General features: G+C 41.0%; 2 protein-coding genes and 2 non-coding genes across 7 annotated transcripts; all 4 read right to left on the bottom strand.

Annotated features, from left to right (window-relative positions):
• Positions 1-30759: 30759 nt before the first annotated feature.
• On the bottom strand, positions 30760-63604 carry MKRN1 (makorin ring finger protein 1). Of its 3 annotated transcripts, none has more exons than XM_043966255.1 (8): positions 63246-63604; positions 41661-41789; positions 35997-36226; positions 35389-35615; positions 34602-34816; positions 33686-33796; positions 32862-33000; positions 30760-32409 (listed from the first exon to the last, which is right to left on the bottom strand). In XM_043966255.1, exons 1-8 carry the CDS (start codon positions 63416-63418, stop codon positions 32392-32394), a joined length of 1242 nt encoding a protein of 413 aa, XP_043822190.1. In that variant the 5' UTR covers positions 63419-63604; the 3' UTR covers positions 30760-32391. The 3 variants fall into 3 exon arrangements, with proteins under 3 accessions (XP_043822190.1, XP_043822189.1, XP_043822188.1); XM_043966254.1 differs by having other exon boundaries at positions 30760-32536; positions 35389-35612; XM_043966253.1 differs by having other exon boundaries at positions 30760-32536; positions 63246-63601.
• LOC122730239 lies at positions 48896-48999 on the bottom strand. The gene has a single exon (XR_006353434.1). It is a non-coding gene; the product is annotated as a U6 spliceosomal RNA (small nuclear RNA).
• An 872-nt stretch (positions 63605-64476) lies between the features above and the next one.
• On the bottom strand, positions 64477-251655 carry DENND2A (DENN domain containing 2A). 2 transcript variants are annotated; one of them, XM_043966250.1, is made up of 21 exons: positions 251238-251655; positions 208078-208182; positions 201469-202671; positions 174547-174674; positions 172398-172519; positions 168310-168507; positions 165056-165149; positions 164270-164320; positions 162905-163092; positions 158020-158129; positions 155629-155698; positions 153241-153318; positions 146243-146383; positions 144366-144514; positions 126105-126282; positions 123462-123503; positions 122474-122591; positions 120781-121026; positions 115195-115281; positions 112623-113501; positions 64477-64544 (listed from the first exon to the last, which is right to left on the bottom strand). In XM_043966250.1, the coding sequence occupies exons 2-20, from the start codon at positions 208149-208151 to the stop codon at positions 113470-113472; spliced, it is 3309 nt and encodes a 1102-aa protein (XP_043822185.1). In that variant the 5' UTR covers positions 208152-208182; positions 251238-251655; the 3' UTR covers positions 64477-64544; positions 112623-113469. The 2 variants fall into 2 exon arrangements, with proteins under 2 accessions (XP_043822185.1, XP_043822186.1); XM_043966251.1 differs by lacking the exon at positions 64477-64544 and adding an exon at positions 115609-115657 and having other exon boundaries at positions 113454-113501.
• On the bottom strand, positions 221012-221136 carry LOC122730271. Its single transcript, XR_006353461.1, has one exon. It is a non-coding gene; the product is annotated as a U6atac minor spliceosomal RNA (small nuclear RNA).
• Positions 251656-260535: the final 8880 nt, after the last annotated feature.

Here is a 260535-nt window from a genome sequence, read left to right as displayed (position 1 = left end):
GAGAAACATAATAGAAAACAAAAGAATGTTGTTTTCTCTAAATTTTCAATGGTTTATCTCCAGCCTATCAAATTCCAGGTATTCTGAGCTGATGCAGCATTGGCTGGGGTAGGGTTGTTCCCAAACCCATGACTAATGTTCTTGACCCTTTAGAAACCAGTACTGGTTGAAGGCCTAATATTTACACATACATAAAAGGAGAGGGCAGAGTTTCAGATAATTTCCTTTTACAGATATATAATCTGAACAAGACTGAAATTAGCACACACTGGCCCTTTCAGTAAATTCACTTCCTAGTTTAGAGGCGAACGTTCCCAAGCACAGTTATAGTACAAGAAACCGCTAAGGGGCAGGGAAGTATAACATAAATACATCACAAATCTTACAGCTACCTGTCCATCTGTCCTCTATTTCCCATTGGCTTCCTACTGCATCAGCATACCTATGGAGAGTATAGAACACCTAAGAAAGAGAAGACCATTACAGTGGAAAGAATATATGATGAAGGACTTGGTTCTGAATCACATTTTTGCTATTCACTGTTTAGGTGACCTTGGGCAAGTCAACCTTCTGAAGCCACAGATTACTTATCTGCAAAATGCGGGAGTTGGACTACCTACCATCATCAAGGTCCCTTTTAGCTCTAAATCTTATCAGAGGCTAAATTAGTGTCATGGATAGAACTCTAGACCAGGAATCAGGAAGACCAGAGTTCAAATATGAATGAATGAATGAATGGATGGATCATCATGGATGAATGAATGAATGAAAAAAGTATTTATTAAGAATTATGGGGGGGGGCAGCTAGGTGGCGAAGTGGATAGAGCACCGACCCTGGAGTCAGCAGTACTTGAGTTCAAATCTGGCCTCAGACACTTAACACTTACTAGCTGTGTGACCCTGGGCAAGTCACTTAACCTCAATTGCCTCACTTAAAAAAAAATTATGGGGGGTCAGCTAGGTGGCACAGTGGATAAATCATAGGCCTTGGATTCAGGAGTACCTGAGTTCAAATCCAGCCTCAGACACTTGACACTTACTAGCTGTGTGACCCTGGGCAAGTCACTTAATCCCCATTGCCCCACCAAAAAAAAGAAAAAAAAATTATGTTCCAGGCACTATGGTAGGCACTAATGATACATGTACAAAAGTAAGATAGTCTTTGCCCTCAAGGAGCTTACATTCTTTTTTTTTTTTTTTTTAGTGAGGCAATTGGGGTTAAGTGACTTGCCCAGGGTCATACAGCTAGTAAGTGTTAAGTGTCTGAGGCCGGATTTGAAATCAGGTACTCCTGACTCCAGGGCCGGTGCTCTATCCACTGCGCCACCTAGCTGCCCCTAGGAGCTTACATTCTAATAGAAAAAACAAAACAAAACAACCCCATACATAGAGAACAGTGGGGTTTAAGTCACTGGGATAATAAGTAGAGTTTCATGGTAATTGATCAATGAGACCTTTCCAGGAATGGTGATATTCATTTGATTATTTGTTCACAGAGCGAGAGATAGAAACCTAGATATGAACTCACTAATCAGGAGTATAGGATCCAGGGGTGAGAGATAGAGGCAGAGGGTGGAATACAACATTATGGGAAGAAGTTGGCCTAAGTATAAATCTTAGCTCTGAAATTTCATAGCTGTATGATCACAAGAAAATCACTTAATTTCTCTGAATCTCAGTTTCCTTAAAGTGGTGATAATAACTGTAGCCACCTGCCTTCCAGAATTGTGAGGCTGAAATGAAAAAAAATCTGTATGAACTCTGAATTGCTATATAAATGCCAGTCCTTATAATTATAAGTGCAAGTGTCAGGATTTGGTCTGTGCTTTAAGAAGGCAGAGGATGAAGATGTGCTGAATTGTTTAAATTTCCCAGAGACATTAAAAAACAAAAAACAGAACAGGCTCTAATCTGGAATAGCTAAGGAGGAATCCTTTGCTAGAGTAGGATAATAATAAGCAAGATGAAGTAGGAAGCCTCTCTAACTAGGGTTAGAAATAAACCTACAAGAATTCTACTGGCCAAGAGACATTCCATGGTGATGCACATTTATTTCAAGTATTTTCTGCTCCCAGGAAAGGAGGGGGCAGGGAGAATCATAACTCCTTAAACATGACTAATGGAAACTTTTTTTTAAGAAGTGCCAACCCAGGTAGTCTACAAGGGAACCAAACAACGAAGTTAGCTTAACCTGTGAATTTTTCCAGGGGTGGAGGAAACTTCCTTTTAAGCCGAAGTTGTTGTGGTGGTTATTGGTTGTTTTTTTTTTTAATTCAATCATAGAATTTTAGAATTGGAATGGACCTCAGTGGTCACATAGTCTAAACCATACAGGAAAAAGAATCTACTTTATAACTCTATACGTGATACAGTGGAAAGAATAGTGGTTCTTAAGTTAAAGTACCTAGGTTTGAATGTCACCTCTGGTTCTTACTTCCTGTGTGACCTCGGGTAAGTCACTAAGCATCTCCGAGCCACAGTTTCATCATCTAAAAAATGAATTGGATTGTTGATCTTCCATCTAAGCTGTATATAACTGGAATTGGGGGAAAGAGTGTTGAGTAAATCATTCAAATCACCCTGCCCCATTTAAAGTAAGTGTCAAGGTACTAACACCCAGCGGGGCAGCTAGGTGGCGCAGTGGATAGAGCACCGGCCCTGGAGTCAGGAGGACCTGAGTTCAAATCCAGCCTCAGACACTTAACACTTACTAGCTGTGTGACCTTAGGCAAGTCACTTAACCCCAATTGCCTCACCAAAAAAAAAAAATCAACCAATCACAGACTTTATATCAAGTGTAAAACAGTCTTTTATCAACTGTAATGATTGTCCAAGAAATGTGTTGGGATCGTCTGAGAAAAGCTGGTCATACCTCATGAGTTGTTTATAAAATATTGATGCATTCCTGGCCTGAGAGATTCAAGGAGGGGTGTGCTGGGGCCAGCACCAGTCTCATTGAGAAAGCCACTTTGTACACAGTCTTCCCCATTTGAGTGTAAACTGCTCAAGGGTACAGTGTTTTTACTTTCTTTGTTTCCCCAGTGCTTAGCACAATGTCTGACATACATAGTATTAACATAAGCTGCTTCACTGACCAACTAATTAGATGGCATCTGAATTCCCTTTAGCTCTAGAACTATAACCTTATACTCAACAAGTGGTCACCTTGCCTTCCAAATAATCAAATGAATATTGCCATTCTTGGAGAGGGCATGTTGATCAATTATTCCAAGACTCTACTCACTGTCCCAGTGACTTAAACCCCACTGCCCTGTATGTATTGTTTTTTTGTTTGTTTTTTTTGGGTTTTTTTAGTGAGGCAACTGGGGTGAAGTGACTTGCCCAGGGTCACACAGCTAGTAAGTGTTAAGTGTCTGAGGCCGGATTTGAACTCAGGTACTCCTGACTCCAGGGCCGGTGCTCTATCCACTGTGCAACCTAGCTGCCCCTGTTTTTTATCTATTAGAATGTAAACTTCTTGAGGATAAGGTCTGTCTTGCTTTTGTGTTTGTATCATTAGTGCCTATCATAGTGTCTAGAACATAGTCCCTAATAAATACTTTTCCACTTCGTTAATCAATCAATCAATTCATTCATTCATTCATTCATTCATATTTGAACTCTGGTCTTCCTGATTCTAGGTCTAGAACTCCATCCATGACACTAAGTTGACTCTAATAAGATTTAGAGCTGAAAGGAACCTTGATGATGCTAGATAGTCCAACTCCCTCATTTTACAGATGAGTATAAACTGGGGGTCCAGAAGGTTGACTTGCCCAAGGTCATCTAGACAATGACTAGCAAAAATGTGATTCAAAACCAAGTCCTTCTATTCTAAATCTTATGTTCTTTCCACTACAATTCTACCACTTTTATGAACTCCAGAGTTTACAGAAAACTACAGAGCTTCCCTGATCTATGCCCTGGATCCTAGTGATACTAGTGCAGGCTCCCAGGATCTGACATCTCCAGACATCATGTCTGGGCCAGCTGTTCTGCTGAAAGGCATAGAAAACATATGGGAGAGTAAGTAGCCAAAGGACACAAAGAGAAAAGATGAGGTAGGAAATTTGGCTGTAATGGGATTACCTCAATAAAGCAGAGATGGAAAATTTCCTTAAAGCCAAACCACTAAGGCAAAAAGAATTGTTAGGTATGGTAAATGAGCAGACAAGTTGATGGAAGGAAGAAAATGGGTTAGAGAAAGTGAATGAGGGGCAGCTAGGTGGTGCAGTGGATAGAGCACCGGCCCTGGAGTCAGGAGTACCTGAGTTCAAAGCCTGCCTCAGACACTTGATACTTACTAGCTGTGTGACCCTGGGCAAGTCACTTAACCCCAATTGCCTCACTAAAAAAAAAAAAAAAGATAAAAGAAAGTGAATGGGGAGGAGGTGGTGGTAAGAGAGAGTGGGTGAATAATAGAGATGATGAAAGGCTATTGGAATAACCACAAGGTGGGCAAATAATTATTCCTTTTGACTGGCCTTGAGTTATGACACATTAGCCTGCCCCAGGCCCATTTGTTTCATCACTTATGGATATTAGCCACATACCTCAAAGCCTAACCTGCAGTTGAGAGAAACATTCCTTTAAACAAGTAATGCCTGTGAGAAGCAAGGTGGGCTCTGTTCAAAGGCAATTAGTAGTTAGGAGCTTAATAGAGCCTAAGATCCTGTTGGAATGATAGGTCCATAACAGGATCTGGTAAACAAATATTTTGGTCGACTGCATGATTAAAAAAAAAAAAGTCTTCTCCACAAATGGTCGTTCACATGGGTAAATGGAGCTCTTGGCTTTTGTACAACAAACAGAACTATTTTCTAAATGGTTTGGCTGCATGCTGGAGTGTCAAACCAGCAAAGACAAGCCTCATTTTTACAAAATAGATTGGGTCAGGAGATTGGGATGCTGCTGGGCAAAGAGGGAGAAAGGGACTCTTGTACAGTGTTTGCTTCCCCACATCTTGCTGCATAGCCACAAAAGGGGAGCAATTGATCACAATCCTAAGAGACTGCTTTAGGGGCTCCAGGGAGTAAATAGAAGGCTTGCTATGTGTGGTGTCCCAGAATCACAGACTCGGGTCTTACCAAATACTAGGTTCAATGTTGAACGTTTCTCACAAATCACTCTTGTGTGTCTTGTCCCTCCCTCCTTTCCACCCCACCCCACTCCAATATTTCTCTCTGGGGATTTTGGACCAGATCCATATCTGGGTCTTTACGCGTGTAAATAACACTCAGCGAGCAGTCATCCTAATGATCTAGAACAGCCACAGGGCAGCCTTTATTTTAATTCCACAGACAATAAAACAGGATTCACAGGCGCCCCTAAACAATCAAGATACATTCTCCATCTCTCTCTTTTTTTGGGGGGGCGGGGTTCTCCATCTCTCTTAACCCTTTTACATCATGGATCTGTTTGGCAAATGTGAATGGACCCCTTCTCAAAATAATGTGCTTAAATACATAAAATATATAGGATAACAAAGAAAACCAAAGATTAGTAAAAATAAAGATACCACTTTTATTCTATCCAAGTTCATAGACCCCCACCCTGAAATCTATCCAGGAACTTTTAAGAATCCCTGATTGGGGCAGCTAGGTGGCGTAGTGGATAGAGCACCAGCCCTGGATTCAGGAGTACCTGAGTTCAAATCTGGCCTCAGACGCTTGACACTTACTAGCTGTGTGACCCTGGGCAAGTCACTTAACCCCAATTGCCTCACCAAAAAAAAAGAATCCCTGATCTACTTTTTGGGGCAGCTAGGTGGTACAGTGGATAGAGCACTGAGCCTGGAGTCAGAAAGAACAAAGTTTAAATCAGGACTCAGACACTTAATAGCTGTGTGATCTTAGACAAGTCATTTTCTTTCTTTAAATTTTTTTTTTTTTGCGTGGGGCAATTGGGGTTAAGTGACTTGCCCAGGGCCACACAGCTAGTAAGTGTCAAGTGTCTGAGGCCAGATTTGAACTCAGGTCCTCCTGAATCCAGGGCCAGTGCTTTATCCACTGAGCCACCTAGCTACCCCCTGAACAAGTCATTTTCAACCCCTTCCTGCATAAACCTGGAGAAGGAAATGGCGAACCTCTCCTGTATATTTGCCAAGAAAAACCCCATGGACAGTTTGTCTATGGGATCATGATGAGTTGGACATGACTGAACAATGATCTACTTGTGTTAGCAAAGAAATGAAAATAAAATTAAAGCCCATCAGTTGGGGAAAGGCAAAACAATTGTGATATGTGAGCATAGACTATTGTTTTGTTTTGTTTTTTTTACTTTAATGTATGAGGTATTTTATTTTTTCCATTACATGTAAAGATAGTTCTCAACTTTTGTTTATACATGCTTTACAATTTCAGATTTTTCTCCCTCCCTCCCCTCCCTCCTCCCTCCCCTAGACAGCAGGTAATCTGATATAGGTTACATCTATATATCTCTATACATATATATATATATATATACACACACACACATATATATATATATACACATAATAACATTAATCCTATTTCTGCATTAATCCTGTTACAAGAGAAAGAATCAGAGCAGTGATGCAAAACCTCAAAATAGAGAAGAAAAAAACAACAGCACCCAAAACAAAAGAAATAATATGGTTCAATCAGCATGCATAGACTATTGTTAAATTTGTTTTTTGTGGGGCAATGAGGGTTAAGTGACTTGCCCAGAGTCACACAGCTTGTAAGTGTCAAGCATCTAAGGCTGGATTTGAACTCAGGTCCTCCTGAGTCCAGGGCTGGTGCTTTATCCACTGTGCCACCTGGCTGCCCCCAGAATATTATATTGGAAGAAACAATAATTACAACAAATGTAGAGAAGCATGGCAAGACTTACAGGAACTTATGAAGAATGAAATAAGCAAAGCAAAGAAAACAAGAAACACAATGGAAAGAATGAGAACCACTAAACAAACAATCAAAAGCGAATCTGGCAAAATTACAAAGAATAAACATGTTCCTGAAGAAGAGATATGAGAAGACACCTCCTCTTTCCCTTTACTTCTACAAGTGTGGAATATCACATATATTGTCAGATTAAAAAAAAATACTGATTATTTTTTATTGTCTTTGTTTTTTTCTTTCTTTAAAACATATTCTTTGTCACATGGGATGGCTTTCTGGAAGACAGTCCAGGGAATGCTATAGGAAAAAACTTAGGTGATATAAAAACAAAAGATATCAATAAAAATTATTATTTTTTGTGTGAAAAATCATCATCATCATTATTTTGGTGAGGCAATTGGGGTTAAGTGACTTGCCCAGGGTCACACAGTGTCAAGTGTCTGAGACTGGATTTGAACTCAGGTCCTCCTGAATCCAGGACCGGTGCTCTATCCACTGTGCCACCTAGCTGCCCCCTGAAAAATTATTTTTTTAAAAAGAACCCCTGCTCTAGCAATTTCCATCTTCCCACCAGGGCCCTGTTGTTGTCTGTCTTGTGTTTTGGAAAAGGACCAATGACATCAGGAAGGTGATGTCTTGATTTGCAAGTTAATTGGATTGAAGTGAGGCAGGGCTGTGCAAAGTCACTGGCCTCACTCTTTCCTCCAGAACCATCTGGGTCTGCTGGTAAGCTATAGATCAAGATGACTGGAGCTGGCCCTGGATGCAGTAGACCTTAGCTTTCTTAAATCAAGTTCTTTCCCAGATCTCAGTTTGTCTGAGGCAGGCATTACTAGGGCCCTATACAATCTTCTAGATCCATAATGCATTTAGTGCTATACTTTAGGTTCCAAGAGAGGGAACATTTCTGTGAATCCATCTATCCCTCTAAAGCCCTATACAGTCTGCCAGAGTTTTAGTTCCCTAAGAATTTGGGGTTCTCCTAAAAGGGAACTTTGTATATACTGCTGGGTCCGTATCATCCTCATAGTAGTCAAAGGCAAAGTTCAGATTTGCTCCTCTGCATCATTACAAATGAGAGGCCATTTAATTAATCAGTCTATCGATCCAGCACTTATTAAGCATCTATGCTGTAACAGACATTGTGGTGGGCAATGGATTTAGTAATCCAAAGAATGGAACAATTCTTACTCAAAAAGAGTTTATATTCTAATAGGGGAGACAATGAAGATGGATGGATAGTAGACAAATATACACATATGATATACATGCATAAATATATAGATATATGAAATATAACTATACATGCATGTAGATACATATGCAGAGCTGTAATATACACATTTATATAAAGATATAGATATCCACGTGTGTATACATACATACATGGGGTCACAATGTAGTTGTGCATATCTGTACACATGTATATGTATAAAACACACATAGTACTTTTGTATGGTTGCATCTTTATGTGTATCTATATATGTGCATACATACATATGGATATATACATGAATACATGAATATCATATAATTATTCTTGCTACTGAATTCCTTACAAACTAACTTTAGGATCTCATAGACACTTACATTTAATGAAATTCAAAACCAAATTTGTTTTTTTCCAGAGAACTTTGCATCCTAAAGTACATTAAAAAGCAATATTACAACAAGCAGCCATACTGTCTTAAACAGATATTCTTCCTGACTGGGTATAATTCCTTTCATATATCCTGTATGCTCCACTGTCTTATCAGTCCCTGAAAAGTGTAGTAGACTGCATAAGATGTCATATTCAGTCCATCTGTGAGGCTTAGCTGCTGGCAGAAGGGCTGAGCCATCAGACCATATACAAACACAGACACAGACACACATGTGATGATATAATAACATAATAAACAATACAATAAATAGCAATTTGTGTACATGTTTTATCTCCCTACTAGATCTGAGAGCAGAGATACCACTTGACTCTTCCTCTCTTCTAAAGTACCTAGCATATCCACAGGAGACACTTAATAAAGGTTTATTAGATGAATAAATAAAGGGTTGGTAAAACCCAAATATGGTGCTATTTGAAGCATTATTCCCAAATTGAATTAAGCCAAATTTAGAAAGGCAACTGTTAGGTTTTATCTCCCCTGGTTGGCTAGTATAATTACATGGACATAGCTTTGCAAAAACATCCTTGTACTAGGCTTTGGGGCCTAGAAGCCAAAGGAACCCAGAAATCACTTTATCCAAACTAGAACAACAGCAGCCAGAAGCCTTCTTTACCTCAAGATTATTCTAAAACCTTTAGGTTTTTCACATTGCAGGAGAGACTACTGAGGATGCATATAATAGTGCGGTTCTCTATAGTACCTACTTTAACCAGACCATCTAAACTTGGAAGGAATACTTACTTGCTGCTTAGGGCAGCTAGGTGGCACAGTGCATGGAGCAACAGTTTGGAATCAGAAAGACTCATCTCCCTGAATTCAAATCATTATCCACTTGTAGCTGTGTGACACTGGGCAAATTACTTAACCCTGTTTGTCTCAGTTTCTTGTCTGTAAAATGAGCTGGAGAAGGAAACGGCAAACCACTCCAATATCTACTAAGAAAACCCCGAATGGGGTCACAAAGGGTCAGACTCGATTTAAAAAACTCATCAACAACAAAATATCTGCTATTCAACGTGCTGAGGATTAATCACACATGCTACTTTTGCTGGTCTGGGGAAAATAGGTAAAAAATGGAGAGAGGAAGTTGAGTCAATTTTGAAAAGCATTGGTACCAAGGAAGGAAAGAGCCCTGTCTCTGTCATCAGAACACCTAAGTAATCTGGGATGATATTTATAAATGAGGAAAATATCTGTAAAGTTCTTCACACAGAGCTTGGCATATAGTAGGTGCTTATTAAATGCTTGTTCCCTTCCCTATGGCAAGTTACAACCTCTCTGGGCCTCTGCTCACCTATGAAACGAGTGGGAGTTGGATTAGATCCAAAGTACTTTGCAGCTCCAAAAATCTATGATCCTATAAAAAAAGATTCTTTTTAGCAGCTTGTCTTTTCTCTTCATAGGCACAGACTGGTCAGGTTGCTCTGACTTGCAGAGGGTTAAAGATTCATTCATTCAGCATAGGGCAGAATAAAAGGCCACTTTCAGAAATGGTGAGGGGGAAGGCAAGGCAAAAAAAAAATTCTTATGCCTTTGCTGATGATCATTTAATTCCAACAACTTCAGTCACAGTTTAGGTCATTTCCCAAAATAACTTGGTATCTTTCTCTAAGGGCCCTTTTTCCTCTGGGGAAATGGTCAAGATGGCTAGTGCGATTGCGCACACAGTTCTGAAGGTTGGGGAAGGAGACAAGACTGAAATAGGCAACAGCAAATTCATGAACTGTGCTGTTTTCGTATCTCTTGTCAAAATGTAGTTTGCTGAACCTGACTCCCTGGTGTGAAACATGTGCCTTGTAAAATTTAAACCTGTTTATTCTCCGCACACACCCTTAACTGATAGGCCAATGATAATGCTGATGTTTTAACCTTAAGCCACAAAAGCCCATAATAAAGTAAGCTCAAGGCTGCTGAGCACAGAGCTGATGATTCCAAAGGTCAAATTTCATCCACCCAAAGTAAACACCTAGAAAAGTACCTAGTCAAATCCAAAGAAAAACTGTCATTCTTGTCTCCTATAATCAGGGTTATAACCTGAAACACAGGGCTTAAGTTTTCTGGGTTTTTTTCCTCTTTTATACACACTGGCTGATCCATTTAGCTCTTGAAGTTGGAAAGACATAATAAATTTGACCGTGGGAGGCTGATACAGATTTTTATTAATAAATTAATAAATAAAATACAAATATAATAAAACAAATAGATTTATAAGCTATAAATAAAATATAAATAAATCCATTAACAAAACACAAATAAATAAAGTGGGTTTTTATTCATTTATAATGCTCTCTCTACATTCAAACGGGCTACAGATTGTATTTACAACTGATGTATATCTGTGTGTGTTGTGGCAGGGAGGAGCTTAGATTAAAAGAGACATGTCCTTAGGTATCTCCCTTGCTGAGAGTCAGAGTTTGGGGTTCTCAAGCTCCCAAATCCCTTAATCACATTCATGCAATAGATGCAAAATAAGATTTGGGGATGCCAGAAGCTTAATAAAATATTGAAAGTGAAAATTTTCTGATTTCTGGATGGTGATGAGAACTAAGAAATAATTGAAAAAAGAATAAGGTCTGTTTCACAGTCCTCAAATCAACCCCGCCCCCTCCATCCCCCATTAATTACACTGGATCCGGGAGAACAGAAGCCCTTACTCTATTAATGACATGTTTCTACAGCACTATAAGGCTGGCAAAATGCTTACTTTGCAGCAGCCTTTTAGGGCAGGAAGGTTGTGGGATAAGGCTAGGGGGAAGAGCTATAATTTTTTTGGGGGGGGTAAGGCAGTTGGGGTTAAGTGACTTGCCCAGGGTCACACAGGGCAGGGCTATAATTTAATCAATATAGGGAATTCCTTGAGTGGGAAACTCCCTCTATCCATGCCCCTTCTCTGCAATTTATGATCTTAGTTGCCTAGAGAGCAGTTCTGAACTGTTTGGTTTCAAAACCCCTTTACCTCCTTAAAAATTATTGAGGACCCCCCCCAAGGAGTTTTTCTTTATGTGAGATATATATATATATATATATATGTATATCATATTAGAAATTAAAATGTCATTAGTGCCCAGTTCCTCCTGATGCTGATACCTTACAGCACCCTTTCCTCCTCTTCCCATGGGCTCAGCCATTCCCCCTTACCTGAGTCATGGATTCCACACATATTATGATTCTGTGATTCTGAAGATCAGGCATGGGCCTTTCACCTGCAATACCTGAACTGCTTTGCCTGAGAATGATGCTAGAAAAAAAAGAAAAAGAAGAAAAAAAACCAGATCAAGAAGGATCTATAACGAGCTTCCTCAGTGGGCCATTTAAGAAAGAGAGAGAGCTTGTTAGAAGCAAGGCTTCTAATGACTTTAGAGGAAATGGGAAGAGATTCTTCCAACAAGCCTCAAACTCCAGGGCAGTAATCCAGATCAAGCTGATAACTGATGACATTGGCCAGTCTGACCTCATTCAAAAGTCTATATCTGTCCTACTATTTCCTCTTTCTTTTAAAAATTGTATTGCTCTAAAAAAAAAAAGGGGGCAGCTAGGTGGCGCAGTGGATAGAGCACCGGCCTTGGAGTCAGGAGTACCTGAGTTCAAATCCAGCCTCAGACACTTAACACTTACTAGCTGTGTGACCCTGGGCAAGTCACTTAACCCCAATTGCCTCACTAAAAAAAAAAAAAAAATTTGTATTGCTGGGGCAGCTAGGTGGCGCAGTGGATAGAGCACCGGCCCTGGAGTCAGGAGGACTTGAGTTCAAAGCTGGCCTCAGACACTTAATACTTACTAGCTGTGTGACCCTGGGCAAGTCACTTAACCCCAATTGCCTCACTAAAAAAAAAAAAAAAATTTTAAATTGTATTACTAGGAGCAGCTAGGTGATGCAGTAGATAAAGCACCAGCCCTGGATTCAGGAGGACCTGAGTTCAAATCTGACTCAGACACTTGACACTTACTAGCTGTGTGACCCTGGGCAAGTGGCTTAACCCTCATTGCCCCACCAAATTGTATTGCTATCCTTTAGTTTTTAGATTACTTTAATTTCCAATAGAATGTAAACTGCTTAAGAGTAGAAGTGGTTTCATTTCTTTTGTATTTTTGTCTTTGGCACCCAGCTCAATAAATAAATGCTTGGTTATTGATTAATTCCAAATATGCCTCTTTCTCTCCCTTTCCCAGAGAGTCATTCTTTGTTAAAAAAAGAAAAAAGGAAAAGCAACTTAGCACAACCAATATATGAACTGACAGTATATACAGTGTTTTACACTCATAGTCCCCCACTTCTGCAAAGAGGGGGGAAGGTACATTTTGTTTTGTTTTTATCTTTTCCTTTTTTTTGCACATATGCTAGAAAACTTTGTTGTATATGGAGTAAGTTAGTTGGATAGATCTGTAGCAAATATAGTCTCCCTCCCCCTTGTCTCCTCTCCCCTTCTCTTCCTTCCCCTCTCCTCCTCTCTCCTCCCCCCTTAACCATTGACCTTGAAGGCCAATTGATTGTCATACAGTTTGAGTTTCTTTTCAGCTATTTGATGTTTATTGGTCTTAACATTCACAATGAAAACAGGGTGTTGACACATCTTCAATCTTCATCAGAGTAGACCTGATGGCCAAGGGAAACTTGAAGAGAGTATACTGATCAGGCTTGATCCTCCCAGGGGCATTTTTCCAAGGTCACTTAGAATGTCTTTGAAGATGAAGTATCTGGGTCAGATAGGGTTGAGAGAGGGTCTGGTTGTCTTCTGGCTGTGGCTGGTATACAAGAATGGTACATACTTCAACACCTTCTTCTTGACCTTCAAGACTTTTGACTTGGCTTCTGTCTTGGTGAGGGAACAACCACTTCCTTCTTTGCCTCTGGTACCATCTTGCGGGAGAGAAAGGGAGGCTGATTTTTTTAGCTCTTTAGAGCCAGTTTAGTCATTATAAATCTACAGCATTCAGTTTCAATTTGGGTTGTTTTCCTTGCCCCACAGTTTTGTTTTTGCAGGGCAGTGGGGGATTAAGTGACTTGCCCAGGGTCACACAGCTAGTGTCAAGTGTCTGAGGTCTGATTTGAATTCAGGTCCTCCACAATCCAGGGCTAGTGCTTTATCCACTGTGCCACCTAGCTGCCCCCGCCCCACAGTTTTAATCCATGCAGACTTGAGTTCTGAAAATTCTGCTGACTCTAGTCTCCCAAGAGAGGATTCTTCCTAGTCCATTCAATCAACCTGACTAGCATGGTGCCCTTTAAATTCTCTCTACTATCAGTCAGTCAACAAGTACTCATGAAGTGTGTACCCAATGCCAAGCACTATGATAAACACTGGGGATATAAATAAAGGCAAAAACAACTCCTGTCCTCAAGGAGCTCACGTTTTAATGGAGGAAAGATGCAAACAACCATGCACAAATAAGATCTATATAGGGCAAATTGAGGAGAAGCAACAGAAAGAAGGCACTGAGGAGATGGGAAAGGTTTGCTGCCAAAGATGGGGCTTCAACTTGAAAAAAATAAAGAAGCCAGGAGGCAGAGGTAAGGAGGGAGAGAATTCCAGGTATGGGGGTGTTGTTTGTCCTTTTTTTTTTTTGCGGGGCAATGAGGGTTAAGTGACTTGCCCAGGGTCACACAGCTAATAAGTGTCAAGAGTCTGAGGCTGGATTTGAACTCAGGTCCTCCTGAATATAGGGCCAGTACTTTATCCTGTGCTACCTAGCTGCCCCTTGTCCTTTGTTTTAGTTTGTTTTTGGTGAGGCATTTGGGGTTAAGAGACTTGCCCAGGGTCACATAGCCAGTAAGTGTTAAGTGTCTGAGGCCGGATTTGAACTCAGGTCCTCCTGACTCCAGAGCCAGTACTCTATCCACTGTGCCACCTAGCTGCCCCTGTCCTTGGTTTCCAAAGAAGACCAATCACTGGGGCAATGTTTTGACTTGCCCATGAGTTGAATGTAAGTGAGGCAGAGTTGTACAAAGTCATTAGCCTGACTCTCTCTTCCAGAATCATCGAAGTCCGGTGGTAAGATAAAAATCAGGCCAGCTGGCAATGGCCCAGGATGCAGTGGATGACCTTCGGTTTTTGATGGTATGGGGTATAGCCAGTGAAAATACATGAAGTGGGGAAATGAGACATCTTGGTGTGAGGAACAGCTAGAAAGTCAATGTTACTGAAAGGGAAAGGGGAAGGGAAGGAAATACCACTGTGTGACAAGTGCTATGCTAACAGCTTTTTACAAATATTATCTTACTTGATTATTTTTCAAGGGGTGGGATAGACAGTAGGGAAGCAGACAGAGGTTGAAGATTAGTGAGTGAGTGGGCTAACAGACTGGGGAATCTACTAGAAAAGACTGGATGGAGTGGGATCAAGGGAGCACATACTGGGGTTTGCCTTGGCAAAGACAATAGTCACTTCTATGTGACACAGTGAAGGAGAAGATGATGTGGGAAGATATCAAATAGCTTCATTTTTTTTTTATAGTGAAATATGAGGAAAAGTTCCTAGCTGGGGGTGTGTGGCGTAGCTAGGAAGCTTGAGGGGAGATGAAAAGGTCTGGAATAAACAATGCAGTGAGTGAATTGACCAAGGAAGTTGTATAGGATTGCTGGAGTGAGGGCTCAATTGCTATTTCGTGACATAAATATGTAGTGGACCCAATCAGCAAGTTTTATGATTTTTTTCCAATTCCATTCAGCAGCAGTACATGAATAGGAGAGAAGGCACTGAATTGTGAGAATAAACCAAGGTTGGGGATTGGCAAAGCATGTTTGAAGGTAGGAAAAAGGGACAAAGAAATGAAGAGTTGAATTGGTTCACCTAAGGGGTTGAGATAGGGAAGGGAGGAAAGTCTATCTAGTGAAGGAACTAAGAGGTAGAGGTATTGGAGAAGTGAGGGAGGAAGGAAGGAAATGGGCATTTAAGTGCCTACTATGTGCCAGGCATTATGCTAAGTGCTTTACAAATATCATATGATTTGATCCTTACAACAACCCTGCGATACCCAGTAAGTTATTATCATTATTTTACAGTTGTAGAAACTGAGGCAGATTTGCTCAGGATCACACAGCTAGTGTCTGAGGCTGAATTTGAGCTCAGCTCTTTCTGACTCCAGGCCCAGTGTTTGCTCCACCTAGCTGCCTCTATTGTAGGTCACAGTGTGGGCAAAGAACAGGGTTAATGGTAGTAAGTCAGAAGACAGAATAATAAAGATATATTATAAAGATAACAATAAAAAAGATTCTGATCAGATAAAGATATTTACTGTGCCCTCAGGACAGAACAAACGTGTAGGTTTTGTTTTTGGTTTTTTATCTGTTCCAATTCACATGCTGTTCAGGTGACTCTGGGCTTTCTGGAATTTCCATGATGAATTCTAGACCTATCTCAAACACCACAGCTTTTGCCAACGCTAACTAAGCAGTACCAGAAAAGGAATTGACTGGACAGGAAGGGATGGATGGGACCTGTTAAATGAAGATGCAAAAGATTAAATTCCAAAAGAGTAGGCAAAACTGGTGGGACAGAGAAAGATCTAACAGGCAAAAAAATCTAAAAGTCATCTATGGCAGGAAGAGTTGGATTGATACCATAGCTCTTGGAGATCAGAGAATGAGAGATCAGTGCAAGAGACACTGAGGTGATCTCTGATCCTAGGTAGAAGATATGTTCCCTCTTTCATACTCCCTGTTGCAAATGCATAACCCCATTAAATCCTGCCATGAGAATTAGACAAGCTTTTGGTTTGCGAATTGGCAGTCTTCTGAAAATCAGATAAAGACTGTATACTATATACTACACTACTATAGTAGAGGGATGAGAGAGGGGTCCCAAATCAATCAGCTTGGGAGGCTAACAAAACAGGCAGAGAGTGGGACAGGAGATTTAGTCTGGCTGGTCATGGTTTTTTGGACAGTCTTGCTTTTTGTATTTATCCAGCCTATATGGGTATGGCTTGCCACCCTTTCTCTCTAGGCTCTCTCTCTGGGATGGATTGCTCACCTGAAGCTATGCCCATTTTAGCAGATATCAAGGAAGCTATAGCATACTCCTCACAGCTGTAGCTCTTGAGCTTCCAAGTGTGTACTTTCCGATTTCAATAATAGATGAATTATAGATAAATTGAAAAAAGATCCTAGAGGAGATAGGAGACTCTGGGATTAAGGGCAATTCCAGTTTAAGGGATTTGTGCTTCGTAGGCAAAGTCTGAAAGCTTTACTTTTCATCCACCCTCAATAAAAGCATGAACATAATTTAACCTCTTAAAAGAATAATAGCTTTCTTAGAGATTTTGCAGTAGCAGAACAAAAAGAGACACAGTTGGAGGTACTATATGATTGTCACTTTAATAGTGATAACAATAGAATTTTTTTTTTTTTTAGTGAGGCAATTGGGGTTAAGTGACTTGCCCTGGGTCACACAGCTAGTAAGTGTTAAGTGTCTCAGGCCAGACTTGAACTCAGGTACTCCTGACTCCAGGGCCGGTGCTCTATCCACTGCGCCACCTAGCTGCCCCAACAATAGAATTTTAAAAAACTTAAATGGCTACAAAGACATTTATTATGTTATCAGAATTAATGGGTCCTTTGTATCACATTGAATGGAAAGAATACTTTAAGGGGCAGTGAAGTATCATAGATGGAGTATAGCACTGATGTCAAACTCAAATAGAAACAAGGGCCACTAAACGGTGCATAAGGATCCCTGCTGCCTCAAACACATAACTTAACCGTCACTTAACTGTGTTTGCCTCAGTTTCCTCTTTAACATTATATATATTTCATTGCATTTTACTTTGTTTTGTTAAATATTTTCTAATTACATTTTAATCTGGCTCAGGCAGCCCTGTTTGACACCTTTAGAGTACAGGATCTAAAGTCAGAAAGACAGTTCAAATCCTATCTCAGGCACTTAATTAGATGCACAAATCACTTAAATTCTCTTAGCCTGTTTTCTCATCTTTAAGACAGGGATTAAAACAATAGTTGTAGCATCACCCTCAAAGGGCTGTTCATGTGGCCAAATGTGATATTCACAAAGTGCTTGGCAAAGGAAATAATGCTATCTAAATGTGTATCATCATCATTATTATATTTAAAGTATCCTTTATTGCGCTCTACCTAAATCTATTAAAGACCTACTATGTGCCAGACATTGTGCTAAGTGCTAGAACTTTATGAAAGTTATTATAAGGATGAATGAATGCATGAATGAAAATCAGCTAGGATGACACCTTTAACTCTCAAACATGAAACATTTATCAAACAGAATAGAAAGCAAGGATAATCACAACCTGATTGCCTACCCATATGCCTGGGTTATATTTTCCCAGAAAAGTACAGAAGATCTATGGGAAAGCAAGGACACATACTTCCCGCTCAAATCACTCTGACTTGGTGGTAAGGCAAGATTATGCTCTTTTTGCAATAGCAGTTTCCCTAAACCTGTTTGGGGGTCGGGGGAAGGGGCATAGCTAGGTGATGCAGTGGATAAAGCACTGGGCTTGTGAATCAGGCAGAATCAATCAGCTTGGTATGCCAACAAAACAGGCTGAGTGGAATAGGGAATACCCCAGATGAGATTTGGTCTGGCTGGTTATCTTCCTGCATTGAAATTCAGGCTCAGACACTTCTTACCTGTGTGACCCAGGGCAAGTCACTTAAATGTATTTGCCTCAGTTTCCTCATCTGTAAAATGAGCTGGAGAAGGAAATGGCAAAGCACTCCAGTATCTCTGCCAAGAAAACCCCAAATTGGGGAATGAAGAGTCAGACGTGACTGAAAAACGACTCAACAACAACAAAAAAACAACCCTGGTTTGCACAGGTATTCAGGTCTGATCTCTTGGCTGGACTCATAAGGGTTTTCCCTTCTCAAGGCACAGTTAGCAGCAAAGAGCAAGGCATCCAAGTCTCTCCTTTCCTCAAGCAGCTTTGTTAAAACCACTAAGGTTTCTCTTCTTCCCCACCCCGCAATCAGCTTCCCGTAACAAAATTTTTTTTTGTTTAGTTGTTGCAATAACTCTGGAAGCAGTACTTAAATTGATATTATCATAACAGGAAAGAGTCATCTATCCTATAACACTCCTCACCATCCCTGTAACTTTTCTTCTTCTTCTTCTTCTTTTTTGTGGGGCAATGAGGGTTAAATGACTTGCCCAGGGTCACACAGCTAGTGTCAAGTGTCTGAGGTCGAATTTGAATTCAGGTGCTCCTGAATCCAGGGCCAGTGCTTTATCCACTGTGCCACCTAGCTGCCCCATCCCTGTAACTTTTCAAACCAAAACAACCTTCACTGGTGGCCATTTCCTAATTTTGGTCCAAGCTCATTCAGTTCAATAATCATTTTTCAAGTGTTGATTGGGTACCTCTGCTGGGGAATATGATACATACACAAATAAATGTGAAACAAAAACCAAACCAAAATATACAAGAAAATCACAAACAAGTACTTCATTTCCAGAGTCCAGACACTGACATTTATTTTTACAGTAAATTTTTTTTTACCTCTCAGAAAAAGTTAAGTACCCAAGAGCCTTCTTTTTTAAAAAATGTTTTATTGATACCTCTTGCCTTTACATCACAGTCATTTTTCTATCACCCACCCCCCAAAGCCCTTCCTTGTGATAAAGAAAAAACAATTAAGCAAATACAATTCATACAATAGTCTTTCCTTGAAATCCCCAACCTATCTTGAAGAATGAAGTATATTTCATTATTTCTTGATCAGCACCTTCATTAATTTTTCCATTACTTAGAGTTCATTTTTCTTAATCTTTTCATTTACATTATGATAATCATTGAGCCTATTGCTTCTTATGGTTTTGCTTATTTTACTTCATCAAGTGGTTCATGTGATTCTTTTCATGTTTCTCTGAATTCCTCATATTCACTATTTCTTATTGTGGAATAATATTCCATTGAATTAATATGCTATAGTTGTTCCAGCCATTTCCCAATTGATGGGCATCATATTTTGTTTCCAGTTCTTTGCTACTTACCACAAAGAAGGCTGATCTAAATATTTTGGATCTTTGTTACTGTCTTTCACTTCCTTGGAGTATATGACCAGCAATGTGATTGCTGGGTTGAAGGGTATGAATAGTTTAATCACTTTTCTTGGGTAAGGTTAGGACTTATTGAATCAATTACTCCCAACCCACTTAAAGTAAGTAATAAGAAACACTGATACTTTAGCCAGGTGAGAATACCTCTTAATCAAATACTTTAGACTAAGTGTGAAAAATTTTTGAAAGCCATTGGATGAACTGGGAAGAGATACTATGCAGCAAGTGGGTTTAAATTTGCTGAAGAAAATTAATCACACCCTGTGGGTCAACTAGAAAAATATCAAAAAAATTCCAGAATCAAGAGAGAGTCAAAGGAACAGCCATGAATGACTAGTTTCAGCCAAAGCCCCAAGAAGGAGTCAATTGAGTGGGAGGAGAGCTCCGTGGCCTCAGCCTTTGGCCAGAATGATGTGAAGAAAGGACCCTCTATGCCATGCTATTGTAAACTTACAGAAGCAGTCTGACATTTCCAACACTCAGCCCTCATTGGCCAGTGTCAACGCCACCTAGCTGCTTCCCTAGATTTCAATTTGGATTTGAACTCAGGAGTTCAACTCCAAATTGAAATCTAGAATGTAAAGACCACTTCACAAGTCCACTAACAGGGTATATCAAGGTGCCTATATTCCCGTAGCCTTTTTCAATGTCCTTTCTGCTAAAAAATAAACTATAAACTATACCTTAAATTTAAAACAACAACAACAAACTGGCTGCTCTTTCTCTCTGCATCTAGATCTTCCCACCTCCAATTTCCTTCTCTCAGGGTCCTGGTCCCTGCACCATTAAGTGCTGAAAGTTGCTCTACTGAGGTTACAGACAGTGGAATAATCCAAGATAGAGATTTTAGATTTTACTGGTCCACATATAGTTCATGTTGGGAAACATTGATAAAAATAAAAGTGTTATATGAGGGTTATGGAGGGAAGATCATTTCAGATTAGGGCATGACAGAAATCAGGGACGGCTTCATGAGAAAGGTAAAATTTGGTCTGTATCTTCTAGAATGAGTAGGACCTTGAATCTCCCCGACTTCCTGGTAAATGTCCCATCTCATAATTTCTTACGGAACATTAATATTCCATTACATTTCTACGCCATAAGCTATTTAACCATTCACCAATACGAAAACACCCTCTTAGTTTCTAGTGTGCCTGTTTTATGATGAGTAAAATTTCAGGATACATCTTAGGTGCAAGAAAACCTTTAAGTAAAGGCAGAGAAGTGGGAGAGTTCAAGAGATGTTCAGAAAATCAGGAGTATTTAAATTTAAAGTATGAAGTATGTAGATGGCATTAGTATAAAATGAGATTGGAAAAGTAACATGATGTCAGATTATGGATGGCTTTGGATACCAAACTAAGGATTTTAGACAGTATCATATAAAGGAAATAGAGTCTTGAGCCAAAGAAGGTCAAAATCAGATCTCTGAACAATACATTAATTTGGCAGTAGCACAGAGATGGTTGAGAGAGGAAGGAGACTGGAGAATTTCAGACAAGGCCAATGTGTGAAGTAGTTCTATTTTGGAGAATCATGTGTGGAGGGGCATCATTTCCCCCACAAAGGTAGTGCTGGATCCAGACAAAGGTGAAAACTTACAAATTATTCGAATAGAGAGAGGAGTGAAAAGTAAATTTTAGTGAGTCTTCCATAACAAAGGAGGCAGCACAGAAAGGACATAGGACCTAGGTTTGAATTTTGGCTCTGCCACTTACAAATTATGTGAATTCACACTCACTTAACCTCCCTGGGCCTCAGTTTCTTCATTTGTATAAGGAGTATAAGTACTTATCTAAAATTTTTAAAGAGGTAGGATGCAAAAATACACATACACACACACACACACACATATATATAAAATGAGGGCAGCTAGGTGGTACAGTGGATAAAGCACTGACCCTGGATTCTGGAGGACCTGAGTTCAAATCTGGCCTCAGACACCTGACACTTACTAGCTGTGTGACCCTGGGCAAGACACTTAACCCTCACTGCCCCATCCCCTCAAAAATAAAGAGATAGTGTGGCCAGGTGTGGTGGCACATGCCTGTAGTCCCAGCTACTGGAGAAACTGAGGCTGGTAGATCTCTTGCACTCCAGATTTATGAGTAGTATTGGGTTGGCCTATTGGGTGTCCGTACCAAGAGCAGCATCAACATGGTGAATCTTTGGGATGGGAGGGAGGTGGGGACTGGTTTGTCTAAGGAGGGGAGAACTAGCCCAGGTGGGAAGCAACTCACTGATGTGTCAGAGCTCATTGATGATAAGTATAATCAGGCTATTAAGTAGCACCTGTACTGGTCTGAGTGAGATGGGGAGAACCAGTCTTAATAAATAATTTGATAGATGAACAAATAAATAAATAGATGGATGAATGGAGGAATAAACAAGTGAATAAACGAATAAATAAAAATAAAGACATGGTATGGTCAGGTGAGTAGAGAACTGCATTTGGATTGAAAACTGGATTCTAATCCTGCTTCTGATTCTAGCTTTATGACTCTGGGTAAATCACTGAACCTAAGCCCCCGTTTCCTCATCTGGAAAATGGAGATATTTTCCTTACCTACCTTACTGAATTGTCTTGAGGCTCAAAGGAGACAATGTGTGTAGAGCACATTGCAAATCTTAAAAATCTATCTAAATGCTGGTTGTTAGCGCTATTGCTGAACAAAGACTTCAGGCCAATCTTTGTGAGTCTAAGGAACAGAGTTGTAAATCGGGATGAACTCTCTCATAGCAGTTACAGTCATCACATCAACTTTACAAAACCAGAGTATGGCAAAGTGGAGAGGCCTGGTGTTAACAAGACCTGAGTTTGAAGCCTGGTCTCAAACACAAAATAGCTATGTGAACCTGAGAGTTCTCAGACTCAGTTTCCTTATTTGTAAAATATGAGTAATAATAGCATCTACCTTATAGGATTGTTGGGGGAATCAAAAGACATAACATACATAGAGCTGTTGGTAAACTTTAAGGACTATCTAAATGTTACTTATTATTGTTATAGTGTTTTAATAAAATGAACTCTGGGGTATCTGACCTTCATAGGAATTTCAAGAATTTCAGGGGGTTCTGGGTTATATGTGTAAGTTAGAAGGAGCAAGGATACACAATATGGGTGTGTTTTGTAACTAAGAGTTACACTGCAGTCCAAAATGGCCTTTTGATGTTCCTCATACAAAGAACTCATATACTACCCCTTCAAAATGACCAAGTAGAAGACTTCCAGGGTAGAGCCAAAATGGTGGAGGAAAGGCAGTGAACTCTCAAACCCATGACACAATCACTTCAAAAACCATCTAAATAACGCCATAGGATAATTCCTGGAGCAGCAAAACTCACAGAAGAATGTGCTGAAATCATCTTCTAACCAAGAACGGCTTGGAAGGTCAGAAGGAGGGAGCTGCTGTGCTGAGACAGGAGTGGAGCCCAACCCCACAGTCACCCTGGCACAGATCCAGTCCCAGGAAGGCCTCACCAGAGAAGGAGACCCCCAGAGCCTCTGAATCAGCTGAAGCACTAGTGTCATTTGGAACTAAGCTCATAGTCTGGTGAGAGGGCTGAGCCCTTGGCAGAGAGGAGATTACAGGGGTCTATGCTGGTGCTGAGGCAAAACTTGGGTTTTTCACCCCTGCTGGGAACCAGAAGGTAGGCTTGAGTAGCAGTGGCCCAGGTCGGGGAGGGGCACAGCCTTGTTGGAGCTGATAACCACAACACACAAAGCTGGTTGATTAGCAAGTTGGTCTGGGGTCATCTACGGACCAGGGAACAGGCAAGTGAAGAACCTCCTTAAATCATACCACCTGGGACTTCTGAAGCTTAGGATACTGCAGCCTGGAAACAGTGCCCCACTTTACGGAGCTAAAAGTCAAGTAAAAGAAAGGCAAGATGACCAGACAGAGAAAGGTGAGGACCATAGAAAGTTTCTTCAATGACAAGGAAGATTGAGGTGCACCCTCAGAGAAAGATGTCAACATCAGGGCCCTTATATCTAAAGCTTCCAAGAAAAATATGAATTGGTCTCAGGCCATAGAGGTGCTCAAAAAGGACTTTGAAGATAAAGTTAGAGAAGTAGAGGAAAAAATGGAAAGAGAAATGAGGGTGATGCAGGAAAGACATGAGAAAAATGTCAACAGTTTGAAAAGTCAAATTGGCCAAATGGAAAAGGCGGTACATAAGCTCTCTGATGAAAATAATTGCCTAAGAACGAGGATTGAACAAATGGAAGCCAGTGACTTTATGAGAAACCAAGATACAATAAAGCAAATCCAAATGAATAAAAAAAGAGGGCAATGTGAACTATCTTCTTGGAAAAACTGCTGACCTGGAAAATAGGTCCAGAAAAGATAATTTGAAAATTATTGGTCTACCAAAATGACCAAGTAGAGCCCACATTAGATGTTATAACCTTCTCACTCATCCCCAGCTGGACTTGGTAAAAACAAGAGACTGGATAACTAGGTCCTGAAGTCATAATTGTGAGGTAAGGGAGTTTGTTGCCTAAAAAAACTGAGGTCATTCAATACAACCAATTCAACAAGCATTTATTAAGTGGCTATTAAGGGCCAGGTACTGCTCTGAACATGTGGGTTCAATGGAGATAGACTACCATTAAAGTAGACTTAGGTAATAGATGTGGCAGCCACAAGACTGACCTTGTCACATTGGCATCTGGTTGATATCAGGAATACGTCAGCCGCCTGAATTCATCACAGTTGACAATGGGGAAAGGTCCTGGGGCAGCAGAGCACAGGCACCTGGCAGGAAGTAAAGCCATGCCCAATATATAATTAGAGTCAATGGAACCCGCTATTACAGTGGAGAAGAGCCCAAGAGAGTTCAGTATAGCTGGAATAATTGTGTCATTGATCACCACCATCACTGACCTAGAGACAGACGTATTTACCCATATTAAGGACTCACTGACATTTGGGATCAATTTGGATTTTGCAGAAAACCAACAGTCATTCCTGAGCTGAGGCACCTCTGCAGGACTTTATCCTTGAGAGAATTCCACTACTAGTGCCTGGGAATCCCTTTATCAACTTGGCCCTTTCAAAGCCCTTGGGTGTTAATGCCTGTCATAAGAAGGTTGTAAGTTCACAAGTGTCTTTGTTAATCACTGAATTAAAGCCCTCAGGTATTGATATTTGCCATAAGAAACTTGGAAACCTGCAAACAAACCCAATTCCAACTGGGCCAGAATCATAGGATCCCAGATTTAGAGCTTAAAGGGGACTATGAAGTTATCTGGTCCAGCTCCCTCATTTTCTAGAATATAAAACTGAAGCCCAAGAGAAGTTTAGAGACTTGCCTAAAATCACAAGGGAGGGGCAACTAGGTGGCGCAGTGGATAAAGCACCAGCCCTGGATCCTGGAGGACCTGAGTTCAAATCTGACCTCAGACACCTGACACTTACTAGCTGTGTGACCCTGGGCAAGTCACTTAACCCTCATTGCCCACCCCACCCCCCAAATCACATGGGAAATAACTAGGGGAAGCAGGATTTGAATACGGGTCTTGAGTCTAAATCCAACTCTCCATTTCACCACACTGCCAGGATCCTGGAACTTCCTATTTTCTCCACAATAAATGGAAGGTACCACTATAGAGAGATATTGAGACAGTGAATAGAGAGAGTCTCAAGAGTCAGGAAGGCTTGGTTCCAGGGTTGCCTCTGACATCCTGACTGTAACCCCAACAAGACACTTAAACTCTCAGTGCTTTAGTAAACTAAGACCATAGATCACAGGGAAGGTATTGATGTGCACTGGTAGAGGGAATTTCCTCCTTTGGAAGTTACCTCAGACAATAATATATTGGTTCAGTCCCCATCACTACACAAAGAGGATAATATCTTCTTACCCTTGATAATAGAGACAAGATGTACTCAGGCTATGCTTGGAGCCTGCCGGCAAATTGTTAACTTTTCAGTGTAAGCATTTAGACCTCGGAAATGGGCAAATCAAGGCTTGATTTCTGGTTTATTGATTGTCTAGAGCAGTGGTGTGAAACTCAAATAGAAATAGGCCTGCTAATCCATGCATAAGGATCCCTTTGGGCAGCATATTGACTTAGTTTTAAAATGTCATTTTATCTATATTTTATTACATTCTTACTTATTTCATTTAATATTTCCCAATTACGTTTTAATCTGGTTCAGGCTACACTTGAGTGTTAATAGCAGTATGAGGTCTTCAGGCCATGGGTTTGACACCTCTGGTCTAGACTAAAGTGATGGAGAAAATAAATAATTCAGATTAAATTTAAAAGTATGTCTGAGTACATTTCCCCCTCAAAAAAAAAAATAAACACCAAAAACCCCTCAGTTATTAAATATTTACCAGTATATCATTAGAGATACCTTTGGGTTACATTCTTAGATAAAGGACTATTTAGCTTCAACTGAGGCAAGTTCTCATTAGTGTCCATCACCTGACCAACTCAGGCAAAATTCATTCTTTTCCAACTAAGCAGAGACAAAGGTTGGTCTTTTTTGAATATGAGTTGAAGAGAAATAAGGTGTGTGTTGGGCAGGGGCTGGGGAAGAGATGGTTAGAATGGGTACAAGGAATGGTTAGAAAAAAGGTACAACTGGGTAGCTATGACCACCACCCAGTCAGAACATTGAATTTCCCCTAAAACCAATTGAGCTAAATTAGGTGTAGCTCTATAAGCTCTTACTAGAGGGCAGATCTACCTAGCATTTTGCATCCCACAAAAGCCTCTTCTCTTTGGTGAAGACCTTGCCTAATCCATTCCATTAGCCCATTGTAGATGGACTGCTTGAATTGGATAATGGCTCCAGTGTAGATAATCAGATTCTTATGAGGGAGGGAAAGGTCTATGAGGTTCAGGTGGTCAAGAGACCTAAGGGAATCTAAAGGAGGGTTAGACTGAATCCAGGAGTTGAGCCTTTCTTGCCTACTAATGCCTTACATTTGGAGGCCACTGGGAGAATCTGACAGCTGGAGGCTGGGATAGCCAGACTGAACTATCCAAAAGCTCAGGATAAGGGACAAAGACCAATGAGGATGGCAATGCCAAGGGTTACAGAAGGTAACATTAGAAATGCCAGGACCATGCTGACAATAACCAGGCTGACTTATAAGGTTCTAGAAATAATTAAAAGAAAGGATTGCAGATAGAAAAGATAGACATTGATGGAAATGCCATCATCAATGGCCATTTGCTATTTATCCTCAACTGTTTACATTGTATACTACATGTAAACTAGCTATTGGTCCTACTATATGCACCTCTAATATGGATGTCATTCACAGAGATTCTTAATATGCTCTACTATACAAATGCTGCTGAGACTATATGCATTATGTTGCACATTGCATGAGTTATAACCATTTTATTGGTCTACACAGTATGAAATTTACAGCTAGGTAGCACTCTGGAGAGTCAGAAGACCTAAGTTCACAGCCAGTGTCAGATAGTTGAATGACCCTGGGTAAGTCAACTTAACCTGTCTGCCCTGGTGTCCTTATCGTAAAATGGGGATGTGATAGCACTTACTCCCCAGGGTTGTGAGGATCAAATATTTATAAAACCATATAGTAGGTGCTTAATGTTTATTCTCTTCCCTCCCATGTGTGCTGTTTCTACTTATGTTCTCTGTTGGCAGCACATAATCCTACTGTAGTACCTTCAAGTATACTGTTTATTTAGGTTAACTGCCTATTACTTTGTGACATCCTGGTAAATGCTGGTTATGATGCATTTTTCAGTTGTACTTGTGTTATCCTGTATAATTGGGGGGGGGGGGCTGGTTTTGGGAGAGATGAAGGAGGCTTGAGGAAGGTGGGAACCACAAACGTGTAACAGGTATTGCTGTCCTGGCATAGATTCTGATTGGATGGAGGTATATGCAGCATTCCTGATGGGAGGATAGAATGTGGGAAGATGCAGAGGACACCAAGGGAGGCCAAAATGGAGTCAGAGCCAGGATATTGACATTGTAATCTAACTACTGCTACCTGTGAGAGGATCAGGGTTTATCCATCTCTAGGGCCCCCACATGATCTAAAGAACACAAATATCACTGTATCCTTGCTGTGTCAGGGCTAAGTAAACCTTTAATTGTCCACTGACTTAAGAATATCTCATTTCATCCCCATATCGAATCTCAATAGGGTGATAGTGTTAGGCCAGGCCCTAAAACCACCATGAACAGGAGGCTTTTTGTCTTAGGCACTAAATGTATTGGGTGCAAAGCCTGCCAGCCTCAGCTCCAATTCTGCAAGACTTCATTCAGTGCTTTGCAGACCCAGCCTTTCAGACTCTGAGGCTCCTGGGTTGAATCAGTGGCCAAATCCCTACCAACCTTTGCTCTCACCTAAGTTGTGGCAGTGTGCTGATAGAGCCATTTGTTGAGTGTAGAATGTCTTCCTAGTCTAGCTTAACATGTCACAATTTCAGACACTCTCGGTGGAAGTGGAGCCTGGCAGAGACCAAGTAGAACCTACTTCTACCTACATTCTCTCAGTATAGATTGTAGTTCAGAAAATGGATGACCTGAATAAAGCTTTATTTCTATTTTTTGTCATCTGCCTTGCACTTACATCACATTGGTTAGTGGTTGTGCAGGAGAAAATGGGACTTTATCAGCAGTGCCTGTAGGAATCTGATTTGGGCAATGGGGGCACTAGAGATGGACATAATATGGCGCTTTAAAAGTTGAAACTCGAGGGGCAGCTAGGTGGCACAGTGGGTAAAGCACCGGCCCTGCATTCAGGAGTACCTGAGTTCAAATATGGCCTCAGACACTTGACACTTACTAGCTGTGTGACCCTGGGCAAGTCACTTAACCCCCATTGCCCTGCAAAAAAAAAAAAGTCAAAACTCCCCAAGCCCTCTTATTCTGTAGTAGTCTTGTCTAAAAACCCTCCATGAGATCATCCTCTCCTTTTACTATCTTGGTGGGGTACCAACATATCATTCAGTTGTCCATTTTTTTTTTGTTTTTCTCCTCGTTATTTGCTGAGATGAGGTTTTTTGTATTTATGTGTTATCAGGGGGAACATGCTGCAATCAACCTGTACCTACCATATGACATGCCCATAAATAACCTTGGGAAGAATGTGATATTTTCAAGTCATAAAGACATACTATAGGAGTTCAGGAGGGAGAATACAATCTGGCAAAGAAGGCAAAATTTGAACTGGGCATCTTAAGTAGGCAGAAATAGAGGACAGGTAGAGAAGGAGACCTCCCAGAACTTCTCGTCCTTAGCCACTACAGTTTGGAAATGAATCTGATCCATGTTATTAAGGCAAAAGTCCTATGTGGTTGTCCTTAAAAGGGATTGCTGTGACACCTGTGTCAAGACCTATCCAACCTTATAGGGAATGTGGAGTCATTATGAATAATTTCTCACCTAGTCAATAAGATAAGGGTTGGGTTGACACTTTCCTTTGTAGAGAACTGGTTTATACCTTAGTTTAGATATCTTAAGGAGAGAGGAAGACAAGGAAAGATTATATCTTTTCCTTCTGGCCTCCTTTACTAGAAAGCAGCAAGGTGGTACAGTGGAGAGTGCTGGGCCTGAAATCTGGAAGACCTGAGGTTCAAATCTAGCCATAGATCCTTAGTAGTTACCTGTGTGACCTTGGACAAGTCAGTTAACCACCATCTGCCTGTTTTCCAATCTGTAAAACGGGGACAATGATAGCACCTACCTCCCAGAGCTGTTTTGAGGACACAAAGAGATAATATTCGTACTGGCCTTTGCAAACATTAAAGCGCCACATGCTATTTTAATTTTTATTATTATTAGTCATAACAACAGTAGCTGCCAAGCTGGTAGATGGCTTTGGAGAAGGAAAAACTGTTTCATTGCAGTCAGCAGAAATCAGAATGACCATGGAAAAGTAGTTTTCAGAATCAGAACTTAAGCATCCATTTAATCTTAAAAAGTCCTAAATATAATTTAATTACTCACTTCAACTTCACTAACAATAGCATTTTCCCCATAAGCCCAGAAATGCCTAACTGACCGCTAGAGGACGTTTTTTCTAGGCCTAACTAACCAGCTCCTTCTGTCCTACAGCACCTTTCTTTGGTTGCAAAAAGGCAATGCGGTGTAGTGGGATGCATACAGGACTTGAGAGTCACAAGACCTACATTCAAATCCTACCTGACATTTAATGGCCAAGTGACCAAGAGCAAGTCACTCAGCTTTTCTGAGTCTATTTCCTCATCTGTAAGAATGGTTACCTGATTTCCTATCAAATGAAGAAAGTGCCCTGTAAACTTTAAAAGCACAATGTAAACATGAAGACCTTACAGAAAGTAGTAGTAAGAGTTTGAACCACAACATCCTGTCAATGGGATCGCCTTAGCTCCTCACCTCGATTCAGAAGTGGGATGGGAATCCCAGAATGACTTGATGCCAAATTCTAGCAGCTGAAAGGCAGATCTATTTCTGCCTGAAAGGGGAATAAATTCCTTCTGGCTACATAAAATTCAGCAACATGCTGCATGGCTGGGCAAGAATGAGCTATTAATATGGCCGCCACAACAAACCTATTTGCTAGATATGGGGGCACTCTTAACAGCATAAATTTTTCTACACATGTTAAAGCTGAGTTACATTCTCACAAACATGCAATTTAAAAAGTTACCTGAATTCCTTCAATATGAGTGAAGGAACACGGGAATGGAGTTTATTTATTAAAATAGAATATATGCATATACAGAGAAGCACAAAGCAAAAGGGTTGATCTACCAGAAAATACATTACGAAAGTATAGCATGTGGTTGGTGACCCTCCTGAAAGTTAGTTAAGGACGTGAAACCATGCTCATGCCACAAGCACACTCTAGCATAAGATGGGTAATGCCCTCTGGCAAGGAGACGCTGTGGCCTAGGCCTTGTTTTCCAAAAGGACATGGCCTCTACTTACACAGTGATCATCTTGCAACTCTTTTCAACCTGGAATAGTTTGGTGGTCTCAGCTGGCAGGGTTCTTAAAAGTGTTTTCGTTCTCTCTATTTATATTTCATATACTTTCCTCAGAAGGCCAAATAAATTGTGAAAGGTGGCATTTTCCTCAATGAAACCACATCAACAGGAATATGATTAATTGATGAGGGATCAAAGACTCAATGGCAATAAGGGAACAAATGGGTATACACTGAAATCTGTACACTTCAAACTGATTCATTAAAGAAAAAACAGACTACTTGTTTATTTTTTTTTCTGTTGTTTATTTGGGAAAAGTGCTTCTTACAAAAAGGCAGCTGCAAAATACAGAGACCTCTGCAACAATTACTTGTTTTATCTTAAAGTGAAAGGATGGGTAGGTCCAAGGAACCAGAGCAGTAGGTGGACAGATCATGGGACCTCCATGAATTACTTCAGGAAAAAGAGCAACAAATGACAAAGCTAAAATTCCTCCTTAAGGAATCTGGTAACAACATACTTGAGCTCTTCTCATGGATTAGTCCCCTTAAGGAAGGCTTAGTACTGCAAACTGATGTTGTTATACTATGCTACCGGCACAGCTCAGGGGTGGAACAAGGCAAACACCCACCAAAAAAACAAAAACAAAAAAAACCACCCAAAAAACCCCCAAAACCTCTCAAATGAGAACAAAGATTTTTTCCCCAAAGTGCCTTATTTGGAGAGGCTCAAGATTGTATACAATACTAAATAAAGTGAGCCATGTGACTGAGTCCCAAACTGTGCTGTTATTCTGGATAACCAGATGGTGCCACTCTATGGCTAACCCCATTTCTCTATTTATATAGACAGAGAGAGCGAGCACTGCTATATTTGTGACTACCAAATATCAAGTTACCTCTGTGTCCTTTAGGATCAGTATCTGCCACAGACTGGGCTGAGACCACTAAACCAATGTTCCCATCTGACTGGAGGCTAGATTTCATGCACCTATACCAGGATGAAATACACCAATATAGGGATGAAAGCTTTCTTTCACACACATACACACACATACATACACAACCACACCCAGAGCCACCCAAGTCTCCCAGCCCTTGAGAGCCAATTCTGCAATTTATTTGATAAACTTCTCTCCTTTCACATACAAACAGTTTTCCTTTCACGCTAAACACACTAAAACCTGAACACATTCGCACCTGGTTCTGGTTACCCAGTAGTAAGTTATGTGCAAGTAAACAAGAGACCAAAACCACAATTGAACAAGTGCGTGTGGTGGAATTACAGGGTGGGGAACAGCTGAAAAACAGCCAAATATAGAGATTTGACCAGAAATCTGAAGTAACCAGTCTTAAGTCAGGTAGTGACAAAAGACTACTTGGCCAATTTAGATTCCTTCCTCTATCCCACCGCCCCTATTCCTGTCCCTATCCCCAGCTCCCCTCCCCCAGAATGGCCATTGCTCATGTTTGTATCTAGGCTCTTCAATGAGTGTGGAAGTTCTGTAAACACTAACCTGGAACTGTGTGAATCCCGTTGAAAACAGAGATGATGCAACAAACCCTAAGCTAACTGTCTGACAGTTAAATTCATTTTACAAAAACTAACTTTAAGATTTATTTCTTGTTATTTTTTTTAACAGAGAAAACAACACACTCCTGGGGGAGAAGAAGGCAGGGAATTGGGAAGGAAAGGGAGACAGACCCTGGGGGGGTAAAAATTATTACAACAGCACCTGGAATTGATAGGCCTGCCTAGGAGAGAAACACAGGCACTGCCACAACACCACAGGAAATAGCTACTGTCTGAGGCTGAGCAGACAAGTCCAAACTCCAATGAAAGGTGCTATAGATCCAAGTCGTAATAATCTTCCAGCTCATCATGAAACAAGTCCCACTCGTCTTCAGAGTCCGTCAGGTCGTCGTCCCCACCTGCTGCCAAAAGCATAAGCAACATCTCGCCCAGCTCAAAGGTTACAACCTCATCTTCATCATTATCAAAGGGGTTGCTGCTCTCCCTCTCCTCAATAAGCTCCCAGAAGCGGTTCCTTCTTTGGGCCTGTAAGAGATATGGTGGACATGGTAGGGACGGCACTGCTGATAAATGTCCTCTAATCTATTTGTGAGGCAAAGTTCCCAACATGCCAATGGGCATGTGGAAGCAGACTTCTGATATGGGGCTTCCATAATAAATGCTCCCTTCTAGCTGCTTGTTGCCTAGAATGCTAGGGAATAATTACTATACTCTTTTTCATATCCCTTCCTTTCTCTAATAGAGCAGATATGGTCTACCTAGGCTCCTACACAGTAGTAATCTTTCTCTTTCCTTCTCTGGTTCCAATATAAAACCTTTTGAAGATGAATACTGACAGAAAAAGATTTACCCGGTATCGGTTTGATGTTCCCACTTTTTGTCTCTGAGGCTCCTCTCTACGGCCATCAGGGTACGCGTGCTTGTAAAAACAGTTCCCTCCAAATGGGCAGCTTCCACGTCCTTCATCGAAATACCTGCATGGCTTGTTGCTGGAAAACAACAAAATTGTACAACTTTTCTCACAGAAATCTAACTCAGTCCTTTAATCTATCATTTAATTTATTAAACCTGTAATAAGACAGAATGTGATGAGTATGGACATTATATGGGAGAAATGCTACAAATAAGCATTCTCTTTTTAAATTTTTTCCTTCATGGGTCAGCTGCTTTCTTTTTTTTCTTTTTTTTTTCCAGAATTTTATTTTCCAAATTACATGTAAAAGCAAATTTTGACACCAATTTGTTTAAGTATTCTTTTCACAATGATATTATTTAGTGATTTTAGCTCCTTAGAACCAGGGCAGAAAAAAATCTAATTACATCACAGGATGTCAGAAATGAAAGGGATTAACAGTCTAAATTCTCTTACCATCACTTCTAACACATACCTATTAAAAACAAATGCAGTCTCACAAAAACAAAACACACCCCTACCCCTCAACTCGATCGTACAGTTGGGCAAACCAGTACTATTAGGAGGATTGTCCTATGGCAAGGAGCCTAAGCACTATGTTACAACATAGCCTGAGAGACAGGAATTAGGCCAAGGGTGGAAAAGTATACTAGAGAGAGGAAAGCTAAGGAGGGAGACTAAAGCTGTGTGAGGCCATGAAAAGGCACCACTCTTTCCAAGAGTGCCCAGGGGCACTTGAGAAGAGGTTCTAGGGTTCCTACCTCATTGCTTCCTTGTACTTCTGAATGAGTTTCTGCTTCTCTTCTTTTTCTTCCACCCAGTACTCACTTGGAATGACAAAGTTTGATGTGATGCGGCATTCTGGGCAGGACCTAGGAAAACAAGGCACAGGTTACAATGTAAATGTAAAATTCTGGGGCAGCTAGGTGGTGCAGTGGATAAAGCACTAGCCCTGGCCTCAGGAGGACCTGAGTCTGGCCTCAGGCACTAGACACTTACTAGCTGTGTGACCCTGGGCAAGTCACTTAACCCTCATTGTCTCACACCGGACCCCCAAGAAAAATTCTTATGAACCTTTTTTCTTAGGAGACATCCAGGTGGGCCACATGCAGATTTAAAGCATCACTGGAAGAGACACATGGGAAACTCTTCTAGGAGATAAGATATTGAGTTTAAGGAATTCTATTCTGTGTCTGGCCAGTGCATTTCAAAATAACTTAGGAAAAAAAGGGCATTTCAAATAGATTTCTTTCTCTTTCATTTAATTGAATTTATTTCTTGTATCTTTATGGACTTTGCAGTGTTTTTTTTCCCAATAATGAGAATATCTAAAAGATGGTAGATTGTTATGTAGTGATAGACCCATTAGAGGAGAAATGTTAGGGAACACAAGGATTGGAACTATTGGATTCACTTTGCCTTACCAGGCTATCAATTAAATATAATAAAATCTACTCAGTATATAAATACCCCATTGAATGCTACAAAAAGCTCCCACATCCAAATAAGAATGCATCTTGCCAACAAAGATGTCAGTTGAAATATGAAGAAAAAATTTCCATTAAAATATTAAGTTTTACAATGCTTTATTTAAGTGAAGTCTTGATCACTCTGTTTTAAGTTAGCACAAGTTGAGTTTACTACACCTGACTGGTTGAGATCAGAAAAGAACCTTACTTTATAATCTTGCTCTCAAACTGCTTAGCACTTCTCCATTTGCGGATGCATTTTAGACAGTAGGTGTGGCTGCAGTTGGAGAGAATTCCAAAGCGGCGCTCACTAGGGTTGGCTTTTTCATAGACTACCTCCATGCAGATCCCGCACACCATGTCCTTACTGCGCTGGACAGCAAATGAAAGTTCCATGTCCTTTTCATGAGCCTCAATGCAAGACTAGAAGAAAGGATAAGGGAGAAAAACCTAGCAATTCATTCAACTAATACTTATTAACCATTTGCAATGCATTGAACTAGAGGTAACAGAAAAGTGAGACATAAGAGTTTATGATCTAACTGGGGTTAGATCTTTCATATACAGATAATCAACTCTAGTTTATTCTTGAGTATATACACCAATGGGAAATAATAGTGAGAATAATGCCCAAACCACATATGCTTGTATTTTAAAATGTGTTTTTATTTTTCACATTTGAACAAAGGTAAAACTGATATTCTGAGAATGGACACAGACACAAAAATCTCTATTATATTATGAAGATTTGGTTCCAGAAGTTGGAACCTACCCAATTTCCCCATTCTTCCTCTGTACCCCTTGTTCTCCACAGAAAGACAACATCTCTCAAAATGAGAGTCTAACAAAAAAACTGTAGGTAGGATGAAATATTTAATTTTATTTAAAAGGTTAAAACATTATGGATTCACAAAATGAAGAAAGAAACGATCATGTTGTCAAGCAGATTAAAAGTGAGGGTTCCATTAATGTATTAAGTCTCCTTGCCGACTTACTTTTATATGTTGTGATCTCTGGGCAGCATCCACTGGGTGCAAGACCTGCAAACCACACATGTCACAGGCATCCCCATGAAGATAAACACAATTCTCCCCATAACGGCATTCTCCTACTGCTGCGTAGGGGCAAAGCTGCTTCTTCATTTCCACATTGGTTTGCTGTTTCTCTAATTCTTCCTCGATCACCATGCCCTGCAGGGGTGCTTCAGTGCAGGAAGGGGCTGCTGGGAAACATTTTAAAAATAGTTAAGTTCATGTTTGAATCTTATACATTTTGGGCCTTGAAGGTTAAAATAATATGTTAAAAAAAAAAAAGTAATGTACATCTTCCTGGCTAAAGGGCAGGAATACAAAATAACTTTTACTTTTAAAATCCGTAGCATTTTTTCCAATTCATTTTATTTTTTAACCCCAGAAATAAATGAAAAATATACTTCTAATACTGTTTTCTCAGCAGGGTAAGACAATATAAGTTTCTAATTCATCACTGATTTATCCAGTCTATAATCCAGCACAGATACCCAATTGCAAGAGGGATGTCACAACTCCTATAGCTAACAAACTATGTACCTAACAGTTTTAATTTTATCCTTTGAAATACTTACCACGTCCACAGTAGGGTTGCCCAGGAACAAACTCAATGGCATTTACCCAGTCTTCCCCACCTGCTCCTGCAGCTGCAAAATTTGAATTTTCTGATCCAGCTTCACCAGTACTGGCTTCAGCAAGTGGTTCGACCAGTGTTGGGAGGCTTGAAGAGGCTGGCAGGTCGGTTTTTGCAGCTAGATTGGCAGCAGTCACTTCTTCTCGTTTCAATGGCTTGGTATGTTCATATCTAACAAATTTTTTAAAAAAGTTGCTGATCATTGTGTGGTTGGAGTCAACATGTAGATAAACAGGACACTGGCTTTAAATTCATTATTGGAAAAATTCAGCTCTAATCAGGGAGAGCCAATTTCCATTTGTTTGAATTATGAAAGCATCCCACTGAATTTGATTGTGAAATATATTCAACAATGCTGATGTGAATGAAGTATCTTGCCTGCTCCCACAAGCTAAAACTCTCCAGACTAGAGAGCTGGCATATGTTTTCAATCTGTGCAAAAAGATGCCAGCATGTACTTACCTTCTTTTATATCTGGCTACCTCAATCCCTATTTCTAACCTAATCTCCCCTTTTCCCTTGCTTGTGCTTAGGAGAAAGGATCTCACACTGCCCTATCCTTTTTGGGGAGAAATATGTAATCATTATCCATAAGTCTCCCCCACCCCCAGGGGCAATGGGGGTTAAATGACTTGCCCAGGATCACACAGCTGGTAAATGTCAAGTGTCTGAGGCTAGATTTGAACTCAGGTACTCCTGAATCCAGGGCCGGTGCTTTATCTATCCATGAGTCTTTTTGAAGAGGAAGGATTTAAATAGTGGTTCAACAGAGGTACTGCAGAAACCCAATATAATTTCTCTTTAGAAATGATGAGTGCCATGAAGTATGAGAAAAATAATGGAGTTTGGGGGGACCAAGAGCCCCCCCCCCCACTTGAGGGAACCTTGCCTGATCTCTTAAGACCAGCCCAAAGTCAGTAAAGTTGGAGCTCAGACTCTGAATAGAGACAATGAGATTAGAATCACACCTACCTAAAAGCCCAGAGAGTCTGTCTTTCATAGACCCTGAATAGTAGGGTACGGCTCATTTTGATATGGACCACCCTCAAGTCATGCCAATCAATGGACTTGAATGTTACTGGCCAATTAGCTTGGGTCAAGGTGCAGTGACCCACCTCTACTGGAGGGAAGATAAAATCCTTGGGGAAAGGGGGGTGGGGGCGCCGAGTTCACGCTCTCTCTCTTGGTCTTGGATGCTGAAGGGGACAGCCACACTACTCTCTGGGATGGGACGCTGAAGGGAGCAGCTACCCGTCACACCTGGGTCTCCTCTCTGTCCTGGGTAATGTAGGGCTTCTGAACTTTTGGAGCCATGCGCTATTTTTACTAATATTTAATATGATTTAATAAATGCCTAATGCCAAAGACTAGTGCTATAGCCTTTAATTTATAAATAGCAATATATTAGAAACACCCGCTAAGTTCCCTATAACTTAGGACAGAGATAGGCACCCCCAAAATACTTCAAACGACATAAAAGCAAACATAAAACAAGTTTGAAATAACTGACTTAGAACAAATCACAAAATCACTTTAGGATCCTAGGCAAGTAAATAATATAAAATGGCTTGTTCTGAAGATAAATGAATGCAATGGATTACTGAAGAGTAAGACAATTCAGAGAAGCATGGGAAGCAGAACCCCACCCCCATGACTAAACGGACCTCAATGACCTCCAAATGGACTACTATATACTTAAAATGTCAGTAAAATCTGAGAAACATCAAGCTATGAGTTGTTAGAAAGCTGCTTGGGAAGTACAATATTAGACAGATAATAACAGCAAGAAAAAATGACCTTCTAGAAGTCACAAAGTTTTGTGTTTCCTAGTCAGGAATATTTTGCAACTGACTTGTAGCAATAATAAAGGGGTGAAAGGACAATGAGACAGATATAGAAGGGCTCTTTCTTGCTCCACAAGTGCTTTTTAAAAAATACTATTAAAGAAAAAGCAACTGGGAAGATAAGATGATGATCTCATCTTATAAAATGAAAAGCTTTGGATAAAATACCATCTTCTCTCAACCTTAGCTTTAACATTCTTTGCTTCTAAATAGTGCCAAGAAACTTCTGGCCAAGTCAAGTCTATGATAGTAAGAACACTCATTAAAGAAAGCCAACAGCTGTGAGACACATGGGCTCTAGCAAATCACCGAAGTCTCAGAATTGGGCCCCTTTCTCATCTTTACATTTCCTCCTGTTGTCTAACCAACTAGTTTGCAAACAAGGTATTATTTAATGAGTTGCTGCTAACCTCCAAGAAAACAATTTAGCAGAAGGTTAGACTCATTCATATTAAGTTTTGGCATAAGATCTGGGTGTTAGACCAAACTGCTAAGGGTTAGAGAGCAAGTTATTTCTATCTTAGACTACTTTTTTTGAAAATAAGAACTAGCTGTGTATTTTTAACCCTGCTTGGACGTTTGAATTTAACTGTTTTAATAAAAAATTCAACTCTTGCAAAACAGGAGAAAAAGACTTACCTCTACCTCAAGTAAGCAATTCTAAAGGCAAAGAGCTTTAATGACTACCTGGCCACTGCTGAAACACCATTGCCATCTGGTGGCAGAAACCTCTAATTAATCGTAAAAGGTAACATTTTATGCGAAAGAGAAATAAACAGAACCAAGAAAACAATGAACACAACAATGTACAGAGTGGGCCAAAAGTCACGGTGGGGGTCTGATGTTTTAATAACTTTTTGAAAAATATTTTTCTTTATTTTTCTCCATTTATGAGATTTTATTTTTCACTTGAAATGTAAATTCATTTCCTATATATGTACACATGATGCTATGGTACTCTAAATTAAAACCAAAAAACAAAGGAGTTATTAAATAAATATTCGTGACCTTTGGCCTACACTGTATATGGAAAGAACAGAACAGCTGAAAATGAATGCTGTAAGATTTTAATGACCAAACTTGATCCATAAGTAAAGCTATGAGAATGAAGCAGCTTTCCTTTTTTGCCTACCTAAATAAAGTGTGGGGGACTGAATGCAATTTCAAACTTTTTTGACATGTTGGTTCGTTTGGCTGAACTTTATATGATAAAGTAGGATTCTTGATACTGGGATTCAAATCCTGGCACAATTATCTGGCCCCCTACCTACCTTTCCAGCCTTATCTCATATAATACTATGAAGTCTTCTATTCCATGATCTTGTTTCCATTATGTTCTTGCCACCACCTTTGACTGGAAGTGGCCTCTCCTTACCCTTTTAGCCCTTTCCTCCATCCCTGACCTTATCCCATGCCATGTTCCCCACTCCCCACCCAACCAATGATCTCTCACATCTCAAATTTTTCCTATACTTTGTGTAGACTTCTCCGGAGAATTTTTTATCAGTCATTTATATGTATGTCTTCCTCCCAATTTTATTTTAAGTTCCTGAGGGCAAGGTCTATATTCAAATCTGTTTTTCAAGGAAAATGTTTTGCATATAGGAGGTACTCAAAATTTAAAAATAAGTCATGTCCAACTCTGCATGATCCCCTTTAGGATTTTCTTGGCAAAGAGAATGGGAGTAGTTTGTCATTCCCTTCTCCAGCTCATTTTACAGATGAAGGAATAGACAAACTAGGTTAACTTGCCCAGGGTCTTCCTGATTTCTGGCCCAGCACTCTATCCACTGTGCCACCTAGCTGCCTCTGTTAGAAAGGCACTATTATTTCCAGCCTAAGAGAGGCTGCATTAACTTGTAACTGGCTGAAGCAATATTCAAAGTCCAGTATTTCCCAGTGAGGAAACTCCTTCTACCAATTCAGATACAAAGTGGCTTATAATATCAGGATTGACTGGGACAGAGATTAAGTGATTTGCCCAGGATTTACACAGTAGATCGAGTCAAAGACTCTATATAACCTGACTCCAAGTCTTCCTGAATGAGGCCAGTTCTTTATTAACTAGGCCACAGAGCTTCTTACAAAGAAAAATGTTATTAAAAAAGGGTTTTAGCAAATAATACAATAGAAGAAACAGATTACACACACTATATATGAGAGAATAGACAAAAGAATAGAAAGGGGCAAAGGGGACTTCAGTTGTTTTAGTAACTGTGAAAGTTCATTTTTAAGTGTTAATGATGCCAAATTATGTATAACTTTTTTAAAGTATGCAACAAAATTGCTTAAAATAAGTTTAAAGCCTTAGGAAGGATACAGAGGGAACCCCATGTCTAACTAGGAAAGAAACTATTTTTAACTAGGGGTAAAGCAAGTCAAAGATATAGTTGATCATTTTCCTGTGCTGACACACCCTAAACAAAGTTATTGTCTTCCCAGAAATTCAAGGTAACAAACCTTGTAAACTTACTTAAGAAAAAAATTTAAATGTTAAGTCACTAAAAAGAATGGAAAAGATAAAATCACTTTCAAGACCAAGGTATCTTTTTTAAAATGGGATTTTCTGTAATAAACAAAGAACAGGACACAAAATATGTACCTAGAAAATGGTTTAAATTGTAGTATAGAATGCCACTATACAGCAAGAGTAATGAAAGGTGGGAGGAAGTCTGAGAACCATGGAAGACTTTTAAGAAAATGGAGTGTAGGGGCAGCTAGGTGGTGCAGTGGATAGAGCAGGAGGACCTGAGTTCAAATCCAGCCTCAGACACTTGACACTTACTAGCTGTGTGACCCTGGGCAAGTCAGTTAACCCTCATTGCCCCCCCCCCAAAGGAGTGTAAAGAGAGCAGAAGCCACAGAATAAAACTAACAACACAAAGCTAACATTGAAAGGTAACAAAATTCTGGCCCAACATGAAAGCAAATGTAAGATCGTACTACAAAAGTTAATGGACACAGTTCTCCTTTCTGTTAAAAACTAATAAGGATGGGGGCAGCTAGGTGGTACAGTGGATAAAGCACTGGTCTTGGAATCAGGAAGACCTGAGTTCAAATGTGGCCTCAGACACTTGACACTTACTAGCTGTGTGGCCCTGGGCAAGTCACTTAACCCTCATTGCCCCAGAAAAACCAAATAAAAAACCAAAACCAAAACCAAAAACCCCCAAACTAATAAGGTGATTCTGAAAAATGTATTTGTGGGGGGGAGTCTGGATGTTCATTGTAAAGTATCTGTTGGGTCAAAACAAAATGTATCAATAAATTTCAAAAAGAAAATAAAATACTGCCTGGTTTAAAGTTATACTCCTTTCTTCTCATGTAGACTTCAAGACAAAAGTTAAATTACTGATTATTTTCTTTCTATTTTGGATCAAGATAGGTAAGTATCTGTAGGCTCAGGGAGACTTGGATCAGTCATTATAATCATATTTATAAGTAATATGTTCAAAAATCTATGTCTTTATTAAAAATTGGGATTATACCTGTGATTTCCTTGGTATACGAAGCTCCTGCTGAGGAATTTCATCTATCAAAGCATGTCAGCACCTTACAGTCGTGGAATCACCCAGAGCACTCAAAGGTTACCTGGCTAATCTGTCGGAGGTAGGACCTGAACCCAGACCTTCCTGGCTTTGAGGTCAGTTCTCTATCCACAACACCACATTACCTCTAATTGATTAAATGCATAACCACAAAAATCAATGTTTTTTCTTCCCCTTTCTCCCAAAACCAAAAAATGAATAGCAGGCCCTTACCTGCAGCGGTCTCCATAAGCACAGCACCCTCGCTGATAATATCTGCACACCATGGCAGACTGACTAGTGGACAGGTCATGGGAGTAGCGGCAGTTGTTTCCTTCCTTGCAAACCCCATGCATGAAATACCTGTAAGATGGACAAAAATGACCTCATAATGTAAAAATACCAAAATGAAACATTATTTTACTTAAGTGACTCATCAATTTCCCATCATACTGATATTAAACACACAACACCATGTTGGAGTGAAGTGTGGCTACACTGAACAAAGCCCCTCTATGTTCATTTTATTACTACTTTTCCAACTACAGAAACATTCTCTCTCAAGGCATCATCAGCATCAAGGAACAAATAGGTTTTGCAATGCAGATTAATCTCACCATTTGTTGGATGAATTGACATATGTTCACCAATACACTGAGGATAGTACTAAGAGATAAAAGTTCTAACTCCAACAGCACAGAAGAGGGTTGACTTTTTATTCTCTACAGTAGCCAATTTTGGCTGCATTGTCTTTGTTTTTTTTTTTTTAGTGAGGCAATTGGGGTTAAGTGACTTGCCCAGGGTCACACAGCTAGTGTTAAGTGTCTGAGGCCGGATTTGAACGCAGGTCCTCCTGACTCCAGGTCAGGTGCTCTATCCACTGCGCCACCTAGCTGCCCCTCTGGCTGCACTGTCTTTATAAAGTGAGGGAAAAAACTCAAGACACAACACAGACATCCTTCACTTTAAGGAATTTAAGAATTAAAAACACATGTAGCAAAACAAACAAAAAACACATGTAGTAAAATATCCAGTCAAAATAAGAAGGAAAAGCTGATGTTAATTAATAATGACTAATTAAAACCAAACAAAATTAATGCAGCTAAGAGAAAATGTGAAGGGGGTGGGGGGGTGGCACTTGATCTGTGCCAAATCTTAGATCAGAGTGTAATACTGAAGGTATGTAGGGAATTGACACAAACATACAAAAGACCAAGAGTCATTGTCAATAAATAAATGGATATGGACAAAGAATTTTCAGAAGAAATCAAATGGCCCAAATCACTAAAAGACAAATTAAAACAACTGAGGTTTCACCTCATTGTCACGGGACCCAGAGCACCCCAGAAGTTCTCTGGGGGCACATCAAAGAATCTTCTCCTTGAGAAACTAAACCAGAGGACAGATAGGCCTAGAGAGATAAGCGGAAGCAGATCGGACTGAACTAGCTTAGCGACATCCACCCTTCATTCTGGTCTCCCTTACCCCTAGGGAGATTAGTTTGGGTGTGGTTGCTGCCTTTGGGTCCGGAAGAGAGATCCGTAGCCACCCCTCACCCAATTCCTCCAGTCACCACCAGTGGGGGATGGCCCTCCCTCACTAAAGGAACTTTCCACAGTCAAATGGTCACCCCCCTCCCCAGTCATCTATAAAAGTACCTGCCAGTCTCCTGCTTGAGGAGATTGGTACCTTAGAGGCACGTGCTTTGTGCCATACCTCTCTCTCCATGAGAAGTCCAAGGATTTCTTTCATGGTTTCCCTTCCCCTCCCTCCTAAATAAATTACCATCTTATTCTAACTGCTTTTGTGTGCAAAAGGGTGTAATTCTTTTTTTTTCAGTTTCCTATGTTTTTTTAATTTATTTTTATTTTACATATAAGGTATTTTATTTTTTCCGTTACATGTAAAGATAGTTCTCAACTTTTGTTTATACAAGCTTTACAATTTCAGATTTTTCTCCCTTCCTCTCCTCTCCCCTAGACAGCAGGTAATCTGATATAGGTTATATCTATATAGATATAGATATATCTATACACACATATATCTATACACATAATAACATTAATCCTATTTCTGCATTAGTCTTATTACAAGAGAAAAAAATCAGAGCAATGATGAAAAACCTCAAAGTAGAAAAAAAAAACAGGAGTGTAATTCTTTAAAGAATTCCTAAGAACCCCAACCCCTAACCCAAACCCCATACCCAATTTCCCCCCATGACATCGTGTACATAAAACTGGCACAAAAAAACCCCAAAACCCAGAAACAATCTTTATTGGAGCTGTGGGAAGACAAGAACAGCAATACATGTAGTTTGTGTTGCTTTGAATCAGTCTACCCTTTCTAGAAAAAAATTTGGAACTAAGTGAGAAAGTTGCCAAAATGTTGAGGCAAACAGGGTAATTGATTTGTCTAGGGGGTCCCCCAGCTACTAAATGTCTGAGGCAAGATTTGAATTCAAGCTTTCCTGACTCCAGGTCCAGCATTGTTTCCAATTCTGTCCCTCTATGAATTGTGATGTTTAAAATTAAATGTATGGTGGTCTATTTTCTGTCCCAAGTGTAGGGAAAACCAGCTAGGGTTTACTTATAAATTAGAAGCTTTAGCACCAGTTTTGGGGCATTAGGCATTTATTAAAGTATATCAGATGTTAGTAAAGAGAGAACATGTGCCTCTGAAAGATAGGAAGGCCTACAGATGAGAGAAAAATGGGAACTCTAGAGAGCTGCCTCTATACTCACCTCGTTCCTGAGCCAGAGAGATTGAGTCTCTGTGTAAACTCCCAGAGGGCAGTAGCAGAGCCCGCCCATAAACAATTGTTCAAAGCTCATTGGCTAGAATCACTCAAATTTATTGGTTCATGCTGATGTCAGAGCCCAGAACAGGTCTTCTGGCGGGAACAAAGCTTTCAGGTAAGCATGGTTTAAACCCCTATTATTGGGGGTTGCTAGGTGGTGCAGTGGATAAAGCACTGGCCCTGGATTCAGGAGGACCTGAGTTTAAATCCGAGCTCAGACACTTGACACTTGATACTTAACTAGCTGTGTGACCCTGGGCAAGTCACTTAACCCTTACTGCCCCAACCCCAAAAAAACCATTATTAGTAATTTTCTCACAGAATGAAGTGGACTATTACTCCCCCATAAAATATGAGGAATTCAGAATGGGAAGAATGCTCTGAAACGCTACATAGGGAAGAAAGCAGAGCCAAAGGATCGATAAACACAATGGTTAACTACACCACTAAGTGAGGACAACTTGGAGTAACTGCACTGAACAATCTTGGTTCCAGAGAAGAGGATATAACACACACCATTCCTCATGGGAGAGAGGGAACTACTTAGCATGAAACGCTACTATGTTGTTAAGACTCGGTTGCTTGCTCAGTTTGCTTTACTCACACTACTTTTTCTGGTTAAAAGGGAAGGTTCAGTTGGGAGGCAAAGGAGAGTGTGTATATATGTTGGGAATGACTATGTTAAAGAAACAAAAGACAAAAATAAAAGGAATTGGGGAGGGGAGGAATCACCAGAGCTGTCAGAAGGTGAGTACCCATAAAACTCCAGGATTTTAGGACTGGTATCTTCAAGGGAAGGAGAGGAAGGGCAATGGTGGCAGAGAGCAGGGAATGCCTGCTTAGAGCTAATTGCACTGGCTCTCTCAATATCTGAACACTGGACAAACACTAAAAAATGCTACTATTCTTATTTTGTTCAAGAAAAAACAAATCAAGAAAGCTTGCTGTGACAATTACAGTCTCTCTCTGCTCTTCCTTTCTGGCAAAATCTTGCCCAAATTCTTCTGTATCGGGTCATTTCCTTTTAATGTGCACGCATACTACTGAGTCAAATAAAAATGCAGTTATATAATTTCTGCACCAAAATCCTATGCTAATCTGCAGATACAGATTTAAAGAACAGACAAACCTAAATCAAGTTAGAAAATATATAGTTTTCAAAATACCGATTCAATTGCATTTCACTCTATCATATCAATAGTTTTACTCTTGGTTGACAGCTAACGGCCTCAGTATTGGAAAGAATTTTTAAAAAGTCATCTAGTCTAATATGTTTCACAATCCATATCATTATTTATTAATTATAATAGGTTACTAAAGGTAGAAAGTGTGTTTTGCATCTCTCTCACTACATAGCACAATAAACACATTCCCCATACAATAGAATAACCCATTGTAGCACTGATTTTTATCCTGGGGGCAGTGAGAAATTAGACAACTTTTGAGCCACATAGTAAAAAGCTGATTATATTCCTGGATTCATTCGATGCTAAAAGTGAATGGAAGAAGATGAAGGTAAAAAAATCTACGACATGAATAAGATCTTAATCAACTCACAGGAATGTTTGGAAAGGCAGTGAATGGGAAGGATACAAGTTTGCAAGGTAGGAAACAGGATCAGATCTTACACTGAACACTAATGACTTTTAGTACCACAATTCTGTGATTCCATAACTGACTGAATATGAAGGGCAAACAAAGGTTAGAGGATAGACAAAGTTGACTCTAAGGTTTTGACTATGGTGTCACTGGCATAAAAAAATGTTGGGAGAAGCAAGATAGCAAATTTAGTTTTCAACTTACCAAGTAGGAAGTAACAGTGGTATAGAAGAATGAAGGGGGTGGGGGTTGGGGGGGCGGCAGACAGCAGGAGGATGAATGAAGGCCAAGTGGAAGTGTCTAGCATACAACTGGAACTTAAATGTCAAAAGTAAAAACTGGGGCATCTAGGTGGCCCAGTGGATAGAGCACTGGCCCCGGAGTCAGGAGGACCTGAGTTCAAATCCAGCCTCAAACACTTGATACTTACCAGCTGTGTGACCCTGGGCAAGTCACTTAACCCCAATTGCCTCACCAAAAAATAGTAAAAACCTAAGATAAAGATTTTCAGTCAACTGAAGCCATGATGCTAAAAGATGAAGGTTATAGCAAAGTACAAAAATAGAACAAAGAGCCAAGAGCTGAACTGTGGCCTCTGTAGTTAAAGGCAATATAAAAGCCAAAAAAGAGAAAAATAGGAAAATCAAGGCAGTTGGAGAGGTATCCAGCTGGCTCCTGCATATGGAATCAAAAAACCTAGTTTCAAATGGTGACTACAAGGACAGCTAGGTGGTGCAGTGGATAAAGCAGGGGCTCTGAATTCAGGAGGACCTGAGTTAAAATCTGATCTCAGACACTTGACACTTACTAGCTGTGTGATGCTAGGCAGGTCACTTAACCTTCATTGCCCCGTTCCCCCCACCCCAAAAAAGGTGACTCTGATACCTGTACAACTTAGGGCAAATCACTTAGCCTCTCTTGGTATGGTTTAATCTAAGCTCTGACAGTTCCTTAATTGCAAAGCAATTAAGCTTTATAATCTTAGAGCCTCAAGGTTACCAGCTCACCTTCCCTGTCCTACTCTCCAAGATGCCACCAAAGAGGTAAAGATGGTGGTGAAAGAAGTTGCCTAATCAAGGGATGGTACATTATCAGGGAATTATTGCTAACAACTTAGCATGTAAAAAGTCTTCCTTACTCTGCCTTTGCCATCGATTTCCAGCCTTATTTCACATTATTCCCCTTCAAGGACTCTACATTCTAGAAAAATTAATTGACTAGTTCTTCCCCAAACTCAAAATCCTGTCTCCCGCAAAACATACTGGCTGTCCTCCATCCCTTTTCGCATCACTCTCAGAATGCCAAACTTTCATCAAGGCTCAATTCAGCAACCATCTCCTCCTTCCAGATCTCCACCTGTTAGTGTTCTCGCTCTTCTCAAATTATCTTGTATAAATGTATCTGGATACAAAGTGTAACAGCGCTTCCCCACACCCAGCAAAAGCTGCTTGAAGGTAAAGAATGTTTTGTATGTTTGGTTTCTGTATTGCTATGGTCTTAACGTTTATTGAAGGCCATAAGACTTAGGAGAATGGATTTTCCTGACTGCAATTTAGATGAAGTGGGAGGGATAAAAATTTGGAATTTGCAGGGAACTTTGGTGAGGAAATAGTAGCAATAGTTATTATCTCATTCTATGAATCTGACATTAAAAAAAAAAACAAACACCAAACAAATTAAAAAACCAAAGCATGGTGAACTCCAGAAAGTGCTATGGATAAGATAACTACAGAAACAGGTTAGCACCAGCAAGCTAAAAATCACTAGTTAAACCCCAAGTCCTCATTTTAAACATGAAGAAGCTGAGACCTAGAAGCTACTTGTCTAAATGGCAAAACCCCAGCTTCTACTACACTTCACTCCTCTCATCTTTCTTCTCCACAATGCCACCTCTTTGGCGAGTGCTTTTTTACGTCACTTATTAAAAAGTATTAAGGGTTTCAGAAAGGACAGATTTAGAAGGAAGACACAGTGATTCAAAAAGGGTAGAGGGAAATCAATGTCCAAGTAGGAAGGCTGACTGGCACTACACAACAAATAAAGTTTTTCCTCTGGAGCAATTCTAAACATGTCGAAGGATCATTCCATTCTCTATAGCAGTGGTTGGTTCTCAAGGATCCCTGAAAGTCAAAACTGTTTTCATGATACTAAGATGTTTTAATTCCGACACAGTAAACATCAATAGGTATAAACCACACAAACAAAAACTCTTTGGGGAATACAATAATTCTGCAGACTATGAAGGGGTCCCAAGGCCAAAAAGTTCGAAAACCACTGCCTTGAACTGTGAGGACAGATGTCTAGGTGTTAGCAGGTAAGTGGAATCCTCTTACTGACTTACAGATAGCTGACTTTCTTCTAAGGAATCTATAGAGTGGTCAAAGGTAGACCTTTGGGAGTCATATTGTCTACCTTGAATATATATCTAAAATAACGTATTCATTCAAAAAAGATCTACTTAACCCCCACTGTGGTCAAAAGTATTGAGATAACAAGAGACAAATGAAATTATAAAACATCCATAGCCCTCAAGAAACTTAAAATCTCTAAATAAATAACTATAAGCTACAAATTGTCATAAATGCACAAACATTTCGGTGCTGTGACAGCTGCAAAAAGTGAAAGATTATTTCAGATTGGGGTGGCAGAAACACAGTGTTGGTGGGGCTTCATGAAGAAGGCTTGGGAGAAGATGTGGAAGAGGAAGTTGAAGAGCAGACAAAACTGGAGATTTGAAGAAGAGGCCAGAAGAACCGCCAACATGGTTTAAAGGAAAGTGTAGAAAATACGCTGGTTCAGAAAGTTGGTGAGACCTGGGATTCTCTCTCTCTCTCTCTCTCTCTGGTAGGGCCTTTCTAGCCATAACAGAAGCAATTGCTATTTACCCTCATACTCAGAGTCATTAAGAGGCCAAACAATGGCCAAAGAAGCTTGGACTGATTACCTATGGTTGGCCAATCTATGAGAGTCAAAGAAATTTGGGGTTAAGGTAAGTCCTTAAAAAAATCTAGGCCCTAAACCTCCAGACATCTTGTGAGGTTTAAGCAGTCGAAACTTTTACATATTACATATCACTTTTGTCAGAGCACCCAGGAATTTGCATGTCATCCTTGCTCAGGGGCCATGCTAATCTTTATATAGTTCCAATTTTAGTACTTGTGCTGCTGAAGTGAGCGTGGTATTATTCTCTGTGTGGACAGGAGTGACCAACCAGAGATACAGATGACCAACTGTCATGACTGTTTTAGAAAGGTCTCCATTTGGTAAAAAGTTAGACTAGATCTTTTGGGTTATTTACAACTTGAGTTAGTCACAGTTAATAGGTGACTATAGAGACACTCTTCCTTATTTATAGAAAGGAAGCAACTCACTCTGCATGACTCTAGGAGTCACTGGGAGGCAGTGAGGGAAGTGAACAAGTTATATAACCATATGGTGTTGTCAATCATTAGGTCAGAAAATGAGGGAATCAAATCTCAGAATAAGAAGTCTATTGTATACCATCAAGGACCTTGCTAAGGCAGAACAGAAACATATCAGAATATATTCCCTACATTGGTGGCATTTCATTCCTTCAAAAATAGTTATTAAATGACTATGAGGGAAAGGCCCATGTATAATTATCTTTATCTCTCAACAGAAGTAACTACAAGGGAATAAATAAAGTGTCCTGAAAGGAGCACAACCAAAATGCTAAATTAAATACACCAGAAAAGATGTCTGGTCAGAAGTATTCTTTCTGCCATGAAAGAAGTGACATTTGAGCTGAATGTTTTAAAGTGGGCAAGATTTCTGATAAGCAGTGGCTGGGTGGAAGAGAATAGAATATTTCAGGCCAGGGAAACAGACAAAACATGCCAAGGCATAATCTGGGGAAGGTGAACTGAATTTGGCTAAAATGCAGGGTTTCCACACCTCAGAGATAAGTTACACTCTTTATTTAACTGAGGTCTTGCATAAAACTGTTCCATCTCAAATATTCTAATAGGAGTTACTGGCCTCATCTCTCACCTGGCTGTACTACTCTGGGACTTCTCACCATGTTTCTCCCCTTTCAGGTGCCTTCCCCACTTCCTCCTGGCTTTTCAGCCTTTCTTGTTATCTTCACTCTTTGAGGTTTTGTGCTTGTATCCCCAGTCCTTACCACAATGACTTAAACAATGTCAATAAACATTTATGAAGCACAGACAATGTGCCAAGGCACTGTGCACAGGGCTTAAAATGTGACTTTCCTGTCATGTAGAGAATATAGCAAAGTGTCAATTAAAAAGGAAGGGAAGTTGCTTCTATTCTAATATGAGGAATGTTATTTATACTTTCCTATGATCACGTAGCTAATGTGTCAGAGATGGATCTTCAATCAGGTTTCCCCAAATTCCCAAAGCAGAGCCTCAATCATACACCAAGATGCCTCAATTATTTGTCGAGATCACCCAGGTCACCACCATGCTTCCAGTTACCTAAAACAGGGCTTGTTAAACTTTTCCCACTTTAACCACTTTTCACCCAAGAAATTTATGTACACACACACACACACACACACACACACACACACACACACACACACACACACACACGGCATCCTCAACTTTTTCCAATTTTGTTCGCTTTCCTTATAGTATCAGTTTCTAACAGCTAGGTGGTGCAGTGGACAGAGCAATGACAGAGCAAGTCAGGAAGACCTGAGTTCAAATCCAGTCTCAGATACTTGACACTTACTAGCTGTGTGACCCTGGGCAAATCACTTAACCCTGACTGCCTCAAATCTGGGGTCATCTCCAGTTGTCCTGATGTATATCTTGCTACTGGACACAGATGGCTCCCTCCAATGGGGAGAGTGAGGCTGGTGACTGTGAGAAAATAATTATTAATGATGAATTTCCTGGAGACCTAGTTTTAGCCCATTCTCCCCCCACCCCTCCCCACTAGAAAGTCCAGTTCTTGGACTTTAGCTAATCTATTTGGGACCAGCCCAGGTGAACAAAAGAAATGGAGATAAAACTCTTTTGACAAATTAAACTGAACAGATGGGATTAAACCACACCTACAAGACTTTGCCTTGAGCAACTTGGGGGAAGAGTCTTTTTTCACACTTCTCCCAGATGTCATGATAGAGCTCATTTTAATTTGGACCCCACTCAAGTCAACCAATGGAATTTAAAGATGCTAACCAATTAGCTTTAATCAATGTATAATGACCAGCCTCTATCAAAAAGGATAAAACGCCTCAACCACACAAGGGTAGCTATCTTGGCGATCTTGGTGTGCTAAGACCAGCTCCCTTCGCTCGGAATGCTGTCAATTGGCGTGCACTCTCCTCTTAGGTCAGTGTAGATTTTGTAGGGCTTCTGAACTATTTGGGACCTCATGCTATCTCTCTGAGAGACCGCATGGGTCTTCTGGGGTTCTTCTTGGGAAAGGCTGGGTGCTAACTGCCACACAGTCAATTCTTTACTGGTATATATGTTAATTAATAATAAATGATTGCCAAAACGGATTCAGTAGCCGTTAATTTATAAGTAGCAATCATTTTTGAAATGCAGTAGCAACAAATAATTTGCATAGTTCTCCCTCACATAAATCCAATTAACTTCAAGTCATGACATTACCTCCCCATACTATACCATGGTCCTTTTCAAGAATGAAGGACAAGGGGGCAGCTAGGTGGTGCAGGATAAAGCACCAGCTCTGGATTCAGGAGTACCTGAGTTCAAATCCGGCCTCAGATACTTGACACTTACTAGCTGTGTGACTCTGGGCAAGTCACTTAACCCCCATTGCCCTGAAAAAAAAAAGAAAAGAAAAAAAAAGAATGAAGGACAAACAACAGTTTCTGGGTACCTCATTTGAATGGCCCTGGGTACCCCAGAGGTTTTAGGGGTAAATCAAAAGAACCTTCTCCTTGAGAAACTAAACCAAACACAGACTTACCTAAAGAGTTAAGTGGCACCGGATCGGGACTGAGCTAGCTCCAGTACTACCACCCTTCATTCCAGTCTCCCCCACCCCTGGGGAGACAAGATTAGGTGTGGCTGCCCCTCATCCAACTTCCCCCAGCCACCACCAGTCAGGGAGGGTCTTCCCCCAATAAAGGAACATTCCAGTCAGATGATCATCCCATCAGACCACCACCATCTTGTCCTCTATAAAAGAATTTCCCTGTCTCCTGTTGAGGAGATAGGTATCTCGGAGCCACACCTCTGTGCCATGCCTTCTCCCCATGAGAAGTCCAAGGATTTCTCTTGGTTTCCTTTCCCTAGCACCTAATTAAACTATTATTTTATTCTAATTGGGTTTGTGTGCAAATCTTTAAAGAGGAATTCCTAAGAACCCCTACTCCAAACCCCAAAACACTAACACCTGTCAATTCTACACGCATATCATCTATCCCAACTATCCTCTTTGTTTTGAGATGGGCATCACCCTAATTCAGGCCCTTCACATCCATACTACTGCAATTGTCTCCTAGTTCTATGCCTTTGAGTGGGTGCTATTATTACCATTTTACAGAAGAAGAAACTGAAGCAGTCACAGGGTCACACAATTATTAAGTGTCTGAGGCTGGATTTGAACTTGGGTCTTCCTGACTTCAGGCCCAGCTCTCCATTCTTTGTGCCACCTAAGCATCTTTGTGCTTAGTTTCCTTGCACCTATGATTTCTCCCTTCTATAAAATATCTTCCACCTAGCTGTTGATATTCTTTGTGCCACCTAAGCATCTTTGTGCTTAGTTTCCTTGCACCTATGATTTCTCCCTTCTATAAAATATCTTCCACCTAGCTGTTGATATTCTAAAAACACAAATCTGTCCCCATCACTCTTCTATTCAAGAAGCTTCAGTAGGCACCCATTGCCTTTAGGCTCAAATACAAAGTTCTGGTTGGCATTGCAAGTCTTCAATCTGGCCACAGAACTTGTCCTTCTAGGCTGATTACACTTCCCAACCAAACTGGCCAAACTACTGGTTCTGGGAACTCCACATAATGACAGGATCACTTGACTCTCAGAGCCTCCTGGGCTCCCCTGAGGCCTTTCCAAGTACTTTCCCCCTCTAATCACTGTGCATTTTTTATATGCTGTATTTACTTAGTTGTAAAAAATATTGGATTCACCTAATATAAGCTTTTGGCTGTCAGGAGCAATGCAGGTTGGATTTGTATCTTAGGCACCTAGCACGTTGCCTGACACACTGGAGGCATTTAATAAATATTTGCTGATTGAGTTATGAGATTATAATTATGTAAAAGGGCATATAAAAAGATGGGGGCATGCACATATACAATATACACACGAATGTACAAAATATAAATATAAAACCTGCAAGAAAAACTAAAGGCCTAGAATAAACTGAGACTTACATAGAAATAATCTTATAGTTGCATTCAGAACAAAGAAATGAAGAAGGTGATTAGGGTAGAAGATTGTTAATCAGAAGATGGTGAAATTATAGAACTTCTCAGTTCCTATTTTCATTTTAGCAAGGAGACTAGACTTCACACTGGAAACAGACAATGTAAACAGGGCTATATCTGAAGACAGGTGAGGAAAGAGGAAAATACTAGCTACTTTAAATGTGTTCTAGTCTTCAGACCCTTGATTTTTCTTTGATTTCTGGTAGCTATTCCTACTAAAATAACTTACAAAAATAATCTCAGAAATACTGACTTTTGCATAATTGGGACTTCATGCTAAAAATGGAGGGAAAAAAGGAGGATCCCAGAAAGTACAGGGTCAGTATGACTATGATCTCTAAAATATTTTAAAAACAAATCATTTAGGGAACAGTTTGTAAGCATTCAGAAACTAATATAGTGATTACTTGCCAACATATGTTTTTCAGGCCAAGATAATCACACGTTTACTGAATTGCCTTCTCTTCCTTTTCTAATAAGGTCACTAGCTTGATAGACAAATGGGATATTGTATACACAATTTATCTGTTGCAGCCAAGATTTTAAGAGTCTTTCATAACAGCCTGATTGATAAAAAAACATTAAACCTTGCAGGATAACTCCGGGTAAGCATTTCATTAATGGCTGTGTTGGTCTAGTCAACAAAGTGAGATGGATGTAGATATACATTTATCAATTATCTAAATTATACAAAATTGAGCTAACATACAAGATGACAGATTGAAACTTAATGACCTTAACAAGCTAGCAAAATACTGCTCATGAAACAGGTATGATCGGGGGTGACGGAATGAAATAAAACTGTAGCAACCCAATGGTAAATAATCAAATTGAGAAAAGAGGGGACATCTAAAAAAACCACTGTGATAACATCAAGATGACATTAAACAAGGATAAATGGAAAGCTCTCTCTATTATATCTGGTTGTGTGATTTTAATGACCAAACTTGGATAGAAGAAGACCTGAGGGGCAGCTAGGTGGCACAGTGGATAGAGCACCTGAGTTCAAATCCAGCTTCAGACACTTGACACTTACTAGCTGTGTGACCCTGGGCAAGTCACAGAAGACAATGATGACGACCTGAAAAAATGTGACTTCCTCCCTTCACTACAGAGCGGGGAAAGCTGATTGCATATATCAGATTGTTTATGTGTTACTTAGTTTTACTAAATTACTTTTCATCTCCTCTTTGTTATAGGAGATGGTTTGCTGGGCAGGGAAGGGTAAATATAATTTTGGAAGTATAATTTGGTATCAAAATAAGATAATTTTCTAATTAAGTCATTTAAAAACCCCATCTCGGGGCAGCTAGGTGGGGCAGTGGATAGAGCACCAACCCTGGAGTCAGGAGTACCTGAGTTCAAATCCGGCCTCACACACTTAACACTTACTAGCTGTGTGACCCTGGGCAAGTCACTTAACCCCAATTGCCTCACTAAAAACAAAACAAAACCAAACCCATCTCTATGTTTAAGTATATTTTTAAAAAGCCATACTGGGGAGTTTGCTTTTCAAAAACAGATTATATGCATTGATTACTTTACTCTGCTTGCTTCCTCCCCCAGGCTGTGTCAAGAAAGACAAAATGATTGCACCACAAAAGAGAAAAAGGTAGAGGGAAGCATCAGAAGAAAGGAGGTACACTAGTTACTGATGGCTAGAGCAAAGGAACCTAGCTTGATAGGCCAGCTCCCTCTCTCCCCCGCTCCAAAGGAGCATCTACCCTATTTGGATGTACTTCTCTCTGCTTGTCAAGTGTCCCTTCTTTCAGCCCATATGTCCTGCTTGGCTAAAGAGCAGGCTATAAGAGTATCCCTGTTATAGACATTAATTCCAATATAAAGATTCTGTCTGTGATTCCAAAGCAGGTGAGCAACCATTGTAATTTAATTACTTTTAAAAAGTGTACAGAAATGGCAATTACATTTCTCTGATTTCATGTATGTGCTGTGTATTTAAGAAAAAAGATTTGGGGGAGTTTTAGTTGGCTGCACGTTAAATGAGTCAACAGTATAACTGGGCTGCTAAAGTTAACATAACCTTAGGCGGCATTTAAAAAATACAGTATCCAGATCATGGAAAGTAATAGTCCCACTGTACTCTGTGCTACTCAGACTACACAGTGGACTTCTGTGTTCATTTCTGAGTGCCACGTCGTAACACATCCACTTAAAAACTGTAGAGCATGGCCAGAGAATAATTTAGGTGTGAAGTTTGAAGGCACCATAGATGGTGAGTCTAGAAAAAGCCTACAGAAAGATATAATAGATCAAAAATCTGAAGGGAAGTTACAAAAAAAGGAAGTCTCCCAGTTCTGTCTTGCTCCAGAATGCAAAATGAGGAAAAAATCAGTATAAAGTTACAAAAAGGCAGATACTGGCTTAACAAGATAAGTTTTTCCACAATGAAATGAGTTCAAGTTATAGTGGACACTTGAAGAAACTGGCTAATCATATAACCTGGATTAAGGTTAAAAAAAAAAAAGTTAAGTATTGTACAAGACACTGTTAGGGACTAGAAGAGCTAAAAAGCTAAGATGATCCCTAGCTCCAGGAATACAGCAGCCAAATAATAACAAAGAGAACATGGGAGCCTGAAGACGACAATTCAGATTGTAGCTCTTCCACTTAGTAGCTGTAGATCCTGGGAAAGGTCACAACCTCTTGGATTCTTAGTTTCCTCCATTGTGAAATACTTAATGCTACCCATCTCACAGAGTTGTTTCAAAGATCACTGGAGGATATATAGTAATTAATAGCTTTTTAAGACATGAAGTGCTATAAAATATAGCAACAAAATATACAAGTAACTACGACCTAAGTGTCTAATAAGTACAAAGTAACAGTTAAGGGGGAGAAATTATGTACCTAGGGATGATCAGGAAAGACTTCATGGAATAACGTTTAAGTTGAGAAATTTTTGTTGTTCAGTTGTGTCTGACTCTTCACTACCCCTTTGTTTTGGCAAAGATACTAGAGTGGTTTGCCATTTCCTTCTCCAGCCCATTTGACAGATAAGGAAACTGAGGCAAACAGGGTTAAGTGACTTGCTCAGAGTCACACAGCTAGTCTGAGGCCACATTTGAACTCAGGAGTCTTCCTGACTCTAAGCCTGACACTCTATTCACTGCACCACCACAGGTTTGGGAGGCAGCAAGTACATAAAAGAGAAAATTCGGAGTGCAAGAGCAAAAAGGGTCACAGAATCATACATTTAGATCTAAATCCACTTAGTCCAACTCCCTCATTTTACAGATGAAGAAACATGTGCAAAGACATTAAGAGACTTGCAAAGGGTCGAACAAGCAGTGAAGATTTTAAGTCAGGCTCCTGATTCTAAATTCAGTCCTCTATTCAATATTCTACATTGCCTCTTTAAACATGAGTTGAGGGGCAGCTAGGTGGCGCAGTGGATAAAGCACCGGCCCTGGATTCAGGAGTACCTGAGTTCAAATCCAGCCTCAGACACTTGACACTTACTAGCTGTGTGACCCTGGGCGAGTCACTTAACCCCCATTGCCCCACCAAAACAAAACAAAAAAAAACATGAGTTGGACCCAAACCATGGAAGGCCTTGAATATCAGTCCTGCACTCTTTCATGGGCAAACAGATGCAATGAATATTTGGGGGCACAGTTCAGGTTTAGAGCACTTTTACCAGGCAGTACTGTGTAGAAGTGACTAAAACTCAAGAGATCTATGCAAGATCACTGGTTAGGCAAGAGATAATTCAGACCTGTATTAAAGATATTTTGGAAGAGTATCTGGAAGAAGAGATAAGCTGGTTGCCAAATGCTTCCACATCTTTGCTCAAATGGGACCCCATGTCTACAATACACTCCTCCATCTTCATTTTGTTGTTCAAAGCACAGCTTAGGTGCCACCTCTTACAAGAGGCCTTTCTGATTCGTCCAGATATTTCTCTCTTGGAATTATTTTGTAGATATTTTTTACTCATATACATTTGTACATTTTGTATTTCCCAAACAAAATGTCAACTCCTTAGGGGCAGGGGACATTTTTGTCTTCATATGCTCTGCACCTGGCAGAATATCTTACAAGTAAGACCTCAATAAATCCCCTTGTTAAATTTAACTGGGGGAGATGGGGAAAAGGATTAGAGGATTAAGAAAGGAAGAAATACAGAAGTAATTCTTGTACTTCATGGTTAAAGGTTGGATTAGATAACCTGTAAGATCCTTACAAACTTGATGAATCTCTGGATTTTTGGACATCATAATTTTATGCTGTATCCTTGATTTTATTTACTTTTTCTTGATTATTTCACTATTATTAATAATGAATTCTTGGGGAGGGGGGAGCAGCTAAGTAGCAGTGGATAAAGCACCGGCCCTGGATTCAGGACAACCTGAGTTCAAATCCAGCCTCAGACACTTGGCACTTACTAGTTGTGTGACCCTGGCCAAGTCACTTAACCCTCATTGCCCCACAAAAAAAAAAAAAAAAGACTTCTATGAATACGACTGTGATCTTTATCTCCAGGACTAACTGCTCCCCTAAGCATGAGTCTCACATTTCCAATTGCCTGCTGTACATCTCTTGGATCAAATCTAAACGTGCCCAAAGCTGAATTTATTGCCCCTTCCCCCAAACCTGTCCATCTCCCTAACATCATTATTTCCACACCAGCATTTTCCATGGTCATCCACGCATAAAAACATCAGAATATTTGCTTCTTTCCCCTCTCCTTATATCCATTCAGTTGCCAAACTCAGTTCTGTCCATTCCAACATTTCTTAAATGTCTTCTCCCTTTCGTTCCTATTTTTCTGGTTTAGTCTCTCAGTATCTTTAGAGACTACTGCAATAGTCTTAATTCAGTTTCCCAATCTTCAGGTTCAGAATTCTGATTACAATACTTCCTAGGTCAAGAAAGTATCCATCTGGCCTAATACGAATGCCTCCCTTTCATGTACTCATTTAACAATAATCCATCACTAAATCCTTGAGGATTGAACCTATTCCTTGTTCTACCTGTACATCCCCAGCACTTTGCACAGAGTAGGTACTTAATAAATATTTGAAGTGAATCTCTTGGAAACTTGAACATTGTGGCCAGATGGAACCCATCAGAAGCTTGTGAAAGTTTCATGGATTCAGGCAGCATGCTTTATAGGCATTAATTACAATTCCCTAGAGATACAGGAATACGTCTATTTGTTGATTAATTTAATGTTTAACTATGAAATCTTTTATACTGTAACTTAATTCTTGCTGGCACAAACGTCTTTGCCACTAGATACTGGTTCCCTCATGGCACAGTGCTTGTTCTACTTCCTTGTATTCTCCATTGTGCCTAGCATACACTCAGATATTTGCTTTTGTTTTAGTTAATACTTAGTTCTAACAGATTTTTTAATTAGGGAGGTTTTAAAAAAACACACACAAAACCAATTCCAAATAGTTTTCAGGTTAAAAAACTGAGTAACAGATCAAAGCACATGGACACTATATCTACAAAGTCTTTTCCATCTTAGTAGCTTTATTTTAGTGGAGATAGAGCAGAGGTAAACTGAAACTGCTCAATAATATAAGGGTATCCAGATGAAATCGAAACATTATAAATATACAGCAATTATTTATGGGCCAGTTCTAAATGAAATGACCTTTAAAGAAAGAGAATTTAAGATGACAGCTATTTCTAAAAAGTTTCTGATGAAACAGTAAAATTATGGTGTACTGATTAGATTGATGAAGAAATAAGATTTATTTTATTTGCTACAAATATCATTCGGCAGAAGACTTACTTGAATATTGCAAAAATCACACTAGTAAATTTGCAGAGTATAAACTCTGCCTTGAGCAAGTCATTTGAATTTCTCAGACTCCCATCTCAATCAGTTACCGTCTTGTCATTTTGACCTTCATAACACCTCTCCTAAATGCTCCTTCCTCCCATCTAAGATATAAGATCCTGATCCAGGCCCTCAAAACTTCACACTATTGCAATAGTCTTCTGTTTGGTGTCCCTAACTCAAGTCTCTCCCATCTTTTGACCTTCTTAAAGTATAAGTCTGACCATGTCACCTTAATTCAACAAATTTCAGTGGCTCCCCATCACTTAAAAAGTTCAAAGCCCTTCATTACCTGGAACCCTTCTAGTTTTCCAGTCTTCTTATATATACTTTTTCTTCCCCTCACATACTCTCTAGTGACACTGGTCTTTCTTTCTTTTTTTTTTTTTTAACTGTTCCTGACTCAAAACACTCTCTCTCAACTCTAGGTATTTTCTGTCTTCTCCCCTCCCCGCCCCCTAATGTCTAAAACTCTTGTCCTTTTCATCTCCACTTCCTGGCATTCCTAATTTTTTAGTCCCAGCTAAAATCCTTCTACCAGAAACCTTTAATCCCCTTTAAAGTTACTGCCTTTTCCCTGTTGATTATCTCTAATTTATCTGGTATATGTCTTGTTTGTACAAAGTTGTTAGAATGCTGTCTTCCCCCATTAGACTGTTTCTTGAGAGCACCTTTCTTTGTATTACCAGTGATGAACACAGTGCTTGGCACATAGTAAGTGCTTAATAAATTCTTGCTGAATGACTTCCGTTTGCTTGTGGGCCTCTGAGGAATGCATCTGAAATACTATATAAATATGAGTTATGATTAAGCCTTTAATTGTTTAAACCCCACCCATCTTTTCCTCAGGGATGCTAAAGAATAGTAAAACCCTAAGGTCTCCACCTGATTCTCAAACAAAAGGGATGGAAATATTAACAGCTTTGGGTGGATGCCCTCGATGCACGATGCAGAACCATGAAATGTTCAACATTATGTTGCAGAAGAGAAACATCATGAGAAATAACAATAGAATATCAGACATAGTGAAAATAAGTACCCTCCAATAAAAAGGTTGAACAAGTTTTGTGTTTTTGGACAGAAAGTAGTAGCTTTAGCCAGCTTCTAGAACGCATTATACCTTTTGTGAGGAAGGCAGCATTGGACAAATGCCTAGATCTGTGGATGATATGTGGTAAAGAAACATGTACACTGTAGCCTCATTGTAACACCAACTGTATAACACATAGGACCACCCTGTACCCTTTCCAAAAGGGTTTAGTTACAAGGAGTACTGGAAGAAGCTATTTATAACTTAGACTTACCTATAATGTCATTCTACATCATGGACTGCATTACAGAGTCTGGTTTAATTCCAACAGACATGATTTTTATTAAGATGCCTAGTCATCCCTGTTCCCTTCCCTGCCCTCCAACTTGCTAGTTTGTTTTGTTTTTTAAAAATGACAGTCAAGTAATTTTTAACAAATCCGACAATGAGTCCTTACTTTTAGGTACCTCATTTCTCTATTCGAGGAAAGGCTGATCCATATATAAGAAATGACAGTTGCCTTTGGAAATGGAGACTATTGAAAATGACTGGAAATGATTATATTTGGAAGACAATTCCCATTTTCATGGTAAATTCATCATAATTCTTATTAGGCACTTTGTTACATAAGATCAAAGTTGTTCCTGTGGGGATAAAAAAAACCTGCATGTCAGACTCACGTTTTCATTGGTGTAGCAAAGTTCTGGTGAGCAAACTCCAGCCAAAAATGTATGTCAACCACAAACTATTATGGAGCTGGAGCTTAAGAGTTGTCTTCCAGCCTTGAAGATAAGTATATTCTAAGGCTAATTCTCTATTTACCCACTTGATCTGTCTCCTTCGGCTTAATTTAAGAGCCAAATGCTAGGATTAGAGCAGTATAATCTTTTACAAAACACAGTGCAGGTCAGGTCTACTAAGGTTCTGAACTATAAAAATTCCTCACTGTTCTGAACACAAAAGGATTCCCCACACCGGATTAGTAACAACCCTTAAGCTAGGCTCAAAGACTAATTCTGATCCCTTATGCGGCTGAAGGAAAATCAAGAATTCATAGAATGACTGATCAGAGAAAATCAGTAAAGCTTAAGAGAATAATTTTGTTTTGCATGGATGATGCTGAACACAAATTAAAAGACAGAAAGCAACTAGGTCCTCTACATGGGTAACTGCACATATCTTTAAAGGATATTAGATGTGGAAGGGGTCACAAGACTGGAAATTTATTTTGAAGATTAAGACTTCTGGGATAAAGATAACTTGACTTTCCCCAAGTTCACAAGAATACAATTCTTTTTCTGCAGCAATTCTGGTATAAGTAATGGAAAGGTTGGCCAATAGAGGGGTCCAAGGAGGATAATAAAAATAGATGTTTCTAAAAATCAAGTTGATGGTAAATTCTGACTGTTAGGCTAAATTAGGATTAGCTCCCATAATTATGTATTATTGCTAACAGTAGCTAACGTTAATATAATAGAAGTTTACAAAGTATTTTTACATATTCTCTCATTTGACTCTTACCCTGATGAGAAAACTGAAGCTGAGAGAGCTTAAACACCTTTTCCCAGAATCACACAGGTAATAAGTATCTGAAGCACATCTTTGTAACTTTAAGTCCAGGAGTCAGTCTATGTACTGGTAGTATTGTTGGGCAAAAATCTAAAATTATACAACTATTCAAGGATTTTTATTTCAAGCAATTGTAGAGGGAAGAGCATGAGTTAGAATAGATGACTCGTGTACCCAGGAGACTAATGAAAAACTTTAAGAATAAGGTATTTAACAACAACTTTTTATTCCACCATCTTGGTAAAAAAGAGACTCAAACACCACCCAAAATTCTAGACTGTCCACAGTGATAGCTGAGTATAGCAAAAACAGATCAAACCCAAACCCACGGTTTCACGAAAAGGATTTTTGAAATCCCTATTTTGTGTGGATTTTCCACTTCAATCTAGCCTTCTTCCTATGTCTGAAATGGAAAATATACCCAAGTTGTGTTTTATATTTCAGTCCCTTTACTGAAGGAAAGGTCTTTTGAATGAAATTGTGCATGTCTTTGATTACTTAAAATACCAGCATTAAAAACAGAAGACCTGAAATCAATACTGAAAATAATAACTTCATGCCTACGACACAAAAAAATGAGTAGCACTTAAAAAACAACAGATAAACATCCTAAAATTATCTCAGATAGCAAATAAAGTCTCCTTATTCACTCAGTCGGACCATTTTTTTAAAATTCAGCAATAAAAGTTTAAATGCTAACTAAGTATTTTAAAGTGACTAAGACTCATGCCGAGATTAAAATGTTTTTCTCTGAAAACGATCCTTAATAGTTCACTGCGTACAATACCAAGTGGGCTAAGTAAGACACAGCAGAAATCCCTGTTTATCCTAGAGCAAAGCTGATTTATGGGGAGCGCAGTAATCATCTGAACACCAAGGTTTTGTTGCTTCCAGAAGTGGAGAGGTAGATTCCGGACCGGAAAGGCGAGTTGCGTCCTCAAGATAAGTTAGGGGAGGACAGCTTTCTGGGCCTCGAATTTGGTTCTAGACAAAGCCCAGAATCGTCAAGTCGGATAAATGGGGAGAGGAAAAATACAAAAACGACTTCTCACAGCGGGGGAGATAAATAACAGCCTTTGTAACTGGTTGTAGCCGGTCAGTCCCGAGGAGAGAAGGCCGGAGAGTCCAGGGCAACCTCGCCGGGGCCCTCTTCGGGGACTCCACGGGCTCAAGAAAAGACCTTGAGAGCCAAAGGAAGAACGACACCCCCCCAACCCCCACTTTCTCCCTGGGAAACCCGGGAGATAAGATTTGGGGGACAAATTCACGCATGACACGAGCAGGGATAAAGGGGGGCTCACTCCACTCCTTACTGCTCGAATGGCGATTTCCCCCCAATTTCATGGCCTGCTATGCCTTAAAGGAAAAAAAAAAGGGGGGGGGAGAGAGGCTGGGCGGGGGCACCCAGCTAGGACACCCAGAAATAAAGCGGTGAAGCCGCCAGGAAGGAGCCCCCAAGTCTGGGGGCGCCCCGGTTGGGGAGGAGCAGGCCGCGGGGTGCGGGGGCTGCGGCGCCCCCGGGCGGGGGTCATGGAAACGCCGGCTTTCTCTCTCTTCCCCGCCCCCCCCCCATCTTCCCTCAGCTTGAGCCGCTTTACCTGCAGGTGACCTGTTTGGTCCAGCCACCGCTGCTGCCTCCCCCTCCTCCTCCCGCCGCCGGGGACTGGGAAGCGACTGTGGGGGTGAGGGTGGGGGAGGCCGCTGCCACCGCCGCCGCCGCTGCCGCTCCTGATGTTGTGGCTGTTGTTCCGGGAGCTGCAGCCTCCGCCATTACTGTTTATCCCACACAGCAATGGCACCGGAACTTCCGGGATCACATACTTCCGGTCAGGCGGCAGGGGGAGGAGGGAGGAGAAGAGGGAGGAGAGCCCGGGCTTGCCTCTCCCTCCTCCTCCTCCCCACCACCTCCCCAAATTGCGTTGCGTCGCGTTGCGCCACCCCTCTTCCCCCCGACCATGTCCACCCCTCTATCCCGCGTCCTGCGCTGAACAAAAGGGGGGACTCGGTCCCGGAGCTCCCTCTGCCCGCCCACCCGGTTCCTCTGGCTCCTCTCTGATTGGTGGAGCGCACTTTCTACCGGCAACAAGGAGGAGCTAGTAACCGGGACTGTGTACAGGTGTGCTCCGTCTCCAATCACCGTCATCACCGTATCCTCATGGAGAGCATCGTCAGCATCAGCCTGGCAACCGAACATTTGAACGCCGCCTCCTCCGCCGGGTCTCTCCAGTCTACTTTGTTTTACAAAGTTGGCCCCTAGTCTTCTCCCCCCCCACCCCCCACCCCCGTAAGCTTCTCAAGGAAAGGCGCTGCTATTTGCCTGGCTTTGTACCCTGGCCCTGGTACATAGTAGGAGCTTAATAAATGTTTATTGATGGGCTGACTGGTCGCTCGCTATCCATGAATACGTACTCATCTATATAAAGAGAAATGCGTATCTAGATACACATATCTAGATCTAGATGAATGTCTATTCATGCTCACATACATGATGTTTGCATTAGCTAAGGGATCTGTGGTCGATAAAAGCTTTGGCCCAAATTATGTAGCATGTCTGCCCAATATTCTTAAGCCTCTCTTAAGATGGCTTTATTCTAATCATTCAATTAGCAAGCATTTATTAAGTGGCTTACTATGTGCCAGGCACTAGGGTTACCAAGAAAGGCAAAAGACAGTCCCTGTTTTCAAGGAGTTTACAATCCAATTTGGGAGATGACAGGCAGACACCTATGTACAAACAAGACATATGGGATAAATTGGGGATACCTGTTATCTACTCCCAGGAAGGTATACCTGTAATCTGCTCCAATCTTCCAATCACCTGTCATCTGTCCATGGAAGCTCAGGCTGTTCTGGTCATTGAGGTCAAAACTCGACAGTATTATAACATAACTGAAGGCCTGAATGAAAAATTCAAGTCAGTCTCATGAGCTAGGATGATTTTCCTTTCAGGCTGCACGCTGAACTTCCTCTACCATGACTCAGCTCTTCATCCTGAAGCCTCACTCCAACCCTGGAAGTGACACATTGGAAAAACTCTACACCCCTGTGGCCTCTCCCTCACCTTGGATGACTTCTTCCAGAACTTCCATATAAAGAGAGCACTCAGGCTAGCTATATTCCAGACTTTCTCTATCATACCTCCACAAAGGGTAGGGTTTGCCTTCCTTTTACCTTTTCCAGGTGCCTTTTTTGTTTAGTCTTCTCTAATTCAAATGTAAGCTCCTTGAGTGAAGGAATACATCTTCAGCTTCCTTATTTCTAAGCTATGGGAAGTTGAACTAGATGGTCCCTATGACTCTTTCCAGCTGTAAGAATCTATGAAGCTATGGTAGAAAATAAGTAGAAAACGTCATTGCAATCCTACTTTCACTTATAGTTTAGCTAAGGAGAGAAGATCAATGTAACCTGAAACACCTAGGAAGAAATTGTAAAGGAAAATTTAATTGTCAGTTAATAAAAGTGTGTTACAAGTTATGGTGGTCCCTGTCCAGAGTTTCCAGCCTGGGTATAAGCAATTCCCTAAAGACAGTAACATTAACACCAAGATTGTCTTGGCTATATGGTTATAATCATAACCTGGTATTTTGTTTTCTTGTTCAGAAGGAATTAGCCTAATTTAAGGAAAGATACCTTAGACCAATTCTTAACATGGGATCCCTAGAGCCCTAAGAAATCTATAGGTTGATTTTAGGGATTCATTAAATTGCATGAAAAAAATTATACTTTTATTTTTACTAGCCTTTAACTTAAATTTAACATTTCTTTCAGTTATGAATTCAACAACAACAACAACCCATGATTCTGAGAAGAGGTCCATAGGCTTCACTAGTCAGCCAAAGAGATCCAGGATACAGAAAAGGTTAAGAACTCCTCCCCTAGATTGTATCACCATCCAGGTCAATCAATCAACTGTTAACCTGGAAATTAATGAAACAATCAGTATAGGAGAAACAAGGTCTGTAATCGGGGTAGAGGAGCTATAACTTGAAGTATGGCAAAGAATGCTAGGAATACTCAAAGATGGGAACTGAGGACAGGATTTATCTGGGGTAACAGAAAAAAAGGGAACTATGAGACTGCCCTTGAGTGAAGTACAGAAGCTACTTAACTCTAAATAGAAACTACTTAATGTAAGTGGACCCTTTTAGATAATAATCCTGGGAGTAAGGTGGGGAATCTTTGGGAGGGGATAGTTTGTTTGGGGGAGATTCATAAAACAAGCTAGAGTCTGTAATTGACAAAGATCGGTTAGCCCCAGACAATTCATTGGCCTTGAATGGGGAGTAAGTAGGGATCAGTCAGTTCTCAGGAAATTGTCTTTATCACAAACAACCAGAATTTATTGTCTATTTGTGCCTGGTACTGAGCTAGACCGGGAAGGTACAAAGACAACAGCAGAACAGTCCTTTACATTGAGGAGCTTGCAATATTCCTATGGGAGAAATGTACATAAGTAAGTATATACAACATTATATGTTGTAAATATAATATTGTAGAAAAGGCACTAGCAGCTGGGTGGGGAATCAGAAGTCTTCTTGTAGTACTTGAGTTGAGTCTTGAAGGAAGCTAAATACTCTACTAAATCAGTGCTTCTTAAACTTTTTCAACTCGTGACCCCTTTTTGCCCAAGAAAATATTATGTGACCCCGGGTATAGTGGTATATAAAATAGGTAGACATTACCTTTTACTGTTACCAAATTTTTCGCAATCCCCACATTCAGTTATGCACAGTTTAAGAAGCTTTGTACTAGATGAAGGTGAGGAGAGAATATATGCCAGGCATGGGGAAACAGCTAATTATCTAATGTGGGGAACAGTAACTTTGACTATTGTGGAAATACTTCCACATGGTATGGAAGAAGGGAAATAGTGCACAGTAAGTCTGGAAAAGGTAGGGTGGGGCTTAGGTCGCAAAGGAACAGATGATTTTATATTTGATCCTAAGGACAGTAGGGGACTTGAATAGGAGAATTACATGGTCAGATCTACACTTTGGGGAGAATCATTTTTGCAGCCTCTTGAGGAGGTGGCTAAGGGAGGTGTGATAGCACCAGCATCTATCAGGGTTCCCTTTTGGGAAGGGACGCCTAATGGCTCGGGCTAGATTTTTCCTAAAAGGCAACAAAGCTGGACTTGATTGGCCAGGGGAGATAGGTCAAGGCTCAAACCATGCCTTCTTTGACCCAGCTTCCTAGGAGCCTCTTGGCTTCCTGGTCACCTAAAGGCCTAAAAAGGCCCACCCAAGTGGGATCTGCACTCTCCGGATTTGGTGGATGCCCTAAGACCTCACACTCCATCTAGATGACCAGATCAGTTTCCCAGTGGAGACAAAAGGGAGACTTTTTCTATACAAGTGCTATGCATTCTTTCTAAGTTAAGGCTAAGTGAACTTCTTTTTGTTAAATGTTTAATGATTTGCAAATGCATCACTGTGTTCCAAAACCTTACCCTTTAACAATGCTGGCCTAAGTCAGGCCCACATCTAGCAGGGAGAGACTAGAGGCAAGGAGAACAATTGAGAAGCTATTGCAATAGTCCCAGCAGGAAAGACCTAAGCTAGAGTAGCTATGTGAAAAAAAGGGAAGGGGAAGCATACAAGAGATGTTGTGAAGTTATAAACAACAAGATTTAGAAACTAGATATGTGAGATGAGGGAAAGTAAAGAGTACAGGATGACACAGAAATTTCAAACCTGCATAACTAAAAGTATCTACAGAAATAAGGAAGCTCAGAAGAAAGGTGGGTTTTATTTGTTTTGTTTTGTTTTGTTTTGTGGGGCAATGACTTCCCCAGGTTCACACAGCTAGTAAGTGTCAAGTATCTGAGGGCTGATTTGAACTCAGGTCCTCCTGAATCCAGGGCCCCTGCACCACCTAACTGCCCCAGGCTTTTTTTGTTTGGTTTGTTTTGTGGTTTGTTTGGTTTTTTTGTGGAGAAAGGTGGGTTTTTAGAGGAAAGATAATGAGTTTATTTTATAAATGTTGAGCTTGAGATGCCTATGCGACAACCAGTTACAAACAATATGGAATTCATGATGGAAGCTCAAGAGGCTATTATAATATGAATAATATACTATAAATTGGAATATAATAATCTAAGGCTAGATATAGAGATCTGAAAGTCAGCAACATAGACATGATAACTAAACCCATGGGAGTCGATGAGGTACTAAAGAGTATAAGGGGTAGCTAGGTGATATGGTGGTCCTGAAGTTGGGAGGACCTGAGTACAAATCTCACCTCAAACACTATCTGTGTGACCCTGGACAAGTCACTTAACCTCAATTGCCTGAAACATCGGAGGCTGTCTCCAGTCATCCTGATATGTATCTTGCCACTGGACCCAGATGACTCTGGAGAACACAGTGAGGCTGGTAACTTTGCACATCCCTGCCTCACTTAAATCCAATTCAGTGCAAGTCATGACATCAACCCAATGTCATGGTCCTCTTCGAGAATGAAGGACAAACAAACAAGAGTATAAGGAGAGAAGAGAAGAGGGCCCAAGAGAGTATGGTCATCCAGCAAAGTAAACTGAGGAGTGGTAAGGACAAGTAGGAGAAGAACCAAGAGAAAGCAGTGTCTTAAAAACCCAGATTGGAGAGAGCGTCCAGGAGGAATTGATAGTCCACAGTGTCAAATGCTGCAGAGGGGTCAAGAAGGATAATGAATGAGAAGAGCATCAGACTTGGTATTTAAGAGATCATTGAAGAGTAGAAGAAATTCAAACAAGAAGGACTGTGTTGGCATTTGAGTAGATACTTGAAAGATAGGTCATAAAATCATAGATCCAGAGCTGGAAGACTTCAGAGGCCACCTTTCCAACCATCTCTTTTTAGAGACCAGGAAACTGGGAGGTTAAGGCACCTTGAGCAAATCACTCACTCAAGGCCACACAGACATTTAAGTACCAGTGCCAGGGCTCCATTCACTGTATGTATGTATATATGTACATATGTATAGTGTAATGATTGGAATGATGCTACCTACTGGAGACTTGCTGTGGGAAAGCTCCGCCATGAGGAAAATGCCTCAGAGGGCAAGGCCATGTGGCTTTTCCTTGGCGTCAGGAAATGATGTTTGCTCATGGGTGCTGTCTATCAAGGCTACCAGCCAATCAACTTGAGGAGCCTCCTATTTTCTGGGAGGAGACAGAAAGGAGGAAAGAGAGCCTGCATGGAGAGCTCTCGCTCTTTTGGGTTCCTGATTTGATGGTGGTGGTGGCTGCGGCAGAGGACTTCACAGGAAATTTGAGAAAAGATAGGAATGCCAGGCTGTTGGAATTCTGTTCTCAATCTTTTTCTTTCTATTTTTCAATAAACCCTTAAAAACCTAAACTCGTTTTATCAGTGATTTTAGTCAGTTTCCCCCAAAACTGGGGGAACAGATTAGAATCCACATTTAGAATCTTAAATTACACAATAGTCATACAAAACAAATTCTTATGGTGATTTTTAAAAATTTACTATAATTTTTGCCTAAATTTTATATAAAATCTCTGCATTGAGATTTGTCATCTTAGCCCAATTTAGGTATTAAAATTATGTTTGTCTCATAGAAAGGGCTTGGTAGAGTGCTTCCTTTCTAAGTTTTTGAGAATGATTAGTATAAGAAATAACAAAAGGGATCATATGAACTGATGCTGACCAAAGTGAGCAGAAACAGGAGAACCATTTATACAATAACAACATCATAGTAAAGATGAACAACTTTGAAAGACAAGATGTGATCCACACAATAACCCACCGTGATTTCAGGATACTGAGAATGAAGAATGTTACCCACAACCTTGCAGAGAGGGAATGGATTCAATAAGCAGAAAGAGAAATTATTTTTGGATATAGCCAGTGTAGGAATTTGTTTTGCTTGACTGTGCATATTTATTACAAGGGATTCGTTCTTTTCTTTTTTTCCCCCCAGTATGGGAGAAAGTTGGGAAGGAGAGAAGAATAAGCTAGCATTTATATTGTACCTACTATGTGCTAGGCACTGTGCTAAGTGGTATACAAATATCTCATTTGATCAAATAATTGCTTGATAATTTAGAAATAATTAAGAAAATAATTGCTTCTTAATTGAAAAAATTAAAATTTAATTAAAAAAAGAGAGCACCTTGCCTTATTCCATCAGTGACTGGTGAATACACTATCATTAACTCTGACCTGAAAAGCAATCCCTTCATGGATTTGAATTAATTTCTTTGGGTCGTATCTGAAGGAGGTTGGCAATCAGTTCTTCAGCTCTGTTGGAGAAAAAGAGACCCAGGAGAAATGCCATGTTCAGGAATAGAGTGGATGGAACAGACTGAAGCTAAGCCTTGTATTTTATCTCTCAGGAACTAGGGCAAGGACAGAGGGTCTAGTGGCAGGAAAACCACAGCTATCTTTGTCTATTCTTCTCCCTCCATGAAGAAATTGTACTCTCAGGCCTCTTTGGCTGGTCTTCCAACGACAGCTTCATCAGCAGGCCCTTCCTAAATCTGGTTACATGGGACACACATTATTCTTATTAGCATCAGAAGGCTTTCTAAACCTAGATTTCATTGATTCAGAGATCTTTTTCAAACTGATACCTGGAATTCTGGGGAGAAGCTAGCTTTGGTCAGGTGTGGGGAGCAAAGTGGGAAGTAATTGGCTATGGGTGAGCAAACCAATGCTGACAAAACAGAAAAATAGAATTAAAATATCTTCTCAAAGATTGCCATGGAGCTTCAAAGTAACTCTGAGAGGAAAGGGAACAGGGGTTAAAAGGATACATGCCTCCAATATCAAACCTATTGAGAGGAAAAACAACCACCACCTCAACAAACCTAACCCCCAAAAAGGACAATGCTGGAAACATAGAGGAAAATATAAGCCTAGTTTCCTAAATGAGTTAATCTAATAAAATGAAACTGAGTGACAGATAAGATAAGAAAAACCCTCACAACCTATAGTTTACAAGGAACACATTTTAAAGGCAAAGATATACATAAAATAAAAATCAAATGTTTAAACAAAATTTATTATGTATCAAGTATATCCAAAAAAAGCAGAAGTTGCAATCATGCTATTAGAAAAAGCAAAAACAAAAACTCACAATATACAAAGATCAACAATGAAATTACCTATACCTAAAGAGATCATAGCAACAAACCAATATGATATTAAATATATATGCTCCAAATGGCATAACATCTAAATTCATAAAGGAAAAATTAACTGAATTACAAAAAGACAAGGATAGTAACATAATAATAGTAGGAGACTTTGGTATTCCTTTCTCAAAGTTGAACAAATCTAACAGAAAGAAAAACAAAAGGGAAAATTGATAGAATAAATTGCTAGTGTAAAATTGAAGGTTGATTTTAATTCTATTTTTAAGACTTGCTGACATAGGTTTAATACTTTCCCATGCAGTGTGAGTCTAAAATCCTTAGCCTTATAACCTCACCCTTGCTATATAAACTAGAGCAATTTGCCTAAAGGTCAAGCTTTTGTTTTATAATTACCTGTACCTTTTACTCAGGTAGCCTCTAGTCATTTGAATTGCAATTCTGTTACTTTCATTTGTATCTCCACAGTGGTATAGTCTGTCTTTGTCAGGGAGAGCTAGGTGGCACAGTAAATAGAGCACTGGCCTTGGAGTCAGGAAGACAAAGACAAAAGTTAAAATCTATTCTCGGACACTTGACACTTACTAGCTTTGTGACCCTGGGCAAGTCACTTAACCATGATTGCTTCAAACATCCAGGGCCATCTCTGGTCATCCTGGTATATATGTTGCCACTGGACCAAGATGGCTCTGGAGGAGAGATTGAAGCTGGTGACTTTGCACAGTCCTCCCTCACCACTTAAATCCAATTCACTGCAAGTCACGACATTCCTCCCCATATCATGGTCCTCTTCGAGAAGGACAAACAACAGTCTGCCTTTGTAATTTCACCTATTACCCATTTTACTCAAATGCAAGTTGGTTCATCAAAGCATAGCAGGCCACTGCCAAGTCTGCAGACTAATCCTATCACTTGAGGATTACTCCCATCTTCCCACCTAGGAAGTAATGGGGAGGAGCTGAGGTGACTTTAAACCACCTTCTCATTAAAATGTCTACCAATTGAGATTTTCTTACTTTTGCCAGGGAAGGTCCAAATGACTCTGTCAGGTCAAATCAGAAGGAAGACATATCTAGATTTAAAAGACCCTGTCACCCCTCACTCTGGGTTTTTGGTCAATGAGAGAGATCACTGACTCAATTTATTGGTTACTGGTGGCCTAACTAATAAATTGATCATCCCATTGTCTCTCAGTTTACCTTAATTTTAAAACATGACACTAGAGAGATATGAGCTAAAAGGTGTATAGTAAATGGAACAACTAAAGAATAGACATATTTCAAAGAACTCCATGGCACTTACCAAAAATTAAGCATGTATTGGGACACAAAGAAAATGCAAATAAATATAAAAAGGCAGAAGTACTAAATATATCGTATATGAGCTGGTGTATTATGAAGTGGGCAGAACCAGGAGAACTTTGTGCACAGTGACCGCAATATTGTTTGATGAAGACCTGTGAATGACAGCTATTCTCAGCAATACAATGATCCAAGACAATCCCAAAGGACTAATGATGAAGCATACCATCTACTTACAAAGATAGAACTGATATTGATTGAACAGAGACTGAAGCGTGCTATTTTTTTTATGTTTTCTTTTTTCCTTTTTTTGTAATTATGTAAAACATTACCATATTAGTAATTTTGTACAAGAAAACTTGAGTAAGAAAAAAATGAAAGAAAAAGTGAAAATAGCATGCTTCAGTCTGTGTTCGGTCGATATCAGTTCTTTCTTTGGAGGTTGATAGTAGGCTTCATCATTAGTCCTTTGGGATTGTTGTATTGTTGAGAATAGTCAAGTCATTCACAGTTCTTCATCAAACAATACTGCTGTCACTCTGCACAAAGTTTTCCTGGTTCTACTCATTTCACTATACATCAGTTTATATAAGTCTTTCCAGGTTTTTCTGAAATCATCCTGCTTGTCATTTCTTATAGCACAATAATATTCCATTACCACCATATACCATAGCTTGTTCAGCCATTCGCCAAATGATGGGCATTCCTTTGATTTCCAATTCTTAGCCACCACAAAAAGAATTGCTATAAGTATTTTTGTACAAATAGGTCCTTTTCTCTTTTTTGGGATGACATTTTTTTGGGATATACATTTTAAAAAATTAGAAATGTAAAAAATCATGCCAAAATTAGCACATTAGAGGAGAAATAATTAATCTTAAATAAGACCCACTGAGAGCATATCCATAAAGACAGATCATTAGGCACTGCAGTTGGAGTCAAGATACCTGATTTCCTGACATTTCTCTCCCTTGGATATCCTCCTATCTCTCTGACTGTCCCATTCCCAGTCTCTTTTACTGTTTTCATCATTCATACCATACTCCCTGTTTGAAGATGTATCACAATGTTCTTAGACTCTTTGGAGTCTTTATTCTTTTTTCCTTTGACAACTTTATTTTTATTTTTTATGGGGCAATGACGGTTAAGTGACTTGCCTAGGGCCACACAGCTAGTAAGTGTCAAGTGTCTGAGGCCCGATTTGAACTCAGGTCCTCCTGAATCCAGGGCCAGTGCTTTATCCACTGCACCACCTAGCTGCCCCTGGCAACTTCATTTCTATGCAGATGACTCCCAGATTTACATCTTCAGCCATAGTCTCCTCCCAAAATTCAGTCTCATATTAGCAACTACTGATTGGATATTTCAAACTGATTGTCCCATAAATGTCTCAGACTCCCCATGTCCAAAACATAGAATTCATTAATTTTCCCCCTAAACCCTTCCCTCTTCCTAACTTCTCAGTTTCTGTTGAGGCCACTATCATTCGTACAAAAACACAGGTCTGATCATGTCACTCCCCAACAACAAATTCCAGCTTTATTCTATCTTTCCAGCTTTATTCTATTTTCCTTCACTCGTATTCAGATCCAGTCAAACTGGTCTTCTTGCTATTCTTTACACTCCATCTCTTGTCCCCATGCCATGGGAATGGCTTTCTCTTATTCCTGAAATATGTTCTCTTCTCTTGCTCTCTACTTAACCTCCCTCTGCCCATTTCCTCATCTGTAAGGTGGGGATAATAATAGCACCTACCACTGAGGGTTGTTGGGAGGCTAAAATGAGTTAATATTTATAAAGCTCTTTTCAGACCTTAAATGCTAGCTATTACTTAACAAATGCTTGTTGATTTATTAAAGTGCTGGCTCTGATTCTCATTTTCCTTATCTTTAAAACGGGGTTAAATAATATTTGCACTACCTACTTCACAGGGTCATTTTAAAGAGAACATAGAAAGTGCCACATCCATTTGTCGTTAAGTTGTTAAAGTGCTTTGTGGGTGAGAGCGGGATATAGATTAGAAAGGGAGCTGGGAGAGGGGAAGTGAGTAGAAGAGAAAGGGTCATTTCTATTCATGCCATTGCCAGCCTTCCAGTTAATTAGATTTATATCCATGCAGTCATTTTTCACTCTTTCTTCTAACTCATCTCCCATATCCTATCAGCACCTTCACAACATTTCTTATTTCTGTCCCTTTCTCTATAAACTTTATTTAAGTCAGATTCTCATAACCTCTGACCTGTACAATAGCAATGGCTACACAGTTGGTCTCTCTCCACTCCTTTTTCTCTCCAAACCATTCTAGACAGCAGCTGAATTGCTATTATTAAAAAAAACACAGGTCTATGTTACCTCTCTCCATTCAAAATTGGTCAGTAGCTCTTTATCATCTTTAGGATAAAATGCAAAATCATTTGTCCAACATTAAAAGTCCTTTACGATCTGGTTCCTACCTACCTTTCTAGTCTTTTTTTCCTGTTATTCCATTTACACACTATCTGACCCAGTCCCATTGGCCTGATAGTTCCTTGTGCAGGACATCCCTTGTCCTACCTCCTTGTCTTTGCACACGTGGTTCATTGTGTGTCTTGAATGTTCTTCTCATGTCCACTCTGAATCATAAAATCTGCCTGCCTTCATTCAAAGCACAACTCAGTGTTACCTCCTACAGGAGGACTTTACCCATCTCCATTAGTGCTTTCTCTCTCTCAATTACTTTGCACATGCTTTGTATTTAAAGTCTCAAGTCTCTCCCTACTCCAATCAGCTGCCAAAGTGATTTTTCTTTTTTTCTTTTCTTTCTTTCTTTTTTTTTTGTGGGGCAATGAGGGTTAAGTGACTTGCCCAGGATCACATAGCTAGTACCCGTCAAGTGTTTGGGGCTGGATTTGAACTCAGGTCTTCCTGAATCCAGGACTGGTGCTTTATGCACCGCACCACCTAGCTGCCCCTAAAGTGATTTTTAAAAAAAAATTTTTAGTGAGGCAAATTGGGGTTAAGTGACTTGCCCAGGGTCACACCGCTAGTAAGCGTTAAGTGTCTGAGGTCAGATTTGAACTCAGATACTCCTGATTCCAGGGCCGGTACTCTATCCACTGCGCCACCTAGCTGCCCCTAAAGTGATTTTTCTAAAGAGCAAATCTGACCATGTCACTTCCCTACTCAGTAAATTCCAGTGCCTCCCTAATGCCTTCAGGATCAAATACAAAAATGCACCAGCCTTTAGTAACCTATTGCCTTCCTCCCTTTTCAGTCTTGATACACCTTATTCCCAGGCACATACTCCTCAGTTCAATGACACTAGTCTCCTGACTGTTCCATAAATAAGACTGAGAAAAATGACTATTAATAACCAATTATGGGGGAGATTCAGGCTTTTTCCCTGTCCTATTTGCTTGTTCCTCTCTGCCAAAAATTTACCTGATCTACACAATCTTATCTAGGTGAATTACTGCCCATTGTGTTCTACTCAGGTTTGGAAAGGATAAATTCTTTGATTTGATTGCCCAAGGCTTGATGGAGGAGGCTAAAAGGGTTAACAGATAACCTTTCAATAGTAGCTATCAATCGTAAAACCTAAGACCCAAGCTCTGATTTAGATCTGAACTCTAATAAGAGGGATCCAGACCCCAGTTCTGAAAGGGATTAATGGGTAACTTAAGACTTGGGCCCTCATCAAAGTCAGAGCCTAGGTTCTTGTTAACTGGTACCTTGAGGTCTGGCTCCTATTAATTAGCCCCCATTAATCACCGTTCACAACAAAAACATAAAGAGACAGGTCATAAAGACCCTAACTGCAACAAAACCAGAAAGAGACAGATCACAGAGACCCTAACTAATAAATGTTAATACCCAGAAACTAGGCCTGGGAATGAAAAACATAGGGACACTCTGACCTTGGCAAGTTGAGGTAACATGAGCAGAAAAGGCCAAATTTGTTCCCAGTTCATGTAATGACGGGTAAACCCCAAAAACACACCTCCAGGGGAAAAGGTACCCACCTCAGGGGTTGGCTTAAGTCCCCAGGAACTCTAAATTGGGATAAACCCTCCCCTGTACCTCCTTAAAGTGGAGATTATTAGAATGAGGCTGATAATCAATTTATCCATACTATAAATATAACTGTCTTTTCTTTCTCTATTTGAGAGATACCTTTCCATTTTTCTGGTTCTCTCCCTATGGTCAACAGTCTTTCAATAAAACTTAATCACTGAGTCTTGTAATTCTTTTGGGATGATTCACGATCAATTTGATCACCTTAATTCCATCCCACATCAGGCTGAGAAATTTAGAAGTAAATGACATAAAGTTACATTCCCCAGCCTTTCATTAATCCGCACTTCCAAGAGCATATAAACTGTGAACCCATCACCATGATTCATCTTTAATCCAAGAGAAAGAGACAGCCAAATGACCATTCCTTTTATTAATAAAATACTGGCACTATTAATAAAATGATTAATTACCCTGAAGCTATGTCTTTCAAACTTTTTAAATGTCACAAAACACTCCATCTCTCAGCTCCTGGCATTTTCTCTGGCCGCCCCCCCCATGCCTGCCTCTCTACTCATCTAAGCTTACTGTCTTCCCTGTCTTCCTTTAAGTCCCAACTAAAATCTGATCTCCTACAAGCAGCCTTTCCCAACTTCTCTTCTTTCTAATGCCATCTCTCTCTTTACCATTTCTTGTTTGTCTATAGCTTGTTTGTACACATTTGTTTGCTTTTGTGTCCTCCATTAGATTGTGAGCTCTTTGAGGGCAAGGAATGCATATGTCTCTTTTCATATGCCTAGCACTGTGCCTGACACACAGTGGATGTTTACTAAATGCTTATTGACTGACTGAATCGCACTTCTATACATGTATCTGTATCTATGTATCCATATAGATAGATATAGACATTCGGCATATGCCATAGAGAAATAGAAGCTTGTTGAATTCAGGAACTCTTCTTAGGTGAGGGAGTCTTCAGTATTATAGATACTTAATATAGTTTGACTGAATTGCGTGAACTAATGAGATGCTAATCCCCTATTCTGTCTCATAGTTTTCTATCTACAGTTCAAAACATATAGGGAATGAAACTATGTAAGTGACTTTTCAGAATAAAAGACTTCTTTATTCAAGCAACTGAAAATGAAATAGTTCTCCACTGATCCTTTCCTTTACCAGCCCCAACTTCTAGGTGGGAATAGTGGGATTATAATGCTAGAAAAGCAGGGGGCATGGAAGTGGAGGATTAACAGTCACCACCATTTGTGGACCTTACACATCTGTTTGGCTCCAGTTCTCTTCTACTTCAGGCAAACTATACTTTTTTTTTCAGGGCAATGAGGGTTAAGTGACTTGCCCAGGGTCACACAGCTAGTAAGTGTCAAGTGTCTGAGGCCACATTTGAACTCAGGTCCTCCTGAATCCAGGGCCGGTGCACCATCTAGCTGCCCCCAAACTATACTTTTAAAAGGCAATAGCACTGGGGTTGGTTTAGGAGTTCCTGGGGAACTCCTTTCCTTATTTGAGAGATACCTTTCTACTTTTCTGGTTATCTCCCTATGGTCCCTCATGGTATTGCAATAAAACTTGGGAAACTCGAGTCACTGAGTCATGATCAATTTGACCCTTAATTCCATCCCACTTCATCAGGAAGCTAGCCATACAAAAATAAAAGTGGAAAACTTCCTGTCCTTGAGGAGCTTACAATCTAGTTAGAGGAAATAACATATACATATATAGATATTTCCCAAATAGATACCAGATAATAATTTTTTTTTTTTGGAGGGGGTGGGAAGGTACTTGTTGTGGAGAATCTGGAAAAGGGCTTCATGTGAAAATAGAAAGGGGCTTGACTTAAAAGAAACCAGGCATTCTTTTTTTTTTTTTTTTTTTGGTGAGGCAGTTGGGGTTAAGTGACTTGCCCAGGCTCACACAGCTAGGAAGTGTTAAGTGTCTGAGGCTGGATTTGAACTCAGGTCCTCCTGACTTCAGGGCCGGTGCTCTATCCACTGCAGCACCTAGCTGCCCCGAAACCAGGCATTCTAAGAATTTCTAAGGTTAAAAATCAAGATGTCTAAACAGTGTGTTGGCTTTCTTCTTTGCTTAAATCCTACTATTGGGGAAGATTTGATTCAATTTAACAAGCATTTATTAAGCTCTTATTATGTGAAAGGCCTTTATGTATTAGGATCTGGGGATTCACATTGAAAACCTTAACAGGCCCTGCCCTAAAGGAGCTAATGCTCTATTGGAGGAAAACAGCACACATTTAACTAAATAATTTCAGACTCTTGATTGACTTATGGATCCCCCCCAAACAAACTATCCCCTCCCAAAGATTCCCCACCTTATACCCTGGGCTTTAGGTTATGATGTAAAAGGATCTCTTTACATTAAGTGATTTCTATTTAGAGTTAAGTAGCTTCTATAATTAACTCTAGTTAAGTCTTATAGTTCCTTTTATTAAAGGTTTATTTACATTAAGCAGTTAAGTAGTTTCTATACTGTGCTCAAGCACAGTCTCATAGTTCCCTTTGTTCTGTCACCCCATATAAACCCTGTCCTCAGTTCCCATCTTTGGGTATTCCTAGCATCTTGCTTTTTGATACCCTGAATTATAGCTCTTCTGCACCATTCAAGACCCTATTTCTCTTATATTGGTTGTTTCATTAATTTTCAGGTTAACAAAATGCAAAGTATGTACCAAGTAATTTCTAGAGGGAGACACTTCCTGACAGAAAGGAGATAGACTGCAGATGAAGAATTAAGATACATATTATTAAATGTGGCCAAAGTGGACATTTGTTTTGTTTGATTTGACATACAGTACTCTTTACAAGGATTTTAGTTTTCTTTTTCCTCTTTTTGATGGGGGGAGAAGGAAAGGGAGAAGAGGAAGAGAGAAAAGAAATGCTTGTGATTTTGTTTTTTTTTTTAGTGAGGTAATTGGGGTTAAGTGACTTGCCTAGGGTCACACAGCTAGTAAGTGTTAAGTGAGGCCGGATCTGAACTCAGGTCCTCCTGACTCCAGGGCAGGTGCTCTATCCAGTGTGCCACCTAGCTGCCCTGAAATGCTTGTGAATTAAAAAGAATAATAAGCTTTAAAGAAGTTTCAACAGAGTGAGAAAGTTAATTCAGGAAATCAGTAAAAGCTTCTGAGAAGAAATTTTTCTTAACTGTGCTTTGAAGGAAGCTAGGAATTCTAGGAGTCGGAGGTCTGGAAGTGGGGAAAAAAGTTAGGCATTGTCCAGACCCACAAGAGACAGGAGTTAGAATGTTATCTAGGTAGTAGTTTGACTGGAAAAAAAGACTTCAGTGTAGTGGGACCCCAAGAAACCTAAAGATCCCAACCCCTAAGGAATCTTTAAAACTTTCCCAAGGGAAAAGCACCTCAGGAATAAAGTGGTATGCTGATAAGCAATATCAAGGTGTGGGGAACCCAGAGGGCTCTCTGTCACCCCTCTGACTGAGTTTCCCCTCCCCATACTTGGGCCATGGTCACTGAAGCAGCAAGAGTTTCCAGAGACAATGCCTGGCCCGTCTCCCAGGGTCCGAGGAAACCTTGCCCTGGAACAAGTTATGACATGTCAAGGCTGAAAGGTTGAAAAATTACTTATTCTCTTAGAATTATTCTTGAAGAGACTATTTGATTTCTTTGTGGTTTTTTGCTTTAAATACTGAGCTATCCCAAATAATAAATCACACACAGTTATTCACTTTAGGTGGTGCTAATGTGTCAATGATTAATCGTCTCCGACCCTAACCCCCCACCCCCCCACCTCCTGTCAAGGGCTTGAACCCTTGACCCTCGACATCAAGGTCCTTAAGATGATATGTAGGCTATGGATGCTGCATATCCTACTCATACTCCATTATTCAAACATTCCCTCACAGTTATCTTGCCCTTCCTTCCCCTTTATTTTGTAAAGATACAAAAGATTAAGTCTTTTCTTACTCCAGTGGGGCAGTCACCATGGTGATCTGTTCCCAACCAATTGTCATGGGGCGCAGAGCACCCCAGAAGTTCTCTGGGGCACATCAAGGAATCTTCTCCTTGGGAAACTAAACCAGAGGACAGATAACGCCTAGAGAGATAAGCTGAACCAAATCGGACTGAGCTAGTTTGGGATTCCTACCCTTCATTCTGGTCTCCCTTACCCTGGGTAGATAAATTTGGGTGTGGCTGCGGCCTTTGTGTTCTGAAGTGGGATCCATAGCCAGCCCTCACCCAATTCCTCTAGTCACTGCCAGTGAGGGATGGTCCTCCACTCCTCACCCAATTCCCCCAGCTACCACCAGTGGGGGATGGTCCTCTCTCGCTAAAGGAACTTTTCACGGGCAGATGGTCCACCCACATCAGTCCTCTATAAAAGTACCTTCCAGTTTCCTGTTCGAGGAGATTTGGTACCTCTGAGCCATGTGCTTTATGCCAATCTCCCCACGAAAAGTCCAAGGATTTCTTTCTGGTTTCTCTCCCCCCACCCTTCTCTTCCCTTGCTTCTAAATAAACTACCACCTTATTCTAACTACCTTTTGTGTGCAAGAGGGTGTAATTCTTTAAAGAGGAATTCCTAAGAACCCCAACCCCTAACCCAACCTGATCTAAGCTGTACCCCATTCCCCCCCATATCACAATGCTCTCTCCTAACAAATCTCTTTATTTTACAAGATTTGTGATGAGCCTCTAATTCTTTGGGTGAGCTAGCCCCCTGAACCAGATTGGAAGTCCCCCCAAACATCAGGAAAGGCAGTGATAGGAGAGAGGTGTGAACAGGTATGTGGGAGGCAAAATGAGGAGTGTTTTAAATTCTAGGCTGAAGATTTTGAAACTTAGAGGCAATAGGGAGCCACTGAAGATATTTGGTCTTGTTTTTTCCATTGAAGATTTTTTAATTGAGAGGTTAGATCAATTTGTGATTTGGAAATGATGATTGGCAGCTGAATAGAAGAAAATTCCAAAGAACCTTTATCAGAGGAAAATCAAAGTAAAATTATCGACCTTCCAAACAAACAAAACAAAAATCCAATCTGCCTCTTCAACTCATTATCAACCTGTAGTATATATTATATATGTATACACACATATACAGCTACAGACACAGACATATACATATACAAATACATATACACACAAGGTGTCTCATTTAGTTATTGTTAACCTATAAATTAAGGAAACAATATAGGAGAAAATAAGGTCTTTAATGGGGCAAAGGACCTATAGCTCCTGGTATCACAAAGCGAGATGCTAGGAATACCCAAAGATGGGAACTGAGGACAGGGTTTTTATGGGGTAACAGAACAAAGAGAACTATAGGATAGTTTGTTGGGGGGAGATTCATAAGACAATCAAGAGCCTGGAATTGACAAAGATTGGTTAACCCCAGGTAATTCATTGGCATGGGAAGGGGATCCAGCAGTTCTCAGTAAATTTGTGGTTATCACTATCCTAAATGGCATTATCTTGTATCTATTTTATTTATACCCATCTTTATGTATAGATTGTTTCCATAGAATGCATATTTTCTTATATTTGACTTCCATAGAAGAGAATCTCCTTGAGAGGAGAGGCTATTTCATATCTGTCTTAGTATCCATAGCTTCCAGCATAGTGCCTGGCATGTCATGGGTGCTATATTTGTGGAATACATGTTTGTTGACTTGAGTTATTATTTTTTTTAAAAGGATCACTTCTGGGAGAAGATAGGGACTTCCTTTGCTAAGAGGGCTATCCCAGGGAGGGGAATTTTGTTGGTTAGCTCCTTTGATTAAGAAAGTGTTGACCCTTGAGCTAAAGAAAAATAGGCCCAGTACACTCAAAGCCACTCCCACAGCTCTCACCTCTACCCCAGAGAGAGGAACAGGTGCTTAAGCTGTTAATAATAAACATGGACGGGTCTAGTGTGAATTTGTAGTGGGAATGCTGGGTAAAACTAGCCAGGAGAATTTCACTGGAATAGAATCATGCTGTGAGTCTAAGAAACTAGAGAGGATCCTTTCTTTAAAACAAGACTGGTTGGCTGGGCTTAGAAGGGCTGGGGAGGTAGGGATGAGCTACTTTAACTTAAAAGGCAGCAGAAGCTTCCTTGCAGCTGTTCCAGGAATTACTACCCTTATAGTAACCTTTCCTGGCTGCCTGAACTGACTGAAGGCCTCAGAGAGCTAAGCTTATCAACTCTTCTAATCCTGTCCTTGCCTAGTAGAACTTTTTGACCTTTTGACTGAGGGAGGCAGCTTGGTACAGTGGAGTAGCACTAACTTTGGAGTCATGAAATGAAAGCTGGACCATTGATGGAGAATGGTGACAGAGAGGTGATGAATGGCTTCAGAGGGCAGAATGGAACATGTTTTTTTTAACATGGTCATGGAAGGAAATAATTTTGTGTATTTTCTATAAGGTTTCTTTTTCTTTTCAATGGGATTTAGGGAAGGTTTGAGGGAAGGGAAAGAAAATTGATTTTTGTTGATTGAAAAAATTTCAAGTTAAAAAAAATTTTTTTTTGAGACAGGGCCTCTCTATCTTGTCCAGACTGGAAATGTAGTAACCACTCAGGTGCCTGATCCAAGGTATTGTCACAGAAGCTTTAATATGCTCAATTTTTTTTCCTAACTGGGCCAGTTCACTTTTCCTTGGCATCCTTATAGCCCCTCCAATCTCAGAAGCTCCACTGTACTGGTGTCAGACTCAGTTTAGATAGTGCTACTGTACCTCAGAACTCTCAAACTTAAGCAATCCACCAGTCTAAGATTCCCCAGCAGCAGATATTACAGTTGTTTGCCACCACTCCTGACCAAAAAAAAAAAAAAGTTAAAGGATATAAAACCTCAGTTCAAATCCTGCCTCTGGCACTTACTGCTCTGTGACCTTGGGCAAGTCAACTCCCTGGGCTTCAGTTTCCTCACTGATAAAATGTGGAGGATTGGAGAATTGGTCAGGAAAATGACATGTCAGAGAGACTTTGGGGAAACAGGCACTCTTTGAGTCAGTAATGGAATGGTAAATAGGTATGGCCATTTTGGAAAGAAATTTAGAACTATTTTCCAAAAGTCACTATACTGTGTTATATATAGTAATACCACTATACCCCAAAGTGATAGAAGAAAGAAGAAAAGGACTCAGATGTACAAAAATATAGCAGATCTTTTTGCAACATCAGAGAATCAGAAACTAAGGAGGTACCTATCAATTGGGGAATAGCTGAACAAATGATGGTTTATGAATGTAATAGAATATTATTGAACCATAAGAAAAGGATGGTGTTTGAGAAACCTGAGAAGACTTTTAGGAACTAATGAAGAGTAAAGTGAACAGAACCAAGAGAACAATTTATGCCATCACAACAAGATTGTAAAGACGAACAAATTCGCATGACTTCAGAATTTTTGATCAATACAATACCTATCCATGGTCTCAGAGATCTAATAATGAATCATGTTCCCCACCTCTTGACAGAACTAACTGATGGACTTGGATCACAGAATAAAAACTATATTTTGGGGCATGATCAATATGGGAATTTGCTTTTAACTAAGTATATTTGTTCAAAAATTTTTGTTTTTCTTTTTTTTTTTTTCAAGTGGGGAAGAGCAAAGGTAGTAGAGAAAATAGTGCTCGTTAATTAAAAAAAATAAAAAGAGGGTGTTAGACTAGATGATCTCTGAGAACCCTTCTAGTTCTAGATTTACAATGTTCAGATCTTCACAGCTTTGGGTTTTCTCTGCTATTGAATTCAGGGTGACTGATCCAGCATAATAGTCTCTAGGCAGTGGATAGAGCACGGGGCCCTGAAGTCAGGAGAACTCAAGGTCAAATCCAGCCCCAGGAACTTATTAGCTGTGTGACCTTGGGCAAGTCCTTTAACTCCAGTTAACTCCCCCCACCCACTCCAAAGGATAATAGTATCTTGCCTGTAGTACTTGAACTTTCACAACCCCAGACCGTGTATAAATACAAAGACCAGCCACAAAAAGTATTTTGGGAGAATGGAAATGAAAGAAACCTAAAGAATGTGGTCCAGCAAGGCAATATGACTTTCTCTGTTCAAGGGAGGAAGAATTAAAAGCAAAGAGAAGTAGGGGAAGAGGTGAAAGAGAAAGAAATATCAGAGGCTCAGTAAAATGGTTCAATGAGTGACATTTGGGGAACCCTTTATTAGGAAGTCTATTAATTCAATCTGATCCTGTATAATGAAGCAAATCTGGTTCATCTCAGTGAAGATTAGCAGCTATGACTTTCCTTTGCTACCACCATGCTAAAGCTAGTTGAGCTGAACTGAATTTAATCTTGTGTTGAGTAACAGTTGGCACTAGCTAGTGTCATGGGAGCGTTATGGGCCACGGTTCCCCCAACTGTTCTCTGGGGAGTTCAAGGAACTTTTTCCTCCCACGATACTAGAAAGAAGAAGAAAAAAATCATTTATCAAGAAGATCTTAGGAAGTATCCATGTTATTGTAGTAGGATGTTAGGCTGAGGTCCCTCTCCTTTGCCCTTAATAAATGCATGGCTCTATACTAATGGATTCATGATATGATCAATGTGGTAGTTGAAAACTACCCACACCTCATCCTATACAGTTTTTTGGGGTCTATTCTTATCCCAGTAAGTGCTTATCGAGTGCCTACTATGTGCCAAATATTGTACTAAGTGCTAGAGAAACAAAGACAAAACTGAGGAAGTTCCTTCCCTCAAAGGAGTTCACATTCTGTGAAAGCTATACAAAATGATGGGGGCTTTCAGGTATTTTTACATTCCTTTCATATCAGTGTGACATTCAGGCTGTCCAACTGTTGTCTCTGCAGAATTGGTGGTGTAAGAATATTTGAAAAGCAGGAAGGAGGTGGGTTATGAAAGGGAGGTCTTAAAAGCCAAAGAGAGGGGGCAGCTAGGTGGCACAGTGGATAGGGCACCAGCCCTGGAGTCAGGAGGACCTGAGTTCAGATCCAGCCTCAGACACTTAACACTAGCTGTGTGACCCTGGGCAAGTCACTTAACCCCAATTACCTCACACACACAAAAAAATGCTTACCAAAAGCCAAAGAGAGGATTTTTTTGTTGGATATCAGAGGTGATAGGGATTAGGTAACATCAATTTATAGAAGGCATAGTCAACAGTTTTGTCATTTCATTCAGTACCTTTTTGTAGCTTGTGAGTAGAAGCTAAGAAGAAATTCTAACCATTGTTAGAATTTGGCAAGGTATGAAGGGTAATAAGAAAAGGGATCAAGAGTTTTAAGGAGAGAGGATAGATGTATGGTCACTTATCTGGTATGTAGGGATAAAAGTGGGGTCAGATACTGTGATGGACTATATTCTTCTCACCAATGCAATGGTACAGAAGAGTTCCAGGGAACTCATGATAGAAGAGGATCTCCAAATCCAAGAAAAAAAAAAAGAACTGTGGAGTATAGATGCTGATTGAACCATACTATTTCTTTTGTTTTGGGTGCTGTTGTTTTTTTTTTCTATTTTGAGTTTTTGCATTACTGCCCTGATTTTTTCTCTTATAACAGGATTAATGCAGAAATAGGATTAATGTTATTATGGATATATATATATGTGTGTGTATATATATATATGTATATGTATATAGATATATAGATATAACCTATATCAGATTACCTGCTGTCTAGGGGAGGGGGGAGGGAGGGGAGGGAGGGAGAAAAATCTGAAATTGTAAAGCTTGTATAAATAAAAGTTGAGAACTATCTTTACATGTAACAGAAAAAATAAAATACCTTATATATAAAAAAAAAGTGGGGTCAGAGGAGGGATGATGGACTAGGAGAACATGAAGACATGAAGAAGTCAGAGACTGAATCGAGGATGAAAAATATTAAGGTTCTTCAACAGATAAACAATCAAAGTATATAAATAAACATCTTTCAAAAGAATTACAAGCTAAAAATGACCTTAAGAAAAACCATCTGCCCTAAGGACTTATGTGGCTGGGTCCCAGTAATACCACTACAAGGTCTATATCCCAAAGAGATCATAAAAAAGGGAAAAGGACCCACATGTACAAAAATATTTATAGCAGCTCTCTTTGTGGTGGGAAAGCATTGGAAATTGAGGGAATGCCCATCAATTGGAGAATGGCTGAACAAATTGTGGTATATGAATGTAATGGAATATTATTGTGCTATAAGAAATGATGAGCAGGCAGATTTCAGAAAAACCTGGAAAGATTTAACTGGACTGATGCTGAGTGAAGTGAGCAGAACCAGGAGAACATTGTACACAATAACAGCAACACTGTATGATGATCAACTGTGATAGACTTAGCTCTTCTCAGCAATACAATGATCAAGACAATTCTAAAGGACTCGTGATGGAAAATGCTCTCCACATCCAGAAAAAAAGAAATATGGAATCTGAATGCAGATTGAACCATACTGTTTCTACACATTTTTTAAGGTTTTTCCCTTTTGTTCTTGTTATGAGAATGCAGTGGGACCCCAAGAAACCTAAAGATCCCAACCTCCCAAGATCAAGGGAAAAGCAGCTCTCTCTCTCACCTCAGGTATGGGGTGTGGCAGGACATGACCCCAGTACACTGATAAGCAATACTAAGGTCTGCTAAAGGATATGCAGGATATGGTGAATATCCTACTGATACCCTGTTATCAAAGATCCCCTCTTAGTTATCAGGCCCCAGTCTTCGAATTTCCCCTTAAGTTGTAATTCCCTTCCCTTTCTTTGTTTTGTAAAGATACAAAAGACCAGTCTTCTCTTACAGGGTGATCTGTTCCTTGGCCATATTTCTCTCTCCTAATAAATCAATTTTTATTTTACAAGATTTGTGATGAGCCTCCAATTCTTTGGGTGAGATAGCTCCCCCGATTCAGGTCACAAGTCTCCCCGAAACATTCTGATTCTTCTTTCACAACATGACTAATGCAGAAATATGTTTAATGTGATAGTACAAACATGTCTAAGCTTGCCAAGCATGTCTGGGCAAACAGTAAAGTGACAAGATGAACCAAATTTGCCTTCTATAGAGCATACGTCCTGAGTACCTTACTGTATGGCAGAGAAACATGGACTACATACACAAGACAAGAGAAGAAGCTTAACAGCTTCCACATGCGCTGCCTTCGGTGCATCCTTGGCATATTGTGGTCCGATAGGATCACCAACACAGAAGTGCTCCAACGCATGCAACTTCTGAAACAAAGACGGCTGCGCCAGCTTGGTCATGTGCACCTCATGAAAGATCGGTGCATTCCTAAAGACCTCCTCTATGGCAAGTTAGCCTCAGGCCAAAGACCTGCTGGACACCTCCAGCTTCCCTACAGAGATGTCTGCAAGTGAGACTTGAGGGCTCTGGGAATAGACACCAGCAGCTGGGAGGAGATGGCCAAGGACCGCGCCCAATGGAGTTCAGTACTCAGGAGCAGCTTGCACGCAGCTGAGATGGGCCTGCAAGCTTGGGAGGAAGAAAAACGAATGAGACACAGGAACCACCGGGCAACAGAGAGCACAGTTTTCCGATATCCTTGTTGCGGCAGAAGCTGCGGCTCCTGTATCATCGGACTGCACAGTCACACTGTGGCCTGTGGCTCTTCAAGGCGCTGATCCACGGTCGTTCGTGACTGGCAGAAGCCTACTACTACATATACAACCTATATCAGATTCTTTTCTGTCCTGGGGAGGGAAGGGAGGAAGGAAGAAAAATTTGGAACTCAAAATCTCATAAAAAGAAATGTTGAAATCTATCTTTATGTATAACTTGAAAATGATAAAATACTTTTATAATTAAAGAAAAAGAAAAAAAGGAAAATCATCCAAACTACTAGCAATAAGATAAACGAAAAGTACAACTCTGAGTTTTCACCTCATATTCAGCAAATTGTAGAGATAACACAAAGTGAACTCAAGTCAACAAGTATTTATTAAGTCCCTACTATGTGCCAGGCATTGTGCTAAGCACTAGGGATACAGAGAAAGGCAAAACAGTCCTTGCTCTTGATAAAGACAATTTGCTGAGCACTGACTGATCCCCATCTACTCCCCCTTCCCAGGCCAATGACTTGCCTGGGGCTGACCAATCTTTGTCAATTCCAGACTCTTGATTGACCTATGGATCTCCCTCAAACAAACTATCCCCTCCTAAAAATTCCCTACCTTACTCCCAGGCTTTAGGTTATCACCATTTACATTAAGTAGTTTCTATTTAGAGTTAAGTAGCTTCTGTACTGCAGTCTCAGAGTTCCCTTTGTTCTGTTACCCCTGTCCTCAGTTCCCATCTTTGGGTGTTCCTAGCATCTTGCTTTTCAATACCCCTAGTTATAGCTCCTCTGCTCCCATTAAAGACTTTATTTCTCCTATATCGATTGTTTCATTAATTTTCAGGTTAACCCTCTCAAGGTGTTCACATTCTAACAGGAGTGACACCTGTAAACAGCTACATACAAGATACATTTGTTGTTGTTCAGTTGTTTTAATGTCTGACTCTTTGTGACCCCATTTGGGGTTTTCTTGGCAGAGACACTGGAGTTGGTTTGCCATTTCCTTCTCCAGGTCATCTTACAGATGAGGAACTGAGGCAAATAGGGTGAAGTGACTTGCCCAGGCTCACATAGCTAGTAAGTGTCTGAGGTCAGATTGGAACTCAGAAAGATGAGTCGTCTTGATTCCAAGTCCAGTGCTCTATCCATTTCTTCACTTAGGTGCCCCATACAAAGAAGAGATGATAGATAGTGAGAGGAAAAGGACCCCTGCTCAATAATTCTCTGGAACTCAGCAGAAGTGATGTGACAAAGGCATGTTTATTCTCATTCTCTCCAGAAAGGGCACCCCAGTGTGCAGCTGGTAAGTGCAAAGAAAAATAGGCCCTGTTTTAACCCCTAGTCCCTAATGCAAATGGACCCTTCCCTTTTTTATCACTGGTCATTACTCAATTTATTACAATTTATGCCCCCAAACTAGCTAACCAGAATGAAGTATTCTTAACCCTAATTTGCATAATTATTCTTTGGCTTCTTAGCCAATGGGAGAGGTGACACAGGAACATTTCCTCAATCTTCCTTTATATGGACTCAGCCTAGAAGAGGACCTCATGGAGACCAGCTACTTGAACCATGTGAATCTGTTGGAGGAGGGGGTCTGAGATCTTTGTCCTCAAACAGATCTGGAGGAATGTAATTTGAATGGTGACTGTTATATCCTTATTGAGAGGAGATCATTACCCATTTCCTCACAGATAGATAGATAGATAGATGATAAATTAGATATAATTGACTAAGGAAAGGCACAAACATTATGGGGGATTAGGAAAGACTTACAGTAGAAAGTGAGATTTTAGCTATGACTTGAAGAAATGAGGAGGGAGAGAATTCCAGACATGGGAGAAAGTCAATGAAAATGCTAGGAATCAGGAGATAAAATGTCTTGTGCAGGAACAGCAAGGAGGCCAGTGTCTTTGTATTGAAGAATACACGGGAGAGAGTAAGTTGTAAGAAGCCTCCAAAGATAGGAGGTGGCCAGGTTATGAAAGGCTTTGAAAGTCCAAACAGATTTTATATTTGATCTGTTAACCTGGAAATTAAGGAAACAATCAATATAGGAGAAATAAGGTCTTTAATTGGGGCAGAGGAACTATAGTTCATGGTATCACAAAGTAAGATTCTAGGAATACCCAAAGATGGGAACTGAGGACAGGGTTTATATGGGGTGACAGAACAAAGGGAACTCTGAGACTGCCCTTGAGTTAAGTATAGAAGCTACTTAACTCTAAATAGAAACTACTTAATGTAAATGGACTCTTTCACTTGATAACCTAAAGTCCAGGGATTAAGGTGGTCTTTAGGAAGGGATAGTTTGTTTAGGGGAGATCCATAAGTCAATCAAGACTCAGGAATTGGGGCAGCTAGGTAACAGTGGATAAAACACTGGCCCTGGATTCAGGAGGACCTGACTTCAAATTTGGGGCCTCAGACACTTGACACTAGCTGTGTGACCCTGGGCTAGTCACTTAACCCTCATTGCCCCGTGGGTCCCCCACCCAAAAAAAAGTCTGGAATTGACAAAGATTGGTTAGCCCCAGACAATTCATTGGCCTAGGAAGACAGTGAGTTCTCAGTAAATTTGTGGTTATCAGATCATAAAGGTGATAGGGAGCTTCTAGGGCTTACTGAATGGGGTGGGGGTGATGGTGGTGGAGGTGACACCTACAAGTCAGACCCATTCTTTAGGAGATTGCCTTGATAGCTGAGTGGAGAATGTACTGGAATGGGGAGCCACAGTGGGAGGCCAACGAGCAGGCTATTTCAATAGTCCAGGCACAAGGTGATGAGGAGAGAAGAAGGCATATACGGGAGATGGTACAAAGGTAGAAATGATAGGACTTGGCAACAAATAAAAACTTGAATTCAGTAGATATAGTAGAAACCTACTATCTCAGCATTTCATAACAGACAGAAGAAAATACATTTCATTAATCAATTGAATAGGCACCGTGCCAAGTGCTGGAGATACAAAGACAAAAGTAAAACTATTCTTCTATTCTACCTGGAAAGACAATATATACATGGTACTTTGGGAGATAAGTCCAGATAAGAGCAAGAAAGACTTCCTGTGGAAGGTGGTTCTTCTGTAGAGGTTTTTCCTTTTTCCCCCCCTAGAGGCAGTTGAGGTTAAATGACTTGCCTAGGGTCACAGGGCTAGTGTTTGAAGCTGGATTTGAACTCAGGTCCTCCTGACTCCAGGACTGGTGTTCTACTCACTCCACCACCTAGCTGCTCCTTGAGTAGAATTTTGAAGGAAGACACAGGCTCCAAGAACTAGAGGTGAGGAGGGAGGATGTTCTAGGGACGAAGAACAGACATTGCAAAGATATATGGGAGATGAAGCTTTGAGGATGAAGAAAGGCAAGTAGGCAGGCATGTATGTCTGGACTCTAGAATACTTAGAGAGGAATAGTCTGTAAGAAGACTGAACAGGTAGGAAGGGGCCAGGTTGTTAAGAGTTTTAAATGCCAAAAAAAAGTTGAGTTTATCTTTGATTTGAGAAGCAATAGGGAGTCATTGCAGTTTTCTAAGTAGAGGAAGAACATGGTCAGGCTTGAGCTTTAGGAAATATACTTTGGAGATTGTTTGGAGGACAAATTGTAATGAAACAGAAAGACAATTAGGAGGCTATTGCAATAGTCCATTCGAGAGCTAATGAGGGCCTGAACTAGGGTGGTGACTATGAGTAGAGAGAAAGGGACCTATGGGAGAGATTTTGTGGAGTTAAAAATGACCAGATTATAGGGGCAGCTAGGTGGTGCAGTGGATAGAGCACTGGTCATGGAGTCAGGAGGACCCAAGTTCAAATCTGGCCTCAGACACTTAACACTTATTTTATTTTATTTTTTTGTGGGGCAATGGGGGTTAAGTGACTTGCCCAGGGTCACACAGCTAGTAAGTGTCTGAGGCCAGATTTGAACTCAGGTACTCCTGAATCCAGGGCCGGTGCTTTATCCACTGTACCACCTAGCTGCCCCAACACTTAACACTTATTAGCTGTGTGACCCTGGGCAAGTCACTTAACCCCCATTGCCTCACCAAAAAAAAAAAAATGACCAGATTTGGCAACTGGCTGAATTATGTGAGGTGAATGATGAGTCAAGGAAGTATAAGTTTGCAAGCAGTGGGTAACTAAATGGGAGGATGGAAGTTCTGGAGAAGGATAGGTTTGGGAAGGAAGACAATGGGTGTGTGTGTGTGTGTGTGTGTGTGTGTGTGTGTGTGTGTGTGTGTGTGTTTCCATCAAGGAATTCTGGATTAAATAAAACAAATTGATTGGTACTCTAGGGGTGATGTGGGATGGAATTAGGGTCAAATTGATCATGAGTCATCCCAAAAGAATTACAAGACTCAGTGACTCAGTTTCCCAAGTTTTATTGCAATACTGTGAGTGAACACAGGGAGAGAACCAGAAAAGTGGCAAGGTATCTCTCGAATTAGGAAAAAAAACAGTTATATTTATAGTATGGATAAATTGATTATCAGTCTCATTATAATAATCTCCATTTTAGGGAGGTACAGGGGAGGACCTGTCCTAATTTGGAGTTCCTGGGGTCCTAAACCAACCACTCAGGCAGGTACCTTTTTCCATAAAGGTGTGTTTTGGCGTTTACACATCATAAGGTGAATCTGGGACAAATTTGGCCTTTTCTGTGCATGTCTCTTTCTGATTCCCATGGCTAATTTCAAAATATCTTCATTTTTCATTTATTGCTAGTTTGATTTTCTATAGTCTGTCATTGTTATTGTTTTGGTCTTTTTGACTTGGCCCTTTATGTTCTTGTGCTGATTTATGTGGCTACACGAAAACCTAAGCCTTGACTAATATCAATGAAGACTCAAGTCTTAAGTTATCCATTAACTGGGGTCTGAATCCCTTGTAGGGTTCATATCTGAATTAGAGCTTGGATCTTAGGTTTTTTCTGTTAACCCCTTTTTTGCCTCCTACATCAGGGGTATCATAGCAGAAAAGTCAAGATGAAGAAGGAAGTAGATAATCCATACCATTTCTAGTTCCCTTCTCTGAAATTCTGAGGGTCTTCCTTGCCCGGACTGATTGTTTTGTGAAGACAAACTAAGCCATCTATTGCCTCAATTCTCACCTGGCCTTTAATTACTGAATGGGTGTTGGCTCAGACAAACTCAGACTTGGGAAAGACCTTAGCATAAAAAGGTCAGGGTCCCCCACTGCATCTGGGGGCCATCTCCAGTTGTCCTCACCTGTCTTGCCATTGAAATCAGATGACTCTGGGGGCAGTTAGGTGGCACAGTGGATAGAGCACCAGCCTTGGATTCAGGAGTACCTGAGTTCAAATCTGGCCTCAGACCCTTGACATTTACTAGCTGTGTGACCCTGGGCAAGTCACTTAACCCCAATTGCCACACACACACAAAAAAGAAAGAAAAACAAAAAGAAATCAGATGACTCTGGAGGAGAGAGTGAAGCTGGTGACTTTGCACAGCCCTGCCTCACTTAAATTCAATTCACTTGCAAGTCAAGACATCACCCTCCTGAAGTCATTGGTCCTCTTTGAGAATGAAGGATGAACAACAGTCCCCTTCTCTCATCTCACCCATTGTATATTTGCAGTCTTCTAGTCACTTAGGTTTTTTTCACCTTAAGGGCAGGAGCTGTTTTGTCTTCATGTCCACAGCACCTACCAGAATGCCAGGTACAGCGTATATGTTTAATAAATGTTTATTGATTGAATTTTCACCTAGTGAGGGGCTTGAAATTGGACTTGTTTTAGAATGAGGGGCAGCAAATATTTTCATTGATGTAGAAAAGCAGACTGCCCTTAAAACTGAATGCTGTGAAACTATAATGACCATGTTTGGCTGCAAAGAAGAATTATGAGAGAAAATATCCCCTTCTCCATTAGTCTTTTTTTTTTTTTTTTTTTTTGCGGGGCAATGGGGGTTAAGTGACTTGCCCAGGGTCACACAGCTAGTAAGTGTTAAGTGTCTGAGGCCGGATTTGAACTCAGGTACTCCTGAATCCAGGGCCGGTGCTTTATCCACTGCGCCACCTAGCCACCCCCTCTCCATTAGTCTTTATTGAAGTGTGAAATACTGCACATAATGTCAGACTTCTTCAATACCTTGGTTAGTTTTACTGAACTATAGGATTTTTTTTCTCCTTGTTTTTTGTTATGAGATACTTCTCTGGAAGGGATACATTGGGAAATGTAAGTGATTGAGGTATAGGACCTGAGGTTTGGTGACTACCTTCGTGACCCCTTGGGATATTAAGATTCTAAACACTAGCTTATATGATCCTGAGGAGAATGAATGGATATCATTTCCATACCTGGAAGTTTCAGAACTCCTTCACTTTTCCCTTCTAAAAACTTCAGGCCTGGGAGATGGAGTCAACGGGCTAAAAATCGAAGCTGCTTTGGTGGAGAAAGGCAATTAGTGGGGGGAGGAAAGGGGGGAGAAAAGGAATAATATACAGTTCCCAAAACAAACTCCCTGGCGAAATTTCCTGGCTTCCCTCAAGTGTCAGTTAAAATCCCAAATTCTGAGGGCAGCTAGGTGGCTCAGTGGATAAAGCACAGGCTCTGGATTCAGGAGGACCTGAGTTCAAATCCAGCTTCAGACACTTGACACTTACTAGCTGTGTGACCCTGGGAAAGTCACTTAACCCTCATTGCCCCACCAAAAAAAAAATCCCAAATTCTGCAAGAATCTTTTCCCAGACCCTCTCAATACTTAGTGTCTTCCCTCTGAGATTTTCTCTAATTTATTCTGTATAGATCTCATTTGTACATAGTTATTTGCATATTGTCAATCAATCAATTTTTTCTCTTCCTAATAATCTTTTATTTTTCCCAATTACATGTAAAGACATTTTTTAGCATTCTTTTAAAAAAAATTTAAGTTCCAAATTCTCTCTCCTTGTCCCCCTACCTCCTCCCTGAGACAGTAAGCAGTTCGATATAGGTTATGTATGTGCAATCATATTGATGATGTTCAATCAACATGTGTAAAGAGCCTCCTAGGTGCCAGTATAAACTAAGTGCTGGAGATACAAATGAAGCAAAAGACAGTCCCTACCCTCAAGGGGCTTACAGTCTCATGGGGGAGATAACATGCAAACAATTCTATACAAAGCAAACTACATACAGGATTAGATCCATTATTGTAGATGGTGAGCTCTTTGAAGGCAGAGGCTGTGTTTGCCTGTCTTTGATTCACCAGTGAGTAGCACAGTGCCATGCTCATAGTAGACCCTTAAGAAATGACCATTGACTGGCAGCTAGGTGGCGCAGTGGATAGAGTACCGGCCCTGGAGTCAGGAGTACCTGAGTTCAAATCTGGCCTCAGACACTTAATACTTACTAGCTGTGTGACCCTGGGCAAGTCACTTAACTCCAATTGCCTCACAAAAAAAAAAAAAAAGAAATGCCCGTTGACTTGACAAACCTGAGCCACAGAGATCCCTAGTTCCACCTTTGCTGCTGTGTTTGCTTTTAGGATTCCATGAAAGCACAGCTCAGCCTTGCTCAGGCTATTGGGCCCAAATGAGTACATGGGGACTTGGCTTTATACTGGTTTTAGAGGAGTCTTGCTACTGAGTAGCCAGCTACCCAGGAGGTTGTAAGTCATGAAACTTTGGTTCATCTCCAAGTGATGTGCCAAAAGTGTTGGCAAGGGTCTTTAGGGAACACTTCCCAAGCCCTGGGAGAACGCCCAGGACCCAGACAGCCACCTTCTCTGCCCACAGATGATTGCCAGTTCAGAATATACATAAGGTTTGCTGTGTGTCTAACCCTGATCTTAGGGGCAGCTAGCTGGTACAACAGATAAAGCACTGGGCCTGGAGTCAGGAAGACCCAAGTTTAAATCCCACATTACTTACTAGCTGTGTGCCCTTGGACAAGTCACTTAGCTTCTGTTTGTCTTAGTTTGCTCAACTGTAAAATGAGGCTAAAGATAGCATCTATGTTGAAGGCTTGTTATGAGAGTCAAATGAGATCCCATTTGTACAACGTGCTTAGCACAACGGCTGGCACAGTGTAAGCACTGTAGAAATGCTCCTTATCTTCCTTACACACTTACTGTTGAGCAGTAGGATGTTGTGGAAAAAATACTGGAGTGCGAAGTAGGAGAACTGGGTTTGCACTCCATTCTGACATTTACTGAGCAAGTCCCTTTACCTTCCTGAGTCTCAGTTTCATCATCTGTACAGTGGGGGCAATAATATTGGTATTCCCTGCCTCATTGGTTTGTTGTGAGGGAACTGTTTTGTAAGTCTTAAAAACTGAGCTATTATTAATAGCTACTGATAACTACAAATTTACTGAGAACTGGCTAATCCCCACCCACTCCCCCTTCCCAGGCAAATGAATTGCCTGGGGCTAACCAATCTTTGTCAATTCCAGACTCTTGATTGACTTATGGATCTCCCCCAAGAAAACTATCCCCTCTCAATGATTCCCCACCTTACTCCTTGGACATTAAGTAGTTTCTATTTAGAGTTAAGTAGCATCTATACTTAACTCAGGAGCAGTTCTGTGGTTTCTTTTGTTAAAGGTTCATTTACATTAAGTTCCCTTTTGTTCTGTTACTCCATAAAAACCTCACTTCCCATCTTTGGGTATTCCTAGCTTCTTGCTTTGTGATACCTCTAGCTATAGTTCCTCTGCCCTCATTAAAGACCGTATTTCTCCTATATTGATTGTTTCCTTAATTTCCAGGTTAACACTATACATATGAACAATTATCAATATTCACTACATTCTCTAAGTCTTCCAAAGAGGCAGATATATTATCATGATTCATACTAGACACATTTCTATTTTCTTTTTAAAAATTAATTTAATCAATATCTTTTGTTTTACAAACCTAAATTTTCCCCTGTATTCTTCCCCGGGGAGGTGAGTAGTCACAGCAGAGGAGGAAGAGTGTTCCAGCTATGGAAGGTAGCCAGAGAAGATACCCAGAGCTGAGAGGTGGGGAGTTTCTTGTTTGTGGACTGGCCAGAAGGCCAGTGTAACTGGACTGAAGAGTACATATCTGAAGTAAGGTATCTGAAGACTGGCAAGGTAAGAGGGGGTAAGAGGGGTGATGAAGGAAGCTTCTAGAGTTTATTGAATAGCAGGGTGATGGGATCAGACGTGTGCTTTAGGAAAATCACTTTAGTAGTGGCTGAATGGAGAATGGGTTGGAGTAGGGAGAGATTTGAGGCAGGCAGTCCCATCCAAGGCTGCTACAATGGTCCAGGTGGTGTAAAGAATCAACCAGCATTTCTTTTTTGTTTGTTTGTTTTTGTTTTTGTTTTTTGTTTGTTTGTTTTTGTTTTTTGTTTTGTTTTGTTTTTTTGTGGGGCAATGGGGGTCAAGTGACTTGCCCAGGGTCACACAGCTAGTAAGTGTCAAGTGTCTGAGGCCAGATTTGAACTCAGGTACTCCTGAATCCAGGGCCTGTGCTTTATTCACTGTGCCACCTAGCTGCCCCCTCAACTAGCATTTCTTGAGGGCACCAGGGGGTGCAGTGGATAGAACACTGGGCCTGGAGTAGGGAAGACCTGAATTCAAATGCAACCTTAGGCTATCTGAGCTGTTAAGACTGGCATGATCTGGACAAAGATGCAGCCAAGGAGGCTCTTTCCAAAGGTGGTTGAGGGGAGTGAACTCTGAATGTAGAGTCAGAGGACTTGGTGTCAGATGCTGCTATCAGCATATTCTATATGCAAGTCACTTAACTCATCCATATTTCATGTAAAATATGGAGTCTAGGGGCAGCTAGGTGGTACAGTGGATAGAGCACCGGCCCTGGAGTCAGGAGTACCTGAGTTCAAATCCAGCCTCAGACATTTGACACTTACTAGCTGTGTGACCCTGGGCAAGTCACTTAACCCCAACTGTCTCACTTAAAAAAAAATATGGAGACTGGACTGGATGCTCTCAAAGGTCTCTTCTAGTTCTGTGACCTATGAGGCCTGTGACATGTTCTCCCAGTTAACTCAAAGGAAGAGGAAACGACTCCCATAAGTGGCTAACTCTGAACCCCGTAAATAGGTATCATGGATGGGCAAAGATTGTTGTTGGCATAGAGCACAGAGGCTCTGTGCCCCGAGTTAACAGCCTCCTTTTCAAGACTCATATGCATGTGAAATGATATTATTTACTGTGAATTTAATGCAACAAGCATTTATTGAAATATGGCAATCTCTGAAGCTTTGAAGTTACAAGTCACACAAAGGCCAACGCAGAGACTTATGGACTATAGAGTATTACCCATGAGGAATGTTGCCCCAGGGCTATAGAAAAGATATGTTTTGTGTGACTAGAAAAGGAGTTGAGGTGGTCATGTAATAAGAGCAAGGGATGAGAATGATTGAAAACGTACTTATTAAGCACTTACTATATCTGCCAGGTACTGTGCAGAGTACAAATTAAAAAAAGCAATATAGTCCCTTTCCTCAAGGAACGTATTTTTCTACTAGGAGAAGAAAACATTTGAGGAGAAGTGACCAGGGAATGACATTTTGGTCTGAGAAATCTCTGGGAGGGTAACTGGAATCATAGAGCAATTGATCTTTATATCTTTTCTAGAAATGGTGGTGTTGATTTGGTTATTGTTCTGGGAACTGAGATAAAAAGTGAAGAAGGGGTGTGTGTGTGTGTGTGTGTGTGTGTGTGTGTGTGTTGGAGGTGGATCAAGAGTAGGCTTACACACTTGCAATAGCATGTCACGAAGATGGTTTGAGTTCAAGACTCATGTGGCTGAGAGCTCACCAAACAGAAATGCAGGGTCTCCTCAGGGTAAGAATTGGAATGCCACATATGGGGCTGGGGGAAAGGATGGAGAGGGGTTGAGGCTACATTGAAGGATCATTGTAGCATGAAGATGGATTCCAATTGTATGCTCAACAATGGTGTATCTACAGTGAAAGACCCTTATCACTCTGGATGGATCCCTATGAAGGACATATAAGAGGATATAGGCAAGAGTCACACCAGATTAAAAGGTGTGGATGAGTTGCGATCTGCACCATTATAGGGGGTCTCCATTTGATGAGATGAGTGAATAAATAACCAATATTTATTAAGTGCTTCCTCTCTGCAAAGGCCAAGGATGTATGAAAGCATTAATGAACCAAAGGCTTGTTGCCTTTATGAACTATCTAAAACCCCACCTGATATAATGAAGAGAACACTGAACCTAGGAGGAGAGAGGCCTCAGCTCCATTCCTGAACCTCACTGGCCTTTGGGCTGTATTTTTCTGCATTGTAGTGTCCCCACCTGTAAAACTGCATTATTAATACCTACCCTGGGTACCTCCTGGGGTTGTTCTGAAGCTGAAAGGAGATGGATAGGGGTGAAAGTGCTCTAAACTGTAAAGCATCATGCAACTGTAAGATATTATTATCCAGCTAGTCATTCGTCTGGGACACACGAGCTTCATGGAGGTTTTGGCAGGCTCCATCTTTGGCACACAGGAGTTTCTGGATGACTTTGTGCCAGTGTTTGCTCACTGGTAAGGACGAAGTTCCCAGAGGACTTGAAGCATGGACTAATTATGAACTCCAAGCTTTCTTCTATGTCTAGGAACAGAGTAAGAGTAAAACAGATCAGCATCCTATTCTGTATGCAGAATGTGTGGGTACAGTTGTGTATGTGTGTGTGTGTGTAGACCTCCTAATATCTGGATCTCCTGTCAGGGTGCGATGCTTTCCATAAGACAAGCCAGACAAATCTGCCCTGTCTGGTCATTGAGTTTTCCAGGAACCTTGGTGACTATTGCTCCTTCCCAGCCCTGTGGAAAAGCACAGAAAATAAAAACACACTATGGGCCACCCACTAGATGTCTAATTGATTCCAGGTAGCTGCAATCCTAACTTAACATCTTTTATTCCAATGTTCCTCCAGCCCTCATGACTACATTCACCATCTGCACAGCCTGCTGTGGATGTGACTGGGTACCTGAGAGTGAGTGTGAGAGGCTGTTTGCATACTCAGTCACTTCTCATGCTGAAGAAAGGCAATAGTCAGATGGCCAATCATGATTGGGGGTGAGAGAGTAGGCGCACAGAATTAGAGTTACATCACAAAATGAAGTAAGCAGAACTAGGAAAACAATTTACACAGTGATCACAACCATGTAAACAGAAAGAACAGCAGCAAAGTGCACTCGAAACTGAACCTTAAAATTAAAATGATTAATTTGATCCCAAAGGAAAAGAGAGAAGAAATGTACTTCCCTTCCCTTTGAGGCTGTTGTCATCGAAGTGGGGGACTACGAGCATGGAAGTTACTTACCCTGGCAGACTCATTATCTGGGTTCATTTTCCTAAACTGCTTTTTCCTCCCCTCTTTTTAAAATTCTTTGTTACAAGGGATGGCTGTGTGGGGAGAAGAGAAGGGATGTATTTGGAAATGGAAACGATATAGAAGAAAAGGATCATAATAAAACTTTAAAAAGAATACAGCATTAGTGTCCTGAGTTTGGGGTTCTTGTGCAAATATCATTTCAATACCTCAAAGATCTCATTTTGGCTGTGTGGTACTCCCTCTATGATCCACCAACAGAGATCATAACCCTTCTACTATTTAGATAATCGAACTTTGAGAATTTCTGTAGCTGAAAAAGTTATCATTCTACAATTAGCAGGGTGAGACCTCTTTCCCAACATAGTTACACCGGTCCTTGGATACATACAGTCTGTCTCTGGGCCCACACGCGAAAGCCCTTCGAGCTCAATAGGGCCTGCCAGGGCCTGTGCCCTATTGGCATGGCCTCGGAGGATCCAGGATTATCTCCAGCTACAAAGAGCCATGGAAAGAAGATGCTCAATGAAGGTTGCAGGTGTCAGGTACATTAAATCCTCAAAGGTCCAAAAGACCAGAGATAATCCCCAGGGACTAGTATCTCTTCAGTTTAGGAACCAGAGGGAAGGAAAGGGGGTGCCAGGGATTCTAATTCGAGAGAGGAACATGAAGAGACAGTCAAAGTCATGACCTTGGGACTGTACTTCACCCAAGAGCCAACTGCAATAGCATAGCCTGAACTTAATTTGGAAGAGCTACATAGTTTAAATGGAATAAGTTACTCAGCCAAGAGCTGATACGTTGTAATCTGAACATCCCTTCCCCTTTTAGGATGTAAAGAGATCTGAACACCAGACCAGCTCAGCATGTTTGTGAAGTCAGGAAACAGGTGGGAAGGAAAAGAGAGACTGATCTTCATGTGCCCAGAAATACCTTCTACAAGGGGAAAGGCCCATCCCTTCTGGAATTTCTGGGTGGTGACAGCAAGATGAAGCACGGGGTCTAGGGAGACAGGAGTGGCAAAGACTGGGCATGATGAGAACCAAGCCAGTCTAACCCTGTCACAGATAGTCCCTGTCCCATTAAAAACACACACACACACACACAAACCCCCCCAAAAAACCAAACCAAAAACCCTGTCTCTTCCCCAGTGAAACTACTCTGAAGTTGTTAGGATTTGCACATAAGAGCCTTGAACAAAGAGTGGTTTAGTTGTCTAGTCCCCCTCTTTTAGGGAGTTTTGTTTTTAATTATGCCATCTGGCTAGTCTTTCTCTTGGCTCATTACACAGACACACAGACAGACAGACACACACACACCCCTACTTCTCTCTATTGTTCTGGGAACAATCTGTAAATCAGTTAAATTTCGTTTCAGTCATTGTTGCTACACCTACATCAATCCTGTGTTAGATTCACCTCAACAGATGTGTTTTAAGCACCTACTAAGTCCAAATCACTGTAATAGGTACTGGAGATAGATGGCTAGAGGACAGACAGTTCCTGCCCTATGAAACTCATGTATGTAAATAAATATGATAAAAAAAGGAGAATGTGATAAAGGACAAAGGAGAAGCAAAGTCGTAAGAAAAATTTGTATTTTATCTGATAGACTTGACATGAAACCCATGGCTCAATGTGATCCACCTGATCTGCACTGTGGCCTACCTTAGGTCTTTAAGCAAAAACAAACAAACAAATAAATAAATGAAATAAAAAATTTCAAAGTAAACAAAATGTAACTAGCACATGTGAAAATGAGAAGAAGCATGGAACAATAAAAAGAAGACTGGATTTAGAGTCAGAGGTACTGGGTTCAAATCCTTTCTCTTCCATTTACTACATGTGTGATCACAAGCAAGTTAATTCTTCTCTCCTATAAAATGAAGGAGTTTGACTATCTGACCTATAAAGGATCTTCCAACTTTAAATTTATGATAAATTTATGATAGTCCAATGAACTAGGAGGACAATTGAATCAAGCCACCTGAAATTTCTGGCAATGTAGCCAAGCTCTAGAACTCTACCTAGTTCTGTGAATGTATCTTCTCCTTCATGAAACTGATGAAGTTAAAATTCATGCGGCCTATACCCATGGATTTCTGATCATGTGTAAAGCAGGGAATAACTCGGAAAACTCCTGCTTCAGGCAAAAGAGAGGCACTGAAAGGTTTTGAGGGTTGGACATGGTCATTAATGTGAATTAGGATGAATATTTTGGCACCTGTGTGAAGGATGGGTTATAATAATCCAAGTGAGATAAATTGGGTAATAGTGGTAAGACTAGAGAGAAGAGGGCAAATGGGCATTATACAGTCAAGGTAAGAGCTGGGAAGAGGAAGGGAAGAGAATAAACATTTTTATGGCACCTACTATTGCTAAGTACTGTGCTAAGTGCTTTACAAATATTATCTCATTTGATCCTCATAATATCCTAGCAAGATAGGTGTAATTATTATTCCAGTTTTACAGTTGAGGAAACTGAGGCAAGCAAAGGTTAAATGACTGGCCCAGGGTCACATAGCTAATAAGTACCCAAGGCCAGATTTGAATTTAGGTCATCCTGACTCCAGGCCTAGCACCTGATCGATGGTGCTACCTCTCAGACTTGACTCCGAAGAAGAGGGAAGAGTGAAATATGATTGAGATTTTTAACTTGAGTGACCACAAAGATGATGGGCCCATCCATAGGTATCAGGTAGTTGAGAGAGAAAAGGAGCAGATGGGGGGCGGGGCGGGCAGGAGTGAAGTTTTGGACATGTTGATTCTGAAGTGTTGTGGAACAGTAGGTGGAAGTGCTAACAGGAAGTTGGAAATGTAGCGCTGAAGTTCAAGCCAGAAATCTACATAGAGTATAAAAAGCAGGGCAGAGGGGGCAGCTAGGTGGCGCAGTGGATAAAGCACCCACCCTGGATTCAGGAGGACCTGAGTTCAAAGCCGGCCTCAGACACTTGACACTAGCTGTGTGACCATGGGCAAGTCACTTAACCCTCACTGCCCTGCAAAAAAAAAAAAACCAACCCAAAAAACAAACAAACAAACAAAAAAGCAGGGCAGAATATGTCATTTCTTCAAGGTCAGTTGTTTAAATAAGATATTTTTTGATTAGTGCCATTAGCACATGAAAGTGTATTTGCATTGTATAAGTATTTATACCAGTGACCTAGGGTCAATGAACTTTCATGTGGTATGGGCAAAGTCAGGCAAAATATAATTTTTTTTCTTTTTTTTTTTTCGGGGCAATGGGGGTTAAGTGACTTGCCCAGGGTCACACAACTAGTAAGTGTCAAGTGTCTGAGGCTGGATTTGAACTCAGGTCCTCTTGACTCCAGGGCCGGTGCTTTATCCACTGCGCCACCTAGCTGCCCCAAAATAGAATTTTTTTAAAAAGCACCATTATAAAATACCTTGGGAAGCAAAATGTAAACAAAAAGATTATAAGGTATTTAGAGCTGGAAGCAACCTCAGAGATAACCGGGTTCAGCACTCCCATTTTCATTTATTCATTCATTCAACAAACATCTATTATTTATCATGTGCCAGCACCTGGGGAAAATCCAAAAACAAGTATTGTTCCCTTTTCACATTGAACTTACAAAGCAGTATTGGTGATAGAAGACACACAGAGAGAAACATAAAAATTAGGATGTTATATGGCCATAAGAGGAATGGATATTTTACATATGAGAAAACTGAAACATACAGGGAGGTACTACTTAAGTCAAGGTTACATATCAAGATACTGGGAAAGCTGGAAGTAGAACATTCATTGAATAGAATGTTACAGATAAAAAGGACCCTCAAGAACATTCCATCCAATTCTCTTATTTTTTAGATGAGTAACTTGTCTAAAATCTTATTTTTTTTTTTAGATGAAATGGCTTATCCAAGCTCAAATAAAGTCAGTGACTTGCTCAAGGTCATAGCCAGTTATTTAGCAGAGCTAAGACTAGAACCCAGGCAGCTCAGTGGCACAGTGGATATAGGGCCTGGAGTCAGGAAGGTGCCTTTTCACGAGTTCAAATCCAGCCTCCAGACACTAGCTGTGTGACCCTGAGTAAGTCACTTAACCCTGTTTGCCTCAGTTCCTCATCTGTAAAATAAGCTGGAGAAGGAAATGGCAAACCACTTCAGTATCTTTGCCAAGAAAACCCCAAATGAAGTCACAAAGTCCGAAATGACTGGAAAACTACTCAACAACAAAAGACTAGAACCCAGACCACCAGGTGTTTGGTCCAGTGCCTAGATCTGTATGCATTTGTAGTCTTACTTTCATAACTAAAGATAGAATTGTAATTCTATCTTTAGCTATGACATCTGTCATCTACATTCCTTGTACATCTTCCTTATCAGGAAAGCTAGTAGAGTGTATACAAAAATAACTTACTGGGGGAAAGGCAATGTGGTTTCTGTTAGGGGAAGAGTTCACTCAATCCTTTGACTTCCTGGCTATGAGAGCCCATGTCTGTGCATATAGTAGGCACCAAATAAATACTGATTGAGCAAATTCATAGACATGTAAATAAAGGGGACTTAACTGATATAGTTTCAATCAATAAACATTTCTTAAGCACCTATTATATGCCGGGAGGAGTACCACATATTGCAAAAAAAGAGGCAAAAGACAGTCCTTCCCTCAAGGAATTCACTTTAACGGAGGAGGAGACAATACACAAACAAATATGTACAAGCAAGCTGTATATGGGACAAATAGGAAATAATTAACAGAAGGAAGACGCTAGAATTAAGAAGGGTTGAAAAAGACTTGCTGTAAAAGATGAGATTTTAGTTGGGATTTAAAGGGAGCCAGGAAAGCCAGTAGGTGGTGATGGGAAAGATGAGCTTTCCAGGTATAGGGAGGGCACTGCCAGAGAAAATGCCTGGAGCCTAGAGATAAATGTGTCTTGTCTGTGGAATGGCTGAAAGTGCATGGTAGGGAGTAAAGTGTAAGAAGATTGGAAAGGTAAGAGGAGGCTAGGTTATGAATGCCAAACAAGATTTTGAATTTATCCTGGAGTTAACAGGCAATTATTGGAGTTTATTGAGTAGTGGAATGACATGGTCAGCCCTGCTTTTTAGGAAAATCACCTCAGTGGCTGAACGGAGGAGGGATGGGAATGGGGAGAGACTTGAGGTAGGCAGACCCACCAGCATGGCATTGAAATAACCTAAGTATGAGGTGATAAGGCCCTGCACCAAAGTGGTGCCAGCATCAGAGAAGAGAAAGGGGAAAATTTGAGAGATGCTACAAAGGTGAAATCAACAGGACTTGGCAACAGATTGGATATGGGGCATGAGCTATAGTGAGGAATGTGACTTTTAGGTTGCGATCCTGAGGGACTGGGAAGATGGTGTTACCCTCTTCAGTAATAGGGAATGTTAGGGAGGGGGGAAGGGTTTAGGGAAAAAGAAAATGAGTTTTGTTTTGGACATATTTAGTTTAAGATGTCTACTGTAAATCTAGTTCTAGATGTTTGAAAGGCAGTTGGTGATGTGGGACAGGTCAGCAGAGAGGTTGGGACAGGAAAAGTAGATTTGAGAATAATCAAGATGAAGAGGAGATAATTTAATATTTTATGGCCTATCTATGTTTCCTCATCCAATATGAACGTGCTTTACAAAGCATCACTTCCAGTTTATCGGTTGTCCTATTGGAGACATCTAAATTGATCAAGGCCTTTTCACGCTGAATTGGAATGCCCTTTATTTGGAATAAGAAACATGCCCACCTGGTTAAGGTACAGCATTTTATCACTTATTTTAGGTGGGGTGGGGCAACTTGATTGATTTCCTGATCAATGCCCTACCTTTATAACTCTATATATTTTATATCCTTTCATTAGCAGAGATGCTTGTTGTTGAGATTTCCCCCAAATAATTGCTTCCCTTTCTATTCTAGCTCTATTGATTTTATCTGTGCTAAAGTTTTTTAATTTTATGTGATTGAAATGATCTATTTTAGGTTTTTTTGTGGTCACTTCTATCTCCTATTTAGTTAGGCATTTTTATCTCCTTCTGTTCTCTAATTTTTTTTGGGGGGGGGCATGAGGGTTAAGTGACTTGCCTAGGGTCACACAGCTAGTAAGTGTCAAGTGTCTGAGGTGGGATTTGAACTCAGGTCCTCCTGACTCCAGGGCCAGTGCTTTATCCACTGTGCTACCTAGCTGACCCTGTGAACTTATTTTGATAACAGTATTTTTTTTTTTTTGGTGAGGCAATTGGGGTTAAGTGACTTGCCCAGGGTCACACAGCTAGTGTTAAGTGTCTGAGGCCGGATTTGAACGCAGGTCCTCCTGACTCCAGGGCCAGTGCTCTGTGAACTTAATTTGAAAAAAAGTTTTGATAACCTCATTTCAGTATAATTGGTTTCTTTTATAATTCTATGGTGGATTTTTTTTTTTGGTGCACTTAAAAACATTCCTCTGAGAAGGGGCTCATAATTTCTTCCAGTCTGCCAAAAAAGATTCTTTGACGATAAAAGGTTCAGGACCCTGGACTACATAATTGACAAGGTTTCTTTGACCTCTAAATCCTATGAACCTGTGAAAAAGAGAAGGGAAGACTAAGGGCTGATAGGAAACATTAGGAAGACATGAAATTTCTGTTTGTTTGTCTTAGCACTCATCTGGCCTAGTGCAAGCAGTTTTTGAGTATGAGTCAGGAGACTTATGTCCTAGCTTTACTTCTATAACTTATTTATCTCTGTGATCCTGGTTGAGCTACGTACATTCTCTGAGCTCCAAGTTCTTCTCTGTAAAACAGGCATAATTATACTTGTCTTGATTACCTTGAAGCAGGAATTAGAGAGGAGTCTCTGACCTACGATTGAAGTCGTCCTCTTCCTTGTTCTCACATTTGCTGATTGTTTCTGATCTCTAAGCCCCTGGATCTTGCCTGTGTGCCTGGATGTATCATACCAGCCTTATCTGATCTCCCCATGCTCAACACTGCTTAGATGTCATCAGGCCTGTTTGGTTGAACTGCCAGTTTCTAGCCCCTCCTGCTCATCTTTATCTTCATAATACCTTCATTCCCATGTAGCACCAGACTTTGTTCTCCAGCTTCAGCTCTTCTCACCTATTCATAACTCTGCCTTTTTCTTCCTGTTCCTTCATATATGGTCAAGAACCAGGATGTGATCATTTCTACCCAATCTAGCACATTGGACTCTTAAGTCAGAAGGGGCCTTACATATCATGAAGTCCATCATCCCATCCAATGCGAGAATTCCTTCTACAGTGTTGGTGACCGACTGTGTTCAAACAATTCCAGTGTGGTAGAAAATGGGCAGCAGTAGGGCATGGCTATCCAGTAATGATGAGGATGATGATGGTAATAGCTCACCTTTATATAACACTTTAAGGTTTGCAAGGTGCTTTTTGTCTTTTAACTCATTTGATTCTTACATTAACCCTGGGAGGTAGGTGCTATTATCATTTTCTTTTACAGATGAGGAAAATGAGGCAAAAAGAAGTTAAGTGACTTGCCCAGGGACACACTGCTAGTAAGTATCTGAAGCAGGATTCCAACCCAGGTCTCCCTGACTCCAAGCCCTGCCCTCTACCAACATTGTGCCACCTAGATGGCACAGAGCTTAGGACAATGAGTCCAGCTAAATCATGGGGCTCTTAGTAGTTAAAAGAGGTCTAGGCCAAAGCTTCTTGAACTGTGCATCGGGACCCCACACAGGGTTGTGTAACTGAATGTGTGGGGGGGGTCACAAAAAATTTGGCAACAGTAAAAGGTTGTGTATACCTACTTTTTATACCTAAATAGCCAGGGTCACATAAAAATTTCTCTGGCAAAAAGGAGTTGAGAATGGAAAAAGTTTAAGAAGCCCTGGTCTAGGCATCCGAGTGACCAAGTCCAAGGTCAACTAAGGCAGATAAAATCTATAAAGGCCAGCAGGGTCCAAAGTCATGGAAATCAGAGAGTCAGAAAAGCACTCAAGATCAAGGTTTAACTTAAATCCTAGGACATAGGTCATGGGCAATTTGTCCTGTTTTATGCTGCCTAAGTGTGGGTAGCTCTGGTTGCAAGTGAGCTCTTCAGGGTAGAGGCAAGGGTCAGAAGTCCTGAGCATGACTGGGTGGAGTTCAGGATACAGAAGAGAGTTAATTGGCATGAATAGGATTGAACAAGTCTGAGCTGATCTGTTCAGTGTAACCTACCCACCCCAGGGCTTTTCCATGGCTTCTCATACCTGGAATTACCTCCCCTTACCCTTTGTTTTAGCTAAATCCCAGGGATCTTTCAAGGCCCTGCTTAAACCTCTCCTCCCCTGAAATCAAACCCTACTTAATCAAGAAGGATTCTTAGGAAGACTCCCCTGACCAGCTTAGCCCGAAGGAGCCTCTCCCGTAGCACTCTCCACATTTTCTTAGTACTTATTTGTTGCTGGTCACATGCCAACTTGTATATATGTGTATGAGATTATACATGGCTCCAGCCTTTGGGACTTGGGTGTACTGCTAACTGGCATAAGCCAACAACACTGTTACATGGCAGAGGGAAAAAGCCCAACGAATGAAACCTCAGGCCCCATTAAGTGAAATATCATGTTTACAGTGAGGGAGGTAATGTCCCAGTCTATTCTGCCCTGCTGAGATCACATATGAATTATAGTACTTTGTCCCCTCAGATTTTCTTCACAAATATCAGCAAACACGAACACATCCACATACAAAGAACAGATGGAGGGGGCAGCTAGGTGGCACAGTGGATAGAACACCAGCCCTGGATTCAGGAGAACCTGAGTTCAAATCTGGCCTCAGACACTTGACACTTACTAGCTGTGTGACCCTGGGCAAGTCACTTAACCCCAATTGCCTCACTTTAAAAAAAAAAGGGGCAGCTAGGTGGCACAGTGGATAGAACACCAGCCCTGGATTCAGGAGAACCTGAGTTCAAATCTGGCCTCAGACACTTGACACTTACTAGCTGTGTGACCCTGGGCAAATCACTTAACCCCAATTGCCCTGCCCCCCAAAAAAAGCATAAAAAAAAGATGGAACTATTATTGATCTCATTATGTATAATTTTTTAAAGAGTACATGTTAAACTAAACACTGTTTAAACTTTAAACACTGACAATCTAAAACTGCCTTGCCTGTCTATGTCCCTTTTTGAATTTCCTTTTGTTCTTTTCTTTTTTTTTGCATCTCCATCACTACCTCTCCACTTCCTCCCATACCTTCTCCAGGTTTTTGGTTTTTTTTTGGTTGGTTGTTTGTTTTTCTGGTGCAATGAAAGTTAAGTGACTTGCCCAGGGTCACACAGCTAGTAAGTGTCAAGTATCTGAGGCCGAATTTGAACTCAGGTCCTCCTGAATCCAGGGCCAGTGCTTTATGCACTGCTCCACCTAGCTGCCCCCTACAATTTCTCTTAAAAACACCCCTGTGTACTAGTTGTCCCAGAAGTTGAGAGCTGCTTTTAGGTATGGATTCAGGACCAATGTCCCCTTGGTCTCTCTAGCTCTGTCCCCTATTTTTCTTTAGTTTCTATCCCCAACCTCAGTAGCAGATCTGAGATTCTCCATAATAGTTCTTCCAATATCTTCAGGACATAGCTCTGCTTTAAGTTGCAGATCATGAGACATATTGCATCTATTTTAATTAATGATTATTGATGATAGTGAAATCTATTCTCCCCTCCACCCTTTCCAAGGGATCAAAGTAGTATTGTTTAGATGGCTTTGGGATAATTGCTGGGCACTAAAGTGCTTTCAGAATCAATTGCTGGGGCAGCTAGGTGGCGCAGTGAATAGAGCACCGGTCCTGGAGTCAGGAGTACCTGAGGTCAAATCCAGCCTCAGACACTTAACACTTAACTAGTTGTGTGACCCTGGGCAAGTCACTTAACCCCAATTCCCTCACTTTAAAAAAAAAAATCAACTGCTGATCAGCTGGCTGCCCCATAAAAGGCCTGTATGTACATGCTACACAGGGAACGGGTATTTCGCTCCCATTGGCTATGCCAGTGGTGCCAAACTCCAAAACAACAAATTCCTGTGGGCTACACATTGACTTAGAAAACCTCAAATTAACATTATTTATGTTGTATTGTATTTTTATTTACTTTATTAAACATTTCCCAATTGCATTTTAATTTAATTCTGGCTATACTTGGGAGTTTTGTGGGCATGCAGCTACAGGCCTTTAACACCTCTGGTCTGCATTGGATATGCTGCTTGGCTCAGCCCTCAAAATGCATCATTCTCCTCTGATGCATCCCTTCTGGTTTATATCCAGGGTATTTGGTAAGCTGCCTTTTGGGATGGGCAATTTTTTTTCTTCTCCTGGAAACTCACTTTGCAAGTGTTGAATCTCTCAACTAAACTGTTTTGATTCCAAAACAGTTCTGGTATTGGTTTTTGTTTTGTTTTGTTTTGTTTTTTGGTGAGGCAGTTGGGGTTAAGTGACTTGCCCAGGGTCACACAGCTAGTAAGTGTTAAGTGTCTGAGGCCGGATTTGAACTCAGGTCCTCCTGACTCCAGGGCTGGCGCTCTATCCACTGTGCCACCTAGCTGCCCCTCTGGTACTGTTTTGAAACAGCTTAAAGGTATTCAGACAATCATAGCTTTAGACTGTGGGATCCATTTCACTTGGTAGAACCCCTAGCTTTCTCCAAGGCTTAGCTCAAGGGACAGCTCTTAGAGGAAGGTTATACTGACACCCAGTCCCCCAGGGGCTAGTGCCCTCCTTCCCCAAACTACTTGGTGGATTTTGGATTTGCTTATTTGTATACATGTGATTTTCTCCAAATTGAATGTAAGAGATAATAATCTGCACCATCCCCCTTCATCCTCCCTGTTTCCCAATGAGGATGTTGAGACCAATACTTCGACTATAAATGGGGTTGTATGGTATTATGGAAGTCCTAAACTTCTCTAATGTCTCTATAAGTAGAGCAGAGAATTGATCTTGGAGCTGGGTAGTAAAGGGTTCTTTGCACCAGCTCCACTGTTGTTATCTGTGTCCTTGAAATAATCTGCATGGTGCTGCTGCTAGCTGCCAGGGACATAATGGGAGTTCAAAGGAATTGACTGACGCCAATAACTATCAGAGGAACCTAGGGGGGTTCCTATTGAAGAGGATGGTGGACGTGGGTGCTAGCTGGGTGTGGCTATGGGCCTGACCTTAAAAAAAAAAAAGAGGTGAAAATGTGACTAATCCTAGGTATGTTGGTGAATAATCACTGTATCAACTTGTTGTAGAAGAAACCTAGCAGCAAGGAACATCTTCAGCTTGATGGAGCAGCAGCCAACAGAGTTTTGGGAGAGAGGAATAGCAGCTGTGAAGGCTGAATAGAACAACAGTAAGATATAGCAGGTTGCTGGGAGATGAAGCTCTGAGCTGTGTTCTATCTGATTTGCGATGCAGCCCCAAGGTTGTGAGCTGTGCAGGGAGCACCCCATCTCCCACCAGTGGCATGGGAATCTAAACAAGATTGAGCCACTTTTGTAAATGGAGGTTTTCCTTTTAAAATTACTTTGCCATTCTGTCTTAATGAAAAGTTTTGTTATTTGACTTATGGTTCTGAGAGAATGTACTGGATTCTCTCAAGCCATGTATGCATAATCACAATTAGTTAGACAGATCACATACTAAATGAGGGGAAGCAAAAGTTGCAGAGGATCCATGCTTGTAACTAATCTTGGTGCAGAGGTGACTGGTTCTCAAATGCTGTGTCAGCAGATTGCCAGGGTCTGGCAGGTTCTACCAAACTGGAGAGACTTCACATATGGGCCCAGGAACCTGTTCTAAGGGCTCATCACCACTTTGGTTGCACTGTGATAAATATTTTAGTCACAACAGCTCACGGATGCTATCTACGAAGCAGAGGGTTCTGATCTATACCAAGGGTGAGAGCACTCACACTAATGAAATCCTGGATCCTTTTAAGTACCAAAGTATAAATACTGTGGCATGACCAGGGTGTAGCCAGGGCAGAAGTCCCAGTGTTCCCAAGCAGATTTTTGGCAGCATCAGAAGTTTCACTTTGGGGCCTCAAGCTAGTTTTCCTTAAAGCTCACTCCTCTTTGCCCTCCTTTGATTGTGGAAATAAAGAGATTGGCAGTGGAGTTCTTCTTTTGACACATTCTGCCCTGCTGAGAATCAGAAATGTGTTTGGGTTGTCTTATAAAACTTAGACCAATGAAAAGGCCACCCTTGGCATATCTATTATAAGAATCAGGAATAAAATATCCTGTCATAATTCACTAAGACCACTAGGTGACAGCATTGATAGGCCTGGAATAAGTTGAGGGGCGCAGCCCCATTGCAACAAATAAAACTCTTATTATTACTTGTTTGTGCTTCTCCCACCTGAGCTTTAATATGGGAAAAGCTTCTGGTCCTATTCTGACCGAGTTGATAGGATCATAGATTTAGAGCTGGAAGGAAGTTTAGGCAAACCTCTCATTTTACAGATGAAGAAACTGAGGCACAAAGGTAAGTGACTTGCCCAAGTTCAGTTAATATATCTATCTAGTGCAGGATTTGAACCCAAGTCTTCCTGCCTCTAAGTCCAGTGCCCAATCCACTATAATATGCTGCCTCTAAAGACTCATACCGTATCAATAAGGACTTCCCATATCCTAGTTTTTACCCCCCTTGACTATCTTTTCCATTGATTTTCTTTTCCTCCCTCCCCAAGCATCCCACTGTTCTATTGAGTGAAACATATTTTGAACCCCTGTTCCAATCACTTTAATTTCCTTTTAGAGGCATGATGGTATAATGGAATGCGCCTTCATCTCAGAGTCCAGAATATTGGGTCTGGCTTCTAGCTCTGAACACTTACCCCTGTGTGGCATTCGGTGGTCTGGTGCCATGGAAGGCATGCTGGATTTACAGACAGAGAACCAACCTGGGTTTGAATCCTGGGTCTGTCATTTACTATCATGTGGCCTTGGGCAAGTCATTTCATCTCAGTGGACCCAAATCCTTGTTTTGTAAATGACAGGGTTGGATGAGATGATCTCTAAGGTCCTTTCCAGTTATAAAATCCTGTTGACAATGATATTCTGGGTAGCAGAGAGTCTGTAAAATGGGGGCAGTTTATACACTAACCCGTTTCACTGGGATGTGGAGAGGAAAGCATTTGGCACTCAGAAAAGTGCTGTAAACACGGGTGCTGAATAATCCAAGCACCAGGGTTGCTATCCCCGCTCCCATCAGCCTACATCTTTTCAACACTTCACTCTGGAAGCTGAGCTTCTGAGCAAGCACCAAATAACTGGATGTGTCACCAGTTAAAGATGTGTTCCCAGCCTGAACAGAAAGGAGAAAGAAAACCCATATTTTTCCTTTTTTTTTTTAATATCTAAGATATATATGTATTAAAAAAAATCCACTTGAATGTCAGTGATGTGCTGGATTCCAAGGTCCTTTTCCAGTGCAGGGACTGAAGAAGCCAGGGCTGGCTGGGTTATCTCTCTCTCTCTCTTGCTCTCTGTCCTGGGAGAAATTTCAAGGCTGAGTTGGTGCCTGGGACGCTTTCCATTTCTTCCCTGTACCTCAAGCTCCCAAGATTCTACCCCCTTCAGAAGAGCCCACAGGGATGGTTTTCAAAACATGTAGTGGCACAGGTGAGATCTTCTCTCTTTTTTGGCTGAGTCATAAAGTCATTTGAGTAACTGTGTCAGGGCTTATTTCTTGTGGAGAAATTTCATTTTGTTTCCTGTAAAGAGAAAATAAGGGAAACACTAAATCATCCAGAGAATTGAGGGGAGTGACAAATCATTTCCTGTTTCTCACTCCCTCTAACCTCCATCAACTGGGTCATTTGTGTAGCAGACTTGGAGTTTGGGCCTACTCAATAAATATGAACTTATTTATTAATTATCAAGCACCATAAAAACTTTACAAAGATCATCTCATTTGATCCTTACAACAATCCTGGGAGGCAGGTACTACTATTTTCCTCATTTTACAGTTGAGTAAACTGAGGCAGAGAGAGATTAGGTGACTTGCTCAGGGTCACACAGCTAGGACATCCTGGAGGTTGGATTTGAACTCAGGTTTTCATGAATGCAGACCTGGCACTCTGTCCACTGTGCTGCCTAACTACCTCTGGATTAAATTGACATCTTTGTGCTCTCGTGGAATCCAAATGGGATTTCTAAGGTATCCACTTGACCATAGCACTAGAGTTTATCATCTGTGAGGCTTTGGGGCTCCCCACAAGGGAGTTTCTCTCCCCTTCCTTTCATAAGCCCTCTCAGTCCAGGCTCTATGGTATATGACCCAGACCTGAAGGAGTGTCAGCAGAGAGCCCTAAGAAATGGACTTCTCCTAAGATACTGACAAAAGGGGCATTCAGTGGATGCCACCCCTGAGTAATGGAGAGGCCGTGGAAATTCTAGTTAAGTTGTAGACCCTGGGAATTTCCACTGCATTTGCTCCTGCATTAGGTAGGACAGTGTGATATTTCAACTAACTGTCCTCAACATGTTGGTCCCTTGTTTTCGACATATTTTCCCTCAATGGGGCAGGTCTACACTCTGACTCTTTATTGTTACTTTTTTCTCTTTGTTTTCCAGCAAGTTTATTTATGTATTAACTCTTTTAGTATACTTTGTATACATTAAAGAAACTACAGCCCTGGTGTGTGTGTGTGTGTGTGTGTACATATATATATATATATACACACACACACATGCATAAATACATATACATATTTCCACTTTCCAGTACATTTTAAAGACCAGAGTCATCTTCATTTTCTGATTAACTTTCTCTCTGGTCATGTCCATCTTTCCACTGGCTCCTTCCATTTTTCTTACGCTGTGTCTTCAATTCCGACACTCCTCGTGGATCTCCAGGGGGAGAATTAGCCCTGGGCACAAGATTTACCAGGTGTGATAGAGTAGGAAAAATACTAGATTTGGAATTATGAGTGCCAGGTTTGAAACTTGGTTTTCTATACTTACTAGCATGATCATGGACAAATCACTTAACCACAATTTACACATCAGTAAAATGGACATAATAGTCCTTTCACTCCCTTCAACAGAGGCTTATTTATTGTAAGGAAATCTCTGTGAACTTCATGAAAATGCTATAGAAATGTGAATTACTATTATTATTTTTTCCCCAAATGGCTTCACACAAGGATTGTAGTTTAACAAATAAGTATGGGATAAGAAGAAAAGGAAGGCTAGAAGAAGGAAAGGAGTATGCCAAGATGAGAAGATTGTATCACAGAGGGACGTTTCAGGGGGATACATTGTCAGGAGGAAGAGAAATCCAAATCTAGGTCTAATCTGTTGGGGATTGATAGAAGCTAGCCAAGTACGATTCTTCAGGGAAAGAAAAAAAACATTTTCAACAAAAAATAAAAGGTGACCCCCTCCCCTCCCCTGTTACCTCACCTAGACCTTTCAAGAACTTATTGACACCACTTTGTTCACCACTAGGGAGTGTCTCCAGGTACTCCTGTGCTCGGACCTCAAACAGACCTGTTGGAAACAGAAATAAGCCTTTTTAGTTGCCTCCCAGATACTTCTCAATACTCATTTTAGTTAAAAAAAATTTTTTTTTTATTAATGTGCTTTGGTTTTATATCACCAGTTTCCTCCAATATGCCTCCCCCCACCCAACAGAACTATCCCATAAAACAAATGATATTTTTTTAAAAGACAGAAAAACAAAGAGGGGGGAAATCAGCTTAACTGATTGATAAATCAAAAAAATCTGAAAATATGTGCAACATAAAACGGTTGTAGACTGTGGGATAGTTCTATTCTCAATCAATTTTTAATTGATATCTTTTGGTTTTACATTACCTTCATTTTCCAATACATTCCTCCTCCCTTCCTCACCCAGCAAGCCATCCTTTTATAACAAAGAATAAAAAAGAAAAGGAAAAAGAAAAACAAAACTAACCAATACATCAATCAAGTTAGTATATACAGCATTCTACATCTTATAGATACACCACCCCCCCTTCTCAAAGAAAGGAGAGTTCATTCTCATATCTCTTCTTTGGGGCTAATTTCACAGCTAAATAATTTAATTTTAAATTTGTTTTGTAAATTTAATCTAATTTTCTTATTTGGACACATTTATCCTTTCAGAGATATTCTATTTCCATTTTTGATGGATTATTAATATGTAGTAGCCTTGGGGCAGCTAGGTGGCACAGTGGATAGAGCACTGGCCCTGGATTCAGGAGGACCTCAGTTCAAATCTGGCCTCAGACACTTAACACTTATTAGCTGTGTGACCCTGGGCAAGTCACTTAACCCAATTGCCTCACCAAAAAAAAAAAAAGTAGTAGCCGTATCATGTTAGCATTAAGTTCTGTGCCTTAAAATTAGCAATCAAAGATGGAAACAATCCATTTTGGAGAAGCTGTAGAAAGGCAGGCACACTAATGCATCATTGGTGAAACTGCAAATTGGTCCATTTAGAAAAACATTTTGGAACTATATAAGAGAAGTAACTACACCCTTTGATCAAATAGGGTATATACCCAAAGGAGGTCAAAGATAAAGGAAAATATCCTCTCACATATACCAAAATATTCATAAGTAGCACTTTTTATGGTAGCAAAAAAAAAAACAAATGGAAACAAAGTGGTTACCCATCGGTTGGAGAAAGGCATAACAAATTGTGCTTCATTCATGGGATATAACATTACTGAGAAAAGAGAAAAAACAACTAGGAAGAATTTTTAAAAACTGGGAAAGATTTGTTTGAACTGGTGTAGAAGAATATAAGAGAGCAATGCATATGATAGTCACAATAATGTAAAGAAAACGCTAAAAACATCAGAACTCAGGTCAATGCAAGGACAAAACTTGATGTCATAGGACTGATGATGAAATAAACCTCACTGCTCTTCAGAGAGGTGGGGGATTATGGCCACTGAATGAGACATCCCTTGTTGGAGGTGGTTAATGTGTCAGTTTGTCATATTGAATTGCCTCTTTACCATAAGGGAGGTTTCTTTTGGGGATGGGAAGGGTCACTGAGCAGTGACAGCAATGTTTTTAAAAGCATCAATAAAGCATTTAGAACATTTCTATGTCTTCAGCCTCAGTGAATTATTGGGTAATATGTACACAAATACTTCCGTGTACTAGTGGAGTTTACTTCAAAAGAACCATTTTAAAGAATGAAGACTCCCTTAATAATCTAACTAACCAATCACTAATTGATCTGCTTTCTTCTTCCTTAAATATCTCCTTGTACTTTGTACTTCCTTAAGCAAATAGGACATTCTGACTATTTTATAGCTATTTGTGTACCTTGAATAGTTTTCTGTACTAGGCTGTAATCACCATGAAGTTAGGGCCTGTATCTTAATTTTATCTCTGTACCTTTTAGAACACCTAGTACAGTTCCTTTCACATAGTGGATACTTATCATTTGTTCAATTTAAATATTTTGAAAAAAATCAGTTTTGTGTGCCAAATTTCCCTAAAGTTTGGATTGATCTGTAGAGAGGTCTGGAAATATTAGATGGGCTGCTGTTTCACCTGAACCTAGTGTGAGGAGCATCAGTTTGCTGATCCTCAGACTAGGAGTCTGGTTGAGTTTCCCTGTGGTAAGCATGAAGTCCTTGGGGTCCGGCACTGAGGCTGAACTGGCAGAGACCTGATGCTGAAGAGGCACTGAATATCATCTCCTGAATGATAAATCGGCATGCATCTACAATGGCCTGTGCTAACACTTCTGGCCTAACAGTCTAAACAGGATTTTAGGTGGGAGAGGAAAAAAGCACTGGCATAGTTCTCTTTAGAGGTGTGCTGGAGGGCAGCTAGGTGGTGCAGTGGATAGAACATCGGCCCCTGGATTCAGGAGGACCTGAGTTCAAATCTAGCCTCAGACACTTAACACTTACTAGCTGTGTGACCCTGGGCAAGTCACTTAACCCCAATTGCCTCACCACCAACAAAAAAAATTTGGATAGAGGTGTTCTGGAGCCAGCACAAACCAGCTCTCGAGAGCTGGTTATTAAATTTTCAGTGTGAGCATTTACACCTCAGAAATCAGCAAAATGAAGGCCTGCTTTATTGTTTTATGGATTGTCCCAACTTTTGTTTTTGGTGAAGAATGAGGCTTTAAAAGGTAAAAGAATAAGAGCTCTACCTGCAGAAGGGATTGAGAATCCAGCTAGGGTGCGGTATCCTGTTCCATTACAAAGGGGCAAACACATGCAACACAAATATGGGTGGTGAGGTTGGGGGAGTGGATAAGAGCTCTAGCCCTGGAGTCAGGGAGAGATGAATACAAATTTGGCCTTAAATACTCACTGACCTTCTCAACTGTAAAATGAGGATGATAATGGCGGCACCTACCTCACAGGGTGGTTTTAAGGGTCAAAGCAGGTAATATTTGTAAGAAGTGTTTAGCATAGTACCTGGCATACAGTAGGTGCTATATAAATACTTACTCCCTGCCTTTCCCCTTCCCTTTTGGTCTCTTTTATTACACATGACTGACTAGTTGCGCTCTTAAAGACAAGGTGGTAGAGGTGGAAGATAGACCTGCTATTTCTCTATTGCTCATAAAAGCTAGAATAAACAAACCTCAACAAATGCCTGTGGACAGGTGGGGAAAAAAAGAAATTTAAGCTCTCTCCAAAGGGCAGGGGAGGGGGCAGCTAGGTGGCACAGTGGATAAAGCACTGGCCTTGGATTCAGGAGGACCTGAGTTCAAATCCGGCCTCAGACACTTGACACTTAACTAGCTGTGTGACCCTGGGCAAGTCACTTAACCCTCATTGCCCTGCAAAAACAAAACAAAACAAAACAAAAAACAAAGGGCAAGGGAGGCTTCTAAAGACAAGAGAGTTGGGGACAGCTAGGTGGCACAGTGGAGAAAACACCAGCCCTGGATTCAGGAGGACCTGAGTTCAAATCCTGCCTCAGACACTTGACACATACTAGCTGTACTTACTGACCCTGGGCAAGTTACTGAACCTTCATTGCTCCAGAAAAAGAAAAAAAAAGACAGAATTTCCTGTCACAAGAGATCTGCAAGCAGATATTGGATGACCACTCACCAAGCATGTTGAAGAGGAAATTCATGCTTTGGGCAAAGCTTGGACTAGCTATCTGAGGTCCTTCTAACTTCTAATCTATTATTCTCCAATTTCTCCTTTCTACCAACTCTCAATGATCCTTCTCTTTTTAAAGGAGAAAAGACAAGAGACAAAGGAGGAGAAAATGGCAGATAGTGGGGAAGAAATGAAATGGACTATAGAGAACTTTCTAAATAGTTTTAAGAGACCTGAATGATTTTTTACTTAATCTAGAAGAAGAACGAAATTAAAGTTTTCTGTTAAGGAACTAGAATGCCATTCTGGAAAAGAAAATAACAAGAGAGGGTGGTGGCCTTCACCACTAGTATGATGAAGGTACCATTAGGGACTGAGTTCGTATCTCAGATACTTCCTAGGTATTTGATCCTGGTCAAGTCACTTAACTACTTTCTGTCTTAGTTTCTTTAACTGCAAAATGGGAATCATAATAGTGCTTACCTCACCTTGTTGTGTGGATCAAATGAGATAATCATAAGCACACAGCACAGTACGTAGCACATAATAGGAACTAAATATATGCTAGCTATGATAATGATGATGAGGAGAAAGAGGAGGAGGAGGAGGAGGAAAGATGTGAACTTAGAGTAAAAGCTACTGTGGAATAAAGACCACTCCCTAGTTGTCAGGTCAGATTGCTCAAAGGTTTTTGTTTTTTTTTTTGCAGGGCAATGGGGGCTAAGTGACTTGCCCAGGATCACACAGCTAGTAAGTGTCAAGTGTCTGAGGCCGGATTTGAACTCAGGTACTCCTGAATCCAAGGCCGGTGCTTTATCCACAGCGCCACCTAGCCGCCCCCAAAGTTTTATTAGATAATCAGCCAGTGAAAGTCAGTCTTCTGGGGGCAGCTAGATGGCGCAGTGGATAGAGCACCGGCCCTGGAGTCAGGAGGACCTGAGTTCAGATCCGGCCTCAGACATTTAACACTTACTAGCTGTGTGACCCTGGGCAAGTCACTTAACCCTCATTGCCCCACAAAAATAGATAAATAAAATGCTAAAAAAAAAAAAATCAGACTCCATGTATTTTAAAAAAAAAAAAAGAAAGACAGTCTTCTTTGCAAGACCATCTCACTATGGGATCAGGGAATTGAATTTTCATGCAGCAAATGAAAGAAGAAAATGGGAACACAACAAACAGGATCTTCATAGGGAACGTCTTCCTGGAGCACAGTAAGTGGGACAACTTGCCTTGATTGAGGCTAGGAAAAGCAGGTGTATAGGCTTCAAGTGTAATGAGGGATAATTCTCTAAAATGGAAAGCACTTTGGCTAAACCTGGTTCTCTACATGGGACTGGAGCTGAAATTCAAGTTGTGCTACAATGCTTACTATCTCAGTTAACTTTGAGCAATCATGTCACCTCTCTGGGCCTCAGTCTCCTTATCTGAAAAATAAAAAGTTATGACTAGATGACCCCCCCCAAGTCACTTCAGCTCTAGATCTATGATTCTTTGATCATCCTAAATTAATATAAGAAGAGAAGGAAAGGTGATTAAATCGTGTGTTGGAAAGGACATAGGACATGTGGCCAAAAGACACCATTGGCTGTGTGACCATGGCCAACTCATCGAATATCTTTGAATGTCAATTTCTTTGTCCATAAAATAGGGATAAGAATACGTGCCCTCCCTACCTCGAAGGTTTGTTGCAGGGACCAAATGAGATATGATCAGAGGATCTGTAAAAGGCTATCTTCATCAGTTTTCACCCACCAAGTAGTGGGGTGAACTTAAGAATTTTGAAGCTATTCTTCCTTATGCTCCCCTCCCTACTCCACACCCCCAATCAAACTCCAACTGGTGCTTGACTCTAGCTTGGGCTCATTTCGTTGACTCAGCACTCTCCACCTTACTGGCCTCTTCCCCCCCACACCGAGTTGGGGGAGAAGACACTGAAGATGAGCCTAACCTTTCGCCTCCTGCTTCCGTAGTTCCCGTTCCTGGATGAAGCCCCGGAATGTCTGTGTTTCCATGAAGACCTCCAGGAAGCGTCGGAGGCTCTTGGAAGAGACAGCTTTTCGGAAAGCCTCTCGCTGCAAGGTCCTCTCCTCCCGCTCATTGGCAGTCAGGAACAGGGAGTAATGGCCCACAACTTCCACAAAGAAGCGGACAAAGGCTTCAGAAACCACCTCATTCAGGGGACTGAACTCTGGGCCTGTAGAGAGCAGAGGGAAAGGTGGAGAGCATGAGACTAAAGGAAAGAAAAGAGGCTGCACTATAGGCTTTGGGACAAATTGATGAAATCGAATCTGGCCTAGCCATGATAGGAGAGATGTACCTGATTTGCTAACTGATTGCCTACTCTTTTTTTTTTTGTGTGGGGCAATGAGGGTTAAGTGACTTGCCCAGGGCCACACAGCTAGTTAAGTGTCAAGTGTCTGAGGCCAGATTTGAACTCAGGTACTCCTGAATCCAGGGCCAGTGCTTTATCCACTGTGCCTCCTAGCTGCCCCCACCTACTCTTTTTGATAGCTGTTATACGACAGTGAACTGGTCATAGAAGTCACTTAATAAAATGTTTGCAGAACTGAATTAAAAGGAAGGGATGGGGGTGAGGGCAGCTAGGTGGCATAGTGGATAGAGCACCAGCCCTGGATTCAGGAGGACCTGAGTTCAAATCCGGCCTCAGACACTTGACACTTACTAGCTGTGTGACCCTGGGCAAGTAACTTAACCCCAATTGCCTCACCAAAAAAAAAAAAAAAGGAAAGGATGGGGAAGGAAGATCATGAACAAGTCACTGTTAGCAGACAGTGTCACATAGTAGATAGAGAACCAGCTTCAAAGCCAGGAAGACCTGGGTTCAAGTCCTGTCTCTGAAATATATTGGCTTTGTGACCCTGAGAAAGTCACCTGATGTCTCAGTGCTCTAACTCTTAAAGCCTCTAAATAGCAAAGAACATGCTGGCACGTATTGCTAGAGGGAATTTCTCCACCTATAGCAATGAGATCACAGGTCCAGGCCTGGTCCCAAATTGTCAGCATGGTGGCAGAGGATGGGAAGAATCCCAGAATACCTGGCTTTGCATCCTGATTCTATTTAATACTTGTGTGAACTTGCCCAAGACGCTTCAGCCTTTTGGGTCTCGGTTTTCTCATGTATAAAATGAGGGGGTAAGACTAGAGCAGGGGTTCTTAATGGTTGTGTGTGTGATGGTCTGCTTTGGCAATAGAGTGAAACTTATTCAGAACAAGAGTTTTAATGCACAAAATAAAATACATAAGACTACAAAGGAAACTGATTAGATTGAAGTAAAAATGTAATTCTTTTCCTCTCCAAGTACTCAGACCCCCTGAAATCTATCCACAGATCACTTGGGTCTGGGGGTACCCCAGGTTAAGAGCCCCTGGATCAGATGATCTCTAAGATCCCCTTCAGCTGTAAATCCTATGGTCTTATGAGGAGCTAATTTCTGAGCATTTCTTCTGCCATCTCTGTTTTGTCTGCTCTTCCAGAATACCCCCCTTTCCAAGTTGCTTGGGAGAATGACAGCCTTCCCTGGGGCATCATCCCCTTTGCTTCCTTAAGGTGGACCTGAGGAGCGCAGTGAAGGAAGGGAAACGATTGGCAGCAGGCACTTAGGTGCGACTTGAACATTTACCATATTTACAGTCTAAAGGACCCTCATCTTGGTCACTAGCCAGGTCATTCCTCTGCTCCAGGATGTGTTCCAGAGCTACTTGTAGCTTTCGGGGCAGAATGGAATCCTCATCTTCCATCTACAAAGCAGACATAAGCAGTGATGAGCAATGATGCAGCAATGTCCTGGCCAATGTCACAGGGATGTACATTGGCTAAATCCCAGGGCAATTCTGGCTCAGTCCTGCCTCAGCACAGCCAATATGAATCAGGGGATATGCATCAAGATGACTAGCTTCATCCTGGGGAGGGCTCGAAGGAGCCCTTATTAGTTGAGCAATGGGTGCCATGAAGTTAACTTGATCTCTGGGGGAAGGAAAGGGAAGGGAGTATGAATGTTAAGTTTTGGAAGATAAAACAAATTCGCAACACTGGCTGTCAGGAAAAGGGAATACATCTGTTGTCAATGGGAATTTCAGATTCATGGCTGACATCTTGGTATGCCCATTTAATTAAAAAAAATTCTCTGTTCTTTGCAAGTTTTGATATGAGCCAAGTTTCTCTGTTGTTAAGATTATTAGCCAGATAATGTCAAAATTGGCCAGAGTTTAGACTTTAGCCATAATGCGTATATATGCATACACACACATAGAAAATAATTATCTACCACAAAGGATTGTGGTGAGGAAAGTGCTTTGTAATCCTTAAAAAGCTATAAATATGGGAGTTATTATTATTACTATTTAGATACATATACTCACACTACTAAATTAAAAATGATTTTGTTACAAAATATGTAGAAATTAATCTCTTTCTCCCTAGGATTTTGACTTTTTTCCTGCCCTCTTTGGCCATTCTCCAGACTGACCAAGCATGAGGGAGATGGCCTGCCAATCCCCTGTTCCCCCCTGCTTCTTAACCCAGAAACACTTCCACAGCTAGAAAGTTGAGCCCCAAACAGAAGAGACTCAGAAACAAAGAAAAAAATCACCATGGTTAGGTCATCTTACCTGTCTAAGGAAACGATTGTTTACCAGGTCTACCACAAGGACCTAAGGGATAGGAGAGAGAAAGGGGCTGTTATTTACTATCTGTCAGAGCTCCTGAAATGCAGGGATGACCTCTTGCCTTCTCTCCTCTTTTTGCCACATAGAACTAGAGCAGAAGTTTGAAGGAAATAGGGCACTTGCTGTGGTTTCCTGGCCATGTCGCTGCCACCACTAATGATAGGGGGAAATGTCTACTGGGTTGTCCTCAATTGCTTTAATTTGACACTCAGACAACAAGTTGGGCAGAGGCGACAGACCGGACTCATTCACAGCCTTGTTTCTGGGCTTGGCTCACTTTTCTTAAGTGTTTCTCAAATTGTTTCAGTTCCTGGACTACTGTGACAGGGCAAAAGGCTGCCCGTATTCTATACCTGCTCTCACTTAGTCTAACACCTTCCTCCATCTCCAAATTAAAACCAGCCTTGACCTTTGATCTACATCTCACTCTCAGTTAAGTGACCTGCGCCACTTGTCATTTCAGGGTGAGGAGGAAAGGGATGGTGTCAAGGCTTCTTAGAGGGGGAGAGCATGGGAGTATAAAGAGGACGAGGGTAGAGACCAGAGACGCCCATGCTCTCAAGCAGCAGTTGGTAGATTTCCAACAGTAACATGGTCCTCTATCTTTTTCTCCCTATGGGTCCAGAGAACCTCTGTTAGGAACCAGCACATCCTGCCTTGGCATTTTGGACCAGCCTGGAAACTCCTTGGAGAGCCTTCCTGTCAGGTTCGACTCTGATGACCCCTGGTCTCAAGAAGGCCCTGAGCTGTTCTCTACTTTGGAGAGTCAGGCACTCAGATGCTGAATATGGATAAGTAGGTGCTAACCTTGGCCATAGAGGCACAGGCTTCAAAGCTAAGTTTAATGCCCTTCCCTGATTCTCAAACAGCAAAGGTTGGTCTCCTCTGGCCATCTTGAAAAACTAGAAAGGACAGCCGGACAGTGTTCTTTTAGCTCCAGACCCAAAGCAGATAACCTGTGACTGACGAGTCACATTTGCTATGAGTTCCAAAAGGCATTTTGGCTAGGGATTTCCAAATGGTGCTATGTGGGTTGGCCTGTTTCTCATGAATAGTGCTGGAGAAGGATGAAGAGAATTGTTGAGATATTTAAGTACTGTGTCAATGCCTAAGGCTTTGTTTAGAATGTGCAGGGAAAATTTTTGTCTATAATTTCTAGGGGCATTATGGGACCAAACTGTATGATGGAACTCCAAATGTTCCCCAATCCTCTCCCCATCCCCAGACTTGTTTGATTACTAGGCTAGCATAATAATAATAATAATAATAATAATAATAATAATAATAATAATAATAATAACAATAAAGAGAAAAAGTTATCTGGAGAGCAAGACCACAGAAACTAATTTTAGAAATTTCCCCACTTTGATGACTAGGCTGTGAAACAACAGGAACTCTTTTTTTTTTTTTTTAAAGTGAGGCAAATTGGGGTTAAGTGACTTGCCCAGGGTCACACAGCTAGTAAGTGTTAAGTGTCTGAGGCCTGATTTGAACTCAGGTACTCCCGACTCCAGGGCTGGTGCTCTATCTACTGCGCCACCTAGCTGCCCCCCAACAACAGGAACTCTTAATGATGGATTACATTTTTTTAATTTCTAAAAACACTTATGTGAAAGAAGACCCACTGAAGAGAGTAGCAACAAATGACCCTATCATCATTTGTAATTGAGCCACATTCAACCTAGAAGAGTTCTTGTGGTTCTTCAATTGTCTTAGATCTGGGAGCTGGGGAGAGGGGCACTGGCCTCACTTTGAACTGATAAGAAACAACATTCCAGCTCAGTCCTCAAAACAGACAGCCCTGGTCAGTGGTCAGGAGGATATGCCTCCTAGCATGGCCTTAATACTCGTCAGCAATCTGAGTTCATCATAGACAGATAGTCGCCAATGGCAAGAAGAACAAACACTGTGCTTATCCTTGAGCTGACTGGACTGTTAATGAGGGATTCATTACTGTGTAACAAGGGTCTGACAAGCGAGCAGAACACCTCTAATACTACTCCCCACATAGAAGAGATTAAAGAGCCCGTATCTGGGAGCGTCGCTTGGAGAGACTGGGGAACACATGAAGACATTCTGGACCTGGATCCAGTCAGCCAGCAACAAGGTCAGGAGAAGCCTTTTTGATTGGCCATACGGGGGGAAACTGGGGTTCCTTCCAAAGGCTTTAACTGGCTTTAGAGGGGAAAAGGCCCCAGGCCTCCCACCTCGCAGCACTGCTTCTCACTTAATACTGTCAGTGAAGGAGCCAAGAAATAACAGTGAAAACCAACCAAGGCTTTTTGAAGGTGCCCCCAGCTCTGGTTCTTCAACAGCATCCATGCATGCCACTCACTGTGTGGTCAGCACACTGTGAACAATCACACAGTGTCCAAGCGTGTGTCATTCCCCAAAGGCACATCTATCACATGTCATCACGACTCCCCCAGAAGCAGGCTCCCCAGCTTCTATGACATCAAGGCATTTTGAGCATTACACATAGATCCAAGGAAATGGGGCCGAGTTAGTACCTTCTATCGACTCTGAATTTTAACAGAGCAGCTGTTCCTGTTTGAGGGAAACTGAATCACGTTTGAGGGAACTCACCTCTTCCAAAGGCAGCTCCTTGAGTAAAGGCAGCGAGCTGGAGAGCAGCCCAATCAGGAAGGGAGTCGGTGAGCACACGATATCAATCATGGATGGCGGCAGCACGGGGATGTAGGTGTGTTGCCAGGTGAAGGGATAGATGAGAGCCACCATGGCATGGCAGCACTTGGAGAGGGTACTGGTGAGCAAGCCACAGGACAGAGAGACAATATTATTTCAAGAAGGTGAGCAAAGGATGAGAACCTCAAGGCTTTCAGCTTGCCTGCTGGGACAGCCTTCCTGGACTCAGAGTGGGTGGTGAGACCTCTCGGAGGAAAGCATCACAGAAATATTTAGAATTAGCCCATGGGGGTGGGGGGAATGGTGGTGCAGTGGATAGAGCACTGGCCCTGGATTCAAGAGGACCTGAGTTAAAATCCAGCCTCAGATACTTGACACTTACTAGCTGTGTGACCCTGGGCAAGTCACTTAACCCCAATTGCCTCACCAAAAAACCCACCCCAAAACCAAAATCCAAACAACAACCAAAACCAAAAAAAAATTAGCCCATGCCCATGGTGGAGACTGGCTGGAAACCTGGACTCTTGCTCAGATGTTGCTTTATCTTGCTGAGTCTGAATATTCATACATTAGACTGGAAAAACCTCAACCAAAGGTTTTCATGCTTTCTTTGATTATGAAACACTCAATTCCCTATAATAGTATTTCCCAAATTAAGTTCCATGGGACTCTGACATTACCCAGAATATTATCAGGGATTTTTCCTGTTTGTGTCTTTGTCTTAGCTGTTTGCTGTGCCTGTGCGCTCTAAATCTGACCCTTCACCTCTCAGAATCCCCTGGCTTCCTTTAGGACTAAGCTTGAAGACCACCCCATGTGGGAAGCTATTCCTGGGCCCCCAGCTGCGAGTGCTTTCCCTGCCAAGACTATGCATCCTCTACTCAGAATTTCTGTTGTATGTATTGCCTTATGCATATATTATAAGAATGCAAGCTCTTTAGGGGCAGGAACTAGTTTTGTTTTTTCTTTGTATCCCCTGTGCTTTCTTTGCATGGTGCCTGACACATAGTAGGTGCTCAGTAAATGCTTCTTGGCTGAGAGGAAAGATGTGTTACCTGTTATACTTATCCACTTTTTTTTTTTTGGCAGGGCAATGGGGGTTAAGTGACTTGCCCAGGGTGTCAAGTGTCTGAGGTCGGATTTGAACTCAGGTACTCCTGAATTCAGGGCCGGTGCTTTATCTACTGCACCACCTAGCTGCCCCCACCTGTTATACTTAGAAGACACTTTTGTCTCTCCCCGCCCCCAGCAAAACAAACAAACAAACAAACAAAACATGAAATTGTTTATGTACCAAAAATACTTATATGTAGGTTTGGGGTGGTTTTTTTGGGGGGGAGGCAGAGGTAAGAAAATAAGATTAATTTCCTCTACTTTGTTCCAAAATTAAAGCCCAACCTACCATGGGGGTATTCCAAACTCCTACCTATGCTATTTATAGTTTCAAGCCCTAAAATGTTCTGTGGCTAAATTACATTGGAAATGCTGCTCTATATAGAGTTGGTTGTTCAGTCATTTTTCAGTCATGTCTGACTCTTCATAATTCCATTGGGGGTTTTCTTGGCAAAGATACTGGAGTGGTTCGCCATTTCCTGCTCCAGTTCATTTTACAGATGAGGAAACTGAGGCAAACAGGGTGAAATGACTTGCCCAGCCAGAGTCACATAGTTGGTAACTGTCTGAGGCAGGATTTTAATTCAGGAAGAGGAGTCTTCCAGATTCCAGACCCAGCACTCTTTCCACTGGGCCACCTTGCTGTCCTGACTCTGAGTCTAGAGTCTGAATTGTTAGTTAATATACCTTTTACAATAGCTATCTTGGGGCAGCTAGGTGGTCCAGTGGATAGAGCACTGGCCCTGGATTCAGGAGGACCTGAGTTCAAATTTGACCTCAGACACTTAATACTTACTAGCTGTGTGACCCTGAGCAAGTCACTTAACCCCCATTGCCTCACCAAAATAAAACAAAACAAAAAAATACAATAGCTATCTTCCTGAAAAGATGCTTGCAATTCAGATTTTCCATATAAATATATTTTATTATTTTCCAGTTACATTTAGAGATAGGTTTTTTGTTTTTTTTTTGGCGGGGCAATGGGGGTTAAGTGACTTGCTCAGCGTCACACAGCTAGTAAGTGTCAAGTGTCTGAGGCTGGATTTGAACTCAGGAACTCCTGAATCCAGGGCCGGTGCTCTATCCACTGCACCACCTAGCTGCCCTAGAGATAGTTTTCAACATTTGTTTTTATAAGATTTCTAGTTTCAAGTTTTTCTCCCTCCCTCCCCCCTCCCCAAGATAGCAAGTAATCTGATATAGGTTATATATGTACAATCACATTAAACCTATTTCTGCACAATTCAGATTTTCATCAAAGACTTTTTCCCCAGTGACTAACGCTGTTTCAGAGATGCTCTGTCTTCATTTTCCATTGATCCTCAATGGGCAATAAATCCTAACAGCTTAACTTCGGGTCTCTGTGACACCTACCTTTCCCCTTTCTTCTGCCAAGCCATCACCTAAATCTACTAAGGTAGTTAGTTCCTTAGGTAAAAATCAATTTAAGGACAATCTGTTCATAAACCATAGTTATCCTGGAATGTGAATAATCACTTGCTAATTTTTCTACTTTATGAGATCATTTCCAAACTTCATAGTCCTGGGGTAGGGGGACAGGAGTTATTCAAGAGAGCTGAATTTTCTAGATAGCCATGGTGTATTCCTTTGAATATCCAAGCTGTTTTTCCCCTTCATCATTTTGGATAATTTTTTTTTCTAAAATATGATATATTCATCTGCTCCTACAGTCAGATTATGCTAAATAGAATTTAATTCTTTTCTTAATGAGTCATTAGGAACATCAATTACTGCCCAGTTTTGTAATATGCCTCGAGGGTTTAGTGAAGTATACAGTGCAGTTTACTGTCTCAGACCAGCCTAAGAAAAATGCCCCCAGACTGCTGTGCTTTTGTCTTCATTTTATAATTTTGCTCCTCTCCCTGTGTCTCTTAGGTTACTAGTGATCCCTTTTCTTTACTATCAATGTACTCCTACACAGCCTTTCCTCTTTCCCCTTTCATTTGCTACTGATGGTATGTTGTTGGTTGAAAAACCCAATAAAAAAAGCTGTTAAACTCATATGTAAAATAAAAGCAGATAGATTTTTGAGCGAAGGCCGGGGGAGTTGTCTTATGAATAATGTTCATGAACTCTAGAGTGTGGGATTTTGTGAAACTGATTTTTTAAAACTTATTTTTATTGATGTCTTTGTTTTCATATTGCCTCCCTGCTCCCCATGGCAGTGAGTGATCCCTTATAACAAAAAACTAAAGAGGAAAAAAATATCACTCAACAAAACCAAACAACTTAGAAACTGCACGTGACCATATATGCAATGTTCCATACCCATAGTCTCCCCAGCTTCACAAGGGAGACAGGGAAGTACATTTTCTCAACTACTGGGAGAACCAAGGTTGGTTGATGTGGGTTGATTCATTTTCCCACCCAATTGCTCTTCTGGACTTTGTGATCTTTAGCAACTCATTGTCCTGCAAGATGACACCAACTCTGAAACCCTCTCAGTATCCTGGGGCCCTTGGACCCCTCCCTCTCTCTGACTGAAAGGGGTGGACATGGGAGAACTCCTCCTAGATCCTTCATTTAAGAAGTGGCCCAGGGCCCATTTCCCACCTGGCTGCAGGACTTATCATGCCCTCTCTCCCTGTACTCTTCTTCTCCTCCCCCATTTTCCTCTCCCTTTTATGTGTGGTCTTCCCCCATTAGATTGTGAGGTCCTTGAGAAAATTGCCTTACTTATATTTTTCTTATATCTGTGCACATAGATTGGCACATAGTAGGTACTTAATAACATCACTCAAGGTAGGGGAGAATCTCCTCCTTTACATTAAAAGAAAACATACTACTTAGATATTCGCTCCACTTACAAATGGAATAGACCACTGGGGCAGGATGGTCTAAATGAAGACCTTTTTAAAGGCGATAGAACATCTGAACTATAAAAAATAAGATCTTTTACTGAAGAAGAACTGAGCCTGAGAGAAAACTGAGAGAAATTAGACTACAAAGGATTTATTACTTCCAAAGATTTATGACTTTATGAAGTCATAAATATGGACTTATTTGGTCCAACCTCTGTCATTGTACAAATGAGAAAACTGACATCCATGGAGGGTTGTGACTTGGCCAAGACCACCCAGATAGTAAGAAACAGAGCCAGGGGTATATTGGCGCTGACTCAATTGAGTCGATTATTAAATTTTTAGCGTTAAGCATTTACACCTCAGAAATCGGCAAACACAATAAATCAAGGTTTGATTTATTATTTTATTTTACAGATTTAAGGAATCCATGAATAAAATGTTATTCATGCAGATTAGATTTAAAAGTGTGTCGTGCACACATATTTTTTTTTTTTTTGAGAGGTGGGGAGCTGGTTGGTAAACAGTTACCAGCATACTCCTGTCCAAACTGAGTTTCAAGCCCTCTTTCTATCTCTCCAAGATAATCTCTATTGTCCCTTTCAGTTTAGAAATTCTATGAGGTTGTTGTTTTTTTCTTCTGGCAGTGGGGATTGGATTTGTATTGAAGCACACACACACACATGCCCTTTCAACCCAGTCCTCACAGACAAAGGCAAGCATTTGGAAGGGTGGGGTTAGGTTTGCCTTCTGTGGGTCTTGCTGTTGAAAAGACAGGACAACAAATATTAGCTATAGACTTCTCAAAAGCAGGAGCTACATTTCTCTTATAAAATTTTTTTTTGGTAATGCTTTCAGCATTTTTAGCATCAACATAGGTCTTTATATATATGTATATATTTTATATATGTGTCTACACGTGTGTATATATGCATGTAGATGTACAGACTTTGACATTCATTCATTTTTATAATAATGAGTTCCAAATTCGCTCCCTCCCTCCAGCCCCTCCCACACCCATTAAGAAGGCAAGCAATATGATATCAGTTACAAGTGTGAAATCATGCAAAACATATTTCCATATAAACCATTCAACATAGGCTTTTCTTTTCTGGAGGCAATCAGGGTTAAGTGACTTGCTCAGGGTCACATGGCTAGCAAGTGTCTGAGACTGAATTTGAACTCAGGTCCTCCTCTTTTATTTTTTGTTTTTGTCAGGCAATAGGGGTTAAGTGACTTGCCCAGGGTCACACAGCTAGTAAGTGTCAAGTGTCTGAGGCCGGATTTGAACTCAGGTACTCCTGAATCCAGGGCTGGTGCTTTAACCACTGCGCCATCTAGCTGCCCCAGATCCTCCTCTTTCCAGGGCTGATGCTCTATCTACTGCATGACCTAGCTGCCCCCAGCATAGGTATTTAATGAATATTTGTTGAATCAAACATTGGCAAACGTAGTACAGGGCTACCTGTGTACAAAGGCAATATGGTATGGAGAATAGAGAGCTGAGAAGTCAGAAGGATCTGGGTTCAAATTTCACCTCTGCTACACATTGGCTGTATGACCCTAGACAAGTCACTTAACCACTTATTACCAGAGGCAATTCTCTAAAACTCTAAGTTGTAGAGAAAGAGTCAATGAATCTGAACTGAACTGCTAAGGGAAGTTCCATACCAGGAGACCCCTACCCTGATGAATTCCAGTTAAAAGAAAAAGAGGCAAGACAAGCTTAGGAACCTCTGGGAGTTCCACTCAGCTTGTCAGTCTTATTTCTGTGCCATCAATCTATGGCATCCTTCATGTCATTTTATTCCTCCTTGATTGTCTTGGATCTCCTGTCGAAGATGAAAGAAAAAAAAAAAAGCCTGACATGCTAGATTCTTTCTCCCTCCTCCAGCTCCTCCACCTCCCAGAGATATTAGATTACAGTTTTCCAAATTAAATCTTGAGTTATTTCCTGCCTGGATCATCTAACCTCCCCAGTTCCCAGTTTTCACAAGTATCTGTGTTCCTCAATACTCACTGGAGTTCTGAAATGCCTCTTAGAGCTGGACTATCTGTACATTTAATTAACACCATGGTGTGCCTTTCCTATTGAATGATGGCTTCAGAGATGAGAGAGGACACCAGGCCTAATAATTCCAATCCATATCTTTTTCCTCTCAAAGACCATCCTCAACAAGATATATTGAAGTTATTACCTTCTCTTTACAGGGATGGGAGGAGATAGCATAGTTATGTTTGACCTTCCATGAAGGGCAGTTCAACCCACAAATATTGCATTCAACAAATAGCTATTAAGTGCCTACTCTGTGTGAGGCACTGGTAGTTCTGGAAATATAGGTATGAAAAACTTACTAATGAGTGCTCAAAGAACTTAGTGTCTGATGTGAGGAGAAGAGCACTCAAATAAATAAGAAACCACAGAGTTACATAAAAGCAGAGGAAAGGTTTGGACAAAGCATGAGTGAGTTGGGGAAGGAAAGATCACTTTCATTTGGGAGGAGTGAAGGAAGTCATGGAAGGTTTAAGGCAAAGGAGATGTCATCTGAATTGAGCCTGGACAGAAGGCAGGAAGGATCATCATCAATATATAGACATTTGGGGAATGGAGGAATCCACTGTAGGTCTGGAGGATGGCTCAAGGAAAGGTATAGATATAAAAAACAGAATGAAAATGAGAAGGATGAGTAGTCCATTTTGACAGGAAATGTTAAGTGGAATAGTATAAGAGGTTGTAAAGACAAGTAGACTTGAACCAGGTCATGGGATGTGTTGAACATTAGGATAATGAATTTATACTTTGTTCAATAGGCAAGTGGGAGCCACTGAGGGTAGCAGAGAAATGACATAATTTTTAAAATCTCAAGGCATTAGGAAGATTACTCAGGTGTGGAGACTGTATCAGAGAGAGAATAGGCTTGGGACAGAAAGAACAGTTAGGAGGCTATTCCCATAGTCTAGATGAGAACAAATGAGGGAGTGACATCAAGAATTGGGTCAAATGGCTTAGAAATAAGATGACTTCCACACAAAATTTTTCCCTCAGAAGACAGTACTCTCTTTTATATACACTTAGGGTAGGAGATAATTAAGAGGCTGAGGAAAGATATTCTTTTTCCAAACCTCTGTATCCTTGTTCAGATAAGTCGCTTCCCCATTGTTTCCTCAACTTATAGACCCATCTTCACTAGTGAGAAAGTCATAGAATATAGAATTATAGAATTTCTGGGATGTCTGCCTTAGAAATCATCCTTTCAACCTCCTCATTTAAAAAAAGTTACATGTTGAATTTATTATATATATGTATTCTTTAAAAAACAAAAAAACCAAAAACCTTAGGGGCAGGCAGGTGGTACAGTGGATTAAGTACCGGCCATGGATTCAGGAGGACCTGAGTTCAAATCTGACCTCAGACACTTGACACTTACTAGCTGTGTGACCCTGGGCAAGTCACTTAACCCCAATTGCCTCACCAAAGAGAGAGAGAGAGAGAGAGAGAGAGAGACAGAGAGAGACAGAGAGAGAGCGAGCGCATGTTAGGAAAAAAAAATACAAAAAAAAAAACCCCTTAGCGACCCTTATCCTAACTTCCACTGGAACTGAGGAGTCAGGTCCCCAGGTGACTTGTCCCCTTCAGGGTTCAAGAGGTACTCCTGAGGGTCAGTGGAATTTTTCTAATGCTATCAGCTCACAACCCCAGACTAATGTGTCTGCCCCAATATTAGTCACCAGTGATTATTGTCCCAGTTCCAGCAGGGACGAGAGCCCAAGTTCAAGCAAGAGCAAAGGGGACAGTGAAATGGTCAGTCTTCCACTGTGGGTCACGCCAACTGGTGCTGTCCTGTGCAACTGTCTTTTTTTCCTTTCAAGTGATATCCAAGTCCAAATGTGCATGAATGGGAAGATAAAAGTCTGCTTTGATGGATTCTAGAAAGGTTTTCCTAAAAATACTAGGTGACGGAAGAGAAAAGAAGGCAGCTGGGGTAGAAGTCTACGTGCATTTCTTAGGCTACCACTGGCTGTAATGAGAATTCCTTGCCTGACTTCTAAGGGCCAGGGGAGCCTTTTCCTTCAGGAGACTGGCTTGAGGGGGAGGAGCTTTGCGTCTAGGAATGATGCTAAGTCTTAGGATATACAAAGTTGAAAAACTGCATTTAGAGGTGGATAAGGATGACACCTCTCCCCACTTCCCCACGTTAGATTCTACGTAGTCTCATATAGCTTTTACTAGATTGGAAAGGAGGTCAGGGGGATGGGGAGGCAGGCTCTCTTGAAGGGCTAGAAGTGTACTCACAGCTGGCTTTAATTAAGGTGGGGGTGCTGGGACAACCACCAGTTCTGGCAGCTGTGCGTGGCTTGTAGAAAAGGGGGGAAGGGAATGGGAGTTTGTGCAGGGGAAGGATACAGAATGGAGTCTGGCCATTGGTTGACGGAAAAGCAAAGGAAGAGATTGCAAAAATAATTTAGACGTTTGGTGGGTGGGGATGAGTTCTGCAGGGTGTAACACTGATCCAGCAGCATCAGACTCCGGCTCATAGGCTCCTAATAGCCATTTGGAATAGGCCTCCTCTGTTAGGATTCTGGAATGTCCTCGCTAATCCCTTCCCTGCCCCCCAAACTAGGGACTATTATGCCCAACCTGCTCCTAATTGTCTGTAAATAAGACAAGCCATACCACATCTGGAATATTGTGTTCAGTTCTGGGCACCACATTTTTAGGGAGGATATTAACAAAATGAAGCCTGTCCAGGTGATAGATTTAGAGCTGAAAGTCACCTCAGAGCTCATCTACTCCAAACTCTCCATTGTGTAGATAGGGAAACTGAGATGCAGAGAAGTTAAGTGATTTGCCCAAGTTTACATAAGGAATGAATAAATGGCAGAGATGAGATTTGAACTCGGGACCTCTGGGATTTGAACCCCGATCTTCTCACTCCACAACTATTGTTCTAATTTCCACTGTACCACGTGACCTCTCATGATGAAGGTGACTAGTATGGTAAGAGCAAGAATTAGTTGAAGGAATTGAAGATATTTAGTCTGGAGAAGAAAAAAAAAATATTATCTTTGAATATTGGAAGAACTGTTACATAGAAGATTGATTCTTCTTGGACCAAGAAAGCAGAAGAACTAGGTGGCGGTTGCAGAGAGATCGATTGTAATTTGATAAGAAGGAGATTTTCCTAATGATCAGAGGCATCTAAAGTTGAATGGGATGTCTTGGTAGGCAGTGATTCCAGTGATCACTGAAAGTCCACACGTGGAGGCTGAATACTACTTTTGGCCGTATGGAGTATTCCCCAACAGGTACAGAGCTTGGTCTAGATGACCTCTGAAGGCCCTTCCAACGGGGAGATTTCATGAATCTCTGATAAAAATCTGGGCTATAGAGAAACTTCAGAGGTCTAATGGCATAGGAAAAGTGGATGATTTAAAAAAATTTTTTTTTTTTTGCAGGGCAATGGGAGTTAAGTGACTTGCCCAGGGTCACACAGCTAGTAAGTGTCAAGTGTCTGAGGCCAGATTTGAACTCAAGAATTCCTGAATCCAGGGCCAGTGCTTTATCCACTGCGCCACCTAGCTGCCCTCTAAAAGTGGATGATTTTAAGACTATAAACTCCTGTATCCTTTGTGCTTCACCCAGTCTGTTGTATGTAGTAGGTGTTCTATATATGTTTGCCCGATTGAATAGATCAGGATGTTTCTGTCCATTGTAAGAGCCCCGATAGTTGTTAAGGTGACTTAATTGGCTCTCTTCAGAATTCAGTAAAATGGTGCTCTCACACTAGTGATAAGCTCCAGAAAAGGGGAACTGAAGGCTATGATTGTCATACTGACAATTGGCCTGGTGTGTGTGTGTGTGTGTGTGTGTGTGTGTGTGTGTGTGTGTGTGTGTGTGTGTGTGTGTGGTGGGGGGAGGGGCAGGAGAGTGGTATATATGTGGCCACCATGTTTTCTTTATTGCAGTTCAAAATTATAAAGAAAGACAAGGTAATGTAGTAAAAAAAGTATTAGGTTTAGTGTTCAAAGATCTGTGCTCTAATCCTGGCTCTGCCCTTAATCAACGGCATAACCATGGATAAATCATTTTACCTTTTGGGGTTTCCATTTCCTCATTTATAAAATGACTGGATTGGAGTAGGCATCTTGAAGGTCTGTTCTAGTTCTAACAAAGCATATAAAAGAGAAGCCAGTGTGGGCAATAGGATTTTTCTATTGTATGAAGAGATGCTATAAGAAGTTGCTTTTATGACTCACTGGCATGTGCTCATTTTGATGACAAACATTGATAATTTTATATTTATATTTTGCTTCCTAGTTTGCAAAGCTCATACCTTATAACAATTTTGGGAGTAAGAAAGTCAAAGCATTATTATTCCCATTTTACAGATAAAGATGCTGAAGCTCAAAAAGTATATAATTTGCCTGGTGTAATAAGTTAATAAGTGGGGGGCGGCTAGGTGGCGTAGTGGATAAAGCACCGGCCTTGGATTCAGGAGTACCTGAGTTCAAATCCGGCCTCAGACACTTGACACTTACTAGCTGTGTGACCCTGGGCAAGTCACTTAACCCCCATTGCCCAGAAAAAAAAAATAAGTTAATAAGTGGTAGAACCAACTAAAACTCAGGTCTTCTGATTTTTGTCGGGTGATCTTTCCACTACATCATTAAATAAGGGTGTCTAAAGGAGGCTCTGGAGCACTTTAAGTAGATTAGCAAGATTGGGGAGAGCAAGTCTAAGGAGCAAGTTTTCACAATACAGATGATCCATAATCTTCCGAAGGGGAAAACTGATCAATCACAACTGAGGAAGGAATCTAACCCTAAGAAAAAATTTGAAGCTAAATAACAATGGATAAAAAAAAAAATGGTTAGAGTGAAAAGGCATCAGATTGTACGTACATGCTGTATTTCTTTAAATCTTGCTTCAAATGATATGTTATCTTAAAATAACAATTCAGTAGTTCAGTTGAACTAGCTGATCTACAAAGTCTCTTTTAGCTCTAAATCCTATGAACCCAAGAAAGGGCATGAAGCCCGAGCCCAGAGTAAGGCCACCGCTCCTGGTTCTCAAGATTATAGCTTATATTTACATATTGTTTTACTTATTTAAATGAATGTAATAAAGTCATTTGAAAGTTGAAAATGCACACTTGTCTAGATAAAGTATGTTAATTTCTGAGTTGTTGAATCATCCATATTTGGGAATATGCAAACTATACGAGTTGTAATCTAAAATCCAAAGTAATATCAACCACTTCATAGCAGCTACTAAAATTAAAGGCATGGGGGCAGCTAGATGGCGCAGTGGATAGAGCACCGGCCCTGGATTCAGGAGTACCTGAGTTCAAATCCGGCCTCCGACACTCAACACTTACTAGCTGTGTGACCCTGGGCAAGTCATTTAACTCCCATTGCCTCACTAAAAAAACAAAAAACAAAACAAAACACAAAATTATAGGCATGGTGCCTCCAATAAACCAATCTGTGTTGAGAGGGTGTACCATGCTGACATCATGGGGAATTATAAATACTAAGGAGGATATATTCTAGCTATATTTGAAGAATTTATAAGCTAAAAAGAGAAATTCCTTAATAGAACACAAAAACATTTTTGTGCCCAGAGACAAGTTTACTTGATAACGAACAGAGTTATACAAATATACCATGTAAACATACATTATGGATAAGATAAAATTCCAGTAAGTATCAAAATTGGCTGCCTAATCTCTACACTTGCCAGTGGTCTGAATTTAGATTTATAAAGGACCTAGAAGGGACTTAAGAGATCACCTAAAAAGATGAAAGGAAAATAATTTCTTTATCCTGAACCACATTCTCCTTTTATATTAAATGTAAACAGGTGTATTTGCTTACTTCTCTGAATGTACATTTGGCTTTTGTTGCAGATTTGACCAGACTTTTCAGGGAGTAGGGTGTGGGGGGAGAGAATAAACTTCATAAGCTTTTTAGTTTTTGATTTATCAGCGGGGAGAATGGGGGTGGAGGTATTATGGGAATGTTTACTTGGGTTGCTATGACAACAGTTGGCTCCATCACCCCCCCCCCCCCATTCTTTCCTTTCTATCCGCCAAATTTTGGCTTGACAGGACTTTAAGAAACACTCAATGTCCCTACTAAAGATGAAACAGAATCAAACAGTCACTCTACACTTGTTAGCTCTGGTTTTTTGGCTCAACCCAAAAAACCTTTCCTAGCTCACTCAGTATGTGGTGTGATTCCCTGGTATTTCCTCTTGCAATGGGTTAATAATTCAGTAGCAGTGACCGTGAAAAGAAGACTATAGATGTTTATGTTATGGCTAGCAAACCTATGTGGGCTAATGTCTGCGATGAGGCATGAACAATTAGCCAATTCATGGACTGAGGTTCTGTTTAGCCTTCTATCCCCAAAGTTATTTCTGTTGTTGTTCTTATTGAACTTGGGGGCTTTGTTAGATCACAGCTCCATTAGTGAGTAAAAAAGCATGTTGGCTCTTCACAAGCCTCTATTTCACAACTGTCCTGAGCTCAGCAACTCAGGTGGGGCAGAAGCTTTCTCCCTTCAGCAATTAGCCCTTCACAAGAAACATCAAGCTATATTTAGGTCTTGGTTATAGAAATATGTGGATGTGCCTTAACTTTTGTCCTTAAACAGGGATTAAATTTTTTTTTTTTTTTTAAAACAGGGATTGGGGCAGCTAGGTGGTACAGTGGATAAAGCTCTGGCCTTGGATTCAGGAGGACCTGAGTTCAAATCTAGCCTCGGACACTTGACACTGGCTGTGTGACTCTGGGCAAGTCACTTAACCCTCATTGCCCCACAAAACAAAACAAAAAACCACACACACAAAAAAACCAAACAAACAAACAAACAAAAAAACCAGGGATTCTTGGGCAGCTAGGTGGCGCAGTGGATAGAGCACCAGCCCTGGAGTCAGGAGTACCTGAGTTCAAATCCGACCTCAGATACTTAACACTTAACTAGCTGTGTGACCCTGGGCAAGTCACTTAACCCCAATTGCCTCACTAAAAAACCCAACAAAACAAAACAAAACAAAACAAAAACCCCAGGGATTCTTAACTTGGGGTCCATGAACTGTGGAAAAATACTTGAATGGGAAAAAATTACATCCCTTGTAATCCTATGTATTTTATCTCATGCATTTTAAAAACATTATTTTGAGAAGTATTCCATGAGCTTCACCAGACTGCCCAAGGGGTCAATACCTCAGAAAAGGTTAAGAATGTCAGTGTTGTTCAGGAAGAAGCATCCTGGACTGGGAATAAAGAAAACCTGAGCTTTGGTCCTTATTATTCCTTACTGCATTACTGACTTTCATATGACCTTGAACAAGTTATATTGTTGTTTGCCAAAAATCAAGACCTGGAAGAACATATTGCTCTACCTGGTGCTTTGTATTAAATTTCTGAGCAACCCATAACAATTAAGAAAGTTAATCATTATTCTTAATGGTCTGCCAACAAACTTCTATGTAATTCATTTTTCACTACCCACCAGGAATCTCTCCCTTTTTGTGCAGGAACAAGTGGTACTGGTTATATAATGTAGCAATATGAGAACCAGGGATGTAGGGGCCTGATTCTCTTCTCAGATCTCACAAAGGTTCACGGGATTCAGAATTAGAAGAGATTTCATAGATCAGCTATGAAGTAGGGAAATATGGAAGTCCAATCTATTCATTTTATAGATGAGGAAACAGACACAGAGAAGTAATGAGATTTGCTAAGACTACACAGGTGGTGGCAGAGCTGGATTAGAACCCTGATCTGATGCCAAATTTAGTGTTCTATTCTATCATACTGTGTCTTTATGGGCAATATTCTGTGTTGCTCTAATCTCCTTTCCTCCTCCCCACCCTCAGGAAATGGTGGTTGGTCTCTTCTTTCTCTCCTTATTCATCATCTGTCTCCATACCCATTACCCTTCTGACCCCGTTCATCTTTCCTAGGTTGTACTTTCCCCAGTCCAATTCTAGTAAAGGATCATCGAGTCTTAGAGCAAGAAAAGGAACTTAGAGATCATCTAATTCAGGGGTTCTTAACCAGGAATCCACATAGATTTTGGGGGATCTGTGAACTCGGATGAAAGAAAGAACATTATGTTCACTAACCTCTAACTGAAATTTAGATTTCTTTCTGTTATGAATTTTAAAATAATTAAAAAAAAATAAACATTTTTATTCATAGTCCAGGTTCTAATTTTTAATCTCTCTTTCTCTTCCCTCCCCATCCCCCTCCCTGAGGCGGTAAACAATCAAATATGGGTTATACATGTACAATTATGTAAAACATGAGAAGAGGTTCATCAATTTCAACCGAATGCCAGTGGGATCCATGACACAAAATGGTTAAGAACCACTAATTCAGTACAACCCAAAGAAACTGAGGCCCAAAGACACTTGTCCACAGTCATATATATAGGAAGAGACAAGATTAGGACCCCAGACTTTTGACTCCACTTTTGTTGTTGTTGTTGTTGTTCAGTCATTTCAGTCGTGTCTGACTTTTTGTGACCACATTTGGGGTTTTCTTGGCCAAAATACTGGAGTGTTTACCATTTCCTTCTCCGGCTCATTTTGGAGAAGAGGAAACTGAGGCAAACTAGGTTAAGTGATTTGTCCAGAGTCATACAGCTAGTAAGGGCCTGAGGTCAGATTTGAACTCAGGTTTCCCTGACTGTAGTCCTGGCACTCTATCCACTGTGCCGCCTAGCTTTCCCTTTGATTCCATATCCAGAGCTTTTTCAACTAAAGTGCTTTTTCTATTCCAGTACAATGTGTGTCTCTCATCCCACAACTGACACCTCTATATCCTACCTGCCAGGAGATCAATAACTCGATTTATCAGAGTTATCTTCTCTCTCCACTTTGGTCTCTAAAGTCTTATGACTCATCCCCTCCAAAACCAAGGCTGTAGAACTGATTGACTAAATGTCACTAAAACAGGGAAATTGGGAGGGAGCAGGAATTAGAAAAAAACCCAAACAAACCCGAAGCTGTTACTAGAGTTCTGAGGAATTGGATCCTGGTTACTTAAGTGTCATTTCTCATCTCTCACTTTGAGAACTAACTCTCTGGTCTGAATTCCCCAGTGCCCTGGGAACTGGAGGGCTGCCCAGCTGCCAGGCTTCCCATTTAAAAAGACAGAGTTTCTTTCCTTAATTTGCCAAAGGCAACATTCAAAAATAGTCAATGAGAGGATAGGACAAAACAGAGCAAATTATTTAAGTTAAAAGACAGGGGGCAGGGCACAACACTAGGGTAACCAGGCCTGCAATTGGAAGAAGGATAATGACAGATTTTGATGATCTCTCTCCACAATATGTCCCCAACGAATGTTCCTTCTTGTCATGTTTTGTATCTCGTGTTCTGTACTGCCCCATGTGGTTGATGGAGTACTGGGAGGGGGTCCACAGACCTCACCAGATAGCCAAGAGTTCCATGACTCCCCAAAAGGTTATGAACTCCTGTCACAAAGGAACAAGATTAGTGTAGTTCAGGAGGAAACTGAATGGACATCAAGAAGGCTAGGGCTCAAACCTGGGTAAGTCAACGTGCACCTCAGTGTACCTCAAGAAACTCCCTAGAACTTATATACTATCAGAGAGTCTTGCTAGAATTCTCTAATCTGAGGAAATCATAAATCATCGTAACATACATTCATTGTGGGAAGGGACTTTAAAGTCCATTAAGTTCAAATCCCTTATATTACAGATGAGAATGCTGAGATGCAGACAAGTTAAATGATTTGGCCAGGATCACACAACTAGTAGTGCATGAAGCAGGATTTGAAGTCAGGTCTTCCTGACCAAAAGTCCAGCATTCTATCTGCTATGCCATCTAACTACTTCCTTTCACCTCCTCCCTCATTTAGTCTAAGTCATGTGTACTTGCTAAAGCAAGGTCCTTAGATTCCTTTTCTTTCAGCTGTAATAGGAGTTTCTCCTCTCTGTTGATTTTACCTCCTATCTCTGGCTATGCCCAATTACTCTGCTTCTTCCAACTCTTCTTCCAGTCCAATTCACTCTCCAGACTTCTTTTTCTATTTTCTTTCTTTCTTTTTTTTTTTGATGGGGCAGTAAGCTGCCCAGGATCACACAGCTAGTATGTGTTAAGTGTCTGAGGCTGGATTTGAACTCAGGTAATACTGAATCCAAGGCCAGTGCTTTATCCACTGCACCACCTAGCTGCCCCCTCTTTTTCTACTTTCTCACCAGCTTCCTTGCCCTTCTTCTCTCCCCTCCCCCCCTTTCCAACTTTCCAGTTCTCTTTTATGTGTTGATTTTTTTCTATTAGAGTATAATCTCCTTGAGGGTAGGACTTTCCTGGCTTCCTTCAAAGTTCATCTAAAGTCCCACTTTCTATAGGAAGACTTCCAGCCTCTCTTAATTTTAGTACATTACCCCTGTTGATTATTTTCCACTTATTCCTTATCTAACCTGTTTGTATGCTGTCTCCCTCATTAGACTGTGAGTTCCTCAAGGGCAGGGATTGTCTCTTGTCTTTCTTTGTAAGAGTAGCAGTGCTTGGCACACAGCAGATGATTGATAAATGCTTGCTTGCTCACTTGCTTGCTGTGTCTGTCTGTCCGTCCATCTATATCTATTTATCCCTGCATCCAACCATATTTTCCAAACTGTTGACTTTTTTCTCATGACTCTCCTTTATTGCTCTCATTTCCCTTTCCATTCTTTCCTCCTTTTCTCTACATCTTTCTATTTCTCCTACTTTCTCTTCAAAGTCCCTTTTGAGAGCTTCCATGGCCTGAGACCAGTTCATATTTTTCTTGGAAGCTTTGGATGTTGGAGCTTTGACCCTGTTATTATCTTCTTCTTCTGAGGTTGTATTGTGGTCTCCCTTACCCCCAAAGAAGTTTTCGATGGTCTTCTGCTTTCTCTGCCTGCTCATCCTGGCTTACTATTTCTTGGCTTTTAACTCCTTCTTTAAGTGTGGTGCTGCTTCCAGGACACACTGTTCAAGCTACAGTGTGGCCTGGGGGATGGTTGGGCTTCTCAGCCTACCTGGCCTCGCTTTCATTTGATTTTAAACTCTCCGCTGGGGGGGGGGGGGAGGTGTGTGTGTGGGGGGCTGCTTCTCGGCTCCACTCCTGTTCTCAGCTTCAGAGGGTCCCAGGTGTTTTGGGTTGAGGGGGGGGCGGGCAGGCTTTAATTTCACCTGGCCTGTTCTCAGGTCCGGAGATAACCTCAGGCCTATTTACTAAGAAACCAACCAGCAAAGCTTTCTGTGGGGTGGTTCTCAGCTTCTGATGAGACTGCTCCCCTGCTCCCCTCCTGCACCTGGGTCTCCCGCCGCTCAGGATTTCTTCCTGGTTGCCCGCTGGGGTGGGACAGTCGAATCCTTCCCCTCCATCCACTGGTACCCCTGCCCCAGGCCAGCCGTTCAGTCCGGCCGAGCTCCATTCCAGAAGACTCCAGTGCTGCAGCCGATTCAGAGGCACTGGGGCAAATTCCCAACCATGTTTTCCAGGCTACACATTGCCCCTACCTTCTCACCTGCATAAAATCCTAATAGTTTGATCCTGCTGGTTACATCTCTCCCTTCCCACATGGTTCTAAGTCACCAGCATTACTCGCTATAAACTGTACTAATGTTATTTATGATTTTGGTCGTTTTAGTCAATACCTACATTAGGTTCTCTGTCTAGATTTGGATCCAAGGTAAAAGGATATTTTTGAAAATTCTAATATTTGAAAAGTACAAATACTACTGTTTTCTTCCAGGAATTTTGGACTGACTCAGTTTCATATCAATGCTTTTTTTCAGTTCTTCTTTGACCTGTGGCATCTTAGTGGCATGACCAAGACTGATAGCCAGGACCCTGGATGTCCAGACGAATGTGCTTTATCCTCTCTAATGCTGCCTTCCCTGCATTCTCTTCTCTATGCTTTCCATAACATGTATGCCTCTTTTTTTTTTTAACCTCCTTTCTTTCAGTTTCCTATCTCTTCTAGTCTTTCTCTTTTTCCTTCCTTTTCTAATTCATTCTCTGCTCATACTTCAGTCCTGGATATGAAAATTAGGTGGGATCTTAGGGTCACCATTTTGTTTTTAGGTTCTTATTTTTTTCTTAGAGGGATAAAGGAGTTATATGGGGCACTTGGTTGGACTGCAGTCAGATACTATTCACTGGTCAAGGCTGTGATAGGGAAAGAGTTCATAAACCTTATGGTTATTATCAGCACCACAAAGTGGAATATAACAATAAAACAGTGAGGCGTGTACCTGAGCTTATCCGCAATAAAGATGACCCTCCTCTCCAGCAGGAGGGAAGCAAAGACACAGACCAAGTGCCTGATGCTGAGAGATGAGAAGAGAGACTCAAAATCGACGTGCTCAAGCCTGGAGTCCAAGGGCCGACACAATTCAATCACCTGCCAGAGAAAGGAGTTCAATGGTGAGGGCTCTAATTAGCAAAGCATTTGGTAAATGAGGAAACCAAGGCCCACAGGGGAACTATGACTTACCCAAGGTCATACAGCTAGTTAACAGCAGAGCTGAGACTGGAATCCAGGTCTTTCAGGCCCATGAGATATAAGGGAAAGGGGTAAAGAGAAGAGCATCAAGTAGATAGAATGATATAGCAGGAAAGAGTGTGTGCTGGAAATAGGAACACCTGGGTTCTGGTCTGGCTAATTAGCCACAAGACTTTGGAAAAAAATCTATAAAAATGGGTTTACTGGATGACCTCTAAGGTCTTACCTATCTAATTCAATCAGTCTCTGAATTCTATGGAATTACTCATATCTTTACTGCCCAGGGCCACAGATTGTGTCAGAAACTTAGTCTAAATAAAGAACCAATGTCTGCTGAGGGTTAGGGTTAGGAAGGTGGCCAAAAAAAAAAAGTACCTTGGCCAGAAAATTGCCATGTATGTCTATAACCCCTCTCTCCCAGGGTTTTATATCAGGGGGTATAATTCTAGACAGGATGAATTAGACTCTCCCTCTATTTCTGCTTTTTTTCTTTTCTTCATATGCTCAGAGTCTGGCACATAGTTTCCCAGTCCCTAAGACTAGAAACCTAGGAGTCATCTTGGACTCCTCACTGTTTCTCACCTCCACAGCCTATGTGTTCCCAAGGCCTGTCAATTTCACCTTTTCAACATCTCTCGAATAAGCCCCCTTCTCTTCTCTGACACTGTCCCCATTTTGGTGCAGCTCCTCTTCACCTCAGGCTTTATTGCAGTGGCCTGCTGCGGGGTCTGTCTACCTCCAGTCTCCACCCATTCCCATCCATTCTCCATTCAGCCACTAAAGCGATTTTCCTAAAATGCAGATCTGATCCCCCTCAGTAAACTCCAGTGACTCCCTATCCCCTCCAGGATCAAATGCAAAATGCTCTGTTTGGCATTCAAAGCCCCTCATGACCCAGCCCCCTCTTCTTACCCCTTATTTATTTATTTATTCATTTATTTATTTTTCAGTGAGGTAATTGGGGTTAAGTGACTTGCCCAAGGTCACACAGCTAGGAAGTGTCAAGTGTCTGAGGCTTCTTACCCCTCCTTATTCCCTGACAGGAAGAGTACTTTGATCCTGTGACTGGCCTTCTGGCCATTCCATAAACAAGACCCTTTTACCACTAGGCTCTGGGCATTCTCTATGGCTGTCCCCCATGCCTGGAACACACTCCTTTCTCTGCTCCAACTACTGACTTCCCTGGTTCCTTTAAGTTCCAACTACAATCCCTTCTTCTACAGGAAGCCTTCCCCAACCTGTCTTGATTCCAGAGCTTTCCCTCTTTTAATCATTTCCTATTTATCCTGTACATGACCTTTTTGCACATATTTGTTTACATATTGTTCCCCCCCCCCCATTAGATTGAGAGCTCTTTGAGGGCAGGGACTGTCTTTTGCCTCTTTTTATATCCCCAGCACTTAGTACAGTGCCTGGCCCAAAGTAGGTGCTTAATAAATGTTTATTGATAGATGATTGATTGAATGAGTGATCCTGATGAGTGAGAGCACCTTGCACCAGTCTTGGGAATCCAATAAGAGAAAGACTCGAATTCTGCTGCCTACTGATCGTTAGTCCTCATCTGACTGTTTTTTAGTAGGTGGGGCATCCTCTCTTTTTGAGGACAAGAAGAGTCCAGTCACTCACTTCAGTTCCTGAGCCGGGCAAGAAGTTCTTGACAGTGATGGTTTTGCCCAGAGCTGGGAAAGGGGCTTCCATGACACTTCTCATGAGTGGCTGCACCAGGGCAGGGGAGATGCCCCGACGTTTTTCTACCTCATCCAAGATCTGTAAGGGAGAAAAATCAAGCACAACTGTTAGGAAGGGCAGAGCACAGAAATGCCAGGAGGCAGAGCCATTACTAGGGCAGGATGATTAATTAGTTCACCCTCATTTCAGCCATCCTTTGCTCTGAGGTCCCTAAGCAACATGGCCTACCACCAGCTTCCAGCCTAGACTCTCGAAGGAATTGGCTAATACCTCTCCCAAGATGACTGTGCCTAATTGATTGAGGGTGGACTTTATTCTTCTCCCCTCCCCATTAACTGAATTTACTCTGGTTATAAGAATATTCCTAATTACAGCTCTGCAAAGGTGCTAGCCACAACCTACCTTGATCAAGCAATTACATGGCACCAGATTAGTCATGAGTTCCATTGTGTAACCCTTGTGAAGCCAAATGCCTATTATAGTCTCTGGGCTTCTACACGATGTTCCAAGAGCTTCCATTCAATTTAATTGCATTCAATACATGTTTATTAAGCACTTACTAAAGCCCCAAATTTCATCTCTAAACTGCAGCTTAGAAGCAGCACAAATCCCTGGGCCTACCAGTATAAATATCCTATATTCTATATGACATATAGAATATAGAGAATGTATGTATTCCATATTCTATATATCACAAAGAATGCAGAACATTTAGTATGTATTGCATGGTATATATACCATATTATACAAAATGGAATATCTATAGGTTATATATAGTATATGTCCTATATATATAGTATATAGGTATTTACATATTACATAGATACATATATAGAATACCGTCTGTATAAAGTATATATAGATGATATTCTAAGTATATATTCTATACCTGCAATATATACACATACATAGTATACATTCTAGATATAGAATATATATTTTATATACCATATAGAATATAAGTCTTTTGTATAAATATCGGATGTGTAATTATATATTAAACAGTATATTATGATATATTATAATATAATATAATAATTATATATATTAGATAACTATCTAATTGAATTAAGCTTTATATTGTTCAAAATGAGTTGTGAAAAATTCAATACTAATTTTTTTTGGGGGGGGTGGTGCAATGAGGGTTAAGTAACTTGCCCAGGGTCACACAGCTAGTAAGTGTCAAGTGTGTCTGAGGTCAGATTTGAACTCAGGTCCTCCAGAATCCAGGACCAGTGCTCTATCCACTGTGCCACCTAGCTGCCCCTGAATTCAATACTAATTTTAAAATATCACTTAAAATGTATAAATCACTTGAAATGTTTATTGAATCAGAAAGGTTCAGACTGCCTTGCCCTATGCCATCACCCAGCTGGTGCTTATCTTCATGTTATAATCATTTCTTCAAACTGTTACCGGATGTTAGCTGTGGACTTTGCTGTATAACTTCAGGAAGTTACTGAACTATTTTTCCTAAACTTCTGTGAGCTATAAAATGGGTATTTCCCAAGGATGATTCAGCATGACTCTTCTTCCCTCTAGGGGTGGTGTTGAAGAAGGAGCTTAGGTGTGAATTACATGAAATCTGACTCTACTCATCCTAAACTAGAGTTCTCTCAGTTTTAATGACCAAGCCTGGAACTCACAGAAACTTTCTGACTAGCAGCATTGTTTTCATTTGTAATTAAATCCATAAGAAAGAAAGGACATCCAATGAGATGAGAAGAAACGAACTGAACAAGTTTTTGTTACTGGTGATAAGTTACAAGCATTAAAATATTAAGAAATGTGTCTTCCTCCTCCTCCTCCTCCTCCTCCTTCTCTTTCCCTCATTTCTATGTACAATCGGCTGCTTTGTGGCTGGTCAGTTCTACCTACATAATAGCTCTCCTATCTGGGATCATCTTCCTGCTCAGAGTCACTGCCCTAGGCCAGGCCCTCATCACCTCTCACCATTACTACCGAAATAGCTTAACTGGTCTCCCGGCTTCAAGCCTTTCTTCTCTCCGATCCTTACCCCACACAGCTGCTAAAGCACAGTTCTGACCCCGTCACTCACTCCCCAATGTGGTTCTACTCTATCCCTCTCACCTTATTACTTTTTTGTTTTGTTTTTCAGGGCAATGAGGGTTAAGTGACTTGCCCAGGGTCACATAGCTAGTAATCGTCAAGAGTCTGAGTTCGGATTTGAACTCAGGTCCTCCTGAATCCAGAGCCAGTGCTTTATCCACTGTGCCACCTAGCTGCCCCGAGAACAACTATTTTGAAAAGCAATCTGGCATGATGCAAATAAAGTAACTGAAATGTCTATATACCCACTGACTCAGAGAGTCTACTGTTAGGCTTATATCCTAAGGAGGCCACTGATAAGAAGAAAGTATCTCTACCAAGATACTTGGAGTAGAATCCTTAGTTCAAGTGTTATGTCCTCCACGAGGCCTTTCCTGATCCTTCTGATGGAGGAGGCTAGAAAGGGTTAACAGATAACCTAAGACTTGATCAATAGTACCTAAAAGGGTTAATAGAGAAACTAAAGTTTGTGTTCTTATCAATAGAACTGTAACTGAGGGTTCAGTCCCTACCAACCAATACTATCAGCAGAAGGGAAGGTAACTAGGGACCATTAACCATTAATAGCCATTAATAGGAGTCAGGAGTACCTGAGTTCAAATCTGGCCTCAGACACTTAACACTTATTAGCTGTGTGGCCCTGGGCAAGTCACTTAACCCCAATTGCCTCACTTAAAAAAAAATAGCCATTAATATTCCTTGAAGACAGGACACCTAGAAACCAGATCTAAAGTAAAAAGATACCTTTCCTATTTTTCTATGGTATTCTCCCTGTGGTCTCACAGTATTCTAATAAAACTTAGGAAACTGAGTCACTGAGTCTTGTCATTCTTTTGGGATGCCTTATGATAAATTTGATCAATTAAATCCACCCCTAGGGGGCAGCTAGGTGGCACAGTGGATAAAGCACCAGCCCTGGATTCAGAAGGACCGGAGTTCAAATCCGGCCTCAGACACTTGACACTTACTAGCTGTGTGACCCTGGGTAAGTCACTTAATCCTCATTGCCCCACAAAAACAAACAATTAAATCCACCCCTACTACACTTCTATCTGCTACTCTTTACATCCCTATTACCATTACTTTATATATATTTTAAAATTACTTATATAGGCATTTGTTATTTCCAAGAGAGAATGCAAGCTCAAGAGCACAGATTATTTTCTGTCTTTGTATTCCCATCACCTAATACAGTGCCTGGCACACATTGGTGCTTAATAAGTGCAGATTCCTTCTTTCCTACAATGTTTGTTTTTGTCTTTTGATAAAGTTTTTTTTTAATCAATGTGTGTTTATTTGCATATGCTTACTTGGAATTGAAAACTATGAGGTGAATGAATTTTACTATAACAAAAAAAAAGATTAATTCTCCAGTATGGGTTGGACTGGTGGCTGCTCAGGTGACTTCCAACTATAAATTCTCTGAGTGTCCCCTAAAATTCCCTGCCCCTAGGCAGAGTTTGCACTCAAAATATTAGCACTGGGGCAGCTAGGTGGCACAGTGGATAGAGCACCGGCCCTGGAGTCAGGAGGACCTGAGTTCAAATCCAGCCTCAGACACTTGACACTTACTAGCTGTGTGACCCTGGGCCAACACTTAACCCCAAATGCCTCAATAAAAAAAAAAAGTAAAAGACTTTCAAAATACTAGCACTGGAGAAAGGAAGAACAGTGGAAGGTGAGGAGGGAGGGGCAGGAAGGATACAAAGTGTGACCATTCATGCAGAGAGACCCCACTCTAAGTAGGCTGTTTGCACCCAATGCATTTAATCTGTTGAGGGAATGTATGTAAGGAGTGGCCCTCCATAACATTTTGCTGATACAAAGAGTTATAGAAAGGGAGGAAGGGAGAAAGCCTGAGTCCCCCAAGTGTCTGCTATTCATTGTATCCATCAGTAAGCTCAATGGTCCGCCCTGAGGTGCCTCTTCTGCCAGAGTTTGAGCTCTAATTAATGACACCGAAGGGGTGTCATTGATTGAGGATTGAAGAAGTTATGGTTTCTGAAGGTAATGGCCTACTCTTGTGCTGTGAGAAATGATGAAGGGGGTCATTTCAGAGAAACCTGTGAAGACTTGTCTGAACTGATACAGGGTGAAGTGAGCAGAGCTAGTTCAGGCCCTCATCACATTTGCCTGTACTTTTATAACACTCTCCTAATTATTCTTTCTGCTTTACAAAGCTCTCTTTCTTCTACAAAGCAGCCAAATTAATATTTCTTTTTTTTGGGGGGGGGTTTGCAGGCAATGGGGGTTAAGTGACTTGCCCAGGGTCACACAGCCAGTAAATGTCAAGTGTCTGAGGCTGGATTTGAACTCAGGTACTCCTGAATCCAGGGCCGGTGCTTTAACCACTGTGCCATCTAGCTGCCCCCCAAATTAATATTTCTAAGACAGGCATGACCATGTCATTCTCCTGATCAAAAAATTCCAATGACTCTAGAATATTGACTCTGGAACAAAATATAGAATTTAATTTTTTATATGAAATTGATATAATATATATAGTATACATATAGTATTACACATATAAATGTATACACATGGGGTAGCTAGGTGGCACAGTGGATAAAGTACTGGCCCTGGATTCAGGAAAACCTGATTTTGAATCCAGCCTCAGACACTTGACACTAGCTGTCAGACCCCGGGCAAGTCACTTACCCCCTCATTGACCCGCAAAATAAACAAACAAATGAATGCACACACATATTATATATGCATGCACATGTATGCATGTGTGTTTATATGTGTATACATATGTATACATGTACTATGTATGTAAATTCTCAGCTGGATCTTCATCCAAACCAGGAATACAACTAAAATATTTAACCATTTATTTTATTTACCTCACAGGGTTTTTGTGTTATCTCCCCATGGACTTTCAGTGAAAAGTCAATAAATCATCTTAATTTATTTTACTGCCTCTGAGGAATTCCTTCCCATTAAACCATAAAGCTGTCTTCCAGTATCTTGCATATATTGGTCCTATGGTTCTAGTTCTATCCTTCTGGAAGAGCAGTCTTAATCCTTCTATAGGACTGTTCTGTAGTCTGGCTCTAGTCCACCTTTCCAGACTACTTTCATATTATTTCCCTTCACAAACTCTACGTTCCACCCTAACTGCCCATCACTATTTCCCAAACCCAACATTTTCTATTCGACTCCAATGCTCTTCCTTAGAATCCTTAGCCTTCCTTCATGGCTTATCTTGGGTGTCAACTCCATTATGAAACCCTTCTTGATACCCCTGGTTTCTAAATGTTTTCTCCTTCTTGAGATTATGAACCCTCTTATAGAATGTAACCTCACTGAGGACAGGGACTGTTAAGAAAACATTCCAGAGAAGGTGCCGACCTGCATTAGTAGCATTAATTCAGAGCACAGTGCTTTATGCATGTCCGTTGTACTGAATTATTACCATAAATGGTACATACTCAAAAATATCAATAAGTTCGAGAAAGGTTTAAACACACTCATTAACCTCAGATCCATATCCACTTAAAAGATAATTAAGAAGTCTTAAATTTATGTCTCACATTTTGAGGTTGATATCATAATGGACAACTATGCCCTTACCATGGCACACAATCCTTTGGTTTCCATCAGAGATAAGAAATGCACTGGACAGAACACGGCACCAACCCAATGTGAAAAATATCTCATGTTCTTATGTTCTATTAGATGAGATAATATCAGTAAAGCACTTAGCACATGGCCTGACACATAGTAGGCACTTAATAACTGACTGTTTCCTCGTCCTTCTTTCATGAGTCCATTTGCCATCTATGGCCCATTGGCCAGAGAAGAGCTGTAAGCTTTGTGCCCCGCCCCCCCCCCCCCATGAGGGTTAAGTGACTTGCCCAGGGTCACACAGCTAGTAAGTGTCAAGTGTCAGAGGCCAGATTTGAACTCAGGTCCTCCTGAATCCAGGGCCGGTGCTTTATCCACTGCGCCACCTAGCTGCCTCCAGAGCTGTAAGCTTTCTGAAGATACTGGTAGACTATGTGCTCACTGAAGAAAAACCTTATCTGAGCACATCAAGTATCAGTGAGAAGCAGCTTTCAGTTTCCCTGTATCATCATCAAAAGGATAATGAAAAGGATACCTTGGGTATGAAAAAGTCAGTCTTCAAAGAAGGGAAGAAAAGGCCCTGGGTGGGGAGAGTCACCTTGACAGCTACAGTCATCCTGACTGTTCTCACCTTCTCTCTATGTGGTGACTTTGATCTCTAATCACTTGGAGCATCAGTGAAGAGAGAACAGAGGAGAGTGTGGGAGATGATAACAACTGACTTTTGCACATTATAATGTTTTGTGGTTAAAAAGAGAAGATTTATAGAACACCCTAAGGTTTACAAAGCACTTTCCATTTATCATCTTATTTAATCTTCCCAATAATCCTGTGCGGTAGTTGCTGTAACTATCTTCACTTTACAGAGGAAGAAACTGAGGTTAAGAGAGGATTTGTCTATGGTCACATAGCTAATAAGTGGGAAAATTCACATTTATGTCTTCCACATTCTTGGGTTAGTCCCCTAGTTACTGTATGACCTAGCTGCCATTAAATTTTGCACACGTAGGGGGCAGCTAGGTGGTGCAGTGGATAGAGCACCAGCCCTGGATTCAGGAGGACCTGAGTTCAAATGCAGCCTCAGACACTTAACACTTACTAGCTGTGTGACCCTAGGCAAGTCACTTAACCCCCAATGCCCAGCAAAAAAACCAAAACAAACAAACAAACACATGTGTAAAGGATTTAGTCTACAAAGGAAAGGAGGAAATTCCTACCCTCCCCTGAGAATGGTGTATACTTGTTCCAGACTCTCTCTCTTTATTACTGACTTTTCCTATAGCTTGAGCTCTTACCTTTGAAAAGAGGCTGAAGCATCCTAGGCGGCTCACAATGCAGTAAACTTCGGGGAGGCGTTTCCCTTTGCCACCGGGCTTGTAGGAAAGAAACACAAAGAGAGTCCTCTGAGAAATTATCAACAACGTCAAATTTTTTTTTTTGTGCGGTATTGGGGGGGTTAAGTGATTTGCCCAGGGTCACACAGCTAGTAAGTGTCAACTGTCTGAGGCCGGATTTGAACTCAGGTCCTCCTGAATCCAGGGCCATCTAGCTGCCCCCTACAAGGTCAATTTTAGATGACCTAATTCTCCTAGGGTGGATTCTAACATTCTACTAAATCCAGGATGCAACTAGAAATTATCTTTACACTGGGCAAATCACAAGAAGGAGCCCATACTGCCCTACCTCCTGCCCAAATGTAAACTGGGCATGTCTTCCAAATAGGGCTCTGTATACAAAGGCACTCTATGGACTAGATATGACTACTGATCTCTTTTATGTAAATCCCAGAATTGTTATCATCTAGATTAGTTTTATCCTTTTCAAAGTAATCTTGAGAAGCTATTTCATTTTGTTTTTTGCGGGGCAATGAGGGTTAAGTGACTTGCCCAGGGTCACACAACTAGTAAGTGTCAAGTGTCTAAGGCCGGATTTGAACTCAGGTCTTCCTGAATCCAGGGCTGGTGCCCTACCCACTGGCCCACCTAGCTGCCCCCTACACACTTATTTCAACAACAAAGGCCACCATCATTCACAACATTTTTTGAGCTCTTCATTTGGAACTCTTTCAGGGACGGTTTATAAGCCAGACTTGTCCCCTCCCCCTCAACACCTCTCCCCTCACCCCAATAGTCTCATTACTTTGTAAGCATACATCACTTTTTTTTCTTTTTTTTCATCACTCTTTAATAAATATTAAGCAGCTGTTCACCCACCTTATCTACCAAGTTCAACTAGAAATGACTTTTAGGAATTTCCTAAAAAATCAAATTCTTCTTTGAAGGATAACAACAACAACAATGAACACTAATGTAGCACTTTAAAGTCTGAAAAGTACTTTACATCTATTATCTCATTTTACCTACAAAATAACTCTGTGAAACAGGTGCAGTTATTATTCCCATTTAACAGAGGAGGAAATATTTTTTTACTGGCCAAAGCAACCTGGAGTAATCTCCTTTACCATCTTTCTTTTGTTGTTTGGTCATTTTTCAGTTGGTTCCCACTCTTTGTGACCCTGTTTGGGATTTTCTTGGCAAAGATACTGGAGTAGTTTACTATTTCCTTCTTCAGCTCATTTTACAGATGAGGAAACCGAGGTAAACAGGGCTGAGTGACTTACTCAGGATCACACAGCTAGTAAGTAAAGCCAGATTTAAACCTAGGAAGAGGAGTCTTCCATACTCCAGGTCTGGCATTCTATCCACTGTGGCCACCAGCTGCCCCACCATCTCTGTTACCCACCACCACTTACTTTTTTTTTTGACGGGGCAATGAGGGTTAAGTGACTTGCCCAGGGTCACACAGCTAGTAAGTGTCAAGTGTCTGAGGCTGGACTTGAACTCAGGTCCTCCTGAATCCAGGGCTGGTGCTCTATCCACTGTACCACCTAGCTGCCCCCACTTACTCTCTTAAGAGAAGTTTACAAGGGTCACAAAATGAGGTCACACAGCTAGTAATTCATTGCCTATAACACCTATCTCTTAGCCATCTCCAAGATGAAAGCTTGTGAACACTGACAGTGCATTCACTTCAGGTTTTAAATAAGGCAGTTCCAAAAGAAGGCTTAGAAAATGTTTTGAATAATGGCAGCATTATGAAGTAAGGGCACAGTTTCTAAGGGTGATCCTTTCCTTATTCAGATGAGAATTCCCTCAAACCCTTCTTTTAGGCCACTAAAAGTATGTGTGGCTATTGAATAAAAGAATGGAGCAGGGTGCATGTCCTTAAAACCCATTACGAACGTCCCTTCCAGGGTATGGCCTAAATGAAGCTATGAAACAACCAGATTGCAGCTGACACTTCCTATGGGTACTGTCTTCCCCTATGAGAATGAGGGCAGGGACTTGTCTACTTTTTTCTTTCTGTCTTCAGAGCACAACACAGTGCTTGGCACACAAGGAGCACTGAATGATATTTTTTTTCATCCTCTCATGGTATAAAGTAGTTTATTAGGTTAGACCTGGAGAGAGTATTATTGTCATTTTTGTCGATGCCTCGAAGGAGGGCAGTGACACAATGCCTAACTATCATCATAAGAAAGGCATTAAGCTTTCTCTGGTCCTTTGTTGCCCCCAAGTGACTGGCAGGGAGATCCTGTGCCCTCTCATTTGTCAGAACAAGTGATGGGTAAGACCCTAAGCTGACCTTGCCTTCCTGGTCACCAAAGGAGAACAAGTAGTTACCAGAAGCCTGCGGCAATACCCGAACCTTCTGCTTCCGTCCTCTCCCGTCAGGACAAATGAGAACGTTTCACTGTGTTTGGGAAAATAAAGATGTATTTTAATCCATCTAAAGAGAAAGAAATGATGGTATCTGAATACAGATTGAAGCATAATTTTTCTGTTAGTTCCTTTATCTGAAGTTTTGGTTTTGTCTGTTTTTTCTTTCACAACCTGGCTAATGTGGAAATATTTTACATGACTACTCATGTATAATTTATATTGAATTGTTTGAGTTCTTGGGGGGAGAGTGAGGAGAGAGGGAGAAAAAGAATTTGGAACACAAAGTTTTAAAAAAAATTGATGTCAAAATTTGTTTTTACATGTAATTTGGGAAAATAAAAATTCTAAATAAATACATTTATTTCATTGTGGAAAAAAAAGAAAATAAAGATGCACTTTAAAGAAAAGAAAGATAATCATCTATATGTAGTTGTATATTAGCTCATGGTGAGAGAGGTAGGGGAGGGGAAAAACTGGGGGTGGGGTGGGGTGGGGTGTGTGGGTCAGGGGTGTGTGGTTCGTGCCAGTTTCCCAACTGAGTGCTGAGGATGAGCCTGGAAACCTGTACTACTGGAACTCCCCTGGAGTGGGATCTACTATGTTCTTCCCAGAACAGGGTAACTAGAGATTTATTTCTTCACTCTGTAGGAAGTTATTTTTTAAATTTTTAAATTTTATTTTTAGTGAGGCAGTTGGGGTTAAGTGACTCGCCCAGGGTCACACAGCTAGTAAGTATTAAGCGTCTGAGGCCAGATTTGAACTCAGGTACTCCTAACTCCAGGGCCGGTGCTTTACCACTGTGCCACCTAGCTGCCCCTCTCTGTAGGAAGTTAAAAGAGCTGTGTCCCATTCCTTCTGCTCTATCCTCTGTTCCATTCCCTTCACCAAATAGAAAGATCCAAATGATAGGGAAAGCAGGTCCTCACTAATACCACCTAAATCAGGGGGTTCTAACGGTGTTTGTGTATGCCATGAACCACTTTGGTGATCTGGATAGAGCCCTTCTCAGAATCCTGTTTTTAAATGCATAAAATAAAACACACAGGATTACAAAGGAAACCAATCATATCGAAGTATAGTTTTGAAATATTGTTTAAAAACCAATCGATGGATCCTAAGTTAAGAATCTCTGATGTTCAACATTGAGAACCAGACTTTGATCAGTTGTCATTTGTTGAATACCTGATTTGTGGGCAGGATGCCGTGGGAGGTGAGTAAAAGGACAAGAAATCAAAGAAGTAGAAGACACGGTTATGGACCCATACACAGGGAAGGAGAGAGTGGGACTGAACCAAGGACAGCTTTGTGCCCCTTCAGAGATCATGCATGTCTACTATAGCTTTCCTCTTGTCCCTGCCTACCTACACCTGACTTTATGTGCTCACAAAACTCTATATCTGATTCACTACATTCATGCAGAAAACCCCCTATAGCAGGGGCTTTTAGCCTGGGTTCTTTTTTTTTTTTTTTTTTGGTGAGGCAATTGGGGTTAAGTGACTTGCCCAGGGTCACAGAAGTAGTAAGTGGTAAGTGTCTGAGGCCGCATTTGAACTCAGAACCTCCTGACTCCAAGGCTGGTACTCTATCCACTGGGCCACCTAGCTGCCCCTTAGCCTGGGTTCTGCAAACTTGCTTTTTTTTTTTTATTATCAAAATAACTGTATTTCAACATAACCAGTTTCCTTCATAATCTTGTGTATTTTCTTTTACGTATTTAAAAATATTATTCTGAGCCACCAGACTGCTGAAGGGGGTCTATGAGGTAAAGCCCCTGCCTTAGGGAGACTACATGACCAATTTCAGTGAACAAGGTCTTATTTGAAAACTCATGATGTGTTGCTTAATGGGTTTTCTTCAGAAGCTTAATAATTAATAATAAAATGATCGTTAAGTAACAAAGTGAAGTAAAGCAATGGTTTTGGATGAACTATAATTATTCACTATTTTCATATTACTTACAAAGGGCTATAACAGTCCTGTAAAGTAGACATACTGAGCATTATTATTCTCATTTTAAAAATGCGAAAACTGAGGCTGACAGAGAAAAAATGACTGGTCTAATGTAAAAAGCACTACTAAGTATTATAGCTTGTATGTGAACACCAGTCTCCTAACTCAGACACAGGGCTTTTTCCACTACATTAAAGAGAAATGACATCACGTGAACAAATCCGAGGCAACAAAAGTTGTAATTTACTGCTGGGAATAGAGAGAGGGAACAGGGGAAATATCCCAAGTGTCTCCTTTGGTAGAGGCTATAACCTGATTGACTTTGGATCTTTGTCCCCTATAAGTTGAGAACAGGAATCCCTAATTTGTATTCTAACCTCCAAGGGAGATGCCAACACATACCTGGTAAACTGGTACACAGGCACCCAGTCCTTGGCATCAGGGAAACAGAATTGGGGAATAGCCTTAAGCTGGTCTTCTGCTTCCCGCATGAATTTGAATGATCGATCCAGCTGCAGAGAGAAAATTAGCAGAGTTGAGGCAGCGCCTCTAGCAAGTACTTGGAGAAAATATTGCAATGTTTCCAGGGTGCTGAAAAAATATATTTTCAGCATTATAGCTCCTACCAGTCCATGGATCTGACCATCACCTTATCTAATTCTTCATGAGAAGTAAGTTTGGACTCAGACTGTTATCTTTCCTGTGGTAACACAACTACACATTTAACAATTTTATTTAACAGTTACTGAGGGTTTACTATTCACAAGACACTATACCAGATATTGAGTGAGAGTGAATGATACTTAAGATAGGATCCTTGCCCTTAAGAAGCTTACAAATCCAGTTGATTATAAAGAAAAACAACATCAAAATGGTATTTGTTTTATCAGAATTTTTTCGTGGCCAAAATTTCTGAAATTTATATATCACCCCCCAAAAATTGAAGGTCATTTGTTTCTGTCAAAGGATCTCAAGTTTTATATCCAAATTTGTTTTCTCACTATAATTTGACTATAATATTTATAATAGATTTTGCTTTTCTTGCTTTTTCAATGGAGGAGGGAGGGAAGAAGGGAGGAAGAAAATTCAGAACGGAAAATAAAATAAAATTGAATAAAAAGTATATAACTCTTAAAAGGAAAGATTTATATCCAAAAGGAAGTTTTAGTAATCTTGTCCCATTTCCTCAATTTACAGATAAAGAAATTGAGGCCCCAAGGTAAAGTGATCAGATGAAGTAGTAAGGGTCAGACATAATTAAAACTCAGGTTTTTGAGTTCTAAGCTTGTGTTCTTTCCATTATGACAACTCAGTTCAATAATTATAGCTATGCTACTCCACCCTCTGTCCCATTCCTTTGACTAATTAGAAAGAACCAACACATGGAAGAGTGAGATGGAAAAAAATTACTTAAAATTATTTTCTCCCAGCCTCATAGTCTTCTTCCTCTGGGCATAGTTCCAAATTGCTCTCCAGAATGGTTGGATCACTTCACAATGTCACCAACAGTGCATGAATGCACCACTTTTCCCACATCCCCTTCAACATTTGTTATTTTCCTTTTCTGTCATATTATCCAATCTGAGAGGTGAGAGGTAGTTCCTTAGAATTGTTTTAATTTGCATTTCTCTAATCAACAGTGATTTAGAGCATTTTTTCATATAACTATAGATAGCTTTGATTTCTTTATCTGAAAACTGCCTGATCAACTTCTTTGACTATTTATCAGTTGGGGAATGACTCGAAGTCTTATAAATTTGATTCAGTTCTCAGTCTCTATCCTAGAGACAATAGGGATAAGAGAGATAAGGCCTCATCTCTCAGAGAAACTTGCTCCTTTTGTCTTCTTTTTTCCCCCATTACATTCTTTGTTTTGTTTTGTTTTGTGGGGCAATGAGGATTAAGTGACTTGCCCAGGGTCACACAGCTAGTAGGTGCCAAGTGTCTGAGGTTGGATTTGAACTCAGGTCTTCCTGAATACAGAGCTGGTGCTTTATCCACTGTGCCACCCAGCTGCCCCCTCCCCTTTACATTATTGTTTTTGTTTTTGTTATTTGTGTGGCAGTAGGGGTTAAGTGACTTGTCCAGGGTCACACAGCTAGTAAGTGTCAAGTGTCTGAGGCCAGATTTGAACTCAAGTCCTTCTGAATCCAGGTCCAGTGCTCTATCCACTGCGCAATCTAGCTGCCCCCTCCCCTTTACATTCTTAAAAATTATTGAACTTTTATTTATCAAATAGCTTTTATTTATATGTATTATATTTGTTAATATTTACTGATAGAAATTAAAACTGATAAAATTTAAAATACTTATTCATTCCTTTAAAATGTCAAGAATAAATTCAATACATAACAAAACATTTTTATGAAAATTGTTTTCCAAAATTAAAAAGAATACTGAAAAGAGTGTCATTGCTCTTTAACATCTGGTTTAATAGAAAAAAGCTGGATTTTCCTATCTGTTTCTTTCTTTCTTTCTTTCTTTCTTTCTTTCTTTCTTTCTTTTTTTGCAGGGCAGTGAGGGTTAAGTGACTTGCCCAGGGTCACACAGCTAGTAAGTGTCAAGTGTCTGAGGCTGGATTTGAACTCCGGTCCTTCTGAATCCAGTGCCAGTGCTTTATCCACTGCACCATCTAGCTGCCCCTCCCTGTCTGTTTGTGATAGGTTGATACATTGTTTTGGTTGAAGTATATGAAGAAAATCTGGCCTCACAGAAATATGTAGTTGGAAAAGGAAGGAGTATCTTAATAGGAAACTAATGTGTTTATACAGTTTTGACCTTGTGGACCCCTGAAAGGGTCTCAGGGTCCTTAGGCCACACTTTCAAAACTGCTGCTTGTAGAGACAACATGGGAAGACAAAATAGAGGAAGGGAGAAATGAAGACAGGAAGGAAGGGAGCAAGGATGGTGCCATAATTAGGAATAGAGTTAGCCAGGAGAACAAAGAGGAAGGGAGATACAAACAAAGCCCGACACTGAATATAGAGTGTGTTTCAATCTAGCTTGTGGAGACTGGAAAATAGCCTTGGAGCTGCATACCTATGACTTCCCACCTATCCTTTATAGTCCATAATTCCCTCTAAGAAACCTTCTCTGGGAATCCCTCCATCAGTAATGATCTCATCTACTCCACCAGCTTGGCTCCCCCATCAGTAGTGATCACTCCTCTTTGGAACTCCCATGGTACTCTGTCTGGAGTCCCCTCTAAGACAATGATCACATATTAGAGTTATCATCCATGTATAGGTCTTATCGCGCAGCAACAGGGGCCCATCTTGATGTTACATCTCCCCAAGGGCTTAGCATAGCACTTGTCAGACCATGGGTACTTAATATACATTTGTAGAGTTTCAGGAAAGGTAGCCAACAAGAAGATACCAACCCAGCTGGTACAGGAGGTAATTCGGAAGTAAGAGGCATCGAGACTCCAAGGAAAAGCTAACTCAACCTAAGCCTGAAGAGTGAAAGTAGGGTGAATTGTAGTCAGAAAAAAACTCACAACCCTGAGGATCAGGGCTGAGGAAAACGGCTAAAGGAGGGAGTTAAAAGGACAAATTGTGGGATTATTATTTAGGGCTTTAAACGTTTACTAAGCTAAGTTAGATACCCGTGTTTTACCTCACCTGCTTGGACCCTAAGGGTCCTTGACACCACAGGAAAGATCATCTGTGTGTCTGAGTGTGGGTGCAGTGCACAGTGGGAAGAAATGTCCTGCTGGAAAAGGGGAAGTGGGGACCTGGGGATATGGTCTCTGACAAAAAAATTATCTTCTTTTTCCTCTTAGATGTTAGAAGTAAAGAATAAACTCCATTATGGTTTTATGTACTGTCTTTTTTTTTTTTTTTGGGTGAGGCGATTGGGGTTAAGTGACTTGCCCAGGGTCACACAGCTAGTAAGTGTTAAGTGTCTGAGGCTGGATTTGAACTCAGGTAATCCTGAATCCAGTGCTTTATCCACTGTGCCACCTAGCTGCCCCTGTGCTGTCATTTTTTATAGTGTATATTTAAATTTTTGGTTTTGGTGATCAATTAGAATTTAAAGGATGAAAGAATATGAGCTCTGCCTGCAGAAGGGACTGAGACTCCAGCTAGGGTGCTGTTTTCTGTTCCATCACAAAGGGGTACAAATGAACATTGCTATATGTACCACGAATAGGGGTAGTGAGGTTTGGGTAGTGGGTAAGAGCACTAGCCCTGGAGTTGGGAAGACCTGAGTTTAAATCTGGTCTTAGATATTTTGGAGCTGTGTGACTCTGGGCAAGTCACTTAACCTCAGTCTGTCTCAGTTTCCTCCACTGGAAAATGGGGATCATCTGAAAGATAGCAACTTAACAAATGCTTGTTTTCTTCCTTCCACAAATACAGTGGAACTCCTTTATCATGTTGGCATTAGGGCAATAGCACTAATGTCTATTATCGGTTAATTATTGTATAGCACATAAGACTTTTGTTGTATATGGTTCTTTCCTGGAGACCACAATTTTAATCTATGGGTTAAAATACTTAATTTAAAAAACCTGAATTCATATGACAAACCAAGCAATAATTGAATTCTGTTATATAGACATATATATTCATTCATTCAACATTTGATAATCATTTTAGTGCCTACTATGCACCAGGACCTGAGCTAAGTGCAAAAGATACAAAGACAAATGTATAGAGATTTTTGTTTTTGTTTTGTTTAGTGAGGCAATTGGGGTTAAGTGACTTGCCCAGGGTCACACAGCTAGTAAGTGTTAAGTGTCTGAGGCCGGATTTGAACTCAGGTACTCCTGAATCCAGTGCCGGTGCTCTATCCACTGAGCCACCTAGCTGCCCCATGTATAGAGATTAAAAAAAAAAAAAGACATAGCTAGGCAGTCAGACAGCATATGGAAGTTATATAACTAAGAGAAATAGTAGTATAAGAAAGCAGATAAGAAAAGATGGGGTCCAGCTGAGAGAGAGTAGATGGGTAGATGAGAGAAGGGATAAGCAAGAAGGAGAGATTCCTCAGGATTTCCCAACCCATTAGTGCTTTTGATTTTTGAACCAGGGATGCCATATATTTTCCCATCTGTCTTTCACTATGGAGCCTCACACCCAATACACTGAAGTTAGGACGTAATCATTATCTTACAAACCATCTGAAAAAATTTTAGCAGTAATTACTCTTTTCTTAGGGTTCCCTGCTTCTCCATACGCTCCAAGTCCTTCTGGTAGTACAAGGCATGACTGCAGATGGAAATATGAAGCTTCATGGTAGAAGACAGTTCTGTTCATTGGAAGCCTAGCTCAGCTCTTACCTTCAGAGGGAACTGCTGGGTGAGTTCCGGCACATATGCAGCCCCTGCCTGTTTCTTCTGTAGTGACACCACCACAAAATACTCAAAGAGCTGCCTCTCTTGGTACTCAATGAGATCCCGCTCCAGAGAGTGATACCGGGGAGCCTGTTTCAGACGGGATTTCACATTGACCAGGCGTTGGCTGTGAGCTGGGCAGTGAGAGAGTGGGAGAGAGTGGGAGAGAGAGGGACAGAGGGAGAGAGGGAGAGAGAGAGAGAGAGAGAGAGAGGGAGTGAGAGAGGGAGAGAGAGAGAGAGCGAGAGAGAGAGAGAGAGAGAGAGACAGAGAGAGAGAGAGAGAGAGAGGGAGAGAGAGAGAGAGAGAGAGAGAGAGAGGAGAGAGAGGAGAGAGGAGAGAGAGAGAGAGAGAGAGAGAGGGAGAGAGGGAGAGAGAGAGAGAGAGAGGAAAGCTAATTTTGTTAAATGGATACTTTCATACCACTTCAGCATTCTTGGTAATGCCTGATTTGTGTGCTTGGTCCAACTTGTACTGTTTCACCTTCCAATAAAGCTATACCCATCACTTCAATGGCCTTTTAACCCCTAAGTAGCCAAATCTTGGAAATGAGAGCATTTGATCAGGGTTAGGGAAACTTAGTTTATGGCTCTTCTCTATTCTGCACGGACACTTTGAGTAGTTCACCAAAGTCCTCATTCCACCTGTTAAGTGGGGATGGTGATGCTGGTCTCCTTTCTTTCTAAAATCCCATCTCTTGGTGAAAGCCAGTAAATATATTTTGGGTCTCTTTAGGATCACAGAATGTTAGAGCATATAGGGACCTTAGAGAACATCTAGTCCAATACCCTTATTTTACATAAGAGAAAACTGAAGTCTAGAGGGTTCAAGTGACTTGCCCAAGGTAACTCGGGTGGCAGAATAACAGAACTAAAATGGAAACCAGGATTTTGTGACTTTCAATAGGCAGAGTCTAGGTGCGGTAATCTTTTCACAAAGAAGTGGCGGTAAGTGTGACAAAAATGATGAATCTGGAGTGGTGAGGGAGTCTTACACCCATCACCTGATCTCATAACATTAAACTATTGGACTCTATGGCTTCTCACTGAGCCCCAGAGAAGACTGTGGTTACCCCTCTTCTGAATTCTCTCTGTGCTTCTCCTCCCCCTTTCCCTCTACCCTATGATCCAGCCTCTTAGAGTTTCATTTGTTGACCTGGCATTTGAAAGCTGGGCCTTCCTTACTTAATGGAAAAGACCTTCCTAGGCTTTGTTAGTCTTCTTTCTTTTCTTGACTCTTAGAACAGGAAATGATCAACCATTTCAAATAACTGTAGGGTAGGTCATGTCCCACATCCATTCTTCATCTCACCTTTCAGTTTCTCCTCAGTGTCACTGTCTGATTCACTGTTTTCATCTGTCACTGTGCCGAAAAGAACAAGGCAAAGAGATGTGAATGCAAATCCTCCCGACAAATGACATTTTTGTATGATACACGGAAACATACAATCCAGCTGGTTCCAAAAGGGCTTTTATTTCTACTTACATTTTAGCATACTCTCAACAAATCATTGTCTTAGGTGGTTTAATAAAACTAATCTCAAACATCTGGCTGAGAGACCTGAGATCTGCAAACTTGTTTTCATTTTCTTTCTTTCTTTCTTTCTTTTTTTTTTAACAAATTATTTCTGTATAATCAGTAATCCTGTGTTTATGTATTTAAATACATGATTCTGAGATGATGTCTCTAGTCTTAACCAGATTGCCCACGGGTTCCATGGCACAAAAAGGGTAAGGAACCCCTGGATTCAGATGAACATCAGCAAGGGATGATGCTTTTGGCTTCTTCTATGCAGAGGTAGAAGACACTCATGAAGGGTCAAGCAGAATAGTGAACTGAGCTCAGAATGGGGGAGCAGGGTAACGTGATCAGTGCTAAGGCCAAGGGTGCTCTGACAAAAGAAGGCCTTACAGACAGAGATGAGAGCCCAGTTCCTCTGCCACCTGACTGACCACCAAATCGTATATAGGGCACTGGCTATGGCAGTTTACAGTCGACCTTGGCTTGTTCTGTTCTATTGCTGAACCAGTCACACCTAATTACATCTGCCTCCCAGAAGGCTCCATTTCTAGGTCCCCTGTGGTTGAGCGTCTCTACCTTTTCCTGAATTGCTCTCCGTTGACTGTGACAGCCTCTTCACTCGCTTCTTGCCCCTTCGGGCTTCATAAATAGCATTGATCCGCAACACCAACTACGCAACATCAAAAGGAGAAAAATCAACGTCAGCAGCCTTGAGGTTGTGTTTCTAAGTCCTACCTAGTTCTTCTGTAGCTCACAGGTCTAGGAATGTGTAGAGGATAGACTGCGTATGTGGGCAAACCTAGACTCCCATGCTTCATGCACACAGCTAGGCTCACAGAGCCGGTGAAGGGTGGATGGAGAAACATTTCTCACTTGTGCTGACTTGTTTTCTGTTGGTGCTCTTTTTGGTGAGACAGGGAAGTAGTTGTCAGTAATGTCTAATGAACATGGACAGCTCATTACATTGTTACCAGAAACTGCAGTATTTGCCTATATTTTTTCCACTATTACACAACAGAGGGTTCCCACTAATTAGGAAATGATTTTGTTTCCCACAGATTGATAATTATGAGAAGTCAGTGCTGTATTTTAGGGAGAAGCTTCTCCTAAATAATAATTAAAAGAAAAAAAAAGGAAGAACTAGCTGAAAAAATGTTCCCAGGCACGGACCTCATTTTATGGGAGTGGTGCCAGAAAATCTCATCATCTGTCTTTGGGAGGATATTCAGCTGCTAGTGCCTTCCTCTCTAAAGCTACCTTTCATCTACTCTGTATTTATCTTTTATGTACTACTTTATGTGCAGGCAAGGGTCTCCCCATTAGAATGTAAGCTACTAAAAATAAAGAAAGAAAAAAGAAAAAAAAAGAATGTAAGCTAGTGGAAGGAAGGGACTCTTTTTGCTTTTTCTTTGTATTCCCAGAAATGAGCACAGTGCTTAGCACAAAATGATTAATGATTGTGGATTGATTTATTGACTGACTGAAAAGGAAAAGGGATTAAGGTCCTTAAATTCTAGTTGGGAGGGCAGCTAGGTGGCACAGTGGATAAAGCACCAGCCTTGGATTCAGGAAGACCTGAGTTCAAATCCTGCATCAGACACTTGACACTTACTAGCTGTGTGACCCTGGGCAAGTCACTTAACCCTCATTGCCCCACCCTCCCCCCAAAAAAATTCTAGTTGAGAGGCAACCCTTACCAAAACATATTTATACCTTACACACAGATATACAAGAATACATAACACATTTTATTTTCCTCACATCTTTGTCAAATGGGCATCTATTATTTATATCTACTTGGAGATCTAGGGAGGCAGTGTGGAAGAAACATTGGCTCTAGAGCAAGAAGTCCTGGGTTTCAAATCTACCTTTGATGCTTTCCTGCCTGATGGTTCTGAAGGATTTACCTAACTTCCCTGTGTCCAATTTTCCCATCTATAAAATGAAGGTGTTGGATTAGATGGCTTCTGAGTTCCCTTCCTCTAGATAGATGACCTCTGTCTCTAGCTAGCTCTTTTCAACTTCAAGGGTGTGTGATTTCCTCACTCTGTGTATTCCCTTTGTCAATCTGGATCACAGTGCCTCCATGCCTTGGGAGACAAGGTCATGAGTTGCTGTAGCTAAAACCTGGTGGACATTCCTGGTAGTGAGCTCCTCTAAGATGGATTAGGATGGTCCTGCTAAAGCATATACACTCAAAGCCCTTTCAATTAGGCAATATCTACAAGAGAGCAAACAGGATCACTTGCATGGCACAATGAGCATTTTAGTGGAGGAAGCCAACCTGCCAGATTAACCTTGCTGTAATCCCATCAATCAGTATAATTACCTACTATAAAACAAGTACTTTGCTAGATGGTATGGATACAAGGCTGCCAATTCATTTCCTTATTTTTATCCCATTTGCTAATATTTAAATGTAAAATGGTAAACCGAGAATCTTTCAACTTCTCTCAAGTTGTAGGGTCTGACATTATATTTAAGAATGAACCATATTATTACACACTCAATTGGGTGGAGTAATCTAACCCTGCAGGAAAATGGGAGGGGAAGGGGATAAAGAGAGAAGGGCAAAAGAAGGGAGGGCAGATTGGGGGAGGAGACTGGCAGAAGCAAATTCCTTTTGAAGAGGGACAGGGTGAAAGAAGATAGATAATAGAGTAAATATCATGGGGAAGGGAATAGGATGAAGGGAAATAGTTAACAATAGTAATCATGAAAAAGAGAAAAGGGAGAAAACTTGCACAAAAAATATTTATAGCAACTCTATGTGGTGGCTAAGAATTGGGAATCAAGGGAATGTCCATCAATTGAGGAATGACTGAAGAAGCTGTGGTATATGATTATAGTGGAATGGTATTGTGCTATAGGAAATGACAAACAGGATGATACCAGAAAAACCTTGAAAGACTCATATGAACTGATATGTAGTGAAGTGAGCAGAACTGGGAGGACATTGGGCATAGTGACAGCAGTATTGTTTGATGAGCAATTGTGAATGACTTAGCAACTCTCAGCAATACAATGATCCAAGACAATCCCAAGGGACTAATGACAAAGCATACTATCCACCCCCATAGAAAGAACTGATAAAAAGAGCACTTGTGGATTCTACATATATAACCTATATCAGAATGGTTGCTGTCTTGTGGAGGGGGGAGGAAATGGAGGGAGGGAGAAAAATTTGGAACTCTAAATCTTATGAAAATGAATGTTGAAAACTACCCTTACATGTAACTGGAAAAATAAAATAAATGTTTGTTGCAAAAAAAAAAAAAAAAGAATGAACCGTGTTATAAACTATAAAAGTGGAAAGTAACATGTATCATCACTTGCAAACAATCACAGTCTTTGGTAGTTCTGCTTAACTGATTTTGGAGACTGTGCTTTCTATGGGGTTTAGTTTGGATGTTTGTTGGGAAGTATCTGATATATCAAGACAAAATATATAAATATTTTGTTTTGTTTTGGGTTTTGTAGGGCAATGGGGGTTAAGTGACTTGCCCAGGGTCACACAGCTAGTTAAGTGTCAAGTGTCTGAGGCCGGATTTGAACTCAGGTACTCCTGAATCCAGGGCCGGTGCTTTATCCACTGCGCCATCTAGCTTCGCCCCAATAACACTTTAAATGTTATCTGAATAGTGTTGGTGTAAAACTGGTCATGAAGGAGTGAAATGAGTGTTGAGACCCACTTAGGACATACAGAAGAACAAGGCGGAAGGGCTCCACCAATTTCTACTTTGTCCAGACCCTCTGGTGTCCCAGGGCAGCCCTAGCAGCAAGGTGCATTTCTGGAAAAGGCAGCTTGTGGGCAGACTTGGGGGAGTTACCTTGGGTATCTTTCTTCTCCTCTTTCCATTCTGGGGGTTTTCCAGGTTGAAGAAAGTATCATCTGGGCTGCTGGGAGTAGAGGGCGGGCTGATTTTAGAAGGAGATCCAGTACCATCTCGACTTAGCTTTCTCATGTCCAACAGCTTGAAGTTCCTTCGCTCTGAATTTTGTCGGAAGAATGCAGGTTTGGAGGCTAACTGTTGGTGAGAGAAGAAGTAGAAGAAGAAAAGTATGAGTTAAAGAAGAAGAGGTGGCAGGGCTCAACATGATGAAGACCCTTCTTTTTTGTTGTTGTTTTTGTTTTTTGAGGGGCAATGGGGGTTAAGTGACTTGCCCAGGGTCACACAGCTAGTAAGTGCCAAGTGTCTGAGGTCAGATTTGAACTCAGGTCCTCCTGAATTCAGGGCCAGTGCTTTATCCACTGTGCCACCTAGCTGCCCAATAAAGCTCCTTCTAAAGCAAAACTTTTCAATCAATAAGCCCATGAAGCAGCCCAACATTTTCCCATTATGTCCACTCTGCTGTGGCTGTATGTCTTTGGGAGTCTCTACAACTGTCTTCCTCTAAAAGTCAATCAGTAGGGGCAGCCAGGTGGCGCAGTGGATAGAACACCGGCCCTGGAGTCAGGAGTACCTGAGTTCAAATCCAGCCTCAGACACTTAACACTTACTAGCTGTGTGACCCTGGGCAAGTCATTTAACCCCAATTGCCTCAATAAAAAAAAAAAGTCAATTAGTGTCTGAGCCAACATTTAATAAGCCTTACTAAAGGGACTGTGCTAAGTACCTGGGATACAAAGAAAGGAAAAAATACAAAAATTTCCTGACCTCACGCAACTTACATATCAGGGAGCGAGAAGCCAAATAACTGGAAAGTAATTTGGGGTTTATTTGATGCAGTATGATAGTTAAAATCCCTACAATATATTCCTCTCTCTTGTTCCCCAAAGAGTTAAAAATAGAACATGATTTAGGGGGAAGGGATTCCCATTCTAGCTGCTTCTTAGTCTTCATCTAGAACTACTAACTCTATTGTACTAAAAAAAAATAATAATACTATTGATCTTACTTGGCTTAGCTCAAGAGTAACCAAGTGTGGGTCCCATAACCAGAAATCCACAAATGCAGTCTGAAGTCATTTAATTATAAACTGAATTACACTCCACTTCAATGACTATTTCTAATGAATCCAAACCAGTCAGCAGTTGGTTACAGAACGGTACAGCTAGGTCCTGTTTAGTGAGAACAAAGAATCCCCAGAAGTGTTTGTATTACTCAAATCATGCTTCAGCTTTCCACTGGGTTGGAACCAGTTATCATATTTTACATAATTATAAGTTCAAATAGTACAAATTGTAACCTATGTGACCACTTCAGGGAATTTATTATTCACTCTAACCTGGACCTGACTAGTGCTGTGCAGGTGATTGGACCCTACTGCTCTATGAGTTCGTGGAAGTTAACTGATTAGGTAAAACTTTTTTTTGCTAGAGAAGTTAGGTAAGCTGCACCCCAGGTTCAGGCAGGTTGCATGTTGACCTCATGGGCTTAATTTTTTCTGGTTGTTTTATTCAAGCATTTGGTCAGATCATCTTCTGTACAAGGAAAAAAGACACATGTGCTGCCATCAAATTGTTTCATTTCTACACATACTCCCCAGATCCCAATGAGTGCTTGACATGGGAAAGGGCCTAAGGAATAGAAAGGGAAAGGGAGGTGGCAGCTAGGTGGCACAGTGGATAAAGCACCGGCCCTGGATTCAGGAGGACCTGAGTTCAAATCCAACCTCAGACACTTGACACATACTAGCTGTGTGACTCTGGGCAAGTCACTTAACCCTCACTGCCCTGCAAAAAAAAAAAAAAAGAAAAAAGAAAAAGAAAAAAGAAAGAAAGGGAAAGGGAGATGTTGTAGGAGTGCTCCTGGAAAAAAAAAAGAAAGAACTGGGACCTAGGAAGCAGAGTTGAGTATGGAAAACAGGCTGAAATAGGAGGAAACTGGCAAGGATAGAAAGGGCAAGGGTGGATCAGCTGAGGGAAGGAGAGGAAAGAGAAGGAAATAAGGAGCAGAACCTTTGATGCAGGAAGGGACTCAGCAGGGATCAGCCTGAGAACTACCCAATGGGTACCCTTCGCTTTAATGTACTTCTTCTTTTTTTTTTTTTTAAAGAAACTGGGCAGCCTCTCTGGGCAGAGATCCCACCTGTTTCTCTCTCTCTCTCTTTTTTTTGGCGGGGCAATGGGGGTTAAGTGACTTGCCCAGGGTCACACAGCTAGTAAGTGTCAAGTGTCTGAGGCCGGATTTGAACTCAGGTACTCCTGAATCCAGGGCCAGTGCTTTATCCACTTCACCACCTAGCCGCCCCTTTAATGTACTTCTGTGATCTCATTAATGTGGGTATTCCCTCTACTGGGGCAGATTGCAACCTATCCATGCTTTCTCACCCTGCATGATGACACCTGTCTATATTCCTCCATACATCCTCCATAGAGGATGTACCCATTGTGCTCAAATCCTTCCTCCAGGGTAAAGGTTCTTAACTTGTAATGTATAATAATAGATTCCTTAATAAACGCTTGTCCCTCTCTTCCCTTTGCCCTATTCATAAGTGAAAGAGGGATCTACAGCAATATTTGCAGGTGTTTTCCCACAGCAAAGCATAAGGGAAAGTGTTGTGTTTTTTTTTTCGGGCAGGGCAATGAGGGTGAAGTGACTTGCCCAGGGTCACACAGCTAGTAAATGTCAAGTGTCTGAGGCGGGATTTGAACTCAGGTCCTCCTGAATCCAGGGCCAGTGCTGTATCCACTGTGCCACCTAGCTGCCCCTGTTTTTGTCTTTTTATTTTTAGTCCCTAGCACAGTGCCTGGCCCATAGTAGGTGCTTAAGGAATGCTTTGATTTATTGATGGATTGTGCCTGGTGTCTACAGTAGAGAATGGGTTAGGAATTCTAGAGAATCTTCACAGTTCTTCACAGTTAAATAAACATAACACTCAAGACATAATTTGAGTTGAAGTATCCTAAGCACAACTGGACCCATTTTGGAATAGCTCCTTTTAGCACTTAATGATGTATCATCTTTTACCGTTATTTAACTATTCCATATATAGTGATAATTGGGAGATACCAAGAACAATCCAACACAATACAAAATTAAATGTCCAACTGAATGATGAAGTCAACAAGTGCTTTAAAAGTTCAAAAAAGGGAAGAGATCAGTGTGAGTAAGAGTCATTTGGGAAGGCTTCCTGGAAGAGGTGGGCTTTGAAGGAAGGGTAGGAATTTGGGTAGGCAAAGAGGAAAGCAGAGGACATTGCAGAGGAATAAGGTGAGATTGGAAACACAGATGCTCAAGGGATGTTTTGGGGCAATTCCTTAGCCAAGAATCAGAAGACAAAGACTTGAATCCAGCTTTGAGACTCATTACCTATGTGGCCCTTGGTCCAAACTTTCTTTTTCTTTTATTTTTGGTGAGGCAATTGGGTTTAAGTGACTTGCCCAGGGTCACACAGCTAGTAAGTGTCAAGTGTCTGAGGCCAAATTTGAACTCAGGTACTCCTGAATCCAGGGCTGGTGCTTTATCCACTGCGCCACGTAGCTGCCCCGGAAGAGCAACTTTTAATGGGTCTTTTTGTAAATCAAGAAATGTGTTCAGAATGTAAATAATCACTCCTTAAATTCAGGACTTTTGGATTTAAAAAAAAATGACATTGGTAATATTCTGCGAGTGTAGCTAACAGGATGAGAAAGGATTAGGATTTGCTTTGGCAGAGGTTACTCACATTGATAAAATCACAGATCTACCTAAGAACTGTGGGTTCAAACCCAAAGTAGGCCTTAAATCTTCCTTGTGCATCTTATTCTCTCAATTTTGGAAAAGGGACGTCACAAAAGTGGGGTTTCAGGAAGATAAATCTGGATAAATCAACGTGGGGAGACCACTTAAGTGTTAAATGCTGCCATAACCCAGTTGGGAAGTCTTCAAGGCTTAGAGGAAGTGTTCCAAGGAATGGAGCCCAATGGTATGCCCATGTTCAGATTGCTCAAATACCCCTCCCTCCCTGCCTTTTCCACACCCTTCTCTCCTACCTTGGTGGGAGTGTCAGGGATGGAGGAGGTAGGGGACGCTGGAAAATTCAGGACACACTTCTTTCCCAGGCAGCGACCATGTAGCTCAATGTCCTCATAAGGATTCTCCTTCAGTGGTGGATCTGCAGTCAAAGGCAACAGGTCAGGAGCCTCAATCGCAGCTCTGTTGTTTACTACCTGTGTCATCTGGGGCAACTCACCTGATCTCTCTGAACCTCTGCTCCTTCATCTATAAAATGGGCATAACAATACTTTTACCACCTATCTCACAGGGTTGCTAGAACAATGATATTTGTAATTTAAAAAAATTACTAAAAATTTTGTTTGTTTGTTTGTTTGTTTGTTTTGCAGGGCAATGGGGGTTAAGTGACTTGCCCAGGGTCACACAGCTAGCAAGTATCAAGTGTCTGAGGCTGGATTTGAACTCAGATACTCCTGACTCCAGGGCCAATGCATTATCTACTGTGCCACCTAGCTGCCCCCACAATGATATTTGTAAAGTGCCATATCAATGTGAACTACTATTTCAAATGCTGAGTTTGAATTTAGGGAATTGATTGCTTTTTCACAAATTTTATGTAAGTGAAACTAGTTAAGGAAATAGTCTTCAGTGTCACTGATGTTCAACCAAGTTAATATCACTTCTTTGCCTTAAACTTCCATTTTGGCCTCATATTTATCTTGGGTTTTCTATGGCTTTAAAGATCAAATAAAGAAAGATTACCAGGATATCTTTTTCACATCTGATGTTATAAAGTAGGATTCTATTTGTTTTCTTTTTTGCCCATCAGATTGTAAGCACTTTGAGGCCAGGGACCATCTTGAGCCTTTCTTTGTATCCCCAGCACTTAGCACAGTGCTTGACATATAGAAGCCAAGTAGCCTCTAATAAATGCTTGTTGACTGACTAGGCTCAGAGAGCAGAACTAGAAGTCACAGTCAAATATCAGAAGGAGGCAGGGTTTTTGCCTCTGTATAAGGGGAAAACTTCCTAAGAATTAAGTCGGGGGGGGGGGGCAGCTGGGTGGTACAGTGGGTAAAGCACCAGCCCTGGTTTCAGGAAGACCTGAGTTCAAATCCGGCCTCAGACACTTGACACTTACTAGCTATGTGACCCTGGGCAAGTCACTTCACCCTCGTTGCCCCGCAAAAAAAAAAAGAAAAAAAAAAGAATTAAGTCTGTCCAAAAGTGAAATGCACTGCTTTAATAGGTAGTGAGTACCTCATCGTCGGAGGGTTTTTTTTTTTTTGTGAGGCAATTGGGGTTAAGTGACTTGCCCAGGGTCACACAGCCATTACGTATTAAGTGTCTGAGACCGGATTTGAACTCAGGTCCTCCTGAATCCAGGGCCGGTGCTTTATTCACTGTGCCACCTAGCTGCCCCGGAGGTTTTTAAAAGAAGCCTGAACATTCGTTTTTTGGACGACCTCCAAAGCTCTTCCTGTTCTAAGGGTCTGTGATGCCTTTTTTTTTTTTTAATCTATAAAAATTGGAAATCAAATCTCAGATCTTGTGAGATCGTGTCTCACTTAAGTCAGACCCCACTCTGGCATTTTCCATAGCTCTCCTAGAGCTGGGGAAAGCTTATCTCCTTCACAGACATTCATCCTCTGTGGTTTGAAGTTTCCTGCCATTTCAGGGCCACATTCTCTTTGTCAGGTTCTGATTAGACATAAGCTCATAGACCTAGACAGACACACAGATCTACAGTAGGAAGGGACTCTGAGGTCTTCTAATCCAACCCCTTCATTTCATAGATGGGGAAACTGAGGCCCAGAGAGGTGAGGTGACTTGCCCAAGGTCATACAAGTAGTAAGGATTTAAACCAAGGTCCTCTGACCACGGCTCTTTCCCCTCTGCCATTCCAGTTTTCTGATCAATCACAGCCAACCCACTCTCTCCCCTTGGGTTCCACTTCCCTCCACATATTCAGTCCCTTTGCCTGTTCTCTCATTTGCCAACCTCATAGTCTTTCATCTGTCTATCTGTACATGCTTTGCAATCTGTATTTTGGTGTGTCTTTCCATCTCAAAGAAGTCATCCTTCCTACCCGCTCCTTCTCTCTTCTATTCTTTACTAAATCCTTCTCATCACAAACTGTGTTTTTTTTGTTTGTTTTGTTTTTAACACAGGCTCATAGCCTCTTACCCAGAATGTCCTCATAGACGTTCTCCTCGGATAAAGTGCGTGTGAGTGCCAGCTTAGTCTGTGCGTACCAGTCCACTCTGCTGTTCTCAGACGAAGACTGCAGTAAGTCTTCAAACTCATATGACTTCCTGCATTATTTAAGAGGGAAATAGAGGGATGGAGCAGGGCACGAAGGGACAGGGAAGGGAAGGCAATAGCAAGAACACAAATCAGACTGGAATGCAAAGTAATATAAGCATAATACATTATTGCCCTAACTTCACCCCTAAATTTCATATTTCTATAAGCTCTGTATCTAAGGGAAAGACAGGAGGAAAAACCCTTGGGTAAGACCTATAATTCTTAGAGCTCAGAACAGGCAGGGGTGGCTGATAATTCCTTTCATATTTCTTTCCTACAAAATACATTATTTCTTTTATATAATATATGCACATAATATGTATAGTATGTTTTCTTGTTCTTAATATTGAGAGGCAGCATGATGTAGTACTATGGTTCTCAACATTTTTTGTTCCTTGAACCTTTTCTTTCTTTTTAAAATTTTTAGATAATGAAAAATTGTTATTTAAAGTTTTCAGTTCCAAATTTTATCCCTCCTTTGCTCCCTCCCCACCCCCCTCTCTGAGGCAGTAAGCAATCAACTATAATTTATACATGTATAATTATGTAAAATAGTACCATATTAGTAATTTTTAATAAGAAAACTTGAATAAAAGAAAAAAAGAAAGAAAGTGAAAAATAGCATGCTTCAGTCTGTGTTCAATCAATATCGGTTCTTTCTTTGGAGGTGGATAATATGCTTCATCATTAGTCCTTTGAATCATTGTATTGCTGAGAATATTTCAATCATTGCAGTTCTTTATTGAATAATATTGCTGTCACTGTGCACAATGTTCTTCTGGTTCTGCTCATTTCACTATACATTAGTTCATACAAGCCTTTCCAGGTTTTTCTGAAATCATCCTGCTTGTCATTTCTTATAGCACAATAATATTCTATCACAATCATATACTACAGCTTGTTTAGCCATTCCCCAATTGATGGGCATTCCTTTGATTTCCAAATTGAACACCTTTTCCTCTTCCTCCTCCTCCTCCTCCTCCTCCACCCCCCCCCAACAACAACAAGAATAATGTGTTGTGGATCCTTGGTATAACTTAACATACTACTCGTAGTATTGTTTTAAATGTTTTCATTAAGTACTTGCCAATAACTACAGTGATAACGTTTGCCCCTAAAACTCCAAATCACTGAAGAACAAACCTATAAAGCTTCAAAGGTACTCATACTTATTGTCACCGAGGAAAAATATGTTTGTAACATAATAGGGTGATTATTTACTGCTTGAGGCTCCATTAAAAATTGTTCAGACCCTTGTTCCAAACTCTCAAGGGGTTCTGGGACTACTAAATGGGAATCATTAATATAGTGGACAGAAAGCCAGGAAGAACTGGCTGCAAGTTCTAATTCTAATCAATACTGATTATGTGATGCTGGGCAAATCACTTAGGAATATCAGGATTCTTCTCAGGGGAGGGAGAAGGATTTTTTTTGGGGGGGCAGGGCAATGAGGGTTAAGTGACTTGTCCAAGGTCACACAGCTCATCAGTGTCAAATGTCTGAGGCTGCATATTAATTCATATCCTCCTGAATCCAGGGCCGGTGCTTTACCCACTGTGCCACCTAAGCTGCCCCTAAAGGAGAAGGATTTTATTGGAAATAAAGGTGGTGTAAAAATAAAATATATCAGTAAATGCTTAAAATAAATCCAAATAACCCATGTGTGATAGCTAACACAGGTACCATTATTCTCATTTGACAAATGAGGAAAAGAGGTAATGGAAGTTAAGTGATTTGCCCTATAGGAAGTAAATGCTAGAACTAGGACATTTTCCCAACTTTCTCTCTCTTCCTTGACCATCTGCTGTATTTGATTCTGTACACACCACCCCATTTTTGAGACTCTCTTCTCTCTTGGCTTCCATGACATGATACTACCATAGTTCTCTGACTGCTACACATCTATGCCTCATTCACTGGCTTCTCTTTTCTCTATATATTCTCTCTTTCAGAAAGTACTCATTCATTCTTCAACTATCACTTTATGCTTATAATTCCCAGCAAATTTTAAAAAATCTCTAGTCATGACCTTTCACTTGATCTCTAGTTCTTTTTTTTTTCCCCTGAGGATTAAGTGGCTTGCCTAGGGTCATAGAGCTAGTAAATGTCTGAGGCTGGATTTGAACCCAGGTCCTCCTGATTCAAGGGTCATCACCTAACTACCCCTTTCACCAACTATCTACTTGAATGTTTTACTTGTAACCTCTTTGGCTACGTTGGAGTATGTTATCTTGAATATTATTCTAAGTGGATTATCAACAAAAACTTGGAAACCTTTAGTTATAGAGATTTTTGCATTATACTGGTATTTATTATAATAAAATTTGGCCTATACAAATATTTATTCTTCTATAAGTTCTTCAAGTTCAATAGATCCTCAAGCTTCTCTCTATTAATATCCTCATTCTTCCATTCTCTCAGGTTCAAAACCTTTAATTCAGAAACGAATGAGAACGTATTAAGCATTTACTATGTGAGAAGCACTGTGCTCAGTGCTGGGGTTACAAATATAAAGCAAACGTAGTCCTACCCTCAAGGAGCATACATTTTTAGTGGGGGAGAAAATGTACATGGGGAGTGGTGGCCTGGGAAAGGCACTTTGGTTCAGGAAGTTACAGGGTTGGTGAGTGAGGCCATGGGGGAGGATTGACATACCCTAACCAGTCAAAAACCATGAACTAGTAGGCTTCCACCAGTTGGGGATGACCATGGATCAGTGCCTTGAAGAGCCACAGGCCACAGTGTAGCTGTGCAGTCCGATACGGGAGCCACAGCTCCTGCCTCAACGAGGACATCGGACAACTGCGCTCTCTGTTGCCCGTTGGTTCCTGCGTCTCATTCGTTTTTCTTCCTCCCGAGCTTGAAGGCCCATCTCAAGCTGCTCCTGAGTACTGAACTCCATTGGGCACGGTCCTTGGCCATCTCTTCCCAGCTGCCTACATCTATTCCCAGAGCCCTCAGGTCTCGCTTGCATACATCTCTGTAGCAAAGCTGGGGGTGTCCAGCAGGTCTTTGGCCTGAGGCTAACTCGCCATAGAGTAGGTCTTTAGGAACGCACCCATTTTGCATGAGGTGCGGTAGCGTGTAGATGCTCGGAAGTTGTGCGCATTGGAGAACTTCTGTGTTGGTGATCCTATCTGACCAAGATATGCCAAGGATGTGCCAAAGGCAGCACGTGTGGAAGCTGTTAAGCTTCTTCTCTTGTCTAGTGTATGTAGTCCAGGTTTCGCTGCCATACGGTAAGGTAACGAGGAGGTGTAAAACCAGTGTTTGCATCTTAGCTCTTCTCCTGATTGGCTACATCACTTTGGATTTCATGTCTACCTGTCTGAGCTTCAGTTCCTTCTCCTGTAAAATGGAGGGTTTGGACTAAATGACCAATAAGGTCTCTTCCAATTCTGCTACTTCCCTTTCTCTTCTTGTTGTTGTTTGCCCATCGTTTTCGAAGAGGACCATGACATTGGGGTCATGGCTTGCAGCAAATTGGATTTAAGTGAGGGAAGGCTGTGCAAAGTCACCAACCTCACTCTTTCCTCCAGAACCACCTGGGTCCAGTGGCAGGACAATTGGAGATGGCCCAGAATGTTTAAGACATTTGGGGTTAAATGACTTGCCCAGGGTCACACAGCTAGTAAGTGGCAAGAGTTTGATGCCCTATTTGAACTCAGGTTCTCCTGAATCCAGGACTGGTGTTTTATCCACTGCACCACCTAGCCGCCCCGCTGAGGTCAGTTTTGAACTCAGATCCTCCCAACTTCAATTCCCTTCCTCTAGGTGGGAAGCAAAGCCATTTGTATGTATCAGTTTTTTGTAAAGTGAGTGTTTAGAAGTAAAGATCCACCACTATTTCAAGAAGGACCTCAAATCATTTCATTGGCAGTGTTTAAGATTATGCACTTAACTGGTAAAGGGATCAAGAAAGACTTGCTTCTTCTTTTTTTAAATCATTAAACTTTGGACCCAAGAACTTATAGAAGCACAAATATTTGTACAGACCAAATTTCATTACAATAAATACCAGTACAATAAGTCTCTATATAACTAAAAGATTTCCAAGTTTCAGCTGATAATTCACTTAGAATAATAGTTCAGATAACACTGTCTGATATAACCAGACTATGCAGTCTTTTTGTTTTTTGTTTTTGTTTTTTGTTTGTTTGTTTTTTTAGTAAGGCAATTGGGGTTAAGTTACTTGCCCAGGGTCACACAGTTAGTAAGTGTTAAGTGTCTGAGGCCGGATTTGAACTCAGGTACTCCTGAATCCAGGGCCGCTGCTCTATCCACTGAGCCATCTAGCTGCCCCAGACTATGCAGTCTTAAAGTCTGGTGAAACAGGATATGATGTGACCTGTGTGATAAATGATCTTATTTGCATTTTAATGACTTGTGAGATGCCACATTCTGAGATATTACTTTCCTCATCTGTAAAATGGGGATAATAATAGCACCTACCTCCCAGGGTTTTTGTAGGGATCAAATGAGATCATACTTCTTTTTTGTCCCCCTCAGGGGCAATGAGGGTTAAGTGACTTGTCCAGGGTCACATGGCTAGTAAGTATCAAGTTTCTGAGGCAGGATTTGAACTCGGGTCCTCCTGAATCCAGGGCTAGTGCTTTATCCACTGAGCCACCTAGCTGCACCCGAGATAATACTTCTAAAGTCCTTAGCAAAGTACCTGGCACATAGGAGGTGGTTACTGAATGTTCGTTCCCCTCTCCTTTCCAACTTCTCCTGTGCCAAATGATCAGATGCTCAAAGAAGATTTCGTTCATTCTTTAGATAAAATCCACAACATTTTTGGTTGATCTGTGATTTCATCAACATGGGTATACCCTCTCAGAATCCTTTCATGCCTTCTTATATTTTTCAAATTTGATTTTTAAAAATTCCGAACTTAAACACATGTAAACACACACACACACACACACACACACACGAACTTGTAAGATACTCACTATAAAATAATGATAGAAGTATACAGAGCCCAATTTTTAAAAACTGAAACTTCCTGAAATGAAATAGTAATGAAATAAAAAATTTTATTGCTGTTCTTCAGTCCTTTCAGTTATGCCTGACTCTTTGTGACCCCATATTTTAGGGTTTTCTTGGCAAAGATACTGGAGTGATTTGCCATTTCCTTCTACAGCTCATTTAACAGATGAGGAAACTAAGACAAACAAGTTAAGTGACTTGCACAGGATAAGTTAATAAGTGTTTGAGGTCATATTTGAACTCGGGTCTTCCTGGTTCTAAAAATTCCCTAAGTAAAAATCTAAATTAAATCCAATGATGTGCTTTGCAAAAAAAAATACTATCTACTATTATTATTTATATCATTAACAAATTCTTGACTTTTTGAAAGGAGTTGTTGAAAGATGCCTTTAAATTGTTGTCTTCCTAGTGCATCAAAGTGTGTTTTCATAGATTGCTAATTGAGGTAAAAGAGACTTCTTGCGTAGTCTTGTCTGGACTCTTCATGACCTGGTGGGCCATAGCATGCCAGTGCAGTCTATGGGGTTTTCTCGGCAGAGATACTGGAGTGGTTTGTCATTTTCTTCTCCAGCGGATTAAGGCAAGTAGAAGTTAAGTGATTTGTCCAAGATCACAAAGCTAGTGTCTGAGGTCAAATTTGAACTTAGGTCTTCCTGACTCCAAGCCTAGGCTCTACCCACTGAGCCACCTAGCTGCTTTCAAGGGCAAAAGGGATTAGAAGACTGAAACTTCAAATCCAAGTAGGAGCTCGCTGAAGATTGATTTAAAATGAAATAATAATAATAAAATGGAATACCTTTTATTTAATGAATCTTTTCCTAATTCATTCAGTTATCAGTGTCATCTTACTTCTCAAACTTTCCTAGGGTACTATCTTATCTCTCACTTGCCCCCTTCATTCCCTGTCTTGTATTATATTCAATTGTGTACATGTTATATCACACACACACCCTCCAATAGAATAAGCACCCTAAGGGCAGATGCTTTTATACAACTTTATGCTTTTGCATAATCATAAACTCTCAGAATTAGAAGTGAACTTAGAAGTCATTTAATCCAACTGACACCTAAGGTTCCCTTCTACAGGGTACCAAGCAAGAGACCATCCAGTATTCATAAAAAAATACCCCATAATACAGATCTCACTGCATGCTGAGAAAGCCCATCCCACTTCTTCATAGCTCCATTGGTTAGAAAAGGCTGGCTTCTCTACAGTTTTCTTTTTCTTTTTTTCTTTTGTGTATGTGCGGGAGCAACGAGGGTAAAGTGACTTGCCCAGGGTCACACAGCTAGTAAGTATCAAGAGTCTGAGACTGAATTTGAACTCAGGTCCTCCTGAATCCAGGGCCGGTGCTTTATCCACTGCGCCACCTAGCTGCCCCCTTTCTCTGCAGTTTTCAACCACTGTTTCTGCTTCTGCCCTTAAGAGCTAAGCCGAATGAATCTTCTTCTTCCATAAAAGGGACCTTCAAATAGATGAAGAAAGCTGGATTGGAGGCCCACACCTGTAATCTCTTCATCTCTGGAAGGTGAAGCTCAGGAGTTCTGACCTGTGATAGGGCCAAGCTGGCCTGGTGTCCACACTTGATCTGGCACCAATATGGTTAGCCTTGGGTCTAGGTTCCAGGCAGGGAGCCACCAGGCTGCCTAAGGAGGGGAGAACCAGCCCTGGTAGGAAACAGGGCATATCAAAGATGTGGTACCAATCAGTAATGGGTTTGGGCCTTTGAGTGGCTGCTGTAATTATAGCCTGGGTGAGGGAGGGAGATACAGTCTCAAAAACAACACAAAACAGAACAAATTAAAAAAAAAACCCTCAAACTAAATATGTGATAATCGCTACTGTATGTTACGCTCTCACCCAGATCTTCTCTTGTTTAGATTAAATATTTCCTTTTTCTTCAACTGATATTCTAAGCCATGATTTCCATCCTTCTCTAACCAAACTTCCAACTGAAGAAGAGGTTTTCCATGACATTAGGTTACTCTTGTGCGGCAAAGTGCCTGGTGTTGATTCTATTCCAGGTGAGATTTACAAGGCAGTGAGGTTCATTGCTCATACAAAAGCTGACTGAAATCTTCCAGGTAATATGCAAGAGGAGGTTATCAGGGCAGTTAGGTGGCGCAGTGGATAGAGCACTGGCTCTGGAGTCAGGAGGACCTGAGTTCAAATCCGGCCTCAGATACTCAACACTTACTAGCTGTGTGAACCTAGGCAAGTCACTTAACCCCAACTGCCTCACCAAAAACCAAAAAACTAAAAAAAAAAAAACATTAAAAAAAGAGGAGGTTATCCCGGGAGTTCAAGGATGTCTCCATTGTCCTTTAAGGGGCTAAAATTCTAGCTAGTCTGTCTAAAATATCTAATGAGTGGTTGCCAATAAATTATAAGCTTTAGCAAGACTTTTAAGCATTTGTTAAGTAGAATAAGAATTTGGTGAAGACAAGGAGAGAGTCCTACATTCAGCTATCTCAAGAAGCCTGCATTTCTGCTCTGCTCTCCAGAAGAGTCCTGATGAAAGAGAGCAAGAGAGCCAGCCTCGCCTCTTCTTTCTCCCACAAGCCTCCTGTGAAACTGGGAACATCCCATCCACATGCACACACAGCTCCAAGCTAATTGGCTGGTAGCTTTGATAGACAGTACCTAGGAGCAAACGTCACTTCCTGACACCAAAGAAAAGCCACATGGCTTGCCCTCAGACGCCTTCTCCTCACAGCAGAGCTTTCCTACAGTAACTCTCCAGCAGATAGAGTCACTCCAATTGTTACAGTCCAGCTCTATAAAGCAAAGCAAAAAAAAAAAAAAAAAGGAAAGCAAAATAGGTTGTCCTAGGACAATCACAAGGGTCTTTCATTCATTGCCAGCAAGATTCTTTTGGGGGGGGGCGGGGCAATGAGGGTTAAGTGACTTGCCCAGGGTCACACAGCTAGTGTCAAGTGTCTGAGGCCATATTTGAATTCAGGTGCTCCTGAATCCAGGACCAGTGCTTTTATCCAATGCGCCACCTAGTTGCCCCTCTGCCAGCAAGATTCTTGCCAGAGTCCTTCCTAATAGGCTGATCCTTCACCTGGAAGATGGTCATCTGCCTGAGAGCCAGTGTATCTTCAGAAAGGGCTGAGGAATGGTGTTTGCTGCTCTACAACTTCAGGAGAAATGCCAGGAGGAGAACAGAGCTCTGTACACAATGTTAATCAATCTGACCAAGGCCTTTGATACTGTCAGTTGTGAGGACTTGTGGAAGATCATGGCAAAATATGGTTGCCCGGAGAATTTCATCATTATTGTATGATAATTCCATGACAGCATGCTTGTATGGAATCTGGATAATGGACAATGCTCCTACACTTTCCCAGTCACCAATGGAATGAAGCAGGGCTGTGTGCTTGCTCCCAATTTTAGCATGATGTTTTCAGCAATGTTATCAAACATCTTCAATAAGGATGAAACCAGGGGCAGCTAGGTGGCGCAGTAGATAGAGCACTGGCCCTGAATTCAGGAGGACCTGAGTTCAAATCAGACCTCAGACACTTGATAATTACTAGCTGTGTGATTCTGGGTAAGTCACTTAACCCTCATTGCCCTGTAAAAAAAAATAAATAAATAAAATAAGGATGAAAACGGCAACAAGGTCAGCTACTGTACTAATGGTAAATTATTTACTTTGAAAAGGGCATAAGTCAAGACTAAGGTGGAGGGAGAGTCAGTGCACAGCTTTTTGTTCAAAGATGACTGTGTCCTCAGGGGCAGCTAGATGGCGCAGTGGATAGAGCACAGGCCCTGGAGTCAGGAGTACCTGAGTTCAAATCCGGCCTCAGATACTTAACACTTACTAGCTGTGTGACCCTGGGCAAGTCACTTAACCCCAATTGCCTCACTAAAAAAAAAAAAAAAGATGACTGTGTCCTCAATACAGCCTCTGAGGCGGAGATGTAAAGAGTTTGGATTGATCCTTTGTCTTTTGTGCTAATTTTGGCCTGACAAGTAACACCAAGAAAAACAAAGATTCTCCACCAGCCAGCGCCACACCATCTATACATGAAATCACCAGTTACAGCAAATGGAGAAATTTTGAATGCTGTGGTCAAGTTGGAAGTATACTTTTCAGGGATGTACACATCGATGATGAGATTGATGCCCGCATTGCCAGAGCTAAGTCAGTGTTTGGGAGGCTCCAAAGTAAAGTGTGGGAGAGAAGAGATATTAGACTGACTAACAAACTGAAGATCTATAGAGACATTATGCTGACCTTATTGTTGTATGCCTTTGAAACCTGGACAGTCTACCAGCACCATGCAAGGAAACAGAATCACTTCCACTTGAATTGTCTTAGCAAGATTTTGAAGATCAGTTGGCAAGATAAAGGACCAAACGATGAGGCCCTCAAACTCTACTGCAGAGAGCACAACTCGGTGGGGCTAGCCACGTTGTTCAAATGCCAAATGTACATTTGCCTAAAAGACTATTTTATGGAGGACTCACAGGAGGCGAGCGCTCACATGGAAGTCAGAAGTATCACTGCACGAGGTCTCTCTGAAGAACTTTGGTATGAATTGTGAGACATGGGAGACACTAGTACAAGATCTTCCAGCATGGGGTTGCCTGTATCAAAGAAGGTGCCATGCTGGAGGAACAAAGCAGACGCTCAAAGAAACACGAGCGGCACAAATTTAGAGACATTTCTACCCCAAATGTTCATATGGACCATTTGTGCTTGTCTTGCGGTACAGGCTTCTGAGCTGATATTGGTCTGATCAGCCATAGTCAAGACACACTGTACCTTGACCCTGACATAGTGATGTTACTTTGGTCCTCTCTGAGCATGAAGGACAAAAACCAATCATGTGCCAGACAGTGTCCTAGGTTTTGGGGATACCAAGACAAAATTAAACTAGTCCCTGACTTTGAGAAGCTGATGTACTAACAGGGGAAATAACAGGTACAGTGTATTCACAATGTGTACAAAATCAATACAAGGTAATGGGGGTGGGGAGAAGTACTACTGACTTGGGGGATGGGGAACAACCAGGAAAGTCCTAATGTAGATGGTGGTGAGTGGTGCTTCAGCTTAGCTTTGAAGGAAACAGGAATTCTAAACAATTGAAGTGAGGGGGGAATGTATTCTAGTCATAGGGGACAACCTGTGTAGAGATATAGAGATGGGAAGATGGAGTGTCAGAGACCAGCTTATCTGGACGATAGAGTACATGATGGAAAATACTATATAACAAGGCTAAAGAGACAGGTTGTAGCCAGAGCTGGGCAGTCAATAAACATTTAGTAAGTGCCTACTATGTGTCGGGCACTGTATCAAGTGCCAGGAATACAAAATGAGTCAAAAGATAGTCCTGCCCTCAAGGAGTTTACAGTCTAATGTGATACACCGGGTATGAAGGCCTTAAATGATTAAATGTATGGGGCACTGGAGGTTCTTGGGAGTCACAGGAGTGATAAAATCAGAATTATGCTGCAAGAAAATCACTTTGGCAGCTGTGGGGAAGTCGATTAGTGGATTGGAGAGGAGAAAGACTTTAAAAGGAAACAGCAATTAAAGAGTATTGAAAAGAGGGGAAATGACAAGCGTTGGAGGGGTTATGTAAGAATAGGCACATTACTGCACGGCTGGTGGAGCTGTAAATTGGCCTAGTCATTCTGGAAAATAATTTGGAACTATGCCCAAAAAGTCATTAATTGTACATGCCATTTGACCCACAAATACTTCTAGTAGGGCTATATGCCAAAAAGATCAAAAGAAGAGGAAAAGCACTCATATGTAAAAAAAAATATTTATGGCAGCTTTTTTTTTTTTTGTAGTAGTTAAAACCAGGAAATTAAGAGGGGTGGGGGAGGCTCCCATCAATTGGGAAATGGCTGAACAAATTATATTAATGTAATGGAATACACATATAGGAATATAATAGTATGTTATTATACCATGATGAGAGGGGCAGTTTCAGAGAAACTAGGCAAGATTTATATGAATGGATGCAGAACCAAGAGAACAACCTAAGAGCATTAGGGCATAACACATTAACAACCTAAGAGCATTAGGGCATAGCACTTAAGTTAGAAGGAATGTCAGAGGTCATCTGATCTGTGGGAGTCCAAGTAATATCATCTCCATGTTATAGATGAGGAAATTGAGGCTCATAGATTATTTGACTTATTTAAAATTATTTTTTTTTCTCAGAAAAGCCTGAAAAGACTTGTATCAACTGACATATAGTGAAGTGAGCAGAACCTGGAGAATGTTGTGCACAGAGACAGCAATATTGTTTGATGAAGAACTATTAATAATTTAACTATTCTCAACAACATAATGATCTAAGACAATCCCAAAAGACTAATGATGAAGTATACTATCCACCTCCAAAGAAAGAACTGATGTTGATGGAACAGACTGGAGCATGCTATTTTTCATTTTCTTTCCTTTTTTTCTTTTATTCAAGTTTTCTTGTACAAAATTACGAACATGGTAATGTTTTATATAATTGTACATGTATAACCCATATCTGATTGCTTGCTGCCTCAGGGAGTGGGGGGGAAGGGAGAGAAGAAGGGAAGGAGAGATAAAAATTGGAACTCAAAACTATAAATAAAAATTTTTGTTACTTAAAAAATAAATAAAATTAATTTTTTTAATTAACAAGCATTTTTTTTTTCACTTTATTCTTCCCCCAAAGAAAAACAAAACTCTTTTTTTTTTTTTGGTGAGGCAATTGGGGTTAAGTGACTTGCCCAGGGTCACACAGCCAGTAAGTGTCAAGTGTCTGAGGCCAGATTTGAACTTGGGTCCTCCTCACTCCAGGATTGGTGCTCTATCCACTGTACCATCTAGCTGCCCCAGAAAAACAAAACTCCTATAACAATTATGCATAGTGAAGCAAAACAGATGCCCAACAAGCCAAGTTCGAAGATATGCAGCTTGTTCTGCATCTTTAGTCCATCTGTACCTCTATAAGGAGGTAAGCAGCATTCTTCATTTTAGCACCTCTGGAATTAGGGTTGGTTATTGTCTTGATCAGAATTCCTAAGTCTTTCCAATTTGTCCATTTTTATAATGCTGTTATAATTCATTCTACTGGTTCTGTGTACTTCATTCTGCAGTTTATATGTCTTCCCAAGTTTCTCTGAACTTATCCACTTTGTCTTACCTTATGGCACAACAATATTCCATTACATTCCTATACCGTGATTTGGGGGTGGTGGTGGTAATGAGAGTTAAGTGACTTGCCCAGGGTCACACAGCTAGTAAGTGTCAAGTGGCTGAGGCTGGATTTGAACTCAGGTCCTCCTGAATTCAGGGCTGGTGCTTTATCTACTGTGCCACCTAGCTGCTCCTATACCATGATTTATTTAGCCAGTTACTTGACTTGATGAAAAGTCAGAGCAAGAATTCAAATCTCAATCTTTTGACAGCAAGTCATGGGGGTCCCATGTTCTTTCCATTGCTTCTTTCCATAGCTTTCTTCAAAGTTCAACCTAAGTACCACATCCCACACAAGTTTTTTCCTGACCCTCCTCCACCTCCCCTATCCCTGTAAAAAAATTACCCTGGGGGCAGCTAGGTGGCACAGTGGATAGAGCACCAGTCTTGGATTCAGGAGGACCTGAGTTCAAATCCAGCCTCAGACACTTGACACTTACTAGCTGTGTGACCCTGGGCAAGTCACTTAACCCTCATTGCCCCTCAAAAACAAAACAAAACAAAAATTACCCTGTATGTAATGGGGGTCTGATGTATTTTCACACCCCAGCAGCTTGCTAAGATAGCATCTCCACTTGTAACACAGTAGGAGCTGCTTCCAGAAGATTCTTGAGGACTAGAGCCTACAGGGACATTCTGTGACTGGCTCTGTTTAGCCCACAAGATGGTTGGGAGGAGCTTTTTCTATTGGGTTGTATAGCTGGAACCGTCCATGTCTACAAAGTAGCTTGAATTGACTACAGCCATCACTTTGTTGGATTTACTTATAAGGGAGCAAGGTGATTCTCTTCACTCATGACTGGGGAGACCACGTGAGGGAAGAGAGCTTTAGGACCTTCTCCTTTCCTCTCTCCATCCCCAGGCCACATAGTTCCTGAGGATGGCTCTGGGTCCTTGGCCTTTTTGTTCATTCTTTTTCTCTCAAATGCAGGAAGAGGTCTCTGACTTTAGGAATTTCAAAGGTTGGGATAAAGAGCCAAAGGAATCTAGGAGCCCAAGAATCCAGATTGAGTGTTGGAGTCAACCCAGCTTGGGGCAATCATGGGATGACCTTTGAGACTCTTGATTAGCACAGGTGAGTGGCTATTCCACCTTTGGCTGTAAATTTGATGGGACCAATGCTGCATAGGAACTGAGCTAATTTGTGAACATAATCCACACACCCTGAGCCCCCACCCAGAGACTGAGACAGCTGAGGGAAGGGGATTATGCCTTCCAGGTGTTATGTGAAATGTTTGTATAGTTGCTATTCTTTTTCTCCTCCTCCTTCTTCTTATTTCTTCTTTCTTTTCTTCTTCCTTCTCCTTTTTTTTTTGTTTGTTTTTGGTGGAGCAATGAGGGTTAAGTGACTTGCCCAGGGTCACACAGCTAGTAAGTGTCAAGTATCTGAGGCTGGATTTGAACTCAGGTACTCCTGAATCTAGGGCCAGTGCTTTATCCACTGGGCCACCTAGCTGCCCCCTCCTCTTCCTTTTTAAAAATAATTATACTTTATTTTAACATTAATTTTAAAAGAATTCGAGTTCTCAATTCTTTCCCTTTCTCTAGTCCTTCCCCACCCATTGAGAAGACAAGCAATATGATATCAATTATACAAGTGAAGTCATGCAAAACATATTTTCATATTAGCCATGTTGCAAAAAAAAAGGGCAAGAAAATTCAAGTGAAAAAAAATGTGCTTCAAGCTACACTCTGACATACATTTATCTTTGCTTTCTCTTTGAAGTAAACTTTCCTTTATAAAAGCTACCCAGAGTTAATGGTTAAATGGAATTGGGGTGCTAGTTACTGGATCCCTAAAATAGGGGGGCACAGCTAATGGGGGCTTGGTCAGATGGCATCAGAGAAAAAGATACAACTCAAATCAGCAGAGTGTACTAGAACATGGAGAGGGAGATATAGCAGCTGGGCTAAGAGTGGGCCAAAAGAAGTCATGTTCCATATACTAACTTTGTTATGTCATATATATTTCTGTGTGTAGGTATTGTTGCCTGAGATAGAAATGGAAAGAGGTTGAAGGCAAGGGCTGTTTTATTATTATATCTTTGAATCCTTAGCATTTGGCACACAGTAGGTGCTTAATACTTGTTTATTGATGGATTATATTATTGCTGATTCAACATATGGATAAGAGTCAAGAATGTACAGAAAGTACAAAAATAACTCTAACATCTCATAACTTTCAGAAGTTGAATTTTTGAAAGCTTAGAAATAACCTACATTTTATGGCCTCAGAAATTTCATAAGTCCTCAAAGTAAGGCTGTATTTACATGTCACCAAAGCAACAATTAGAAAAAAAATCAGCAAGGCTAGTTATTTATTTTCAGATCATATCAATGCAACTGCGCATTCACTTTTTATTGAATATTTTTTCATTCTTCTTTATTCAAATAAAATGACAATGCAGTTGTGAATTCAACTTAAACCAGAGGTTCTTAACTTTTTTTTTTTTTTTGGTATTATGGGGCCTCACTTGTTATCTGGTTCCTTCTTTGGAATGTTTTTAAATGCATACAATAAAAGACACAGGGTTATGAAGGAAACCAATTATCCTGAAATATTGTTATCAAAATATTTAAAAAATAAGTTCACAGCCCCAAAGTTAAGAACCCCTGAATGACATCTAATTGAGTAAAAGCAGCTTCTGTGTAGACACGTGTTTATTTAGTGACCCTACACGTGGGAATATTTTGGTAGAAGGGGGTCTTTTTGTTGTTGTTGTTAAATGTGACCTTTTGCTCATTCCTTTCAATATTATTAAACGTATGTATTCCATAAAAGATGTACAATGAAGCCAATGTTGCAGGAGTAGCCTTATCTTCTCTGGTATTTCCTGATGTTTTGAGACTTTCATTTCCATCCTGGTTTTGAGGAAAGAGTTCTTGCATTTAATTTCCTGGGATTTCATTGAAATGAAAGGGAAGAAAAAAAGGAAGAGACTGGAGAGGGAGAGGGTTAGGAGAAGGAGGAGAAGGAACAGAAGGAGAGGGGAGGAACGAGTGGAGAAGAGAGGGAGAGAGAAAAAGGGAGGGCCCTGAAAGGAGCAGGGAGGGGTAGGGGAGGAGAGGGACTAGGAAGAAAGACAAAGGGAGGAAAAGAGAGGGAAAGAAAAGGGAAGGAAAGGAGGACAGAAAAGAGGAAGAAGGGAAGCCATGGTCAAGTGGATGGGTTTGATGATTGATAAAACAGATTAACCAGCCTAAGAAAATAAGTTTCAGACATTCTCCAAAATACATAGCCCAGACCTGTAATTCTAAACCTCCATAAACGCAAGATTCTTAATCATTTCTCTCTTCAAACTTGGCTTGGTTTTCCTGCATCGGAGGAGCCTGTGGGCCTGCCAAATCTGGATATTGCTAGCTACAGCTGTTTTTTAAGAGACAGAACTATACAAAGATTAGAATATTTTTTTAAGAGTAAAAAGTATATTCTTTACTTTTTTCTCTCCCTCCCCACCTCATTTTCTTTTCTTTTCTTTTCTTTCTTTTTTTTTTTGTGAGGCAATTGGGGTTAAGTGACACAAGTTAGTAAGTGTCAAGTGTCTGAGGCTGGATTTGAACTCAGGTCCTCCTGGCTCCAGGGCCAGTGCTCTATCCACTGCACCACCTAGCTGCCCCTCCCCACCTCATTTTAAAAAAATAACAAAAGAAACAAACAAAAAACTCTCAAAAACTCCAAATTCCTCAAACCCAGCTGGTGTCAAGCTAGCCAAGAACAATTTTAACTTTGGACTGAGACTAAGCCATTCTAGCTTTGGCTTTTAAAACAGTGTTTAAAGCAATTACTGGAAACCTGGGAAGAGCAGATTGCAGGGAAACGAAGGGAAAATGATGGGAACGGCAGTCTGATGGATCGTCTAACAGGCAGGTGAAGGCCCTGAATTCCTAGAACAAAACGATAGCTGGGATGGAGAGCTGTTCCAGAGAGCTCAGATCAGAAGGCAGGGGCGTGGACCAGCATGGGGGCATTTCCTGAGGTCTGGAGCTTGATCTGTAGCCTCAGAGATCCCCCTTGTCCTACCAAACCCCTAATCTGTGGGGGGTTTATTTTGAATTGACGAGGAGACCCAGGTCCAGAGAGGTTAGACAAATTGCCTGAAATCACACATGTCTGGATTTGAACTCGGGTCCTCCTGACTCCAGGGCCAGTGATCTGTCCTCTGCGCCACCTAGCTGCCCCTAGTCCAAAGCTTCTTAAACTGTGGGTTGTGAACCTACATAGCATCACACAACTGAATGTGAGGGTTGTGAAAAATTTGGCAATAGTAAAAGGTTATAGAGGCGACTTGGTGGAGCAGTGGATAGAGCATCAGACCTGAAGTCAGGAGGACCTGAGTTCAAATATGGCCTCAGACACTTGACACTTACTAGCTGTGTGACCTTGGGCAAGTCACTTAACCCCAATTGCCTCACCAAAAATAGAAAAAAAAAGTTTAAAAAAACAGTAAAAGTTTATATACACCTATTTGATATACCTATGTACTAGGGGTCGTGTAAAAATTTCTCCAAGTGAAAAAAATTTAAGAAGCCCTGGTTTGGTCAATTAGTTGTGTCTGACCTTCATGACCCTATTAGGGGTTTTCTTGGCAAAGATTCTAAAGTGGTTTGCCATTTCCTTCTCTATTTTACAGGTAAGGAAACTGTGGCAAACAGGGTTAAGTGACTTGTCCAGGGTCACATAGCTAGTGTCTGAGGTCAGATTTGAACTCAAGTCTTCCTGACTCTAGAGTCTGTGCTCTATCCAGTGCACCATCTAGCTGCCCCCACAGAGAGAAACAGGGCAGCTGAAATCACTGTTTGGCTTCCTATGAAGACACACAACAGCTTGCTGTATCAGTGGCACTGGTGTGAGTTCTGGCAACTTGTCTTCTACTGTTTCTACTGAATGCACTATGTCTTCCTGCATCAGGGGGGCCAACAGTTCAGATGGACAGAGGATGATGCCTCTTTCCTTTGTCCAGAAGAAACCAGCCATCTCTTGAGCCTAGAAAATAATGGGATCTAGATGTGCTCAGTCTCAGAGATGGGGGGATGTCAGGAGGATTATTAAAAAAAGTAAAAGGACTGACTTTTCAGGCATCTGACAGTAGACTCTGATAGAAAAACTGAGAGAATTCTCTTTCTGGGTAACCACACAAGGAACCTGGATGGAGAATAGATTGGATTTGAGCTAGATCAAGTAAGAGAACCACTAAAAACTGAACTGCATCTTTTCTACATACCTGTCATTTCCTAACTTGTTAATGGTTAATGGTGTGTGTGTAGAGGTGCACACATGTGTATATACATACATGCATATATACACATATACACATATATCTCCTCATTTCCTGCAGGGAAGAATTTACCACTGATCTCAAGACTGGCCTGAAAGTCATGATTTATTACATGAAGGGATACAGGAGATTAGAGGGGATTATGTTTCCAAGGTCTGTACACTAATCATAATACCTGAGTAGTGTATTATATACCATGCACACAATGAGCTCTTAATAAAGTTTTGGTGAATTGGGGAAAATAACCCTTATGGTTATAATTTGTTTTATGAACACTTTTATTTGATCTGCACAACAGCCTTGTGAAGTAAATAGTAAAAGGGTTAGCATTCAGGGTTTTCAGGTTGGAAATTTGCGGGGGAAATTGAGGCTCAGAGATTTTTTATTAGGGGGGAACCTACTGACATAAGGAGTTCCTAGGAAAATCTCTACCACCATCAGATTAGTACCTGATTAGTAATTTGGAGTCTTAAAGAGTTGGCTGGGGAACTGAAAAGTTAAGTGATTTGCCCAGGGTCACCCAGCCAGTACTAGTCACAGGCTAGACTTGAACCCAGGTCTCCCTGGCTCAGAAGCCAGCTCTCTCTCATGCTCTCCACTAAGGGGAGTTCAAGAGGATGACCACTAAAAATTCTTTAATGGCACCTTGGGCAGTAAATTGTTACCCCATTATGTTATAAATATATTTTTCCTCTGTGACAACAAGCATATGCATATTTGAAGTATTAAGGTTTGTTTCTGCATGATTTGGAGTTTGGGGTGGGGGACAAAAGTTACTGTAGTTATTGTATAGTTATTGTGAGCACTTAGTGAATAAATCTAAAAGAATATTATGAGGATTATATTAAATTACCCTGGGGCTTCAGAACATCTTTTTGTTGTTGTTGTTGTTGTTGCTGAAAGAGTCTGGAGCAAAAAAAAAAAAAATGTTAGGAACCATTGCCTTAGGTCAAATCTGTCTTTGAATTGATTTGCATCTGCCTCATGGGCAACTTCCCTAGGCCAATGTATTTGGGTCAAAGTGGGCAAATTCCTTTCCCATGGTATGAGCTCTAGGTGACCACCATTGGGGCCATAAAAACAAACCTGGAGTTTCTTTTGAGCAAGTTTGGAAAGCTCAGGCTAAGTCTTGGTCACCTTTGTTCTGCATTCCTGCACGTACACAAGAAGTCCTGTTCTCTCTATACTGTCTTCCAGAAGAAATTCGAAAAACATCGAACGTGGTAGGCACAAAGCCCACCAAAAAAGAAACTCACTAAACTTTAATAGATGAGAAAAGTCTTGTTACTAATGGAGGAGTGATGTGAAAGTTAGCTGTCTATGTAGTAATAGCATCATGTAAAATGATTAACAACAACAAAATTAGAGCAAAGGCAAAAATCAATGTCAGATCAAAAGGATAAAGATGAGGGCAGCTAGGTGGCGCAGTGGATAAAGCACTGGCCTTGGATTCAGGAGGACCTGAGTTCAAATCCAGCCTCAGACAATTGACACTTAACTAGCTGTGTGACCTTGGGCAAGTCACTTAACCTTCATTGCCCTGCAAAAAAAAAAAAAAAGGATAAAGATGAGAAGACAATGCATCAGATTCAATGAGACTTGTTCAAATGAGCCACTGATGATTAGAAAGGGTGGGGGGGGAATGGAAAAAGGCAGAGTCATTGACCTAGTTAGTTATAATTTCTCATAAAAATTTAAATGTAATATAAAATGATTGCCCTATCAAGAAGAAAGCTGGGGGTGGCTAGGTGGCGCAGTGGATAAAGCACCAGCCCTGGATTCAGGAGTACCTGAGTTCAAATCCGGCCTCAGACACTTGACACTTACTAGCTGTGTGACCCTGGGCAAGTCACTTAACCCCAATTGCCTCACCAAAAAAAAAAAAAAAAAGAAGGAAGAGGAGGAAGAGGAGGAGAAGGAGAAGGAGGAGGAGGAAAAGGAGGAAGAGAAGGAGGAGGAGGAGGAGGAGAAGGAGGAGGAGGAGGAGGAGAAGGAGGAAGAGAAGGAGGAGAAGGAGGAAGAGAAGGAGGAGGAGGAGAAAGCCAAAGGAGCTCAGAAACAGACTTAGCTAGCAAACATTTCATTTCCTTTGTAGGAGCATAGATTTTGAGCTGGACAGGACCTTAGTAGACATCAAGTCCTCCCCCACCCCTCCTTGGTTCTAAAACTGAAGAAACTGAGACAATGCAAAGTGAACTAACTTGAGCAGGACCATACAAGTAGTAAGCCTTGAGGCAAGATTAGAACCAGGTCTTTCTGATTTCCAGTTGAGTGCACTATTTACTATACCATGTTGCCTCTCCATGAGCAGTGAGGTGGCCATTGGATAGAGTGCTGGTCCTGGAGTCAGGAGGACCTGAGTTCAAATTCGATGTCAGGGACTCAATAGCTGCGTGATCCTGGGCAAGTCACTTAATCCTGTTTGCCTCAGTGTTCTTATCTATAAAACAAGCTGGAGAAGGAAATGGCAAACCACTCCAGTATTTTTGCCAAGAAAATTCCAAATGGGATCACAAAGAGTTAGCCATGAGTAATCCACAAAAACACCAAAGTCACCTCTTTAGCAATCAAAGTGATGTGGCCGTCAATAGCAATACCAGTTAAGACTAAACAATCATTTGTGAAACACTGCAAAGGAATATGGTAGATCATAAGTAGTATGTAACAATGGCAAACAACGGAAGGTAAAAACAGGTATATAGAAATCTTGACATGAGACTTCATTAAGTTGCATCATCCCAAGAGCATAAAAAGAATGGGGAAAAAAGACACAGATAATATTATTATCTTGAAAGGGTGATTGAAAGAATACCAATAATTGTTGATTCATTTACTTACTCTTCCTTATAAAATCTTTATCAAACAACTAATAACATTATGTACCAGGCACTGGGCTAGGAACTGGGGGGTATGGGGATGGCACAAAGACAAAAACGAAATAGTCCCTGGCATCACGAAGCTTACATTCTATATAGAAGACAATAAAAACACATATAAGTGCATAAAGAAAATATACCAGGAGGCAGCTAGGTGGCTCAGTGGATAAAGCACCAGGCCTGGATTCAGGAGGACCTGAGTTCAAATGTGGCCTTAGACACTTGATAACCTATTAGCTATGTGACCCTGGGCAAGTCACTTAACCCTCATTATACCCCCCAAAAAAAGATTAAAAAAAAGAATGGAGAATATATAACAGGTGGGTTTTAGAGGTGGGGTACTAGCAGCTGGTTGGGGTGAGAAAACAAGAAAAGCATGTAGAAAAAAAAAGCATGTAGAATATGTTGTCTGAGCAGCATCTTGAAGGAAGCCAAGGATTCCAAGAGGCAAAAATGAGTAGGAAAGACATTTGAAGCAGGGGTCACGACCGGAGCAAAGGAATGGAGATGGGAGATGGAGCATCATGTATGAGAAAGGACATTAAAGCCAGCTGGCCAGCCTGTAGAATGCTGGTAGAAGAACAATGTATAATAAAACAGCAAATGTAGGTTTGGACCAACTTGTGAAGGGTTTTCAATGCAAAGCAGAGGAGTTTATATTTTATCCTTGATGTGACAGGGAATCCGCTGGAATTTATTGAGTAGAGGAGTGATGCGGTCAGACCTTCATAAAATCATTTCAGCAGTTGTACAGAGGAGGCACTAGAGAGGACCTTAGGCAGGGAAAGCACTTAGGGAGCTACTGAAATTGTCCAGGTGAGAGGTGATAAGACCCTGACTGAGGCTGGCGGTCAGGTGAGCAGATGGGAGAAGTTGTCCAGGTCCAGAGAGAAGATCTGGCAGCTGACTGGAAATGTGGAGTGAGGGAAAGGAAAGAGCTGCGGACAGCCCTGAGATTGCAAAGCTGTGTGACTGGAAGGACAGTGGCGTCTTCATCTGAAATGGGAGGATTTAGAAGAAGGTAGGTTTTCTGAGAACAAACCCCAAATGTATTGATGCCATTTTTTAAACTTTTTAAAAGTTATTAATCATTTTTTCCTCTCTCCCACTTCCCTCTCCCCACTGGAAAAGAACAAAACCAAAACTTTTAAAAAAAACAGGTATACATAGTCAAAACAGATCCCCATACTGGCCATATCAAAAGAATGTATATTGAGGACATTCTTTTTTTCCCCCCTGTGCAATGAGGGTTAAGTGACTTGCCCAGGGTCACACAGCTAGTAAGTGTCAAGTGTATAAGGCTGGATTTGAACTCAGGTCCTCCTGAATCCAGGGCCGGTGATTTATCCACTGCACCACCTAGCTGCCCCTTGAAGACATTCTTGATAGAAACATGGGAAAGGAAGCAATTAGCTTTCACAAATCATTTTCTATAGCAGTCCACATTTCTACTGTAACAAAACTGAGTTGAGTCTCCCATGCATGTTAAGGTCATACTCAAGTTCTTACATCCTTTCTCTTCTCTCCACTCATGTGGCCACAAGCCTAGTTATAGTCTTCATCACCACTCCCTTGGGCTATTGTAATGGCCTCCCAGTGGTGTCCTTAATTCTAGTTTCTCTTCTCTCCAACCCAACCATCTTATAGTTGTCAAGTGAACATCACTAAAATATAGGCTTTGAGCATATTGGGTAGAATCTCTGGGAAAGTCTATGGGATAACATAGTCAAAAATTATTTTGTGTGCAGTGCTGGAGGACCAAGGCTATGGGGCTTGATTCCCATGTAGACTGCTTAGCTTAGCTTCTGAAGCCAGACTGTACCTTTAACTCCATTCAGCTTTCCTGAAAATGTGTGCCGGGGCAGCTAGGTGACACATGGATAAAGCACCGACCTTGGATTCAGGAGGGCCTGAGTTCAAATCCGACCTCAGACACTTGACACTTACTAGCTGTGTGATCCTGGGCAAGTCACTTAACCCCCATTGCCCCACAAAAAAAAAGAAAAAAAGAAAATGTGTGCCTTCCCACAAGAAAAAATGGGTGAAACCATGAATAGGTTCAGAGCTCCCATCATATTTATATATTCAATTACAGAATTTATCAACCATGTCAAAATTATTCAATTTCTAGGAATAGGCACTGGACTACACAGTGAGATTACAAAGCTAAAAATAAAAATACATTCCCTACCCTCAGGGAATTTATTGTCTTTTGGGGGGAAGAAAAGATATATAGTTGGATAAATATAATACAAATTAGAATAGATTTTACTTTTCCTGTTTTCCCATCACCCCTACACCACCCCCTTCCACTTCACTACATCCGATCATTTGTCAAGTCCTATGAAAATAGGATCAGAGATTTAGACCTGGCAGAGATCCCAGCGGTCATCTAGATGTCTAACAATCCTGTATCTGCAATATCTCTTCCCCAACCCCCTCCTCCATTTGCACTGCTCCCCCTTAGGCCATCCCTTCCATCACCAGCTGGCTGGATGGTCAGAGCAGCTTTCCCATCTCTGCATCTTCTCTCCTCCTAATCTAACTTCCACTGCTGCCTCTTCTCCAAACCCTCCAATAGCTATTGTCTACCAAATCAAAGTCAAGCTCCCTGAAGGACCTCTACAATCTGGAACCATTATCCATTTTCAGTTTTATCTCACACAATTCCCCTCCACATATGCTATACTCTCTTCAAACCAAACCACGCATATAATAACTCACATCATGCTTTAAGGGTCTGGGCCTCAGGAAAGAAGAGAGTGAGAGCGAGCCTTGCAAAGTGAGTATTGTGGCACTCAGCACAGTGTCTAGCACATAGTAGGTGCTTCATAGTTGTTTATTGATTGATTGCAAATATTACTATCTTCATTTTATTGATTAGGAAACTGCATCTCAGAAAGGTTAAATGAGTTGCCCAAAGTCACACAGCTAGTAAGTGTTGGAGTCAGGAGCCAAGCCCAGGTCTTTTCTACTACACCACACTGACCCTTAGATTGCACTGCATATCCAACTTCTGTGAGTTGGCTAACACTTGTCAATGTCTTCCGATCCCAGTTCCCTCCTCTGATATCTAAGTGCCTATTTACTGAAATTGGACTTATCTTTTAAGGCCAAGCTTGTAGGCAGATTCTTTCATGAAGACTTCTCTGACCCTCCCCGCCCCCCCCCCCAAATTAACAATGATCCTGGCGAAAACAACAACAAAAAAGACAACAATGAACCTGGGCAGCTAGGTGGCCCAGTGGATAAAGCACCAGTCCTGGATTCAGGAGTACCTGAGTTCAAATCTGGCCTCAGACACTTGACCCTTACTAGCTGTGTGACCCTGGGCAAGTCTCTTAACCCCTGCAGCCCCACAAAAAAACCAAAACAAAAAATAAAAACAAAACAAAAAACAATGATCCTTCTCTCATCAGACTACATGAAGCATTTGGTTCTACATTCAGACTACATGAAGGATTCTCTTCTACATTCACCATGTATGATGGAGGAGTCTAAGAAAGGAATACAACACAACATAGACAAATAAGTGGAATATAGAATGATGCAGTGCATTCCAAAAGTCTCAGTAAAAAAATCAGAAGAAGGAAGTGGCAAACCACTTCAGTATCTTTACCAAGAAAACCCCAAATGGGACCACAAAACATCAGACATGATTGAAACAACTGAACAATTAAGGTTTACAAAGTGTTCTACATAGGTCAACTTACTTGATCCTGGGAGTTAGGTTTTGCTTTTATCTCTATGTGTTGCCAACTGTGATGTTTAAAATCTAAACGTGTTGTCTAAAAAAACTAATGTGAGGTTGCCTTAAATTAGAAGCTTTAGCACCAGTCTTTTGGCACTAAGCAGTTATTAAAGCATACCAGGCATTCACGTGGAGTTCAGAAAGCCAAGAAAAGGCCTTTCTAGTCCAGAGTTCCAGCCTGGTTTTGAATTTTTTTTCATTGATTCCCATGATATTCTTGAACTTTTTTCCAGATGAACTTTGTTATTATTTTTTCTAGATCTATAAAATATTTTTGATACTTTGATATAGCACTAAGTAAATAAATTTACTTAGGTAGGATTGTCATTTTTATTATGTTGGCTCTACTCACCAATGAGCAATTAATATTTTTCCAGTTGTTTAGATCTGACTTTATATTTCTGTGAAAAGGGTTTTGTAGTTCTGGTCATATAGTTCCTGTGTTTGTCTTGGCAGGTAGACTCCCAAGTATTTGATATTGGCCACAGTTATTTTAAATGGAATTTCTCTTCCTATCTATTGTTGCTAGACTTTGTTGATAACATAAAAAAAATCTGATGATTGATATGGTTTATTTTGTATCCTGCAACTTTGATAAAGTTGTTAATAATTTCAAGTAGCTTTTTAGCTGATTCTCTAGGATTTTCTAAGTATAGCATCACATCATCTGCAAAGAGCGATAGTTTTGTTTCCTTGTTATCTCTTCTAATTCCTTTAATTTCTTTTTCTTCTCATTGCTATTGTGATGAGGAAACTGAGGTTAACAAAGATTAAGTGACTTGCCCAGGGTCACACAACTAGTAAGCCTCTGAGACCAGATTTGAACCAGGTCTTCCTCCAGACTTCGTGCTCTATCCACTGCTCCATCTCCTCCCTCTATAGCTGATGCTGGCTTCTTTCCGCAGTGTCACTGTAGGGTCATCCTTTTATTGGTTTGAGAACCAGCTTGAAGTCAATGAAATGTTATAAATGTTTCCAGCCTAGTGGAAATACTATGCACATGAGCACAATTGGTCTATTCAAGATCCATCAGTGTGCTAAAGGACAGACTAGATTTCAAAGCATCTGAGAAATGTGCTTATTTTCAAGGCAATGATTTCATTTGGGGGCATATTTTTCAATTCATTTTTGTCCTATATACTTTATTTTAAAATTTCAAAAGTATTTATAATGACCATATCTCCATTTGTACAATCAAGGGGTGAACTAGATAACTTCTTTTTTTTTTTTTTTTTTTTAGTGAGGCAATTGGGGTTAAGTGACTTGCCTAGGGTCACACAGCTAGTAAGTGTTAAGTGTCTGAGGCCGCATTTGAACTCAGGTACTCCTGACTCCAGGGCCGGTGCTCTATCCACTGTGCCATCTAGCTGCCCCGAACTAGATAACTTCTAAGGTCTTTTCTAGCTGTGACAACCACCTGTGATTTAATATGGCTGTGTTAAAGGGTTCAGAAGAATGATAAGTAGGAACTGGGAGATCCAAGCACAAATTCTGAATCCTCCACTATCACACAGTATGGCCTCCCCCAAATTACCTCACCTCTCAGAATTTTAGTCTCTTCTTTTATTAGATGAACATACTCATAACGCTTCCCTTAGCAAAGTCACGAGGGTATTGTAAGGATCAAATTAGATAATGTACCTTTAAAAAGCTAGAAAGATGATGCAGTTGTAATGAATTAATAAAAATAACAATGGTCCTCAATAAACTATGTCTGTGCCTGTATTGACATTTTGTTTTTTATAATGAAATTAACTTTCATTTATATTTTGTACCTTCCTTTCAAACAACCCTGGAAAACAGTAGCATAAAAATGATTATCAGGGGCAGCTAGGTGGCTCAGTGGATAGAACACCAGCCCTGGATTCAGGAGGATCTGAGTTTAAATCTGGCCTCAGACGCTTGACACTTAACTAGCTGTGTGACCTTGGGCAAGTCACTTAACCCCAATTGCCTCACCAAAAAAAAAAAATTATTATCCCCTTTTTAACTAGGCATGTTTTCCTTCTGATTGGCCAGACAGTACATCAAGGTAAGACCATCCCAATTGGTAGACATTTTTTTTTTTGCAGGACAATGGGGGTTAAGTGACTTGCCCAAGGTCACACAGCTAGTAAGTATCAAGCGTCTGAGGCCGAATTCAAACTCAGGTCCTCCTGAATCTAGGGCCGGTGCTTTATCCACTGCACCACCTAGCTGCCCCCATCCCCTTTTTACAAACAAGAAAAATGAGAGTTTAAGTGACTTGCCTAATAACACAAAACTAGTAAGTATTTAAGGCAGAATTTGAACCCAGGTTGCCGGACTCCAAACCCAGTATTCCATTCATTGAGCTATGCTGCTTTCTTTATATAATTGATGGTTACGGCTCTCATTAGAGAGAACAAAAAAGGAAACACACAAACACAATCATCAGTTGTCATTTCACCAGACTCATTGAACACTCCAATCCTATGTTAGTGCTAATGTGATGTGTTAATGTGCTAATAGTCCTAATGATGAATGTAATCATCACTTAAATTTCACAAACATCCTTTTGAACCTAGGAGTTGACACAGGTAAAAATCCATTAATTTGCTAATTGCCGATTAACATTAGAGATGTAATACAGCACAAAACGCTCCGGGGAGCGTGAGAAAAGGGAAAGAAATAACCCATATAGAACTCACATGGGAAGAACACCACTTAGCACCTTAACTCACCTGTGATCCGCATTGTTTTTCTGTCTTCCATTCCATAACCTTCTGCTCACAGCAGGAGGAGGAGGAGAGGAAGGGAGGGGTGGGGGAGGCAGGGAGGGCAGGGGAGGCAAGTTTCTCTTGTCCCTCCTGAAGCTAGGGGTCCGGCTCCATTCCTCTTCTACTTCTCCTTCATGTTTGAAAGTTCGCCTAGGTTTGGGCAGTGGGTTGATGAAAGGCTTTGCGGGGTCCGTCTCTGACCCCTTGTACACGTTCTCTAGACTCTGGTCCCAAGGCCTCCTGCATGGGCCTTTTACCTCCTCCGCAGTCTCAGATCGGGGCTCCTTTGCTTCTAAGTCCAAGTTAACGAGTCTCTTGCTCAGCTCAGAGCCATACACACCCCCATGGAGCCCCTCATCTGCTCTGTCTGGCAAGCAGTGAGGTGAATAATAAGTACCTGGTAACTGGGGATGCAAGTCTGCTGCTCCCTCCTTCAAGACTTGTTCCAGTTTCTTGACTTGCCTTAGCACTGACAGACTATCTTTCTGAACCTTTGGTTTCCCCAACTTCTTCCCTCTCACGCCTGCAACGTTAAGATCTGAATCTCCATCCCTCTCTGTCAAGTCTTGCCTTGCTCTCTCTGTACCCTGCACCCTGACACTTACTGTCCCTACATTTCTCTCGTTTTCCTTGCTATTGGGCTCCTGGGCTGGTGCATTCTTAGCTCCAACCTTCTTTATCTGCACACTGTCTCTACTGACTTGCTCTGGGACACAAGATGCCTTGTCTTCCCCTTGGCTTCCCTGCCCGTCTTCCTTCTTGCCTATCGGGGGAGCTGGCAGCTCCTTCTTTCCTTCCCATTCAGAAATCTTGTCCTTTATGCTAAGAGAATTGTGTCGAGCATTGGCCCTCCTGGTGGGGCAGGGGTTCTGAGCCACACTCCCCTGCCTCTTCATAGCTCGGCTGCCTTCCTTGGCGCTAAGATCCACGGCTGGGTCGCTGATGAACATTTTAGGGCTGAGCATGTTCTGAGAAAAACAGTCAAGTCTAGGCCCCAGCATCAGATCATTCAGTGGTTCTAGGGGGCTTCTTCTAGTGGTTAGATCCTGATCAATCTCTAGGAAAAGACCAGAGTGGCCGGGGACACCCCGAGGGGAGAAATTGCTGGGGAACTTGAAGAAGCACCTCCCTGACTCTTCTACCACCTTTGGACTTGCAAGCTTGACCCTGCAAAGCAAAGACAAACATCAGTAAGGGAGCCACAAACTCCTCATCGTCTGATTCTTGGTTTGACACTGAAAATCATCTGGGCTTATAAATGGTCAATCTTTGTATTCCTAGTACCTAGAACGGTGCCTGGCACACAGAGGTTACTTAAATACTTGTTTAATTGAACTGAATTGGATGGGATAAGCCAGGTATGAATCACCAACATTAAGACAACCAAGTTTTACCATTCCGAGTTTTTCTTTTTCTTTTTTCTTTTTTTTTTTTTTTGCAGGGTAATGCGAGTCAGGTGACTTACCCAGGGTCACACAGCTAGTAAATGTCAAGTGTCTGAGGCCAGATTTGAACTCAGGTCCTCTTGAATCCAGGGCCCGTGCTTTATCCGCTGTGCCACCTAGCTGCCCCCATTCTGAGTTTTTCTAATTTGTTGTTTGGTATTATTTCTCCCTGTGAGGACAGGACTGTTTGGGGGAAGACAGAAATTGCATTGTACTGGTTTCAGGTGTAACTTCTAACAAAGGGGTTGACTTTTTTTCTTGTCCATGTGGTACCCTATTGTATGGATTGTGTAGAAATGGAAACAGTATGCCTAAGAGTGGAATGCTGATCTGGTTCAACTGGAAAGAACTAGGGTTACTGTGCTAAGAAACAAATTTTAGTTAAGTCACTTTACCCTGTTTGCCTCAGTTTCCTCATGTGGAAAATGAGTTGGGGGGCAGCTAGATGGCACAGTGGATAAAGCACTGGCCTTGGATTCAGGAGGACCTGCGTTCAAATCCAGCCTCAGACACTTGACACTAGCCGTGTGACCCTGGGCAAGTCACTTAACCCTCATTTCCCTGAAAAAAAAAAAAAAAGAAAAAAATTGGAGAAGGAAATGGAAAAGGAAAATGGCATTCTGGTATCTTTGCCAAGAAAACCCTAAATGGGGTCATGAAGCATTGTTCATGATTAAAACAAAGAAACAAAAGTGACTAAACAAGGACAACAAAGGCTTAATCTCCTATATGATGGAAATATAGCTGTCAAGGGGACACGTGTTCAATTAACTTGTACAATCTCAAGGGGTATCTGAAGGAAAGGATATGATATACGAAGAAGCAATATAAGAGGTGGAAAAACTGAATATGTGCCCCAAAAAAGATCTGGGTGGGGCTCATAGTAGGGGTGTAATAGTAAGGGGTCATTGTAGGGCAATGAGGGTTAAATGACTTGCCCAGGGTCACACAGCTAGTGTCAAATGTCTGAGGCCGAATTTGAATTCAGGTCCTCCTGAATCCAGGGCCGGTGCTTTATCCACTGTGCCACCTATCTACCCTTTGCTTGCCTTTTCAATGGGTAGAGGGGCAGCCAGGTGACAAAGTGGATAGAGCACTGGCCCTGGAGGCAAGAGGATGTGAGTTCAAATCCAGCCTCAGATACTTGACACGTACTAGTTGTGTGACCCTGGGCAAGTCACTTAACCCCGACTACCTCAAACATCTAAGGCCATCTTCTGTGATCCTGATATAGATCTTGTCACTGGACCCAGATGGCTCTGGAGGAGAGAGTGAGGTTGGTGACCTTAAATCCAATTCACTACAAATCATGACATCATCTCACAATGTCTTGGTCCTCTTTGAGAATGAAGGACAAACAACAATGAATAGAGGAAGGGCAGGAGGGAAGAAGAAAATCTGGAACTCAAACTAAATGTTTTAGGCATAGTACATAAAATATCTGTGTGGATCTAAACTCTTTTGACCTTAATAGTTAGAGTTTTGAGACTTTCATAGAAATTCTAGGAATTGTCCTAAAAGAAAATGGCCACAGAAATAGAACATGCAGATTTCTACAATTTTGAGGTTACTTTCGTAAGAAATAATGCTATATTAGGCTATTGCATAAGACTCATTTCTGGTTTTTCAGTGCAATAGGGTCTTCCACTAGTAATGTCTATGAGTGAAGATATATTGGCATCAGTTGTGCTATGGGCCAAGAATGAGATATTTTATTTTTTCCGTTACATGTAAAGATAGTTCTCAACTTTTGTTTATACATGCTTTACAATTTCAGATTTTTCTCCCTCCCTCCCCTCCCTCCCCCCTCCCCTAGACAGCAGGTAATCTGATATAGGTTATATCTATATATCTCTATACATATACATATAGATATATACACACATATATATATATACACATAATAACATTAATCCTATTTCTGCATTAATCCTGTTACAAGAGAAAGAATCAGAGCAGTGATGCAAAACCTCAAAATAGAAAAAAAAAACAATAGCACCCAAAACAAAAGAAATAATATGGTTCAATCAGCATCTATACTCCACAGTTCTTTCTTTCTTTTTTTTCTTGGATTTGGAGATCCTCTTCTATCATGAGTTCCCTGGAACTCTTCTGTACCATTGCATTGGTGAGAAGAATATAGTCCATTACAGTAGGTCAACACTCAATGTTGATGATACTGTGTACAATGTTCTTCTGGTTCTGCTCATCTCACTCATCATCAGCTCACGTAAGACCCTCCAGGTTTCTCTGAACTCTTCCTGCTCATCATTTCTTACAGCACAATAGTATTCCATTGTATTCATATACCACAACTTGTCCAGCCATTCCCCAATTGATGGGCACCCCCTCAACTTCCAATTCCTTGCTACCACGTAAAGAGCAGCTATAAATATTTTTGTACATGTGGGTCCCTTTCCCCCCTCCATGATTTCTTTGGGCAAAAGACCTAAAAGTGGGATTGCTGGGTCAAAGGGTATGCACAGCTTTATCGCCCTTTGGGCATAATTCCAAATTGCTCTCCAGAATGGTTGGATCAGCTCACAGCTCCACCAACAATTATGGGCCAAGAATGTACACAGAGGCTGCTCAATACATATGTCACTGGTAAAGACAGACCTCTAGCTAATGTCAAAAAATGCAGGAAGAACAAGTGGATTTTTACCTGGGTTAGAATCCAGATTCTGATTTATGTATGTGTATGACCTTGAATAAGTCACATAACTAACTCCTCCACATCTCAGTTTCCTCATAAGGAAAATGTAGGGGTTGGATTATGTAATCTCTAAAGTCACTGTTAGCTCAAAATCCTATGATTCAATAAATATGTTCATTCACTATCCCCCAGACTAGTCTTGATAAAGTAGAGGTTTCTGCTTTGATTAGAGCATCCAAAAGTGTGTTGCTGAGCTCTGCTCCTGAATGTAAATAAAAAATGGAGAATTGCACATACTTTGTCATCTTTTCCTTAAGTCAAATAGAAGGTCTTATTTTAATTAATTACTGGTCTTCAGGACAGAAAGTAAAACAGAAAAATAGTGTATAAATTAACGAGGCTAATTGTTGTAGCCTCACCAGGTACATTAACTGGATTTTAGATTGTGACAGCAGCAAACAATTATTGAGCACCAACTGTGTGCAGGGAACTAGAGATATAAAGAAGTAACCAGTCAGCCCCTTGTGGTCAAGGAGCTCACAATTTACTTGGGCAAACTGAGCATATATTAAATGGTAAAGAATAAGCCTGTGCTAAGTGCTAGATTTTCAGCATGCAATACTTGTCTATAAGTCTTATATATACTGGTAGTATATAATACCATAAATAAATGGAATGGTGATTTGACTACTGAGGCTCTGTTTCTGTAGTGTGGGGGAAAGAAAACTGCTTGTAAAAGGGGTGACAAAGGGGAAATAAGTGGGGAGAGGGACAGGGAAAAGTGGAATGTTCTCCTTTTTCTTATGTGCAGAGTAACTCTATGTTTCTGGACCCTGCATTCGAATAAGGGGATGCAGCCAGGGCCATGGCTCAGGTGGTACAGTGCTTAGAGAGCTGGCCCTGGGGTCAGGGAAGACCAGAGTTCAAATGTGGCCTCAGACACTTACTAACTGTGTGACACTAGGTAAGTCACTTAACCCTGTTTGCCTCAGTTTCCTTATCTGGAAAATGAGTTGGAGAAGGAAATGGCCAAGGAAACTGACATTGTAGTATCTTTGCCAAGAAAATCCCAAATGGGGTCATGAAGAGTTGTTCGTGACTTAAAAAAAAAGACTAAACAACAACAACAAAGGTTTAATCTCCTATATTATGGAAATATAGCTGTTGAGGAGATACAATGTTCAATTCACTTGCACGATCTCCAAGGGGATCTGAGGGAAAGGATATGATATATGAGGAAGCAATATATGGGGTGGAAAAACTGAATATGTACCCAAAAAATATCTAGGGGGTCATAGTAGATGGAAGAGAACAAGCATTTATTAAGTCCCTACTATGTCAGAATCAATAAATGCCCAGTCAATTAAGCACCAACTATGTGCTAGGCACTGTGCTAAGCACTTTAAAAATATGTCATTTGATCCTTACAACAACCCTTTGAGGTAGGTACTGTTATCATCCCCATTCTACAATTGAGAAAATCGAGGCAGACAGAAGTTAAATGACTTGCCACAGGTCAAACAACTAGTAAGTATCTGAGGTAAAATTTGAACTCAGGTATTCCTGACTCCAGGCCCAGTTGCTCAATCCACTATGCCACCTATGGGATCAATGTAACATGGATGTTAGCTTAAAATGAAAACATAATAATGGAAGATGTGAATAGGAATGCAGTATGAAATCACCTATTCCTTTTTCTCCATCGCCATGTTGTTGAAAATCCTAATGGATTTTTGTAAGGCCCAGCTCTAAATGCTATCTCTGCCTAAAGTTTTCTAACCAGAAATACTGCCCTCCTCAGATCCTTCATAGAACTTTGTTGGTCCTTTTCTTGTGTACTTTACATGTTTTATTATATACTATTTCCACGATTAAATGGTAAGATCCTTGGGGATGAGGAAGTGTGTCTTATTCACCTTTATATCTGCCAGGGTCAACTGTGATGAGTGAAAGATGAAATGTACCTTGCTCATGATATACACATAGATATTTGTAAAATTGAAATACTTAACACTGATCAGACCAGGTTTGAGTAAATTAAAGAAGTGGAAAACAAGGAGATGATTCAAGAGATGTTTAAAAATGTTTAAGATGCCTAGAGTCAATTAACCAAACCAAATGTTTGAATCACCAACGTTTTTAAAAGGTAGAAAATCTTGGGGCAGCTAGGTAGCACAGTGGATAAAGCACCGGCCCTGGATTCAGGAGGACCTGGACCTGAGTTCAGATCTGGCCTCAGACAATTGACACACTTCACACTAGCTGTGTGACCCTGGGCAAGTCACTTAACTCTCACTGCCCCACAAAAAGAAAAGAAAAGAGGTAGAAAATCAGATTTACGAAGCTAAAGAAGTGAGATTATTGTGCCTGGATGAGGACATGGGAGAAGGTCAGGATTCTGGCCATTTTAAAGGTTAAAAAAGTTAAAAAACCAAAGGTTTAACGAAAAGGTTAAAAAGAATAAGATCTCACTTGTTAACAGGTCTGTAGTTCAACTTTTCTGTCTTGCTGTTGCTCCTGGTCTCAGCTGTCCTGCTAGCTGTCATCCTGTCCGCACTAGGCACAACTATAAGTCACCTAGGGTGGGGACAAAGAGATACAAACTCAGTGAGAAACAGGTATCAAGGTCTTTTTCTGAGAAGTGAGTTCAAATTCTGCTGGAAAGGTCATCCGAGGACAACATGTCCAGGCCGCTCATTTTACACACAAGGAACTGAAGACAGGGGTTTTGAATATGCAGGTACCCACAATTGGGTCCAGAGCTAGGGTCTGAACCCAAGTCCTCTGACTCCAAATTCTCTTCTCAGAATGAATCACTGACCTGTATTTTATGACCAAACTCATTGAAAGGCCAGTTTAAAAACAAAACAAAAAACTCAAACAAGCAAACCTTAGGACTCAAAGAGTAAACATTCCTCTGGTCTGTCACTTTGCCAGGTTCTCTACAAATCATTTCACTGAGTCGAAAGCCCCTAATTAGAACAGCAGCAGCCTATTGAATAAACAAACCATTATGTTGAAAGCAAATTTATCAGCACAGGGATAATCTACTGTTTTGCTGACATTGGCTGGCATCAACTTGACATACTTTCTTATCTTTTGTGGCTAAACAACAACGACGACCACCCAACCCAACAAAATCCCAAACTTTCACCCTCCCAGACTCTGAACGCTCAGAAGGCAAAGGGCATCATCTGTTTAAACCAGAGAAGGTTGAGGAGATGATGATCCTGTGCTCAGAAACTATGTGAGTTTTACTTAGAGCTGAAAATAACAGGTATCATGGTACCACTGCTGATCCCAAGAGAACAGTAACAGTTCAGAAGCAGGTGACAATTTCATTCCATTCAGGTCTTTTCACCCCAAATGGATCAGAGAGAAAATCTGATTAAATTTCATGATGTAAGATTCAATAGTCGATCCCACACAGGTTACTATGGTCTTCTGGGGGGGGCGGGGAGAGGGGACACAAAAGTGTCTTCTGACAAAAGGGTTTGTATGGACCATAATTCAGAGCCCAGGGGGAAGCAGAACAAAATCATACTCATGGGGGCAGCTAGGTGGCGCAGTGGATAAAGTGCTGGCCCTTGGATTCAAGAGGACCCAAGTTCAAATCTGACCTCTGACACGTACTAGTTGTGTGACCCTGGGCAAGTCACTTAATCCTCATTGCCCCAGAAAAAAAAATCATACTCACATAGGAGTTCCTGTCACTGCACTCAGTATCGCTTGTCTCACAAGCCCAGCTCTCCTTCTCAGCTGCCCAACGTCTGCTTTTGTTAGTCTCTGCCTACCACCATCACCTAAACGAGGCTTACCTTTCATGCCTCGTGCTTTCTGATTTCTTCCTCCATGGATGGCCAGAAAGAGGGAAGTCCCAAAATATGACTAGTCCCTGAACTTCTCTCCCACTCTGCCTCTTTATATGGTGTCAGGAAGGAGTGGTGCTCAAAGAGAAGGGGCCATCAAACAAATGATTGTGGTAACCTTCTCTTTTCTCCTTCTCAGAACCCCCCCCATCCCCTTTTGTTTGTTATATAGGTCAACAGTAATTAACCTTCACCTCTGACAGATCTGATGCCAGCCCTACAGGCAGACAGAACAGGTAGCTGATTGATTAGTGAGATTTGGGATGTTTGGGGCAAACTGCCTCAGTTTGCCCAAATAACTGGAGGAGACCACCAAGTCAAGCGGAGACAGATTTATTACATTCCTGCAGGAATGGGCAAACTCAATAACTGAGTCGCAATAGCTAATACGTGCCTTGAGCTTTTATAGGAATGTTGGTAGTGGTGTTGGGGCGGGGGAGTACCCACGCACACTAGGGCGAGCTCACAATCTAACATCCAATCCTGTCTCACCCACAGTGAGTGTTTAGCTCGTGATCAATGTATGGAGACATGCATACGTGTTCCAGGAACAAGGGGGAAAAGGAGAGGGGGAACAAGGTCAAACCGAAGGAAGAGGGAATGGGGACTGACAGTCAGATGTTTCGGGTCTCAGTTCCCACTGACTCCCCCTTCCCCTCTCCTGGCCCCTATCTCTAAAGATATTCAACTTGAATAACAGGAAGAGTCACTCAGGTGTTTCAGCATTGTTTTGTAATTGTGTTAGTTTTAGAAGGATGACAGGGTTAAAATTTATCTTTGGCTATGTTGGGAAATCAAAGAAGTAGAATAAAGAATAAAAGAATAATCCATTGTTGGGACCCTAGGGTCAAGGGGATTCTGCTCTGAGAAAAAGAAACATGTCATTTAACATCTGATCTCAACTTAATTGCCGTATCCTGTGCCGAGCCCCGTGATAGCCTGCCCTTCTTCTTGAGTCCCGAGTACTGAATTGGTGGGCAAACTCCCCAACCCACTCAACAGGGACTGGGGTTCTGACATATGATGGATTCCAGATAAAACTAAGATGTAGCTGACAAGTGGGGAAACTGAGCCGAAGTAAAAATACTGTTAATTGGCAATAAAACTTAAAGGAGACAGTGAGAATTTGACAAGCAATAAACTTTTAAACTAACTATACTGGGGCAGGGCTGGGTATCTTCCAGACCCCATCCTCAGAGTTTAATCTGACTCAAATCCATAATCATCTCACACAGGGAGAAACTGAAAAGCTCACCTGTTCTCCAGATCTCTCTCCTACTGTCCTTCCAATTAAGCATGGAATTCTTGCCCCCAGAGTCACTCCTCTGGGTGAAGGCATTAACTCTAGAGTAAGGGCTCTTTACCACATTCGTGTTGTCAATGGTCCCCTTTGGCAGTCTGGTGAAGTCTATGGACCCCTTCTCAAAATACTCTTTTAGAGTGCATATGATATAATACATAGGATTACAAAGGAAACCAGACATATCATAATATCTAGCATTGATCAAGCACTTACTAGGTGCCAGGCACTTTAAAAAATTATCTCATTTGATTCTTACAACTGTGATGTTTAAAATCTAAACTGTGGTCGCCTTAAATTAGAAGCTTCAGCACCAGTCTTTGGGCATTAAACATTTATTAAAGCATACAGGTATTCACAAAGAGTTCAGAAAGTTAAGAAAAAGCCTATCTAGCCTAGAGTTCCAGCCTGGGTGGGTTCTTCCTCAAGTCCTCCTCCATGAGCCTGCTTTAATCAGGAACTCTCTCCAGCAAACTCATTGTGGAAGCTTTTTATAGGTCTGGAACAGGGGCGGGCCTTACACACTACTTCAAGCTGATTGGTTGGCATCATCCAAATCCATTGGTTCTGAAGGTGTTCTCAAGGTGTAATTACAATCCAGTTAACTTGAAGTAAGCTAATCAGCAGTTAATCACTCTCACTTGATTCAATCAGTCTAGATTAATCTCCAGGTGGGTGTTTGAGTATCTGCTAAATCTCATTATTTCATCACACAACAACTGTGGGAGGTAGGTGCTATTATTATCCCCATTTTAAGTGATGAAGAAATTGAGGAAAACAGATCATAAGTGACTTGCCCGAGGTCACAAAGCTAGTAAGTATCTGAGGCCAAATTTGAATTCAGGTCTTCCTGACTCCAGGCCTGGAGTTCTATCCAGTGCCTTAACTAGCTACTGTATATCTATATCCAGTTTTTATATATATAAAATGTAGGGGCAACTAGGTGGCACAGTGGATAGAGCACTGGCCCTGGATTCAGGAGAACCTGAGTTCAAATCCTGCCTCAAACACTTGACACTTACTAGCTGTGTGACACCCTGGGCAAGTCACTTAACCCTCATTGCCCCTCAAAAACAAAATAAAACAAAAAAACCCAATAATATGTGATATCAAATTCACAGACACCAGGTTAGTAAGCCTTGTTCTAGAGATTCCTATTACACTGCAAGTAGACTACCTAGATGAAATAATACATCAACCCCCTATTGGGTCCTTGGCCCAGCTCCCTCATTCCCAGCTCTACCCTCACATGCCCCCAGAAAATGAACCAGACAGCAAGGGCTCTGGCAGCAGTAGACTGTGCCCATGCTTACTCTGGCAGAGTTCCCCCATTGACCTGAGGTCATAGCTGTACTTCCAAATGGGGATTCTTGGGCTCAGGGAAGACCAACATGTTGCCCTATTGGAGTCAAGTCTTGACTAGGTAGGTGACTGGACTCCTTTAAAGTCCAGACAGACACCCTGCCCTGGCCCCCGCCCCCCACTCCCCACCAGGCTTCACTGGGCTGCCTAGAAAGTCTGGAGCAGACTGTTAAGAGGTAGCAGTACTTCACAGGAAGTTTCTGTTGGCACAATCTGGCCTTCTGGAAGACATTCTGGCTGTTACTTCTGACCTCTGCCCAACCCCTGTTTCATCCCTCTTGTTTCTTGTTTAAGGCCTAGCTCACTTGACCATGCCTTTCTTTGGCTGTTCCTCCCATCACCTGATTTTGATTCCCACTCATGTTATCTTCTCTGATGGACAGTAAGCTCCTTGAAGGAAAAGACTGTTTCATTTTTAAATCTCCAGCACTTAGACACTTAATAAATGCTTATTGATTAATAGAGCTCATCAAACCAAATCCAGAACTGGAATAATGGTCACCAGTTATTCATTCCTTCGACAATAATTCATCAATCAATCAATCAATCAACCAGCATTTATTAAGTACCTACTATGTGCTAGGCACTGAGCTAAGAGATACATAACTAATAAGCAACTGTTTTATGCAAGGCACCGTATTCTGTCATTTTCTTACATACCCATTATCAGGGCCTGCTCCCTGGCTTGACTATGGCCACCCTGTTGGGGAAAGATCCCTGACCTTACACCACTGAAGCCTGGGGCAGTTTGGGCTAATTTACTGCTGTGGGATAGATGACTTCAGAGCCACTCCTTAGGGACTGCTAGAGGACAGTGTCACAAGGCTGCCTGATGACCAGTAAAAACCAGAACTTGTGGGCATCCTCCTAGTGACTGAAATCACTTGCTGTGTCCCCAAGAAATCATTCTCTCAGACTCCTGGACAAACGGGGCATTGCCCTGACTATCCACTGGCCACTTAACATGATCTATTGGATGTAGGCAGCAATGATTTGCTGCATCAAATAAACTGAGCTACTCCTTGTTTCCTTACAATACCATGTGCCAGTGCCTTGACTTTTGTCCTGGGCCAAAGATTGCATCAGTGCAGTGAGCTTCCAGTTCAACAACTCCTTCCAGGTATGCAGATAGGCTATTTGCCTTTAACTTATAGAAACACTTTGGAAACTTTGGTTTCAGAATCCCTTTATGCTCTTAAAAGTAACTGAGCACCTCCCCATGCCTGCCAGGACGCAGCCAGGTGGCACAGTAGAGTGCCAGTCTCAGAGTCTTCCAGAATTCAAATCTGACCTCAGACATTTACTTAACTGTGTGACCCTGGGCAAGTCACTTAACCCTGTTTTCTCACCTTCCTTATCCATAAAATGAACTGGAGAAGGAAATGGCAAACCACTCCAGTATCTTTGCCAAGAAAACCCCAAAGGGGGTAGAGAAAATTTGAATACTGCTGAACAAAAACAATCGCTCTCCCACCCCAACAGAGAACTTTTGTTTATGGGGAATATATATATATATATATACATATATGTGTATCCCTGTTCTACTTCCTAAATGATTTCCCTCTCTAATATTCAATAATATATTTACCATATTAGAAATTAAAACATCTAAGTATTGTTATAAAAATAGTTTTGACCTCACAGATACCCTGAAAGGGTCTCAGGGACCACCAAGAGTCTCTACACTATACAATCTGAACTCATCTTCTTGACTCCAAGTATAGCACTCTATCCACTTCACCACCTAGCTGCCATGATTAAATGGCTTTAATTTTTATATTATACTTATTGCATAAATGAATATATGTGTAGATATAGTGTTTCTTGGGCAGTTAGGTGGTGAAGTGGATAGAATGCTGGCCCGGAATAAGGAAGACATGGTCCTGAGTTCAAATCTGGCCTCAGACACTTACTAGCTCTGTGACCCTGGACAAATCATTCAACTCTGTTGGTCTCAGTTTCCTCATTTGTAAAATGAATTAGAGAAGGAAATGACTAGTATTTCTGCCAAGAAAATCCCAAATGGGGTCATGAATAGTCAGATACTACTCAACCACTGAATGATAGTAAAGTCTGAGGTAAAATTTGAACCCAGATCCTTCTTCTGTCCACACCCAATGTCACCCAGTGCTACCTAACTGCTACAAACACAAACACAAAATACCGGAGATACAAAAACTGACACAATTTTTATTCTCAATTAGCTTATATTCTCAAAAAGGCACACATGTACTTATATAATTAGAAGTAGCAGCTATGAAATTCCCTGTGTGTGTGATTCCAGCATGATAATACCCCTATTACCAAAGAAGATGCAGTCCAATACAGACTGAATCTTTTAGGGTGGTCTTCTGCTTGGTGATCTGGCAGCTGAGGTGGCCTCTTTCACCAATCCAAGGGACTGAGCCATATAAAGGAAATGCAAAGGCTCTGTGGTTTGGTGAACAAAGATAACTCTCAATGAACATAAAGAATCGGGAGGAAAAAAATAAAAAGAGAGAAAGAGAAAGATTCAGAGGAAGGGAGGGGACTCCAGGGAAAAAAGAATGAAAGGAAGGAAGAATTGAGCAAGGCTCAGTGAAGAATAGTCGTGTCAGTTTAGGGGGAAGGGGAGGAAAGGGAAATCTAGTTCTGTTCTGTCTAATGCATCATGGCTAATCACTTTGCTTATACAGCTCATTCATTACTGCACAATCTATGGCCTATCTGTGGTGAAGCCAACTATGGCCCTTTAAGAAGCCAGCCCAGAGGGCCTCTCATATTCACTGAGGCATTATTCGAGGGCCCTGAGAGACCTTTCAGGGAGAGGAAGGAACTCACTGTCCCTCTCATAATGCTCTGCACAGCCAATAGCTTTTGGAATGCCTCCACTTGGCTGGCCTGCTAGATACGGCTCTTCTATCCTGTGCTTGGCAAAGGGCCCAAAGAGACTTCAAGGAGACTAGCCATCCCAGTTCTCCCCTCAGCCACCCACTCCCTAGTACATCTGTGCTCAGAACTTCAGACAGAAACCTGAAATGATTCAGTCTTACTCTGTTGTAGCCTCCTCCTCTTCATCTCCCTCCCCCTTCTAAATTGGCAACCGCTCTAAGCTGAAGTGGGAATACAGTCAGCAGAGTGTCCAAGACCAGTTCTGTGGGTCACCAATTATCCACATGACCCACTTTTCCAAGGCAACTGGGTTTTCTTGCTCTGCTCATTCACCTCCATTTATCAGGGAAGTCAAGAAGGGGTAAAGCCTATTAAATCAGCTGGTTTTTCTCCTAGGCATCTAACAAAGACAAAACTAAAAAGTGAACTGGCAGGGGTGAAGGTGGGGAGGTAGAAGGAGGAAGAGAGTTACAGGTGTGAATGATGTTGGCACTGTGTGACATCACCACATTGGTATACCAATGACATTATATTCTGGGTTCTATAGAAGAGTAGGCATTCATGTAGTGCTATGGGGAGGGGGAGAAGAGAAGGGAGATGAGGTCTGGATCTGATTTCACTGGTGTAGGGAACTAGCTCACCATGTAGAGACTCCATCCACTAATGTAGATCAACAACTCATCTGTTTTTTATTATCACAGAGAGTTGCCCGGGGCCATGAAGTTAAGTGTCTTGTTCTTTGACGGGCAGTTTGGTATATGCCAGAAACTAGACTTGAACCCAGGGCCTCCTGACTTGCAAGGCCACTAGACCCCACTGTTTCTCACATATTGCTAAGAAGCTTTACAAAACTGCTCAACATATATTATTTTATTTAATTTGATCCTCATGACTCTGAGAGGTTGCTACTAGGGGGTATTACTAACTGTTGTTGTGGTTGTTTTCAATTTTCCTGATGAGGGCACATAAATTTTTTATTTTTATTTTTGGTGAGGCAGTTGGGGTTAAGTGACTTGCCTAGGGTCACACAGCTAGTAAGTGTTAAGTGTCTGAGGCTGGATTTGAACTCAGGTCCTCCTGACTCCAGGACCAGTGCCTAGCTGCCCCTGAGGACACATAAAATTTAGGCAACTTTTCCATGGTTATACAACCAGAAAGTGTGGGAGGGAGGATGCTGATTTCCCGGTCCAGCAAGCATCTTTTCATTACAGCCTACATAGATCGAAGTCATCCAATGAATGTCAGAACTAGAAAGGACCTGAGCAGCCATCTAGTTCAACTCTCTCATTTCACGGATAAGAATGAAATCCCCCCCCCACCCCCCAAAGCAAAGTGACTCGATGAAAACCACGGAGCCAAGCTACCATTTCCTTTATCATTCTCATCAACTTCACACCAGAGCTTGAGGAGTGCATCAGTATCGCTATCTTATTCTTTGTATTCTGTTCTTCTTGAAGATGGCAGCTGGAATATAGGAAGCGCTTTTACATGTTTCGTAACTTGTTTTTCTTCAGGATCTTCTGGAGGCTGTCCAACTACATGATGTCATTAAATAGCAGCAAGTTCAGGCCGTGGGATGTAGATCCTATTGCAGTAGCATGTGTGTGGATTCATTATTCATTGATTCACATAATAACAAAAATTTGCGGAGAATCTACGATAGATCAGGAACTGTTTCCATGCTCTTTTTATGTCGTATGCATTGTTGGTCAGCAAATAAAGCACTTTTATAGCATTCTAGGTCATGGAAGGTCTTAATCCATTTAACAGCAAAGGTACTCTTTAGTACAGGGGTAGACAGATGGTACAGTGGATAGAGCACCAGGTCTGGAGTCAGGAAGACCTGAGTTCAAATCCAGCCCCAGATACTTACTAGCTGGGTGACCCTGGACAAGTCACTTAACCCTGTTTGCCTCAGTTTCCTCATCTGTAAAATGAGTTGGCAAAGGAAATGGCAAACCACTCCAGCATCTTTGCCAAAAAAATTCCAAATGGGATCACAAAGAGTCATACATGACTGAAACGACTGAACAATAAACAACACCCTATAGTACATCTGTTCTTCATTTCAAAGCTTCACTAACAACCAGTTTAAGGTACTGTTATCATAATGTTTAGGATTCCCAATCCCTACACATCTGTGTGTAAATATTGTGAGGTGATTCTTTCACTGATTCCTTCTTTTCCTTCTTACATAGACCCCATTACCCATTTGTATTCTGATTCTAAAAAAATATTTGTGCCCCCACATACCTCCTAGACAATGAGAGTTTGTGGCATGAAGCCAGTGGGCAGTGTTTTGAGCTGAGCCTGACTCATGTCAGCCCCCTGGTAGTTCAGATTCAATAGTAGAGTAAAATGAAATGCTTGTAGGGAATTGAACAGTTAACAAAAGGAGATTTACTTAGCCATAGCAAGAGAAGGATATTCAGTGAGGATGGACAATTAAGACACCTTGACATGGTTTGGCTGAAGAAAGCTCCCTTGCATGAGCTGCCTATCATAATTCACCAAGCATTAGAGAGCACCCATGAGCCCAGATGGCTATCTTGTATTCATACACAGGAGTCCAGGAAGCAATGTCAACAGTCTGATCCTTTATTCCCCTGAACCAATCAAATATCAAGGATGGTCTTGATACCTTTTAAGGAAAACTAGCCTAACTTGCATGGGTTCAAGGAGGAGATTGTTCCTATTACAGATGGGCATAGTAATCTAAAAATTCTCTGTCAGCCTGCATTTTTAGTTATTAACCATGTTGTTATATAATAAGGGATTTTTTTCAAGAGCTTAGTCAATTACTGTACCACAAGAAACAATGAAGACTTTAGAGAAGCATGGGAAGACTTGTCTGAATTGATGAAGAATGAAGGGAGAACTAGGAAAATAGTATACACATGATTACAACAATGTAAATAGAAAGAACAACAATAACATAAAAAGGAAACTGAATGATGTATAATTATAATGATTAAGCTTGGCCCAGTAAAAGAGAGGAGAAAAGGAACCATTTCCCCTCTTTGCAGAGAAGGGGACTGTGTAATTTAAGATTCTATGGTTTCTATGGATACCAATCATAACCAATACTGTCAGACTCTATTAATATGCTGATTAGTTTCATTGACTTTCTTTTGCCTTTTCCTTTTTTATTCTTTGTTACAAGAGATGGCTTTTTGGGTGGAGGAGAGGAGAACAATACATTTGGAAATGAAAGTGATGTAAAGGGGCAGCTAGGTGGCTCAGTGGATAGAGCACTGGCCCTGGAGTCAGGAGTACCTGAGTTCAAATCCAGCCTCAGACACAATACTTACTAGCTGTGTGACCCTGGGCAAGTCACTTAACCCCAAATGCCTCACTTAAAAAAAAAAGTGATGTAAAAACAAACTGCATAATTTTGTTAGATGGAGAACTTATTCTGTCTTTTCTTAATCGTATTTACAAATGTGGGTAGCACTTCCTCCATTGATATTTGTACAACATCAAGAAATTTAGAGTAAGGCCTCTAGGACACTGACTGGGTGGACCCCTGCAGAGTATCATTTATAGGAGTATATGGACAAAAGTTACATAGGATGAGGAGTGGATGAGCTGCAATCTGCACTGGTAAGGGCATAGCACTCCTATTAATGAGATCACAGATCCCTTGAAGTATTGAGCATTTATGAAGACTGCCCTGAGAGTGATTTTTAGATATTTGCTTATGATTTTAGTGTTTTTTAAGGAAGCTGATTGAACAACCCCTCTGAAACAATAATAGCAGCAGGAGGAGGGATACTTCTGACTTGAGAATGATGGCAAAAATGCCTCATACTTTCTTCATTGTAATTTTCCATCTTTACACCCATGAAGTTTTTTTTAATGCCCACATAACAATTCTTACATGAAGGGGTGTGGTAATATCATCCTAGTGGTATAAGAATACATATTTCATTTCACAATGTTTTGCTTTGTTTTGTGTTTCTCACAGAATAACTTGCAGTGTGGAAATGCTTCCTTAGGCTAGAAGTCAATTGTACTATTTTGCAAAGGGAGAAAAAAAGACAAAGTAGTTCAGCGACTAACTTATATACAAACACTAAGCTTTGGGGAGTACAGATAAAGCAATGGTGATTCCTTAGAGTTAGCTGTTTAACTTTGTAGCCCTAGACTCATTACATTGCTAACATTCTATAAGAGATTTCTGCCATAAAACATCAGATCATAGGTGGTCACAGTCTGGGCTGGAGGTTCTGAGACACCCTGTTGGGTGCATTAACATTGGCCCTTCTCCAGAGGGGAATGAATGTCCCCTAAAATGTGTGCTGCACACCCATTCCATGCATTATGCACACCTATAGGTCAGATGAGCTTGGCCTGTTATGATTTATATATGCTAATATAGCTATACTAAAGATGAATATATTGAATTCATCTTAAATCTTTCATTGAAGAATTCTTTTAGCTTATTTTTTTCCCCCAAAAAAAAGCAAAAAAAAAAAAAAGCTTATTTTTTTCTTGTGGATCACAAGGTCATGAGGAACCAGATTTCAACATCTTTCTAATGCCAACACTTTGAAAATACTTGTACTCCTCTTTGTCCTGAACCTTTTGAGCCATACGGAAGTGCATTTATAATGTCCATAGGAGTAAACTGATATGATGTAGGAGGCTTGATTAGAAGAATAAAATTTGTCCCCCCAACTTCCAGATTGAAATGAAGCCTATGCAAGGAAACTCAGAAGCAAAGATGGGGAAATCACTTTTCCCTCTCTTGTGAAAAATGAGTTTCCCCTTGGAAACAGAAATGTATCTTGGTCTTATATTTGTTTTGTTTGTTTTGGGTTTTTTTGCTGAGGCAATTGGGGTTAAGTGACTTGTCCAGGGTCACACAGCTAGTAGGTATTCAGTATCTGAGGCTGTATTTGAACTCAGGTCCTCCTGAATCCAGGGCCAGTGCTCTATCCACTGCACCACCTAGCTGCCCCTTGGTCTTATATTTGAACATTACGTTGCATTACTTGTCCTGTAGTGTACAGGAACTATTATAATTTCATACTACTGCTTTACATTTAAAATTTTTTCTTTTTCATAGTTTTAGTAAATTGGAGAAGTATGGAATTTCAGAGTTGAAAGGTACCTCGGAGGTCATATAGTACAACCCACTATGTGGGAAAGGAATTCCCATACCTATAGACTATGCATTGAAAACACCAGTTTGTACATTACATACCCTACAAGTGGTTATCCAGCTTCTTTTTCAGGCTCTCCAATGAGGAGAAAACCATTACCTCCTGGGAACTTTCAAGGAGGAGGAGCTATGTGCACTTCGGATGAGTATATCATAGGTGCCTTTGGAGAATATTGACTCTGAAGCAATATATAACTCCAAAACAAAGGGAGGCTGTGAGCTTCATGGAAAGACTGAGTTTGTGCCCATAACAGCTAAATCTAAAGTACCAAGTGTCTTAGATATTTTAGTCATTAAAAATTAATGATAAAACTTTTTCAATTTTTTAATAAAGAAAAAAGGTATGGGGGGAGGGGGGGAGGGCAGTTAGGGCGGGGGGGGGGGGGAGAAAGCAATTTCCCTCCCCCACAAAAAACACCGTCCTCTCATTTTCCCCAGGGGCCTTCTCATTCGTCATTAGCATGATTACTAAGCCATTATTTAACTCTGCTTCTGTGATCATTTCTCTAGCTGCTTCCCCACCTGAATACCATATTAAATAGTTTGGCTCCCTAATTGTTCTTTAGGTATGTATAGCTTGTCTTCAAGTTCTCTGTAAGCAGACAGGGAATAGGTCTTACTCATCTTCTGTATCCTCCTTGCACCAAGCACAGTTCTAGGCTCATGAGCACTCAGTGAATGCTTGACTGGTGCTGGTAGTTGAATATACGTGTTCAGGAATGTGCATTTTTGTGTCTGTGTGACTGTAATTCTCTGGACGTGTAGGTGTATTCAGTTTGCTATGTTTGTAACAATATGTGCCTTAAAAAAAAAAAACAAGTACAGCTGCTTTTATTTTTAAAAACATGGTTAGATAACACACAGTAGGTGGCAATGCCTTCATTGTATATGTGTTGGAAAGGCCATGAGGTCCTCTTCCATCCTTATCAAGGGGAGTGCTAACCTCTCCTTTCATATAATACTTTAGGGGCAGCTAGGTGGCGCAGTGGATAAAGCACCAGCCCTGGATTCAGGAGGACCTGAGTTCAAATCTGATCTCAGACATTTAACACTTACTAGCTGTGTGACCCTAGGCAAGTCACTTAACCCTAATTGTCTCACCACCCCCCCCAAAAAAGTCAACATCATTTAATATGTCTTTTAAGGAAAAACCAATGTATGAAAAACTAAATCCTCTCAACAAATAAATTAGAGGGTGATTATTTACAGTCAAAAATGATCATTTGTTTTAAGAAAGGCTTCCCATCAGGATTCCTCTAAAACTATAAGGGCTTAGGTGTTTAATGCACTGGAGAAGAAAAAAATTTCAATTTTAAATGTTTGAGAAACACATCTACTGCTTAAACTGAGATAAGACCATCTGAATATGAGTATCCCTCTAAATATGTGTGTCGAATCCTATTACCAAATAAACATGCATCATCTTGAAAATCTCTGTGTCGAATACATTTCCAAGCCCAGGTCAATGGCCCATGAACTTGTAGCAATGGTAAACACCACATTCCAATCCATAAAAAAATTGGACAGTCTCTTGGAATGAATGATCATTGGATTTTATTAATATTGCTGCAACTTAAGAATCATGAAGTCTTAGAGTGGGATGGGGTCTCAGAGACCATATTAATCCAACTCGTTGATTTTACCAATTAGGAAATTGGGGAAGCCTAGGGTGTTGGAGTGACTTTCTTAGCAGGGAAAAGAGTCCAGGTGTGTTAACTCCAAGTTCAACACTTTACGTTTTTCAGGGTTGCTGTGTGTATCTATGCTAGTACTGTCTAAATAGATTTTTGATTGCAGATCTGTGTTTCTATGCTTGTCCCCAGGGAAATACCAATGCCATTGCCTCCAATTAGCCCAGCCTTTTGGTTGTGTCTATGAAAACAGTGTTCTTTCACATTCCCTTAGTGTGCACACTCTGTACCCTGCCTTGTCCCCTCCTCTCCCCCCTCCCCAACTTTAGCTTTGGAGCCAAAATTTAAACTTATCCTTACTGTTCGTAAGTATCTGTGTCTGGCTCTGTGGTGTCCCCTGGAAGACCCCTGTGTTACCTAGCAGCTCCACACACAGTCACATGGTATGCCCAAGCCCAGCTGGGCTGATGACCTGTACTGCTTACCCCACTGTCTCTGGGCAAGCTGAATGGTAAGCAATACGTTATTCCCATTATCTCCATTTCCATAGTGACCATCGAGGGGTGCCAATTTTTTTTTAACGCAGTTTGTATTAATCATGGCTCTGAGCAGATGTTTCCATAGAAGCGAATAGAGATAGTATAGTGATGGATGACTGAGGCAAATATTCCTTTAATTTATTCATTTGTTCCGCCAGCATTTATTGAGTACCTATTATGCAAAGCACTGTGCTGGTACACAAAAAAGTATACTATTCAGTTGCTGTTCTGAAGGAGCTCATAATCTTCTAGCAGATAAGCCATGCACAAGTAATGAGAGCATGCACGTGAAGTGCTATGTGAGTGACACGGAACAAATGCTGGATGTGGGCAGAGTTCGATCCCAGCTGTGACGGTAAGTGATGGTTTTATGGAAGAGCTAGCATTGGAGGTGGGCCTGGAAGCATGAGTGGGATTCTGATGGGTGGAAATTGGGGGTAAGGAGAGGAAGGATAAAAGAATCTTTTCTAAGACTGCCTTAGAAAACAGAATCTTTAGGGATTTCCCATCTTGAAAGCATCTAAAACCCTTCCCAGTTCCAGAACCATGGAAACAACTTGTTGATTGAATGCTCTAGATTTATTTTCTTACCTCCAGATTTTCTTCTAAAGAACGGTACCATTAAACTTTATGGCAGAGAAATAGATCCTGAAGATTACATTTCAGATTATCTGTATTTACTCTGCATTTATCTTGTTTTTCCCCCTCTATTAAATTACCTTCATATACTTTGTATTTGTGTGTGTATGTGCATATCTATACACACAGATACATATATACACATATATGTATACATATGTGTGTATATATATATATATAATATCTCCTACAAATCTAGTTATTTACATGTTTTCCTCATTCAAATGTCAGCACCTTGAGAACAGCAACTATTAGTGTCTTCCTTTATATTCCTAGCACCTAGAATGGTCCGCTCTCAGTTACTTGACCACTGTCACTTTGTGTGAAGAATAGAGAGGCAAGACTTTCCATGACTACTCTAGGTTGTAGAATCTGATAAAGGGGAGACTCACTAAATAACAAATCACTAACCAATATTTATACCCCATACATTTTATTTGTATGTGGGCGTTTGCATTTTTTCTCACCCATTAAATTGTAAGCCCCTTGAAGGCAGAGAGGTTTTTTTTCTTTTCTTCCTTTTTTTTTTCTTTTTTCAGGGCAATGAAGGTTAAGTGATTCTCCCAGGGTCACACAGCTAGTAAGTGTCAAGTGTCTGAGGTCGAATTTGACCTCAGGTCCTCCTGAATCCAGGGCTGGTGCTTTATCCACTGCAGCGCCACCTAGCTGCCCCCAGAGAGGTTTTTTTAAGTCTTTTTTTTGCATCCCCAGTACTTGGCACAGTACCTGGAACATAGTAAGAGATGAATAAATGTTTGTTGACTTGACATGACCAATAAATACAAGCTCCCTGAGACAGGGACTGTTTTATGTTTGCCTTTGACTCTTCAGGGCCTAGCACAGTGCTTGACTATTTAGAGGTGATTAATAAATGCTTGCTCATTGGATCAATTAAGGAGGCAGAGCTTATAGAAGGAAAAGTCAAATCATCCCTAATTCACTTAAGTTCTTTGAGGAGGTATTATATGTTAAGGATTGTTAAGGGGTCCCCTGAACTTGTCTTTTTGAGTTGCCATATTTTCTATAAACACTGGACCCACCTTGAGCTGACACAATGTGTTGTTTGCATCACAAGCTGGACTCCCTGAATGTCCTTGGGAGGCAAGACAGAAGCCAGCCAGTCTGCACTAAGCTTGTGCATCTGGGACCCTTGTAGATAAGCAGACCACCTTATCTACATGGTCTAGCAGTTGCCAAGAAAAAAGAATATGCCTTTTTCAGTTGCCTTGCTCCTTCCTTTTGGGAAGGGTTTTGTCCTTTTCTTATCCTACTACACCTTTCCTCCTCCCATACCATGCCCCTTTCTTTAGGTGGAGATTTCTAGTATTCCCTCCTTCTTTTGTCCCCCGTTATAAAAATGCAAACTTCTGTGTGGATTAGAAACTCTTTGGGTTCCACATGCATGTTCATTTCTCTTGTAATAAACCTAGTTTTCACATAAGTTTGGGGAAGTTGCAATTGCCCTGTTGACATATCATCTGGAAAGGGAGATTCAGTGAATTTAATTAATTTAGACTTTTCCAATAGCTTTCACAAAAGGCTCCCTGGGATGGGGCTTCTTAAACTTTTTCCACTCGATCCCTTTTCACCAGAGAAATTTTTACGTGGCCCTGGGTATATAGGTATATAAAATAAGTATACATAACTTTTTGCTGTTGCCAAAGTTTTCACAACCCTCACATTCAGTCACAGAAGCCCATATGGGACCTCAACCCACTGTTTAAGAAGCTAGAGCCTAGGAAACCTCGAGACACCTTTACTGGAAACCAGTCAGTCACCTATCACTGATTAAACTCTTACATGTACCAGGCAAAAAACCAGTCCCTGCTCTCAAGGAGCTCACAATGTAATAGGGGAGACAACATGCCTACACCTACATAATAACGAACTATATAAAGGATGTATCGGGGTGATCTGAGGAGGAAGGCACTAAAATGAAGGAGGATTGGTAAAGGCTTCTTGCAGAAGGTGGGCATTAGTGGGCATGTGAAGGAAGCCAGAGAAGGCAGGAGGTAGAAATATGGAGGAAACGTTCCAGGGGGTGGGGGTGGAGGGGCACAAGACAGTCAATGAAAATGCTCAGATTTGGGAGACAGAGGTCATGTGCAAGCATCAGCAGGGAGGCTAGTGTCACTGAATCACAGAGGTGACTAAGGTGCATGAAGACTGGACGGTAAGAAGGGGCCAGGTCAGGAAGGGCCAGACAGATTATATTTAATCCTGGAAGTAACAGGAAGCCGCTGGAGTTATAGAAGCGGTGAAAATCAAGGACCTGCGCCAGTTCAGGGGGAATTCCTACTTCATCCTGTATATGCCTCATGAATCAGTGTGGCTTATTTTAGGATAGATGGGGCCAGACTCTTGACCACAGCCCAGTGCCCCGATATGAGTATACTCTTCCTCCTTCTGGCTCTATCCCCAGTACCTCATTGCCTAGCCTCCTCACCACCACAGCATCCTTATAGGCATAGAGGCTCAATATGACACCCTCTCTAAGAACTCACTGTGGCAGGTGGATTCCCAGACTCCAATTTTGCAGGTTTCACAACCTCAGGAGTCTTGGGTAATTGATGTGTTTAATGGGAACTCCAGGAAGATGACCCCAATTCCTTAGCTATCACATTGCTTATATAAAGCACATCATACCTGTGCTTCTGGAAGATTGGTTTGACAGCCCAGTGGAGGTGGGGAGTGGGGTGGATCAGAGTGGAGAGATCGGGAAAAATGTGTGCCTCATTTCTAAAAAAAAAAAATCAAGCCCTGAAACCCTAGCACTGCTGCCTTACTTAGCATCAGAAAGAAAGAGCACATCAAAGCACAAGCACAAGCACAAAAGACACCCCCAGTCACTGATTAAAAAGCTTCTAAACTCAGGTCATCAAAGTAAGTACCTTAGGTACAGAGGATCCTCCCAGGTCAAGATAAAAATCTGTCTCTAGAAGTCAAACAAGCCAACATGACATTAGAATTCTAAATTAAAAATGTAAAGCTTTGATCTAGGGAAACTGTATTGGGGGGGCGGGGCAATGAGGGTTAAGTGACCTGCCCAAGGTCACACAGCTAGTAAGTGTCAAGTGTTTGAGGCCAGATTTTAACTCAGGTCCTTCTGAATCTAGGGTCAGTGCTTTATCCACTGCGCCACCTACCTAGCTGCCCCTGGGAACTGTCTTTTAAAAGCAAAGCCATTTTAACATAAACATTAAAACTGAGGACAAGAAGACAGGAAGTTTGCACTTGGGCACTTTCCCTTCTGCCCACGCACAAATAGGAACTGGAAACTGGCCCACCACCTCCAAACCGCCCCCACTCAGTTGCTAAATAAGCATCAATTACAAGCTTAGTAAGTGTCAGGCACGGTTGTTAAATATGCGGATACAAAGAAAAAACTGAAAACAGTTCCTGCCCTCAAGGAGTAATGGAGGAAAATAGCATACAATTTATCTCGGTGTATGCAAGACTGACAAGGAATGGATGGAAGGCAGCCTTAAAGGGGAAAGTATTAGCTGTTAACACCTCAGACGGAAGAAACCAGGGACTCTAAGAGGCGAAGGAGAGCAGGCTGAGTATTCCAGGCACAAGGGATACCCAGAAGCAAAAGCCTGGAGGGGGAACCAGGCTTTTGTTTGTTTGTTTTCTTCCTCTTGGGTATTTCTGCTTACTCCCAAAGCACAGGCTAAGTCTCAAGCACATCCTGGTTTCAGGTACAGCCTTTGCAGAACAAGGGCTCTGTGTCTTCATTTATTAGTCCCTGGGGGCTGCTAGATGGTGCAGTAGATAAAGCACCAGCCCTGGATTCAGGAGGACCTGAGTTCAAATTTGACCTGAGATACTTGACACTTACTGGCTGTGTGACCCTGGGCAAGTCAACTCAACCCTCACTGCCCCGGAAAAAACCCAACAAAATAAAAAAAAAAAAAAACCAAAAAACTAGAATGAGCTGTAGGTGAACACTGACAACCTTGGGCAAAACGAAAATTGGGAAAAGTAGTCTCCAACATTCCTATCCCCCACCCTCTTCTCTGTTCTCCAATAAAAACAGGATCCAATATCAATCAACTATACTAGTCCATTGCTAGACTGACTAAATTCATCGCTTTATCAAGAATGCATTTGACTTTTTAAGTGTTTTATTTCCGACTGTGAAATTAAAAAGTTGTCTTCTTTAATCAAGAAACAAATGGGGAGATATACAGGGTGCCCCAAAAGTCTTTGTGCAGTTTTAAGCCTCTAAGACTTTTGGGATACTCTGTCTTGAGAGGGTAGAAGTGATCTCTGGGACCAGGTTGGATCTGAAAGCAAATCAGATTAAGTTCCTTCAGGAAGAGGTTCTTAAGCAGGAGTCTGAATTTTTCACGTGTTCAGTATTTTGACAACTCTTTCAATATAATGTTTCTTTTGTAAACCTATTTCATGCATTTAAAAACACTATTCTAAGAAAGGGTCCGTTCACTTCTCCAGATTGCCAAAGGGGTCCATGAGAAAAAAAGGGTTAACACCTGCTTGCGGGACAGTGTATGGAGTTGTTTTTTTGAAGTCATCCGAAAGAAGGGTCCAGAGAGCTCCTATTCCCTCTGCCCAACCAAGGGTACTCTGAAGCCATTGGGGAAGAGGACTTCAGCACCTGGACCCACTTATGGCTTCTAGGATTCTATTTCCAGGAGCAGCAAATTGAGGAGGTAAGGTGATTTGTCCAAGGTGATACAAGTAGCATAGCTGAGATTCTTACCCAGGGCCTTGTACCTCAGTCCAATGCTCTTCCCCTTACACCATGCTATCTCTAATTACACTGGAAAAGCCTGATTAATGGAGTAGCTACTGATTACTGTTCTTAGATTGCTCTTTATCCTTAAAATCTTGGAGGTTTACCTTCGAATTGGACAGTTAGGATGGGAGAGGGGATTAGAGAGATGAAAAGAATTATTCTTTGATTCTATTCTATAGAAACCAAAATAATACTCTCTTTTGGCCTGAATGAAATCAAGCCAGGGAAAAGACCCATGAGTCCTTGGAATTTATTAAGAGAGGATTGAACTGATGATGATTTTCCTTAAATAAAAAAAAAAAATGGATTCTTATCATTTGGATAAGAAAATTTCCTACTTTTTAGTTCAAGGAAGCAAAAAGGGTTAAATAAGTCTTAGAGAAGAATCTATTGTCTGTAAGCAAATAGGAAATCAAAGGCTGTGCTAGAGATCTGACGGCTAAAATCTCTAATAAAAACAAACAGTTCCAATTTCTATAGAGCTGTACAGATTACAAAAAAGAAGCTTTCCTCAAAACTCTGTAAATATTATTATTTGAATTTAATAGATAAAAAAGGGAGTTTTTTGACTGTTTTCTCTCGCAACCTAGCTAATGTGGGAATGCTTTCCATAACTACTCATGTATAACTTATTTTGAAATGCTTGAGTTCTAGTGGGTGGGGGGTGGGAATGGAGGAGAAAGAGAAGTTGGAACAATTTTTTTTAAAAATTGATGTTAAAATTTGTTTTTACATATATTTTGGAAAATAAAATTCTATTCAAAAAAATAAAAATAAATAAAATTCTATTAAAAAAAAAAAGATTGAGTCTCTGGGGCAGCTAGATGGCGTAGTGGTTAAAGTACCGGCCCTGGATTCAGGAGTACCTGAGTTCAAATCCAGCCTCAGACACTTGACCCTTACTAGCTGTGTGACCCTGGGCAAGTCACTTATATCCCTCAGTGCCTGGAAAAAAAAAAAGGTTGAGTCTCAGAGACAGTGACTTGCCTAAAGTCACAAAGCTGTTGGTTTTGTTTGTTTGTCCTTTGTTCTCAAAGATGCCTATGACCTTAGGAGGTGATGTCATGACTTGTACTGGATTGGATTTAAGGGAGGGAGGACTGTGCAAGGTCACCAGCCTTACTCTCTCCTCCAGAGCCATCTGGGTCCAGTGGCAAGATATACATCAGGACAACTGGAGCTGGCCCTGGATGTTTTAAGGCACTTAGGGTTAAGTGACTTGCCCAAGGTCACACAGCTAGTAAGTGTCTGAGATTTGAACTCAGGTCCCCTGGACTCCAAGGCCAGCACTATCTCTACTGTACCACCTAACAAGTATTGGTAGATTAAAGTCCAGAGTCCTTTCTGCTATACCACATGCTGCCTCTACTGCCATACTTCTTTCTGGATCCACACAGCAGCTCTGCCTAGAAGTTAAGCAACTCGTGGAGATTATTTTGAGCCCAGGAGGATTAAAAAAAAAAGGCTATGTTATGATCTGTCCCTATTTTGTTCTCCAGTGGATGTCAATAGAAGCTTCCTTCTTCTGACACTTCCCATTGCCTACTGTTTGGATTTAGTGACACAGAGTCAAGGACACAGGCTTCCCTTCTTTAATTAGGTCCAAAAAATTAAAAACATAAAAAGATACCGGACAGAATGGAGTACCTATCAGGTCATCAACAAGGTCTAGAAGGTCTGATGGAAGAGCTAAATCTACAGGAGGAGACTGGAGTCTGTGATTCCTTTCCCATGCATTAATCTATTTATGGAAGCTCATTTCCTTACAGGAAATGCCAAGTACCACTTTTTTTTTTTTTTTTGCAGGGCAATGAGGGTGAAGTGACTTGCCTAGGGTCACGTAGCTAGTGTCAAGTGTCTGAGGCCAGATTTGAACTCAGGTCCTCCTGAATTCAGGGCTGGTGCTTTATCCACTGTGCTACCTAGCTGTCTCCCAAGTACCACCTCTGGCCAGCCCCCTGCAGAGACTGGTCGCTGGTCTAGCAGTCCAGGCTTTCTTTAGCTGGATCTGATGGCTCGCCCCACTGTCATAGGACTATTCCATCTCTATATAGGTGAACATTTCCTTTAGTGATACCTTTCTTAGTTATCCTTTTCAGTACTTCTGGTCATGTATATAAATAAAAATGCTTGTGCAATGAGCAGAACCAGGAGGGCCAATTATATAACAACATTGTAAAGACAAATAATTTTGAAAGGCTTATGAATTCTGATCTGACCAATAATAACATTAATAGTAGTTAACATTTACTTTTCCTTTTTCCCCTTTTTTTCCTTTTTTTTGTGTAGTTAACATTTATACAGTGTTTTACAGTTTACAAAGCACTTTACCAATATCTCATTTTATCCTTGCAACAGCCCTGGGAAGTAAGTGCTATCATGACTAAAAAGTGTCTGAGGTAGGATTTGAACTCAGGTATTCTTGACTTCAGGTCCAGCATACCATCCACTTTGCCACCCAGCTGCCTAAGATCAATACAATGACCAACCATGATTCTAGAGGTCCCATGATGCTACCCACCTGCTGATGGGGAAGGGATGGACTCAGGATCCAGGTTGTGACATATTTTTTGGACATGGCCAATGTGAGAATTTCTTTTGCTTGACTATTCATAGTTTTTTTGTTTTTGTTTTTGTTTTTTTTTTTGGTAAGGCAATTGGGGTTAAGTGACTTGCCCAGGGTCACACTGCTAGTAAGTGTTAAGTGTCTGAGGCCGGATTTGAACTCAGGTACTCCTGAATCCAGGGCCAGTGCTTTATCCACTGCACCACCTAGCTGCCCCCTACTACTCATAGTTTTACAAGGCAAATTTGTTACAGTGGAATTTCTTGAAAAGACAGTTTCCATTTGTCAAAGTTGTATGTTTTCATTTGGAATTCTAGTGTTTGGTTTTTTTGTTCTAATTGGAGAGGCAGAAGGGAGAGAAAATAGATTTTTGCTTATAAAAGTATAAAAAAGTTTCAATAATGCTTTAAAAAAAAAGCAGAGGAGGACAACTATAGGTCTTAAATTGCTTTATTAATAAGTGGTGAGGAAAAGCTAGGTGGCACAATGGATAGAGCACCAGCCCTGGATTCAGGGGGACCTGAGTTCAAATTTGACCTCAGACACTTGACACTTACTAGCTATGTGACCCTGGGCAAATCACTTAACCCCAATTGCCACACACACGCGCGCGCGCGCGCGCACACACACACACACACACACACACACACAAAGTGGTGAAATTCAAAAGAGAATGAAAGAAAAAGAATATATTAGGACTAGAAAAAAAATTTGGCAAACAGTAGCTCAAAAGACCAAGATAGAGAGATTTCCAAACAGATAAAAATGATTCACAGACCTTCTGAATTGGGCAGGCCCTAAGAGATTATCTAATCTAGCTTTCTCCTTTTAGAAATGAATGCCCGAGAGGCAGCTAGGTGGCACAGTGGATAAAGCACCAGCCCTGGATTCAGGAGTACCTGAGTTCAAATCTGGCCTCAGACACTTGACACTTACTAGCTGTGTGACCCTGGGCAGGTCATTTAACCCTCATTGCCCCACAAAAACAAACAAACAAAAAACCAAAAAAAAAAAATCCTATTAAAAAAGGGGGGACGGGGGGGGGGGGGGGCGGCTAGGTGGCGCAGTGGATAAAGCACCGGCCCTGGATTCAGGAGTACCTGAGTTCAAATCCGACCTCAGACACTTGACACTTACTAGCTGTGTGACCCAGGGCAAGTCACTTAACCCCCATTGCCCCACCAAAAAAAAAAGGGGGGGGACAGCTAGGTGGCACAGTGGATAAAGCACTGGCCTTGGATTCAGGAGGACCTGAGTTCAAATCCAGCCTCAGACACTTAACACTTACTAGCTGTGTGACCCTGGGCAAGTCACTTAACCCTCATTGCCCCGCAAAAAAAAAAAAAAAGAAAAGAAAAGAAATGAATGCTCGGTGTATAACTTATTTTGAATTGCTTGAGTTCTTGCGGGTGGGGGGTGGGAAGGGAGGGAGGAAGAGAAGTTGGAACACAAATTTTTAAAAAATTGATGTCAAAATTTGTGATTTTATAACGTATATTTTAGAAATGAATGCCTAGGATCCAAAGGAGTTCAGTAAGTTGGCCAAGGTCACCCACTCAGTGGTAAGGCTGGGACTGGAACTTAAATCTCACAGAGTCGTAGATTCCTGGATTCAGAAGCCATCAAGTCTAACTCCCCTCATTTTACAGTTGAGGAAACTGAGTCACAGAGAAATTAAGTGACTTGCCCAGGGTAACATAGGTAGTAAGGGTCTGAGGCAGCACTTAATCACTGGCTTTCTGCTCTTTTTACACAAGTTTTTTTTTTTGTTTTTTGGTATTTTTTTTTTTTGAGATTCAACATGCTCTGATTATGACCTGTCTGTAATTTCCATACTTTTCTCTTAGACCCTGTTTTCTCTCCTAAACATTTGTCCCACACTTCCATCTGCCTTGTAGACATTTATATCTGTGTGCGTATATGTATGTACGTATGTATATTTGGATATCCCACTGTTTCCTTAAATGCAGCAGGTCTCAAACTGAGCTCATCTTTCCCCCACCCCCACCTCCCCTAAACTGGCTCCCCCTCCTGACTTCCCTTTTCCTGTTTTGAGTACCACCAATCTCCCAAAGGAAACCACACTTGAAGCACTAGAGTTATCTTTGAGTCCTTCTGCTTCATTGCCCTCCCAATCTAACTGCTCAGCAAGTCCTATAGAGTCTTCCTTCTCAATATTTCCGGTTTTTTTAATTAAATTTTTTTTCCTTCTCAATATTTCTGAAATCAATTCCCCTCCTTCTCATTTTTCCTGTTCCCAGGCTAGTTCAGGCCCTTATCAATATATGCCTGATATATATACTACAGTATGTCAGCTTTGATCTTTTTGTTTCCAATCTATCATGTAACCATAGTAAAACTGGTCTTCCCCAAAACCCTATTTGATCATGCTATCTCCCTAATTAAGGTCCTCTAATGCAAGGCTGCTTCTTCTTTTTTGGGGGTGAGGCATTTAGGGTTAAGTGACTTGCCCAGGATCACACGGCTAGTAGGTGTTAAGTGTCTGAGTCCAGATTTGAACTCAGGTCCTCCTGACTCCAGGGGTGGTGCTCTATCCACTGTGCCACCAAGCTGCCCCACAGGGCTTCTTAAACTTTTCCCATTCAAGATCCCTTTTTGCCCAAGAAATCTTTATATGAACCTGGGGTACATAGGTTTATAAAATAGGTATACAGGGAGCAGCTAGGTGACACAGTGGATAAAGCACTGGCCCTGGATTCAGGAGGACCTGAGTTCAAATCCAGTCTCAGACACTTGACACTAGTTGCGTGACCCTGGGCAAGCCACTTAACCCTCATTGCCCTGCAAAAAACCAATTAAAAAATAGGTATATATACACCTTTTAATGTGGCCAAATTTTTTGGGACTCCCACATTCAGTTACATGACCCCATATGGGGTCTTGACCCAGAGTTTAAGAAGCTTCACTTTAATACATATTAGAAGCTTTGCTCTAATGTGTCTTTGTTGCCCACTGAATAAAATCCAAAGTCCATAATGAGGCATTCAGTACCCTTACATCATCTGGCCCTTCATCTCTAGCTACTCAGTTTCCCCCAAACCATCTATTTCAATAAAAATGATTCCTTCATCTACTCCATTACCTCCACCATTCTGCTTATTTTGTTCCATCCACCTGGTAAGGCCCTTATTCAAATCCTGTACAAAACCCAGCTGAAGTCTCTATAAACAAATTAACCCCTGGCTAGACCTGATCATGTACCCTTCATCCTGTACCTATTCCCCACCTGACAGAGGCACGAGGTGTGCTTCACCAGAAAGTTATGATGGGTCACTGGGTAAAAATTCATTTTCTGGGCAGCTAGGTGGCGCAGTGGATAAAGCACCGACCTTGGATCCAGAAGGACCTGAGTTCAAATCCAGTCTCAGACACTTGACACTTAACTAGCTGTGTGACCCTGGGCAAGTCATTTAACCCTCATTGACCTGAAAAAACAAAACAAAACAAAATTCATTTTCCAATGAATGCTCCATTCCAGCACTTCTCAAAGTATGGTCCATGGATCCCTGGGGATCCTCAAGACCTTTTCAGGGGGTCTGTGAGGTTAAAACTATTTCTATAATAATATTTAGGTGTTATTTGCCTTTTGAAATAATCCTCTCTTTTTCAACTGCCTATCTGAGTCTGGATTTTTTTCATATGCTTTAAACAAAACAACATATCACAACATATTGAATATAGAAGCAAATATGAGAATCCAGCTGTCTTCTATTAAGCCAGACATTAGAGATATGTACAAAAATATGTAAAACAATGCCACTCTTCTTACTAAGTTTTTTGTTTTTGGAAAATAGTTGGGTTTTTCCCTCCACAAAAGTGTGTTATTTATGTTAACATGAAATGAGTTTATTATTATTTTAAATGAATAAATATTTTAAAAATTTTAACCATTTAAATTTCTAATATGATAAATATTGATAGATATAACCAATATAAACAAAGGCTGTTTGGGGTCCACAATAATTTTGAAGAGTGTGAAGAGGTCCTGAAACCAAAAAGTATGAAAACAGATGTCCTCCTATATTTTAGCAAGTTTTTTTCCCTGCACTGGGTATCTTTTAGGGTTTTTCAACTTTTGTATTGATATTTCATTTTCTGCCTTAGTTTTGTTTCCTCAAACTCCTTGAAGGCAAGAACCAATACTTAAGAACAAAATAAATTTGTTCTTTTGACTAGAAATATGTAAGTCTTCTCACACCCAGCTGTCAAAGCAAACTGTACTACCATCCTCCATATACACTCCTTAGAATGTCATTTTGGGGACTTACGACTACTCTCCATGTTCATATTCACTTGTATGCTAGGGAAGCCACATCCTGTGATCTTCCCTGGGGCCCCAAGCTCTGTGAAAGATGCCCTGATCACTGAGCAATGGAGGATGCAGCTTTAATAGCAATTTTAATCCATCCCATGGGACACACACTTGTTAGGGTCCAGTGGTTCCCAAACATTTTAAACGTAACACACCTTAAGGTCATTTTTTGTTTGCTTTTTGGTACCCCTTTTCCAGTTCCAGCTGTACTGTTCTGGAACAAGTCCTCTCTTTCCCACTCCCTTCCTCTATTGCTCTCTTCCTCTCTCCTCCCTCCCATTTTCCTCTGTTCAACCTCCCTGCCCTTTCCCCCCCCTTTCTTTTCATGAACAGAGAATTTCTAGACTTGGCTCAGAGCCAGCAACACTTGAACAGAGGGCACCAGCAGTCTCCCTAGGGAAAAGTTTCCTACTCCCTTTCTTAAAGCTTGCACTGAACTATCTTCTCTCCCAATCCCAGACAAGAGACTGCAATCTAAGCGGCCCTTGAGCTACACCTGAGGCACCAGGAGAGGGCTGAGTAGAGAAGGTCTCTCCTTCCAATGAACTCTTCTCAGGGCCTAGACATTCTCATGGGAGGACTGACCTATGACTATGGGCCGCCGGAAAGACACATTTTGTTAAGACTCCTTTCAGCTTCTTTCTCTCTCTCTCTCTCTCTCTCTCTTTTTTTTAAGCTTTCTCTTTTTTTAGCTTTCTCTTTTTTTCTTGAGTCTTTTTATGTAAAATGACTAATATGGTAATGTTTTACATAATTGCACATGTATAACATATACTGATTGCTTGCAACCTTGGGGAAGGGGGAGGGGGGAAGGGAGGGAGGAAGGGAATGAGAGAGGGATAGAATTTGGAACTCAAAACTTTAAATAAATAAATATTAAAAAATTAAAAAAGACTCCTTTCAGCTTAGATGATTTGCCTGAACTGAAGGGGTCTCCTTCAAACCCCTCCCTCAGCCTCTGGAGAGAGGTTAATTACTTCAAATAGCACCCGTATTCACTTCATTGGCCTCACTCTAGAGTCTGATAAGCCCTATGGTCTCTCACTTCCACACCACACTTAGCTTTTCAAACCCTTACATTATTCCAACTGTGAGAAAGCATTTGTTTACTAAGTTCTTAATTGCAAACAGGAGCCTATAGTGCATATTCTCTTCTTTTCATAAATCCAGCAACATCACATAGCAATCATTGAATTGGGAATGTTTTTACAAGTCATGGAAATGCTGATTCAGAGAGTGATCCTGGACCAGTGGAATCCTGGATATAATAAAGTGCAACAGGAAAATAGAATATAGATTTGGGTTTTTTTAAATCTTCACTTATGATTAAAAAAACATAAAATTAAAAAACTAATGACCAGCAAAGGGCCTCCCTCCACAAACTGTAGCTTTCTCTACTGATGGACAGCTTTCCATCACCTCTCTAGAGATATTTCTAGAATTCCTAGAATACAAGAAGCATTTATTAGGGGCTTCCTACTGTGAAGCTAGTAGAAGGCTGGCTTTGGAGTCAAGAAGACCTGTATTCAGCTCCTGTCTTTGACAAGTGTGGACGTGTGGTCCTGGATAAGTCACTTAACCTCTTAGTGACTCAGGCATCTTTCTAAGACTATAAACAGCAGAACAGGTATAGATATGTATTAGTAGAGGGAGTTTCCATACATCTAGTAAAAAAAATCCCAAACGTTCTGCACTGGGAACTTGAGCTAAGAAGACTGAAAATAAGTTGTGCCTGCTTTTTTTTTTTTTTTTTGGTGAGGCAATTGGGGTTAAGTGACTTGCCCAGGGTCACACAGCTAGTAAAGTGTCAAGTGTCTGAGACCACATTTGAACTCAGGTCCTCCTGAATCCAAGGCTGGTGCTCTAGCCACTGCGCCACCTAGCTGCCCCAGTTGTGCCTGCTTTTATGTTCCCCGAGGGGGTGGTGGGGGATACAACAGGCATACAAGTTTGTAAATAAAAATTAATAGAAAGTAATGTCAAGAGGTAGAGGGTGCCAATAAGGGGCAGATTTAAGAATAAGCCTCACTTAAGAGATGCCATCTGAACTGTGCAAGGAATGGCACTAGTTTGAAGCAATGAGGGAGGATGTTCCGGGAAGGCGTAATTATTTCTTACAGTGTGAAGGTATGATGGCAGGAGATGAGATGGCCAGTATAGGGGAACTGAAAGCAGGCTGATTTGACTGCAAATGGGGGAAGGCAGAAAATAGGAAACGATGCTGGAAAGGTAGGTGGGAGCCAGGCTCCGAAAGGCTCTAGATGCCAGAATAGAAATCTTGGTCTTTCCATCGAGGTCTCTGTTCAGCATGGCACAGTCAATATATATAATGTGTGCCAACTGTGCATGAACTAGGCAAAACAAGTGGAAACAGATCTCGATCTCAATATCTCCCTCTCTCCCTCCATCATCTATCATCTAACTATATACATGCAGATACACATAAAGAAACATATATGTATACATATATATTTTGTATAGATATATCTAATATATATTATATAGATGTATGCAAATATATTCTATATATGGCTATAAGTAAAAATTTAGCCTTTAAAAATAATTCTTCCTCACAGGATTGTTGCAAGGACCATATATACCATCTTTGGTTACTCATTTAACTCCCCGGGCCACTGTTACCACATCTGTAAAATGAGCCGATTGGGAGAAATGGCCTCTGAGGTCCCTTCCGGTTTTGGATCTGGGATCCTGTGGTCCTATTAGTTAGTGTATGTAAAACACTTGGCAAGTCTGAAAGGATTTTGTAAACACTCTTTAGTCAGTGTTCCCCTTCTCATTACTTTCTCCTTAGCCTTTTTTCCCTTTTCCCCCCAGGGCAATAAGGGTTAAGTGACTTGCCCAGGGTCACACAGCTAATAAGTGTCAAGTGTCTGAGGCTGGATTTGAACTCAGGTCCTACTGAATCCAGGGCCGGTGCTTTATCCACTGTGCCACCTAGCTGCCCCCCCCCCCTCTCATTAGCCTTTAACAAGAACCCTAGTTCCATACCTAAACTTTTTCTTTCAGTCCATTTGGTCCCACAGGAAGCAAGATGGTTTTTTGTCCCGGTTCTGGAGGCACCCTTTGCTTCCAGGTCTGAACTACACTCCTCAAACCCCTTACTTTATTTACAGTCAGGATAAGAGTCACTCTAAATTCACACAGGCCTTTTGGGAAGGAAGCATTCTGCCCCACTACCCCACTTAACAATCCCAGTCACTACTGAGCCAGAAAGACAATTTAAATCACCATTTGAACAATGGTCCCTTGAGTTCTTGATTTAAGGGATCCCTCCCCAGAACAGCTGGATACAGAATGAGCTCTGACTAACTCAGGCAATCCATCAGCTAAGAGACTGCTATTACCTTCTCCCTGTCCATGAAACCTCAGACAGGCCTCTTTCCATTTGGTTCAGGGATTCAAAGTCTGCATTTGTTTCAGTACAGCCTGGCACAGAAAAGCACAGAGTAGCTATTCCATCCAAAGTGTTGAATGAATGGGAGGAAGATCAGGCTCCATCAAAGGGAATAAATTAGGAGGAGAGTCAGTCATGTATCGTATCAAAAGAGCCAAGAAGAGATAGTTTGAAGGAAGAGGAGAAAGGGGAGGGAGGAAAAGGAAAAAGAAGAAGAAAAAGAGGTGTTGGTGGTCAATAGTCTCAAATGCTGCTGAGGTCAAGGAGGATGAGAGTAGAGAAAAAATCAAAATATTTGGGAAAAGGGGTCATTGGTGACTGTGGGGCAGACAGAGGGTTAAGGAATTGAATGAAGAAGTGGAGATCATGGTATGGGATACTTGAATCTGGTCTGGGACACATCAGCTGCATGACCACAGGTAGGTCTCCGTGAGCCTCAATTTCCTCACCTGTAAAATGGGGATAATTAACCCTATAGTACCTACTTCACAGAGCTGATGTGAAACGTAAATGAGATCAGTTATGTACAATGCTTTGTATTAGTGTCAATTATTGTTATTATTCACCATTCTCATAATTTTCCCTTCTCTCTGCCTCACCCCCCTCTCGCAGCAATTTCTTTTCTTCCTTTAAACTAGATCTGTGATTTCACAGGTGTAAGGAACTCCAGTTAAGCACTCCTCTACCCAGGCAGATCAGCACCTTAGATGCAATTCATATTCTTAGAAAGTCACCTTGGACATTGAGAGGTTAAATGACTGGCCCAGAGTTACTCAGCCAGGATGTGTCAGGGTTAAGACTTGATTTTTCCTGATTCAAAGGCTAGCTAAATATCCATTAAGCCCTGCTGACTCTCGCCTGGAGGTATTTCTTCCATTGATCTGTCAGCAAGCATACTCAAAAGCAGCCCTCTTCTTTCTCTAACCTCCTAATACTTTGTTGACATGGAATCCTGGAAGATGTTGAGAGATTGTGTAAGAGTTTCCTGTGCACACTCCCTACTCTTCCCCAATGCCATCTCAATGTTCTCTGCCCTCAATCAGTAAGTTTGGCCACCATTACCAGTTTTCCAGAAGTCAGAGAGTGCTGAATAGAGTCTTCTTGCCAAATCTGCATGACTGGGGTCTCGTCTCCACTACGGTTATTTCTGGGCCCTTTATCTTGGACTGCATTGAGAGGACCCCTCTTTTCTGATGTCTTTTCGCTCCAGCTGAGGGCTAAACAGAGACCATCAGTGACTCTTTGATGTCCTGGGAGCTTGTTTATATTTCTTAGATCACACAAGCACAGATGATAAAACAGAATAGCAGATTCAATGGAAAACTGAGCAAGCAACTGTGGGAGGAAGGGGTCTTAAGAGTTGGGGTCAGAAGTCCCCCCCAGCTCCTTCCAATTCCAAAGTACAGCATAAGGATTATAAAATCATAGATTTCAAGCTGGAAGAAACCTCAAGAAGTCATCTAAGTCAAGCCCCCTCATTTCACAAATGAAGGAGGTGGTTAAGTGACTTACTTAAGGTCACACTGTGCCTGGATTTCAACCCAAGGCCTCTGACACTAAATCCAATGCTCTTTCCACTACTCAACCAAGTCAAGAAGCTTGAAGAGGGGCAGCTAGGTGGCGCAGTGGATAGAGCACCAGCCCTGGAGTCAGGAGGATCTGAGTTCAATTCTGACCTCAGACACTTAATACTTACTAGCTGTGTGACCCTGGGCAAGTCACTTAACCCCAATCGCCTCACCAAAAAAATAAAAAGAAGAAGAAGAGGCTTTCAGAGCCCTAAAAAGCCAACACAGGCTAATGTTTCTTAAATGGGGATAGAAGAGTTAGATTAAGTTAAGAGTTGTAAGCTGTTCAGGAGAGCTCTGTCATGCTTTCATAGCCTGGCCTTGACCAAAGTATATTAATTTACATTTGCATAATACTCTGCAAGGCACTTTTCCATTTTCATTTGCTCCTCCCAACCATCCTATGAGGTAGGAAAGGTCAACCTTGTTTCCATTTTATAGACAAGAATAAGCAGTTCTCAAACTTTTTGGTCTCAGGACTTTTTAATACTCTTAAAATGACTGAGGATTCCTGAAGAGTTTTTGTTTATGAGGATTATATCTATTAGTATTTACCATATTAGAATTTAATATTCATATTAGAAATTTTTTAAATCTTTGTTAAGGTTAAGTGACTTGCCTAAGGTCACACAGCCAGTGAGACCAACCAGGCCTGAAAACCAGATCTCAACTCCAAGTCCAGTACTCTTTCCCCTATCCTACATTTGGTAAACTGCTGGTCTCTTCCTCTGTCACAGTTCCTGCCTACAGAGGAGTAACTAAATATTTCTGCACACTGTGTGAGTTCTAAGAATGTCTCCCATCCTATCCCACCACTGAACCATGTCCAACTTTGCCAAACCAAACCACAGGAAAAGAACTCTTTCCCCACAACTATCATCAGTATTCTTTTCCATTAGACCAGGGTGGGAATCACAGGACCTAGGTTTTTAACCTTGACTTCTTGGTGATCCTGGACAAATCATTTAACCCCTCCGGGTCGCAGTTAGGCCACTTTTAGAACAGTAACCCTAGCCTCCCTACTTTGAGACATTAGAAGCACAAAGGAAGTTGTTTGGTGTGAATATGTTGGGCTGTGACACTTCCTAGCTTTGTGACTATGTTGGGAAAAAGAGCTGTATAATCAACTTTTGTGGGTTTTTTTGTTTGTTTGTTTTTTAGGGTAAGGTGTGGTGGGTTAGGAACAGCATTAGGACTTTTCTGCCTAAGTACAGGGTGTTCCAAAAGCTTTAACAGCTTAAAACTGCACAAAGACTTTTAGAAAAGTCTGTATGGTATATATCTGGTCACCTTATCTGAAGGTCCATGGGATTGTGGCTCTATGTGAACTTACTGTTCAAGAGTTATACAAAACTGCCAAGCCCATCCTAGAAATGGCCACCCAAACCAACAACAAAGAAGGAAAAATTGGGGCCAGAGGTGATAGTATGGGGAGCTAAGTTTTTTTTTTAAATAATAATAAACATTGTAAAGTTATAAATTCCAAATTCTATCCTTCTTTCCCTCTCTCTCCTCTCCCCTCCCTGAAGTGGTAAGCAATCAGATATGGGTTATACATGTGCAGGTATGTAAAATATTACCATATTAATCATTTGGTACAAGAAAACGAATAAAAGAAAAAATGAAAGTGAAAAATAGCATGCTTCAGTTTGGGTTCAATTAGGTCTTTCTTTGGAAGTGGATAGTATGCTTCATCATTAGCCCTTTGGGATTGCCTTGGATCATTGTATTGCTGAAAATAGTCAAGTCATTCACAGTTCTTCATCAAACAATATTACTGCCACTGTGCACAATGTTCAAGGAGGTAAAATTTTAAAGTAAGATCTCTTGCTGATGAAAGATGGATAGATGGAACTTTTCAGAGATCCTTTAGTCATAGATGAAGGATCAAATAGGAACAAAGGTGGCTTCCCCATCCCATTGCTGCTTTCTAGCAAGAAAGTGTGTGTTTGTGTATGCATGCAGACATGTGGGTGTACATACATGTGTGCATGTATACATACATGTGTACACACCTGTATTGTGTGTGCAAACATAAACACAGAGTTGTGTACACACATATGCATATGTTATAACCATAAAACTTGAAATTGGGCTCTGGATTTTCGATTTCTTATTGCTTTTACTCCATATAATTTAAAGGAAAAAATATGCTTGTCAATCTTTCCATCTGGGAATCATGCAAAGGAAATAGAAGGGAAGACCAGCCACAGTATGTGTGAGACTTCCCTCCCACCCACCACAAGTATAATGTTTTCATCTTGTATAGCCTTTACAAATTTTATTTTCCTCATAAGAGTTGAGGTTTTCCACTCTTGAGGATTCTGGAACAATTTGGTTTGGGAGCAGTGAGAAAGAGGGATTTAAGAGAATAAAAATTTTAAATGATATTAGATTAGGCCCATGCGATGATGTTCCAAAGCAGAAGTTCTCAAAGTATGGTCCAGGGTTCCCTGGGGATCCCTAAGACCTTTTCAAGGGGTCTGTGAGATCAAAACTATTTTCATAATAATATAATTTAAATTTCCAGTATTAATATTAATTTCTAATATGGTAAATATTGGTAGATACAGCCCACATAAACAAAAGTTCTTTGGGGAGTCTACTATAGTTTTAAACTGTATAAAGGGGTTCTGAGACCAAAAAGTTTCAGAACCACTATTCTATAGAGTATTGTTTCTCCAAATTTTTCCATCTATGGACAAAAGATGCTACAAACTATGGCTCCAAGTCCTCAAAATTTCTGTGAAAGGCACCACCATCCTTGCACTGCCCCAGGTTTGTTACTTCAGAGTCATCCTTAACTCTTCCCTCTTCCTTCCCCTCCATATTCAATCAATTGTCAATTCCGATCCAATCTAGATTATTCCCTTCTCTCTACTTTCTACATAGCCAGAACCCTAACTCATCCTATCACCACTTATCAGGACTATTTCCACGGTCCTTGCATTGGTCTCCCTACCTCTAGTCTCTCTCCTCTTTATGCCACCCCCAACTCAGCTGTCAAAATGATTTTCCTAAAGTAAAGGTCTGACCATGTCACTACTCAGCTTGAAAAACTTCAACCCCTCCCTTATTGCCTCTAGCCTAAAACACAAACCCGTCTGTTTGGCATTAAAAACTCTTTACAATCTGGCTCCAGCCAGTGTTTCCAGATTGAGTCCACATTACTACTCCTCACAGGTGTTGTTTTCACCAAACTGACTTGCTGCTACACACAACCTTCCTATCTCTGTACCTCAGCGTGGGCTCTGTGCCAAGCCTGGAATGCTCTCTCTCTCTCCTTACCTCTGCCTTTTGGGCATCCCTATCTCCCTTCAAGACTCAGCTCAGGGGCCACTTCATACATTCGATATCTCCTGCCTCATCTTCCCCATTACTAACTCTTCCTCCTTTGTGAGCTTGCTTGTTACTTCTCTGTATATATTGTGTTTGTATCCCCAGTGCCTAGAACCTAAGTGCTTAATAAATGTTGTTTGATTAATGCTGTTTCCTTGAGGCCAGGGACTCTCCTTATCTTTGTCTGGCACATAGTTGGCATTTAATACTATTAAAATGGTACTATTAAGGGCAGCTAGGTGGCGCAGTGGATAGAGCATTGGCCCTGGATTCAGGAGGACCCGAGTTCAAATCCAGCCTCAGACACTTAACACTTACTAGCTGTGTGATCCTGGGCAAGTCACTTAGCCCCAATTGCCTCACCAAAACAAACAAACAAACAAAAATGGTACTGTTTTACATTCCCCAATTGAGAAATGGTCAAAGGATATGAACAGGAAGTTATCTGATGAAGAAATAAAAGCTATCTATTGTCATATGAAAAAATGCTCTAAATCACTATTGATTAGAGAAATGCAAATTAAAACAACTCTGAGGTACCACCTGACACCTATCAGATTGGCTAATATGACAAAAAAGGAAAATAATAAATGTTGGAGAAGCTGTGGAAAAATTGGAACACTAATGCATTGTTGGTGGAGCTATGAACTGATCCAACCATTCTGGAGAACAATTTGAAACTATGCCCAAAGGGCTATAAAGCTGTGCATACCCTTTGACCCAGCAATACCACTACTAGGTCTTTTCCCCAAAGAGAGCATAAAAAAGGGAAAAGGACCCACATGTACAAAAATATTTATAGCTGCTCTTTTTGTGGTGGTAAGGAATTGGAAATTGAGGGGATGCCCATCAATTGGGGAATGGGTGAATAAGTTGTGATATATGAATGTAATGTAATACTATTGTGCTAAAAGAAACGATGAGCAGGTGGATTTCAGAAAAACCTGGAAGGACTTATAGGAACTGATGCTGAGTGAAGTGAGCAGAACCAGAATATTGTACACAGTATCAACAACATTGTGTGTTGATCAACTATAATGAACTTGACTCTTCTCAGCAATACAATGGTCCAAGATAGTTCCAAAGGACTCATGATGGAAAATGTTCTCCAAATGCAGAAAAAACCCCAACTATGGAATCTAGATGCAGATTGAACCATACTATCTCTATTTTTTGTTTTGTTTTTGTTTTCCTTTTTGCTCTGATTCTTCTTGCACAGCATGACTAATGCAGAAATATGTTTAATGTGATTGTACATATATAACCTACAGCAGATTGCTAGCTGTCTTGGGGAGAGGGGAGAGAGGAGAGGGAGGGAGAAAAAATTGAAACTAGAAATCTTAGAAAAACAAATGTTGCAAACTATCTCTACATGTAACTGGAAAATAATAAAATACTTTTATGGAAAAAAATAAAATACATATACAGGGGGAAAAAAGGTACTGTTTTCAAAGAGACATCAATGAGAATGATGATAAATATATTATTGATTCACACCAGAGACAAAAGCATAGTCACTGTCTTATGTCCTTACATTTAGGGTCAGCATTACCCAAAGGCAAAATAGGTAGCTGTCTATTTGAGCAAATAAGATAATCATAATGTATATAAAGTGATTTATAAATGTAAAGCTCTATATAAATGTCAGCTATTATTGTTACAATCTATTATGATTTGCAAAGTAGCAGGAGGATCTTCTTTACCTCCTCCATCCCCAAAATACTTTCCCAGTTAGACTCCTGAGGTACCAACAATTCCACAACTGAAGGTTCCCTGTTTTGGATTAAAGCAGCAGTTCTCAACACTTGGACCCCAGTAGGGGCCTGTGGAGTTAATGCAGAGGATAAAGAAATTCACAAGACCATGAAGCATAATCATCTTGATTTTAATTAGGAATAAAATATGTAGTGTGAATGATGGGGTTACAGAATCTTTGGAAGGACATGGATAAGCCAGGGAAGTCCAAAGAAGGTTACTTGGGATAGTGTCTTGTTCATGTCTTGTCTTTTTGTTTTTGTTTTGTTTTTCGGTGAGGCAATTGGGGTTAAGTGACTTGCCCAGGGCCACACAGCTAGTAAGTGTCAAGTGTCTGAGGCCGGATTTGAACTCAGGTACTCCTGACTCCAGGGCCAGGGCTTTTTCTACTGCACTACCTAGCTGCCCCTCTAAGGTTCATGTCTTACAAAGATCAGTTCTAAGAACTGGGGATGGGCAGTCTCAAGAAAAGGGGAGACCAAGTAGCTGTCTTGAAGGATTTGTAGGACTGTCACCTTGAAGAAGAATGAGAAAGGTTCCGTCTGGCTCCAGCAGACAGAAGTAGGAAACAACAGACATTTTGTTATAAAGAGGCAAATCTAATTTTGAAAAACTTCAAAAGTGGAATGGGCTGTCTTGAGGGGCTGTCATTTCCCTCTCCCTGGAGGGCTCCAAGCAAAGGCTCATTGACTCCTTGATGCAGATGTTGTAAAGGAATGAGTTTATTCAGGAATGAGTTGAATTAGAGGATCACTGAGTATCTTTCCAACTCTGAAAATGTATGATGGGATTCCTGTCAGTTTTTAATTATTGAAGCTTTATTTGTTGTCAGTTAGGAAAAGATTCTTTAAAACAAATATGTGAACTGGGCATAGCAGATTATGACTGTAATTCCATCTACCAGGGGAAGCTGAGACTGGTGGATCTCTTAAATTTGGGAGTTTTAAGCTGCAGGGGACAAAGTTGATTGGATACCTGTACTCTTTGTCCTTAATTTCATGAATCTCAGGGAGCAGGGGGCCATTAGACTCCCTAAGAATGACAGGATGGTCCATGTTGCAAATGAAACAAGTCAGAACTCCCATGCTAAAAACTAGTCAGTTCTAGTCTTGTCCAGAAAGGAAGATCCAGTCTTTTAAATGAATGAACAAATGAAAAACAAATTTTTACATAAAAGCACCTAATTAACTTTGGCTTCATAGTTATTCTAAGTATTAGTACTTTAGGGGGAAATTGTGAAGTACCTAATGCTTTTTTAATGGCATATGTTTGGGAAAGTGGATGTTCTGCAATTGTTGCTTTTTGAAATGTAAATAATGAAACTAGCTGAATGTGGAATCAGATCATGGGTTGAAACTTTCAGGGCATCCACCAGACTTCCTTTCTTTGAAAGGTACAAAATAGCACTAGTTATCCCATTAAATCACTCAGTATAATAACCAAACATACTTCCACAGGCTGAATAAATAATGTATCTCACACATAATAAGTATTATTATTTTTCAGTTGTATGAAGATTATGATTAATGAAAAATGAGTCCATTTAAAATTATTACTGAATCCACAGTAACCATGGGTTTTCATAATCACTGGATACTAATGGCACAATTACTAGCACATGTGGGGAGGAGTCCTTGTTCAAAAGGGGTGCTCAAGGGGGCAGCTAGGTGGCAAAGTGGATAAAGCACTGGTCTTGGATTCAGGAGGACCTGAATTCAAATCTGGCTTCAGACACTTGACACACCCTGGGCAAATCACTTAACCCTCATTGCCCTGCAAAAAAACAAAAACAAAAAACAAAAAAAGGGGTCCTCATACTGAAAAGGTTGAAAACTATTGACTTAAGGAGGTACCCCCTGAACTCCCAGTTAAAATGCAAACCTTCCTGGAAGGTATACAATACTAATCTAGCCCATCATTTATACTTTTTAATGAATTAAATTAGATTGTTAGAATCCTTCCACCTTTATAAAAGCTTAGATAGGGGGCAGCTAGATGGCGCAGTGTATAGAGCACTGGCCTTGGAGTCAGAAGTACCTGAGTTCAAATCTGCCCTCAGACACTTAATACACTTACTAGCTGTGTGACCCTGGGCAAGTCAACCCCAATTGCCTCACTCTAAAAAAAAAAAAAAAGAGAGAGATATAAAAGCTTAGATACAAATGAGGAAAGTTTTGGTAGGAGGCAGAGGGGAAAGAGAGGTCCTGAGTATGATGAATTGTCCAAGGAAGACAGGTCACCATGGATGCCAGGAGGGGAGATAAAAGTACTGAAAGGTGAGTGGGCATTGGAAAGCAAACTCAGCTTACTTCACAGTTTTGTCTAGGACTGGCTCTGTACGTCATGCCCATATGAAACTAGTACCATCAAAGCAGTTTCAAAGACTCACATTTTAAGACCTGCTGTCCTGAAGTACCTTCTGCATACTTCTTTCCCACTTCCTGCCTCATTTTAACTGTGGGGTTGGAAGCTCACTTAAAAACCAGTTTCATGGTAGACATCAGACTTGCTCGTTTTAGTTCCTGATGCCAAGTATCCAAAATTTATTTCGGCCTTTTTCTTTAGCCAGTGGGAGAAAAGAACTGTACTGAGGAACTTGGAAGAGATTTGATTTTGAGTTGAAGTTGATTCAATCACTCTCACGTGTCTCATTCAAGAGACCAGGCAGTCAGATGAATGATAAACTACTAATTCATCCAAAAGAGCGACTCTGGGTAAAGGGTGGGAGGGCAAGCCAGCATATCTGTGGACTTGTTTTGTTTTGTTTGTTACCTCTATTTTAATATCATTGGTTTTCTTTTTTAATCCTATATATTTTATGAATTTAAAAACATAATTCTGAGAAGAGGCTTGTAAGTGTCACAATCCTGCCAAAGAGATCCATGGTGCATAAGAGGTTAAGAACCCCTAATCTAGAGTCTCCAGGCTCTATCTCTGCATTAATTTTTGTATTCAGCAAATAAAGTGCCCAGACTGCATTATCTTGGCGTTGGAACTTGGCAGAACCCTGTAGTGAGCTTAGCCCCTTCATTATTCTGCCAATACAAGCCATGAGCACTTGCAGAACCAGGTCTTGCAAACAGCATCCATGGGAAGGGCTTGAGCTTTGGAGTGAGAGGTCCTGTGTTCCAATTCCACTTAACTTCACTGGGCCTCAGTTTCCTTATCTGTAAAATAAGGTGGTTGGCCTCTGAAGTTCCTTCCAACTTTAAATCTATGATCCTATTTTTAAAAAATATGCTAGTCCTTATCTACCCCACACCAATAAAGGACATTTAGCTTCTGTTTGGGAATCAAAAGCACACCTTGGTTGTGTTGACTTACCAGATATCAAGATGCTAGCCTGAGTGTCCCAGTCTGTGTTCTGTTCTCTCCTCTTTGCTCCTAGATGTGGACTCTAGATCTGTATCCCTGCCTTGTACCCTTCCACTCCACATCTCCTTGACACCGAACTAAGATTTCCTAATCTGATTCTATATCTTGCCTGTTGTTAGGGTCTCCCTTAAGTTTGACAGACATGCTGTGTAAGGGAGAGGGAACTCTTCCGAAGGTAGTCACAACTGCTTGGTCTCAGTTTCCTCATCTCTAAAATGGGGATGTTAATAACACCTACCTTCTGGAATTGTTGAAAGCATTTGTGTGCATGTATTTATGCATGCATGTATATATATACATACATACATATATATATACACACACACACACACACACACACACACACACACACACACACACACAGTGGCAGCTTGGTGACTCAGTGCATGCAGTATTGAGAGCCTAGTTGAGATAACAAATTTGTGGTGGACCTACTATCACTAAGTCATTTAATTTCTCTGTCTCGATTTCCTCATCTGTAAAATGAGGGGATTGAACTAGATGATCTCTGAGATCTCTTTGTTTGTTTGTTTGTTTGTTTTTGCAGGGCAACGAGGGTTAAGTGACTTGCCCAGGGTCACACAGCTAGTTAAGTGTCAAGTGTCTGAGGCTGGATTTGAACTCAAGTCCTCCTGAATCCAAGGCCACTGCTTTATCCACTGTGCCACCTAGCTGCCCCCTCTGAGATTTCTTTGTACTTTAAATCCTAAGATTTAGATTCTCTAAGGACTGGAGAAGATGGATGGTGGGAATGATCCAAGGTTGAAAATTGGCAGGCCATGATGGTAGTAGAGATTCAAGGGTGCGAAAAGGGGCATACCATGATGGATTAGTCAACTTGGTAAGGTCAAGACTATGAAGGGAAGAAAAGGAGGCCAGAGCAAGGATGGGGGGACTAGAGGTCACAGTGAGGATGAAAGTCTCCATTATATCACTATGCCTTTTTTTTCCCTGTGCAATGAGTGTTAAGTGACTTGCCCAGAGTCACACAGCTAGTAAGTGTCAAGTGTCTGAGGCCATATTTGAACTCAGGTCCTCCTGAATCCAGGGCCGGTGCTTTATCCACTGCACCACTAGCTGCCCCCAAAACCCAAGTTTCTTGCCTAAATGTCACACCATCTGCTTCTTTGAGATGGCTTCAGTTCTATTTTGCCCTTACCGGCACACTTTTAATCTAAAAATGATCTCAATCCTTCTGTTATTTAAAGTTGGCATTTCTTTTTTTTTTTTTTTAGTGAGGCAATTGGGGTTAAGTGACTTGCCCAGGGTCACACAGCTAGTAAGTATTAAGTGTCTGAGGCCGGATTTGAACTCAGGTACTCCTGACTCCAGGGCCGGTGCTCTATCCACTGCGCCACCTAGCTGCCCCATAAAGTTGGCATTTCTAAATGTGTAAGAGGCTAGTCCCCATCCCCTCACTCGGTCTTCTCAAAACCCCTTTCTCAGTAAAGTCTCTGTTTAGCCATGACTTTCTCCATCCAATTCGACTCAACCCCAAAGCAGTCTTCAGCAGAAGACTAATGTATGTGAAGCTTTGGGCTGATGTGGAAAGAAGGAATTTCATTATTTTACATTTCACCTCTGCATCTTAGAATTCTTCGCTCTCTTTAAGGATCCATCTTCAGTTCCTCCTAGTTTTTAGGGCTCTCTAACTTATGGTGTATTTACTTATCTGTTTACAGTATCTCTCTGCTCCCCCCGCCCTCCCCCCCCCCCTTAGAGCCTAAGCTCATTGAGAGGAGGAGGCTGTTTTGTTTTCCTCACTGGATCCCTTATACACACAAGTGTACAAAAAACACTTAATAAATGCTTGTTGTACTTCACCCCAGTGACAACAAAGGGTTCAAGGGCTGCATAACAAATATCCTTAAAAAGGGACTGCTTACTATAGGCACTTAACCAAAGCTGGCTCATTATTACAAAGGATCGGTTATCATTGCTGGTTAAATTATAGCCCGGAAACATAACTAAAATGGTGTTAGAAGGTAGTTAGCATGTTATCCTTTCTTTTCACCACTCTTATAATGAGGAACTATTGAACTGCTGCTTTCGTGTTCAGAGAGAATATACTGCTCACCTTCTTCACTAATGCCCACAGCTTAGCTGTTACTACTAACGATGCCATCACTTTGCCAAGGTCCAATCAATGCCCAGAAGTCAGCTGAGTAAATCTCCTTGATATTATATCCGATGTCACTGAATATGAAGTCACCTTTACTGAATTTTACCCACCTCTGCACCACCCTCAGAATGAGAGCAAAAACCAAAAACCAAAAACCAAAGCAAACCCAGCAACACAAAGGGAAACAATTTCTCATTTTCACTTTGAAAAGCCCTGCTATCTCAAGAATCAAACCACCAAAAAACCTGGCACAGGTGCTTTAGGAATAGATGCTCACCACCTTGTTTTTATTGTCAGCTTTCACCTTTCAATTTGAGGAGTCTCACCCCTTCCTCCCAATCACCCTCCTAATAACTCAAGGTTGGGGGAGGAGGATCCCTTTTCAATTCCCACTAGCTTCAGAGAGTCTGGTACCCGTGAAATAGCGGGTTTCTCTGGTGCACTTAAAAAATCACTCACAGTCTTCCTCTACGAACACTGCTTCTCCTCCACCCCCCCCCCAAAAAAACAAACCCGGTGTGCGATAGCTTTGCAGTCACAGGGGACAGACTGAGGAGTCCGCTGAGAACCTAGCTTCATCATTACATACACACCACCCGCTGAAAACGGAGCCCCATCTATACACACCCAAACACAGACATTGGTCTTCTCTCTCTCTCTCTCTCTCTCTCTCTCTCTCTCTCTCTCTCTCTCTCTCTCTCTCTCTCTCTCTCTCTCACACACACACACACACACACACACACACACACACACTCACACACACACACTCACACACACACACACACACACACACACACACGTCTTCTCCAGCCATCCATCCCCAAGGCAGTCCACGGAGCCGAGCCCACTCCCAGCTAGGGAGTTCCTCCAGTCCTCAAGTCGAGCTTGGCCATTTCCTTTCTCTCCCCCCACTTCCCTCCCTCCCTCCCGGGGTCCCGCGGCTTCGCTCTCCCGACAATGACTTGTCCGAGGGAGCTCACGTCTAGGGCGGAGACCCCAACTCCCGTCTCCCCACTCACCTTGCTCGCTGCCAGGGCCCCCAGCTGGGCTCTTCGCGGCCCACGGTTCATTCTGGGGGCGTCCAGCCGGGACCCAGCTGCCGGAGGGAAGGGGGAAGTGGAGGCAGCAGCATCGGGCTGCGTGGCTCCCGGACCCTCCGCCCTTTTGTTACTGGAGGCTCTCACAATGCACGGGAAATCTTTCTTTCCCTTCTCTCCGGCTCGGCTCCCCCACCCGCCCCTTCCTCTCTCACGGCCATGGAGCTCGCTGCCTCTGCGGCCGATTCATTCCCCCCACTTTTAAAGGACCTTCTTTGCTCGCAGCCGGGTGGGTTCTTTTTTTTTTTTTTCTTCTGCACGGGAGTCCTCCTGGGTGCTCTCCCCCTTCCTTTCTTTTCCTCTCCTTTCCTGACTTTGTGACTATCTCTTGTGACGTTCATTCCACCCCTTCCCTCCCCCTTCTCCTCCCCTCTCTCCCCCTCCTCCTCCTCTCTCTCTTCTCCTCCTCCTCCTCCTCCTCCCCCTCTGTCTCACTTCCCACCCTTGCCTAGCCTGACCCATCCTGACTCTTTTCCAGTGAGCTAATCTCGAGCTGGCTGAAGAACAGACTCAGTTACCACGGCAACCCATGTCTCTGAATACTTGATGGACTCGGAGGAACTACAGTAAACAGGACCTTCTGCTGGTCTCTCTCACTCTTTTGAAACTTTAACTCTTTCTCTGCTGTAAATCATCGAATGACAGTCTCGTGCAATTCAATTCAACAAGTAGTCACTACGCCCTCACTATCTGGGCTAGGTACTAGGGAAAGGCAGCTCGGGCTTGGACCGTTGTGTTCCAAAAATTCGGGGCTCCGGAGCTAGGGATACATTTCCCCGCAGAAACAAAGCTTTAAGTGGTGATTAGATCCACAGGTCAGTTCACAAAGCTCTATGTGATCCGAGATGTAACTAAACTACAGTAAGTATTAGTAGTAGCCTGCATGGGGGCTGGGGAGGTGTGTGCAAGTAGATCAAGAAGAGAAGGAAAAGTTTCTTCAGCTTTTTCTAGATCGTAAAGGTCAACGGTGGGCAGAAATTGAATTTAAGGGTGATTGTTTTGTGTGTGTGTGTGTTTTCCCCCAGGCCAATTCTAGCTGAGCTCCAGGAAGTCCGGGCTCTCAAATTGGCTTAAATCTCCAAGTTTGGCACCTCATTCAGCCCAGACTTATTCCCTAATCAAAAATCGTATTTCCTCAGTGCAGTGGGAAGCAATGCGATTTAATTAATTCACACTAATATGTGAAAGTCCTTTAATCGTCCCAGAGGTATTTGTATTTTTTAAAGAGTATGTTTATTAATCCAAATCAATTTCTAATTGGTCTGATTAAATGCGGTACGGAAAAGTAAAAGTTAAAAAAAAATAATGAGGCAAGGCTACAGACTAGCCTTTCCTAAGAGATCAATGTGTCGGGACAGCTAGGTGGCAGCAGTGGATACAGCACCGGCCCTGGAGTCAGGAATACCTGAGTTCAAATCCGGCCTCAGACACTTGACACTTACTAGCTGTGTGACCCTGGGCAAGTCACTTAACCCCAATTGCCTCACCAAGAAAAAAGAGAGAGAGAGAGAGAGATCAATGTGTCATAGCAGGTTGGGGTGACTCAGAACACTGCAAACAAAAAGTTTTGCAAAGGGCTACATGTACATCAACTCACAGCATCTTTTGGTGCTGTTATTCTCACTTTACAGATGAGGCAACTGAGTGGAAGAAAGGTCCCATACGTTGGGGCAGCTAGGTGGCACTGGGTACAGAGAGCCAGCTCTGGAGTCAGGAGGACCTGAGATCAAATTCGACTTCGATAATTACTAGTTGTTATGTAACTATGCCAAATCTCCCCATGGAAAGTCTAAGGATTTCTTTCATGGTTTCCCTCCCCCCACCCTTCCCTTCCCTTGCTCCTAAATAAACTATCACCTTGTTCTAACTAAGTTTTGTGTGCAAGAGGGTGTAATTCTTTAAAGAGGAATTCCCAAGAACCCCAACCCCAACCTGTACCCCATTTTCCCACTATATCATCTGGCCCAGGTCAAGGCACTTAACCCTGATTGCCTTCCCCCAGAACCCAGGTACATTGGCTGGTAAGTGCCTCACTCATTTCTCACTGATTTCAACACTATCCTCAAAAACAGCTATGTGGATAGATCGTGTATAATAGACCACAAGACCTGAAGACCTGAGTTAGAATTCTGCCTCAGACAACTAGATGTGTGAACCTAGGCAAATCACTTAACCTGTCCATCTCAGTTTCCTCATCTGTAAAACGGCACCTACCTGGCCAGGTTGTTATGAGGAGAAAATGAGTGCTATAAAATTGCCAGCCCTTGTTATTATATATATGGTGTCACCATTTGGGTATGATTGTGGGTAAGATACAGAGTAGGTCTGCAATACAAAGACCACCCCTAGCTAAGTAGAGAAAGCTTAGCCACTAGAAAGTTGGTTACTATGTGACAAATTCTTTATCCATGGAAATCTGTGAAAAAAAATGGAAAAATACAACATGGTTCTTTGTCTTGGGCGGCCTTCTGATTCTTCACAGAGGCAATGTGTTGGAAAAACAGGGAAGGGAAGGAGATGAGCATTTATAAAGCACCTACTATGTGACAGGCAATGTGCACTTTTACAGGTATCTCCTTTGATCCTTATAAACAACCCTTAGAGGTAGGTGCAGTTGCTATTCCCATTCTACAGATGAGGAAGCAAATAGAGACACAATGACTTGCCCAGGTTCACACAGTTAGTTGTCTAAGGCCAGATTTGACATCAGGTTTTCCTGACTCCAGGCCCAGCTCTCTATCCACTGTGCCACCAGTTTCCTCTAAAACAGGCATCAGTTACTAAGATTTGTATGGTTTTTAAACCAGCTACAAATTCTAAATTTGAGGTCTTTAGTCTGTGGCCAGTGAATTGATTAGTGCACAATTAGAGGACTTGGACTAACACCACCATATTGACATTCTCAGTGGAGTTAAGTGGAAGGATAGATTTTCTTCAGAGTCAAATCAAAAAGGTGGCATAATTGTTTTGATCATGTCCACAAAGGCAATAGAAACATCATCTGATGAAGTACCTTTCTCATTTTGCCTTGTAATGTTCATGGTGCACAAAAGCAATCAGATCAGGATGAAGATAATTGCAACATATGTGCCAACATCTGCTGTAGGGGGTGAAGTAGAGAAACTATTTTTTTTTTTTGCAGGCAATGGGGGTTAAGTGACTTGCCCAGGGTCACACAGCTAGTAAGTGTCAAGTGTCTGAGGCCGGATTTGAACTCAGGTACTCCTGAATCCAGGGCCAGTGCTTAACCACTGCACCACCTAGCTGCCCCACAATATTCTTTCAAACTAAGTTAAAACATGTCTTGATAAAGCAGTGAAAACTGAAAAAAAAAATGGTTAGGTTACTTAGAAGTCTCACATCTGTTATGTACTGAATACTTTTTATGAAGAAAAGCAGATGGCAAGTACCAACAACAGTAAAAAAAAAAGAAAGAAATTATATGTTAAGAGAAAAAACCAACACAACTGTTTACCAATATGGATGTCATTTCAGAATTATATATCTGATCTTGGATTGGTTATGGCACAGGTCAAAATCAATACCATGTTAGAAGAAAGGATAACAGTGAAAAGAAATCTCAGAAAAGGAAACTGAGCAAGCCATAAATGAACTTCCAAAGGAAAAAACTGGGATACCAGATAGATTTACCAACAAATTCTATCAACCATTCAAAAACAATTAATGCCAGCATTACCTAAAATGTTTTTTTTAAATAGGCAAATACAAGATCCTAACAAATTCCTTCTATGTACAGATATGGTCTTGATAACGAAAACAGGGAGAGTCAAAATAGAGAAAGAAAACTACAGCCTAACATCCCTAATGAACATTTATGTAAAAATTTTGAATAAAATATTAGCAAAGAAGCTATAGTAACATCTCGTAAAGATGTTTGAACCAGTTCAGTTATTACCAGACATGGGTTTGTTTGTTTTTCGGGGGGGGGGCAATGGGGGTTAAGTGACTTGCCCAGGGTCACACAGCTAGTAAGTGTCAAGTGTCTGAGGCCGAATTTGAACTCAGGTCCTCCTGAATCCAGGGCCGGTGCTTTATTCACTGTACCACCTAGCTACCCCTATTACCAGAAATGTAAGGCTGGTTCGGTTTTAGGAAAGCTAAAACATGGTTGAACATCTTAATTATAAGAACAAGAAAAATCATATGATTATATAATAGACACAGAAAATCTTTGTGACAAAATACATCATTAATTTCTGTTAAAAACACTAAAAAACTAAGAATAAATGAATCTTTCCTTAACATGGTAAATAGTATATATCTCAAGCCAAGAGCCAACATTATATGTAATGGGGATAAACTTGAATCCTTTCCAATAAGTTCAGAAGTAAAACAAGGATGTCTATTGTCACTAGTACTATTTTACTAGTCACTAGTCACTAGCTATAGCTAGAAATGCTAGCTATAGCAATAAAAAGAACCCAAATGGAGGGAATAAGTATAGGCAAACAGGAAGCAAAATTATTGCTTTTTGTAGATGATATGATGGTATACTTAGAGAGTACAAAAAATTAATAACTTCAGCAAACTTGCAGGATATAAAATAAATCCACATAAATTATCAGTGTATGTCTATATTATCAACAAAATTCAGCAGGAAGAGGTAGAAAAAGGAATTCCATTTAAAATAACTACAGCACATATAAAATACTTGGGACTATATTTATGAAGAAACACACAGGAACTATATGACCACAACTACAAAACTGTTTATGGAAATAATGATAGACCTAAATAATTGGAGAAATATTTATTGCTCATGGGTAGGCTGAGCCAATAAAATAAAAATGAAACTATTACCTAAATTAATTTACTTATGTAATGCCATACCAATCATTTTGCCTAATAAATACTTTATAGAACTAGAGAAAATAATGAAATTCACCTGGAGAAACAAAGGCTAAGAACCTCAAGGGAAAAAATTTTTTTAAAAGTGGAAAAAAAGGAAGCTTGCAGTACCAGATCTCAAACTCTACTACAAAGTGGTAATCATCTAAATAATTTGGTATAGGTTAAAAAATAAATTGATCAGTGGCACGGATTAGCTACATAGTATATTGAAGCAAATGAACCTAGTAGCCTAGTGTTTAATAAACCCAAAGATCTCAGCTATCAGGTAGAGGACTAGGTCACTATTTGACCAATGGCTGGGAAAACTGGAAAGTAGTCTGGCAGATACTAGATACTCACGTCACATACTACATTAAGCTCTAAATTAAAAGATACATAACCTATAGATATAAAATGTCACATTATAAACAAATTAAAGGAACAAAGAAGAAATTACCTTTCAGATTTATGGTAAAGGAGAGAGTTCATGACCAAAAAGAATAGAGATAAAGAGAACAAAATGAACAATTTTGATTATGTAAAATTTAAAAGTTTTCACACAAACAAATGCAATACAGCTGAGACTAGATGGGGAATAGTTAACTGGTGGAGGTATCTTGTCAGCAAATCTCTCTGATAAAGGTCTCATTCCTAATTAATATTTGAAGAATTGATTCAAATGATAAGAATAAAAGCCAATCCCCCAATGATAAATTGTCAAATGATATAAATAGGTAATTCTTAAGGGGAAGAAATCCAAGCTATCTATGTGATATTTTAAAATATGTTGCAGGGCAGCTAGGTGGCACAGTGGATAAAGCACCGGCCCTGGATTCAGGAAGACCTGAGTTGAAATCTGGCCTCAGGCACTTGACACTTACTATCTGTGTGACCCTGAGCAAGTCACTTAGCCCTAATTGCCTCACTAAAAAAAAAAAAAAAGAACTTATCACTCATCAACAATCACTCACAATTCCAGGGAAACAAATGACAAAGGATGCTACCCACCACACAAAGGTGACTGACTAAATATTCAGGATGAGACCTGTATTTTTATATGGCTAATGTAGAAATTAGTTTTGCATGATTTTGCATACATGTTAAAAAGGGTTTTCTTTTTCCTTTTTTTTCTAGTAAGGTAGAGGGAGGTGGGAAGAAGGAAAATAAATAAATGCTTGATAATTGAGGGGGTAAAGAGGTGGAGCTTAATTCCTTTGAAGGTATTCTTGATAAAAATATTAAAAGGAATAAGGCAGAATTTCACAGGTGACTTCCTACAAAAGATCACATTTTCACAGCCACAGTTAACTGAGAGATAAAGAGAATGCATGATCTTACTGTGTTTCTTGTTTGTTGGTTTCTAAAAGGCAAGTTCTCCTCCCACAGGATATCTTCCAGACATGTGGTGTATTCAGATCATACAAGATTCCTTGAGAGTTGTATCCACATAGATAATTCTTTATTCAACAACAATTCTTTAAGTATTGCTGTAGAAAAGCATTCCCAGAGACTTCCTGTTCCCTTTTAGACCAGTGTTTAGCAAGTTCCATTTAGCATAGCTCCATATGACCATGTCTCACATATCCCAGCATTCCAGTTCTTTAATGCCAGATATTCTATTGCTGTCACCCCTGTGCTATTTCAACATGGTACAGTCACTGTCCGTGGTCCCCTCTCTCTTCTCTCAACTGAGGAATCCTTTGCCATTCCTGTTTGCTGGATTCAATGAGGCCAGCTTGCTAACACTAGGTTTGGAGTCAGAGAAACTGGGGTCACATGCTTACTACATGTGTGACTTTCAGCAAGTCATTTACCCTGGTCCTTAGTTTCCTTATCTCTTTGTTTTGTTTTGTTTTTGGGGGGCAAGGCAATTGGGGTTAAGTGACTTGCCCAGGGTCACACAGGTAGTATGTGTTAAGTGTCTGAGGCTGGATTTGAACTCACATCCTCTTGCCTCCAGGGCCAGTGCTCTATCCACTGCACCACCTAGCTGCCCTTCCTTTTCTCTTTAATGAAAGAGTCGGGCTCAGTGGTCTCTGAGGTCACTTCTTGCTCTAGATCCCATGATCTCTAGTCAATCTCAAACATTGGTCCTCGGTCTACAAGGGGTATGATGGTGCATGGTAGCCCAGGGCCAGTGGACGGTGGGTTCTGTGACCTAGGGACAGGAGAGTTCTCAGAATACCCCTTTTTCTTCTGCCACTTGAAAACCCAAGACTACCTTCCTACCCCCTGAGTTAGCTTTCTGCTTTACTGAACCATGGAGTATTGGAGTAGGGTTGCAGTTGCAGCCAACTTTGGCCAACCCCAGTGCTTAAGTTGGTGAAGAGAGAGAAGGGAGAGAGAGAGAGAGAGAGAGAGAGAGAGAGAGAGAGAGAGAGAGAGAGAGAGAGAGAGAGAGAGGTGGGGGGAGGGAGACAGAGAGAAAGAGCGAGGATGTGCTCAAAGTGAGGTGCAAAGAATGCTTGTTTTCATCTTTTATGATGCACTTGATAAATATAAAAAACTAAATTCTGAGTAAAAATTTAAACATAACCTTTAAATCAGTGCTATTTACATTATGAATAGAATATATATATACATATACACATACTCTAATAAAAATTAAAACATGTTTGTTTTGTGTCCCCTTTAAAAATGGGGTCACTCGTCATCTCCAGATATCAATTTCATCTACAAAATGAGGATAATAATAAATGGCACATATAGGGAACTTAAAAAATTTTATTGATATATTCTCTTTTTACATCCTCTACATTTTCATGTATCCGATCACCCTTCCTTTCCTAAAGTGATATCAATTATAACAAAAATAAAAAGGAGGCAAAAAAGATTCAGCAAAATTAACCAAGCTATTAAAAAAAATACCCCCCCCAAAGCCCAGACATTATGTGTAGTTTTCCTAACCCATAGGAGTGAAATGTCTTCTCATATATCCTCTTTGTAGCCAAGCTGAATTGATTATGATTTTTTTTTGCAACATACAGTTTCCATTGTTTTGCTGTTCTTTCCATTTATTTACATTGTTGTCATGTTTGTATATTGGTTTCCAGGTTTTTGTACTTACTTCCCTTTGCATCCATTCATATAAATTTTCCCAAGCTTCTCTGTAGTCATCATGGCAGTTGTTACAGCACCATTATTCATGTACCATAATGTAAACAGTGGACTATATTCGAGATATGGAATCAGAGGACCTTGGTTCAAATTATAGCTCTGCTACTTACTAAGTATATGATTTTGGGGCAGGCCATATTTCTACTTTGTTTCCAGTTATTTGTTACTACAAAAAATGCTTTTATAAATATTTTGGTGTATATGGAACCTTTCTTGTTTGTCATTCACTAGAGTTGCATAATTCTAAATTGCTTTCTAGAATGTTGGGACCAATTTATAGCTGCACTAATAATGTATTATTATGTCTATCTTTCTACAACCTCTTCAATAAAATGTTGAAACTCCAATAAGGCAGAGACTGTGCCTTCTTCTGAGTGTCTCCCATGATGCCTTGCATGTAGTAGGTACCAATAACTATTTGTTCAATTGAATTTAATAATATATATAATTCATGTGTCAACTGAGGATAGGTGGACTATGTTCAATGCAGGAGATATGTAAATGATAACATCATGATCTATGGCTCACGCCCCTATATCGATGGGTGCTCATCAGCTATAGTTTCCTAAGAATCTCCAACTTTGGTTCATTTCTTATATATATATATAGGTATTTTCATTTCCCTTGCTAATATCAAATTAATAAAGCATGAAACACAGAACAAATTTATTCCACACAACAAAGAATACAAAAAGGACTTCCTCCTGAGCTGATAGATGCTCTGATAGTCCCTCCAGAGTCATAGGGCTCATGGTCTTGAGACACCACTGTAAGTCAAGGAAAGAGTTTGAGGTTATAAGAGTTCAGCAGTTTTCTTTTCTTATAGGTTCTACCTTCCTTCAGGATCAAAACAGTCAATAAGTACCAATGTGGGGAAAGGTCCGGATTTATCCTTCTATAGTATGACTGAAATCTCTTCTTCATCTCTCCCTCCATTTGAGGGAAGGTAGAGCTCCTCCCCTTCCTGTCCTCTGTGTACTGAGACTTTGAGTCTTTTTGAGGCTGAGTCCTTTCCATTTGCCTTTCCAATTCCCTTGGATTAGTTTCAGGTCATGCAAATGGAACTCAGATAAGTCTCAAGAAAACATTAGAAACCCTTGAAAATAAGGGGCAAAAGTGGTGGCCTCCGAAAGTATTTCTGCTGCCACAGCAAAGATTTATGTTAGTATCCTATATATAAAACTCACACATACACACTTTTTACATATGAATAAACAAAAATATAATGTTTGGCCCGGTCCCCATAGCAGTC

This window comes from Dromiciops gliroides, chromosome 5 (assembly GCF_019393635.1).
Source record: "Dromiciops gliroides isolate mDroGli1 chromosome 5, mDroGli1.pri, whole genome shotgun sequence".
Classification (NCBI taxonomy): domain Eukaryota; kingdom Metazoa; phylum Chordata; class Mammalia; order Microbiotheria; family Microbiotheriidae; genus Dromiciops; species Dromiciops gliroides.
The sequence above is the reverse complement of the archived record's forward strand: the minus strand, read 5'-3'. Positions and strand labels throughout refer to the sequence as shown.

Coding starts and splice junctions, on each gene's coding strand:
- DENND2A (XM_043966250.1), bottom strand. CDS start 208,151: ATGACAGCTAGCAGGACAGCTGAGACCAGGAGCAACAGCAAGACAGAA. Junction 123,504..126,104: donor AGGAGCTGCCTTTGGAAGAG/GTGAGTTCCCTC, acceptor CCTATCCCTTAG/GTCCTTGTGGTAGACCTGGT. Junction 115,282..120,780: donor ACGGAAGCAGGAGGCGAAAG/GTTAGGCTCATC, acceptor TGTTTCCAACAG/GTCTGTTTGAGGTCCGAGCA.
- MKRN1 (XM_043966253.1), bottom strand. CDS start 63,418: ATGGCGGAGGCTGCAGCTCCCGGAACAACAGCCACAACATCAGGAGCG. Junction 41,790..63,245: donor ACCAAACAGGTCACCTGCAG/GTAAAGCGGCTC, acceptor TCCATCTTACAG/GTATTTCATGCATGGGGTTT. Junction 33,001..33,685: donor AAGTACAAGGAAGCAATGAG/GTAGGAACCCTA, acceptor GTTGTTTTCCAG/CAACAAGCCATGCAGGTATT.